Source organism: Cricetulus griseus, chromosome 7 (genome assembly GCF_003668045.3).
Source record: "Cricetulus griseus strain 17A/GY chromosome 7, alternate assembly CriGri-PICRH-1.0, whole genome shotgun sequence".
Lineage (NCBI taxonomy): Eukaryota > Metazoa > Chordata > Mammalia > Rodentia > Cricetidae > Cricetulus > Cricetulus griseus.
In genome coordinates, this window is record NC_048600.1 from 254,216 (window position 1) to 542,573 (window position 288,358).

At 43.6% G+C, this 288,358-nt stretch overlaps 2 protein-coding genes and 1 non-coding gene across 6 annotated transcripts; all 3 read left to right on the forward strand.

Moving 5' to 3' along the window:
* Nucleotides 1-22,127: 22,127 nt before the first annotated feature.
* On the forward strand, nt 22,128-85,811 carry Lrrc8b (leucine rich repeat containing 8 VRAC subunit B). Its single transcript, XM_027425880.2, has 5 exons — nt 22,128-22,278; nt 35,822-35,899; nt 66,118-66,214; nt 73,263-75,421; nt 81,565-85,811. The coding sequence occupies exons 4-5, from the start codon at nt 73,286-73,288 to the stop codon at nt 81,835-81,837; spliced, it is 2,409 nt and encodes an 802-aa protein (XP_027281681.1). The 5' UTR covers nt 22,128-22,278; nt 35,822-35,899; nt 66,118-66,214; nt 73,263-73,285; the 3' UTR covers nt 81,838-85,811.
* Nucleotides 75,300-198,823, forward strand: Lrrc8c (leucine rich repeat containing 8 VRAC subunit C). Of its 4 annotated transcripts, none has more exons than XM_027425877.2 (4): nt 75,300-75,421; nt 156,919-157,060; nt 185,336-185,404; nt 192,276-198,823. In XM_027425877.2, the coding sequence occupies exons 2-4, from the start codon at nt 156,923-156,925 to the stop codon at nt 194,547-194,549; spliced, it is 2,481 nt and encodes an 826-aa protein (XP_027281678.1). In that variant the 5' UTR covers nt 75,300-75,421; nt 156,919-156,922; the 3' UTR covers nt 194,550-198,823. The 4 variants fall into 4 exon arrangements, with proteins under 4 accessions (XP_027281678.1, XP_027281677.1, XP_027281679.1 ...); XM_027425876.2 differs by lacking the exon at nt 75,300-75,421 and adding an exon at nt 118,543-118,775; XM_027425878.2 differs by lacking the exons at nt 75,300-75,421; nt 185,336-185,404 and adding an exon at nt 118,545-118,775.
* A 72,290-nt stretch (nt 198,824-271,113) lies between these two features.
* Nucleotides 271,114-271,186, forward strand: Trnaa-agc. The gene has a single exon. It is a non-coding gene; the product is annotated as a tRNA-Ala (tRNA).
* The last annotated feature ends 17,172 nt before the right edge of the window (nt 271,187-288,358 follow it).

The following is a 288,358-nucleotide window of genomic DNA, read 5'->3' on the forward strand; positions in this document are numbered from 1 at the left end:
GGTGTAAGGTTCAGGAAGGGGTCGCCTGTACACAATTCATTCAAGGGTACTTCCCACTTCAGTGTGGCTAAATTTATGTTGATGTCTTTGATCCAATTAGACTTGGGTTTTATGCATGGCAATAGATATGGATCTATTTGCATTCAGTCATGTCAGCATCCAGTTATGCCAGCACCATTTGTTGAAGATGCTTTCTTTTTTCCATTGTATAATTTTAGTTTCTTTGTCAAAAATCAGGTGTTCATAGGTGTGTGGATTAATATCAGGGCCTTCAATTCGATTCCATTGGTCTACCTATCTGTTTTTATGCCAATACCAAGCTGTTCTCATTACATCTCTATAGTAGAGCTTGAGGTCAGGGATGGTGATGCACCCAGATTGTACAGGGTTGTTTTGACTAGCCTGGGTTTTTCATTTTCCAATATGAAGTTGAACATTGTTCTTTCAAAGTGTGTGAAGAATTACCTTGGGATTTTGATGGGCATTGCATTGAATCTGCAGATTGCTTTTGGTAAGATTGTCATTTTTATTATGTTGATCCTACCTATCCAAGAGCAAGAGATCTTTCCATTTTCTGGTATTTTCTTCAACTTCTACTTTACAGACTTAAAGTTCTTGTCATATAGGTCTTTCACTTTTTTGGTTAGTATTTTGCCAAGGTATTTTATATTATTTGTGGCTATTATAAATGTTGTTGTTGTTTCTCTGATTTTTTTTCTCAGCCCATTTATCATTTGTATATAGGAGGCATACTGATTTTTTTAATTAATCTTGTATCCTGCCACATTACTGAAGGTTTTATCAGCAAGAGTTCCCTGGTAGATTTTTTGGGGGCCACTTATGCATAGTATCATACCATCTGCAAATAGCAAAAGTTTGATTTCTTCCTTCACAATTTGTATCCCCTTGATCTCCTTTTCTTGTCTTACTTCTCTAGCTAGGACTTCAATTACTATATTGAACAGATATGGCGAGAGTGGACAGCCTTGCCTTGTTTGTGGTTTTAAAGGAATCGCTTTGAGTTTCTCTCCATTTAGTATGATGTTAGGATAAAAATATGTATCCCTGATCTCTCCAGAGCCTTTATCATGAAGGGGTGTTCAATTTTGTCAAAGGCTTTTCAGCATCTAATGAGATTATCATGGTTATTTTCTTTCAGTTTGTTTATATTGTGGATTACATTGACAGATTTTCTCATCTTAAACCAACCCTGCATCTCTGGGATTAAGCCTTCTTGGTCATGTTGGATGATATTTTTTTTATCTTGGATTTGGTTTGCCAATATTTTGCTGAGTATTTTTGCATCAATGTTCATGAAGGAGATTGATCTGAAATTCTCTCTTTTTTGTTGCATCTTTGTGTGGTTTGGATATCAGGGTAACTGTAGCCTCATAAAAAGAGTTTGGTAATGTTCTTTCTGTTTCTATTGTGTAAAACAATTTGAAGAGTATTGATATTAGCTCTTTGAAATTCTGGTAGAATTCTCTGCTAAAACCATCTGACCTTGGGCTTTTGTTTTTCTTTTCTTTTTTTGGTTGGGAGACTTTTAATGACTGCTTCTATTTCCTTGGGGGTATTAAGTCTACTTAAATTGTTTATCTGATCTTAATTTGTAGCTAGAGTTTCTTTCTACCTTGGTCCCACAGTTGATTAGCCCCAAATAAACACACAAAGACTTATGTTAATTTACAAACTGTTGGCTGATGGCTAGGGTGTCTTACTGGCTAGCTCTCTCATAATTATTGATCCATTTATATTAATCTAAGTATTTCCACGTGGTCTTATCTTACCGGAGAAGGGCCCGGACCTGTTACTCCTTCCTCAGCTACATGGCATCTCTTCAGGGACTCCCTCTGACTTCCTCTCCCCAGCCTTCTCCTGATCTGATGGCCCTGCCTTTGCTTCCAGCTTGGCTATTGACCAGTCAGAGTTTTATTCAATTGAATTTTGATATGTGATTTGTATGCGTAAAATTGTCCATTTCTCTTAGATTTTTGTGGAATACAGGTTTTCAAAGTATGACCTGATGATTCTCTGAATTTCCTCAGTGTCTGTTGTTATGTACCCCTTTTCATTTCTGATTTTGTTAATTTAGATATTCTCTCTGTCTTTTGGTTAGTTTGGATAAAGGTTTGTCTATCTTGTTGATTTTCTCAAAGAACCAACTCTTTGTTTCATTGATTCTCTGTACTATTCTTTTTGTTCCTATTTTATTTGATTTCAGTACTTAATTTGAATATTTCCTGCTGTCTACTCTTCCTGGTGAATTTGCTTCTTTTTGTTCTAGAACTTTCGGGTGTGCTGTTAAGTCGCTAGTGTGAGATTTCTCCAAATTCTTTATGTGAGCACTTAGTGCTGTGAACCTTTCCTCTTAACACTGCTCTCATAGTGTTCCATAAGTTTGAGTATGTTGTGCATTCATTTTCATTGAATTCTAGAAGTCTTTAATTTCTTTATTTCTTCTTTGACCTAATGGTGGTTCAGTTGATCATTGTTCAGTTCCCATGAGTTTGTAGGCTTTCTGTAATTTGTGTTACTTAATTCTAACTTTAAACCACAGTGATCTGATAATAGACAGAGGTTTATTCCATTTTTTTGTATCTGTTGAGATTTGCTTTGTGACTGAGTATGTGGTCAATCTTAAAGAAGTTTCCTTGAGGTGCTGAGAATGAGGTATATTTTTTTGTGTGTGTTTGGGTAGAATGATCTATAGAAGTCTGTTAAGTTCAATCGAGTCATAACATATGTTAGTTCCCTTGTTTGTCTGTGAATTTTCCATCTGGCAGACCTGTCCATTGGTGAGAGTGAGGTGTTGAAGTCTCCCACTATTAGTGTGTGGGGTTTGATGTGTGATTTAAGCTTAAGTAATGTTTCTCTTACAAATGTGGATGACCTTGTATTTGGGGCATTAATGTTCAGAATTGAGCCTTCATCTTGTTGGATATTTTCTGTGATGAACATAAAATGTCCTTCTTTTTTTGTTTGTTGTTTTTTTATAGCCTCCTACCAGAACAAGAGCCAACATTTTATTTTTTTAATTTTTTTATTAGTTCAAATTAGGAACATGGAGACACCTGCCCCCAAAGGGCCCAGTCATGGCCTCCCTAGCCAAGGTCAGACAGGGGCCAGATGAACCCTATAGTGCTTTGGTCAGCCGCTTAAGTGAAGCAGCTGAAAGGCTTCTTGGGAGCAGAGAGACAAACAGTCCGTTTGTTAAACATTTGGCCTTTGAAAATGCAAATCCTGCCTGTCAAGATGCCCTCCACCCACATAAACCAGGTGACCTTTCTGAATATGTCAGACTTTGGGCAGGTATTGGCTCTTCACACACCATGAGACTTGCCATTGGGGCTGCCCTTCTAGGCACAGGCTTAATCAACAATCAAAAACCTGCTGTAATTGCAAACAACCTGCTCATTTCTCTAGAGAATGCCTTGCTCCCAGAGCTCCCACCATTACAGGCGTGGGACTACCACCTCCCTCTACTGTATGCCCATGTTGCCAAAGAGGCAGACATTGGGCTAGAGATTGAAGATCTAAAACTAAGGCTCAAGGCCAGCCCTTATCCCCACAACAGCAGGGAAACTTCCAACGGGGCCAGCCTCAGGCCCCACTCCTATAGACAAACCCTGGGGCTGTTGGGTTTGTCCCCCAAGCAACTCCTCACCCCTTAACCAGACAAGAGGAATCATCTCCCACCTTTGTCGGGCCACCTCAGGGAGCGCAGGATTGGACCTGTATGCCACCTCCCATACAATATTAACACCTAATAAGAACCCACAGGCTTTGGGCAAGGGAGTTTATGGCCCCCTGCCCCCTAACATGTTTGGCCTCATCCTAAAGAGAGCTAGTTCTACTCTCTGAGGATTACAAATTGCTTCTGGAGTTGTTGATAATGAATTGCCTCTACACAGGGAGCCTCACAGGTTATCTTGCCTGGAGACTTCCTGGCACAGCTTATCTTACTCCCCCTTCACTTCCTTAATGACAACTACAGGACCACAATAAGGACCCTCCAGGGTCTTCGGATGCATACTGGGTCCAACAGATTTCACTTGAGCAACCTTCCTGCAAGCTTTTCCTTAATGGCAAGCCTTTTATAGGAATCCTAGACTCTGGAGCTGACTCCACGGTCATTTCCCATAAGGACTGGCCTAGCTCTTGGCCCCTCACTGCATCCTATACTCATTTAAGAGGTATTGACCAATCTGCTAACCCCCAAGTGAGCTCACAGACTTTACCCTGGTCTGATGGAGAAGATAACTCTGGCCCTGTAACCACTTTTGTCATTCCTGGGCTACCTGTTAATCTTTGGGGGCGTGATATTCTTTCTCAAATCAAAGTTAACATGTGCAGTCCTAATGAAACTGTCGTCAAACAAATGCTTAACCAAGGGTTTGTCCCTGGGAAAGGGCTTGGAAACAACTTACAACGTATTAAACACCCCATCCCCACTGCTCAAAAAACAGATAGGTCAGGAATAGGAGCAAATGCTAACTCCCATTCACATTTTCCCTAATGGCCATTGCCATTCCTGTGCCCCATGTTGATAAGATTGCTTGGGAAACAAGCAACCCCATATAGGTTGACCAATGGCAGAAGTTAGGGGCAGCAATGATGTTAGTGCAGAAGTAACTTGCTGTGGGACATATAGAACTTATAAATTTCCCCTGGAACTCTCCAATTTTTGTCATAAAGAAAATGTCGGGAAAATGGCAATTGTTACAAGATTTAAGAGCCATTAATAAAGTCATGCTTCCCATGGGGGCTCTTCAACCAGAACTCCCCTCCCCCCCCCGTGGCCATTCCCTCAGGTTACCTTAAAATTGTCATTGATTTTTTAAAGACTGCTTTTTTTTTTTTTTTTTTTTTTTTTTACCATTCCTCTACATCCTGAAAATAAGCCTCATTTTGCCTTTAGTGTTCCCCAGGTTAACTTCCAGGGCCCTATGTCTTGCTACCAATGGAAGGTTTTGCCTCAGCGCATGGCCAACAGCCCCACCTTGTGCCAAAAATTCGTTGCCCTCACTGTTGACCCTATTAGAGAAAAATGGCCTTCTGTTTACTTTCTTCATTATATGGATGACATTCTTTTGGCTGCTGCCCAGCAAGAGCAGCTTTCCCTATGATGAAGAGATTTAATTTCCAGCCTAAATTATAGGGGGCTCCAAGTAGCACCTGATAAAATTCAAACTACTGAGCCATATATGTATTTGGGGTATGAACTTCATCATCAACAGGAACTAATTACCGAGATTAAATTACGCACCTCCCAGCTACAAACTCTTAATGATTTTCAAAAGCTACTTGGAAATTTCTCCTGGCTCAGGCCTTACCTCCAATTGCCCCCCGGAGGTTGTATTGCCCCTTAATAAAATTCTGGATGGAAATCCTGACCCACAGTCACCTAGACAATTAACTGCTGAGGCACAGTTTGCCCTTGATATAATTAATGACTCCTTCAATAAACAATGTGTATGGCAAATTGATTATTCCCTGCCCTTAGCTTTATTGTCTATGCCACCAGCCCCACTGGCATGTTTTGGAAAGGCCCCCAATGATAGACAAGGTCACCCCCTACTTTGGGTTTTTTACCTGCCTCTCCAAAAAAAAAAAAGGTTCTTTCCTCCTATTCCTTTTTGGTAACTCAAATAATCATAAAGGGTAGAAAACTTTGTCGCCAATACTTTGGCAAAGACCCCGACTCCTTAGTGGTTCTGAAGAGTAAAAAAATTACTAGCTGTCTATAAGAACATGGGCTCGTCACCTTGGGGGCTCCTGTCCCCTGCAGGTGGCCACTCCTGGAACTCTCAAGAGAAAAAAAAAACAAAAAAAAAACAAACAAAAACAACAGCTCCTGGAATAACCACGGGATGTCCCAACGACCTCTGTGGAAAGTTCAAACGCCCCAGGTGTGTCCACATAGTTTAACTCCCTAGTCCTCCCCCTCCTTTGTGGTTTTTGCCTTTATGATTAAATGTGTAACTTTGGGCTTCCCCTATTTCCTCCCTAGTCCTTCCCCTCCTTTATGGTTTTTGCCTTTATAAGCTTGTCACAAGTTTGGGTCGGGGTTGAACTCCTCTGAGTCTCGACCCCAGCATGCTGGCTTGAGATCTCATTCAATTCCTTTTTCAATAAACTTCCTCGTGAGATTGCAGCAAGTCCGGTCTCGGTGCCTCACTGGGTGCGCGCTATTCCCAAGATTTGAGTGAGGGTCTCCCTTCGGGGGGTCTTACATTTGGGGGCTCGTCTGGGATTTGCGTGACCACCCAGGGGTCCTAGACCCACTTGGAGGTAAGAATTTTTGTTCTGTTGTGACTCTTTGTTTGTGGCCTGTTCAAAAATCTGGTGTGATCGCAGTCTCAGTCAGACAGTACCCCATGACTCAAGGGGCTAAAGAAGGCATTCGACCACATATCCAGAGACTGTTACAACAAGGTATACTGATTCTCTGCCGGTCCCCTTGGAATACCCCCCTCCTGCTGGTACATAAGCCTGGAACCAATGATTATCGACCTGTCCAGGACTTGAGAGAAGTCAATAAACGAGTACAGGACATTCACCCAACCGTGCCCAACCCTTACAACTTGCTGAGTTCCTTACCACCTGAACGATCCTGGTACACTGTTCTGGATTTGAAAGATGCCTTTTTCTGTATCAGGTTACATCCGAATAGCCAACCCCTGTTCGCTTTTGAGTGGTGAGATCCGAAGGAGGACATACGGGTCAACTGGCCTGGACTAGGTTGCCACAGGGGTTCAAAAATTCACCGACTCTTTTCGATGAAGCACTCCACCGTGACCTTGCGCCCTTCAGGGCACGGAACCCCCAGATTTCTCTCTTGCAGTACATAGATGATTTACTGCTCGCAGCCTCGACCCAGGAACTGTGCCTCGACGGGACCAGAAAGCTCCTAAAGGAATTGGGTGAGTTGGGGTACCGGGTCTCCGCCAAGAAAGCCCAGTTATGCTGCTCGGAGGTGACCTACCTAGGATACACCCTCAGAGAAGGGAAGCGGTGGCTCACTGAAGCACAGAAAAAGACTGTGATGCAGATCCCGACCCCGACCACTCCTCGACAAGTACATGGTTTTTGTAGACTCTGGATACCGGGGTTCGCCACGCTGGTGGCCCCTCTGTACCCACTCACTAAAGAAAAAGTCCCATTCACCTGGACGAAGGAGCACCAAAGGGCCTTCGATAAAATAAAGACTGCCCTGCTCACAGCTCCCGCTTTGGCCCTGCCAGATCTGACTAAGCCTTTCACTCTACATGTTGATGAGCGGGCTGGAGTGGCCCGTGGAGTTCTGACTCAGACCCTGGGGCCCTGGAAGCGGCCGGTGGCCTACCTATCTAAAAAGCTAGACCCCGTTGCCAGCGGGTGGCCCTCTTGCTTGAAAGCCATTGCTGCAGTAGCCCTACTTGTAAAAGACGCTGATAAGCTTACCCTGGGTCAGCATGCTTTAGAAAGTATTGTGCAGCAGCCCCCCGACCACTGAATGACAAACGCCTGGATGACACATTACCAGAGCTTGTTGTTAAATGATCGGATAACCTTTGCTCCTCCTGCTATTCTCAACCCAGCCACCCTGCTCCCTGAAGCAGAGGACTCTACCCCGGTGCACCAATGCACTGACATCCTGGCTGAAGAAACCGGGACCAGGAAAGACCTGACCGACCAACCTTGGCCGGGTGTGCCTAACTGGTATAAGGACGGCAGCAGTTTTGTGGTAGAAGGTAAAAGAAGGGCAGGAGCAGCGGTGGTGGACGGAAAGCAGGTAATTTGGGCTAGCAATCTCCCAGAAGGAACCTCCGCTCAAAAAGCTGAGCTCCTGGCATTGACTAAGCTCTGCGTCTGGCAGAAGGTAAGGCTATCAACATTTACACCGACAGCCGTTATGCCTTCGCCACGGCTCACATTCATGGGGCCATCTACAGACAGAGGGGCTTACTCACCTCAACAGGAAGAGACGTTAAAAACAAAGAAGAAATCCTGGCCCTCCTAGAAGCCATACATCTTCCACAAAAATTAGCCATCCTCCACTGCCTGGGACACCAGAAGGGGACTGACCCAGTCACAAAGGGGAACCAGATGGCTGATCTAACAGCAAAGCAAGCTGCCCAGGGAGCGGTAGTGCTGGCAGAGGAAACTGGAACCCCGCCAGAACCCCCACAAGCCATGGGTCCCAGCTTCATCTATCCCTATAAAGATTATTATTTAATCGAAGATATGACCCGTGCAGGAAAAGCTCAGATGTTCAGTTTCGGTGGATTGGCAAAAACCAAAGATGGACTAATCATTCTGCCCTCTAAAGAAGGACAAGACTATATGAGACGAATACACCAGCTGACTCATCTTGGAAACGAAAAACTTAAGCAATTAATCAAAAGTTCTAAATATTATGTTCTAGGATTAAATACAATAATAAAAGAGGTAATAGAGTCATGTCAAGCCTGCACCTTGACCAATGCTGCCCGATCATTCAAAGGACCCGGAAAAAGAATGAGGGGAGATCGGCCGGGAATTTATTGGGAGGTAGACTTCACTGAATTAAGCCAGGAAAATATGATAATAAGTACCTTCTAGTTTTTATAGACACTTTTTCAGGATGGGTGGAAGCCTTTCCCACCAAGTCTGAAACTGCTCAAATGGTAACCAAGAAGATACTGGAAGAAATCCTGCCCCGGTTTGGGATCCCCAAGGTAATTGGTTCAGACAACGGGCCAGCTTTTGTTGCCCAGGTAAGTCAGGAGTTGGCCACCCAACTGGGGACTAATTGGAAATTACATTGTGCTTACAGACCCCAGAGCTCAGGACAGGTAGAAAGAATGAATAGAACCCTAAAAGAGACCCTTACTAAATTGGCTATTGAGACCGGCAGCAAAGACTGGGTGACCCTCCTCCCCTTTGCGCTCCTTAAGGTCTGAAACACACCTGGACATTTCGGCCTTACCCCTTACAAAATCCTACATGGGGGACCACCCCGCTTGACTGAGTCAGGCGGGATATTGGATCCTTGCACTGACTCTCCCTCCTCCTCTGCTCTGTTTACCCACTTAAAGACCTTGGAAGTTGTCAAAACACAGATCTGGGATCAAATCAAAGAAGCCTACACTCCAGGGACCAGCGCGGTGCCCCACGGATTACAGGTGGAGACTCAGTCTTGGTCAGACGACATCGCACTGGCACGCTTGAGCCTTGGTGGAAAGGACCCTATCTAGTGCTGTTGACTACCCTCATGGCAGTAAAGGTAGACGGGATTGCTGCCTGGATCCACGCTTCCCACATAAAAAAGGCACCCAGTCAAAATGAAAACAACCGCGAAAATAAATGGACAGTGGCAGCCAGTGACAATCCTCTTAAGCTGCGCCTTCGCCGTAGCCCCAACCTTGGGGAATAACCCTCATGTTCCCCAAAAGTTGACATGGGAAGTGCTTAATGAAGAAGGTGACGTCGTATGGTCAAAAACCGCAGTGCACCCCCTTGGACTTGGTGGCCTGATCTTTCACCTGATATCTGTAAGTTAGCTGCCGGTTCCCTGGCCTGGGATCTTTCTAATTATGACAATTTAGATAAACCACCCCCGGAGGAACAATGTGTCCCTCATGGTATAGGGAGCACATTGGGATGTTCCAGACAATTTTTCCGAGCCAACCTCCAGGCAGCAGACTTTTACGTCTGCCCCGGGCAGGGACATAACAGAGAAATGAAGAGACAATGTATGTGTGTGTGTGGGGGGGCATCAGGTTATTTCTGTGGTAAATGGGGATGTGAGACCACAGGAGAAGCCTACTGGAATCCTTCCTCCTCCTGGGATCTGATTATAGTAAAAAGGGGTCGTAAGCCAGAAGAGCCAGAAAAAGGAGAGAGAGATACATTTAAATACCAGGCTTATAAGACTGGATGTGCTCCTGGGGCCTCAGGTGGCCCTCAGGGGTCATGCAAAGGCAGCTATTGCAACCCTCTGAATATTAGTTTCACAGCACGGGGAAAACAAGATCGCCAATGGGTAAAAGGCAACCACTGGGGGTGGAGAGTCTATACTGGGACGGGAGACCCTGGGTTCGTTTTTTGCTATCAGGATAAGATAGAGAGTCTGCCTGCACGACCCGTAGGCCCCAATCTGGCGCTTGATAACCCCCTACCCAGGACTGAGAGACTTCCTAGTCTCACCCCATCACCAAAGGCCTCTTCCAGCCCTAATCCAATCACATCCTCCCTCCCCCCTATGAGAACCAAGGATCGCCTGTTCAATCTGCTCGACAGTGCGTTCGTCATTTTAAACCGCACAAACCCCACTGCTACCCAATCTTGCTGGCTGTGCTTTGCTTCTAATCCCCCTTATTATGAAGGAATAGCTCAAATGCGGAGCTATAATGTTACTTCTGACCATTCACATTGCCCCTGGGGGAGCCAACGGAAGCTGACCCTTTCAGTGGTATCAGGCACTGGACTATGCATAGGCAAAGTGCCTACCAGACACCAGCCCCTCTGTAACATAACTATTGACACCCTGACAGATGGCCAAAATCAATATCTAGTACCCCCCCCAGATACTTAGTAGGCCTGTGGCACCAGCCTGACCCCCTGCTTGCATACTTCACTTTTTAACAGTACTAGGGACTTTTGTATTTTGGTCCAGCTGGTGCCTAGGGTCATCTATCATGATGATAGCTCATTTATAGATGAATTTGATCACCGTACTCGTTACAAGAGGGAACCTGTTAACCCTGACCTTAGCTGTCTTGTTAGGACTAGGAGTAGCAGCAGGGGTTGGAACTGGAGCAGTTGCCCTCATCCAACAACCGTCCTACTATAATGAGCCTAGAGAGGCTGTGGATGCAGACCTGGGAGCGTTGGAGCAGTCCATAACTAAACTAGAAGAGTCATTAACTTCACTGTCAGAGGTAGTGCTGCAAAACAGAAGGGGATTAGACCTGCTTTTTCTTAAAGAGGGAGGGCTCTGTGCTGCCTTAAAGGAAGAATGTTGCTTTTATGTAGATCATTCGGGTGTCATCAGGGACTCCATGGCAAAGCTTAGAGAAAAGCTAGAAAACAGAAAAAAAGAAAAAGAAGCATACCAAGGATGGTATGAAAATTGGTTTAATCGGTCACCTTGGTTCTCTGGTCTCCACCTTGGCCGGGCCTTTAATCATTTTGATGCTGATCCTAACCTTCCGGCCATGTATTCTCAATAGGCTGGTGACATTTATAAAAGAAAGAATAAGTGCTGTCCAGGTAATGGTCTTAAGACAGCAGTACCAGATACTATAAGAAATGAGGGATCGCTCTAAGATTAGAGCTATTAACAAGAAGACGTAGGGAATGAAGAGTAAAAAAATTACTAGCTGTCTATAAGAACATGGGCTTGTCACCTTGGGGGCTCCCATCCCCTGCAGGTGGCCGCTCCCGGAACTCTCATAAAAAAAAAAAAAAAAAAAAACAGCTCCTGGAATAACCACAGGATGTCCCAACGACCTCTGTGGAAAGTTCAAACGCCCCAGATGTGTCCACATAGTTTAACTGATGAGTAAATGTGTAACTTTGGGCTTCCCCTATTTCCTCCCTAGTCCTTCCCCTCCTTTATGGTTTTTGCCTTTATAAGCTTGTCACAAGTTTGGGTCAGGGTCGAACTCTTCTGAGTCTCGACCCTAGCATGCTGGCTTGAGATCTCATTCAATTCCTTTTTCAACAAACTTCCTCGTGTGATTGCAGCAAGTCCGGTCTCGGTGCCTCACTGGGTGAGCGCTACTCCCAAGATTTGAGTGAGGGTCTCCCTTCGGGGGTCTTACATTTCCCTATGGGCGAGAACAGTTAGATTGGCTACTCCAGAGGATGACTGGCCAATTGCTCTTTCCTCCTTTACCGGTAATATTGATAACCATTACTCCCCAAATCCTTTAATTCAGTTTGCTAATTTCCACCCCTTCATTTTTTTCAAAGGTTACTTCCCATGAGCCGCTGGCAAAAGCCATCTCAATCTTCACTGATGGCTCCACTAATGGGACTGCCGCCTATATTGTAAATAATCAACCCACTTTCTTCCCTGCCCCGTATGCCTCTGCACAGTTGGGAGAATTGTATGCTGTTATCAAGGTTTTTAAGTAATTCCACACCCAGCGATTTAATTTGTTTACTGATAGCCTTCTTCTTCACCAGCTCCCCAGCTGTTCCTCCCCCAACAATAATGGAAGCACCTGGTTCAGAGGAGACCATCCTCTCCCTAGTCAGTCAAACTTTTCTTACCCTAAATGCCTCCAATCCTGAGCTTACCCAAGATTGTTGGTTATGTGCCTTTGCTTCCCCACCCTGGGCAACTTTCTTACTTCCAATAACCCCAATGACTGTAGGTGGGAAAAATCTCACTCTGAGGGCTTAACACTTTCTCAAGTCACTGGGACTGGTCTCTGCCTCATTCCAGACAGTAAAAGAGACTCTCTAAAGGACACCCTCCCTCCTACTGCAATAACACCATAATTATTAATAACACTGAAGCTTCCCATAAACTCTATTTAATTCCTCCTAGCAAAGCCTGATGGATCTGTCCCCATGGCCTCACCCCCTGCATTTATAACCCTTTTTTTCCAACAGGGTGAGATGTGTACTCTTGTCCAGCTAGTGCCACAACTCTCTTACTACCCCTCAGAGGAATTTTTCCCTCTCCTTACCTCTGCCGCCCTCCACATTCACAGGGAACCCATCTCTGCACTAACTGTGGCTGTCTTGCTTGGGCTAGGGGCTGCTGGAGCGGGAACAGGCATATCATCCCTTGCTCTATCCTCCAAATGCTATGATAAATTCAGTACCACTACTGACCAGGATGTTCAGAAACTACAGGTAGGAATAACTGATCTTGCAGACTCCCTACAGTCCCTAAGTAAGGTAGTCCTTCAAAACCGCAGGGGATTAGATCTACTCCTTCAACAAGGTGGTTTCTGTGCTTCTATGTAGATAAGACAGGATTAGTAAAGGATGCAATGAAAGAGGTTAGAGAAGGATTGGAAAGAAGAAAACTAAAGAGGGTCAAAAACAAAAGCTGGTATGAAGACTGGCTCTCTACTTCCCCCGGGTGACAACTTTCCTGCCTTCAATTTAAGGCCCTTTTATAAGACTTTTGTTGTTAATTTCTTTTGGTCCCTGGGCATTTATCGCTTAACTGGCTTCATTAAACATCAGATACATTCTCTTTGCTAAGGCCATCCAGGTCCATTATCATTGTTTTGCTGTGGAGAACTCAGATGGCGGGTCACGATTCCCCTCATCACCCCCCCATCTCCACCATATCATGTTTCCTTAATCAGATGCATGATGCATAATTCGTGCTTTATATGCATTATTTCATAGCTGGTAGGCAAAATTCACATCACATAATTAATTTTTAATTATTCATATTTCATAATCCTGATTCATGTCACATATCGCATTGCATTTTTCTTATTTTATATTTCATATTTCATAATTCATATTACATACTTCATAATTCATGTCATTTTACATATATCATATTTCATATAACATTTCATAATCCATACTTCTATATACATATGTCATATTTCATAGTTTTTTACTCTTTATTTTATGATTTAGAATTAATATTTCATATTACATATTTCATGATGATTAATTTTTATTTCATATTAATAGCACATAATTAATTTTGAACATTTCAAATTTCATGACATATCTCATATTCTTATATCAGATATCAAAATTCATATTTGATGGCCCATAATTTCCATTTCATAATTCATGATTGATATTTCATATTTTATCATTTATCAGTTTTCATATTTCATATTTCACATTTTAGAATTCATATTTCATGATTCAAAAAATAAATTAAATAACTCATATTTGATGCCCCATAATTACTATTTCATGTTTCATAATTCATATTTCATGATCCACATTTCAAAATCATCTTTCAATTTCACAATTGATGATTCATACTTCATATTTTATAATTCATGTTTCATACTTCAGTTTGCATATTTCATGATTCATACACCACAATAAATATTTTGTGTTTTATGTATCAAGTTTCATATTTTCTAATTCATGATCAATGTGTCATATTTCATAACTCATATTATGATGCATAATTCATGCTCTGTATGCCTTAACTATATTTGTTCTGCATAATTCACATGTCATAATTAATTTTTTATTATGCATATTTCATATTTCCTGATTCACATCACACATCACGTTGCATTCTTCATATTTTATATTTCATATATCATAAATTACAATTCATATTTCATATTTCATGATTCTCATTTCAAAATTCATCTTACATATTTCGTAATTCAAGTTTCAGAGTTCAGAATTCACATTACATACTTAACTCAGAGTTCATAATTCATGATAGATAATTCATGGTTCATTGTTCATGATTCATTGTCAGATTTTTTATTCATATTTAGACATTCATATTACTTATATCATGATTTATATTTCATGATCTGTATTTCACATTTAATATTTCATAATTCATATTTCAATATTCATATTACATACTGCATGATTCCTAAATCACAATTTGCATTTGATATTTCATAATAGTTTATACTCCCTATTTCATGATTCTTAATTATAATTCATATGTCATATTTCATATATTTTATATATCACATTTCATAATTTGTACTTCAATATCCATATTTCATATTTTATATTTGTTTAGTTTTACCTATTTAACATTTCATATTTCATATTACATGATTCTTAATTTATGATCCATATTTCATAATTACTAGTTCATATTTCATAATTCATATTTCACATTTCAAATTTAATGACCCATATCTCATATTTCATATATCATATTACATAATACATAATTCATATCTCATACTTCATGACTCATAATTCATAATAATATTCCATTCCATATTCCATGTTTTTTCTTACATCTTTCATATTTTATGATTCATTTTAATATTTCATATTTAAGATTTCATGCTAAATAATGTGGTTGCTCTTGGTCACTAAGTCCTAGTATTGGGTGAAAGCCTGGAGATTTAACCACAAGACTCCTGGTCCTTTTCTGAGAGAATGTCCCTCACTTTTATTGTGAAGCAGCCTTGTATACAAACTTCCAAAATAACAGGTCAAAGGGTTCACATCATGATCCTAGTGGGGCAAGGTCAGGAAAACAGGAGGTACCTGTGGTTATGCTGGAAAACAACTCTTAGAGACCTCATGGGGGCTGGGTTCCAATATCTCTCCCTTCTTTATATATAAGAAAACAATTATCAAGTAAGAACTATAAGATTTTAATCATTCTATCTTAGTGTGTTACTATAACTATCTATCTTCAACTCCATCAAAGACCATAGAAGGATAATAAATAAACTCTAGAACTGACAGAGACACCTTGCTTCCTAGACAGTCACCCAAAGTTTCTTGGTAACCTTGGGGCATCCATCTTTACCCTACAGGCCACAATGTGTCTGGCAGACTTCTCAGCAAAGCAGGAAATTCTAAACTGTCTACCTGCATTGGCAGTTTGTCTGTCATCTTTTTTCTGTGTCCTATAGAATGTCTGGCAGACTCTTTCATGAAGCAGGGAATTCTAAACTGTCCTGCATTGGCAGTTTGTACTTCTCCATGAAGCAGGAACGCTTTAGGCATTTTCCTGTGGGTCCTGCATGTCCAGTTTATAAAGCAGCAGTTAAATAGATGAGGCAAGAGTAGCTTCTTACCCAAATGGCTGGTCTTGCCATGTCAAAGTCAAACTCTATAACAAGTTTCTTGGATGCCCATCTTCCTCTCAGATATAGTTGGTGTGCCAGGAGCAGTTGTCAAGAAAAATCCTAAACCATTTAAATGCCATATTTTCTGTAGGTCTTTGAAAGGTTTGGAAATATCTATATATCTAGAAAACCTAACTAATATCAAAGTATCAACAAATAAGGTTCCATTCCAATACAAAGTATCATTTCTATATCATATACCTCCTTTTTCCTTTTAAAAGTGATTGACTGTGACCACTACCATTTTTAATCAACCAAATTTAAATGAAAACAAATATTTGGATCACCTGGGCCACTGCTTCAGGGGGTCCTGCCCCATGAAACCATACCACTCTGGAAGCCTGAAATAAAAGAAATTTCCCTCCCAAGTAACCTGTACTTTAACAACTGTTGCTCCTTCCCCAGCAATTAACAATTTGAAGACAACACAATAGCATTCTTTTGTTAATACTCACACATTTACAATCACACTTCATACACACATGTGTGGCCACACCATACATACAGAACATACATACATCTTTTGAACAAAAGTCACAGAGGAGAGGAGGTGTCAGGGACGGCCATCCTTACCATAGCTTGGCATCTTTGGAGGGTCTTGAGGACTGCTGCATCTTTGTCCATTCCTGTATGGTCTTTTGTAGGGCCTGGGTCTTTTCTTCATCTATTTGGACATATTCTCCTTTCTCATCTGATGTGACAGATGATGTGGATGGACTCTTTTTTGGATCTGGGTTGTTAGTGGGTTCAGGGGATGAAGACATTGGGTTTGACCGTGGACCAAGACTTGGTGAAAGGTACTGGCTTTGCTTTTCGGCCAGGCTTGAGGTGGATATTGACCGGGGGTCAGTAGCAGACCAGCAGGCAGTTTCTTCACCTCATGTAGGCTGCCCCACAGAGGTGTCTTGTGGTGCTGTGGTGAGGGAGCTATGGCTGACTCCACTAGGAGGTTGCTGGGTGCCTTGAAGGTGTACACATCCTCACTATCTGCCGCAGACCCTACTCTGTGCAGGGGCTGACTGGAGCTGCTGAATTCAGCTGGAGAAGAGCAGAGATTATGACTGAAGAAAAGTTTCTCAGGGCGTCAGTGCTCTCTTTGGTTTGACTGAAGCCGCAGATCTGGCAGATGCTCTGGACTCACTTATTCATGTCAGCCTCTGTCTCAGCCATCAGGTAGAAGGTGTGCTCATTGGTAATGATATCAAACATAAACCTCTTTTGGAGCTCTTGTTTGTTGAAGGTCAGGGTTCTTCCAAGTATAGTGCCCCCATTTTTCTCAGGAGGCAATTTCTCCAGCCAGCCTGTGCACACCACATCGTTGCTGGCTGACTGGAGCCAGCAGCAGGCTCGAGTGGACAAAAGCACAGGCTGCTGGGTCAGCTGGCTGCTGGTGGGTAGCTCTGGATGAGGGATTCCTCAATAGCGGATTTCCTGCATTTCTTCAGTAATTTTCTTAGCATTATTGCTTAATCCAAAGTTAAAATTAAATCTTACCAGTACCTTGTCTCTTTAAACTTTATCTGTGTGATTGATTGTAATCTCTATTCCAATTCAACTCTCTTAGGAGTTGAGGCACCCCTTTTCCAGTGCCTTTACAATCCAACTCTCTTAGGAGTTGAGGCACTCCTTCCAGTAACTTTCCAATCCAACTCTCTCAGGAGTTGAGGCACCCCTTTCCCAGTGGTTTTACAATCCAACTCTCTTAGGAGTTGAGGAATCTATTTTCCAGTGCCTTTACAATCCAACTCTCTTAGGAGTTGAGGTACCTATTTTCTAGTACCCTTTGCCAATCCAACTCTCTCAGGAGTTGAGGTACCTATTTTCTAGTACCTTTTGCAATCCACCCTCATAACTCCTTACTTGCTTTCCAGCCTTCTGAGGGTGATCTCTCAGGGTCCCCTTTCTTTCCCGATCTCGGTAGGACCTCCACTTGTGGCTGCTCTTGGCCACTAATTCCGAGTATTGGGTGAAAGCCTGGAGATTTGGATGAACCACAAGATGACTGGTTCAGTTTCTGAGAGAATGTCCCTCACTTTTATTGTGAAGCAGCCTTGTATACAAACTTCCAAAATAACAGGTCAAAGGGTTCACATCATGATCCTAGTGGGGCAAGGTTAGGAAAACAGGAGGTACCTGTGGTTATGCTGGAAAACAACTCTTAGAGACCTCATGGGGGCTGGGTTCCAACAAAGTAATTCATATTTCCTGTCCCATGACATGTATGTCATAATTCATATTTTGTATTAAATAATTCATAATTCATTTTTCACATTTTCAATTTCATGACTCACATTTCATATTCATATATCAGATATCCATAATTCATATTTGATGGCCCATATATCCTATTTCATGTTCTATAATTCAGATTTCATGATTCACATTTCAAAATCCATCTTTCATATTTTATAATTCAAGTTTCGGAGTTCCTGATTCACATTCCGTACTTCATATCACATTTCACATCATATTTCATGTATCATATTTCATAATTCATACTTCCTCATCCATATTTCATTTTTCATAGCTTTTATGCATTTCCTATTTGCCAATTCATATTTCATATTACATGATTCTTAATTCATAATCCACATTTCTTAATTCCTAGTTCATATTTCATAGTTCATATTTCACATTTTAAATTTCATAATCATATTTCATATTTCATTTATCATATTGCATATTTCAGAAATCATATCTCATTCTTCATGACTCATAATTCCTAATCTATAATAATATTGCATCTTCCATATTCCATGTTTCATCTTTCATTTTTTGTATTTTATTATTCAGAATTAGTATTTCATATTTAATATTACATTCTGAATGATTCATATTTCATATCCCATGAGATATTTGTCATAATTCATATTTCATATTACATGGTACATTATTCATTTTCCACATTTGAAATTTAATGACTTATATTTCATATTCAAATATCAAATATCATAATTCATATGTGATGGCAAAAATTCCAATTTCATCTTTCATAATTCATATTTTGTGAACCACTTTTCAAAATTCATCTTTCATATCTCATAATTCATGGTTTATATTTCATAGTTTATTATTCATGATTTGTTTTTCAGTTTTCATATTTCATAATTCATTATTCACATTTCATAATTCATATTTCATGATTCATACATTGCAATATTTCATATTTCATGTATCATGTTTTATATATCATAATTCTTGATCATTGTCATATTTCATAATTCATATGCATGATGCATAATTCATGCTTTATATGCCTTAACTCATATTTTATGCAAAATTAACATTTCATAATTAATTTTTCATTCTGCATATTTTATAATTCCTGATTGTCATCACACATTCCATTGCATCCTTCCTATTTTATATTTCATATATCATAATTTATAATTAATATTTCATAATTCATGTTTCAGAATTCATAATTCACATTACATACTTATCTCAGAGTTCATAATTCATGATACATAATTCATGGTCATTGTTCATGATTCATTGTCAGATTTTTTTATTCCTACATTCACATTCATATTGCTTATATCATGATTTATATTTCATGATCCATATTTTACATTTCATATTTCACAATTCATATTACATATTTCATATATCATATTTCAAATGTGTACTTCAATATCCATATTTCATATTTTATAATTCTTTATTCATTTTACCTATTTAACATTCCATATTTCATATTTCATCTTACATGATCCATGATTTATAATGCATATTTCATAATATCCAGTTCATATATAATAATTCATATTTCAAATTTCAAGACTCATACTTCACATTTCATATATCATATTGCATTTTTCATTATTTATATCTCACACTTCATGACTCATAATTCATAATCTATAATAATATTCCATGTTCCAGATTCCATCTTTCATCTTTTGAATTTCATATTTCTTAATTAAAGATTCATAGTTTATACTCTGTATTTCATGACTGATAATTTCATAGTACTTTACTCATATTTCCTATTTAACATTTCATATTTCATATTTCAGCTTTCAAGATTCATATTTCATAATACGATGCACATAGGGCATAACTGGAGAAAGAAGAAAGACCGGAGCGGCCCTCGTGCTTCAGAAGTTTTCTAAGTGTGGTTGGACACTATCCATCTTGTTCCTCCACTGTCAGTAATATTGATGGCCATCACAGGGGGCAACTTAGCTGATGAAAATTAGGATGTAATGATTAAGCAATCATATTTAACAGCAACATCTGTGGGTTTGCCTGCATTAAAGCAGTTTAAATTTAAATTTAACTTGATCACTGTTGCTTCCTGCTACCAGACAAGGAAGTCAGCTGGGCTGGGATTCGAACTGACCATCAAGTTTATAATTTCTAGCTGTAGATATGAGGACACTAAGGGGTTAAGTAGCTTCCCCAAGTCACCAAGCAACCATGTTGCTGTGACAGAAAGACATTATATGTTCAAAGTCTTGGAAGAGGAAATATCACTTCTCAAACATTCAGACAAGGTTGTGAAATCAGAAACTTCCAACTTAAAATGTCCTGATCTTACAGCCCGATTCTCTTACAGCACTTAACTTTTATTCAAAATTATATTTAAAAAAACTTTGTCCAGGTGGTAACTATTTGAGCGTTATACTTAAGTCTAGAATGACAGCTGTGTGCACAAGAATCTCACAATACAATTTAATAACAATGTTGAGTGTTCAAATGAAAGAAATTAAAAAAAGATTTGTGTGTACCACATTGTGTATCACATGTGTGGGGGTGCCACTTGCTTGGGTGCCATACATATGGGTGCCACATATATGGGTGTCACAAATGTGTGGGGACCATGTAGGGGGGCGCATGTGTGTGGGTGCCTTCAGGGGCCAGAAGAGGGTGTCAAATCACTTGGAGCTGGAGTGGTAGGCAGTTATGAGACACAACAGAACCTTGACCTTCAGCAAGAGCAGTCTGTGCTCTTAACTGCTGAGCCATCAGCCCTCATGGGGTTTTCAAGTTTTACTTCCAGACTCAATACAACTGCCACCCTGAGCAGATTGGACAAGGACAGGCAGAGCAGTGACTTTCGGGGTATACCGGTCTCTATTGGACACAGTGCAGCCTTACATAACTCAGTCGTGTGTATGGGTGATCCAAATGCTGTCTTCAATTTATTCCTCTGGGACTGTTTTGTTACCCCTTTTTGTTAAGATAGAGTTGTGAATACCATAGCAACTTAGAGATACAAATCTTGCTGAACTGAATCATCGTGCTAGAGATAACCTGGACAAAGACTGAGCTTTTTGGTTTCTGTTGTTTTTCTTTTCTTTTTTCTTTCTGTTTTTAAGGAACAGGGAGGGTGGGTGTGGGCGAGTTAAGGATTCGAGGAGGATAAAAGGATTAAATCACCCAATTTTCTGGATTCAGATTAAATTTTTTGCTTAACTTGTAAATGACTTTTTTTTTTCGAGACAGGGTTTCTCTGTGTAGCTTTGGAGCCTATCCTGGCACTCGCTCTGGAGACCAGGCTGGCCTTGAACTCACAGAGATCTGCCTGCCTCTGCTGGGATTAAAGGCGTGCGGCACCAACGCCTGGCATAAATGACTTTGTTACTATTCAAATGCAAGGCCACTTCCCCGGAGAAGGGAGAGAGAGGGTGGGGCAGGTGGCCATCAACAATGAAATACTATTACTAGGTGTAGTCATTCTGCCATATTGTTCCTCAAACCGAAGACAAGCACACTGGTACCTCATGTGGAAGATAAAGACACTGGAAATAAAAGCATGGTTTTGGAAGCCCAGAAGCTAGCGTAAGTAGCATTTGTTTGGCACTAGTAGAAACCTCCCTCCCAGGAGTCCTGCAACCTTTCCAGTCACGCGAGGTAAAAAGCGTTAAAGGACTTCACTAAGGCAGGCCCTGCGCCGCGCACCCTACCCTTCCTGATGGCCCAAGTTATGCCAATAACAAGTTTCTCAGGGGTGCACACGTGAGCAGGCCGGGGTTCTCTGCTGGGGCGGCGCGCCTGGGGAACAGCCCTAAGCGCCCGTTCCCGAGTTCTTGGGATGCAGCCCAGCTCCCGGCAACGCGTGTGGCTGCCATGCACGCATGTGGCTGCCATGCACGCATGTGGCCGCATGGCGCTGGAGCGGGGAGGTGGCCGCTGCGCTTTGTCTGAAGCAGGAGGGTGAGTCTCTGGGCCCCGCGGTCCGTCCAAAGGCCGGCGGACGCTCGGCCCGGCGGCGGCGGAGCGATCCCGGCAGGGGCCGCTTGGAGGCGGCGCTGCGCGTCCCCAGCTCCCGCCCGCCAGCGCCGCCGCCCGCGCGCTCCGCTCCTCCTCCGCCCGGGAACTTAGTCAGCGGTTCGCGCCGCCGCTCGCCATTGGCCCGCTGCGCGCGCCGCGTCACAATGGAGCGGCTCCGGGCGGCGAGCCCGGCAGCGCCGGGCTTCCCTGAGCCGCAGTCCCCGGCGAAGTGCGAGCGCCGGCCGCTCGGCGCGCTCCGGCCGGCCGGGCAGCGCGGGCCCCGGGGGCTCAGGGTGCGAAGGTAGGTGGGGACGGCGGCGCTAGGCGGGGGAAGGGGACGCGGCGGCAGCAGCAGGTAGGGGCCGCAGGGCAGGTGCGGTTACCTGGCCGCGCCTCACCTGGGAGTCCCGCAGCGGGCAGGTGGCACAGTAGCCAGGCCGAGCGGCTCCCACGCCCCCGCGGCTCCCACGCCCCCAGGAGAGGGAGGGCCGCGTCCCTACACGCCACTACTCCTGGATGCTGGGGCCATTTGGGGCGAGAGGAGGGGGCGGCCGCGCCCAGGCGGTGCCTTCCCTGCCCCCGCGGCTGAACGCGCACCTGTGTGTGTCCTGGGCGAGGACCCTCCTTCTCCACTTCGGGTCTTGCCGCAGGTGAGTGCAGCTCACTCGAGGGGGTCCACATTGGGTCGCTGACGATTGCCCCTACCCTGGTGCCTTCTGGCGCCTCCTGTCGACATTTTATGCTCTTGGGTATTTACCGGCCTGCAACTGTGACTTTAGAGTTTGAGCTATCAGGGGTCAACTAATTTCCATTTGAAGACTCAGAGGTTACTCCTCGTGGGCTGCTGGTGCTGACAGGTTAGAAGGGAAGAGGCTCGTTAATCCGTGTCCTCGACTGACTTCCCAAAGTCCGTAGGTTGCCTGTAGTCATATGACGTTTGTGGAAGACTTTGGTGTGTGGTCATGAAAACCACCACTGGGACCCCTTGCCTCCCCGCCCCCCACATACACCCCCAGAAAACAAACCTAAATTTGAAAGTCAATTCCAATGTGTGGATTTCCTTGAATACATTCTATCTTGCCTGAAAACTTAACAGAAAAAAAAGTGCTTTACAAAAATTAGAGTGAAAGTTTATTTTATTTGCATTGGTGTTTTTCAGGCATGTATGTCTGTGTGAGGGTATCAGACTTGTAGTTGCAGACAGTTGTTAGCTGCCATGTGGGTGCTGGGAATTGAACCCAGGCCTTCTAGAAGAGCCATCAGTGCTCTGAGCCATCTCTCTAGCCCCAAGAGTGAAAGTTTTAAAAATTGCAAGTGTGAAATCAATTTGGGTAATATGTTCAGTGACTATCAAGAAATAAGAGCCTGGGAGTGTGGCTCTAGGGGACTTAGAAGGGGCAAGACTGAGGGTTTAGTGCCCCCAAAGTACATAGTAATGATAATAGCAACAGTAACGGTGTGTGGTTTGACTGGACAGCTATGTTGTAAGCCTAAATCTAGGGCTGGCATATCCTAGTTCTAGTACTGTCACATGCACAAATTCTGCCTCCTCAGGACCCCCAAACGTTGTCTTGGATGCCAAAGTCACTTTCTTTTGCCTTGAGCTTTCCTAGCAAGCAGGTCCACTCTTGAAGAGAATAAGAAATAAGAGTTAATCCCCCAGGCAATTGGGCCTGTGCGATTTAAAACCTTAAGCCCTAACAAGTCTGATGCTGCTGTGAGCTACAAATCAGGACTGGGGAGCAGGAGTTGACAATGAGCACACCTTGAGTCATGACCATTTTCTTATGCCCAGTTTCCAAAGCCAGGGGTGGACGTGATCTTCATGTTCAGCTGAGTGTTTGTAGGGAGACACTGTAGCCCCGCCTCCTAGGAGCTGGCTACAGGTATGCTTGACCATGCCTGTGAGGGCGTGGTCAGGGGAGGTTCAGGATGGCTTGGGGAGTCCTTAAGGGTATAGCGGCAGACACGTGGGAGCTCTCTCTGGCCTCTCTGCCTCTGGGCTTGTGTTTGGCTGGTGTTTATCTGAATAAAGACATCTTAACCCTACTGACTACAGCTCTTCTTCGTTCTCGCAATAAGTGTTCTTTGGAACGCCTGGGTTTTTTTGTTTTCTGAAGAGAAGGTTGTTCCAACATAAACCTCAATACACCGCGAGCAATTGCATTAGACATGTTGAGATTTGTCTTCAAGCCCACTGGCCACCCCCACCACTATTCCCCACTGCTGTTTCAACTTTTAAAATCATCAGTATGAAAACGTCAACATGAATTAAACTAAACAAAGTTCTAGGCAATAAATTTGGAAAGAACACCAGGTGACCTAAAGTGTTTTAGATAACCACATGGGTATTCTTTTCTTTTTGGTTTGTTTTCTGAATTTGAAAGGGGAAAGGTTTTTAAAACTTAGAATCCATTCTTAAGAAAATTTTAACTTGTAACAACTGTTTTTTGACATTTTTGTGTAGGAGTCTTTTGTGTTCATTTTTATTGTAACCACCCATGCAAAACCCAATTATTGTTTTTTGTTTAGTGCCTTTCAAGTTGAATTTCCATTTCATTTTCTCTCCCCCAGCATCCCTCTGTTGCCCTGGGATGTTATCAGAAGTGGGTGTGTTCTGATTCTGTTGTGTTCCTCAACAGTGGTGGATAGTTGCTTGTCTTGGCAGAGAACATGCTCTCCACTATGGTTTGCCAGCAAATAGCTTGGTTCTGTGACCACCTAAAGGAAGCCAGGAAACCCCAGTGCTGTGTAGAATATGCTAAAGCAGTCAAGAACTGCCTCCCAGTCCACGTTGAGACTGCTTTCTGCTTTCATATTTCCAGCCTTCTTGCTGGTGCCTACTCTTCAGCTATGTTTCAACTGTATTTTCTTTAAAAAAAAAAATATATATATATATATATATATATATATATTGTTACTGTGAGTGTGTGACGTGTATGTGCAGGCTTTTGCATGCTACAGCACATACAGAGGTCAGAGGACAACTTTGTGGAGTGTCTTCTACCTGTGTGTGAGTCCAGGAATTGAACTCCAGAGAACAGCAGCTGTATTTATTTGCCTGCTGCGTTGTCTCCCCGGCCCTCAACTGTATTGTCTAAGCTCCTTCACACCCTCATAGATTTAGTTTTCTCTGCAAAACAATACCTTTACCAGACATATAGCCTGTTTTTATTTTTCTGGATCCCTAAGACTGATCTGCAATAAAAATTGGACTACCTCCACTGACATCTCCATGCTCATTTAGAAACTGAGCAACAAGGTAACATTGAAGTCCCTCTTGTGAGATTTCCCTTTCTTTAGACTTCTACTCACTTGCAACACAGTTTAGGTTGGCTCCTTTGGTGCTGTTGTGAAAGAGCAAAGGGAATAAAAATGGATGCCAGCTTCAACCTCGACCTTTTCTTTTCACTTTTTGACCTTCATCCTGCCTTTGATGTGGGTCACTTGACTGACTCTTTGGATTGCCTATCTGAACTGCATCTTTGCTTCTTTGAATACAGACCACTTTACAGGTCTTTCCTGCCTATCTGAGCCACCTCTCCTTGGCGCCTCTCTGGAGTGCCCGCCATTAAACACGGGAGCTGCTCGTGCATGGCTGTTTTGTTTCCAGCTCCGCAGAGGTTGTTTTTCTCATTTCCAGTTCCACAGAGGTAACTGAGGTTTTGCTTTGTCCATCTCTAGTGGGGACTGAATTCTTTAAGGTCACATGTCCTTGTCCTTAATTCTGTGTGCAGGATTAAGAGCACGTCCAAACTTTATTTTCTTCCTTTAAATCTTTTTTTTTTTTTTCCGGCTTTTTGCAACATTCCCTCATCACACACAAAATCTGAAAATTTGCCTGAGAGCCTGAACCTTGCATGCTGGTGGGCTTGCACCTGACCTTTGCCATCATTTTGGATGAGTTGATGGCTCAGTTAAGATTAGTTCCTAGTCAGTGATCACAAAACAATGACCTAAACAAAGTGATGTTTGTTTCCCTTCCACATTAAAGTGAAAGAGTTAATAAACAGCTAGACATGATGGTAATTCTTGTAGTCCCAGTATTTGGGACACTAGCACAGGAAGATTGCTACAAATCCAAGGCAGCTTGGACTATATCGTGAATTCTGATCCAGCCTGGGCTACATAGTAAGACCTTGTCTCATCCATGAGTTAGAATCCACCCCACCCCACCCCCACACATAAGTGTTATGGATAGACAAGCAAGAGGTATATGATGGCACCATTGTCTTCTGGGAAGGTTGGTTTTATTTATTGGCTCTGCCATACCTAGTGTGAGGCTTCACCCTTATGGTTCGTTCTGACAACCTAGTTCCAAGTGGTGGAAAGAAGGTCTGGAAGAGGAGGGAAATGGCATCAGCTTGCTGTCCCATGAGAAAACTTTTTGGGAGCTTCCAAATACTGTATCTCATTGCCTAGAGCGCAGTGCCCATTGTCACCACCATGCTTAACACCAAATATCCGAAAGTAGCAATGCCTTAGATCTTTAGGTCTTATGACTTTAACCTTGGAAGAGTAAGTTTTGAACTCTCTGACCTTAAGCCAAGATGAGGTGAAGCCATTTTTATGGGCCCCAACAAGCTCCCAAGAGCCAGGCTTTCTTCTTCCATATTGTTTTTAGTCTCTTGTTGTTTCTGCTGCTGTGTGTGCCAGTACTCTCCCTTTCATCCCCCATGGCAGTAGGCTAGCTGGGGTAGGGTGTCTGCATCTGCAATGAGTTTCTAACTTAGGTCACCAGGTTATTCAGCTAAGGCTGTTGACCATTGTCACCATTCCCCTCTTGTTTCTCAATAAGAGATTTTTAGGGATCTTAGTTTGTTGTTGTTGTTTTTGTTTGTTTGTTTGTTTGTTTTAAGACATTATCTCTGTGTAGCCCTGATTGGCCTGGAACTTACTACATAGACCAGTCTGGCTTTGAATTTACAGAGACTGGCTTGCTTCTTCCTCCCAAGTGCTGGGATAAAAGTCATGTGCCACCATACCTGGCCTAACATGTTTCATGTGTACTTTCAATCATGAAAATTCTATAAAAATTTTAAGATATGCTGGGTGGGGTGGCATACACCTTTATTCCCAGCAGTCAGCACTAGTTGGATCTCTGCATTCCATGCCAGTCAGGGATAGACACACAATCTCAAAACAAACAACAAACATGTTAACATAGTGTATGTGTCAACATGTTTTCCATAAATGTTATATAGCTCCATATATTTCTTCTCTATGAACTAGTCCCAAGATGACACATCATTGGTTTCATATCCTATTTTAAATAGTTGAGCATTTGTCCCAGTTGGTGGTTGTCATATTATTGGAAAATACCTTGTCACAGGAGGGAGATGGGTATTTGAGTGGCAGAAGCAATGTTTGTTGTTATTTGTTGAGATGGGGGTCTCTGTGTATAGCCCCAGCTGTCCAGGAACTCTCTGTAGACAAGGCTGGCCTTGTACTCACAGAGGTCTGCCTGCCTCTGTCTTCTGAGTGCTGGGATTAAAGGCGTGCACCACTGTGCCAAGCTTAGCAATGTATTATTTCCTCAATGTTAGACTAAAAACACAACATACATTAAATGATGTCTCAAGAAATCAAATGGCAGGAATCCTGACTTTGCCACTCCCTGGGTATAAAGTCTCTCACTTTATATACTTCTCACTCCCTGTATGCACAGCCTCACTCCCTGTATACACAGCCTCTCTTCCTGTATTCACAGCCTCACTCACTGGATACACAGCCTCACTCACTGTATGTACAGCCTCCTTTCCTGTATATACAGCTCACTGGGTATGTACAGCCTCTCTTGGCTCCCTTGCCTGTAAACTGGGGATAGTAAGGACACATGGAGAATAAGGGGAAACATTTTATATAAAATGTTTAATACTGTGTCTGGCAAAGGAAGTGTTAACTTTCCCATTTTAATTTGGCCTAGCTTTTTTCATGAATCTTCCTACAATGAACTGTTACTCTACATTAAAAATTACATTTTTTTTTTCAAGACAGGTTTTCTCTGTATAACCCTGGCTGTCCTGGAACTCACTTTGTAGACCAGGCTGATTTTGAACTCAGAGATCTGCCTGCCTCTGCCTCCCAGAGTGTTGGGATCAAAAGCATTTGCCACAACCAGGAAAATAAAAATACTCTTATACTGATCATTGTAGGTATCTAAGTGACTGTCCTTAACTTCTCAGTCAAACTTAAGGAAATTGTCTCCAAAGTTAGTTTAAAATCCAAAGAGCAACAAAATTTAAAACCCAAAGAGCAAATGATAAATTCTGTTATCATTTGATCAAAAAACCAGCCAAGCCTTTCTATTCCCCAGCCTTGAGGTGGATAATCTTTTTGGATGATCCACCAATGAATCAGTGACAGTGACAACCATTTCCACTCTTAATAAAGCTTCATGGTATTTTAAGCAACCATTAATCACTTGCTGCATGCCAGGTGCTGTGCCAAGTCCTGAGGTAGCAATGGTAAGCAAAGCCCTGTCTGGTCTCAGTGTTCACGGAGCTGGTGGGTTATTGGAGTCAGTCAGGCAGCTGCTGAAGACAAGGGAGACTCTCCATGGTAATTGTTGTTAGGAGGGACACAGAGAAGGCTGTGACGCATGTACAGGTGTCCTGTGGTCAGAGGCTGAATGGTGTCTTTAGAGGCAAATGCTGACCCCACAAGCTACATTCACTAAAGGGGGCCGTGGTGTTGGCTTGAAATTAGCTCAGATGTGGGCAGCTTAGGTATGGACCTGTGGATTCCCAGCTCCGTCCAAAGGAGGCATGGCATTCTGTTTGGCACTGCCATTCAAACCAGGGTCTGTAGAGATGGAGAAGTAGTGGAGTGACAATGTGGTACTTGGCTCTCAGGTACCCACTCCTCGTCCCCACCCTCCCTCATGCACAGAGTGTGGAATGAGTGTGTACAACTGCGATTCCAGAAAGGGGACCACCAATTTTGGGAATACTTTAAATCTTTTACTGTTCATTTGTGTTGCACTAGCAAGCTCTAAATACAGGTGGGTTTGTGTGTGTGTGTGTGTGTGTGTGTGTGTGGTTTTTTGTTTGTTTGTTTTGATACATCAAGCAGATGTACCTGAAAATTCACCTTTAACCCATCCACTCCTAAAAAGCCTACTGACAGGTCCCTGCAAGATCCAGTGAAGCCCCTACCCTGACAGGAGACACAGAAAGGCGCCGTCCTTCAAACCAGTTGCAGAGATTGGAGAGACAGTATTTCCCCAAGTGTTTGTTCCTTTTTTGACTATGCTCGACAAGACAAGGATAATAAAGTAAGATCTTTCAGGGAGTAAGGAGCTGATCTGCAGCATCCTTAGCAAGTAGAATTTAAAGGATGTGGACCTTTTGGAGACTATTTGTAAAGAGTCGGCTCCTACAGCTGCAGTAAACAGACCAGAGAGCAGCACCAGGCATGAGCGGTATTCCAGAGGGCTGGCTGGGATGGCCAGTGGGTTGTCCCAATGTCCAGTCCCTCTGTGGCTTTCAAGTTTGTTTCGGGAGGAAGCAAGCTTGGCAGGGGATGACATTGGCAGGTACATTGGCAGGGAATGCCATTTGTCCTTGCCACATCTAAAAGAGCTAAAAAAAAAAAAAAGAAAAAAAAAAAAGACAGGTGAGGAAATGTTTCCTCTTTTAGTCTCTGCAACTGACTTGAAGGAAACCGTCTATCTGTGAATCTCTCACCAAGGTAGGAGCATGAGTGATCCTTGTGTGTGGGGGGGCTGTCAGCCACTATTCTGCAGGTTATTCATTTATTTCTGAGTGGATGCACCTAAAGTGAATTCTATTAATCTGAAGATTTCTAAAGTTTATCTCTCTAGGCAAAATTAGATGAGTTTGTTGCTGGCCCAGTTTAAGTGCCAAGATGGATGGCATCCTCAGGCAAGCTATGACTTGTCTCCCAGCTGTTTCTGTGAGTCATGATGCCATTTCTCAAAGTACCAGATTTAGGGGTGTGTGTGTGTGTGTGTGTTGCTCAGGTTCCCAAGGTACCCAACACAGGCAATTTATGCTGTGCCCCTCTTAATTTCCAGGTGCCAGAAGTTTGTCACTGTCCCCCAAATACACTTGTGACTGGGGCTTCTTGCTTTGCACCTCTCCTGGCACCTGGACCTCCTCTCAGTGGTACTCTGAGGTCTTTGTTCTGTGTCTCCTCAATGAAGAGTTTTCTCAATTGTGACCTCAGGGTACACTTTGCTGCTCTCCCAGTCCCCAGCGGGCTTTCATACCTTGGTTTACTGGTCGGTTTGTTTGTGTTCTTTGCCCCCCACCTCCCATACTGATGGCAGAATGAAAATTCTGTTAAAACAGACTTTGTTCTATTCTTGATTGGCTCTTTAGCATGGCAAATAGTGAGCTTCCCAGAACTTGCACATATGCTAGTGGACAAATAAGTTGATCCTATTGATCATTAAATTGGCCTGTGGCACCTGCTTTCACAGAATAAGCAGGCCTGGAGTTAGTGCGCTAATGATTTTCCTTTTCCCTGACAAAATGTATTTACTTTTAGACACCGCCCCCTCCACCTTTTTTCCCTCAAAATACCCACACATTTACTGGAATTGATTCTTGATTTCTCTTCTGTTTCTCCCTCTACACTTCTGCTTGTGTCATTGGCAGCTGGTATACTCATGCAGAGGCCATTCCCTTCACTTCCTCCCTCTGAACCCTTTCTCTTCAGCTTCTTCACTGTGAGTCTGTTCTAGGAAGACCAGTGATGATCTTTCGACTGATATTTAATTTGAAGCCCTGTCTGTCTTATCGTTTGTGGACACTGCAGGATCTTTCTAAAAGGCTAATCTCACCATATCAAGGTGGCTCCTTTTGCCAAGGTGAGCAGGTGCAGAGGCCCAGGTGTGCAGCATCATAAAGTCGTCTTCTGTCTGGCCTTTGCAACTGTCACCACCACCTGTTGCCACTCATCCCTGGTGTGTGTGAACATGGTATAGGCCCTCATGCCCCATCTTTAGCTGTTTGTAATTCAGGGAGGTGGTCAAGACACTGTACTCTGTGTTGATGTTTCTTCCCGTTATCTTAGTGCTCTCAATAAACCAAGGCTCATCTTTCAAGCCTGGTTCTTCTGAAGACCTTGGCTGCCATTTTTCTTCCATCACCCCTACCTCACCCCCTCCCCCATGTTGCTTCTGGTGGACCCATGCCCCATTCCAGAGACTGCACGGACATGCTTTCGACTGGTGTTTTGGAAGAAATCTCTTTTAAGACACACTATAAATGCTGTTCATAGATGTCCTAGTTAGGTTTCTGTTGCTGTGATAAAATACTGATAAACAACTTAGGGGAGAAAAGCATTTGTTTGGGTTACAGCTACAGCTCATCATGAGGGAAGATGGAGCAGCAGGAACCTGGAGGAAGAAGCTGATGCAGAGGCTCTAGAGGGGTGCTGCTTACTGGCTTGCTCTTCAGGACTCACTCAGCCTGCCTTCTTATAGAACCCAGGACCACCTGCCCAGGGATGGCCCCACCCACAGTGTACTGGATCCTTCCCCCATCAATCATTAGTCAAGAAAATGCCCACAGTCCAGTCTGATGGAGGTGTTTCTTCAACTGAGATCTCCTCTTCCCAGGTGACTTTAGTCTGTGTCAAGTTGCCAAAATGGCAACTGGGATGGGTTGTAGGGTCAATGACCTCATGATTACTGAACATGAAGATGACTCAAGGTTCCTGATTTGGTGACAGGGATACAGGACACAGCTTTTGTACTTCTCTGGCACAACCCTGGCCTTTTCTTTCTATGAGAAGTTGGTTTTAGGTGGTTTGCACAGACCTGAGGCTTGGGTATTTAGAGCAGAGCCTATGAGAGCTTGCCTTTGTCATGTGTGTAAAGATAGAAGCTAATATTTTTCATCATTACTTTATAAGTACAAATATGACTTTTTTTTTTCTTCGAGAAACCTGTGACTTTGGAGGCTGTCCAGGCACTTTCTCTGTAGACCAGGCTGGCTTTGAACTTACAGAGATCCACATGCCTCTGCCTCCCGAGTACGGAGTACTGGGATTAAAGGCGGGAGCCACCAACGCCCAGCTGAATATGACATTTTGATTTTTAAAGAAACAGGAATAACTTAAATATTCCCAATAGAAGCTAAATTAAATACCAGAATGGCTTGGTGTCCATCACTGTTTATTTAAAAATTCAGGAAATTTATGCAGTTGTTTGATCATGAAACTCATTTTCTCTGAAGTGGGATCCTGGTGTGACATGCATGTGTTTAGAAGTCTTACCTTGATCGGCATATTGTATTCTTTTGACACATATATGCAAACACAGTATAGCTAATGTATTTCTACAGTTCTTATCACAACTAAGCTTTAAATACTATAGAACCTTTAAAAAATGAGTTATTTTACTTCGGATACAGCTAGCAATCAAGTCTATTAAAACTTTGGTGATTGACCGGGTGGGATGGCTCAGTGGATGAATGTATCTACCACCAAGCCTGAAGGCCTGAATTTGATCCCTGAAACTGACATGGTGGAAGGAGAGACTCCTAAGTTCTCCTCTGACGTCCACATAGATGCCCTGGCTCATAGTCACAAATGCACACACTTTCACACATGCACACACTCATATACTCACACACACCCTCATACACTCACATACACTCATACACTCACACACACCCTCATATACTCACATACTCACTCATTCACTCACACACCCTCAAATACACACACACACACACACACACCACACAGAGATGAAATTTTTGTTGGAAAACTGTCCCTTCATGAGATAGATATGAGGATTTCAAAGCTTATTATATGTGGGTAAGTATTATTTATTGGCAAAATAAGACTATGTAATCAAAGGCTTAAGAAATCTTTCCACATAGCTGAGAGAAGGGACCAGAACCATACGGTGCACTCTTTTAAAATGGTGAGTGTTTGTCACGAGTTAGCTAGTGATAGATTGGGCGGGGGGAGGAGGGGATTCAAGGCTGAGCTAATACAGTAGTTCCCTCCTCCACATCTGCTCCAAGCCAAGAAATGACAACTCTCCCCCAAGCCAGAAGACTTGCTTCTTGGTCAGAGTCTTCATTTCCTCAACACCCATAACCCTAGGAGATTTCAAAATGACCCTTCGCTCAGTGACCTGAAAATTGTGCCCCCAAGGCAAGGCACTGTGAGCTGACTGCTGAGAACAGGGTTTGCTCTTCAACTGTAATGTGGGAAAACAGTGGATTTGAAAAGAGAAATAAAGAAAATAGTTTGGGGGCAGGGGACCCCACACCAGGCATCAGTGACAGAGATAATTTCAGGCAAAGGTTAACTATCTGGAGATGGAACCTACCAGAACATCTCTCCCTACAAAAATGGCTAAAATTTAGCTGGCAGTCAGCTGGTTCAACAGTTGATTGGTTTCTACAATAACTAGCCCTGGAACTCACTGTGTAGACCGGGCTGGCTTTGAAATTAGAGATGTGCCTGCCTCTGTCTCCTGAGTGCTGAGACTAAAGGTCTCTAAGGCTATATCTTAATCCTATTAAAAGGGGGAAAGTTCATCATTTTATCAAGAATGTTAAATATGTTCTCAGGAAGAGGTTATTAACTGCAACATGTGAAAGGGTATGGGCCCTGCAAAGACCCAGGACATTTTCCTTATGGAATAATGCGTGTGTAGAAGAGAGTCTTGGGGTTTTTTGTTGCTGTGAAGAGACACCATGACCATGGTAACTCTTATAGATAAAACATTTACTTGGAATGGTTCACTTACAGTTTCAGAGATTCAGTCCATTATTATGACAGGGAGCATGGTGGTGTGCAGGCAGACATGGTGCCGGAGGAGTAACTGAGAGTCCTACATCTTGCAGGCACAGGAAGTTGACTGAGACACTGGGCAGTATCCTCAGCATAGGAAAACTCAAAGTGACACACTTCCTCCAACAAGTTCATACTCACTCCACAAAGCCACACTCCTAATAGTGCCACTTCCTATGAGATTATGGGAGCCAATTACATTCAAGTTACCACAAGGACTGAGTTGTGAATGCAGCCTTTCTTGGGCCACCCTCTGGGAGAAGACATTTGGCAGCTGATCCCAACTCTCCTTCTCTCAACAACTTAGAGAAAATCTGTCCTGAATTTCAAGAACATCACTGATTATATTTCTGTCACTTATATATTAAAGCATTTACAGCTTGAGCGTGGGTGGTGCACGGATTTAATCCCAGTACTCAGGAGGCAGAGGCAGTAAGATTGTGAGTTCCAGGACAGCCAGAAGAACGCAGAGAAAGCCTGTCTCAAAAAAAAAAAATTTTTGGAAAAAAAAAAGCATTTATTGTACCTGGTGATCTTGTAATGGCTTGTTTTTGAGTGTTTTTGAGAAATACCTAAGGTCTTTGGCTCCCAGAATTTGCAAGTGAGAACCTAACCCCAAAGGTTAGGCCTCTGGGAGGAAATTGGCTCAGGAGGGTGGAGTCCTTATGAATGGTGTGAGATGAATATCCACACAAAGGAGCTGGTCTGCCCTTCTTCTGTGTAAGGTTACAATGAAACACCAGTCTTGGGGGACAGGCCCACAGCAGACCTTCAACCCGCCAGTGCTTTCTTGGAGAAATATAAATAAATCACAAGTATTTACATGTCCCAGAAAAGGATGAACAAGAGCTCAAGATGGTGGTCAAAAAGGAAAAACAAAACAAAATAAAAAACACATCAGGGAGATGGGAACCTTGAGAAAAGAGTGTTGATTTTTGTTTGTTTGGTTTGGCTTTTTGAGACAGTGTTTTTCTGTGAGGTCTTGGCTGCCCTGGACCTGACTTTGTAGACCAGACTGGCCTAGAACTAACAGAGATCTGCCTGCCTCTGCCTCCCAAGTGCTGGTATTAAAGGCGTGCACCACCACTGATGGGCTGAAAGTGTTTCGTTTGGACACTGGGCTTCTTGAGGCTTTAAAGGAACAGAGTGGTAGGGTTAGAAGGCCTGAATGTGTAGATGGTAGTAGAAGAGCTGGTAGTGGGGGAAAGCCGCCTCCCTCTTTGAGCAGACACAGTGACTTCCTCACAGTGACACAAAAGTCAACCCCACCCAGGAATTTCCTCTGGGCATATTTTATACAGGAGCTTGGAAGCTAAGTTTGTCTACAAAGAACTCGTCATTGCATTACCTTCTCGACCACACTTCCTTCAGTGCTACAAAGTAACCAAAAGTTAAAAGTTGTTATTATCCACACCCTTGGATCAGTATATGATTTCCAAAAGTAGGTAGCAGTTAAAGGTTTTAATTTGCATGTTCAAATTTTTAGTAAAACTTTATAATCCAAGATGTTTATCATTCTACCTCCTATAAACAGACAGTGGCTTTTACTGAATTTCTTTTTCTTTTTCTTTTCTTTTTTTTTTTTTTTTGAGACAGGGTCTCCACATAGCCCTGACTGTCTTAGAACTCACTATTTAGACCAGATTGGCCTTAGAGATCCAGCTGCCTCTGCCCCCAGAATACTAAGGCATGTGCTATCACACCTGGCCTTCATTTACTGACTTTTATAGTTTTTCTATTGTTGATTTAATAGATACAAAGCCTACTTTCCCCATTAGACTTACCCTTTAATGCATAGACCAATCTCATAGAAGAAACTCTGTAGCCTTTTCTCAGTGAGCCAGGACCTCCTCTCCCATCCTCATCTCCACCCCAAGAGTTTGGAATTTCTAGCCTGCTTTTTCATCTGTGTGTGTGCCTTGTTGCCATGGTGATGAGCATAGTCACAATGGAGATCATGGCATATATAATAAGAGTTGTCATGGGTGGCAGAACTGGAGCAACCCACTGGAAGAGATACTGGGCTCTGGGCTGATGCTTTCTGTCCTTTCATTACCCAGGAGTGAAGAGGTGGAGGAATGACCCACAGAAGTCTGTGACGAGTCTTCAGTACAGACATCCTTTAACTCTGCTACTCAGTGAGTATTTGGGGAAATTTTCAGTACTTACTGGTCACAAACTGTATTGTTTAACTTCACATTTTTCTCAACCTAGTCTTTGAATGGAGACCTGCCTGCTTGGGATGTCCCCTCTTCAAGCTACTTGGCTTTTTATCAGATTTTCTTCTGACTTCATAAAAAGCAGCCCTGATAACTAAGAGTTCACAGTATTTTGTCCCCCCCCCCAAGTTTTTAAATGCAGTCAATTAATGCGCATTTATTCCATGCTTGTTTTAAAATTACAATGAAATAGTCTCTAGATTTTGTGAAAATTTGTGACTTCTGTAATCAGCTGTCCAGCAGCTGTCCACGATTTGTTTTTAACCTATGTGCATATTCATTCTTTGTACATTGAATCTTTAAGGATTGCATTCCCAGGTGCTCATAAACTACCCAGATATTAAGCAAAATGACCTAGTTGCTCAATCCTAAATAATCCTGGTTTTAAATTTATTGTTTTACATTTTATTGCTCATATTTTTGTTTGTTTAGATGGCATGTACAATATGAAATAACTCAATGCTGTATTTTAGGTTCTAAAGTCATGGTTCATCCATTGCAGACCAAACCACATGTGCATTTTATTAGCTTGGTTACAAATGAAAATGAAAGCACAATGGTAAGATAAATGCTTATGTGTAACAAAAATTAATTACTAGAAACACTGCTAGAAGCAAGAGGGTTAAGAGTGTTAAACCTAGAGTGATGTAATAACTCAATTATGCTTGAACCACACTTACTCAAGATTAGTACAGTCCCTCTGTACTAGTACAGGGACTGTACTAGTCTTGAACTGCTGTATGGGTTTGCTGCTTGCTCTGTGATGTGAGAGAACTCAAACTCCGTCTAGTCCTGCTTCTTTGCCTCTAGGGCTCCTTCTCACCCAGTGACCTTGAATTCATTAGTTGTTTTGATGGTTCCAACAAGGACATGAAGGTGTGTTTGGAGTCTTTGGCACACTACATCTTAAACATACAACAGTGCATTGTATGTCCAAGCCCACTCTGTGGCTTGAGAAAGGCAGGCACTGGGGTGGGATCTGGAGTGTCCATGCTGACTCTGGCCCAGGCTCAGCTTGAGCTGTGCTTGGAACCTCCTCTTTAACCTGGTTCCCAGCACATGGCTTTCCAAAGGATGGTCCCAGGACAAAAAGGGAGCAGAACATGATGCAAGGTTTGTGTGGGCAAGCTACAGTGGCAGCAATGTGGCTGTGCTGGAGGTAAAGGAAAGTCATCCTGAGAGACCCAGATGGGATGGAATAGGAGAGACTAATAACAGAGAAATTTGGGGGGGGGGACCTTAGATGGATTAATCTCTTTTATCAGAAGAATCCTATTATGATTATTGTCAACTGTGCTTAGTGACATTTAACATTGTTAGTATAAGTTCCACATTTTGGCTAGGCGTTGGTGGCACACGTCTTTAATCCCAGCACTTGGGAGGCAGAGGCAGGCAGATCGCTGTGAGTTCAAGGCCAGCCTGGTCTCCAGAGTGAGTGCCAGGACAGGCTCCAAAGCTACACAGAGAAACCCTGTCTCGAAAAACAGAAAAAAAAACTCCCACATTTTGTCATCTTTCAGAGGTGGTCCAGTGCTATGCTGTTCTTCCAGAGACTGTCTTCTCACAGTTCAGTTGATGAGAAGAGGTCTAAAGAAAGTGGAGAATAGAGTAGACTCCCACAGGTGCAGTTTGCTGAGATAAGGAAGCTCTGCAGTCAGGATGGCTTGTTGTCTTCTGGGAGCTAGGATACGGAAGGTGAGATTGGCTGGTTCTGTGGCCCAGAAGAACAGAAGGTATATTTGTGAGCAGCCTCCTTTGCCATAGGCCACCATTCCCTGATACCTTGTGGGTGGAGGGAGATGCCATTGCTTTGATGTTGTCATCAGTGTGGAAGTAGAAACTAGGCCAGCAGGAATTATTCCTGGTTTGATTAACGATGAAGCTGGCATCCTGAGAGGCTGCCTGTCTTGGATAATGTTAAGGTTGATGATGGTAGGATGGATGAGTTCATTTTCAGCCTCCTTGTGGGCATCTACTGTGCTGTGTGTCCAAAGTAGCTCATTTGGGTACTGATTGGAAAAGGGTTGACAGTACCGGAACTCTTCCATTGGTACGTTGAAATTGGTATAGTAGGCATGCCTGTAATGCCAACACATGGGAAGTATAGGCAGGATTACAGGTTCAGGGTGTTATCTTCAGCTACACATGCACTTACAGGCTTGTCTGGGCTACACAAGGCCCCATTTCAAACAAAACAGGTTGGGAATGTTGGTCAGTTTTACAGAGCGCTGGATCTCTCTCAATCGGTAAGCAGTGGTGCAGCATGTGCCCACCACTTTTGGAAGATAGGAAGCACAGTTGTTCATTGTTGTCTTTGGCTATTTGGGGACTTGGAAGGCAGCCAGGGATAGGCACCTAAATGATAAGAGAAGTGACTACAGATAATTTCAGTAACCACTTTCCTAACATTGATAATCATCTAAGTTTGTGGAATGTAGTCTTTAGCGGTAACCTTTAAAAGAGGCTAATGTTACAGGGACATGTGAAACTTGGGTATAAAGTAGCTGTTGCTGCATACTCAAGAGATGGGACTGAACAAGGATACTGGCTTTGAACCTGCCTTACTTTCATGACCTCCAGGTTGATTCTTGTCCTTGAACCCATGCCCACCTTTAGGCCAGGAGAGTCCTCTGCTCTGGCAAGCTTGTGAACTCTGGGGCATAGTCCCCACAGTAGCTCATCTCTTGCCTCCTCTGTAGCTGCTATGAGTCTCAGGGTTACAGAACAGTCCCTCTGTCAGCTGTCCTCTACCTGGGACTTGGGGTGTCTTGTGCTGATTCATGTCTTTTCAGTAGTCACATGGGTGTTAGTTATACTATGTCATTTTTACTGGTTGTGTTATGTAAGAAAACTCCATGGGGGTGTTGTCAGCGTTCAGTTAATTGCTAGGAAACACAGGGATTCCCACATTTTATCATCTAATCATAAAATACTCCAATGCTTTGACTGCACCAAGTTTATCCACGATTTCTGCCTCCCCTCAATGGCTTCTTAGGGCTGGGTCCTCACATAGGACTTTGTTCATCTGTCTACCTGGGAGGAGCTAGAAGGGAAATCTCTAACTTGTCTTTTGATGGACATGTGTCAGTTCAGCAACTAGACTTTAACAGACTTTGTCCTTGCTGTTGTGAAAGTGGAACCAAATCACTGCTGTGAAATTAGGCTTGCATGGGAATAATACAGATACATTGGATTTATGGATTTATAAAAGACTTTTAGACTTATTGATTTAAGTGTATATGTTTTGCCTGCATGTAAATGTACTTTGAACATGCCTGGTGCCTGCAGATCTCAGAACCAGGTGTTGGATCCTCTGGAACTAGAGTCATACATGGTTGTGAACCACCATATGGATTCTGGGAAACAAACCTGGGTAATTTGCAAGAGTAGCAAGTACTCTTTAACTGCCAAGCCATCTCTCCAATGATAGAAAAAATTATTACTAGGCCCCAGGATCAGAGCAGAATAGCCCATGAATTTTATCATTGTCCCACAGATGAGGAAGTCAAACATGGTCATTTTTGTTAGTGTATACATTGAGGTATGGAGGTTATAAATAACCATGAGAAGTGTTTGAGGCTAATTGTCTTCATGGGTGTCAGTACGATAATTAGTGTGCATAGGTGTTAGGGTGCTCAAAGAAACTTATGACTGGAAGGTTAACATTTTTTTTCATCTTATTTGTTAGCATGTCTTAAACTTTGGCCTTTTTCCAGTGTACTTGAGAGGTAACAAAGTTTTTGACTTGGCCAGTCTCATTACTTAACAGTCTGTGTAAAGAAAGGTTGCTCTGTTATGACCTTGCTGTTGAGGTAGCAAGCAAGCTGTGATGTTTGAAATCTCTGTGTGCTTGTGGAGAATAAGTGTAAGGTTATGCAGGGACCGTGTGCTGTGGAGTTTGACTGGAAACGTGGAAGAAAGGAAGTTAAGTCCTTGGTACATCTTTAAAAAAATATTTTTAAACAAAATGTTTCTTTCCCTCATAAGATTTTTATTTGGTGTTGTATGGGTCCCTGTGCTGGGGTCTGAAATGTTCTCTGTGTTTCATAATCTCATTTGGATTTGCCAGGCTCAACAGCTGTTGTTTTCGTCAGCTACTACAAAGTCGTATTAAGGTCTCAGATTGATAAAAACCCTTCTCAGGATTGCCCTAGACTATTCAAAGATTAAAAAAAAAAATACAAACCTTGTCTCCAAGCCCTGTAATTGTCATTTTCTTGTAATAAAAATTATAATGTTAATAATATCTCAGAACACGTGTTACCTAGGCTAAGCCTCTTTGATGCTCTCCCGTAGAACAGTAGTGTGGTTTGTAGACTGATATTTTTTGGGTAAATCAAGCTCTCCTCGTTTCTCCTGGAGCACGAAGAGACCTCAGTCCCTTAGTGATGTCCGTGGTGTATGGTGTGATGTGACAGGTGTTTGTCGTGGGATCTTAATGATCCATTGGCTTTGGCAAGGTAGAGTGCAATGCTGAGAATGTAGAGCTTTGATAGTGTCTTGGGGGAGTGTAAACAGAATAACTATCATTTCATTAGATTATTCTGCAGCTTTATTGGAAGAGGAAATCACGTATTAAATCTTGCCTTTTAATTTTATTATTTAATGCAACAGGAATGTTTCAGAACTCCTTTGCAACCCCCTGCCATCCATCCTTCAGGTTACCCAGTTCTAGCATGGTACTGCCTTGACATTCCTCCTGGTTTGTTTTGTTGGCTATGATTATCATCCAGTCTCTGCACCATTCCTCTTTCCCTCTTTTTCCTTTTGAGTGTTTTAATTTATTCTCCTCCCATATTCAGGACCAAAGCAATAGATTTCTTTGTTGTGTGATGATGCAGCACATCATTCCTGCATTTACAGGGAATGGTATGCCTCTGTTTCAAAGCCACCCTGAGAGACACAATCACAGTGGACTATGACAGTTTCATGAAGGATAATGGCAGGTGCTGCCCTGTTTTTATGGGTAATCTCAGAGGACCCACCCAATGTACCCTGCACAACACAAACCCAGAAGAAAGAGACAGACACAGGCCCCTGAGCTCTGGAGCCCCCTTTCTTCCCCACCATACTGTTTGCCTACCCAAATGGTATGTGGTTTCCCAAGGCAGTTGGGAAACCAGGAATTCAGTCAACATGTTATGTAAAAATATGCCTAATGTCAGCAAACTATAAAAAAAACCTAACTGTCCACTAATATCTTTCCTATAATAATTAAATTTTGCAATGCATGTATAATAAAAGAGGTTTCCTGCCTTTTTAAGCCAGTGACATTATGAATGTTCAACTTAAGAACAGCCCAGTGATCAAGTAGATTGAGCATAAATCTTCCTAGTACAGTTTTTAAAAGAAAAAAAATAAATTTCTGTGTATTCACTCATATGTGGATTTTAGACATGGAGTAAAGGATTACCAACCTACAATCCACTACTGTGCCAGAAAAGCTAGTAAACAATGAGAAGTGGAAAGGGACAAGATCTCCTGAGAAAATTGGGAGCATGGGGAGGAGGGGAGGGAACTAGGAGAATGAGAAAAGAAGAAGAGGAGAGGTGAGGAAGACATGATGGGGCAGGGAGGTTGAGTTGAGGGAAGAACAGAAGAGAGCAAGATAAGAGATACTATAATAGAGGGAGACATTATAAGTTTAAAGAGAAATCAGGCACTAGGGAAATGTCTGGAGAGCTACAAAGATGAAACCAACTAACAATCTAAGCAACAGAGGAGAGACTACCTTAAATGCCCTCCCCTGATAATGAGATTGATGATTAATTCATATGCCATCGTATAGCCTTCATCCAACAGCTGGTGGAAGTAGAAGCAGACACCCACAGCTAAACCTTGAACTGAACTGGAATCCAGTTGCAGGAAGGAGGACTGATGAGCAAATGGGTCCACACCAGGCTGGTGAAACCCACAGAAACAGCTGACCTGAACAAGGGAGAGCTCTTGGTCCCCAGACTGATACCTGAATGTGGGTGTCAGTGATGAAACCTTGGAAATATATGGGACCTCTTGTAGTGGATCAGTACTTATCCCTAGCATAGGAATGGACTTTGGGAGCCCATCCCACATGGAGGGATACTCCCTGAGCCTAGACGCAAGGGGGTTGGCCTAGGCCCTATCCCAAAGAATATGACAGACTTTGAAGACACCCCCCCATGGAAGGACTCACCCTCCCTTGGGAGCAGAAAGGGTATGGGATAGGTAGGGTGTTAGTTGGGGGGCAGGGGAGAAGGGAAGGGGAAGGGACCTGAGGTTGACATGTAAAATAATTTTCTTTCTAATTAAAATAAAAAAAATAAATTCCACAATAAAAAGTTTGGTTGGTTGGACAGTGGAGTCATGTGACCTCATCCAAGCTGGAGGTCATTTCTGCTCTGCCACCTGCATTTGCCCCACTGCTTCTGATGCACCATGGCGGGTTCTGAGAGGCAAACATGATGACTGATTCTTGCAAACTCACATCACAGCCCATCTTCTTCAACTTCAGATGCATTAACGGCTTATATGCTCATGTGTCCAGAGTGGATGTGTTTTCCCTCTTCCAACTCCCTCCTCCTGCTCCTTAGATAAAAGCATGACTGTAATTCCCTGGTGACATGAAGGTGAACACTAATGAGAGCATCTCATATCACCCCCAGAATCGTGAAAGAGCAGGCTGTTAAAACAGGAAGCGCCACCCAGCCAGGTAGGACGCCTCCACCTTGGTGTAGCTTCCCAAAGCAGATTTCTCTTTCCTGCTTAAATCCTCTACTGCAGAGAGGTGGAAAGGACAGAGATGTCAGAGGAATGTAGACAAAAATTACTAGTTATTTTGGTGTGAGTCGGGGTATGTTAATGCTAACATGCACTGGCTTATAAAGTTAATTTCCTAAGATTTTAGGAATTTTGTAAGCCACTTGTTAAACAATCATTTAAAAACTAAGTTACAGGGCTAGAGAGATGGCTCAGTGGCTAAGAACGCCAACTGATCTTCCAGAGGACCTAGGTTCAATTCCCAGCACCCACATGGAAGTTCACAACCATCCCTAACTCCAGTTTCAGGGGCTCCACTGCCTTCTTCTGACCTTGGGCACATGGTGCACAGACATATATGCAGGCAGAATACCCATACACATAAAATAAAAAAAATTAGGAAAACTAAGTTATAAAAATATGTGAAGTAGTAAAAGTAGTGCACATTCATCCCTTCCCAGTTTTACTGTAATTTGCAATTACCTGTGTTCTCAAGAATCTTTGTGCCTGGGGCAGAGGAGATAACCTCATCAAGTTTTAGCATAGAAACCTGAAGCAGATCCCAGCACCATGTAAGAACTGTGCAGTATGCATGCCTGTGATCCTGGTGCCACGGAAATGCTGTGCACTGTGAATGCCTGTTATCCCAGCGCTAGGGGGATGGAAACAGGGCCTTACTGCCCAGCTCTCCACGTTCAGTGGGAGAGCTTGTCTGAGGTGGAAAGTGATAGGACACATCTGACATGGACCTCTTGCCTCCATGAGATGCATGTACACATGCATGTACATGCGCGCGCGCGCGCGCACACACACACACACACACACACACACACACACATACACACACACACACACACAGAGAGATCTTATGCCCAGTATCTTAGAGTTGAAGTATTATATAAGGTTGACACATTTGTCATGTACATCTCAACTGTGTTTTTTTTTTTAGTGGTTTGAAATTAGCCTTAGTGGGAATGTTTCACACCATGTAGTAGAGATCCTAAAGTCAGGGCTTTTGTTTGCTTCAGAAGGTTAGTTAAGTATCTTTGGCAAACCACTGGGGTGTTTATGATGCTTTGGTTATATTTGTCAGAGTCTACTTAAGGTATATTGCAATAAGATATAAACCATCTAGAATGTCATTCAGATGACCCGGAGAGGGTGGGTATTGTATTATTACGTCACTGATGGGCTCTGCTGTGGGCTCACTCTGCTTTTGTGTGTGTTTGGAGTTTCCCATAATAAAAAATTAAAATATTAAGTTGTACTACACTGAAAGCAAACAAGCTGCCCATACTCAGTGGTAAGGCACAGAGTTCTGGCCCTGCCCTTGTCTGGCCCTTAAATCTGGCTAGGGAAGCTCCATTAGTAAATGCTCTCCAATTTTAGAGCAAGTGGTTCATACAGATCATTTACTTTAAAGATCTGTTTCTCATCAAATTAAACCAAGAAGTCACTGTACAGCTTATGGTACCTGTAAAAGCATAGGAACCCAGAAGAGGTGTCCCAGGACACTAAAAGCCTCTGGTTGCAGAGGAGAGATGCACTCTCTGGATTGTAGTCCTGCTTGCTGGATTGCAGTCCTGCTCACAAAGCCATTTGTACAAAGGGGAAACACATCACATTATTGCTATGTGCCAGCTGTGTGCCCTTCAAATTTATTTTCAGTCTAGCTGATTCAATCATCATTCATGAGAGGAGAGTCATCAACTGCTTAGTCTTGGGCACCTCCCTTAAGGCCTGCTGCCTTATTTACATGCTAGATGTGCTTGCAATTACTGACCTGTGAATCCAGGGCTTAAAAAGTTGCAGCCTGCATTTTTGTGCCATCTACATTTCATAAAGCAAGCATCACAATATTTTTTTCTAGAATGTGTTGTGGTATCAAATGAAAAGTTGTAACATCAGTTACTTAAATGAAATACACCTCTTGGTAAGATTGGAGTTTTCATGTCATTCACAATATGAGTTTGCAGTGTAACAGTTTCTTCTTGGATTTGATTATGTAGTAATTCATGAGAACTTAATCTAGCAGACCCGAAAAAGATGACACAGAGTTGGCCATTATGATTATCCATCAACCAGGGCACTGGTTGGGCTTTGTGACAGAGACAAAGAAGAACAATGGCTTTGACAGGAAAAGCCAGTTAAAATATCTACTTTTAATGTTAAGTTATGCAGCTGGCTGCCCTGTGGAGAAAGACAGGCTTAGATCGTTGTCCAGGTTTAATCATCAAAACAAAGGTTTCAAACAATGAAAACAACAGATGTGAAACTCAGGTACCTGGGGTCAAAATACCAAAAGGAAATGGGAACTAGGGCACATGCTACCAACAGGAAGTGAGAGAGGGAAACCCAGAAACCAGAATAGGGCAGCAGGCGATGAACCTCTACAACTCCTCACTCAGACAGGTAGCCAGGGAAGTCACCTGGAGACCCTGGGAGCCTTGGTCAGCTCCCAGAGGAATTTCTTTAGGGTAGGTAGATAGATAGAAGTCATAGTTCAAAATTAAGTTGGATCGTGGAGATTGTGACATGTATACTAAAGAAAACACAGTGGAAGGGCACAGGGCTGTGATTTACCCCACCAAATATTTATTGACTGAACTTGGTGGTGGGCAACTCAGTGATTTTCACTGAGAGAATCCTCTCTGTGGGCATGCTCACACGTGGGGCACACCCTCTAGCAGATGGAGACAGACAGTCAACAGAATAAGCGCCAAGTATACACATAACAGATAAATTCTGTGCAACAAAAGAAAACAAGCACTTCAAAACCACATCATCCAAGGGTACAGTCCCTACCTCAGAGCTACCAAAGAACATTGATACGTAGAGAAACAGAAAACACCTCCTCTAAAATTCTTGTTACTCTTGATGTCAATGAACTAAATACGTTCACTATTTCTATGATCAGTAGTTTAGGACATGTTAGTCAGCTGGGTTTGAGAGAAGCCAGTTTTTTAAAGTTAAGTAAAATGAAAATTGCACCTCTGTGGGTTTTGATGGCGATTCATAATCAGGAAGGCACTGAGCACCTGCACCAGCAGGGATGCTGGGAGTTACTCAGAAATAAGTCTTGATTACGTCCAGTCCTCCTGTTTGCCTCCAGTCTGGTGGCCAAGTAGACATTTTTTTCTGGGAGTGCTTTATAGAGTGATCTGTCTCTGTCTCTGATTCTCTGTCTCTCTGTCTCTCTCTTTCTCTCTTTCTCTCTGTCTCTCTCTTTCTCTCTGTCTCTCTCTGTCTCTCTCTGCCTCTCTCTCTCTCTCTCTCTCTCTCTCTCTCGTGTGTGTGTGTGTGTGTGTGTGTGTGTGTGTGTGTGTGTGTGTGTATCCTATAACATAAATGTCAGGAGTTGTGGGGGTTGTTTTTTCATTTAGACAGGGTCTTACTGTGTAGCCCAGGCTAGCCTGGAGCCCATGATTTTCCTGTGTCTATTTCCCACCTGCTGGAGTTACATATGTGTACCACTATGTAAGCAATCAGCCACTAAGTTGTCATAAATAAAATTTAAGTTGCCTGTCTCTAAATGGGATTCTTTGAAGAGCAGTCTGGTAAATGGATTGCTTTATGGAGGAGGCTAAGCTTATCCAACATCCCAGAGCCTTTAGTAGAAATGAACAGTCTAGCAAACACATGCACACACAGACACACACCCCTGCCCTGGACTCTGTTTGGCTTTTTTATCTGCCGGTTAATCTTCTGTATCTTGAAAGTCCACAAGCCTTGCAAACTTTGCCTTTTGCAGTTCATGTAAGCATAAGCCCTCATTCTTCTCCATTACTGCCCCTGTGGCCCAAATAAGGCTCGTCATTTGTCCTTACATCCTGGCTCTCTTTCATGGCTAGTGTGACACCAAGACCTTACGATGAATTCCTGAAAAACTGCAGAGTCCGGGAACAGCTGCTGGAAAATGTGTAAATGTGTGGATCGTAGGTTCACCGTGATTCCCTCTTGCCATCCTTTCTTAGTTATCCCATGGACTACCTGTCTACTGCCTTTGCATGTGTATTTCCTTCTTGGGAGCAATATTATGCTAGTACTTTTCAGTTAAAAGCTAGGTGTGCCAGACCCTAAGGCAAAGAACCTCAGTTATGTTAATTACTCGATCTGGCATGAAACAGCAGGCTATGCAGACTCCCACTGTAGATAAAGCCATTTGAAGCCCATACTTTCAACATTTCTTAAAATATCCCTTAATTCTTTCAGATTCTATGAGTATCTTTTCCAAGTTGAGTCAAACATGAACAATATCCTGGAATCCGAAGCCCCAAATGTCTTTACTAACATACTTGTTCACAGATATACAGCATTTGGACACATTTCCTTGCTCAGGACCACGATGCCTCATTCTTCCCATCCATAGCATCTTCTCCTCCATCCCCTGGGTACCCCTAGAGACTGAGGTGCATCATCTGCCAGGACTCTGATAGTTTTAGGAGAAGCTACCAATGGTTGGGAAAACACTGTGCTTCGAATTTGGCATGGTGGCTTAAATCTTTTATCCCAGCTCTTGGGAGAAGGAGGCAGGAGGCTGTTATGATAAATCTTTCCACCAAAGCTGCCGAGCCCCACCACCACATGTGAGCTTTACGCCAGCCGCCCGCCTGAGTTAGGACCCAAATTAATGCACAGAGAGACTTGTATTAGGTTCAGATGCTGCTTGGCCAATGACTAGGATTCCTCATCAGTTAGCTCAGTCTTAATTATCATAAACCTATATATTTTATAAGACTTACAGAGGATGCCTTTCGCTGGCACCCTCTCTTGCCGGTGGTTCACATGGTGCTGCTGGAGGAAGAGCGGAGGAGAAAAGGGGACACTTCCTGTTTCCTTTGCTTAAATATGAGTCTCCTTGCTATGTCACTTCCTGCCTGGATCACCATTCTCTACTACATTTCCCAGAATCCTCTTTGACTCCTAGTCCTGTCTAACTTGCTGTTTCATTGGCCAAATAGAACTTTATTTAACAATCAATAAGATAAACATGCACAGTACATTCCCCATCAGGAGGGTCAGAAATTCAGGGTCAGATTGGCTAGCTGATGAGTGTCAGGCCAGGCTGGGCCACATGAGACCTTATAGCAGAACAGAACAAAACTGAGGACAAATCTGTATTCAGTACTTGGTGTTGGAGTGGGCTCACATCCTTCCCCAGCCACGTGTCTTTCTTACCATCTTCTTCCTTTATGGTTGGGGATCAAACTCAGGACCTTATGCATGCCAGTTAAGCACTCTAGCACCAACCTCCAGCTGAAATTGCATGTTCTCTCTGAGCTGATATTCTTTTTTTTTAAGATTTTATTTATTTATTATGTGTACAACATTCTGCTTCCATGTATATCTGCACACCAGAAGAGGGCACCAGATCTCATTACAGATGGTTGTGAGCCACCATGTGGTTGCTGGGAATTGAACTCAGGACCTCTGGAAGAGCAGCCAGTGCTCTTAACTGTGAGCCATCTCTCCAGCCCCCCTGAGCTGATATTCTTAAAGTCAAGGGCATGGTTTGCATGAAAAGAGTACCCTGTGTACCTTAGAGTATTCTGTGTTGAGAATTAGTCATCTATGCCTTCTCTTTCCATTTTCCTTTCTCATTTGTGTTTCCCATCTTCCCTGACTATTTTGGTTGTTGTAAGGGGAGACACAAGATGAATTTGCTTCCTTGTCCCCTTCAGCCTATAGTTCAGCAAATGCTCAACAAATTCTCCTGTCAAAAGAATTGAAACAAAACAATTCTAAAATGAAAGTATAATATTTGATAGGGGGAGAAACAGAGACAGGAGAAGGTGTCTAGAGGAAAGGTCATCAAGGGACTGGTCTGCTTCTCTTTAAAAAATGTGTGTGGGGGGTGCATGCGCATGTGTGTGTGTGATGTGGGATGTCCCTCTGTATGCTGCGAATATTGTTGCTTTTATTGGTTGATGAATAAAGCTGTTTTGACCAATGGCCATATAGAATATAGCTAGGCAGGAAATCCAAACAGTTATGGAGAGAAAGAAGGCAGAGCAGAGAAGACGCCATGTAGCTGCCATAGAAGATACTAGAACATTCCTGCTAAATCATGGCCACATGGTGATACACAGATTAATAAATATGGGTTAATTGTGAGAGCTAGTCGGTAATATGCCTGAGCCATTGGCCAAAAAATTGTAATTAATGTTAAGCCTCAGAATGATTACGTAATAAGCAGCTATGGAGACTGGTGGGCAGGAGAGAAACCTGTCCCATTGGACTAGTCGAGACAGAAAAACTTCCGACTCTGTGTGTGTGTGTGTGTGTGTGTGTGTGTGTGTGTGTGTGTGTGTGTGTGTGTTTATAGGTGTGTGTCATGGTACATATATGGAGGCAGAAGACAACTTTCAGGAGTTGGTTCTCTCCTTCTACCATGTAGGACCCAGGGCTTGAACTCAGGGCGTCAGCCTTGGCAACAGGCTCCTTTACGTACTGAGCCGTCTCACATGCCATTGGCCTGCTCTAGCACCAAGTCTTCCCATGTTTACAGATAGAACATTTCAACTGAAGTGTGACTCAGGCTCTCCAGTCTCTTTTAACACAATGGCAGTACAATGGGCTCTGCTTCTTAGGAGTGGCTGTGCCCTGGCAGGATAGGCCGTCAGGTGTTTACTGAATACACACTAACCATGTGATTTGCATATTTCACATGTGTGTGCTCACATGCAGGCATACTCAGACTTGTTTGTTAGTCACTGCTTATTTTATGCAGGTGTCCTTCTCTTTTAGATTTTATTCATACTTTTGACAGCGGTGGGCTTGCTTTGTGGGAGGGTATTCATGTTTCCTTTGCCTTTTTGTAGTGACTGACAGGGGCTAAGTTTGAGGATCTCACTTAGGTTGCTAAGGAATTGTTCATGAAATGTTGCCCTTCATATATTTAAACTTACTCAACCCTGTTTAAAGCCAGTGAGTGAGAATTCCTTTGGTTTTTTCTAGGCCCTCTTCCACACCCAGCCTCCTAGAATAAGTAGCATGATTGCAGAGTCTGAGAAGTGACTGTGCTCTTTAGAATTGTGTCAGAAGGAGAACCTACAGTAGCGAGTTTTGTTTAATGATACCTTGCACAAGGGGATCATCTCACTTTAATTCTTACCATGCCTGACATAGATGTAGTAGAATAAAAGATCCAATAATATCCCAGCAGAACAGCTCAGAGAAATAGCTGTTATCTGAGAAGCAAAAGCCACTCCCCCAAAGCCAGTCTGTACAGATTGCCATTGTTTTTAAGAGTTCATTTACTACCACAGAAAGCACATCTTCACCCTGCTGTCCTTTCATAGCTGCCAGTCCCACTACAGAAAAATAAATTTGCATAAAAATTAGATCAGTTATCAGACAACAAATTAAAGACTTACCTCTTGAAATCTCAGTGTTGCTCTGATTACATTGACGTTGCCAAGGGAATGGACTTTTAAATGAGATTTTAATAGCACTCCAACAAATTCCAAAGTGTCTTTCATTGCCCTCAGCTCTCTCAGTGTGATCATGTTTGGTTTCACTTCCTAGTTTGCCTAGCCCACTCAGCCTGTTCCTGGGAAATATTTGAATAACATAGTTAGGAGGGAAAATTTTGCTGCCAAGTGGAGGATGGAATTTAGTTCAATTTAGATTTAGTTCACACTGTCATTCTCTTATTTAAAGTAGTTTTCAAATTTTGCCTAAAAAGTAAAAGGTTTATTATAGCATTGCAGTACATGTATGCCATTAGAGTTTATTCTTCCCATGTGCCCTGTTCTTCTGTGACACCTCCTCTTGATGGTCCTTCCTCCCAATTTGGTGATTCTCATAGAAGGAAATTTCCTAATTCTTAAACTGGTAAGTCAGTTGCTTGAACTGTGTGTGTGTGTGTGTGTATGTGTGAGTGTGTGTGCACTCAGCGCTTCAATAGAGGTCAGTGTCTGATTTTTTTTTTTAGTTTCTTCCCACCTTTTTTGTTTGTTTGTTTTATTTGAATTAGAAACAAGATTGATTTACATGACAATCCCAGTTCCCTTCTCACTCCCTTCCTCCCCTACCATCCCCCCAACTAAAACCCTACTTATCACACACCCTTTCTTCTAATCTTCACCTGACTTAACCTTTCTGCTCCCTCATGACCTCTGCATTCTTCCTCTTCTTCCCTTCTCATTCTCATAGCTCACTTCCCCCTCTTCCCATGCTCTCAATTTGCTCAGGGGATGGTGACCCTTTCTCCCCTTCTCCAGGGGACAAAGTTTGTCTCTTTTAGGGTCCCCTTTGTTTACTACTTTCTCTGGCAGTGTGGATTGTAGGCTGGTAATCCCTTATTCTATGTCTAAATTCCACATATGAGTGAGTACATATCATGTTTGTCTTTTTGTGATTGGGTTACCTCACTCAGAATGGTTTATTTGAGTTCCATCCATTTTCCTGCAAATTTCAAGATTCCATTGTTTTTTTCTGCTGAGTGTAAATGTACCACAATTTCTCTATCCATTCTTCTGTTGAGGGGCATCTAGGCTGCTTCCAGTTTCTGGCTATTACAAATGATGCTGCTGTAAACATGGTTGAACAGATGTCCCTGCTGTATGAAAGTGCTTCTTTTGGGTATATGCCTAGGAGTGGAATTGCTGGATCTTGTGGTAGACTGATTCCCATTTTCTTGAGGAGTCGCCATACTGATTACCAAAGTGGCTGTACAAGTTGGCACTCCCACCCAGCAGTGGAGAAGTGTTCCCCTTTCTCACATCCTCTCCAGCATAAACTGTCGTTAGTGTTTTTGATTCTAGCCATTCTGACAGGAGTAAGATGGTATCTCAGAGTTGTTTTGATTTGCATTTCCCTGATGGCTAAGGATGTTGAACACTTTCTTATGTGTCTTTCAGCCATTTTAGATTCCTCTATTGAGAATTGTCTATTTAGTTCTGTACCCACTTTTTAATTGGATTGTTTGGTGTTTTGGAGACTAGCTTCTTGAGTTCTTTGTATATTTTGGAGATGAGTCCTCTGTCAGATGTGGGGTTGGTGAATATCTTTTCCCAGTCTGTGGGCTGCCGTTTTGTTTTGCTGACTGTCTCCTTTGCCTTACAGAAGCTTCTCAGTTTCAGGAGGTCCCATTTATTAATTGTTGATCTCAGTGTCTGTGCTACTGGTGTTATGTTCAGAAAGTGATCTCCTGTACCAATTAATTCAAGGGTATTTCCCACTTTGTCTTCTAATAGGGTTAGTGTGGCTGGGTTTATGTTGAGGTCTTTGATCCATTTTGACTTAAGTTTTGTGCAGGGCGAAAGGCTTGGGTCTATCTGTAGTCTTCTACGTGTTTGCATCCAGTTATGCCAGCACCATTTATTGAAGATGTTCTCTTTGTTCCAGCATATATATTTGGATTGTGTGTCAAAAATCAGGTGTTCATAGGTGTGTGGGTTAATATCAGGGTTTTCAACTCTACTCCATTAGTCTACCTGTCTATTTTTGTGCCAATACCAAGCTGTTTTCAGGACTATAGCTCTGTAATAGAGCTTGAAGTCAGGAATGGTGATGCCTCCAGAAGTTCCTGTATTTTACAGGGTTGTTTTGGCTATCCTGGATCTTTTGTGTCTCCATATAAAGTTGAGAATTGTTCTTTCAAGGTCAGTGAAGAATTGTGTTGGGATTTTGATGGGGATTGCATTTGAAACTGTAGATTGCTTTTTGGCAAGATTGCCATTTTTACTATGTTGATCCTGCCTATCCAAGAGCATGGGAGATTTTTCCATTTTCTGGTGTCTTCTTTAATTTCTTTCTTTAGACACTCAAAAATTCTTATGGTACAGGTCTTTCACTTTTTTGGTTAGTGTTAATCCAACGTATTTTATGTTGTTTGTGGCAATTGTAAAGGGTGATGTTTCTCTGATTTCTTTCTCCACCAATGTGTCATTGATATATAGTAGGGCTACAGATTTTTTTGAGTTAATCTTGTATCCTGCCACTTTGCTGAAGGTGTTTATTAGCTGTAGGAGTTCCCTGGTTGAGTTTTTCAGGTCACTTATGTAGACTATCATATTATCTGCAAATAGTGAGAGTTTGACTTCTTCCTTTCTGATTTGTATTCCCTTGATCTCCTTTTGTTGTCTTATTCCTCTAGCTAGAACTTCAAGGATGATATTGAAGAGGTATGGAGAGAGTTGACAGCCTTGTCCTGTTCCTGATTTCATAGGAATTGCATTGAGTTTTTCTCCATTTAATTTGATGTTGGCTGTCGGCTTGCTGTATATTGCTTTTGTTGTGTTGAGGTATGTTCCTGTTATCCCTGGTTTCTCCGGGACCTGTATCATGATGGGGTGTTGGATTTTGTCAAAAGCTTTTTTTGCATCTAGTGAGATGGTTTTTTTTCCTCAGTCTGTTTATATGGTGGATTACATTGATGGATTTTCATATTGAAAGACCTTCAGAGTGATGAGCCTCCACAAATTGGATGGTTTCCCCCAAAAAACTCAATGTCCAGTCCAGCTGATGTAAAAACAAGAGGCAAGTTTATTGCGGGACATTTGCGGAAATGGGCCTCCCAGTCCGGCAGACAAAGGAAGCCCCGTTCCTCAAAAGCAGGCCTCTTTTATAGGAAGAAACCACAAGCTTTTAGGGAAGGGGGGAGTTTGGGTATGTGACCAGAGTCACAGGTCCTTTGGAGGTCTCTTATCTTTGGGGCCAGATGGTCTCCTGACTCACCAATTGGGTCAACAGCCCACAGAATGTGCTGATCGTTCTTGCCTGAGCAAACGGTAATTGCAGCTATCTCTTCGGTTTCTCAGGGACTCTCTTTTGTCAATTGTTGCTACATTAACTAGTGGGATAGTCTGTTCTTATCTTCATGACCCCATGGGAGGGTGGCCCTTTGGAAATTCTTGGTATTTAGTTAGGCTATCTTGAGGCCTTGTAAGGGAGTTATTGCTGCCAGCTAGGAAATTCCAGGGACTCGAGTCATTGTGGCCTTGGTTAGATTTTTAAGTCAGGCCACCCTGCTATTAGTGTGGGAGGTTTTTCTAAGCCTCCTTATTTTATTTCTTTGTTAATTTTATGTCCTTCAGTATGTTGAACCATCCTTGCATCCCTGGGATGAAGCCTACTTGATCGGGATGGATGATTTCTCTGATGTGTTCTTGGATTCGATTCACCAGTATTTTATTGATAATTTTTGCTTCATTGTTCATGAGGGATATTGGTCTGTAGTTCTCTTTCTTAGTTGTGTCTTTGTGTGGCTTGAGTATCAAGGTTATTGAAGCCTCATAAAAAGAGTTTGGCAATGACCCTTCTGCTTCTATTGTGTGGAATACTTTGAGGAGAATTGGTATTAGTTGTACTTTGAATTTCTGGTAGAATTCTGCACTGAAACCATCTGGCCCTGGGCTTTTTTCAGTTGGGAGACTTCTGATGACTGCTTCAATTTCATTCGGGGTTATAGGTTTATTTAAGTTGCTTATCTGTTCTTGATTTAATTTTGGTAAGTGAAATCTGTCCAGAAAATTGTCCATTTCCTTTAGATTTTTGAATTTTGAAGATATAAGTTTTTGAAGTATGACCTGATGATTCTCTGGATTTCCTCTGTGTCTGTTGTTATGTCCCCCTTCCCACCTTATTTTTTGAGATAGGCTCTTTATTGAACTTGGAACTCACTGGTTGGCTACTCTGGCCAGAAAACCCCAAGGACCCTCCTGTATCTACCTTCCCAGCACTGGGATTTCGGGCCACTCACTGTTTCTGGTTTTGTTTGTTTGTTTGTTTGTTTGTTTGTTTGTTTGTTTTTAATGTGGATCCTGAGAAGCCAAACTCATGTCTTTATGCCTGCCTTTTCTTATGGGTTCGTTACTGACAAAGCTGGGCCCAACTACAGCTGTTTAAACAAAAACAACAACAACAAAAAAAAACTTGGCAATGAATTTAATTAGGTTATGTCATCACTTCTACAGAACTGTGTGATTAGGTACCAGTTGTGAAACAAACAAAATGCTGGTCCATCGTTAGAGTAATTGTAATTTGATTTTCAACAGATTTGATTGTAGAGTGAGTGACATAATGCCTAATTTTTCCAATGACTAACATCCCTGTATATTAAGATGGTAACTTACCGTACCATTGATATAGCTAGATCTGGAGCCCGTGTGTGTGTGTGTGTGTGTGTGTGTGTGTGTGTGTGTGTGTGTGTGTGTGTGTTTTAAATGTCTGTTTGTGCATGTTAAAACTTTGCATGAAATAATTGGCTATTTGTTCTAAAGTGATATTTATATAGTAAAATACTTAATCTACTGAAGTGTTCAGATATCTTCTAGTCTAAAATACTACTTACCAAGTTCATTTCTCTTTGAAAAGAAAGCCAGTTAAGACTTTCAGAAAAATCCTGCTTCCTCGAAATCTAATTGTTTTGTCTAGTTGCATCATAGGCCAGGCTAATCTGGAAATGTGATTTTTTTATAGCATTGTGATTTTTCTACTTGAAAATTTAATTGTGAAGTCCATTTATGTTTTACTTCTTGAGGTTATCAGATATATATTCTAAAATAAAGTTAGACTTCTTACCCTCAGTGTCAGGCTTTTACCAATGAATGTTTTCAAATTAATATCCCTGAAATGTCATATGTTCTTGGAGATAGTTTCCTGCTATTCTGTTGCTCAATGATATTTTTCTGCATGCAGGAGCCAGTCTAAATTCTTTTCGTCATGTGAAAATCTTTGTTAATTCCCAGAGTTATTTCTGCTTCCCCAAACAATAATTCCTCAGGTATCTGTTAGGCTTGGGGCTTGGATTTTATCCTGAAAATTTATTAACTTGACATTTGAGACTTTAATATTTGACCCTAATCTCTTTTCTACATCTGTCTGAAGAATTCCAGTGCACCCTGTCATATGTTAACCCCTGAGCTCACCTTGACTTTCTATTCAGATTTTGTTTGGGTCTTTCATGGTGTGTACCCCCAGCCCTTCATAGTGTCCCCCTAGTCCTTCCTACTTATGAGTCCCCTGCTTCTCTGTTCCTCACTCCTTCATCCCCAGCTGTGCAACCCTGTGCACCTTGCAGTGATCATTATTCCCTTACTTGGGGGACTTCAGACATCTGTGTGCCAGTTTCTTCACTCTCTTACATTTATGTCTTCTTTTATCAAAGCACAGATTCCTTCAGAGGGCCAGGTTTGAGCTTAGGCCGTCCCATCCTCTTCATCACCTGGGACATTCTCTCTTGGTAGTCATTTTTGGGGCATGGCACAAGTTGGTGGTGAATGTGACTCTCATTTCTATTTGCCTGTCTGTCAGCCAGCAGTGGCTCTCTGGTGGCATTTCCTGAGTGGCTAATGCTCCACAAAAAGAAAAAAAACAAACAAAACAAAAAACCTATTGTGCTGTGGAATATAAATAGGAAAGTATGTCTTACCTGGGGATGCAGGGAAGACAACATTGACTTTTTCAGTGCAGTCTTTTCACCTTCTGACTTTGGCTGCCAAGTAATTGCTTAGATTCATCTGCTGTACACAGAGGAGGAATCCTGCAGACCCTGGGAGTCTCCTGAATGTGCTGCTCGGCCATGAGAAAGCCCACCCTCATTTAAAGTATCATGTGTTAAACTTCCAAATGCAGAGTGTCAAATCTAAAATCCCTAGAGAGGACATTGGTTCTTCCTGGTGAAGTTTCAGGGTCCTTCGGAGCTCCAGAGAAGAAAGCAGACCTGTGCAGGCGGCTTCCTGTCACCAGCTTTGCAGCTGGATCTTATGACTCCCCAAGTCCTGTGTGGATTTACAAGAAACTTCCATGTGCTCCCACGGGCCTCAGAGTGTTCCTGATGGTGCTGAGCCACCTGCCAGTCCATGCCCTTCCCTGTTGATGGGAGGGAGTTTCAGTGAGTCTTTAGTCTTTGCAGGCAGGGCCTTGTGTGTTACATGGTAAATTGAAGGTGATGAAAAGATAATTTGTGGTTTCTGTTCAGGTCAGGAAGTCTAAATTTTTATCTGTGCATTAATATATAATGGCTGCTTCTGCATGGTAAGCCTGTGATACATTAATCAGCATAATGTATCCTGACCGGACCTCAGAGCTTATTGCTAGTGGGAAGAAAAATCCCTTAATGGAGTGACTACTTATAGGATAATAGGGACTCTGAAAGGACAGGCAGAGAGCTACTAGAGCCTGTGGTGATCAGAACAGGCCAGGGTGTCAAAGAGGAAGGAGTCCTGGGGAATACCTTTGTAAGTCATTAACTCAGAGCAAGGGGACTTAATTGACAGCCTTGTTTGATCCCTGAAGGTGAATTTGACCTTCGGAGAGAACTTGTTAGCACAACTTCAAAGGGCAGCCATTTTGAATAAGTATTGACCCTCTTGGAAGGCTTCCTGTGTAGACTATGCTATATATATTGTTTACTGTGTAAACAATATGCATTTGTTCTTGGACTCAATTTTACACACACACACTCATGCACAATACACACACACACACACACACATGCATGCACACATGCGCATACACACACACTCAGGCACACACACTCATGCACAATATACACACATATATGCACACATGAGCATACACACACACTCATTCATGCACACACATGCACTCATGCACAATACACACACATACATGCACACATATCCACATGCAGCCTGGTACTTTGTCTGATCCTGGGCTGTCTCCTCTTTAATAAAGTGATACTAGTAACTGAATTGTGCTGAGTTCTGGGAATCACACAGAATTCTTGAACTTGAGAAGGGGTCAGACAAAGCAGCCATGCACCTGGGTGGCAGTGTCAGAAGCATGTACGGAAGCAGAACCCTAAGTGGAAGGAGATGGAAGCAGCCATTGTATATTAATGCACAGATAAAGGGTGTTGGGTTTACCATAGATGTACACCAAACATTTTCACTGTGCCAGCAGAGGAATCAATGGCAAAGGGTTTGGCCACTAGATGTCCCATTCACCAAACTGGAAACCCAAGGCACTGATTCAAGAGGAAAGTGGACATTGAATCTGAAACACACGTAGCATAACAGCTTGTTCTTTCAAAAGTGACCTGTGTCTCTCTTGCGGCTCTTACTCAATGCTTTCCTTTCCACACTTTCTTCCTGGGAGAAGATGAGTTGATGACACCAGTGTGCCATCTCCCATCAGTGTTGTGAAAGGTTTCGTCTGGATTCAGGAGGTAGCAGGCTGGACTACCAGCTGGGCGTCATGGGCGTTCATTCTTGTGGTCTATTGTCCACTCACTTTCCCATCTATGGATATTACCTGCCCTCCATTGCCTGGTAGATTTAAAAAGAACTTTCTACTCAGACTCCTTCCTGTTTTACCACTGTAAACTTTTCTCTTCCTTTGTAGGAGTGCTTCAATATTACCAGGGTATCAGTGGCAACATTTGTTGTTTGGTTTCCTTGGAACCAAACCATATAAATAAAGCCATGGCCTGAGTTGTGTTGCTTCAGTCCATTGTTCCTGGCCATATTCTGCTTACAGTCACCAGCCAGAGCTGGCTTGCTACACGAGATGTCTTACCTTCAGTATCCACTCTGAGGCCAGTGAGACAGAAGGTGGAGGACCTGCGTGGGGCCCATGCAGATGGCAGTGGAGCCAGGCCTGGGGTGTGCTCCAGTACACTTGTTCCACGCTGCCATCATAGGAAGCTTGCCTCTAGTGAGAGAAGCAGGCATGTGAAGGAAGACCAGCAGAGCCAATACTTGGTGCCTAGGACTTGGGGGGTAAGAAATATGGAAATTTATAAAGAAAAATTGAGCAGTCTGCTTTTGCCTTTAGGGGCTCCAAAATGTGTACCAAGTGGGGGTGTGTGACCTTCCTGTGTTACCCATAAAAGGCTGTATAGCAGTGACCCAGTGGGGGGAGGAGGGAGGATGGTGTAAGCACTCCTGTGCTGTAGACTTCAAATATTGTGATTCTACCCCTCACACTTTTGTCTGAAGTGTACCTCAGTACATGTCCAGGCCATGATGAGGTGTGAGACAGCCATAACCTAACTGGTGAGGAGGTCTGAGTGGTCCAGAGGAAGCAGATCCCACCAGCTTGTAAAGTGTGAGCTGCAAAGTTAAAATGCGCCATCTGGTTGCCTTGTTGCAGTCCCCTGATGCTGACACTCAGTGTGCTACTTTAGGAGCCTGGTATGTGGCCATTTGGGACTGCAAAGCAGGGCTAGAGAGATGATAGCTCAGCAGTTAAGAGTCAGCTGTTAAGCTGGCCATTGGTGGCGCACGCCTCTAATGACAGCACTAAGGAGGCAGAGGCAGGTGGATCTTTGTGAGTTCAAGGCCAGTCTGGTCTAGAGAGTGAGTGCCAGGACAGGCTCCAAAGCTACACAGAGAAACCCAAACCCTATCTCAAAAAAGCAACAACAAAAAAGTTTTTATCTCTGACAAACTATTTTATTGAATTTTCATGTGAAATAGTTACTATATGTTTAATAATTATGTTATGAATGATATACACCATTCAATGGATAGGAGGTTTGGTGGAGACAGAGGCAGTCTGAAGTCTGAGGAGCAGTATAGTCTGGAGATGCAGTCTGAGGTCTGGTGGATTGCCCCTTTGGTCTGCATTTGGAAGTTTAACACCTCCTAAACTCCTCTGACAGTGCCACCAGTGTCCAAATGCTTGAGACCATAAAGGACATTTCTCATGCAAACAACCAGAGTAAAGATGAGAGAAACTCAGAAACTTGTTCATTCAAGTTCAAAGGCAAACCCAGGATTCATACTAGCTCCGAGAAAAAAAAAAAAAATCTAATGCCTGGCTACTTCGCTTTTCTGCTCTTCAGGCAAGCATTATTTGTTAGATCATAAACAGAATATCACCACAGGACTCTTTGAACTTGAATGAACAAGTTTCTGAGTTTCTCTCATCTTTACTCTGGTTGTTTGCATGAGAAATGTCCTTTATGGTCTCAAGCATTTGGACACTGGTGGCACTGTCAGAGGAGTTTAGGAGGTACAGCCTTTCTGGAGAAAATATCACCAGGGTTGCACTGTCTACTTCCTGCTTACCTTAGAGCGTGTGAGCACTCAGCGTCTTATTCTGCCACCTTCCCTAATGCAGAGTTTCCAGTTGACCAGCATTCATAGGGTAAAATGAACATTTCCTGTTGTGAACACATGGCAAAGATTATTACAATTTAGTTGATAGCTTGGTGCAAAAAAAAAAAAAATACAGAAAAAGAGTACCATACTTACAGATGTTTTGAGTAAAATCGCTTTGATATTTTTAAAATGGTTAAGCAAAAATTTAAATCTGTTATTTCAATTAAAATGTCATCTTCCCACTCTTGTGGGTTTTATATGCAGAAATGTGTATGTTAAGATTGGTTACTTTTTTGACCACTAAAGATTGAAGGAATATAATAATATGTGAGAGATTTCGACTCCATGCCTACACATTTTATTTTAGTATGTTATCCTTTTTGTTGTTCCATTGGTTAATTCATAGAGACAGTCTCTTGTATGCCAGGCTGATCTCAAACTCACTATGTAGCCAAGGAAGGCCTTCAACTTCAGCCTCTCCTAATTCTGCCTTCCAAGTCCTGGGATTTCAGATGTGTACCACCATGCCTCTTTGCCCTGTTGGAAATTGAGCCTAGCCAGAATTGAGCATTCTGGGTAGACACTATACCAAGTGAGCTCCCACATTTAATTTAGTCATTTGCCATGTTTCTGTAAAATAACTACACCTGTCTTGAGTGGACAGGTCAGAAGTGCAAGCCCTGTGCATGTTTGCTTCCAGAAGACATTGGTCCTCTTTCATAGTTATGAAAGTTTTTTTTTTTTTTGTTTTTGTTTTTTTGTTTTTTTTTTTTTGTTTTTTTATGTAGCTCTGTGGCTGAGCCTTTGCCATTGATATTGGGAAGTGACATGGCTCACTGACTTCAGCAGCAGGACTCCAGAGTGTGAATACAGCACATTGTCTTAAAAGTGTCACGAGTCTCTAACACAGGCAGGCCTCAAAGTCAAAGTTCAAGAGACTTGATGGTAAGGCCGTGAGATTGTCCTCCTTCCACTCTGGAAACACTTTTTTAGACAAAGATAAAAATCCATGTTGTGGGCATGTGTTTCCACTGCCTGAGTCTTTAAAATCTTACAACAGGTTTTGCCACTCCGCTGCTTCTGACCATTTGGTGGCCTCTCCATCACGTCTGAGTTGTTTCTTATCCAAACTTTTTGCCCTGGCTGCAGGCATGCTGTCATTCTCCTCCTTGTCCTAGGCTCCTGTCATTAGCCCAAGCGCACTCCTGTCTGACCCTCATGCCTCCCAAGCTTACGGAATGGAATGATCTTCCTTGGTGGGACTGAGTGACGAGCACTGACTCTCTTTTAAAATCTCTCTTCTTGAGGTTCCTAGTCTTCACAGTGCTTCTGGTTGCACCATGTCTGTGTACTTGGTTATTGTCCCTTCTCTTCCTACTCAATAAAACACATAAGAGCAGAGACCTCATCAACTGAGGATTTCACCCAGGGCCTTGTGCATGCTGGGCAAACATTCTTCCACTGAGAATCTTTCATAGCTGGCCGTCCATCTTGTATGCCTGTATTTCCCTAAGATTTAGATCTGTTGGGACATAACAAGCATTATCTATATTTGGAACATGAGCAGCTAAACTTGAAGCTCTTTTTTGACTGGTGCTGTTTTTCAGGGTTGTTCCATCCACTCCATTTCTGCATCTTGTTTGCATATGAGCCACTCATTGAATCTACTAGGATTATCCCATTGTTCTGCTCACTCATTTGGTCACTACGAGATCTGGAGAAGATGGCGTCCCACTTTCCACTCTCTGCATCCTCACCACAGCAGGATTGCAGTCTCAGGAGAACAGAGGGAAGACTGTTCTTCTTGCTCTGCCTTATCCTGGCATGCCTGCTCTCTCCATAGCTGAATGTATAAATGTTAACCCAGAGAAAGGGTTTATATTGAGTGGCTGCATCTTGCTTTTAAGTATTTTTCAAGTATATTAGTTTGTCCTTGCCAGATCTAAAAATCTCTTTTTTTACACTTTAAAAGAGATGATAACAAATGTTTTCTTGAGTATTTGCAGCTGCGTGTTTCTAGGGAAGACTATTACCAATGTTTTCAAGCTCAACCCTGGGCCGTAACCCAGGTTCTGTTACCTTTTGTTTGTGAGAAGCTACTTAACTGCTCTGACCATGTTTACTTATTCAGTAAAGAGTAGATTCTGGTTTCTGTAGTCCACGTGACTGCTCTGTGAAGGCTGTAGAAGGATGACGAGTCACTAACTGATGTCCTCCTTTCTCTGCATGGTAACCTAAAAGGAGAATCTGTGACAAGAGACTGTGGAGGGCCTGGGTGTGACCCCATTTTATTACGGGTTTTCTTACTCTGGGGGTTTTGGGGAGTTGGTCAGGAAATTTTTTTTTAATAATGAGAAATAAGAATTCAAACTTGCCTTCCTATGCCATCTCTGTGAGAATTATCCACCCACCAGTATATTATACAGCTCCAAGTTCTGTAATTTAAAACATGTTTTAGAGTCCATATGTCACACATGACTACCATCCTGGCATTCAGGAAACTGAGGCAGGAGAATCATGAGCCCCAGGTTAACCCTGGCTACATAACAAGCCTGTCTCCATAAAAACTCCAAAGCCAAAAGCCATTGTATTGTTTTAGATTCAGAGTAGATAATACAGTGGCTTACTAAAAGCATTGCCAATTTATGTTATTTCTAAAACAAACCATCATCTAAAGTTAGTATATGATGTACAGATAGCTTGCAGAAACAGTAAAGCAACCTTTCTTAACCTTTAATACCTTAGAGCTAAGCACAGTGGAGCATTTTAAACCCAGCTCTCAGGAGGAAGAGGCAGGTAGATCTCTGAGATAGAGGTCCTCCTAGTCTACAAAGCAAGGTCCAGGCCACCAAAGATACATAGTGAAACCCCGTTGTCAGAGAAGCAAACAAACAAAACAAATTCAGGTCCATTGGGATTTCAGGATTGTATTTATTCAGTAACTTTAGTTTATGTCCTTCATATCCAGCTTAATTTTATTTGTTCAGTCCTTTTCTCCTAGGGCTTCCAATGAATACAGTGATTTTTATCCAGAACATTATTTATGATTGCCTAATAAACTAATCAGGGGATTGCCGAATGACCATTACCTATCTCTGTTTGCTTTTTCTATTGACTGAAACTCTGACCTCTGTGCCTTCCCCACCTTTCCCTATCTGACCAACCCTCTACACCTCCATAGCACTTTACCAGAGTGAAATGATTGCTCTCAAAGAAGTCTTTTCTGATGCCTTGTTCTTCTCTGCATGGTCACGGCATCCCACAGTGGATTATGGCACCATTACTGTTTTTTGTGCTAGCATGATATCTAAGGTAGAGCCTCAAGTGACATAGGCCTTCTGAATTTGGGACCTGGGATTTTCTTCTTGGAAATCAACCCTATTGATGGCTAGCCTAAAGAACCTCTTGGACATAGGGGATGGCCTTAGTCAAATGTCCAGGTTGGGCTCTACATCACAGCAGTGGCCCAAGTGCAGCACTGTGACTGGGGCATGCTGGACTTTGCTGGCATCTCAACAGATACCATGTGGAACAGAACTGCTCATCGTTAACAGAATCATGGGAAATAATGAAATGTTTATTTTAGATACTGAGATTTGGTGTGGGGTTTTGACAACGGCAGAAAGTGGTATCTTGAAGTGAGACACTACCGTAATGAAATACATGGCACTGGCACAGTACATAGCTAGCAGGGAAGAACTTTAAGCTCAGTGAAAATAGTCCTCATGGTGGTCGAGGGCCAGTAAGGAAGGATATAGAATGGTATCCTTGTTTTGTATGGACAGAACGTTCAGCAAACCATCACCTACGCAGAACATTAGCAGAGCACAGAGGCTCCTTCTCTAGTCACAATGACCCAAGTGTTGGTGCTGGGGGGGGGGGATATAGATTAAGGAATGTTCAGGTTTTAAGCAGGATTTAGAGGAAATATTTCCTGCCTGAAATTGTCTAGGATCCTAAATAAAATGATTTTTTTTTTTTATCCCTCGATTCTGCACCTCACAAAAGGGCTTAAAAAAGAAATGACCTCAGGTTGCAAACATCATATTCTGACACTGTCAGAAATACCTGATTTCACAGTAAAAATAAAAGTAAGGGCTCATATGTAAGACCCTCAGTAGAAACTTGAAAGTAAATTAAGGCAGTGCCTCCTCCATTTATGACTAGGAGATTGCTGGAGCATAGCTGAGAATTTATTGCTACAGAAAAGTACAGCCTGCTCCCTTTCCCCTCCTCCTGGGCTAGCCTCAGACTTCCCCATAAGTCCTTTGTTTAAACAAGAGTTGGCACGAGCTGCTTTACTAGTATATGAGGACATTTTGGGCTAGCCAAAACTGTTATAGAAAAACCTATAAAATCTCAATAAGTAAACCTCCATGGGATTTGGGCCATCAAGATACAGAGTAAAGAACAGTTAGCTAAAGCCCTTCCACCCTTATGCTCCTGGGTTCTTACTCTGCTGCCTGCTCAGGCCATCTCACAGGCTCCGTTCCCCTGCATATGCCCTGAACAAACATCTGAATACTTTTCCTGCGTTTTTCATTTATGTATGTTCAGTTTGTCGTATAAATATGTGTTGCATCTTAACCTGTTAAGACCATAAGATCCTATAATGTCAGAAAACAGAAATCTAGATTCATCTGACTCATTTCTTTCTGAATTTCTGTCTGATCTTATGAGGTGGTAATTAATTTTAACTCCATTGACTGCGTTTATTAACTTTCTGTTACTGTGACAAAATACTTAGGATATCATCAACAAAATCTGGGGTCATGTTCCTAGAGGTTTCAGTCCCCGCTCGGTGCCCCCCCTGCTTTGGACCTGTGATGACCCAGCATGCCATGGTAGAATTCTGTGGAGGCAACCCTTGCTTTCAGTTGTGTGTCTGAGATCAGAAACCCTGCTCTTTGAAGTAGCATCAAGTTCTCAGCACATAATGACTGAATACCATCTGATCATTGCTTGTTTGTTTTCACTAGTTATTTTGGAAGTGATTTCAAAGTAAAAGAGGGACTGCTGGGAAATCTAGCTGCCTAACTTGAGTATTGTTGTTCCAGTCTTGAATACATTGGGATGAGGTTGTCTGATGAATTCATATGCTTTGAAGAGCTTTGATGACTTTTTAATGAGATTTAAAAGCTGAAGGAATGGGATTGGGACCATAAAATCCATTACTCTTCGCGTTATGTCTTTGAAGTGATTTAGTGCATTTGTGTGTTAGGATTGGAGATCTCATTTGGACTGAATCCTCTTCATTGTTTGCTAATATGTGGTCTGGAAAAGGTTTAGGGCACAAACAGTATTCACTGGCGTAATGGCTCCAACCCTAAGCACATCAATTAGAGAAATCAGCATTGGATACAGGAGGGCTTGAGACTTTTCATGTATCTGTAAACCCTGATGCAGGATTTAAGGGTGAAGTCAGTTCAACAGAAAGCATTTAGTGGGGAAACTTTAGCTGTGAATTCGTGTTATGTGGTATGTGACTGTGTAACTGGAAAAGTCACAGAAAACAACACTGGGACCCTTGTTTCTGGTACTATAATAAAACTTCAGTCCTGATGCAGATGCCAGGCAGAGAGCTGGCAAAGAGCTAAATAGCCTTTTCTTGAGCTTTTGAGAAAACTGAGACGTGGCATAATTAATTAGATTTGCTGAGGTCATGTGATCTGTGGACAAGGCTTATAGTCTGAGTTCCAGTTGTAATTGTTTTTCCCTGACAGTTTTGTTACACTGGGCAAGGGGAGTTTTTGGTTGGGACAGTCTTGTTTTGCACTTTTATAACACATGAAGACCCAGTGTTTACCTCACTTTTATTTCAAGTAGGTGCTGAGAATGGCTTTTACCAACTGCAAGGTAAAATAGAATTAACACAAAGGCTGACTATTTCAAATGATATCACTTCAGGGAAATACAGCTGTACTTCTAAGCCCTATGTAAAAATGATGTTTTTGCCTTGTGATAGATGAACTTAGTAGGCTAATTTTTTCTGAACACTGTGAGTTCTTATTTGAGCAGATACATGGTTATAAGTTGGAATAGAAATTTCATGTTTCAGTAAGCCACCTGACAAATGCAAATAATTGCATATGAGGCGGGACAAGAGAGAGTAACATATGTAAAATACTTGGGAAAGGCTAAGTTTTATAGAGAACTTTTAAATATAGCATGCTGAAATTTTGGCAGAAATTTCTCTATGATAAAAAGGAAGTCCAGGGATATGGATAGTCTGAGGCGTGTAGGTGGCATCCTGTCTATAGAGCTTTGCCAGGATGAACTGGCAAAGGTGGGAGTGAACTCACCTGTGAAATATGTCTTTGTGTGATATTTGATGGAAAGGGTCTTGGAAAACAATATCTCCAAGATATTTCTGCTTCCTCATAGAATGAAGACAAACTCAGAGATGGTCTGTCTAAGAAACTTCAAAAGGTGCAGACCTCCTGATTGAAGCGTGGTTAAGCTGATTCATTTCTTCATGATAGTAAGTAAATACATACAGTGCTGTTGTTTAGGTCAGTGTTGGCTTGTAGTCTTCGTTGAGCAATCTCTACTCCCTATCAAATACTTTGATTGTTGCTTGAGCTGCTATTTCTCCCCAATATCAGTTTGAGATATTAGATGACCATAACTTTCAAGAACTGTAGGGAATGAATAAGTTCATAAACTCAGGCTTCAAAAATCCTTAGAGATGATATGATTCACTCTTACTTTCCATTACAAGAAATTTGCAAGGTGCCTAGTGGACAGTCATTTTATCCATGGAGACCCAGCTAGGGTAGAGAGCTGAACTGTTTAAAGAGCATACACTTATGTGATGTTCCACCAACACACGAAATCAGATGACTGGCCTTACATGGTAGCATGTACCTATAATTCCACCAGGAATTCAAGGCTAGCCTTAACTATATATCAAATTTAAGCCAGCCTGGACTACATAAGAACCCCCTTCCTAAAATATGTCTTTCTTTATAAACCTTTTACTCATATAGTTCTGCCTCTGAAACAAATCCACGCATGCTGTTATCCATGAGGTACATTTTGCCACTTCTTAAATATCTATTCACTTCAGATGAGGTACCAACAGATCAAAAAAATTGATTCCATCCAGCCCTGCTTGATAAACCATGGAGTGTATTTGGGGTTACTGCCAGGAGGAGAGGCAGCAGATCACAAAAACTCCAATACTGAAAAAAATTCCTACAACCCCCTAATTCTCCATTTGCCCCTTCCAACTCCCCCATCATCTTTCCACTCCTTGTACCAGCGCCTGAAGCACTGTGTGCAGATCCAGGAAGGAGCACAGTGGGAGCAGGAGGTAGACTCTCAACTGGGGGTCTGGTGACACAGTCCTTATCTTCCCAGGAGGTAATGTTAACAGCTCCATTACCTCATCATAGGCCTAGCCATCACAGTACCATATTGTGTTTTTTATTGCCATGACTACACACCAGAGCAGTCTCTGATCCATGGTGGCCACTGGTCTTATCAGGTTCTAGTGTGACACAAATGTTCCCTTCTATCCCTGCTATTATCCCTGCATCGAGTTCCTCCATAGTGGATGGTTTCAGGTAGCCACTCCTGCCCGTTTTGTCTTTAATTGAGTGTTACGTTTCAGCATGAGCTCACTAAATAGGAACAAAATTGCTGCCCCATTTGTCTGGGATCACTGTTAATAGGGTCAAAGGTCAGGTCAGTATTACATCATTTGGCTGAGCACACTTGGTTAAAATTCATGAAGTTATTCTTTTTATGTTATTTCATCCAGCAATGTTCTCTATGAACTTTTTCTATTGTGTTCGTGGTATTTTTTTAACCAGAACATTCTATTAGTCTCATCTAATTCTTGAGATTGGGATCACAGCAGGGTTATTTTGCTTTGACACAAAATTATAGTTAACTACAGTGAGAGTAAGACATAATGAGAAGAATTAAGTATCAGATCTACTAACACTGAGTAAAGGAGGAAAATCCTGGTGAATGCTGTAGTCTAGCCATAGATCTGTGGAAGAAGTTGAATACTTTTCAGATTCTATTCCAAGACAGAATACAAATAAAAAGTGAGCCTCATCCCAGTAGGTGAAATAAGGCATCAAGGGTGTCTTAACAAGTGGGAGAGCAAGCAAGAATATGCACTCAGATGGGCAGGACATGTCAAGGATGCCAGCCTCCGGAACAGGCTCCTGGGACAGGCTCAGATTGAGCACTCCTGGGACTCAAGGTTGAGTACACGTTTCTCTAGGACTAGGAGAATCAAGATAACACTGGTGAAATGGTACCCAGAGAGTTACCCAACTCAGGAAAGGTGATAACTTAATACCCAAGAAGGCAAGGGTAGGTCTGCCCTGCCAGCTACCATGACTTTTTGTTGTCCTAGTTAGGGTTTCTATTGCTATGAAGAGACACCATGACCACAGCAACTCTTATAAAGGAAAACATGTATTGGGGGCTGACTTAAAGTTCAGGCAGCATGCAGGCAGACATTGTGCTGAAGTAGTAGCTGAGAGTCCTACATCTTGCAGGCAACAGAAAGTCGACTGAGACACTGGGAGGTATTGTGAGCGTTGGAAACTTCAAACCCCATCCCCACTCAACAAAAGCCACACCTCCTAATAGTGCCATTCCCTATGAGATTATGGAGGCAAATTGCATTTAGACTACCACAGTTGTTGCCCTGCAAACACTTTGTAAGATCCAACTGTTTCCCTGTGTGTGACTGCCATCGTATAAGCAGTTTGGATGTTGCTGGTTAGTTTTTGAGAATTTGACCCTTTAAGGTTCTGACCCTTACTTATCCTACCTTTCCCTCACTGTAGTCAACCATAATTTGTATCAAGGTGACATAACCTTGCCCAGCATCCTAATCCCAAAAGGATTACGTGAGCTAAACAGAAAATTCTCCTCTTAAGTCCCAACATTATGAACACAACAGAAGGGGGTTCTTAGAAAACATCACTGATGAGATAACTTATTTTAAAATATTATCTCTTTACACCTTATTTTTGAAGTAGGAATAACCAACAAAGGGGGGCACCATTATCATGTGTCCCCTTAGCTCTGCACTGTCACACGAAGTTCCCTTGTTCTCTTCAGTGCTTCTCTCCACCACTCCCTTTTTAAAACATTACTGTTGTTTCTCAATTTTTTTTTACATGTTAACTAGTTTATTATAAGGCCCGGCAGAGTAGGGAGACTAAGAGAGAAGAGGAACAGGGGTAATGGCTGACTGCCATGGCCAGTCACCATAGAGAGGCAGAGAGAGCGCGTGGGGGGAGAAGAGAAGAGCAGAGAAGGAATGAGCAGAGAGAGAGCAGTGTAAAGAGAGGAAGCAGAGAGAGAGTGAAGCAGGAAAGTTGGAGCTTTTAAAGGGAAGACTGCTCATGGGCACTGAGGTTCCACGCATGCCCAGAGTCCTCATGCGTGGCGGGTGATGCGGTGATGATGTAGCACGTTTTCTTGTGTGTGCCCTGACTGTTGTCAGGGGGCATGGTCTGTCTCTTAAAGAGGTAGAGCCAATCAGCATCAAAGCCTGAACCTTTCATTCCCACCTCTACTTATTATTGTAAAAGGTGGGGTGTTAGACATGGCAGGTTAAGGGATAAGGGCGTCAAATTCTCAAGACTGCTTCCTGCTGACCTGGGGGGCGTTGGCCATCTTTGGGAGACCCAAGAAGGTTGAGATGCTGCCACATCCTGGGGTAGCTGGTTGTTTCATTGCAGTCCAGGCTGTACAGAACTCCCTGGTGCCTCTTAGACCTGTTTGTTTGGATCCAATTCAGCTCCCTGGAACTTACAAGAATCCTTAGAGTTTGTGGAAACATAAGTATTAGACACATTAGCAGCATATTCTTGTTAGAAGCAACTTGACTGAAAGCATTACCATTTTAAAATTGACATTTTTTTTTAGGACAATGAAAAGCATCTTAATTTTGACCTAGGAGTTATGATCATACAGTGGTATTGTAGAACTGACTATGAACAGTAGCATGAGAAATAGAGAAATCAGGAACATATTTCATTCTTTTTAATGTCTCAACTCACTTTATCATCACTTAAGCCTTTTTATCCTCAGACCTTTATAACTTTAATTTATACGCATTATATTACCATCTTAGACCTTCCATTTTCAGACCTTTATACCTTCCATTCTCAGACCTTCATAACTTGCATTTATCCACCGTGTTAGACCTTTCCATCCTCAGACCTTCGTAACTACATTCCCAGACCTTCATAACTTGCATTTATCCACCATGTTAGACCTTTCCATCCTCAGACCTTCATAACTACATTCCCAGACCTTCATAACTTACACTTTCCTACCTTTACATAGATAAATCCGAAAATACCTGTTCCTGAAATCTGTTTTGCTTTAAGCTAGCAAGACTACCAGTCGTCAAAAACATCAGAGTTCTTGAGAAGGATAATATTTTATCTGAATCAAAGATTAAAGAATAACAGCCGCCCCTAAGGTCCTCCATCCATAGTAGAGGGCTGCAGGACACTTGCCTTCTTGCTGATAGCACATAGACATGGACTATGTGACTGTGACTATAGGAAGACTCGCCTACCGTTGGCCCAAGCAACTCGGGGAAAGTAGATCCACTGTCATCTTGTCCATGGTCTGGAGTGCCTTGTAGCAGTTGAGGTGAAAGGCAGAGTTGCTCAGTAACTAGCGTTGTCACTGACTTGAGATGAAGTTTCTTCAGTGCCCATCAGTCTTCTTGGAGGAAATGAGATGGAGCCAGCAGCTGGCCTATCTCTCTGTTATAAAAATCTTTTTAAGAAAACATTTTAAGTGCCGTATTCTCTAGATCTCTGAGCATTTGAGGGCTGTCTGTCTGTTTAGTATCTCAGCAGTCAAAAGTTTGCCTTTAGTTAGAGAAAAATCCACTTTTGTAATAAAAAGCTGTACCTTTATAAATGGCTTACAGGATGGACTGAGTGGTATAAATATTTTGTTAGTTTGAAATAGACCTTTGTGATTTTAAACTTTCATCATTTAAAGATGCATGAGTTAAATTTAAGTTATAGACTTAGCTTATATTTTAAGTATAGTTAAATTAGACCTTTATGACTTTAAATGTTTACCATCATTTAAAGATACATAGCAATTTAGAAATATGAGACTTAGCATAGTTTGAGTTACATATAGAGCTAGATAAATATAAAGCTAAATTAGAGGTACAGAGACAAGCAGGACTGGATAACAGTAAAAGGGGGAACCAGAATGTAATCTCTAATCCGTACATGGTAGCCAACAGACAGGAGATTTAAAGGGACAGAGTAGACTTAAACAGAGGGCCCTAGAAAGACACAGTATTTAGTAAACAAGCCATGAGCAACAGAGCCAGTGAAAGAAGAAATCATGGATAAAAAAATAAAAAGCAAAAAAGAATCTGACAGAAATCAAAAGTCCAGCAGATAGGTTTGCTGGTACAGGCTGTTGGAGTGGGCGTACCTACAGGTAGGTAACATGACCAAGATGGCGGCCCCCAGGTTAACCCACATGGCCAAGATGGCGGCGACCATAAGCCACTTTTTTGTCTGTTTACCTGCTTGTTGGATGAAACCAGAAAGGTTCCTCTATGCATTTCCCATGGGTGAGGCAAGTGGAAAACCGGCAAAAAGCTCCTCTCCGGATGCCCATTGGCTCATGGGAGTTGCCAGGGCCCTGGCCCCAAAGGGGACAAAGCTGTCCCCGAAACCAAAAAAGGACCCAGCCGTCCGAACTGAAAAAGCAAAAAGCAAAAAAAGCACTGCTCCTGGAGCGGGATCCCAAGCCTGACCTATGGGAGATGCACCTAACAAGTGAAAAAAGAAATTCTGGCGGAGGTACTTGCCTGTGCAAGTCACTGAACTGAGTGGGCAGGCCTAAGCTAGGTAACGTGGTCAGGATGGCAGCTCAGACCACATTGCCAAGATGGCGGCCCTGTAAACACATTCTCAACTGCTGGAAGAAGTTTTTCTCCGTGAGTGAGGCAGTGAGAAACAAACAAACAAAACTCTCAGAGCGTCTCAAGCAGACACTGCTAACCAAGAAGAAACATGGTCAGAGATAGAACAGAAGATGAGAGACATTCCCAGGTGAGAGAAATTTCCCTCTGGGAGGTAGAACTCTGCTCATTTACATACTCACAGGCAGTAACCAAAAGATCCCGTAAAATGTATTTCCAGTGGGCGAGGCCAAAAATGGCACAGATTGCTCTGTCTGAGAGCACCCAACAGAAAGCCCGAAAGAGGCTCAGCAGTCCGAAAGTGAAAAAATGTACCCAGTAGACCAAAAGGCAGTGAACTCCAAAATGGAGTGCTGGGTCTGCCCCATGGGAAAAGGGATATCTTACCGGATTGCAGCGAACAGGCAGATGAGTGAGTTCCAGGGAACCTTAGTTTGAAAAGTGGCGAGTTGAAGTGTACAGAGTTCCAGCATCTCAGGCTGCTGCAAACAGGAGGAAGTGCCAGGAAAAGCCAAGATGGAAGTGGGTTATGAGTTCAGATTTTAGGATCCCTGAAATTTCCTGTGCCCCTGGCAGGAGAGGTTAGAGAGAAAGCCTATCCCACCAGCAAGCATCGAGAGAGTTTACGGATGGAGCCTAAACCAACCAAGTGGGGCGCCAATGTTATGTTTTTATTTAAAAAGAGGAAAAAGAGAAAGCTGCAAGATGAGACATATTAACTAGTTTATTATATGGCCCGGCAGAGTAGGGAAACTAAGAGAGAAGAGGAACAGGGGTAATGGCTGACCACCATGGCCAGTTGCCATAGAGAGACAGAGAGAACGCATAGGTGGGAGAAGAGAAGAACAGAGAAGGAGTGAGCAGAGAGAGAGCTGCGTAAAGAGAGGAAGCAGAAAGTGTTTCTCCACTTTTAATGCTCAAAAGAATTCACACAGTCTTGTACTTAAGTTACATAGTAAAGGCCTGGAGGGAAGGGACATTCATGTTGCCATTTGCTTTGTAAGGAATGGGTGGAGTCCAAGGGATATGTTTAGGAAGCAGAGATTGCTGATAAAAAGCCTCCTTATGGTAGTTGAAATAACTCATAGCTGGTAAACAACACTCCAGACATGGGGTCTGCCTAGAAATAGCTTATTTGGGGTTTTAGAGGGTAAGACACACAGTGTAGGAACAGCTAACCCAGCCTTGGAGTTAAAATCAAGGCAGTAACTGAAGAACTGCCTCAAAGCTGCCCCAAATGCCTTTCATAGATATCACCAAATGGTCCCCAAGCTTTACAATTCACTGTGATTTAACCCTCACATGTCCACTGATCAGTCCTTCCATCTGAGTCTTACCTCGCTGCTAAAATGCTGCCAGGTAGATAAGTCAGTGTGTTCAAAATGGGCATGTACTGTGGCCCCATGTGGTGGTGCATATGTGTAACCCCAGCAATCGGAAGGTAGAAACAGGAAGCTTGGGAGCTTAAAGAGAAGCCCCTAGCTACATAGTGAGTATGAAGCCAGCCTGAGCTACACAAACACAAACAAACAGAAAGGTGTGTTGGTTTCAGCAGGGTTTCTTTTGTTCCCTCCTCCAGTTTCTGTTCTCTACAAGGGAGTCATGATTACACTCACAGAGTTAAAGTACTTAGCAGATGCCCAGTCAACCTACCACATACTGAAGCCATGGTGGGATGTCTTCTGGTATTACATCACCCTCGTCATGCTGTTAGTGGCTGTGCTGGCTGGAGCTCTGCAGCTTACCCAGAGCAGGGTTCTGTGCTGTCTTCCATGCAAGGTGGAGTTTGACAATCACTGTGCTGTGCCTTGGGATCTCCTGAAAGCCAGCAGGAACATGTCCTCTAACACGGCCATGCCGCTGCCACTGCCGCTCCGGATCCAGAATGACCTCCATCGACAGCAGTACTCCTATATCGATGCTGTCTGTTATGAGAGACAGCTCCACTGGTTTGCCAAGTTTTTCCCCTACCTGGTGCTTCTGCACACGCTTATCTTTGCAGCCTGCAGCAACTTCTGGCTTCACTACCCCAGCACCAGCTCCAGGCTGGAGCATTTTGTGGCCATACTTCAGAAGTGCTTCGATTCTCCGTGGACCACACGGGCCCTGTCAGAAACAGTGGCCGAGCAGTCAGTGAGGCCCCTGAAACCCTCTAAGTCCAAAACATTGCTATCAACCTCGTGTTCTGCCGACACTGATGCCAACAAGCAGGCATTGCCCTACCCACAGCCAGGCTTGGAGTCTCCTGGCATAGAAAGCCCCACTTCTAGTGTCCTGGACAAGAAGGAGGGTGAGCAGGCCAAAGCCATCTTTGAGAAAGTAAAAAGGTTCCGCCTGCATGTAGAACAAAGGGACATTATTTATCGGGTGTACCTGAGGCAGATAATAGTCAAAGTCATTTTTTTTGTCCTCATCATAACTTATGTCCCCTATTTTTTAAGCTACATAACTCTGGAAATTGACTGCTTGATTGATGTACAGGCATTCACAGGCTACAAGCGCTACCAGTGTGTCTACACCTTGGCAGAAATCTTTAAGGTCCTGGCATCCTTTTATGTCGTGTTGGTGATACTTTATGGCCTCACCTCTTCCTATAGCCTGTGGTGGATGCTGAGGAGTTCCTTGAAGCAGTACTCCTTTGAGGCTCTCAGAGAGAAAAGCAACTATAGCGACATCCCCGACGTCAAGAATGATTTTGCCTTCATCCTCCATCTGGCCGACCAGTACGACCCCCTGTATTCCAAGCGCTTCTCCATCTTCCTGTCAGAGGTGAGTGAGAACAAACTGAAGCAGATCAACCTCAACAATGAGTGGACTGTCGAGAAACTGAAAAGCAAGCTTGTGAGGAACTCCCAGGACAAGGTAGAGCTGCACCTGTTCATGCTCAGCGGTCTCCCGGATAATATCTTTGAGTTGACAGAGGTGGAAGTGCTGAGCCTGGAGCTCATCCCTGAGGTCAAGCTGCCTGCCTCCATCTCTCAGCTTGTCAACCTCAAGGAGCTTCATGTGTACCATTCATCTCTGGTAGTGGACCATCCTGCCCTGGCCTTTCTAGAGGGGAACTTAAAGACCCTCCGCCTAAAGTTTACTGAAATGGGAAAGATCCCGCGCTGGGTGTTCTACCTGAAGAACCTCAAGGAACTATACCTATCAGGCTGTGTTCTCCCTGAGCAGCTGGGCACCACGCAGATGGAGGGCTTTCAAGACTTGAAGAACCTGACAACCCTCTACTTGAAGAGCAACCTGTCCCGGATCCCCCAGGTGGTGACGGACCTGCTTCCCTCCTTACAGAAGCTGTCCTTGGATAATGAGGGAAGCAAACTGGTTGTGCTGAACAATTTGAAAAAAATGATCAACCTGAAAAGCCTGGAGCTTCTCAGCTGTGATCTGGAACGCATCCCACACTCCATCTTCAGTCTGAACAACCTGCATGAGCTGGATCTGAAGGAAAATAACCTAAAAACGGTGGAGGAGATCATCAGCTTCCAGCACCTTCCGAGCCTTTCCTGCTTGAAGCTTTGGCACAACAACATCGCTTACATCCCTGCCCAGATTGGAACGCTGTCCAACCTAGAGCAGCTCTTCCTGAGCCACAATAACATTGAGAGTCTGCCCTTGCAGCTCTTCCTATGCACCAAGCTACACTACCTGGATCTGAGTGATAACCATCTGACCTTCATTCCAGATGAGATCCAGTACCTGACCAATCTGCAGTACTTCGCCGTGACCAACAACAACGTGAGTAAATCTGTCCTTGGTTATGCTGAGCTTGGGGTGTATGACACAGGGAAAATTGGTGGATGGGGAGTCCACGCTAAGCATTCTCCTGGCTGAGCCTCATCCCCTGTGATCTTGATAATTAACCAAAGCCCTGATTATTATCAGATTCTCATCTCACAAATTATCATGGTAATTATATGAACACATAGGCATCAGCATGCTTCCTAACCCATAAATAGTTACTCAACAAATGTCCTCTTTATTCTCTTCCCCATTTTCTGCACACATATCACAGTTAAAGCATTTAAACTCATTATTAGTGCTGATAGAGCTGACTTTTGTTTGAGGAGGTGGTCTTGAGTACTTAGAAAGCTTGACAAATTTTTCATTTTACCAAGAATAACCTTTGTAAACTGATGGAATTATGAATTATTCATAAATTCTTTTTTGTTATGCAGTAAGAAAAGAATAATTGCAATCTGCATGTATATCTTAAAAAGACAATTCAGAATGAAAGGCCTGACTCCATAATGCAACCCTAGGGCTCCTTGGAGTCTTCTTCCAGCATCCATACTTAAAAATGAACCATAACTTGCAACAGTTGAGGAAAATGTAACTTCACTGAGATAAGAAATAAAAAGAATAGTTTCCTGGATTAAAATATGAAATAGGAGGACAAAGGGAAAATACCATGCTAGTCTGATGAGCCACCAAATGAGGGTAGTGTATATGTGAGAGGGGAGAGTTGAAATCCAGTCTTGGAGAGAATGGAGAGTGGGTACTGCTGCTTTCTTCCAGTGCATCCCAAAGTATGTATTTTCTTCACTTACATTTGGACAGCATGGATATTAAAAGGATGCCAGGAAGTTGGGAAGAGAAGAAAGCTCATGTTGCTTTTTTAGAATGCTAAGATTCACACATAAAAGCAGTGTGCAGAGCCTGTGGCAGCAGGTGAAAAATCCATCAGTATGAGCTTATAAAGTCACAGTAGGCTGTGGGTCACTGCATCTGCTTCCATCAGTTACTGGATGTAGGTTCCATGATGACCAATAGACTAGTTACTAATCTGATTATAGAGGAAGGCCAGTTTAGGCACCATCTCCCCTATTGCTAGCAGTCTTATTTGGAGTCATCTTTGTGGATTCCTGGGAATTTCCCCAGCACCTGGTTCCTCCCCAACCCCATAATGGCTCCCTCCATCAACATCTCTCATTGCTTCCCTTCCCCATCCCTCCCCCAACTTGGCCATCTTGAGCCCTCAGGTTTCCATCCCCTTCCCCTCCCTTCTTCCACCCTCCCATTTTACCCAGGGGATCTTACTATTTCACCTTCCTGGGGCCCCCCTTGTGTGTTCCTTTTAGGGTCCCCCTTTTTACCTAGCTTCTATGTCTTTGTGGTATGCTGGGCTAAGGTCCTGGAGCTTAGTTGAAGAGAGGGAGGAGGGATCATATGAACAAGTGGGGGTCAAGATTATGATTGGGGAAACCAGAGAGATAGCTCACCCAAACTAGTGGTAGCTTTCTCGAACCATCAGCTCCAAAACACAACAAAGAGACTTTTTATTAGTTATGAATGCCCGGCCTTAGTTTAATTTTGTCCCACTAGTTCTTATAACATATTCTAACCTGTTTCTCTTCATCTGTGTTTAGCCTCGGGACTTTTTACCTTTCTTTCCCTCTGTATGGCCTACTCCATGTCTGCTGGCTGGCTCCTGGTGTCTCCCTCTCTTTCTCTTTTTCTCTCTCCCAAGCCTAGATTCCTCCTCCTACTTATTCTCTCTGCCTGCCAGCCCCGCCTATCCCTGTTGGCTGTGAATCTTTTTATTAGACCAATCAAGTGCCTTAGGAAGGCAAAGTAAAACAAATGCCACACATCTTTACATAGTTAAATGAATGTAGCATAGGCAAATGTAACATATCTTTACATGGTTAAACAAATATTATACAATAATAATTATTATTATATTGTTATTTATAATCAGATGGCAGTTGGGTGGAGACTCTCCACACTTCATTTTTTTTTCAGATTCAGAAAGTTACAAGTTTTAAATAGCTGGTGGCTAGTTATACTTTTTAGGACATGCTTAGGCAAATTTAAGACCATTAGTACCTTTGATGCCAAGTTTCCTGACTTTTGATGTCAGACAAGTGCTATCGAGAGTAAAGGAAGATACTTTACAGCATAAGAAAGTGTTAGGCCAAATACCCGACATGGCCAAAGGAGAACGGTCTATCCTTGTGTACTTTGTCTCCAAAACCTGAGCAAGGGCTGTAGAAAGGAAACTTTATCTATCTCGGTCCCACTGGGCCAGTTTCTCTCTGCCCAGCGGGTCCTCACAGCAGCTATGAAATAACCACTCAGAGATTTAACATATATTTGTGATTGTTTGGCCAATGACTTAGGCGTCTTGTTGGCTAGCTCTCTATTAATTAGTATCCCATTTCTGCTAATCTGTGTATCACCTCGTTGCCTTGGTTTACGTAGGTGATGCCCTGGCACCCAGCTTCCCTGGCAGCTACATGGCATCTGTGTTTCTGTCTTCCTTCTCCCGGCCTCTGTGTTCGGAATTCCTGCTTAGCAAATTCTGTCCATTGGCCAAAATAGCCTTATTCATCAACCAATAAGAGAAACACCTAGTCACAGCATACAGTGGACATCCCCCATCAAGGGACCTATTGTTACGGATCTCAGGGTGAACATGACACCTGTAAATGGGTCAGGAATGCTTTCCCCAGAGTGCAGAGTCTAAGAAAAGTAAAGAGACTGAGGGAGCCAAAGAGAAGGAAAGTTTCAGGGAGGTGTTTCCCCTCTAGTCCCCCACCACACTACCATGTCATATATGTGTATGCAGGCAACCCTAATTAAAGGCAGTAGGCCACAAAAAAAAAAAAAAAAAAAAAAAAAAAAAAAAAAAAAGGTGCTACAATGGCTCAGCAGGTAAGAGCACTTGCCACTGTGCCTAGAAACCTGAGTTTGAGCCTCAGAACCTTCATGGGTGGAAAGAAAGAAGCAAACTTAGTACAAGTTGTCCTCTGACCACCACACTTGTGTGACTTACATGCATACAACCACATAAACAATCACTCAATCAACCAGTCAATGGCACAAAAGTAAGAGGAGACTTGAGAAGAGGTGGTTCAGTGGGAGGGGAAGGTAAAAGAGGATAATAGGAGGGACTTTCATCAAAGAACCATGTGTGATAGAAATCCTGAAAGAGTAAGTACTTTTTAAAAAATACTGTTTTAAGAAAGAGATCACCCACTGATGGAATAGTGTAGCCTGACAATGGGAAGTGGAGAAGGCAGAGAGAATATTCTTCAGTATTAGTGCTCAAATCTTTGAACAGATCTGTTGGTGACAGCCACAAGTGTGAGAATAGAACAGTCAGGATAAGATTTCTCATCTGGCCACACAGTCCCTAGGAAACTGGAAAAGGAGGTGACGTATGGCTGAAACTGTCCAGACTTCTTATCGGCCCCCCAGTGGGGTCGTTGTTACAGAAAGGTGGGGGTTCCGTGTTTCTTATGGAGAGGCAGACATCTCGGTACCATCTAATCTTGAAGTTCTCATGGTTCTAAAGGGGAAACTAAAATATTTATGAAAATCACAAGCATTCATAATGGATGTATAAATAGGCATTGTAATATAAACAAGATACTTTTTCTAAAAAGAAACCAAGCATCTCATAGTTCCATTGGAAAGTTAACTCTGCAGAACCAAACCTGGAGGACAGTCATGGAGTAAGTAAGGCGGACTGTGAAGAAGAGACCAGAGCCAAGATCAAGCACAGGAGGACACTCCTGATAACACTGTCGCATCCATGATGGGCCCGAGCACCATTCTGCATCTGGACACTACTACAGAGAGGCTCCCTGTCATTGTCCTTTCCCCGTGGCAGCCTCAATTCCAAGCTCAAATGTGAGCATCTGATTCTCTTCCTGAATGCCCCATTCTCAGGGGACCAAGGAACACAAGAATCTGGTGGTGGTATATTCTGCTTCCCACAAAGCCATGGATAGAGACTCCAAGTCAGGACAGTCCTCAGGGGACAAGTGTTCATGACAGAGCCCCCCAGCACAGGAGGGTGATAGGGTTCTCATAGAAAACAGCCAGTGTATCTCTTAGAATCCTGTTTTCACCCCCCCCCCATTCCTCTGTGCCTTTAACATATGAATACACACTTGCTTCTCCAAGAGGAGATGGAATTTGCCACATGTGTTTAAACAAGGTAGCTTTTTCTTAGGAACTTGTGGGAAGACTGTTCCATGAAACACACCTTAATAACTAATGCAAAAATATAGAAGTCATGTGTGACTCAGTCTAAAGGAACGTGTTCAAAGAATTACATATAATTTTATGGAAATATTTTTGAAAATAGGATCTCATTTACTCTAGATTTACACTACCAAGGCTAGCCCTTGAACCCTTCCTGCCTCTATAGAGTGCATTACATGCATTCACTACCACACCCAGTTTGTGCCCTGCTAGACATCAGACCCAGGGCTTCATACATGTTAGATAAGCACCCCAACACCCAAGGTATACACCTCCAAGACTCAGAATCATTTTTATAAAGCATGCTGTTCCAAGCCTTATGTGTTTGGTGTTATGAACTTGAGGGTAAAGTATTTTTTTTATGTATTTTAGTTTAGGATACAATTAGTTAATTGAAGGAGAAGCTCCCCTTCCCAATTTAGGAAATTTAGATTAAATAGGTAAGTTAGGACCCTGTACCTCAGCTGGGCATGGGCCTGGACAGAGAACCCCTTAGATGGCCCTCAGCTCACAGAAGTGGGTACTGCCAGCTCTGGTCACAGTAGCCCCTGGCATTGGCCCAGCCCCAGAGACTGTCTACTTCCTCATGTAGTCCCTCTCTATTGAGGATCTTCAGGAAGTCACAAACACCACAAATTCAGAACTGTGGAAGAAGATTGGGAATCTAGTGGCACATACAGGAGAGTGGTGAGGGTGTTTGCTTCAGGATGAGCACCTAGGGGAAAAGTAAGTGTAGTTACATAGTTGGTGACCATGTAGAATTAGAGGAGAAAGGGGAATGTGGAATTCCTGGGCACCGTGGGGGCTGGGATGCTCTCCTTACTAACTGGGACACATGCACAGTGTTACTCCTCTGGAGGTGATCTTTCCTCCTCAGGAGACATTGACTGATGATAATTTGGGGTGTGTTACTGGGAGCCAGGGGTAGAGGTGAGGTGAGAAAGGCCGCTAAACATTACAAGGTACAGTACAGCCCCGAAGCCAAAATTGTCCTACCCACAATGTCCTCAGCTTGGAGGTTGAGTTTTCACACTCTCGGCCTCAGACAGAGAGAGAGAGCTTAAGGCCATGTGTGGGGCTCAGCACTTTATTCCCAGTGCCTGGCAGCCATTCAGCATATGTTTACCCAATGCCAGGGAACCATGCCATCCCCAAGTGTCTCCCAAGTCCCTGATGAGCAGTCTATGTAGGACCCAACTTCTGAGCTACAAGGAGTGACTTTCAAAGCAGCAGCTCCCTGGGTGCCTTTCTACTCCACCTGCCCTTTTTCCACATTAAGTCCACATAGGCAATGGTTTACATCCATGCCTGAGAAGAAACATGATAAGCACAGAGATTTTCCTTTGGGTATGTCTTATTTTAGCATAAGGAGCAATCAGTATTGAGTGTTGGTCATGGCAATGGTGAACTTCAGCTTTGTTTTCTCCTGTAAATAGGGCTGAAAGGGGAGGGGACATGGCGGGAAAGGATGGTTGCAACCAATTGAGCATTTTTAATGCAATTTTGTGATTTTACATTCACATGTAAAGAATCCTTTTAGGGAGAGAACTGTGGTTTGTTTGCATTAGGCCATTTGAGAGGGCTGTTGCAGCCCCTTAGTGCCCTTCATCCAGACACAACAAAGCCACTTGCTGAACTAGGGAGCTAACAGTGTTATGTTGTCACAAACCAATACAGGTGGGCTTTCTAGGTGGTGTAAGGACTCAGGCCTTATGCACTCAGGTAGAACTCTGTTCAGCCTGCACCTCAAATTTACAACCAAGGTGATGTCTTTCTCTGTGGATCTGCAGGCATGTTTTTGAAGAAAGGTAACTATAATGGAAGTACATGAATGTGCTGTGGGAGCCAGTCAAAACTGGTTTCACCTGCTTCCTTTCTCCTTGTAGATCGAGATGCTGCCAGACGGGCTGTTCCAGTGCAAGAAGCTTCAGTGTCTGCTTTTGGGAAAAAACAGCCTAACATATCTGTCCCCTCTGGTGGGGGAGCTGTCAAACCTCACCCACCTGGAACTCACTGGGAATTACCTGGAGACACTGCCTCCAGAGCTGGAAGGGTGTCAGGCCCTGAAACGGAGCTGTCTGATTGTTGAGGACAGTTTGCTCAATACTCTTCCGCTGCCTGTGACAGAACGTTTGCAGACGTGCTTAGACAAATGTTGACCTAGAGATTAGACCCAGCAAAAGCGTTTGAAAGCAGGGTCCCGGGGCTTAAAGGAGAAAGAATTTTCCTAAGTTATGTAGATGAAAAATGGCTGATAGTTATGACACACAGTAACCAAAAATCTGAGTAACCCATTGTCTAAATCAAGTAGGAAAAAGATGTCAGTGCTGGGGTTTTGTGAATAGCTGATCTTTAAATTATTGACATATTGTAAAAGAAAGAAAAAGTATGCATTGAGGTGGATAGAGAGCTGTGCAATTATGGAAACTTTACCTTTCAAGTTTTATCTTCAGAACTGTGTATTTTTCCTCTCCTTTTAGCCCATTACTTATTTGCACAGTGTTTTCCTGTCACTTTCTAATTTGACAGTGATCACCAAACCCATGAGGACTTGTCAGCATAAATGCCTTCGGTCATGTTCACCATTGGCTTTGATTGATAGTCTCCCAGTTTTAAAGCAGGGTGTGTTGTGCTTGGCTCACTTCCCACTTTCTTTCTCATTTTGCTGGACTCTTCATCTGGTTTTCTCTGAGCAACATCGAACACCCCTGGGAGAATACTAACATTTGGCATTTGCTGAGATTAGGAGCCAGAGTTCCTAAAAATATGTATTCTCCAAGTTGTCTCCTTGTCTGTGATCAAAGCCTTTTAAAATACATTAAGAATTTTTATATGAAATATAAAATATTTTCTACTGTATGATCTCCGATTCTACATCTCTGAGAACACTTTGTAAGGTACAGTGAACATGTGTATCTCTCAGAATTTACTAATTCTCTTTTTGGGCTGATAATGATTCTCATGTTTGTATGAGTTCTGCTCCAAAAAGTTTTTGTATTCTGAAACTAATTACTCTGGATGACAAAAAACCTTGTGTTTTTTCCCTAAAGCCTTTGAGGGGTTTCTATGTGGGAGGACAGCCGCACCATCTACCTCTCCTTGCTGTCGTGCAGCTATATGAGTACACTCCTCAATTACTGACAGACTGTGATGAAGAGGAGAGGGCAAGATCTAGACTGGAAAATACTCTGTAGAAACTTAGCATTAAATAAAAATGTGGGTTGTCCCTCCATCTACATGATTTCTTGGTATGATTTTGATGGTAGCTGTCTGTCCCCATCTAACTGACACCCATATATGCCTTTTAACTCCTGGGATATATCTTGCTCCTTTTGACAGAAAGCTTTGTGTTTGGCTCTTTATTATCATGCATACCACTGAATAAATAAAATGGACTGGCTCACTCTGGGGAAATGAACATCAGTAGTGTGCTTTTCTCTGTTGGGTCTGGCATTATGAACCCACCTCTTTTTAGACATTAACTGTCTAGTAACCTATTAACTGCATCTATACAAAACTGGAAAACACTATGTCAAGAATCTTCTAAATAGAACTGTGGTGTGGAATGTGGTGAGTAGGTTTTCTTTGATTTGTTCTAGGAAGATGAAAGTGAGTCTTTGAAGTATAAGAAATGCTTCTTCTCCTAGCTACCACATATGCCTGGTGATCAGAGAAAAGAATTACACAGAGGAAACTGGAGTATTACAAAGAGTATATAGAAGGCCCAAAAGTTGCCTAAAGCACTATGGATGGCAAGGAACAAATTAAAAATAGACATCTTGACAAAACTTGCCCTTATTAGAACGTCCAAGTTCTCAGGGAACCAGGCATGACCAGGGCAGCTATCTCTGGGACCTCACAGACGGGTCCTGGTATAGCCACGGTCGTCTTATTTTTACTTTTGTAAAAATGTGAGTTGATGTTTTCAGTAGAATCATCACGTGGACCAATTCAAAAGTTGGCTGGGATCTCTTGAAGTTTTGAGTATCAATGATTTATGTGAAGGAGGTTTCAATATTATCAACCATGCTTCATAGGAAAAAAAAAATCCCACCCTTTTTTGTGGGAAAGAAATTCAAAACACAGTTCAGCTGTTCTAGCCTTCACCTAACAAAAGAGTACTTCCCCATGACTTGTTTTCCAGTGCAAGCATCCTTGGCTGATTCTCCTACCCCCTTGAAGCAATTCCCAGGAAGGATCAGCCATGAGGTGTAAGCCTCTTTCCCCACACTAGGCTGTTTTACTGCTGGAAACCATGTAGCTCTTGATACCACAGTTCTGAGATGTCTTTTGTATCTACTGCTTATGCAGCGATGTTGAGGTAGCTGTCCAAGCTAACTAACACTAAGGCACTGGGTAATACAATACCAACTGCCTATTGGAGACCTGTGTTAGCACTGGCTTCTCTGCCTGTGTTAGTCACCTAATACCTAAGAGAATCTTACAGGAAGAAAATGAAATCTTCCAAATTATCATAAGACTTCCCAAAAACCAAGCATAAAGGATAAAAAGCCAAATTTAGGCATATGCTACAATGTTATTTGCATAACATTTGCATCTAACTACAAATAAGGAGACACATATGTCTAATGTTTGTAGGTTTCATTTAGGTTAGTCTAAGAATAGCAACTTTTTAAAAATTAATTACTTTTAATCATAAGGTATTCAATTTCCTTAGTTTGAAAAAGCACCATGTTTCCCTCATTGACCTCAAGGTGGATCTCTGTGACAATATTGATGCTGCATTTTCATTTTTAATTGCCTGTTTATCACCGTGTTTCTCTGTTACTAATAAACAGGTTGAAAAAGGGTACCCGAAATCCTTAGGGTCTCAGTGATGTGGAAGCTCAAATTTGTCTGCTGCAGTATGCTAAAGCGGCTTAGGTAGACAATGTTATTCCTTAATCGTGAAATGGTTCTGCTCATGTTTCATAATTTGGATGTCATGTTTGATTTAAATATTGTATTAATATTGATGGGTTCATTAAAATAGCCAAATACTTACTTATCTGTAGACTAGACATTATTTCCTTATACTTTCAATACAGCATCTTTATGTTCAAGTAGTGCTGGTCCATTCACATTGGGTGTATTCACCCTCACCCACCTCACTAAATCTGACCAGCATGGGATAGTAGCAGTGTATTTGTGCTATAGCATTTGCAGTGACACCACACACGCTCAGTCCTTCATTCCTGCTTTAAGACTCCAACTTCCTGTTCCCTTCCTTTTCAGTGACTGCATATTACATTAGCATCTGTATTACTTCCTGGAAAATAAAGGAGTCTAATTAGAGAGAGAAAGAAAGACTTAATATGCATCCTGAAGGAAAAAATACATATATTTAGACAGTGTAAACAAGCAACTACTGCAGAAGGTCCTGGGTGTAATTGTTTCTGTCTGTACCTGTGTGGTGTGCTGAAGCAGTATAAAGTGCAGAACGGCTCCCCTCCAGTCTCTTGCCCTCAGCAGCATCTACATCCAGTGACAGGTGTCTACTAGGTACCTTTTGCAATGGACTTCTTGAGTATATTCTCTTTATCTTTAAAAAATTATGCACAATTTCATCAAGATGGAAGTATTAACGCAGATTATATGAGCCAAAATACTGAGTTGAGATGGCTTCCGGTCGAACTTAATTTCACACTTTCAAGTTTTAAATTTAACACAAAATACATCATAGCTGAGAAAAACAACCCCGAATGCCTTCTGCATGTTCATTATTTCTTACAGACATGGTGCAATTTTAAAAATACGAAAGTATAGAGTTAGAATGGGTGTGTCTGTGCTTCTATCTGTCATGTGTCAGTCTTAATAACATTGTATAGTAAGACTAAAATTCTACCTTTCATTCTAAGTAAAATAATGGGCCAACCTTGAATGGAGACAATTTCTTTTGGCGTCCAGTGAAGGCTAGCATTTGTTACTTTATCTTTATGGAATATTTGGAAAAGTGTATATGGGTTTTGCTTCTGGAAAATGAAGCAAATTGTTCAATGTTTTGGGCCCCTGGATTTAAATCCCTACATTCTGTAGACTTGGGTAAAATCTGCTGTTTATAAAGTATCATTTCTGTAAAAAGATTAGATTTTTTTATAATAAATGTTAAATGAGGTGAATCACGGGAAACTAACCAGCCTCCATTTTGCCTTGTTCTTTCTGTTGGAGTTCAGCATCCAGTGGCAACTGTCATCTCTCACACTTCTCATGCAGTGTACTGTTCTTTAACAACATGATGGACTTTCACAGTCCTTGGGTGTTCGGAGTGTGCAGTAACCTCCATGGAATAGCTAGCCTTGGACTGAGGAGTGGATTAACTCTGGCATATGCAGGAGATGGGGGTAAGAGCAGTCTGTGCCCATCTATGATTATTCAAACCATGCTGCTCAGGAAGCCTCAGGCTTAGATGCTCAGAATCCAGCTCCGCCCTCTCCCTTCTTGTTGGCACCTGTTCCTCCGTGTGCTGTTACCACCAGCACTGAACAGAGTACCAGGTAAATGAAATCTAAGTAATTGTATAACAGTCACAGCAGACTTAGTAAAGGGAGAGGAAACTGGGTTACTTGACAAAATATGCATGTGATAATTTGATGTTTGGAATCAAGTGCTTTTCTTAATGGGACTGAAAAAAGCCTGAACGGGTAAAGCACTTGCCATCTAAGCAGAGGACCTGAGTGTGTGTTGCTGGCATCAAGGAAAGCCACATCTCTAACCCGTGTTCTTTCAGATGGGAGGTGGTGGCAGAAGGTACCTGAGGTTCCCTGACCTTCACACTCAAGCCATTGTATGAGTACACACACACACACACAATAAAGTTCTTATTCTGTTACGTGAGTGCCCTGCCCTGACACACATTAGAAAGCTGGCAACAGAGCTCATCTCTGTTGCCATCTCACGAAGGAATGTGTGAACCCTGAATCAGAATACAAGCTAAAGTAGCTGGAGTTGTGTACTCCCTCGGGACGTGGGCTCCCCTACACACTTAGGATAACACACTTTACAACTGCAGTCACGGTTGCCACAGGCTTCCCCAGCCTTCTGGTAAGTGTGTAGGTGAATCAGGGCCAGCAGCCCCCAGGAGCCTGCAGTCCATGTGGCTGCTGCTTGTCAGGGTTTGCTTCCTTCGTTCAAGATGGCACCTCAACCATGTGATAAGATTAACTGGGGAAGGGAGGTTGTGTGGGCCACACTGGGGCTGGATTTGCAACTTTTCAGTTTTTGCGTCCTTCCCCAGACTCTGTTCCCACTGGGTGGCCTCTGCTCCTACAAGTAGCCAGAAGCCAAAAAAAGGATCATAAGAACAGCCATTTTGATGTCTTTAAAAAGTTAAACCCCCATCTGCTCTGAGTTGCCTCCTCCTTGACACTCGATGCATAAGCTTTTCTGTCTCTCGACACAGGTTCTACTGAAGGGACCAGCTCCCCATTTTGGCAGCCATAACAGCCGAACACATGCATGTCTGACCTTGCCTTGGTCACTAGGAGGTTAGGTGCCTGCCTTGTGGCAAGGAACCAATCAGAAGTTAGCTGGTGGTGCTATGCTTTACGGCTCTGGGTGCTTTACGGACAAGTGCACAGCAATGACATGCAGAGCATAGCAACCACCCTGGGAGGGCCTATGCGCCATAACAACCAGTTGACCAATCAACAGGGCAAACCCTCCAAGCCTGGAGCCACACCAATCCTGAGCCTGTGCGTACCCCTAGACACTCTTCTTACACTGCCCTATAAGATCTCTATGCAGACGCTTCGAGCTGTCTTTTCTAACCATCCGCCATGGCGGGTGGATGAAAGACCCAAGCTAACATGGGGTTAGCTCGTTAAACAACTATAATAAAGCCTCGTGCAGTTTGCATCAAGCTTTCGACTCCGCCTGGTGATTGGGGTGACTGCGGTCCTGGCCTGAGATCCTGGAGGCCTGAGCTTCTGGGGGTCTTACACTTCAAAGCCTGCACTGAGGTTGTCTAAGTGTTTAATACTTAAATTATGCATGCTTGTGCGCAGTGCCCTTGAGGGCTTAGCAGGCATTTTTTACTCTCTGCCTCCCCCTGCTGCTGAGAGGAGGGTATCAAGCATACTCAAGCTCATACCGTATATGTTGGCTCCAGGTTCCCTATTGGGGGAACATGTTGTTCATGTCAGCCTTACCTAACAGAGAAAACAGACTCCATGCTTTCTGCGAACCCCAAACCTCCCAAGACAGCCTCATTTCCTCACTTAACTTTCTCCTTCAAAACCCTCTTCTATCCAGTTTGTCCCACATTGTAAACCCTCCTGGTAATTTCTCTTCTTGAAGTTGCCAGCCTAAGTGGCATTGCAGACTCAACCTCTCCAAGCTTTCCTATGATCTTTCAACCTGCACCATTACCTCAGCCCAGTCTTCTCAGCCAAGGAATAAGGGCCTCAGCGCCACATGGGGCTAAGAAGCAGCCCAAGCTAGAGAGCAGCCATTTTGGAGGCTAATTTCTTTCCTGGTGCTGTCTTTTAACCAATTTCTGACTCAGATTTAGTTTCTCCTTGCCTTGGCCTCACTCAGTCTCAGTTACTCCATCTCAAAGGAAATGCACAAAGAAGGCTCCATGCGGGGTCTCCTGGCACCAAGACCACACAAGCTCTGAGCCCTGAGTGCCACTAAGAATTTGACACCCTTGCCAGGAGGCAGAGGCAGACAGATCTCTGTGAGTTCAAGACCAGCCTGGTCTACAAGAGCTAGTTCCAGGACAGTCTCCCAAAGCCTTTGAAACCCTGTCTTGAAAAACACAACAACAACAACAAAAAAAAAAAAAGAATTTGACACCCAATTAAAAAAAAAAGACAAACATGATTTGAATAGCCAACATAGATTTGGTAAAGATGGAGAATTTGGTTTTCTGTTAATAAGAATCTTGGGCTTTGATGTCCTCTCAAATATTTTTCTGCAAGAGAAACCAAAACCTGGTGGGGATTTGGAAGTATAGGGAGAAAGAACCCTCCTATCTCAGCCATTGTGTCAACCCCACTCAACTGTTAGGCCTCATGGGTAGGCAGCCAGTGGCCTAGCCTTTTCACCAAGCCTGTTCATGTCCCTCCCCAGATCACATTTGCTGTAGCAACACCCCTCCCCTTCCCCCTCACCACTGCTGCTGGTCAGCCTCATCCTGCCCGTGTGCCAAGCTTATACATCTAGAGCCAAGAATATTAAGGAGATACTGGTCCAAAGGGGAAACTTTGGTTTCTTCTCCACAAAATTAATATTTTCAAGATCTCCTCCTCCTTCAAGGTAGTTTCTTGCCACATTTTCAAAATGGAAAGAATAGGATTTGCTCAGTATGTTTGTTGAAGGGACCATTTTTCCTGGTCCCTCCCCCCCCACACAAACCTACAGAACTGCAGTGAAAAGGTGGAGCTAACAGGCCCCATCTTCCCAATTATTCTGACATTTAGTCCTCCTCCTTGCAGATTAGCAACCCTAGGCACCTGTCCAAATATACTGATGTCTAGTTCAGCTTGGCCTGGCACACGGTACCTGGTTCCTGGCCATGTCTACTTCCTTCTCAACAGGAATTAGCAAGCAACAAATTAAAAGGCAGTTTTGCTCTTGAAACGTCTCACAGGTGTTAGTTATGGAGTGAAGTAGAAAGGCTTTCTTCCCACAGTTACTTGGTTGCACCACTAGGGGACATCAAATGCTTATCCCACCCCACCCCACCCCCCCAAAAAAAATTGGCTTCACACCCTTGCCTTGCTGTGGCCGTAGTAGTGTGTAGAGTGCTCAGAGCCTTTGCAAGACAGCAATTGCCTCTCACTTTTCAGAGTCAATCAATCTAGCCTGTTCACAACTTTCCTTGGGCAGCTGCTCCGTGCAAGGGAAAAGCTCAGAGGTCTCTTCCAGTTCCATGTCCTGGTTTCTGTCTCCTGAGCCAGTGGTACCAAGACCTTCCTTATCATCTTCTAATTTGTCCTGAAGATAGAACTTGCCAGTGAGACAGCACCATGGAGAGATTCCTGAGAAAAGGCACAGCCTTGGAGGGAGATCACAGCCCTGCTGCTGATGGAGGGAGCAGTCAGTGTCCTGCCTCCTGCATTGCAGAGCTCCTCCTCTGCTCTGCTTGCTTGCTGGCTTTGGGAAGCGCAGAGCCTCCTGTCTGGAAGAGCACAGATTAGCAGTCACATTTGCTGCCTAGCCAAGTCCAACATATTCCCTAACAAGCTGCAGCCTTCCTGTTGGGAACCCAGCTTTGTGAGAACCCCTTCCAATGCACAGGGCGTTGCTGACTGTAGGCTCTTGTTCCTGTTTCACACACAAGCAACTCAGTTCTTAAAGATACCTCCAATGGCTGAGAAGGGGAAAGGGACAAGATCTCCTGAGCTTATTGAGCGCATGGGGTAGGGGAGAGGGAGCTAGAAGAAAGAGAAGGGGAGAAGAGGAGGGGAGAGGAGGACATGAGAGAGCAGGAAGATTTAGTCAGGTGAAGAATAGAAGAGAGCAAGAAAAGAGATTCCATAATAGAGGGAGCCTTTATAGGTTTAAAGAAAATTCTGGCACTAGTGAAATATCCAGAGATCTACAAGTTTGACCACTGCTAACAACCTAAGCAATAGTTGAGAGGCTACCTTAAATGCCCTTCTCCAATAATGAGATTGATGACTACCTTATATGCTATCCTAGAGCCTTCATCCAGTAGCTGATGGAAGCAGAAGCAGACACCCACAGCTAAACACTGAACTGAACTCTGGAATCCAGTTGCAGAGAGGGAGGAATGATGAACAAAGGGGTCAAGACCAGGCTGGTGAAAAGAAGCAGCTGACCTGAACAAGGGGGAGCTCATGGACCTATAGCTGGGAAACCAGCATAGGACTGTTCCAGATTCCCTGAATGAGGATGTCAGTTTGGAGGCCTGGGCAATCTATGGGGCCTCTGGTAGTGGATCAGTATTTATCTGTAATACATAAATGGAATTTATTGAGAGACCACTCCACATAGAGGGATACTCTGTCAGCCTAGACACATGGGAGAGTGTCTAGGCCCTGCTCCAAATGATATGACAAACTTTGTAGTTCCCTTGGAAGGCCTCACCCTCCTTGGGGAGTAGATAGGGGTTGGGATAGGGGATGGAGGGGGGCAGGGGAGAGGGGAGGGAGAGGGAACTGGGATTGACATGTAAAAGAAGCTTGTTTCTAATTTAAAATTGGTCTAATTACCATTATAAAAATAAAAAATATATTAAAAAAAGAAAAATAAAATCACACACACACACACACACACACACACACACACACACACACACACACACAAAGATATCTCCAATGGGAACATTACTGAAAATGTTCATTTTACAAGGGAAAAATAGGTCCCGGCAACTTGACTGCTATACTGGATTGTATGTTTGAGTATACAGAAAGCCAATAACAGAGCTGGGCTTTGAGTGAGAAACCAAAACTTGCACCAAATCTCTACCTGTTAACACACTAACACTGCTGAGGTGACTAGTCTAAGGAGTAGTGGAGTTTTGAATACTCCAATGCTCCTTCTAATAAGAGGGCACTAAATGAATATTCTGGGAAATGGTATGTAAGTGCCTGCCAGTAGACACACAGTTTTAAACACATTTTAGTATAAATATGTCATCCAAGGAACTATTTTTAAATTGCATATATTGAAGCATGCGTAGCTTTTATTTTGGTGGTTTAACCTGAAGCTTTGCACATACCTGCTCTCATTAGAAGGATGGCAAGTCCCACTGAGCAGTGTAGCCTAGGACCCCTGTCTACCAAAGAGTTGTCACCACTGTGGTCTTGCTGAGGGAGATCCCAGTTTGAGTTTTATTGGAGACAAAGTTACAGATTTAGTCCCTGCAAACTCTGATTTATTATAAGAAAATGCTGGCAGGCATCTCAGACTTGCAAGATGAATTCCTCACACAGTTCTGCTACACTACACCCTTCTGCAGTGGACTTAGCTCCTTGGAGCATGAGGAGGAGAAGGGACAAGTTACACAGTCCTTACTGAATTCATTCCTTGTTCCAGATAAGAAGCTGTGTTCCAAGTGAGCATACAGAGCTGCTGCTGTGATCCCAGCAAATGATGAGCACAGAGGAAAGCAGGGGCCAAGCTCTCACACCCACTGCCTTGCAGGCCTGGGTCTCAGTTGTCCTCCTGGTCATCAAATTGCTCACCCTCTGAAACACATAGCTCATGAAACCTCCACAAATCAGGGAGCTCAACTGCCTCCAAGGCTCACTCACACTGACTGACTGCTGCTCTTGGACCCCGCCCACCTCCACTGAGATATGTTAGTGAAAAGATGACTTGCTGTGGCTCAATCATATGAACTATCTTCCTCCTAAAGATAAAGAAACAGGCCCTTTTCCCTTCATCTCCTCTTTGGTAGTGAGGATTTTTAGGGATTTTGCAAAGCTGGAAATGACTTGAATGGCTGCTTGGCTGTTGGTGTCAGGTACTCAGGGTAGGTTCTGGTGAGCCAGGAACTGGGTGGGCCTGGAGAAAGGCAGCATGCTTCTTGGAGTGAGCCATGACTCGGTGAGTCTGATTGCTAGGATGGAGGAAGATAAAGGGGTGGATGTCTTTCCTGGCATCATCACTCATGTCCCATCGTTTCCAGGGTAGTGTGTCCCTACCGACATGCCCACAGTTCTTCTTCTGCCTGACCTCCGTGACCTAGCAAGAAGGTGGGCCCACTGTTGCCTAAGCTGCCTGCTGACTCTCATCTCTTGATTGTCACAAAATGCTGTGTGTGTGGGACGTGTTGATGAGGAATAGGACTGAGTAATTTTCCTAAGAGCTTGCATGTCACTCATGTCTTTTTTCAGCCTTTGAAATGATTCACTTTCATGACAGACACATGAACACAACTTTTCCCTGAAGAAGCTGAAGCATCATAATCAAGGGAATGTAGGACCTCCTTACAAGGCTGTTCTGTGGGACACCCTGTGGGATCCAGGCACACAATAGGGGGAAGCAATTTAAAATGGATAGGAGCAGGGCTGGTCCGAATGACACCCAAACGTCCTTTCTCAGGAAGTCCTGAGCTTGTGCCAGTAAGGGAGACCTTAGAGGTGCTCTGCCCCCTCAGGGTTTAACACAGAAGCTAGAAGATGTCTGGCATCCAGCCCAGGGCCCTCCCAGAAGTAGATCTCTGCAGATTGAAGTTCTTGAATTTTTTTTCTGTTTTGTTTTTGTTTTTTCTAGAACTCTAGGCATAAGTATCAAGTTGGCCCCCTGGCAAGACTGGGAGCACTGCATACAATTGGCTTCTGCCTGGGTGGAGTGCATACCCTCCCCTGATTGGTTCTTAGGGTGAGGTATGCACCATCAGGCTTTCTGCTACGCAGAGGGTCTCCTGCAAGGGGCACTGTGCATGTCCTCTTTGCTCTGGTGCCCAAGCAGTGACTGCTTGAGTCCTAGGCCTAAACTTCACTGCACCTAGAGAAAGCTAGGACCTCTGTCTTTAATGGGGCTGGGCTGTCCTGTGGTCCAGCAATGGTTAAAATCAGTCAGCTTACTGAGAATGACCTGGGAGATGGGCCTGTGGGCATGCCCATGGGGAATAAGCTTATTAGGTTAACAGGTGTGGGAAGATGCACCACTGTGGGTGACACTATTCCAGGGGCTGAGATCCCTGACTGTATAAAAAGACAAAATGCGCTGAACAGGAGTGTCAGTCGCTCTCTTCTTCATGCCTGTGGACCAGCTGCTTCAAGCTCCTGTTGCCACAATGACTGGCACCTCAGACTGAGCCACATAAGCTTTTGCTTCCTTGAGTATCAAGGTTCTGTTATCATAAAGACCTGGAAAGAAACCCAGATGGGCAGCCTGAACGTGTCTCTGTTGCTGAGTTAAGAGTCCTGTTTCCATTGGACAGTGGTGGCACACGCCTTTAACCCCAGCACTCAGGAGAGGGAGACAGGTGGATCTCTGTGAGTTTGAGACCAGCCTGGTCTACAAGAGCTAGTTCCAGGACAACCTCCAAAGTCACAGAGAAGCTTTGTCTCGAGACACCCCCCCCCCCAAAAAAAAAGAGTCCTGTTTCCAGCAATTATTCTTGTTACTTTGTGTTTCTACCTCAGTTTCTCTTTTGGAGATATAAATGCCCTTCTACAAGGACTGAGTCCCTGCTGCTACCCCAGCGCTGCTTTAGGTCATTGAGTGCAGAGAGGGATAATGAGGGTAGAGGGCCCCATCCTCATGGAAGCGCACAGCACAGAAATGCACCTGGATCATCAGTAAAAGAATCTGGTGTAAAACACAGATAGGGCTTGAATTTATATCCAAAAGTCCTGCACAAAACCCCCAACAAAATCTGCAAGCACCTCTTTAAATGAGGCCTTTACATATTCAGGAAGTGTTCATCTTCCATCTGTGTGATGTTTGGCCACAGCATGTCACTAACCCTCTCTGGGCCCCAGTTTCCTCTTCTATAAAATAAGGGTATAAGTTAGGAGGCCTGGCAGTCTATGGGACCTCTGACAGAGAAACTAGTGTTTATCCCTAGTGCACAAATGGACTTTGGGAGCCCATTCCCCATGGAGGGATACTCTCTCCACCCAGATACACAGTTGAGGGCCTAGGCCCGCCCCCAAATGAGGAGGCAGACTTTGATGATCCCCCATGGAAGGCCTCACTGTTCTTGGGGATTGGGTGGGGGGGGGCATGGAAGGATGGGAGGGAGAGGGAACTGGGATTGATATGTAAAATATTATTGTTTCTAAACTAAATAAAAAAGAAAGATTTATGAAAAATAAAGGGCTAGAAGGCATATCCCTGTGGCCAGGTGTTGGCACTGCAATGCTATGATTATCTGTAGCATACAAATGAATTTCCTAACATGGAATCAGCTGGACTGGGAAGACAGTTCAGAGGGTAAGGCACTTGCCCCCTGAGGTTGCAAGCCTGTTAGGTTTGATCCCTGAAACCCATGTAAAGGTGGAAGGAGAGAATCAACTCCACAGAGTTGTCCTCCAAGCTCCACATGCAAGCTGTGGCAAGCATGCACACATACATACATCCTATATGTACATAAACACATACAACAATGAATTTGTGCATTTTCCCTGAAGAACCTTTTCATGGGTTGCCATCCTGACTCCAAAAGCTGTGAGATAGTCGTAAGGCCTGATTGTTTACCCCTAGTGGGTGTTGCACATATGCCCATGCAGTCCATTGTAATTTTTCCGAGCTTACTGTGAGTTTCAACTGAGTAGTCTACTTGGGTGACGGCCACATTCCCACTCACTCCCCAGGATCCATGCAGTTCTGAACGTCACCAAATACCAGCCTTGCACAACATGACTGTATTATCACTTCCCACCCTGCCTCACCTGCCCAACTGTCCATCAGATACATGTGTGATGCTCTCTGGTTTCAGGCTAGAACTCATGGTAGAAAACACCTGAAAATGTCTAGGTCTAGGATGAAATCTGAAATGCAGAGTTCCCACCCAGGCTACTGAATAACATCACGTTGTCTTGGGTTTTAAAAAATCCAATCTGTGTGGTAACTCCTTTGACTTGGCTTTTATTTAGAATGATCTGCCAGATGCCATTTCTCTGCAGCATTCAGAACAAGATATGATCTCTTCTGAGCCAGCTGCATAGAGTGGACCATTCCAAGCATAAAGAAACATCTGTTCTCCATCTGCAGGGCCTGACAAACAGGACCTTGCATCTAGTGCTGTGCAGGACACTGATGCTTGTAAAGAGCAAGAAATCCTTTTTTAAAAATAAATAAATAAATAAAATCCTGATAAATGTCAAACAGAATCTTTTCATCTTGCATATCATTTTCTAAAGAGCACCCCAAAGGCCACTTCAGCTGAGTGGTTTAGTGAGAACATAAGCCAACACAAGTCAAACATTTAGTATACCGTGTACCATCTGTGTAATCATAAAGTTATTGAACCCTGATAATTCTTGTATATGTAAAACAGAGAAAATGCTGGCATCTTCCCTACAAGAGTACTCTCTAGGAGACCAGCACTGAGTTCTCATTGCTCCTCTCTTGATGTTTCTGCTGTTAATAGAGAGGCAGAAAGCCAGGTCCCTGGTGTAGCTTTAAGAACACAAACAAGATTGGTGATCAAAAGGCTAGGGTGTGCATCCCACTGCTGACACTCAGTGTAGGATGCTGGGAGAGTCCCATGCTCCTCAATTTGGCTGGGAAATAAGGAAATAAGTGTCTCTCAGATAACAATACCATGAGGCTCAAAGAAGATGGTTGCTGGGATTTCCTTGGCCAATGCTAAACTCTGCAGGTGTGTTAACGGCTGTCCTCTGCGTTATGAACCAGGTGTTTTCGTCCACTGGAAATTCCTATTTTGAAATTCTAACTTGACTGTGAAGGTACTAGAAGGCAGGGCTTTGGCAGGGGTTAATTAAGCTTGGAAGAGCCATGAGGAGGAGTCCATAGCTGGAAACCAGTGCCCTGATAAACAGTGACTGACAGCCCTCTCTTTCTGAAGCCAGCTGTCCCACAGATGGAGGAACTGAATCTGCTGCTACCTCTGGATTGCACTTCCCAGCCTCTGGAGTGGTCAGGAGCAAATGTCTGTTCTTTGAGCCACCTGGTCACAGCTCTTGTTATGAAACCATAACTGGCTGAGACTTGGAGTCACAAGCATCGCTGAAAAACACATCTGATTTTTTTTATTCAAGAATTTTCATTTATAGGAATTGTTGTGATGAGTTCAACTGATTGTGACTGATTTCCACCCAGTCACAGCAGATAACACGGTGGTGGATTGAGGACCAGATGAGCCTCCACCATCCCAGGAGAACTCTGTCGTCACCATGTACTGTCTCCCATATAGCCTCTGCAGACATTTAAAATGCATGCTGTCAAAAGCCAGTGTGTCTGCAGAGTATGGGCCTCCTGGAGCTGGATCTGAATCTCCAAAGCTGACTTTCCTGACTCATCTCCCTTCCAAAGCGTTCAACCAAGACTCCACTCTCTCTGCCGGCTTGGTCTCTTCTTGCCCTTTCCTTATGGTGGAAGTCACTAGCTTAAAATCTTGTCACCAGCCAGGGTTTAAGTCGAATCCTACCTCCTCAGTTGTCCAGCTGTGTCATCCTAAGCAAGCCACAGAAACATTTGACAGGTCAGCTTTCTCAGGGGAAGACCATGGAAGAACTCCCAATGAGTTAGTTACCTAACACCAAGTGGTCAGCCTCAAACACACATACACACAAGTAATATAAGGGCTGTGAGGATATGTATGTATGTATGTATGTATGTATGTATGTATGTATGTATGTATATATGTATATATGTATATATGTATGTATGTATGTATGTATGTATACATACATACATACACACACACACACACACACACACACACACACACACACACACACTGCAACTGTTAAAGAAACAAGACCAAGGGTTTAAGAGAGAAGTACAAGGAAGGAAATGGAAAGTAATACATTTTAACTTCAGAAAATAAAATTTTAAACTAAGCAAGAATGATAACTACCTTTTGAGGCAGCTCAGGAATTAAGAGAGCACACTTACAATTCTCCCTCACACCTGGGACCCAATGTTCTTCCCAGCCTCACTTTCCTGTCTTTTTTTTTTTTTTTTTTTGACACTCTTTCTATACACAGAGAAACAGAAGGAAGGTCCAGGGACAAATATACCCCCAAAGCACCATCCAGTGCCTACTTCCTCTGATTAGACCTCACTTCAGTAATCCACCCAGCTATGACTGAACTGATGAGTAAACACAGGATACTATATTTACATATTTAGTTAGTTAGCTAGTTAGTTATTTTACATCCGGACAGCAGTTTCCTCTCCCTCCACTCCTCCCCCCACCTCCCCTCTGTGCCCTTATCACCGCAACCAACTTCTTAAACCTACAGGACCTTAGAAACACACATAATGTGACCCCCATACCAGTCAGGGTACATTACTTATGTAGCTCCTGAGACTCAATACCAGAAAGCTAAGCTCAACAGGTCTCTGTGTGAGCCAGGGTCTGGGCAGCCCTGGAACACTGTAACAGTTTCTAAGTACCTCATATGCAGCTTCACAGGCTCTTCCACTGAAGCCCCAGAAGGTCCTCCAAACTAACATAAGCACTTGGTCTTCTCTATGCCATTAGTCAAGAGTACCCCCTTTCTATCTGTAATAATAATAATAATAATAATAATAATAATAATAATAATATAATAAATAAAGCAATTGGATATATATATAACATAATTCTTTTGAGACAAGGCCTCACTATGGAGCCCTGGTTGACTTGGAACTCTCTCTGTAGACCAGGTTGGCCTCAAACTCAGAGAGATCCACCTGCCTCTGTCTCCCAAGTGCTGGGACTAGCCAGGCCTAGCTTGCTTGCTTTTTATATTGTATGTCTTTCCTTGATCTTTAACTGTGCTTGGGAAGCCCTTTAAATAGCAACACATACACACACACACACACACACACACACACACACACACACACACACACACCGCCGCTGCAGGCAGGCACAGCTATGTGTTAAAGGAAGTGCCCCTCCTCTGCCCCCTTCTCTCCGCAGTATCAGCGGCCTTTGTTCTTGTCTTCTTGAGACAAAGGCAACAGTTTTGTAAATCAGGGTTGTAGATGATGAGTTTTGTTGTTTGATGGGTAGTGCTGTGACTCTGAAAATGACTCCCACAGAGGGAAGGACTCAGACAGAAACTTCTGTGGCCTTCTCCTGGTGGATCTTCCTTCCTTCCTCATCCTCTCCAACACAGGCTCCCAATGCAAGCCATAGAAATCATTCTTCCTCTTTTCAAAAAGTAACTGTGAAATATAAAACAATTACCCTAATTTCAGCAATGGACATTCTTCAAGTGTCTGGTCCACCTGGATTCATTATAGGGCATGTAACGTGGTTCCAGAAATGATCCTTCCACACACCTAGAAGTAATGAAAGCTATACAGAGAGTCTGTATGAGCAGGCAGACTTTGCTGGAAGACAGGCCTTCATCCACTGAGTCTGTCACTGTTAGACAACACCCCTCCCTTGTATGCAACATTGTTACTGATGTCATTCGGGTCAAAACTGGGAGCCTGGCAGTCCTTGGCAAACCCGGCTTAGCCACCCATCCTCAGGAAGAGAACTAGAGAGACAAATGATAGTGAAAAGAAGAGAGGTGTATTCATTGCAGCCACGCTGGGAAGAGGAACAAGGGTTCAGTGACAATACAGCTCCCTCTTTGAGGTCATAATGGACTTATTAAATGGAGGGAAAGAAGTATGTGTATCTAAACAGTCCTAATCTATGTGTGGTCCCACTTGTCAATGACTGAGGACTCTCAGTTCCAGTCCCTCTTGCACCATGGTCTGACAAGTTGGTAGAAGTATATCTGTCCAAGCTTCCCCTGCTGGCTGACGCCACAGTCCCAGGCTTCTCCGTGACTAGCATGAGATTTCAAGGGAAATTCCAGTTTCTTGAGTCTTGCAATAGTCTGATAGCCAGAGGGAGAGCACAGGTGTCTCTGTAGAATATCTTCATCCCAGGGCAATTCTATCTCTTCAGCTGTCTGTGTTTCACACTGACACAGTAAGTAGGCCACCACTCCAGGTCTCACTCATGGTGACCATAGGAGGATTTGCTTCCTCTACTTCTCACATGGAAACATTTAATTTCATCCACTTGGATTTATTTTTGTTTTTATTTTATGTGTGTGGGTTTTTCCTGCATGTGTGTCTGTGTACTATGCACATGCCAAATGCCCATAAATTAGAACATGGCTTGATGACTCCGTTGTCCTGGTCACTCCACTCTCTGGCTGATGCAGGAAGGGACAGTTGAGATCTGACAGGAGGTGGCAGGCTGATTTGTCACAAGGAGGCACCTACCAAGATCCAGATCAAAATCCTGCCACAGTGGTTGTAATCGAGATGGAAACAGCAAACTCAGAGGGTTGCTGACTGGTCCTGAGACCATGGCCTAAGGCGTCTACCCGAGCATTCTTTGGAAGAATGGCTTTCACATTTGTTTTCAGCTGTGATTTTTCTGAGATAATGAAAGTAGCATATGTCTATCTCTTTAGGTTCACATACAAATTTGGAAACTAAACATGCCAGATGATTGCAGCAGATTTCTGCTTGTTTTTATGGGGAAACAACTGCTACAAACCCTCGGGGAATGAAGGGAAAGCATGTTCCCTGATTAATGCCTTCACTCTGTCTGCAAGCAGGTCCCAGTCCACAGCTGCTCAACATTTCAACTCAAGTGAGATGTCACCCTCAGGGGAGATGTCAGAGGTCAGAGAGCTCCCCTAGCCAGGACTGTGGACTGTATTGCAGGCCCCTGGCCAGTCATGCTAGTTTGGGGTTCTTGCCTAACAACTAGAAGATACATACTGATGCAGAACACAGTCTCATCAGCCAGAGTTCTTCAACAGGCTTGAGCCCTGGCACCAGTCAGTTGCAGGTCAGAGAGAACACACTCCCCAGGATTCTTTCTGTGTCTTGTTGGCTATCTTCAACTAGATAGAACTAATTTAGGGGTGGGGAAATCATTTAATAAAATCCAGAAAAACTATGGCCTGGGTGACTGTACCCATGATGCTTCTAGGATACTGCTAAGGCTGCTAATACCTCTCCAAGGACTAGCACCAATTGGTCTAAAGAGATAGTGGTGGTGGTGGAGGTAGAGATGTCAGTGGAAATCTGTGCCCCACTGTGCTGCAGGATCACAACAGTTGTCCCTTGGGGGTAGGGGGGACATTAGATGTGACACCAACGACATAGGCATTGGGAAAAAGTTGAACCAACAAGTTCAGTTTATTCTAGGAAGAGGTAAGCCTTATATACCCCTCAACCCTGCTCCAGGAGAGGGGATGCCCTGAATTGGCATCTGCTGAGGTGATGTGGTCGCTGTCCATAGGTCCATGTCATCTCCAGTTTGTTGTTGTCAAGGCCCTCTGGCAGACCCAGGATGGCTGTCAAGAAATACCTGCTGGGCATGTTCTTACTATCAGTCTAGGCCAGCTGTCAGGAGATATCTACTATATATGTTCTAGGCCCATTGAGGCTTAGTTTTCCCACACCACTAGAAGACTGTTTCAGGGCTGGGTTTGGTTTAATGTATGATTACTTTTCTTGTTCTTGGGATCAAATGCCTGATAGAAGCAACTTAAGGGAAGAGATCAAGACTCAAGAGGGTACTGGCTGTCACCTTGGGAAAAGAGTTCATGATGATAGAGTTCACGGAGGGAGAATTTACCATGGAGAAGTTTATTATACTAGAACCTATGATGGCATAGTTCATCATGGGGCACAGTTTAGGAAGCAGAGGGGGTAATGCCAACATTAAAATGGTTCTGGTTCTCTCTCTCTATCTATCTCTATCTCATGTGTGTGTTGATGAAAAGCAAATGAAAAGCAGTCTATTGAGCAAGAAATGAACACCATACACACACACCTCCACACACACATACACGTACACACACCCCTCCATACAGATACACACATGCACACACACACACACACACACACACACACACACACACACACACACACACACACCTACCTTTTCTGGCCACCAGTGCTGGCAACATAATTTTATCTCACAATAGCTATCAAGGATGCAAGCAGAGCCCACAATTCTAAATCTCCATGGTGTGCCTGTTTACATGGAAGTTACCAGCTGCCTTGCTTGCCTGGCCTAGAAAGAATGCTCAGAATAACAGAGTGGAAAAGGACAGCCCTGTGGTCTTTTGCCTAAATAAACCTGACTGTGGCTCTGTGGAAATAAGAACATAGATAAGATTACAATACATATGAAATGCTGCTCTCTGACCCTAGTCAAAACATTTTAATTCTTGTCTGCAAATGACTCATGGGCAGGAGGCCATATGAATAGAGTGCGTGTAAGTTATGTTAGAGGAGACAGCAGGAGCATTTTGTGGTCCTAGGGAGGTCTTTGGTAGTCAGGTTTTGTTGTTGTTTTATCACAGTTGTGTTGTGCAGCATCATGATCCGTGGCAGTGTCCTTCTTCAGACTCCAGTAACTGCAGCTCAGGATTGCATCTGTTCTGTTTCCAGTTTGACTCAGATACTTAGCTGCCCAGAGTTGGTACCAACACCTACAGGGAATGAAGAGAAAATATCTCCATCAGATTGTCCTCTCCTCACATGCAAACCACGGGAAGTCTCTCAAAGTCTCCAGGCCACCCACACTTCTGCACAACTGGGGTCGGTGAGGTTACCATGACCCTTTTGTATTCAACAATGCCCTGGGGTGATTGACTGAACCCAAAGCTTTAGTAAAGGACACACTTGAAGAAGAGTCAAACAGACAAATAAGGCAAGAAGACAGTGAGCCCACAAGTCACCCCAGTGGTCTCAGGTAGCAAACCCCCCTGGTGTTCTCATCCTGGTGATGAGAACATACATACAAAACCAACAAAGAATCGGTGCCGGTGCCAACTCTGGGTAGTTTGTGTCAGAACAGGGTTGGGGTGAAAACAAGACATCAAGAATACCAGTTATCAGTAACTGGTAGTTATTAGCAAAAACCCCTCAATCAAGTCTCTGCGGGCAGATGATTTGATAATTCCTCCCCCCCCCCCCCCCCCCGTTCACCAGTTGTCTAGCTGGCAGCCTTTTGTTCTATTCAGAAAGGAGAGGCTGTCCTTGGCCACTTTTGTAGTCCTTACCTTCAGTATATGACACAGTGGGCAGCTGTGACAGTCAGAGGCAGGCAACAGCAGGAGGTTCCCTCTAGCATTAGTGGGCCAGTACTGGCCTGGGCTACCAGGACCCTCAACTTCATACTCAAAGTGCCACAGCCTATACAGGTGCAGGGAGTGAGGCTCCTCCAGCCCACTCAGTGGCTAGCATTAGGCTTCTGCTCACTAGGCTTCAGGTACCTGAAGGACTTGGCCTGAAGGGCTAGTGGTTCTCTGTGGTTTTCTAGTGACCAGGGCTTGCAGTTTTTCTATTCTGCCTCCTTACAGCCCTCTGGTTTTCTTGATCCTTAGCTTTCCACCCTCTTTTGCTTTCTCTCTATTTCTGCCATTCCTCTTGATTCTTCTATACCCCCTCTTTGGAACTTTCCATCTACCTCTACTTTCTATAAAAGCTGTCATGGCCACCAGCATTTGTCACTGCTGCCACTTCTGCTGTTATCGTTGCTATTTTCAGAGCCACTGCTGCTTCTACCTCCATGGCTATAGCTCCCAGGATTGCCACTGTCACCACCATGCTGCTCTTGTCACCAATCCTCATTTGCATAGCTTCCACTGCCACCACTGTCACTGCTACTTCCTTCTTGTGACCAGTCCACCCCACTCTACCAGCAATAGAGACAGACAGGGAACAGTCACTCAAAAAAAGTCTTTCCATTGCTGATGCCACAAGAGCACAGGAGGGGTTTGCTGTGGAATAATCCTTCTGTACACTGTGAATATGTATTACTCTCATTGGTTAATAAAGAGCTGATTGGCCGGTAGCGAGGAAGGAAGTATAGGCAGAGCAGTCAGACAGAGAATTCTAGGAGGAAGAAGGGCTAAGAGTAGCCAGCCAGCCAGAGAATGAGTCAGACACACAAAACGGGACAAAGGTAAAAGCTAAGAGCTTTGGGGCAGAGCTTAATAGAGATTAATAGAAACAACTTTAGTAACTCTTAAGTTGTAAGAGCTAGTTAGTAACAAGCCTAAGCTATTGGCCAAGCATTTGTAACTGGTATAAACCTCTGTGTTGGCTATCTGGGAAGTGACTGCAGAAACACAGAGAAACTCTGCCTACAGGTGTTTCCTGGCAGGCTGCTTATCTATCCAGAAAGGGTTTCTTTGCACCAATCACAGACCTACATGTTAGTGAAGAATTGTATTCACACCAATCGTGGATTTGTCTCCTTCCCACTAGTTACAACAGTTCCTCTGCTATAGAGGCAGTGAAATGTACCCGGCCTGGACTGGGTAAAATTGATGCCAGGATAAGTCTGGAACATATCTTCAGGGACTGTAGCTGTACAACAGCAGGTAACTTCCTCAAAGCATCTGTGGGATGTGAAACAGGTAGAGCAGGAATCAAGCTAACCACTTACCTGACAGTCCTTTACTCAAGGCATCATGGGCACTGAAGAGGAGTCTAGTAGGTATGCATTAGTGAGTCCAAGGCATTGTGGGTATTGAAGATGAGTCTAGTAGATATGCATTAGGGAGCCCAAGCACCCATCCCCAACATTTTAGCTAATTTATAGGGAAAAATGAACAAAAGAGAGATTGTTTAAAATAATGACTCATCACTAACGATTAAATAATGTTGATCAGTGCTTTAACTACACAATATGTCGCCTGTGCCCCAGGAAAGGTGGGTTGTCCTCATTCATCTCTTCTTTAGCACCACGGATCTGTGTTAGTCAGCCAGAGATCTTCACTGACTCTCAATAAAGAGAGTTTGTATTGGGATTTGTCTTAGATATAGGTCATGGATTAAATCATTGGCCACATTGAAAATCTCAGCCTCCTTCCTTGCACAGTTAGTGAGTTTGGACCTCAGGTCAGTTTGATCCAGAGTTCCAACACTTTAATCCCTGCTTGGTCTTCATTCTGATCATGTGCTGTCCTGAAGTATCTAAGAGTGAACTTATCAGCATAAGTAGCAGAAATGCTCAAATGTCTTAGCAAAAAAAAAAAAAAAAAAAAAAAAAAAAAACCACTGAACATAATCTTTAAAATACCATACTTCCCTGTGAAGATGTAAAAGCACCAGGAATTTCAACTTATTATTATTGTTGTTATTATTATTATTAGTAGTAGTAGTAGTAGTATCTGAGCAGTTACTACAGACCAGCCCATTGGATTACATATACCGAAACAGTATTTTGGAAGGTAGGTCATGCCATTGCACAGAGGGTAGGCTGAAGGAAGCTAAGCCAGGAGAAAACAGAGAAGGGTACATGGATAAGGGGCAGGCATAAAATGAGTGATGAGACCCAGACAAAGGGAGCAGGTATGGAAATGGAAGAGGGGCTTGAGAAAAAGAAGAAAATTTCTACTCATTTAGCATTTTGTTTTTCTGTTCAGTTAAATATGAAATGCCCCCCCCCATCCTCGGCTCATGTGTTTGAACACTTTGTCACCAACTGGTGGTGCCATATGGGAAGAGCTTTGATGGAAGAAGTATGTCCCTGGGAGCAGACATTGAACCTTTATACTCCCACTTTACTTCAGGTTCACCCTCTTCTTTATGCTTGTAAAGATAATGTGACAAGCCAGCTTCCTTACCCATGGCCCCCTGTCTATTGCCACGTCTTCCTTCCCATAAGGACTATAGCCCCCAGAATTATAGGTCAAAATGAGTCATCTCTCTCTTAAGTGGTTTTTGTCAGAGTACTTAATTGCATTAGTCAGGGTTAGAACTGATAGAATATGTCATCGAAGTTCCCCATCAGACGATGGACTTAAATCCCCACAGACCATGAACCAAAATATGTTTCCTTCATTAAATGGCTTTTGTTGGGTATTCTGCCACAATGGTGAGAAGAATAGCTAACACAGATTGGAAGGTGATTTTTCCAAAGCTCACAGAGTCTAGGAATTCACTTACCCTAAATACATTGCAAAATCACACCATGCAGATTAAAATGGAGGTAAGTCCAAATACTTACTAGGGACTGTCAATACTTCTGAACTACTCAGCATCCCACAAAGACACATTCATAACGGCTTCTCATACCCTCCAGGCATGTCCCCGATTACAGAGAGGATGTTCTGGTTCTCTTTAGAAAGACCTAAGAACTCACAGCTATATCAAAGCTTTTCAGCAAGACCAGACACCCTCACAGTTTGCTGTGAAGGTAGGAGTTGCTACCAGGGCACCTGCCTCTCATATATGAAATTTGAATGTGCTAATTATCTTCTGTGGCCAGGATACTGGGCTAACTTAACATTGCAGAGATCTTTTCATAGTTTTTTATAAATCACTTTGGGGTTTTCCTGGAGCAATCCATAAATGCTGCATATTGAACAATTCCCTTGTCATCCTGAGTGATGGCCATCCAAGATTTTTAGAGATCTTTCATTTTGAAACACTCAAAAGCCCCCTACCATTACTCACTGGCTTACTTAGGGTTTTTATTGCTGTGAAGAGACACCATGACCAGGGCAACTCTTACAAAGGAAAACATTTAATTGGGTCTGACTTACAGTTTCAGAGGTTTAGTCCCTTATCATCATGGTGGGGAGCATGGCCGCATGCAGGCAGACATGGTGCTGGAGAAGGAGCAGAGAGTGCTACATCTTAATATTCAGGCAGCAGAAGAGGACACTGTGTCCCATGCTGAGTGTAGCTTGAGCACAGGAGACTACAAAGCCAGCCCCCACAGTGATGCACTTCCTCCAACAAGGCCACACCTACTCCAGCAAAGCCACACCTCCTAATAGTGCCACTCCTGTGAGCTTATGAGAGCCTTTTACATTCAAACTTCCACAATCATTGAGGGAAGTCAGGGCAGGAACCCAGAGGCAGGAACCATGGAGTAACACTGTGGCTCACTCATTCTCTAGCTCACTGCTTGTTTATGTTCAGCTAACTTTCTTACAGAGCCCAGGACCGCCTGCCTAGGGATGGTGTTGCCTACAGTGGGCTGTGTTCTCTTGTATAAATTAATAATGAAGATAGCCCCCCAAAAGGCATGCCCACAGTCCAATCAGAACTAGACAATTCCTCAGCTGAGGCTTCTTCTCTCAGATGAATGTAGGCTGTCTTGTAACAATGTAACAAGTCTGACTGGAACACCCAGTCTAAAATACAAACCAAACCCTATGTTGAACACTAAAAGGTATCTTCTTAGGCAGCATGACTGATGATGGGTGCTACTTCCCTCTTAAAGTTCTGGAATCACAGTCTCTATTCATCACTATTCAGACAGTTCTTAAAACTCTTATGTAATAAAGAAGAAGGGGAGATACAGGAGAGTGGCTTTAGTGGCTGGTGGGCACTCCTGGTTCTTCCATTTGGTAGCAATGTGAGCTCAGGCAAGTGGCATTCCTACCTGTGCCTCAGCCTCCCTGTCTATGGAGTGGAATGGTTATAACCTTGATAAAAGACCGACCATAGACCATGTCCTCAACAGTGACTGGCCTCCTGTGGTGGCTGGCATCACTGCAGCCACTTTATAACAGTTCCTGGGGTGGCATTGTCCCTTCTAAATTCTCAGAAGAGAATTTAGTGTTTTCACTCAGCACACTTCCTTCAAAGCAGTTGATCAAAACTTTGTCATAGAAAGAGGAACTATGTCCAGTCTAATCAATGAAACCAATTGTTTTGTGTGAAATGGAATCAGATCAAGGTGTCAACTGGCTGTCCTGTATAGCATGGCACAACTGGAGAACAGTAAGAAGTTTTAGAGACACAGATGTTTCCAGTCTCCTGCACGAGACCATGGGCTGTGTCTCTGCTGTGGACAGAGTCCTCCCTCTAGTTACATGTGTGTTTCATTTTATCTGCATTCTTGTCTTTTCTCTCTGTTTCTTTTGGAAACAATCTCAAATCAGAAACACACATGCACCACACACATATACACCACCACCACCACATTCCTTAATGTTAATTGTACTTTCTTTTCATTAGTATTAATTTTTAAAATCGTTATCATTCTGGGCCGGGCGTTGGTGGCACATGCCTTTAATCCCAGCACTCTGGAGGCAGAGGCAGGCAGATCTCTGTGAGTTCCAGGCCAGCCTGGTCTCCAGAGCGAGTGCCAGGATAGGCTCCAAAGCTACACAGAGAAACCCTGTCTCGAAAAAAAAAATCGTTATCATTCTGGATATAAATTTATGGTATATATTTTGCTTTGTTGGGCTTGTCTCCTGTATGTTACTGGGGCTTGACTACAGGGCCTTGCATGTGTTAGGCATGTAACTAACCACTAAGCTATTTTTTATTTTTAAAAATTATTTGATTTGTATGTGAGTGCTTGCCTAAGCACATTTCTGTAGTCAGATGTTCTTTGGACCACCCGCTCCCAAATAATGACATGGAGACTTCTTATTATGAAAGCTTGATCTTAGCTTAGGCGTGTTCCCAGCTAGCTCGTTTTTTTTAAAACTAATTTTTGTTTTTGTTTTTGTTTTTTGAGACAGAGTTTCTCTGTGGCTTTGGAAGCTGTCCTAGAACTAGCTCTTGTAGACCAGGCTGGTCTCGAACTCACAGAGATCCACCTGTCTCTGCCTCCCGGGTGCTGGGATTTAAAAGCCCAACTAGCTCTTATAACTTAAGATAACCTGTTTATATTAATCTACATTCTGCCACATAGCTTGTTACTTGTCCTTCTCCCAGAGTTCCTATCTCTCTCTGAAAGTCCAGCCTATTCTCTCCTGCCTAGCTGTTGGATATTCACCTCTTTATTAAACCAATCAGAAGGTGCGTTTCACACAGTGTGATCAAATATCCCACAACACTTGTCTGTGCACCACTTGCACACCTGAGGCCTGCAGAGGGCAGAAGAGAGCCTCTGATACCTTTGTGAGCCACCACATTGGTACTGGAAACTGAACTCAGGTTCTGCAAGAGAAGTGCTCTTAACCTCTGACCCACCTCTTATCCTCCTACTTTCTTTGTGAGTCAGGTTTCAGTAAGTTTCTCAGTTAACATAGAGCTCCCTCTGAAACCCAGGCCAGTCTTGATTTTGGAATCTTTCTATGTCCATTTTCCAAGTAGCTGAGATCCCAGGGATAATATTACCAGGCCAGACTTGGTGGCTTTTCCTTCAAATCGTGTTATCAGATGCTTTATTTCCAATAGTCCTCTAATAAATCTTCCTCAGAAACAAGGATGGAGGGCTATAACTGCAGCAGCTGACCTAGAAATGCATCTATTAGCAGAGGGTATTCATAGACTTGTTAGACCCCCGGAAAACTCAAGTATCCGGGGTCCCAGGCCACGTTCGCGGTCACCCCAATCACCAGGCGGATTCGAGAGCTTGCTGCAAACTGCACCAGGCTTTATTGTAATTTAACGAGCTAACCCCATGTTAACTCAGGTCTTTCACCCATCCGCCATGGCGGATGGCTAGCAAAAGACGGCTCCTAGGGCCTCCCAAGAGATCTTATAGCACAGCGTAAGGGGAGTGTCTAGGGGTACGCACAGGCTCAGGATTGGTGTGCCTCCAGGCTTGGAGGGCTTGCCCTGTGTTGATTGGTCAACTGGTTGTTATGGTCCATAGGCCCTCCCAGGGTGGTTGCTATGCTCTCTACACCATTGCTGTGCGCTTGTCCGTAAAGCACACCCAGAGTCATAAAACATAGCGCCACCAGCTAACTTCTGATTGGTTCCTTGTCACAAGGCAGGCATCTGACTTTCTAGTGTCTAGGACAAGGTCATAGAAGCACGTGTTCGGCCGTTATGGCTGCCAAAAGGGAAGCTGGTCCCTTCAGACTGGAATGGCTAAGGAGGGGAAAGATGGGAATACCATGTTACCCTGCTACTGCCCGCCACTCTGGAGGAACAACACAGGAACTGTCAAGAACAGGAAGGGGTTGAGATTCAGTGGCCTCAAAAGGCAAGAACTCAGTCTGCCACGCTCTCTCGGATGCCACTGAAGGCAGGAGAATCTTGAGTGAAAGAGAAAAGAAATTTCTCTGTTTACAGCAACCACTGTATTCAGGAGGCTGGCCTGCTTCTCTTGGCTTCTGAGGCTCCAGGAAGATGGAAGGGGGGCCGAGGTACAAGTGAGTACATTATAAGAGCAGAACCTTTGTGGGCGGAGAGACAGCTCAGCTGTTAATAGCACTGGCTGCTTTTGCAAGGAATGCAGGTTCCATTTCCATCAATCAAATGATGGCTCAGAATTATCTATAACGCCATTTCCTGTGAGACCTGATACCTTCTGGCCTCCATGGACACTGCACACATGTGGTTCACAGACTTGCAGGCAAAACACCTGCACACATAAACTAAATAAATCTTAGGAAGGACGGAAGGGAGAGAGGGAGGAAGGGAAGACGGAGGGAGGGGGGGAGGGTGGAAGGAAGAAGAGGAACCTGTAATGTAGGGAGCATAAACCTTATAGAACAAGGAAAAAGCCTTTCAGCCTTTCACTTCATACTGTCTGCATTATACTGGCTAGTGAATGTGGGCCTTTAAATGAGAGAAAGAATTAGTTCTTTCAAGGCCATTGTCTTAGTTAGGGTTTCTACTGCTCTGAAAGGACAACATTGTTGGAACCCAGCCCCCCTGGGGTCTCTAAGAGTTGTTTTCCAGCATAACCACAGGTACCTCCTGTTTTCCTGACCTCACCCCACTGGGATCAATAACCTGTTGTGAATTCTTTGACCTGGGGTTTTTGTAAGTTTGTATATAAGGCTATTCCACAATAAAAGTAAGAGAGATTCTCTCAAAAAAGGACCAGGAGTCTTGTGGTTCATCCAAATCTCCAGGCTTTCGCCCAATACTCGGACTTAGTGGCCAAGAGCAGTCACACAACATAGCCATGGCATTTCTTAATGAGGAAAATATTTAATTGGAGCTGATCTATATGGTTTCAGAAGTTTAGTCCATTGTCATCATTGTGAGAAGCATGGTGGCACACAGGAAGACATGGTAGTGAGAGTTCTACATCTGGATCAGCAGGCAGCAGGAAGAGAGACCAACACTGGGCCTGGGTTGAGCCCAGTGACACACTTCCTCCAATAAGGCCACACCTCCTCCAACAAGGCCACACCTAATAGTACCACTCCCTATGAGCCTATGGGGACCATTTTCATTCAAACCATCCACAGCCAGAAACCATCACAATGCACTTGAACATTCAGCTTGCAAGAAAGGGCAGCCGCCTGAATCAGAAAATACATAGAAATGCTCTTAAGATACACCCAAGGCTGTTTCACAATAATTATCAATAAATAATTTTACCTTTACCCCTTGAGCTCTCAGGACATGTGTACCTCTCTTCCACAAGTTGCAGCTACATATTTCTAAAGGAACATCATAGAATTCAGGGGCTAGAAAACTATGCCAATGCAAGGGAGATGAGCCTGTGGTGAAGAAACAAGGCTGTATTTTCTATATGAGCATGGGTCTTTTCTTAGGAGACATTCAGTAAATGAGTTGACAGAGCCTGTAATTCAGCTCTTTGTTTAAACATTTTGAAGATCTTGATAATCTATATGTGTGTTGTTATGTTTTTATTTAAAAAGAGGAAAAGAGTAAGCCGCAAGATGAGACATGTTAACTAGTTTATTATATGGCCTGGCAGAGTAGTCTCCCTGGTAGGGAGACTAAGAGAGAAGAGGAGCAGGGGTAATGGCTGACCGCCATGGCCGGTAACCATAGAGAGGCAGAGAGAGCGCATAGGTGAGAGAGAGGCAAGAAGAAACAGAAAGAGAGTAGAGAAGCGGTATAAAGAGAGGAAGCAGGAGAGTTGGAGTTTTTAAAGGGAAGACTGCGCATGCGCACTGAGGTTCCACGCATGCCCAGAGTCTTCCTGTGTGGCGGTAACGTGGTGATGACGTGGCACGTTTTCTTGTGTATGCCCTGACCGTTATCAGGGGGTGGGGTCTGTCTCTTAAAGAGGTAGAGCCGATCAGCGTCAAAGCCTGAACCTTTCATGTGTGGATGTATCTGTGAATGTATGTGTGCAGGTGCATGGGTAAGGAGCATGCAGGACATCTCACTTGTTATATGGATGCTGAAAGCCACACTCCAGTCCTTGTAATTGCATGGCAAGCACACTTAACCCAAAAACAGAATCTCTTGAGCCCATGTTGTTTTGATGGCTCTGTGCACACCAGTCATATCTTCTTCACAAAAGACTCCACAGCTTTACCAAACATTCCCACAATTTGGAACTGTGTGTTCAAATACCTGAGCCCATTCCATATCCAACCCATAACAATTGCTAAGTGAGCTTACATAATCCAGAACACCTGGTTACTTTTAGGTGACATAAGAATGTATAATATCCCTTCTTATTAGTTGATTCTTCGAATTAGTTAGACAGCTAGGATTAACTAGACAGCCTGCAAACCACAGTGGGCTTTAACTTGCAGAAAAGTTATGTCTGTTTAGAAAATAGAGAACTTAGCTTGAGAAAGCCAGCCTATTGCAGGTTCTATCCAGGACAGGGTGGAGGGCAGACAGAGGTTTTTCCTAGAACAAATCAGTTCTTCAGCAAACATTGCTAGAGTGTCCTAAATTTAATTAAGTTCTCACACTGTCTGAAGATAGGCTCATCCCCCAAAGGCTAAGCCCCTGCCTACCTTCAAATGTTGTGGTGGTTTGAAAGAAAATGGCCCCCAAAGGGAGTGGCACTATTAGGAGGTGTGGTTTTGTTGGAGCAAGTATGGCCTTGTTAGAGGAAGTGTGTCACTGTGTGGGCGAGCTCTGAAGTCTCATACATTCACAAGGTTCTCTCAATGTGATACTCAAGACCACTTCCTGTTGACTGACAGATGTAGGATTCTCAGCTCCTTCTCCAGCTCCATGTCTGCCTGCACGATGCCCCGCTACCCATCATGATGAAAATGGACTGAACTGTGAGCAAGCCACACCAATAAATGCTTTGCTTTATAAGAGTTGCCATGGTCATGGTGTCTCTTCACAGCAATAGAAACTCCAAGACAGAGGTCAATACAAATAGTGAGCTCCTAGGTTAACCCAACATGGCTACAAATTGGAAGTGTCCCATGACTCTGTTCCCAGGTTTTGTCGTTTGCTAGAATTGAAATGGCTTCCTTTCTGGGTGACTAGTTTATTACAAAGGGTAGATTTAGGGACAGTTGATCATCCAGATGAAGAGACTGATTGCAAGGCAGGATCTGGTGGGTTCTGGGAACAGGAGCTTCACTCCTGTGAAGTCCTGTGAAGTTCTGCCCACCAGGCATGAAGCCATTCTCTGGATCATCTCTCTAATGTCCCAATTCGGATCCAGTGTCACCAGCTGCCACACATTCTCTTGTAGGGGAAAGCCACCCACCCCACCAGACCTTCCCATCCCTAAGTAGCTTTTGTCAGGTATTCAGTAACAGCAATAAGAAAAATAACTGATACTCAAATCATTTCCAGACCTTGTGGAGGCTTCATTATGGAGGCTTGACTAATGCACTCCCTGGCACTGCTGATGGGTGGAGCGGCAGTCCCAATAAACCATAGGTTTGCCTGGAAGCCAGTCTCCATTGGTGTGGCCTTCTGAAACCCACCTCTACAACAGAAGACCATTTTCAGGTGAAAGGGGTTTGTTATAAATCACAGAAGACTCCTCCCTTTACAATATTTAATAAACTGAGGATAAAACCCCAAATATAAAAGGACCTCCCATGGCTCTAATCACTTAGAATGAGAGGTCTGAAGGTTACAAGCCAGGAAACATGAAACTGAAACACGAGTGTCTTAGACCATGGTGTGGTGGCCGTATCATATGAGAACTGCTTATCTATCACTGACCCACCTGAACAATAATTCCAAGAGCAAGACTCTTCCCAGTCTACATGGCATTGCTTAAATGCTCGGAGCCACACTTCATGATGTCCCATTAAGAAGTTTGTCTCTTTTTTGCTTTGTGCTTGTGGTTGGAGACGTGAATTCTCAGCTTCCTGCTCCAACTGCACATCTGTGGCTTGCTGCCACACTTCCCCACCACGAGACATTCTTATCCCAACTGTACACCTGAATACAGTCTTCTGTTAAAAAGAAAAAAGCCAGGAGGTGGTGGTGCACACCTTTAATCCCAGCAGAGACAGGTGGATCTCTATGAGTTCAAGACCAGTTCAAGTACGAGTGAGTTTCAGGATAGCTAAGGCTACACACAGAAATTCTGTCTGGAAAAACAAAAATAAAAGCAACAACAACAAAGATGTTTTTCAGTTTCCTCATCAGTGTTTTGCTACAGAGTAAGCAGTAAGAACACCACTTGAGGGTGCTCTGGGATGGTCATTACTGGGAGAGTGCAAATGAATGCAATTTCAAAAACTGCTGAATGATCCTGGATGGCTTATTGGGTGTAGGTGTTTTCACACAGGCCTCATGACCCGAGTTCAGTCCCGGGCTCCCACAAGGATCAGGAAAGAGATGACTACATGAGGTAATTTGAATGTAGTTGGCCTCCATGATCCCAAGGGGAGTGGCACTATTAGGAGGTGTGGCTTTGTAGGAGGAAGTGTGTCACTGTGGGGGTGTGTCAGGGTAGGTGTGACATTCAGTTGACTCTCTGTTGCCTGCAAGATGTAGGACTCTCAGCTATGTCTCCAGTACCATGTCTGCCTGCATGCTGCCATGCTCCCCAACATGATGATAATGGACTAAACCTCTGAAACTGTAAGTGAACCACCTCAAATGTTTTCCTTTATGAGAGTTGTCATGATCATGATGTCTTTTCACAGCAATAGAAACACTAAGACACTATAGGAAACAACTACACAAAGTTGTCCTTTGATCTCCACATGTGTGCCATGGCCTGTGTGCACCTGCACTCTCTCTCTCTCTCTCTCACACACATGCATGCACACACTAAACCTTAAAAGAAAATAAGTAAAAGTTTTAAAAGAACCACTGAAAAGCTACACCACTAGTGGCTAACAGGTTCATTTAAAACACCTATTTCTTTCTCATAGGACTGAGGAGCTATGTATAATTCTGAAGTCAGGCTTGTCTAGGGTCATATCTAACTCTTTCCATCATGGCTATGTGACCTTTGGTTGGCTAGAAGAGTTTAATGGGATTTGGCTCTTCCTCTGTCGATAGGAGACACTACCATTACCTATTTCATGGGGGAATTATGGTGTTTTCTAAATAAGTCAATGCATATGAGGGGTCTAATGAGTCTGTAGCATTCGTCCCACACATACTAGCACAAAATTATTTCCAAAGAAAATTTCACAACACAGACTGAACCCAACTCTTCTGTCTTGTAAGAGGTTGATGTTAGAAGAATTTGGTCTAGAAGTGTTTTCTTAATTTTTAGCCCCTCCCGGTGTGGGGGGGGGGGCGGGGAGTGGTGGTTCTCTTTCCACTGTGGGCTCCAGGGAGCCACTGCAGGTTGCCAGGCTTGGCAGCACTTTTACCAGCTGAGTTGTCAACAGCCCTGGGTCTAAAAACTTAAAAGTCTCGTATGTTTAGGTTATTGGACCCATTATTAGGTCATTTGTCTGGTGCACATTCAGCTGCCCTCAGGGAACTGCCTGAATAGAGGCCATTGCCAGGGGAAGGTGCTCTTCCCTCTGTTTTAGTGGTTTTAATGGTGTAAAGCCAGGGATTTCAAAGCTGTAGCTCAAGTTTTCTCATGCAGCCAGGAATTCACTATGTGCTAATTGTTGCAACAGTGTTAACAGTTGAAACTTAAAATAGGATGTTTTCTGTTAGTTCGGTTCCTTCCCACAAGGTCAGTAAAAGTTATGGGTAAGCGGATGCATTGATGGCATAGATGAGGATTGGGAGTAAAAACCTGCTGGTGGTTTTGACTGAGAACTTAAACTATTACCAGGCAGGATCAACTGACAGAAAAAGCAAGACAAAATGAAAATAGCAGGTTCACCCTACAGAGTAATTTCAGTATTGAAAAACATCAAGTGTATAGCTAGACTTGTATATAATGCATAATTTTAGTATAACTCTTAAAGTGAGATTAAGATTTTTGAAATTTACTATTTAAATTAGCCTAAAAAGTATTGTGTTTCATGATGGCACTTTCATACATATTCATTACTAAGTATAGATTATTTACTAGATAGAGTATTCAGATTTCAGAGCCTATAATATGAGCCAATACTGAGAATCAGTATAAACCAAAATTTGAGATATTTGTATTTAATAGAAGGTCCTAGGCTAGGTATTGGTAACAGATGTGAAGATGCATAATTATAGGCCCTGAACCAGGGAAGCTCTTAGACTTGATGGTGAAGCAGGCATGTAAAACTAAATACAGTGAGAACACAAAGAAAAAATTTATTTTCCAGGAAGGTGCAGGCACCTGACAAAGTGATTCTTTAATTATGCCTTCAACGAATGAGATGACAGTTTAGGGAATTTTTTTCCTGAAGCTAACAATAAAACAAGGCAACCACATTACCATTTTCACACCACTTACAAGATACATGCCCAGTCTCACCACAACCCCGAAGAAAGAAGGTCTAGGAGAGAGATGAGGGAGCTGAAGTTCAAAGGAAGAAGCTAAGGACCACAGATCCGGTGACACAGAATCTGAGCCCAGAAGTGTATACTTCTTACCCTAGCCTTGCCCGGCCCAGAAATACTCACTTGTGCTCCCTGTCTATAGTTGACTGGTATCTGTAGAGTTTGGATGTGGAACTTGAATCTAGAAGCTCAAATGGAATGTCAAATTGCTCTTGGGTAGAGGGCTTGGCTAAAATGAGGCCATGAGTTCTGTCCCCAGTCAGAGTTGGAGGGAGGGATTGGAGAAGTGCATATAAAATAAAGTCAAGATAAAATTCCAGGTTAGCCAGCCAATAGCAACCTCTTCTCTTCCTGAACTCGAATCACGGTGTGAAGATGTGAAGATGCAGGCTTCCAACTTCACGTGTTTCCTTCTCCGTAACACCCCGACATCAACCAATGAGCGCTCCTACTTTTCTGAGGCCTCCAGGATGTTGTACTTTCAGAGACCTTCAGGACAAAGCGAGCGTTCACGAATGCTGATTAATTGCTGATTCATCCAATGTTTTTACAGAGCACTTGCAAAGTCTGTGGTTTGAGTTAAGCTGAAGTGAAAAGACTAGACTTGATTGATGTTTATAAGCTAGCAAATAAGAAAAGATGACCAAAACTATAGTGCCGTGGCTTTTAGAGTAGTAATTCTCCATATTTAATGTGCATTAGCAAACACCTGTTTACAGATGCAGAACTGTCCTGTTTACCCTGTGAACCCTTGTCACAGATGAGGTGACAAGTTAGAAAGCAACTCTAGAGAAGTCTTGACAAAGGGGTGCATATCTCATTTTCAAACTGCAACGTTTCACCTATTCTTTTTCTTTCTGAGGTAGCAAAAAGTAGTGACTTCAGTAAGTGCTCTCCTGTATCGAGTGCTTACAGAGTGAGGCAGGTGCTTGGTTCATTTTCCTGGTGCTTTACTCATACTGTGCGATTCTCCCAGCACCTGCCATACTATACCTAATTACTGATGGGCATGGGGAAAGGAGGAGTCCTTTCCTGGACTTAAAGAGGAAGAGCAGAGATGTAAGCCTGTTTCATCCTCACCAACAATCTAGGGTAGCAGTTCTCAGCCTGTGGGTTGCAAACCCATTCAGGAGATGAATGACCCTTTCACAGGGGTCATATATCAGATATCCTGTGTATCAGACATTTACATTATGATTCATGAGTTATGATCCCTGGTTTCTACCTAGGTTGTAGGCCTGTCCTAGGTTAATGAGGCTGATGCAAGAGTGAATCCCCTAAGGCCTGAAGGGGTTTAAGGTTGTCTTCTGGAGCCAACAACAGCACTGAATTAGAGGGTATAGTATTTTATTGCTAGAGCAGGAACAGTTAAGGGCCTGGGGGGGGGCATGACACATGATACAACACAACTTTTTCTTCTTTTTTATCATGGCTTGGGAAATGATTGCCTTCTGAAGACTTACTGTGCTAGAGCACACAAACTAGTTAATGGCTGTTGGCCGCCGGTTTCTTTCCTCTCCTCTGACTCTCTCCCAGACTGCCAGGACAGAGTAATCCTTTATCATCAAAGCACTGAGGACAGCCAGCTGGTACTGACTATGCACTCACTCCCAGTAGAGTTTGCTACAGTTATCTTGTCTGCATTCCCCCCCACCTCCCCACACCCCCACCCCGGTCAGGAAATTTTTCTATGTAAGGAGCTGCCAGCTTTCAGGATGCAGTTTGCGCTTTCGACCTATAGTTGGCAGAGAGATGGGAGGAAAAACCCAGGGTTCAGATTAGTGGGTGGGAGAGCACTCCTCCCTCACATTGTTCAAACAACAGGTGGTTTGGTGCACACTTTACACACACACTTTACACACACACACACACACACACACACACACACACACACGGGCTTTGGTGCACACTTTACACACACACTTCACACACACACACACACACACGGGCTTTGGTGCACACTTTACACACACACTTCACACACACACACACACACACACACACACACACACGGGCTTTGGTGCACACTTTACACACACACTTCACACACACACACACACACACACACACACACACACACACACACACACACACGGGCTCGGTGTAATCAAAAACGTAAGCAGAGTTTTCATGCTGAGTGGCACCTGCTGGTCAGAGCCCAGAAACCCATCTGTCAGGATCGGGCTGATGGGGAGTCCTGCCAGCGAAACACCAGGCTTGAGGTTGTCCAGGGGCTTGAGGCTTCGTGCCCTATGGACATTGGGTTTTTTTTCTTTCTCCTGTCCGCCCTCTCAACCCACTTTCTCAACCTTTGGTTCTCCGGGGAGGGTTTATCTCCATCCTAACCCTCCAGCAGTTCCCATGAGGGCTATTTTTAGCAGCGGCCGCTCACTCCAACTAAGCCCCGGGAGGAGCTTCGGTGTGGGAGCGGAGTCCGCCCGCACAGAAGTCATCCGCTTTCTGGCATTGTTAGGGATGCGCACGGGAGACATGGGACGCAGCTGGTCTCCTCTGCAATGCCCATCAGGTGGGCGGTTCCGAGCAGCGCAATCATCCAGCGGCGGAGAGGATTGCTTTCTCCGTGCGGAAGGCGGTGCTCAGCAGCCAGCAACAGCGCAGGCCCGCCCGCCGCGGGCGCCGGGTGGTCTCTGCAGAGGAGGAAGTTCCCGGGCACCGCTGCCTGCGTCACAGCGGGGCTGGCACCGCGGTGGCGACTCGGCAGGCGGCGGCGACCCCGGGGCCGGGCGCTGGGCGGCGCTGCCTGCCGCGGGCCGGGCGGCGCTGGAGGCGGCTCCGCTCGCTGCCGGGGAGTCACCGGGGAGGAGGAACAGGGCTGCGGAGCTGGGGCGTTAGCTGCGTCCCGGCTTGGAGCCCGCGAAGAGGACGAGGACCAAGGCGCCGCCGTGGCCGCGGCCGCAGCACTCTGGACGCGACAAGGCATGAGCAGCGACCCGGAGGTCGCTGACCACCGCTGAACCCAACCAGGACACAGCTCGCCGCTCCCCAGCACCCTCTCCTGTGGACACCCTTGCCCCCAGAGGTAAGGGCTGGGGACTCACGGAGGAATGGAGAGGTGACGGCCGACACCCGGCCACTCGACTCAGTCCTCCCGGCGCGCCCCAGTCCGGATGCGACCACCCCGCCTCGCTCGTGTCCCTGCCTCCTCTGGGCTCTGGGACAGGCACAATGTGGTCGCCTGCCCAGCGTGCGGTCCCGGAAGCCCCACCCAACCCACACGGGTCTTGGCGTCTGTTCCAGGGACCCCTAGCCCGGTGCCTAGCGCAGCACAGCCGCTCCAGGTTCTGGGGACTGGGGGAGGGGCGCACTAGGAGAAAACGCGGTCGCGGCAGGGATGGCCTGGGCGATTCTCCTTCTTCCTTCAAAACCCCGGAGATGCTGGGGCCTGGTTTGTCTTCTCTTCTCTTCACCCCCCTCGCCTCCCTAGAATGCCTGAAGTTACACTTTTTTAAGGAAGGAGGGGGAAACCCACTGTCTCCGTAGGGATTGAGTGAGCGGCAGCCCGCTCACCTGCAGGATCAGAGGGGCGGGAGGGGGCTGCTCCGCTTCCCATGGCCCGCAGGTCAGGTGTCCAGGCCAGCAGTTGCGGCCAGGACCTTTGCCTTCATCCCAGACAGAGCCTCCCTGATCCTTGTGTTCTGTGGTTCGGGGCATAGAGGTGTTCCCAGCAGAGAGATGGAGCTAGCCTCTCAGGAGCCTTAGGGTGTGCTCGGTGAATGCCAAAGCCTTTCTCTTGCCCAGCCTCCAATTCCTCCCTCCCCCACGCTTGGCTGTGTTCCCCGGATTTCAGTTATTTTCAAACCCTTATAGTTCACCTGGCTTTGCGGTGGCTCAGCCCACCCTAGTCCCCTTGCTCATGCGGATGTTTTACTAGAGGGTGAGGGCAAAACTTGACCGGGTTTCCAAGTCCTTACGCGTTGTAAACTCGCAGAAAATCAGCTAAACAATTCGGGTTCCTATCCTTCAAGTGAAAAAAAAAAATAATAAAGGAAGGAAGACTAATTGGTGGTTGTGAGCGTGCCCGAGTTTGGCTCAGACGCTTCAATTACCCGTTAAAGGTGCCGTTTTAGTCACTTCTGCAGACTGCAGTAGAAGTGTGGCCCTAACTAACGGTCACATTTTTGCCCGGTATGCAGTGACTTTCTGAAGCTTGGACAAGGCTTTAGAGTGGACCAGGCATTGAGATACCATCTAGGTGACAGAGGAATACAAGTGATTTTAAACCTCGGTTCACCCGACTCTGCAAAACCTTCAGCAGTGCAGCTTTCACCGAGCTCTCCCTTTATTTTCTAATGATTTGTGTAAAGCTACTAACCCTGGTTGTAATCTGAACCCCATCCACTCTTACTCAGATCTGCAATCCACGCTGCATGTGTGGACAAAGCTATCAGATTAGGTCTATAAAACTCTATAGTAGTTGTGTGATAGAAGGATTTCTTATGACTTAAAATCCACTGGGTGGTGGGGGCGGTTTTACAAACACAAACATTTCCCTTTTATATTCTAGACTGACAACAGGTAGAGGCTACCACCTCAATGTCTGTGAAAGGTGGTGAGCATGAATAACCAGTCTCATCGGTAAAATAGTGGTAGCCTTTGTTAATGGCATTAATCTATTGTTTCTCAGATTGACTGTGTACTTAATTTAATCAAGTGTTGTGAGTTTTTGTTTTGTTTTTTTTTTTTAATAGTCTCACGTAGCCCAGGGTGTGTGGGGGACCGAATATTGGGCCCCCTGGTTCTGGCTGTCAGCAGCCGAGGCGCCACTGTTGTATTGTTAATTAACACCAGGCTGTAACTTTACCTGGCCTGAGGGTAATATGCCTCTTATTTTGCATCTGTATTGGCCTAAAATCTGAATAGGCCCTCACCTGGGCGGAGGGCTAGAGATGTGTGAGTAATGGATGAGGACAGAAGGAGAGGAACAAGCGAGGGCCAGAGGGAGACAGGAGGACAAAGAGAGAAATGGTTGCCTCGTGGTACTAGCATGGTGGTTAAGGGACACCAGAAAAGATGGTTAATAAAGGAATGGCTCTAGTTCCACAACATGGAACTGAGAGCTCTCTGAAGATGACAAGATGCCTGTGTTTGGTCTTTATCGACGTTGGGTTACTAGAAGCTTCCAAGCCCACACACCCCCACTCAGGTAGAACCTCATGGCTGTCGTGGGTTAAAGCTGAGGCAAGCCGGGCCACAACAAGGGTGGCCTCCAACTATTTAGCAGAGGATGGCCTTGAACTCCTGATCTCAAAAGTGCTGGGATTACTGGAGTACACTACCATGCCCAGTTTATTCTGTGCTGGTGATTGAATCCGGGGCATTGTGGGTACTAGATGATAGTCTATCAATTGAGTCACATCCCCAAGAAGTGTAATTTTTTTAAGGGAGGCTTTTAGTGAATAAATAAAAAAGTTTTAAGAACTGTAAGAGAAATGAACAATTTCCTGTTTATGTAAAGATGTTTTGTTTGTTTGTTTTTTCAAGACAGAGTTTCTCTGTGCAGCCCTGGCTGTCCTGGAAATCACTGTGTAAAATAGGCTGGCCACAAACTCACAGAGATCTACCTGCCTCTGCCTCCAGAATGCTGGGATTAAAAGTGTGAGCCACCATGCCCAGTGTAAAGTTTATCTTTTCAAAGTAACACAGAGCCAGAAATATTAACTCAGAATGCCCAGTTTTTATCAAATTATTATGGCTGGTTGATTGATTGACTGAGACAGGATTTCTTTGTGTAGCCTGGGTGTCCTGGAACCTGCTCTGTAGACCAGGCTGGCCTCAAACTCAGAGATCTACCTGCCTCTGCCTCCTGAGTGCTGGGATTAAAGGCATCAGACCCATCAATGGTTTTAACTTTCTGTAGTATTTTAATCTATAGTCATTTTCACCAATATAATAAAGCCCAGGTTTACAGAGAAATGATGTGAAATTTATACTTAATGATTTACTGTGCTACATCTCCTTTATGTGAACTGGCTGTCCTGATATCTCTCCGTGCTGAGAGAGATGGTGCTATCCCATTTTATAGAATGGAGCTCAGAGTTTATGGCATGCCAAAGGCCATGTAGCTGGAATATGCTAAGTGAATACAGGCAGAATTTGTTTTCAGGAATAACCTCACTCTGCAGCCTAGGTTTGCTTCACAGTCCTGGTAATCCTCCTGCCTCTGCCTCTTGAGTGATAGGATTACAGATGTGAATCGCCACACCTGGTTCTCTTTAATTTTTAATGTTACACTTTCTCCCCATTATCTAAAGGCCTCCTCTTCCCCTCCGACCTAAATATGCTTTTAACTAACCATAACACCTGCACAAGAAAAACAGAAATTGAGAATGTAAAGTAGTAACCTCACCATTGTTTGCCATGCCTCTGCTATGCAACAGAATTTGAATTTTGAATAAAGACCATCTATTTCCAAAGCCCATGTTCTTTTGACTGGTTGTAACTAAATGAATAATTTGAAACACCCCTAGTGGACCATTCTGTCCTGCCCATCAGCTGCTCTGTCCACATGGCAATAGTGTCTCATGGACTGTAACATATTCCCAGGATTTTCTACTTCATCCCTGCAATGTTGACTGTGTCTCTAGTCTTGGTTCATCTGTGAGCACATATTACAACCCATGAGGATGACATTGCTATGGGGGTATCTTTGATGACTCACTTGTTTTAAAATATAAATGGTAGCCATACATGGTGAGACATACTTTAATCCCAGCACTCAGGAGGCAGAGGCATGAGGAATGCTACAAGTTTAAGGTGAGCTTGGTCTTGGCATTGTTGAGTTCCAGGCCAGTCTGGGCTACAGAGAGAAGCACTTTCTCAGAAATAAATCAGTAAATAAAATCTTAACATTTATCGAAGTAAAAACGTATGCATCATTTTACATTGGAACAGTGTACAGAGCATAGCCCCAGATAGGAGTGGTCGCTATCAACTTCTGGCTGCTCTGCAAAATTCAAAGGGCCACACTGAGACCCAGTTTCCTTGTTTAGGGGAGTTTTAGAGCCAGATGAGGCAGCGCCCGTGCAGACAACTCCTTTCTCTAGCAGAGAAGCAGCAAGGGCCTCATCTTGGTCTAGAACTCACTGAACTCTCTGCTTTCACTTTCTCTCTCTCTCTCTCTCTCTCTCTCTCTCTCTCTCTCTCTCTCTCTCTGTGTGTGTGTGTGTGTGTGTGTGTGTATGTATGTATGTATGTATGTATGTATGTATGTGTGTGTATGTGTGTGGGTGTGTGTGTTTTACCTGCAGGTGGCAATTAGTCAGACCCCTCAGACTTACTCCTCCAGCTAGACTTGGGTTCTACATCTGTTTTTAGCGTGTCTAACTTTTGAATCACATTCTTTCTGCAAGTCTCGAGTTAGGAACACACTCACCTTATTTAATGTTTCCTTTGCTCTGTGTGGCACATTTTAAAGAACTTTCTAGAGCTGTTTCAGTGGATTGGAATGTGTATCCTTTGGCAAACAAGTGTTCCTGTTTCTGCTGCTCTGGGTCTCAGCCTCGCTTATCTCTCAAGACACCTTGAGGATGCTAGTATCTCCCCACCACACACCTCGCCCTCAAACACTACTCCCCGCTGCAGAAGCACTCCGAGGCTAAATGCTGTCTCCTCTCCAGCCCCAACCTCCTTCTGCATCTTCTGTCAGTCCAGTTCTACTTCCAACAAGCACTCTGATGCTTTGTTTGTTTTTCATGTAGTTTTCCCAGGCACTATGCTACAAAAGGCAGTAAGTTGTTAGAAGTAGTAGATCTTTTTCTGTTCTGTCTGTTGTTTGCTTGCTTAGGATAGCATCATGATGTTATTTATGTCCTAAGAGAAAGACAAGTCATGTATTTGTAAGCGACCCTTCCACGGCATCTAGGAAAGACGTCACTTGCTCACATTCTTTATTTTGACATTTAATTTGTCTTAACCTTCACAATTCTTTATGTCCATGTATGTAGGGTGTGTGCTGTGTGTATGTGTGTTCTTGTGTGTGGGGTTATGTATATGAAGCTGCGCATCCACATGTGTGCAAGTCCTAGTGGAGGCCTGTGGATGATATTGGCAGTCTTTCCTGAGCACTGTCTTATTTATCGAAGTGGGGTCTTCTACTTAGCCAGGAGCTCACCACTGTAGCTAGTCTAGCTAGCCAGTTTGCTCTGAGATCTACTTTCTCTACTTCTGAGTCCTGATTCCTCCACCTGATATGCACATAAGTTCTGGGGATCTGAACTTGGGTCCTCATACTTGCAGGGCCAACTCACACCTACCCAGCCCCTTTCTTCATTCTAGTATTACATTTACTGTAAGGTCACATTTCTTAAAGTCTGACCTTTAGATGCCATGTAGGAAGACATGCTTTATTTATAAGAATGGCATGGGTTTTAAGTCTGTTGAGCAAAACAGAATCAGAAAGTTGGGGAGGGGACACTGTCTTTAGTTAGGAGTACCTTTACTGGAGAGCCAGGCATTCTTCAAACAGAAGAAGTGTGAGGTAGTGAGCAAGGAAGATTCCCAAGCTTTGTTATGGGGAATAGAACTGACCATGGCACAGCTGGAGGCTGCAGTTGGAAGTCCCCTTAGGGAGAGAGTTAGATGAAAAGCCCAGACCATCTTACCACTAACACACGGAATGCAAAAGGGGGGAGGGAGGCTTGGCTGTAATGCTGTGTGATGGAGGCCTGCTGCCTCCTGGTCATTCCTGGGCTATACAAATGAGAAAGATACAGTGGGATCAAGTAGACAAGAATGCAGAGAAACTAACCTGGCCTTGAACAACTAACAAGTAAGTGGAATGCATGCCCCCTTACCTCTACCCCATGGCCAGCACAGAACAGCTTACGTGTAAGTAGAAATGCGCATGCCCTTAGCACCACCCCATTGCTAGCACAGAAATACAGGAGGGTTTCTTTAGATAGTTGGGTGGGAATCTGTGGGAACTGACCCACGTGTTGAGGTGGAGAATGACTATCAGACATGGAAAAGGCCATATCATTTACTTAAGGAAGTTTAGGAATATTTTCTGATATAGGAGCATCGTGTGTGTGTGTGTGTGTGTGTGTGTGTGTGTGTGTGTGTGTGTACACGCGCACGCCTGCCTGCCTGCCTGCCTGCCTGCCTGCCTGCCTGTGTACACCCAAACATGAACACAGGGTTAAATTCAGGACCTTTTACAAACTGCATGCATCACACACTCCTACTGAGCCACATCTCTGTACCCTTACCTGTGCAAGCTCCTGGGTTGTTATTGTTGTTTTTAATATTCTGTAGCCTGTGATGTGTCTTACCAAAGAGCTGTTGATTAAAAATAATTGTAATGTGGGCTCAGAAAAATTTAGCAAAATTCAGAAATCAGCTGTCAGAAAGATATTTTGGAGGTGGGGTTTAAGATGGGGTTTCTTTTCTTTTTTTTTTTTTTTGTAAGACAGGGTCTCTCTGTGTAGCTCTGGCTGTCCTGGAACTCATTCTGTAATCAAAGATCTGTCTGCACTGTTGGAATTAAAGTGCTGGATTAAAGGCAAGCACCACCACTGCTGGCAAGACTGGGTTTCTTGTACAGCCCTGGCTGGCCTTGAACTCAACCACCATGCCCAGCTCAGAAAGATACTTTATAACTTAAGAAAGTCACTGAAAATGTTTCAGATGAAGGAAGTGTTTGAGTTAGACTGATCTAGGATTGGTATGTCTTCCTTAAAAAGTCTTTCCAAAGACCCAGGGAAAAAAAAAACTATTCCCATGCCAAATAAAGCAGCAAGGTGGGACATGGGGAGAGTTAGCATGGCTAAGCCAGTAACTGCCAGAGACCCCAGAACACAGGACAGATGATGAGAAAGCTTAATACTGAAGGTCCATTGTGTTTCTGTGGACTGTGGTGGATCACAGTCTTCAGAGTTGTTTGTTCTGTATCCCCACCCTTCTTCCTACCCGACCATTTTTTGCTAGGGCAAGATGACCCCTGTTGAACACATGGTTACAGGACTCTATGTTACATTTAGAAGTCACAGAGGAGCCATGTACAACTGAAGACATACAAAACAGCCAATATATCAACTTATTTTTTTTATTTTCGAGAAAGGGTTTCTCTATGTAGCTTTGTAGACCAGGCTGGCCTCGAACTGGGTGTGTGCCACCACCCCCCAGCTATATCAACATCTTTTTTATAAATATATAATGTCTTAATTTTAGAATCCTCTTCAACTGTCTTGTTATTTTGTATTTATATGAAGTATTCTAAGCTGGATGCATTCAGGTGCTCATTCGTGGGTCTGTGTGGAGGCCACAGGTCAACCATGGAGGTCATTCATCATGAGCCATCCACCTTGTTTTTGGGATAAGGTGTCTTTCTACGACCTGGTTCTCTGGTAAGGCTAGGTTGGCTCACCAGCAAGCCCAGGGACCTGCCTGTTCTGCCTCCCCAGTGCTAGGACGACAAACATGTGACACAATGCTGGTTTTTAAAAAGATCTTGGATGCTGGAGATGTGATACAGGTCATGCTCGTGACTGACAGCTACTTCTCCAGCCCCTGTTATCTTAAACTGAGATTCAGATTACTTAATATTTACATTGACAAAATTGTTAAGCCCAAAGCCTTTGACTCCTAATGGGCAGCCCCCTCAGTTTTCACAGCCATCACCCCTTATGTGTTCCTCAGGATGCTGTGACCCTGGTCGATCAATCCTTGGGATTGTGCAGTTATTTATCCAGAATGAGTTAGTTTGCCTGTATCAAAAAATTTACACTTCTACATAATTACAACACTTCCTTATTAAAAAGATTTTTAGCATACAGATACTTGGGGAGGGTGGGACTCTTGGGACTGTTTTTGGCTCCCTGGTTTTTTGCATGAGTTCCCTGGGGAACAAAAGCCTGGGCTTCTGGTGTATCCTCTGGAGCTGTGAGGAGGCTGCTTCCCCAGCGGTTGCCCACATCTGGAGACTGGCATGCTCTGGCACACACATCTCCACAAGCAATGCATCCCCCGGCTTTTATTTTAACTATATCGTCCTTTTCAACTTTAACCTCAAACCTCCAAAAATGTGTTTGGTGACGGGGAAATGTCCAGAATGGCAAGAGCTTTCCCTGTTCTTTCCAGCCACTCTGTCCTAGGTTCTGGAAGAGTCCCTGGGACACAGCTGCTCAAGAACTACTGATGTTATAGATGTTAATGGTGACACTTCTCACCTCCTAGATGGGAGCATATCACTTCCTTCGGATTTTTTGTTTTGTTTTGAGACAAAGTCTCACTGTGTAGCCCCGACTGACCTGGAGCTTGTTTATGGATCAAGCTGGTTTTGAACTCACAGAGTTCTTCCTGCCTCCAGAGTGCACCACCATACCCACTCACCTTCTTCTGTCTGATGTTCTGGTAATGAAATTTGGTAGTGCCATTAAAAAATCACCTTTCTTAATAGAGGCAAGTACATGTGTATAAATATTTCTAAATGTAATTGAAAATTAGGAAGAAAACGTTGAAATAGCTGTAGACTAGCAGCAAGAATATAAACATAAATCAAATCCTAGGTAAAAGTCACTAAATAAGATAAATTCAGAAGTTTGTGAGCCCCATGAGTAGTGTCTGTACGTGTTCATATGTTCCCTCGGGTGTGTGATTATTCATAATAATGTGCTGTATCACAGCATTTCATCCATGTATATAATACATTTTGGTAATATACACCCCCATCACCCTCTCTTGTCCCTCTGCCATCCACCCCTTGTCTTCTTCCTCTTCCCAACTGGTCTCCTTCTGCTTTCCTTTTTTTTTTTTTCCTGTGTATTTGTCAAAAATCATTAAGAATTACTTAGTAGTCACTTTTAAATATCTTAGAGTTTATAAAAAGTAGAAACATCTTGAAATACCTCTGTGTTTTGGGTAAATGGGGAAGGTATAACTTGTACCTAACTTCTGGAACAACAGCTAGACCAACGTTTAGTCAGTCATTTCTGTTTTGAAGCCGTAAAGAATGACTTCATTGAGGAATCATTATAAAGACAAACTACTCTGCCTCCCTGGATATTATCAAGGCACAATACAATGTGCGTATGAGTGATGTTGGAAATACTGTCCAGATGACACTTGACTTCTGGCGAATGCATAGCTATGCAGAGTATTCCTCCAGCCATTGGAGGAAGTGGCAGCTGTAGCAGCGGGTGGGATTTGGCCATCAGTTAAGACTTTCGGTGTTTTTATGAAGGCTCTGGATGGCATGATGGAAAACCTGTATCTGATGTGTATGTGAGTCTAGTGCCTTGGTGTTAAAAAGCAAGGATTTATTTTTACTTTATTTTTTTATTAGTCCAAATTAGGAACAAGCTTGCTTCAGATGTCAATCCCTTCTCCCTCTCCCTCCCCTCCCCCCAACATCCCACCTGCCCATAGCCATCCCCCCTCCACTCCCCAGGCAGGGTAAGGCCCTCAAAAGGGGGCTCCCCAAAGTCTACCACATCATCCTGGGACAGGCCTAGGTCCTTCCCCATGTGTCCAGGTCAAGAGAGCATCCCTTCCCAAAGGATGGGCTCTCAAAATCCCTTCTTTTTTTTTTTTAAGACCTTACATATTTAATACAGTGCGTTACCCCTGTACAAATGGAAAAAAAATTAAGTTCAACATTTCTAGACCAATATGGTTGTTAATTTTGGACAATGCCAACTGAACGCGGCAAACTGGGATACTTTTTTCCAAAGTTGACAGCACAGCTAAAGTTTCCAAAAATTCAAGTTATATATGTGTGTGTGTGTGTGTATATACATATACATGTATGTATATATGTATATATATATATACACACATAAATACATATATATATATGTATATATATATACCAATAATGGCAGTATGTTATGCATTGTTAGACCCCCGGAAAACTCAAGTATCCAGGGTCCCAGGCCACTACTTCGGTCACCCCAATCACCAGGCGATTTGAGAGCTTGCTGCAAACTGCATGAGGCTTTATTGTAATTTAACGAGCTAACCCCATGTTAGCTCGGGTCTTTCACCCACCTGCCATGGCGATGGCTAGAAAAGACAGCTCCTAGGGCCTCCCAAGAGACCTTATAGGGCAGCGTAAGGGGAGTGTCTAGGGGTACGCACAGGCTCACGATTGGTGTGCCTCCAGGCTTGGAGGGCTTGGCCTGTGCTGATTGGCCAACTGGTTGTTATGGCCCATAGGCCCTCCCAGGGTGGTTGCTATGCTTTGTGTGTCATTGCTGTGAGCTTGTCCGTAAAGCACACCCAGGGTCGTAAAGCATAGTGCCACCCGCTAACTTCTGATTGGTTCCTTGTCACGAGGCAGGCATCTGACTTTCTAGTGTCTAGGACAAGGTCATAGAAGCACCTGTTCAGCCATTATGGCTGCCTAAAGGGAAGCTGGTCCCTTCAGCATCAATAGCAGCAACAGCTTTTCCAGGTTCTGCAGTCATTTGAACAAAATTGTAGAGACATCCAGCACTCTCCATTAAAAAAAAAAAAAAAAGTAAAAAACAGAATCCCAGAAAAACAGTACAGTTCTGTTACTCTTGTGGTACCTGGCATAAAGCAAGAATTTAAAACGAGTGTGGTAGAATGAAATAGATAACAACTGAGATGAAAGGAAACTGTCAAAAGCAAGCAATAGGTAATTAATTGATTGGAGGAAAGTGCAAGGTGGTATCGTGAAGAAAAATAAGCCATGTACGTACAACGTAGTGCTTGTTTGGCTGTTGTCAGTGCAGGTATACCAAAAGAGCAAATACTTGTGGATGGAATGCAAGGCAGAGAAAGGTTATGCACCATTAGCATAAAAGCAGGCTAAGTAGATGGTGGTGACCCTCTAGCAAACTGCTAGAAAGACCTGCTGGATAAATAATTTATGAAAAGTGGTTTTTTGGGGGGTTGGGGTGATCCATCTAAAAGTGAATTCTTAGTGTCACTTGGTAGGAAAAGCAGATGGTGGACTTGGTTTTAAAATGTGGGTTCAAGGTTATTACTAAACTTATTTTGAGACACGGTCTCACTGTGTAGCCCTGACTTGCCTGACTTGTAGACCAGGGTGGCCTGGAACTTGTGGAGATCCACTTGTATCTGTCCCAGGAATGCTGACACTAAAGGCACACTCCATCATGGCCTACATTACTGACTAGACCCTTGACTGATGCTGATGATCAGTTAGGTGGCCAGGAAACAGATTTCCAAGAACATGTCTGCTCCTCAGTAAGGTTCATTTAAATTTTCTTATGCGTTTTATCGGGAGTCTTAATTTCTTCACGGAGAGAGACCATGGTAAAACCTTGCAAAGAGATGCTGTCTCAGATCAAGTTTGAAACTTTCTTGGTCATTTTTGTTTCATTTTGAATTCACTTTTTAAGTTGGGATACAAAATCATTGGTTGCATCCGGGTGGGTGGGTGGGTGGGCATGCGTGTGTGCATGCATGTGTGTGTGCGTGCGTGCGTGCGTGCGTGCGTGCGTGCGTGCGTGCGTGTGTGTGTGTGTGTGTGTGTGTGTGTGTGTGTGTGTGTGTGTGGTGCGCGTGCAGCTCGTGAGAGGGAGAATGTGTGCATTTACTCAAAAACAGGATAATGAAACGTGTTACTCCTGACAGTGTTTACTGATTGTCTTGACCAAGGAAATTTCATCTATTGCATTCTATTTTTGTGTTAAGATGTTTGAATTTGTGTTTTGAATTTGTTATTTGCTCATAAGTAACTCTTTGGATAACACACTGGTATTTTATTGTTTTCACAGCATAATCTAAACGAACACTGTTTCAATATTACCTGGTGTGTGCACCTGGCCTCTGGGTTTTTTTTGCGTCCTGTCCTATTTAGCATATTTTCTTTTAAAAGGTACAGCAAGACATACTTATGACCCAGTTAGTGCTACTTTCAATCTAGAAATGATTTTGCCTGTAGTACTTATCTCTGTGGCACCCCTAATTTTAAGGGGCCCCTAAGACTCTTATTCTGATAAGACCAACCTGAGCTACAAATGAAGTTCCAGAAACCCAGGGCTATCCTGTCTCAAAAAAAATTTAAGTTGTTTTGAAAGACTCAAATATGTACACACACACACACACACACACACACACACACACACACACACACACACACATAAAATGCTTTTCGAGACAGGGTTTCTCTCTGTTGCTTTGGAGGCTGTCCTGGAAACTCACTCTGTAGACAAGGCTGGCTTCGAAACTCACAGAGATCCTCCTGTCTCTGCCTCCCAGTGCTGGAATTAAAGGTAAATGCCACCACCACCTGGGTTTTTTGTTTGTTTTATTTTGGTGGTGGGGGGAACTCAAATATATTTTTAAAAAAGAATATAACTTACCAGAATAAGAGTCTTTGGGGCCCCTTAAAAATAGGGGTACATGAATCCATGTGCACCCACACAAACACAGGCGCATACACAGACAGTTGGCACTCTGAAGATCATACACTAGTGTTCAGGAAGGTTATTGTAGGCCTTGTCCCACTTATAAAAGTATAGCCCTAGAGCCTTCATACTGGGGCTATGAGATGTTTTCAGCACAGCATGTCACAAAGTAGCTTTGCTCAAGTTACTGCCTGTTGGGAAGGACAGATGTGTAAAAAGCGTTTGCACAATGACGCATTACCAGGAGCACAAAGCGTCTCAGTGCACACAGTAGTATGTGCTGCTTTATGAAGAGCATAAACTTAACATCTTATCCAGGGGGACATAGAATCTGCAGTAGTTGGCTTTCCTACAAAGAAACTTTTATTTTATTGCTTTCAGTTGCCCTTCTTAAAGTTTGTGCAAATGGTCCTTTACAAAAACTAGTTGTATTTTTCTGAGTTTACTTTCAAAAAATTTCAGTAATTTGAGGGATTTCCGCTATGCTCTCCTCAGCATTCAATAGGTGATGCTCACAGTTTTCCCGACATCATTCCTGACAGGATGTTTTCTTTCATGGTGTTAGAATGCTAGAACATGGGTGCATTCCAGACTTCTAGAGAGTGTTGATGCTGGCAGTAGTCTGAGGAGGGTGACCCTGAAACCCCTAAAACTGGGCTTCTGGCTCATCTGGCATTCTCTGGCAATGTGGCAGTGAAATAAGAGTTGGGTTTTGATGTGAGCTTTAGGCATAACCAGTTATCGTAGATGCTTGCACAGAACTCTCCTGGGTTTAGTTTAGTTCTGTTGTTGTTTTACTTTTTTAAAAGGTACACACTGAAATAACCTGATACATTTAGGGTTAGAAGTAAATAACTTTTTTAACAACAACATCAACAAAAAGAGGGGGTTGCTATAGCAAATATCTTTCAGAAAATAAGTTAGGCAAGGAAGGCATGAGAGAGCAATCAAAAGCAAGAGGGGGTGGAGGGAACTGCACCGGATGAGGTCGATCTAGGCTTTTCTCTTGGAACCTCTGGGTGCTTCCTGCCCAGAGGTTCCTAAATTTAGGGAGCTCCTAAATCCTAAACCAAAGGCTGCAGTCCTTCTGACTTGGAAAAGCAAAGGGTCAATCCGGGGACTTCCAGTGGCTGCATAGTAAAGGGAAAGCCTGAAAATCTGCATATAAACTCCTTCCTAATCTGGGAAGTATTTGCCTGATCTGGGAAGTATTAAGAGACATGGCCTGAGTCCACACTTGAGCCACTGCCACTGCACCACAGAGTTCAAAGTTTGAGTATGACCACACTGCTGATCTGCTGGGACTAAAACCAGTACTTTCCCAGAGCTGAAAAGAGCAGTAATGATCATCAGGATATCCAGTGTAGAAATTGGTAATTAAACATGAAAACACACAGGGGACTATAACCCGTACAAGAGGACAGAGTAATCATCAGAAATGAACTTCAAGATTAGCCAAATGATGGAATCAGGCAATAACAAGTCACAGCTGCTGCTGTTAGCTGTATGGAAGGGAACATGTCCTGGTGGTTCCACGGATAGGAACTCAGCAAAGAAATACGGATAGCAAAATGCCACTAGGTAGCGTTAGAACTCATTGGGAAGAACACACACACACACAATTTTGTAGTATAAGGAGTAGAGTAAAAGGTCTGAAGAAGTTGACACACAGTGACACGAGGGACGATATACATACTACAGCTGTCTCTCTCCCTGTGAGCACCCTGGGGTGACTTGTAAGTGGTACTCTTAACCCAGAAAACCACACAAAGTCATGTCAATTGAGAGGTCAAGTCTTTGTCTTTAATAGCATTTGTGAAACTACCTGGGCCGTCAAGCCATGAACATCCCCAGAGCCCAGTATCTGAAAAGTGTTGGTTGGAAGGAGCAGCATATACCATTCTGGCATTATGATGATTCAGTGGGGAGGACTGGGCACCGGGTCTGTGGGTTAAAGTAGTGCCGACCTTTTGCAGTGTACATTTCAGAGTGTAGACAGTGGAGAGAGCCTAATGCTTCCAGTGCAGCTGTCTGGCCACTGGATACAGCCAGATGAGCAAAGCTCCCAAGATGCACCGTGGCACACAGTGAGCTCACCATCAGATCATGGTACATAGTGAGCTCACCATCAGATTAGACATGCCTGAGCTCCCATGACTCACCGAGGTGGTTCTCACAGAAAAGGAGCACAGAAGAGTAGATTCCTCAGAAGAAGGGATTTCACAGAAGCAAGTGAATAAACAAAAACTTGTAGCATGGGAATAAATCTGGCACACACACACAAAAAAAGTAACAAAAAAAAAAAGCAGTTACAGGAAGGAGAAAAAACAGGAAAATTAAAAAGAAAAGAGAATATGTTTTCAGATAAAGGCTATCAGCTGCCCATATTTGATAAAATAAAACATAAAATTACTGATCCAAAGAGCATATCTCACTGTAAGTAGGTTAAGCACAGTAACACCATCCCTGGATTGTCACCATAGTCTGATGACTGGAAAGCAAGGACAAAGAGGAAACTAAAAGTGTGCAGAGAAAGCAAAACATACCCCCTCCAGGATGACAACAGGAGTGTAGAGCATTCTAGATATCAAATTCAGGACATCATACTTGCTCTGAGTCATCTTGCCAGCCCCAATTTCTCTTTTTCTGGAGGAAATCTTAATTTATCCTGACTGTATAATAATGTATATTGTAATATTGTAAGTCATTATTTGATTTTTGGGCTTTGGTAGTGGTGAGTTGTTTTAGTCTTATGTATTCAAGGCTGGCTGTACAGCTAAGGATGACCTTGAATTTATGGTCTTCCTACCTCCACCTTCCCAGTGCTGGTATTATAGACTTGAACAAACCACATTCAGCTTAGAAGTGCTGGGATGAAACCCGGAGCTTTATGCACTCTAAGCAAGCACTCCACCAGCTGAGATACACCCTGAAGAATGTTTTATGTCAAGACAAAAATATTTTAGGAGCAGTAAGGTTTGTCACTGGTGCCGAGGAGCAAGTATATATCTTTAGAGTCCCTCAGGAATGTAGTGTATACCTGTGGGTTTCTTTACATTCCCTCAGCTAGATTTTTTTAATTGAAATATACCTTGCTCCCAAAAAGCCCCCTTGGGCCACATCCAGACAGGACTATAATAGATGCTCATGTGAGGAGAGCATCAAGTCTGAGAACAGAGATTTTCCTTGATGGTCTTTGTTGCTCTGTTGTTTGGTTTAAACAGTGTTTCTGGTAAGGGACTTAAGTGTCGGGGATTCATTGCTCTGAGGTTTTATGTTTCCGCCAGGCCTCTTCCTGTTGACTTTCTCACTGAATCAGAATTGCTGGTGTGAGTGACATCAGGGTTAAGGATAGCATCCAAGGTCACTCCACGGCACTGATATTAATTAATCTTTTTGGGTGTGTTCACTTGGAAACCTGGAAGGAAGCCTGTCTTAAAATACATTTTGTATTTAGAATGTAATCTGAAAAGGACCAGTGGACTCTTCACCTCATGAAGGTTCTCAAATAGTCTTTCTGCTTGTCTCAGCATTTCAGTCTCTGGGGCATTTTGTTTAGAAGTGGCAAGGGTGACAAGATTGCCGTGGTTTAAAAATGTACATGCATGTTCATATTCTAAAAAAGATTTTTCCAAGTGTCATCTTTGTTTTAATATGGGGCTCATCCATGGGCAACTCTGATCCTCCTTTTTTCTCCCTAAAATGAAGCAGTTGATTTGAAAACTGAACCCGTGTGCAGCTACTTCTTGTATTATGTATAATGACAAATATTTAATATAAAGATGTGTTTGGGCCATCTGCTGACAGGAGAATGGACTTGCTTAACTCCATAGTCAGCCTTTAGGTTCTGTGTTGTTACTAAGAGGCTAGAGGGCTAAAAGATTTAGAAACCACTGAGAAAGGAAACAAAGTATCTCTGACATTGTCTGCTCAGATTTCTATTTGACCTCATTTCTTAAATCTGTGTGCTCTAAGCTTCCCTCTTAAATTTTTCCCAATACGTAGAATTCATGCTTTTAGGCGCGCTTGCACCTTTGAGCAATGATGGAGGCGCCTTCAGAGAAGTATTTAAAAAAATAATGAAAGCCAAAGCTGAGGGTGTGAGAGCTTGGACCTCCTGGCAATGTGACATCACCTAGAAGAGCTGTACCCTTAGAGACATCTGCTCTGTGTGTGCCTATGGGTTTTGGCGGGATGAAGGCTGTGAAGAGACTTTCTATACTCATGGAATGTTATACATAAAATATACCTAACGTGTTTCCTGCCTTTGGGAATGTTTTGAGAAGAGCGGAGGAGCCAGAAATAGTCATCATGTTTCCTTTTAAAATTGGACTTTTTGTGAACATATCTGCAGTAAAGCAGAACTCTTGGCTGAAACATGAGGGAACAGAGATCCTGGTAATTTTCTTGGGGCGAGAGATGGTTAACAAGTAGCCAAACCAAATTAATTTGAGCAAGAACATTGAAAGGGAAGTAAGGAATCAGTGTCCTCCTACTTTAATTTGGTGTTGTTTCCCAGTATTCAATTCATGGTACAGAAGGTTCTTGCTGTTTCGCCATGCCGAGTTCCTGGAAATTGCATCCAGATCCCCCTGAACTAGGATATTTGGAACAGCAGTGTTTGGAAACTGCGTTCTCCACCCAAAGGGTTTAGCTTCAAGCAGAAGCAGGTATAACTGAGAGTGTAATGTATTAATAGAAGTGATCCTGTGGCTCTGTAAACTATTTTTTTCTAGCTACGAATGAGTGACAGGTAGGCTCCATACTAGTGGCTCCATGGACAGAAGCTGGGTCCTTAGAGCCTCCACAAAGCTCTTCTCTTAGACTGTATTTCTGTGTCCAGAGCCTGGGGCAGAGTATTTAGCTCAGAAACATGATTACCATGAATGCAATCCCGGGACAGCTAGCTTCCTGAATGAAGTGATTCTGCTTGTGAAGTGTGATGAGCTTAGACACTGGAATATGACAGATTGGAGTTGGGGCTTTTGCTCTGTCACAGACTTTATAACATTGGGGATACTATTTAACTTGTGTGTAGGTTACATCTATAGGACAGGCCAGTGCCTACTTGATAGATTTATTGTAGACTAATAAACATAATGTCATTGATTACTGTGCTTAATGCAGTTGGCAGACACAACAGCACTACAAAAACAAGAAATTTGACTCAAAGGTTTTTTTTTTTTATTTGTAAAGCATTTTTTCTTAGTGTTATAACCTTTTTCTATTAATACTAACCTTTCTTACAGTAGCCACCATATGGAAATAACCTATCAACAGATGAAAATATATTGAAGAAAATGTCTCTTTCTCTCCTCCAGAAACAGTCCATGGCCTATAGATCCTCAGGGAAGGGTGGGGCCCCATGAGTCCCCTCTAATGTATCATTTTATTAGAATGTAATATACACCTGCAGTGGAATACTCAGCTTTCAAAAAGATGTAAATTCTTCAGTATATGATGGCCCCGGTAAACCCTGAAAATGTCACATTAAGAGAAATAGCTCAGTCAAATCCATACTAATTAGATTAGCGAGCACACCAGTGGTTCCGGGGAGCATGGCAGCAGGCAGTATAGGAGCCACAGTTGAGAGCTCACATTCAGATTCATAAACAGAAAGAAACAGAGGCATGCTGGGAATGGCTGAATCTTCTGAGGCCTCAAAGCCCACCCCCAGTGACACACCCCCCTTCCAACAAGCCGCACAGTCTAACCCTTCCCAAACGCTCTCCCCAACTGGGGATCAAGCGTATGGGGGCCATTCTCATTCAAACCACCACAAATAGGTACAACATTTTAGATAACGAGATACATAAATTCTCGGGACCTGTTGTAGAATTTTACACCTGTGGTCAGCAAAAATCACAGGGCATAGGTAAATACTTGCTGAGAAGGTAGATCTTATATAAAGTTTTCTTACCAAAATGACAATTTTTTTTGTCAATTGTGAACTCCATGGCCTACCTACCAAATCTAATTGTTGTCTCTACTGCCAAATATTAAGCACTAACTCCCTGCCTCTCACTGCAGTTAGAGCTTACCCTAATTATCTCTCTCACACTTCCTGACACTTACAAAGGAAAATAACTGTTCTGTTCGCCCTTTTGAGGATGAGGAAGCAGAACAATTGTGTAGTCTCCTCACCCTTTTACAAGTGGCAGATCCTGACCAGGTACTCATACGCGGGGGCCATCCTGCCACCTAGTGTGATTCTAGAGTCTTACCTGACTATCACTGGAGCTGAGAGCATTGTCCCAGCATAGGGTAAGTTCTCTGCCTGTCCAGTCCCAGATTCATTTGCCATAACCAAAAGGAAAATGAGTAATAGTAATACTGTGGAACTAAAGTAACTGATTGCCAGTGAGGTCTACCTACTGCCTTAGTAACTGAAGACAGTATTTCCCTCACGAAGATATAAATGAGATGGGAAAGTACAGCCTTGAACAGTAGCTGTGTTAGTTACTTTTCTGTTGTTGTGATCAAACACCAAGGCCAATGGAACTTAGGGGGGAAAAGTGTATTTGAGTTTGTGGTTCCAGAGGGATGAGTTACTGATGGTAACTCATTGTAGCAGCAAAAAAGAGCAAACTGCAAGCAGGGTGGGGCATAACACAAATAAATAAAAACCAGAGACAGATATTGGGGTTCAGGCTGAAGATCAGAAAAGCAAAGCAGCCAAGCCACCGGAGAGCACTTACCTGGGTGGTGGTGGTGTACACCTTTCATCCCAGCACTGGAGAGGCATATAAGACAGGAGCAGAGTCTCAGAGCAGGTAATTAGTCTCCAGCCACATTGAGGACAGGATCACCCCAGCCTTGGTAGAGGTGAGAACTCTCTAGTGACTGGCTGCTTTGCTTCTCTGATCTTCAACTTGAACCCCAATATCTATCTCTGGGTTTTTATTATTTGTGCTAACATGAGGTCTTATGCTGTCAGAGCCCAGCCCTAGTGACATACTTCCTCCAGCAAAGCCACACCCCCTGAACCTTCCCACAAAGTGCCACCAACAGGAGACAAAGTGTTCAAATGCTTGAGACCATGCAAGATATTTCTTATTTAAACCACCACAGGGGTTCTGGCCTTTATGTTTGTTTTCCTATTTTTTTTTCCTGAATAAAACCAGTGCTTTAGAATGAGTGGAGATTTGGAGAAACAGGAGTTGGTAGAAATATAATACAAAGCACTTAGCTTTTAAAAGTAAGGTTAAGATTTTAAAGGAGTCGTCCTTGATCCCAAGAAGCCCTTGAGAGGTACTGGATTAGCAGTATGATCTTCACTGTCAGGCTGTGTTTGATCACTTTATGTGGGTTTTTTGTTGTTGTTTGGTTGTTTGTTTGTTTTGCATGTTGCTATGGTAAAACTCATTCCGAGACTTGAGAGACCTTCCTGCTGAGGAAGGTTTTGTTAACGCTAGGGCCTGCATTTTCATTTCCACATTTTATCTTGGTGTTACCGGGGCAACCCAAATAATTTCATTTTCTCTTTGAAGTTGATGCCTGTAGGCTGGTATACTTCATGCTGACTCACTTGGTCTCTCACAGGGTTTTCTTCTTTTTCCCTAGTTTAATTCTTGCAGCTACTTTCCCTATGCCATTGTTTTCTGCTTCTGTAATCATCAGGTGGGTCACCGTTGTTATAGCGGTTAAATATTTGAGGGGATTACACATCTCATTGATGACTAGAAAAGAGCTATGGACCTTCTCACCAGAACAATGCCAGTTTAAGTAATGGTGGAGAAAAGCATTGAATATACAGGAGCACATTGAGGCATTTCTCTCCTAAATCTGTGTAGTTCTTAGGATTTGGAAAGCAAGTTTCAAGAGTTTGTGCAAGGACTCAGCTGACAGAATGCAGTGCAGTAGTATGAAGTCCTGGGGTCAGGCCCCAACCCCACATAAAACTGGATGCAGCCGCATATACCTGAAGTATCAGTACCCAAGAAGTAGGCACAGGAAGATCAGAAGCTGAAGGTCACTCGACTGTATGGCTAGGTAGAGGCTAGCTTCAGCTTCATGAGACACTGCCTCAAAAGCAAAGTCACCTAAGCAGAGTTTATGGTAAGAAATTTTTGAAAGTCTCTCTGAATGTATTCCAATCCTAAGTCCCCATTGCAAAAGCTAGACACACACTTGTTTCCAGTCCTTTATTCCCAGGCACTCATTCTTGTTTTTTGGTTTTGGTTTTGAGACAGTGTCATACAGCCCAAGCTGTGCTACCTCACCAAGGAGCTGAATCTGGACTTGAAGTAGCAATCCCCCCAACCTCCAACCACCACCATCACCACCTCTCCACTGTTAGGCTTACAAGTGCCGGTCACCACACCTGGCTAACATGGCTTTAGATCTTGTCCTCTGTGGCAGAAGTGAAAGCTAGTTGCCGCACATCTTCCAAGAGCTCGTGTGGCTCAGGTAAACCCTTCGAGTCTGAATTAGTGTGAAGAGTAGAGAACGGCTCACATTCCATCCCTAACTTCTTGTTTAGCTTTGACTCACCATGATGGGCAATTCGTAGTTTTAAAATGCTGAAAAGGGGAAATGAGAATGAAAAGGGAAAAAAAAGAGTAAAGCGGCAACATGGATAAACTTGCAAAACATCCTGATGAAGAGACATTAGCCAAGCACAGAAAGAAAATGGCTGCATGTCCTCACACACACAAATCTTAAAAGGCTGATCTCATGGAAGAAGGCAGGTAAATCACAGTCTCTGGACACAGGATGGGGATCTAGAGAAGTTATGTAACAGGACCAGGAAGTCCAGCAGGAAGAATTTGTTCTTACCTTCTATAGCATGTCAGGATAACTATTCACAGTAGCAAGAGGCTTGCCATGCCATAAAATGGTTTATGGTAGGCTGGCACAGTGGTAAGGCACTTGTCTGACATTCCCAACATCTTAGACTCAAACCCAAGCACCACAAAAAAAAAAAAAAAAAAAAAAAAACCAAAGGTCTGAGCACCTAAAGCCTATGAATATATGCCAGTTAAAATTGTTTCTACCTGGTGGTGGTGGTGCACACCTTTAATCCCAGCACTTGGAAGTTCGAGGCCCACCTGGTCTACAGAGTTAAGATCCAGGACAGCAAGGGCTACACAACACAGTGAAACCTAGTCTCAAAAACTAACAAACAAACAAGCAAACAAAAAATGTTTCTAAGCAGATCTAAGGAATCATCCTCTAACCAGAGGATAGACATGTCTGCATGCATTTGGGTGGTTGGTTCCTAGGTATATGTGGACAGACTGAATAGGAGAGCAAAACAAGTTGGCAGCATTTGGATAGAGGCAGGAGAGAGAAGCAGTCTGTGGCCCCCATCATCATCACTTGTGCTTGGGAAGGTGCTGACTGATCCCTAAGATGCCAAAGCAATGTTGGCTGACTGGGACGAGACTGTTATGAACTCAGCACCTACCATGGGCAACTGAGGTGTCGGGTGGAGGATGCCCCAACACAGGGAGGTGTCATTGGCACATCTGAAGGATGATTTAACTGGCAGCTGGGACACAAAACTGCTTGGCTTCTGCTGGGTGCTTGGCTTTCACAATTGAGTCTTGGTGGCTTTTTGTCAGTTTAGTCTAAAGATTGTCGTTGACTGTCCTACTTCTCTGGGGGCATCTCAACCAGCCCAATTCAAGTTTATCTTATTCAATGGAAACCGAAATAAAAATCCATACTGTCTCATGGAGAGCCATGTGAACCACCAAAGAAGGCATCTCAACTGCATGTATGAAGCATCCTGAATATGTCCAGCCCATCGTGTCTTTCACAATCATCATTAGGTGCAGGTGACATCTCTGCATCCTAGTGGGAGGCTCATACAGACAAACTGACTAATTCACTGCCTTCTCCACGTTAGCAGCTAGGGATGTCGCTGACAAAGCTAGCCTGGTACCTTTGTAAGGCTGCCAGGTCTACTGTCCGGCTCAGTGTTGGGGACAGAGAGGTTGTCACTGCCATTGAGAACCGTCTCATCCCAAGATCCTCCATTGATACTCTGAGCCCCTGCACCCCCAGGTGGGAGAAAAGAAGGCAATGAGGCCTTGGCTTTCTCCTCCCTGTCTCCAGTCCCACTTGTCACCCACAGGAATTCCGAGGGTGACCTTGCTTGTATCCAGTGCCTTGGATACAAATAAACCAACCTATCCTTCCACAAGTTCCCATTTCTCCATACACGGGGCATTATTGTTTAATTTGCAGTAACCTTTATGTCTGTGTAACCCTTCTCAGGCCCAGGGAAAGGGTGGGTCTTCTGAGCAGAGGGAATTAACTAACAAAAACAAAAATCCCTGGTTGTTCCATCAGTTGCCCTTTCTCTTGGCACTGAGCCTGCTTTCCACCACCCAGAAGATCATCGTTAAATCCTCCAGTTCCTCTTCAGAGCTCCAAAGGGCTCTTATCTTTGAAGTGTTTGACTTTTAAGAGTAATCTTTTTTTTCTTGTTTATGTCCTACTTTTTTTTCTATGAAGTTTTAAGTTTTAACTGAATTTCTCAGATTTTCCATGCTATTTATTTATTTATTTATTTATTGGTGAGACAGGGTCTCACTGTAGCTCTGGCTGGCCTCTAACTTACAAGGCTGGCTTTGAGCTCAGAGATCTGCCTGCCTCTGTCGCCTAAATGCTGTAATCAAAGGTTTGCACTACCCCTAGGATTAACATTTTAAAGACTTTCAATTTAACAACTCTTCGTTGTTTTGAAACAGGGTATCATGTAAGCCTAGGCTGACTTAGAACTAGCTGTTTAGCCTAGGATAACCTTGAACTCCCATGCTCTCCTATGCACTGGAAGCACTGGTAGTAAGACACACTTCATACGCTAATCCAACGTGACAAGTTTTAGACCAGCTTTGTCCCTTCTAAACACAATTTTCATCCAGCTGACAAATTTCAGATCAGAAACCGTCTGTAGATGCCACCAGGCAAGCTGATACATCACTAGGCTCATGAATCTTGTTTTCTAGATCTTTCAACAACTTTTAAAAATGGATCTGGCAAGGCTATAGACAGTTCTGAAATGGCTTTTCTAAGTTCCAACCCAGGATTTTTGCTAATAATAGCACCTGGTAAATACCCCTTTCTAAATGGTCTGCAGTTTTTCTGTGAGGGTGGCACTATGCCAGGCATGGCGAGGGAGGCCTGAAATCTCAGAGATTTGGTAGGAAGAGACAGGATGATTATAAAACTATGCTCTTCCTGAGCCACAGAGTGAGTTCAAAGCCAGCCTGGGCAAAATACAAAAAGTCTGAAACATTTAAAAATTAAAGAAGGGGCTAGGTGGGGATTTATCACAGTGGTAGACTATCAGATGTGTGAGACCTTAGGTTCAACCCCAGCACCATATGCACACCCACAAAAGAAAGGAAAAGGGCACATGTCTTAGGTACTGTTTTAAGGCTGTGATGAAACACTACGACCAAGGCAATTTCTTGAAAAAAGCACTTAATTGGGGACTTGCTTATAGTTTCAAAATGTTTGTCCATATCATTCATGTCTAGAGGCAGTCGGGGGTACTGAAGGAGTAGCTGAGAGCTTACATCCTAATCTGTAGACAGGAGGAAGTGGGGGTGGGGTGGGGGAGATAGGCAAACAGTCAGACAGACAGACAAACTGGGCCTGGCTTGGGCTTTTGACACTACAGAGTCCACCCTGGATGACACTCCTCCAGGAAGGACATACCTCCAAATCCTTCCTAAGCAGTAAGCAGTTCACCAACTGCAGACTAAGCATTCAAATACATGAGCCTATAGGGGCCATTCTTATCCAAACCACCGCTAATGGGGGATGGAGAGATAGCTAAGTAGTGAGAAGCACTTGTTCTTGCGGAGGACCCAAGATCAGTTCCCAGCAGCCACAGGAGAATTCACAACCATCCACAACTCTAATTCCAGAGAATCCAACACCCTCTCCTGACCCCTCCAGAACCAAGCCTTCAGATAGTATGCGCATCCATACAGGCAAAACACTCATACTATGGGAATGAATAAAATAAAATCTAAAAAACTTACTAAAAAATAAATATAATGGAATTGTGTTGGCTCTTACCCAGAATTATCTGATTTTTAAAAAAATTTTTTCCTTCTATTGTTAATCTGCTAAAAATACTTTTGTTAATTCTTTGCATGGTTCATACTCCTCCTCTCCTTAATTCCTCCCAGATCCACCCACCTCCTTCCCCTTCTCCAAGTTCATTATCTGTTTTGGTTTTGGCATAATTATCCAGTGACTCCAATTTGTGCTGTCCATATTTTCGGTGTGAGGACACCCAGTGGAGTGTAGTCAACCTACCAGGAACCACACCCTTAAAGAATACTGACTGCCCTTCCCTAGAAACCATCAAATACCCATAGCTCCTCAGTGAGGGGTGGCAGTTTCTGACCCCCTCTGGTTCTGGGCTATCAATGTAGATTGGTTTGATCCTGTTGTGTGGGTCTCAGGCATGAAACCTCTGAGTTCATGATGCAGTGCCCTGCCAGATGGCATTTACTCTGACCCTTCCCCCACCCCCTTTTCTGTGATGGGTCCTGATCCTTGGGGAAAGTCTGCGATGTAGGTGTCTCCTTTGTGACTGAGCAGTCTACTGTTCTCTGCACTCTCATAAGTTATGAGTTTCTGCATTAACCTCTGCCCACTGGGAAGGGAAACTTCTCCAATGAGGTCTGAGAGCGGCACGGATCCCAGTTTGGGACTGATCGTTTTTATCTTTTTTAATTGAAAAACACATTCATCTTCAGAAATAGTTATATTTTAATAATATGGCATTTTTCCATATTGATATTTGAGACAATCCAGAATCCATCCTTCTGCTGCATACAAGAAACACACCTCGAATTCAAAGGCAGACATTACCTCAGAGTAAAGGGTTGGGATAAGATATTCCGATCAAATGGACCCAAGAAATGAGCTGGGGTAGCTATCCTAGTATCTAACAAGTTAGTTTGAAGTTAGACAGGTACAAAAAAATTGGAATAATCCCCTGTGTCTTATCAGACCACTATGCTTTAAAGTTAGAATTCAAAAACAACACAAATTGCAGAAAACCTACCAACTCATAGAAATTGAACAACACCCAATTGCACCATTCCTGGGTCAAGGAAGAAATAAAGAAAGAAATTAAAGACTTCCTAGAATTAAATGAAAATGAAGACACAACATACACAAACTTATGGGACACATTGAAAGCAGTACTAAGAGGAAAGTTCATAGCTCTAGGTGCTCACATGAAGAAACTAGAAAATACTCACACCAGAGAGTGGACATCACAGCTGAAAGCTCTAGAACAAATGGCAGCAAAATCACCCCGAAGGAGTGGATGTCAGGAAATAATCAAACTGAGGGCAGAAATCAATAAAGTCAAAAAAAAGAAAACAATTCAAAGAATCAATGTAACAGAGTTGGTTCTTCGAGAAAATCAAACAAGATAGACAAACCTTTATCCAAACTAACCAAAAGGCATAGAGAGAATGTGCAAATTAACAAAATCAGAAATGAAAAGGGGGACATAACAACAGACACTGAGGAAATCCAGAAAATATTCAGGTCATACTTTGAAAACCTGTACTCCACAAAATTTGAAAATGTAAAAGAAATGGACAATTTTCTGGACAGATATCACTTACCAAAATTGAATCAAGAACAGATAAGCAACTTAAACAGACCTATATAACCTCTAAGGAAATAGAAGCAGTCATCAAAAGTCTCCCAACCAAAAAAAGCCCAGGGCCAGATGGCTTCAGTGCAAAATTCTACCAGAAATTCAAAGAAGAGCTAATACCAATACTCCTCAAATTTTGCCACACAAGAGAAGCAGAAGGTTCATTGCCAAACTCTTTTTACAAGGCTACAATTACCTTTGTGTACCCATGCTACACAAAGATATAACTAAGAAAGAAAACTATAGACCAATATCTCTCATGAACATAGATGCAAAAATAATCAACAAAATACTGGCAAACCTCCAAGAACATATCAGAAAAATCATCCACCATGGTCAAGTAGGCTTCATCCCTGGGATGCAAGGTTGGTTCAACATTCGAAAATCTATCAACAAAAATCTGTCAATGTAATCCACCATATAAGCCAACTGGAAAAGAAAAACCACATGATCATCTCACTAGATGCTGAAAAAGCCTTTGACAAAATCCAACATCCCTTCATGATAAAGGTCCTGGAGAGATCAGGAATAACAGGAACATACCTGAACATAATAAAAACAATATACAGTAAGCCAACAGCCAACATCAAACTAAATTGAGAGAAACTCAAAGCTATCCCTCTAAAATCAGGAACAAGAAAACACTGTCCACTCTCTGAATAACTCTTCAATATTATCCTTGAAGTTCTAGCTAGAGCAATAAGACAACAAAAGGAGATCAAGGGGATACAAATCGGAAAGGAAGAAGTGAAGCTTTCACTATTTGCAGATGATATGATAGTCTACATAAGTGAACCGAAAAACTCAACCAGGGAACTTCTACAGCTGATAAACACCTTTAGCAAAGTGGCAGGATACAAAATTAACTCAAAAAAATCAGTAGCCCTACTATATATGGATGATAAATGTGCTGAGAAAGAAATCAGAGAAACATCACCCTTTACAATTGCCACAAGCAACATGAAATACCTTGGGGTAACGCTAACCAAAAAAGTGAAAAACCTGTATCATAAGAATTTTGAGTCTTTAAAGAAAGAAATTAAAGAAGATACCAGAAAATGGAAGGATCTCCCATGTTCTTGGATAGGTAGGATCAACATAGTAAAAATGGCAATCTTGCCTAAAGCAATTTACAGATTCAGTGCAATCCCCATCAAAATCTCAGCACAATTCTTCACAGAACTTGAAAAAAACAATTCTCAACTTTATATGGAAAAACAAAAGGCCCAGAATAGCCAAAACAACCCTGTACAATAACAGAACTTCCAGAGGCATCACTATCCTGGATTTCAAGCTCTATTATAGAGCTATAGTCCTGAAAACAGCTTGGTATTGGCACAAATAGACAGGTGGACCAATGGAATCTAGTTGAAAACCCTGATATTAACCTGCACACCTATGCACGCCTGATTTTTGACAAAGAAGTCAAAGCTATACAATGGAAAAGAAAGCTTCTTCAACAAATGGTGCTGGCATAACTGGATGCTGGCATGTAGAAGACTGCAGATAGATCCATGTCTATCACCATGCACAAAACTTAAGTCCAAATGGATCAAAGACCTCAACATAAACCCAGCCACCCAGGTTGTGGGAGAGCTGGCCCCGATGCCATGGGCCTTGGAGCGCTGGGTCTGCCCCTCTCCTGAGTGGTGGTCCTAGTGGTCCAAACCCACCAGCTCAGCCACCACCCAGACCCACATCCTGGGCCTTGGGTTGGACCCACCCTAACATCCAACCTATCTGTGACCTGCTGGAGTGCAAGAAGGGACTGGTCCTGCGGAGCGGTAACTGCAGGATCTCCATGCCTTGGGCAATGGCAGCATATCCAAGAGGAGTTTCAGTGAGAGTTCAGTGATGATGGTGTGCCAGAGGCCTGAACCAGACCACTGCCTCATTGCAATGAACAGTTTGTGGATGGGGCTGATTGGACAAAAGGGGTACACTGGGTAACACACTAGCTCCTGATGCCACTAGGATGAGTGAAGAGGTGTTGGAAAGACAGAGGAGTGAGGTGGGCTTTTTGTTTGTTTGGTTTTGTTTTTAATCAATTTGGAGGGGCATACTGCAGGGGTGAGGAGCAGATACGGAGGGACTAGGAGGTGAGGGGAATTAGGGTGCATGATGTGAAATTCCCAAAGAATCAATAAAGTATTACATTTTTTTTTAAGGCCAGTGGAGGGACTAGGGTGTATCTTTGTTGGAAGAATGTGGTAGAAATATTACGATACACAGGATTGGGAAGGTTAATTTTATTGGGGAGAAATCACTTACATAAGAAACTGATAATCCAAGGTCAGTGCTCTGAGCATCCAATCTCAGCTGCCCTCCAGGAGCCGACCAGAACCCAGAGCAAACTCCAGATCTAGGCCTCTTCTCGGCACCTCCTCACCTGTGACCATGCCCAAACAGTCATGGTCAGTGCTACAAGTATGGGCGGGGTGTATATCTCACTACAGTACAATGCTTGCCTGCCCTGCTTGCAGCCCTGATCTGACCTGTATAAACAGGGTACACTAAACACACCTGTAACCCAGCACTAAGAATGTAAGGTAGGAATGTCAGAAGCTCAAGGCCATCCTTGGCCACTTAGTGGAAATGCAGAAATCCAGACTCAGTTTCGAGCTGTTTCTGTTTTGTGTCATCATAACGTTCAGACAAGTCGAGGTGGCCCTTCCCCTTGGGGCCAAACTGAGACTAGGAACATATTCCCATCAGCACACTGTCTCCAGCAATGGTGTCAAGCATCGCATGGGTTTCACCAGTCCTCGGCTGTGACACAAGTTCTAATAGGTCTTAATAATAAAAGCCCAGAGTCAGATATAGGGGGAAATGCTGAGAGATCAAAGAGACAAAGGAACAAAACCACAGACACCTTAGCTACTCAACTGCCAGCAGAGACTGAGCTCCTGTCTCATCCCACCTTATCATTTCCTCTCTCCGCTAAGTCATATCACTTCCTGTCTGCCTGTACAGTCTCCAGACATCTATAGTTAACTAGTGGCTAGCTCTGCCCTCTGATCTGCAGGCAACCTTTATTTGTTAGAGTATAAACAAGATATCACTACACTTGGCTTTGATAAAATACATAGTTCCCAACTCCTTTCCTCTTCTCAGGCATTTTCTCTAATACTAAATTTGTTTTGATTAATCACTTTTTACAATATGCATCTATGTATTAATGCTTTTGGTTTTCTTTATTGCAATATCAAGTTTTTAAGAGAGTAATGTAGTAGAACAATTTGGTATTTACTACAAATTGCTTCATTGGGTGTGTGTATTTGTGTGATTTAAACTTAACAGATAAGCATTAATTTCTAAGACCCCGTTGTTTCCTAGAAGATTCTGAGATAAACTATGTATTTTGTCTCCGTTGAAATGAAACAAACCTCTACAGCATCGGCACAGAAACACAAGTCAACTCTGATTAGAAAGAAGAGCATTGCATTGTTGGATTCATAGGAATCCAGCTAGCAGGTCCCCTCTCCTGAGAGACTGTGTGGGGAGGAGCTAGTACCTGGTCTGTTGTGTTCTCTATTTCCTGGGCTCCTAGCACAGTGCCAGGCATAATTCATTTTCATAATTCACTTTAGCAAGCCAATTAGTAACGAAAGTGAATCATGCTTCTGCTGGGTAGTTGCCCCAAACAGCTCCTGATCAAACACATGACATGTTTTTAGTAGCTTCCAAGGGCAATGACTACCATAGAGTTCCCAGAAACATCACACAAAGCCAGGCCTTGGTGCATGGTTTGCTGTACACATTTACAGAGGGATTGTTCTTAAATAGTCACAGGAGATGGCTGGAAATGAAAGTGATCTTTTCCCTGGTTAAGGCAGAACCAAAAGTGCTACCTGTACTGACTTTCACTTCCTGCCATCTCTGCCCTTGGAAATCAGGGGAATTTCAAACTGAAGACTTTTCATATAAGATAACTGAACCATCCACTCACGGAAACATAGGAATGTATGGAGAGACCCAACTAACTGGTACTATAGAGGTACCTCTTGGGTCACAAGGTCAACTTTACCTTTAAGCTTCCTCTGAGTTAACCACTTTGATTTCAGGACAGCTTGAGGGTGGCATGTATGTCTTTAAAGAATCACTTGCTTTAATAGCACTTAAGGACTTTTATTGCTTACAGTCAGACAAAGGACATGGCAGCAGGAGAAATTCTATTTCCAACTATTTGTTCAGAACTCTTTATGTTCTGTGAATGTTCCTCAGCCTCCTGTGACCTCATCAAAGAACTCCAGCGCAAGAACTTCTGCTGGAAGGTTCTGTTTCTCTGCTAGCTAGCTATCGTCCTTGATCAAGCATCTTGTCTCCCTTGGCTCAGGTTTCTCACCGCTAAAATGATGGTATGAACGGGATGACCAATCTCCTGACCCCTTTCAGTTCTAATTTGTAATGCACTTACGACTTCTCTCTTTTAACATGGAGTATTTCTGTAGCATCGTGTCATCACAACCTCCTCTAGTGGATTTTTCTAGAAAGATGTTGTCATGTGTGCCACATAGTAAGACTCTGTCCAGAGTTGTGCTCTCCGGAGGAAGAAGAATATACTCTTTGTGTCCCTGGGAAATGCACCTCTTTCATCCCTCTTCACGCTGCTGAAGAACAGCAGCTTGTTTTATGACAGATGCTTTGAGTGGATCCCTATGACTTTCTTTTAACCTGTGGACCCTTTGGTACAAAGGGGAAGAGTCTGTGGGTGTAAAACCATGTGTGCCTTCTCCATCCTGGCCTATGCCGTGCTCATGCCCTGGCCCTACAAAGAGGGGGCCATCTGCCTGTGATGTCACCCAGGCACATGTTGATTGTGAGTGACTGTTATAAATTTGAAAACAGTTTACCCCTCTTCCTCACTAGAATTACAAATATTCACTACTTTATGTGTATGTGAATATCTGTAATGATATATATATATATATATATATATATATATATATATATAATTATATATATGTGTGTGTGTGTGATGTTGGTGCAGTGTGCACACACATGTGTATGAATGAGCACTCTGCAAAGTATATTATGCAGAGTGCAGGGGAGAACATTGGGTACCTTGTCCTGTGAATCTCTACCTCAGTGGGACAGAATCCCTCTCTGAACCCAGTACGAGGCAAACTCAGGTCCTTGTTTTTACAGAACAAGAAGCACCCTGTCCCACTGAGTCATCTCCCCAGATTTGTTAATTTCATCAAATTTTGTCCCTTGTTTTCTCCATGTTTGTAACATATCTTGTGAACAAAATAGGACTGAGAAGGAATAAGAACCGTCTTTGTGAAACTTAGATTGTAATGGAAGGGCAGAAGCAGCTCAATAAGAAACTTAAGTTTTCTTTTTGACAGCTTAAATATGGATATAAGACACAGGGAGAGTGTAGGGTGACTCAGATTGGGGTCCTTGGTAACTGGAAGGATACAGTTGTCATTTACATGTGAAGCAGGGCTTTGCTGTGAGGGTGGGAAGTAAGGGGTTGACATTGGTAGATTTTGGCTTATCTAATGGGTAACTGAGTGAGATGTTAAATAGGATATTTGCATCAAAATGGAGGTACAACCATGCAGTGGATTTGATGTGGATAACAGTGATGCAGTTGCCCAAGGAGTGAGGAAGTGAGGGAAGAAAATCACCAAAGACTTAGCACTCAAAATAAAAGGCCCAGGACCAGGGAAGGAGATGCAAAAAAGAGGGACAAACAGCCAGGGAAGTCAGAAGCAAAGGGAAGCTGAAAGGAGAATGAATGGTTCCACGGTGTCAGGTGCTGCTGGGATATCAAATAGGAAGATTTAACCCCTACTCACTGCAGAACAAACAGCAACAAAACCACTGACAGGACTGGCAGTGACATACTTCCTCCAAAAAGGCCACACATTCTAATAGTGCCACTCCATACCTCACAAGCATGCTTTGGCTCCTTAGTTCACCTTCATCTCCCATAGTAAAGCATTAAGCCTACGAGACACCTCAGTCACTGGCTCAGGGAGTCTCACCTGCTGTAAGTTCTAAGGAAAGCCATCAATAAAGATCAGTGTGCCTGTGCCTTGGTAGCCCCTGGAACTCCACTAGCCCACATCTGTAAGGAACCACATAAGGTCAATATTTTGTGATGCTAACTTGTCTTTTGCCTTTGTCACTGACAGTGCAAAATCAGTGGTGTGTAAGGTACCAAATCAAGATGAAGGCCCAAGACTGGAGGGGGAGGAGTGTAGTCTTCCTCAGTGCACAGTTTTGTTTTGTTTTTAAACTCAGTTTTATATAATGTCCCTTTGACTCAGTAGAAGTTATTGTTTTAGTTTCTGTCCATCTTTTAACTAGATGTTGTATTGATGACCATGTGGTTGCATGGGAAAGATGCAGAACACCACAGAGTATAGAGGTGCCTCAAGGAAAAGCCCCATGAGTTTAGAGGTGGGACTTGGTCACTCGTTTCACAGTTTTCTACCCCACTCTTCCACAATAGTACTTGAGCCTTAGAGAGGGATGACACAGATGTCCGGCTGTTCTCTAACTCCCAACCCCCTTTACCCTGTGACTCCCATCTCCACAGTGTGGCTCAAAGAAAGTCCTTCTATTACAAAATACAAAAGGGGGGGGGGAAATGAAAAATGGAAAGACACTTGAATGGAAGCTAACACTGGAATAACTCATGGGCATAAACATGAATGTTTGCGAAACACTTTAGCAGTAAATCATATTCTTTGAACAAAGCAGCTGAGGACTATGGTTCCTCAGCCAGTGTTTTGTCAAAGCTCACAGTACCAGATGTGAAATTTCCCCCTGTAGCATGGGGGTTAAGTCCAAAGTTGATTTCACCCATAACACTTGAAGCCACTGTTGCACTATCTGACACATCTTGCCTGTCACTTGTGTAGCTCCTGGCCCTTGCATCCTTTGACTAGCTGAAGTGACTTCCTGACATTCCTTTGGGTATATTCGTGTGTCTCTCAGACAGCTTTCAATACCTCTAAACACTCAGATGATTAGGGCTTTGGGCCATTATTTCCCAGATACCTAAACAGCACATCTGGCACTATGAAAGCTGATCTCAAGGGAGGTTTCAGTCTCAACTTGATTTCTCAAGTCTTGCAACCAAAGCAAGAGATGTCTTCAGAAATAGGGTCTAGATGTGACATGCAACCAACAGTAGTGGTGGTATCTTATCATTTGTGGGTCTCTGGGGCATCATTGGTCAACCACTCATAGGAAAATAACCCAGGGGCACTGGGATCCTCAGCAGCCCTATCGCTTCTGGGAGAATCCCTTTCCGCAGAGAATACATTTGCTCACTCTGCAATCTTGATGGTGACAGACTATCACTGTATTCTTCCAATCTCCTTGGTGTCATCTGTGTTCACCCAAACATAAAGTTCCCAGGAATTTCACAGTTACATCTAGCCCTTGTTCTCTTTGTAAGTTGACTTCTCATCTTTGCTCCTGTGGGTATGCACATGTCCCTCAAGGAACTTGCTTAGGCCTGTTTATTGTGTGATATGGGCCTTTTGCCCGCAAGTATGTATGTGCACATCGTGTGTGCCCTTGGAGGCAGCAGAGGGCATCAGATCCCTTAAAGCTGGAGTTACAGACAGTTGAGAGCTACCATGTGGGTGCTGGAAACCTATCCTCTGGAAGAGCAGCCATGTTCTTACCTGCCGAGCCTATCTCTCCAGCCCCGTACTGAAACCAAAGATTGGCAGAACAATATTCCATAGAAGACAGTGTGGTTGTAAAGACAACCTTGATGAAAAACTTAGAATCCGTTGCCATTCGTGCCAGTCAACCATTGGCTAGTCTCAGAAGTCTGTAACTAAGGAGATACTAACATGAAACATTAGCAAGTTTGAATACAGCATGAAAACATTCTATATGTTCCTATCAATAGCTGACTTCCTCATCCTGGGCATCCATGGAGCCTCTGCATTTCTCTAGCACTTATGAATTCAGTGGAGCTGGCTCTGGGTGATCAATTTGGCCTAAAGTGAGGGAGGAATGGTGTCTGCCTCCCTGGCTACATCAGCCTGTAGTCAAGGCAGCTGTCCACCTGGCAATCATGCCTGGTGATCTGCAGGCAGGAAGGCAGAATGCATCCTTAAGAGGCATTGCACTGCAACTGTAGCCAAATGATGCCTCTCTGCATTGGCCACAAAGGGCCTGCAGCTGGGTGAACTTTATTCCAGGAGAAAAAGTTACAAAGGATACTCAATAGAGACAGCAGCCACCTCTAGTCAAGCTTAAATCTTTCTACCTGCTTGGTTCTAGCCCCTATGTGTTAGCTGATACCCATTGCCTTTGATACACTTGAGGGCCAAGAGAAGCCCTTACAGTGAGGTTCATTCCTACCCCCCTGTTGTTCATGCTGTAACTAACTAGCCAAGGTCTCAAAAATAAATATCCATAGTTACATGAAAGCCTAGTCACATAGTTCTTGCATCTCTGAACTCATAGTTTTGTGAGGCTGTGTTCAGTCTCATGCATTTTAACCCAAACAGCATGTCACAACATACTGGCTTTAAAACCAGACCTGAGAATCCAGCTGGAAAAAGTAAAATAATGCCATCCCTTTGTGTTTTAGAACATTTGGGTTTTCATAATAATATATGTTAACATGCAATGATTTTTCTTTCTTTCTTTCTTTTTCTTTTTCTTTCTTTTTTTTTTTTTTTTGGTTTTTTGAGACAGGATTTCTCTGTGTAGCTTTGGAGCCTATCCTGGCACTCACTCTGGAGACCAGGCTGGCCTTGAACTCACAGAGATCCGCCTGCCTCTGCCTCCCGAGTGCTGGGATTAAAGGTGTGCGCCACCAAAGCCCAGCTATTTTTTTTTCATTTTTGAATGCATAATTTTGTTGACTGACTTTCATGAGGAACATTCATTAACATGTAACCAATACTTTTTATGCCATACATTTACTCTTTTTCATAAATGAATACATGTCTTTTAAAAATCCATGTTTTTCATCTCTAATGTTAAATATTCAAGCGCATAGCAAACATTTTGGGATTTGTGTTACATATTGAGCATGAAGGGGAGAACAAGGTCACAAGCCCACTGCTCCCCAGTGGCATTTTTCCTTCCTGAAATTGTCTCTTGACTAAGTGAATTATCCCAGTTCTTTCAAAGGTTAAAGGGACTTGTGAAAGACACAACAACCAAACCCTGGAAAGAACAGTGGGGTACAGCAGTCACCACTGTCACCGAGTTGTCAGCACTAACCCCAGGTGAATGAGCATCTGAATCCATCCCTTTATTTCTCCAACAACTGCTCAGAGCTTATTGGTTTCCAGGAATGCCACCTCTGGGGAAGAACTTGGAAATCCAGCTGATGTAGAGCCTATCTATGTCAAACAAGTGACCTCAATACATTGAGGACAGTGAGAGAGTTCACTGAGGAAAAGGTCAAGTGGCTTGAGCTAACTCTGTGGTCTAGGACTGATTGAAACCATCGGGTGTGTTTGAGTGGTTTGCCTGAAATGGACTTTAAGGACACTGCTGGTTAGTTTTTGTCAGCTTGATTCCAGCTAGAGTCATCTAAGAAGAAGGAGCATCATTTGAGGAATTGCCTTCATCAAGCTTGCCATATGGGCGAGTTTGTGGGGCATTTTCTTGAGTAATGGTTAATGGGGGGTGTTGCCCACTTGGGTTAGTGTCACCTTTGGGCTGGTGGTCCTCAGTTGTATAAAGAAGCAAGCCATGGAGAACAAGCCCGTAAGCAGGGTTCATCCATGGGCCCTACTTCAGTTCTTGCCTCTATTCTCCTACTCTGCTTGAGTTTCTGCCTTGGCATTTCATCAAAGGTAGGCTGTGATCAGGACATGTGAGCCAAATAAACATGGCCTCCCCAAGTTGCCCTTGGTCATAGTGTTTAACAGAGCAATATAAAGAAAACTAGGACAGGCACACATGCCTGCTGGTGGCTGATGGAGTTAGCGTGGAATTGTGTTTCAGTAAGATGGAAAAACCACATCAGTGCTACTCAGATGTCAAGGAGACAGGCTGAAGTTTCCCAACATAATTAAAGAATAAACCCCAAAGAGTAAAACCCAAATTACTGTTTAAGAAATAGTTGTAGCTGGGCATGGTAGTATACACCTTTAGTCCCAGCACTCAGGAGGCAGAGGCAGGTGGATCTCTGTTGCTGTATTTTCTTGTCCTGCTGCTTCAGCTCCCAAATAAATATACGGATGCTGTATTAATTATAAAACTATTGGTCAATGGCTTGGGCTTCTTATTGGCTAGCACTGTTTTAATTATTAACCCACTTTTATTTTAGTTATTTCCATGTGGTCTTATCTTACTAGAGAACACCTGGTGTGTCCTTTCTACCCAGTCCTTACATGGTGACTCCTTTTGGTGTGCTCCCTCTGCCTATCTTTCCGAGAATTCTCCTTGTCTCCTTGCCCTGCCTATTTTCCTGCCTCTATTCACCAAAGAGTAGTGTTTTATTCATCAACCAATAAGAGAAACATATATACAGAAGGATATCCCCCCATCAGATATCTTGTGAGTTTGAGGCCAGCCTGGTCTACATAGTGAGTTCCAGGACAGCCAAGGCTATGTAGAGAGACCCTGTCTCAAAAAAAAAAAAAAAAAAAAAAAAACCTAAAACTAAATAAAGAGTTGTAAAGCAGCAAGACAGAAAGAACAGTTATGATAACTTTGCAAAGCCATGGCCACCAACAAATTCACAGGAGTCCTGGGTCACAGTGGAGGTTGTAAGAGTGGGCACGTGAGGAGCAGACTAAGAGGGCGTGGTCATTTCCCTTCCTCAGATCCTCAGGTGCACTGTGTGCTTTTAGTCGCTGTTGTTTACATAGCAGTAGCTTTTAAAATATTTGGGGGGAGGGCTGGAGAGGTGGCTCAGCACTTGAGAGCACGTGCTGTTCTTACAGAGGACTCTAGCTTCCTCCTGCAGCCACTAACTCTCATAGCTCTTGGGCAGTCATGGGCCTCAAATCCCCGCCCCAGTTCATGTAGGGCCCAGTCTTCTTCAGGTCATGTGCAGGTATCCAGATGGATATGTGTTCATAGCTGCTAATGTCGTGTCCTATCAAGAAAACAGTACTTTATAGCACTCACCATCTTCTTCTTGCCCCCTCTTCCATAGGCTTTGTGGGGAGCGGTGCAATATAATGTTCCATTTAATGCTGAACAGTTATTTTTGTAGAGACACTATTTTTGTGTTCCTTTTGTATCACTGTAACAAACACCTGGGATAAAGTGACTGTAAAAGACCAAAGGTTTCTTTTGGTCCATGGTCTTAAACACTTTAGTCCATTGTCTGTTTGCCTATTGCTTTTGGGTCTTTGACATGGAGTTACATCATGGCAGGCCAGGCCTACTGGTCATGCGACATCTGGGAAGCTGAGAGAGAAGCAAGCACAGGGTCCCTTCAAGGGACGCTCTCACAATGACCTAATTTCCTTCTACTGTGCCTGACCTCTTAAAGGTCTTCCCCCTTCTAAAAGCACCACAGGGTGGTGGCCATACCTGTGTTAACCCTTGGCTCTAGGAAGGGCTCATCCAAAGTGTAGCAAGTTTCCAGGGCAAACTGACTTCTCAGAAGAGAAAATCAGGATATGTTTGAGAGTCACAGTGGAATGTGATGTGTAAGAAACAGAAAAGTAATTGAAACAAAAGCATTTAGACAAAAAATGAGGAGAAAAAGACACACATCCCCGTTCTACTAAAGACAGCCGTGTAGCCACATGGTTTTCCTTCCCTCTGGAGTAAATGTAGCACCCATGAATAGATTCCCAATAAAGCAGTAACAAATGGATACAGAAATGACAGGGACTCTAAAGCACAGCCCAAGAAGACAAGAAATAACAAAGACATTTCAGAGCATGGACCCCATCTCTGTGGCATCTTCATGCTCTACTTGAGGGTGTGAGGAAGTGAGAATACAGGGAATCCCTGGGTATGTTTAAGCCCGAGGAACACAGAGGGAGCTTGGTTACCAGACGCTAACTCAGCTGTATGGGGCTCTCTTCATTTCTTCCATTGGTGGTCCATCACCAGCTCAGGAATACCATGTGTCTATCCCTTTGGCTTCAGAAGACCCTGCTCTTGCGGGTTCACAAAAGTATTTTTGATGTTGCTAACCAACAACAACAAAATGCCATTATGTGATGTCCAAAGAAAAGTTAACTCACCAGCATCCTCTCCTTTCTCAGAAACATGATTCCAGTGACAGAGTTCCGGCAGTTCACCGAGCAGCAGCCCGCCTTCCGGGTGCTGAAGCCGTGGTGGGATGTGTTCACAGATTACCTCTCAGTGGCCATGCTGATGATTGGGGTGTTTGGATGTACTTTACAGGTAAGTGCCTGACTCTTGGAAGACTGAAAGCCAAGCGGTGCTACTTAAGGGGCTGGGGATGCAGCTTGCTGGTGGAAGATGTCTGGAATAAACACACAAAGCCCTGGGTTCAATCCCCAGCATTGTACAGGGTGGAAAGAGGGGACAAAGAGAGGATGGGGAGGGAGAAGAGAGAGCTGGCTGAATGGGGTGGAGGTCACAGGTAACTATTAGGCAGTCGTCTCAATGGCGTTGGTAATCAGGCAGGGAACCTGCTAACCCTTCCTGATAAGATGGCACTGTGCTAGGATGCAAGGAAGCCACTTGCTCCAGTGACACTTGTTTCATTAACATCCCAAAGGGCTCCTCATCTTTCATTGCCTTCACATTGAAGTATTCACAATGCCACTTCCATTGTCAAATACAGCTTTTGGTTTTTCCTTGCCTCTTACACTTGAGCCTGAGTTTCTCTGGGAGAATTAGTATTTCCCAGAGAGACCAAGTGTCTGGTTCTGTGTTAAAATGTAACCCAGTCACAAATTCATTCTGTACAGAGGCTGTGTATTCATGTATCAAATCCAGACATATCATCATACCTGTTACTATGCCAGGCACCATACTCAAAGGACCTAAGTGCTGCATGTAGTTAATTTCTGGGTGGGAGGGAGCTAAGATTCTAGGCAAGCAGAAGAGACTGTAGCACGGGTAGCAAGGAAGTGCAGAGGAAAGAACTCAACTTAGCCTAGAAATGAGAAAAAGGTAATAGTTGTGTTAAAAATTGGAGAATGAATTGGCTGGCTAGAGGGTGGGAGCTGGAAGAGTGGGGAGAAGGTGCCAGGAGAGGGGAGGAAGCTAAAGAAAGAAAGAAGACAGCATTGGTAGGAAACTCTCAGAAGGACTGCTGCAGATTACCCAATTGGGATGACATCAGTGTGGTGCCTGGGACTGGAATCATCCAAGGAGAACGAGGGGAGGGAAAGGATGTCAGGAGCAGCGCTGAAGAGTTCTTGGAGGAGCAATGGGGAGCAATAGGTCCAGATGGAGAGCAGGAGAGTCCCATACTCAGGGAAGGTGTGAGTAACAATAGCAGGCAGCTCCCAACCGACGAAGGAGAGAAAAGTAACATCTGGACCCTTAGGAACTTCAGTTCACTGGCTGGTTAAGTGGATGAAAGTCAGAGGCTGTAGGTAAGTGGAACCTTCAGGAAGAACATCTGGAATATGTAGGAAGAAAGAAAAATCTCCAGAAACAATACAGTGTAGAAATAATGGCCCTGCTCCCCAATAGTGACCCAAGCAAGCAAGGGTTTCCCTGGCATACTAAAGGTAAAGCTGGCACCTGAGAGGCAGCAGCTGCCATGCCATGTAGAGCTTTGTCAATTCTGGAAGGTGACTTTGCTCAAATGAGACAGGACCTGAGTGGACTGTTATGAGCAGAGGGTTTTCATGAGGTGGTATTATCTGTCTGTCTGTCATTCTATCTTTGGACTTACCTGCCTAACTATTTATTTGTTTTGATTCTTTTGAGACAGGGTCTCACTATGTTCCCTTGGCTGTCCTAGATCTCACTCTGTAGAACAGGCTGACCTTGAACTCACTCACAGAGATCTACCTGCCTCTGCCTCCCAAGTGCTGGGATTAAAGGCGTTTGCACCACCATGCCTGGCATGAAGTGGTATTTTAACAACACCACTCCAGCTGTGGAAAAGCAGTGTAAGCACAGGCAAAGTGACATACTTATAATGTCAACACCCAAGAGGCAGAAGGATCATGATCCCAAGGCCAAGAAGCAAGTTCCTGTCCAGCCAGAGCTACACGGTGAGAGTGTCTTGTAAACCCAGGCACTGGAAGTGCAGCTCATACTTTTCTAGATATAACCCCAGCAGAGAGCAATCAAGACCGAAGCACTTTCGAATGGGAACCAGAGATATAGTACAGGTGCAAAGGAAGGGAATGTGTATGGGTTGATTGATTACTTGGAAAGCCAGTACAATAATGCAGATATTAATCCAGTGCCTCAGACCAGTAGAAACTAGCTGTGATATATTGAGGGAAACATACCAAGGGTTTCTGGATGATTGAATGTTAAGTGTGAGAGAGAAAAACAATGGAGATGTCTCAGGGTTTTAGACCTGAGCAACTGAAAAGGTTTGGTTTTGAGCATGCTATATTTGAGATACATGTTAACCTCCCAGGCTGTGATGAGTGCATAGGTGGGTACATGAAGAGTAGCTGTGAACTGATGGAGGCAGATGCAGAGACCCACAGCCAAACATTAGGTGGAGATCGGGAATCCTGTAGAGGTGGAGAAAGGAGTGCAGGAGCCAGAGGGGTCAAGGACACCTTGGGAAGGCTCACACAATCAACTAACCTGGGCTCATATACATATACATATATACATATATACATATACATATACATATACATATATATTACAGTTGTATAGCTTGGTCCTCTTATGGGACTACCTTGCTGACTTTGGGGATCCTGTTCCTCATGGTGGGTCAACTTGCCTAGCCTTAATAGATGGGGAGGTGCTTAGTCTTACTGCAACTTGATATGCCGTGTTTTATTGATAACTCATGGGAGACCTGCCCTTTCCTGGATAGAGAAGGAAGAGGAGGGGATGAGATAGGGGGGTAAGGAGAACTGAGAAGGAGATTGGGTGGTGGAGGCTACAGTCAAGATATAAAGTAGATGAATAAATAAATAGAAATAACCCCCCAAAATGGGGGGGTAGCAGTGAATACTCATCACCAGGAGGAAGGCCGTGATGGGTCTGGGTAGAAGGGTCCCCCTTGACTGGGAGCATCTACTGCCAGAGGGAGTGACAATGTATTTTATTTGGAAGGGACACTAAAAGGTGAGCCTTTGTACCTTAGTTTCTCCATGTTGTTAAAGGAAACACATCTGCAGAGACTTGGTGGTTGTGGATAACTGGAAATGGTACCAAGGGAAGCAGTGCCATGCTGGCCTCAAGGAAGGGGACAGAGATTAACAATGGCCATTTTGGGAATGTGCCTAGGTCTTCAGGAAGACTACACTTCTGACTGTGCAGAGCTTCACCACGGGTCAGGAACTTCCTAACAAGCCCATGTTCCAAGGCTGGGTAGCGTACAGAAAAGAGAACTCAGAAAGTTGGGAGAAGTCTCCCTTAGCTTGAAACCAAATAAGGAGAGAATATGGTCACCAAGATATCTGTAATGCATCTGGGGATCATCTCACTTGGCAGAATGCTTGCCTGGCAGGCGCAAAGCCCTGGGTTCCATCCCCAGCACTGCATAGACTGCAAGGAGGTTCCAATCCCATCACTTGGGAGGTGGAGACAGAAAGATCAGAAATTCAAGGTCACCCTCAGCTTTGTAACAAGTACAAGGCCAGCCTGGGCTATGTGAGAGCATCTCAATAAAATAAAAGTAGTGCCTCCAGTGGGCATCACTCAGGAGAGGTGTCTGAAGTGTCAGGGTGTGGGGGAGGGGGCTGCTTGCCAAGCATACTTTAGGCCTCCATTATAGTCCTCTGCATCCTGTCTCTGTTGTGTGGAAGCTGTTCGGGTATTCCAGGGCCAGGGCCAGCCACCCCTTCTTTTATGACTCACATAAGATAGGTTAACTAGCCTGGACCCTTTGCACATGCTGTTTCATCTTTATAGCCCTTAAGAAGGAATCCTATGCCAAATGGGCCAGATACAGAAAGTGTAGTCCGAGATGCCACAGTTCCAAGAAGTGAGAACATTGCATCCAGTTCCAAGTCTGCAGGGCTCTGAACTCATACCAATGAGCCATTCAGTTCACAGGCATCTGCAAGACAGCAGTGGTCAGGCACCATGTACAGTACTAGACATTGAAAGAAAAGTACAGTCCCAAACCCCAGTGTCAGTGGCCTGATTCAGATCTTGAAAATATACAGAGTGACATTTTGCAGTGTGTGCACTCACTGACTAGTGAGAATATTCAGCATGGTGCCAGTGTCGCAGTCACTGGAAGTTAGGACTTGAAGAGAAGACAACTGGGTGAGTTCTCAAATAACATGAGAATGGGAAGAAAAGTCGGTGTAAGCAGAAGGTAGTTGGGTCATTTCCCAAACCCTCCTGGGATCCTCAGTGATAGAAGCCTGGATGCCATCTTGAGGGAGGGCAGACTCAAGAACAATCAGCACCCTGCTTGTGGAACACAATAGAAGAACCCTTAGCGCCAGGGTTCTAACAGCACTGCCAGTGAGTGGCGTGTTAACAACCTGTGCTAGAATCCATGTGGACTTTATTTAGTTCCCAGAATGAACTTGGAGCAGTGAAACCCTGTTTCTCACATCAGGATTTGGAAGGTTAAAAGTTGGGATAGCTTGCCCTAAAGCTGAGAGGTAGATACAGGAAGCAGCAAACCAGCTCTTAGGCCCCCTCTCTCTAGCTAGTTCTTAACCTTCCTAATGCTATGACTCTTTATTTAGTTCCTCATGATGTGGTGGCCCCCAGCCTTAAAAATATGTTATTGCTGCTTTATAACTGTAATTGTGCCACTGTTGTGAATCATAAGTATCTGATGTGCAGGATATTCAAACCCCAAAGAGGTCAAGACCCACAGGTTGAGAGCCACTGCTGCAGCCTGTGCACCTACCCTGTAGAATGCATCGCCCTGCACACACTGCTGTGGAACACTGAGGGAGGAGTATACAGATGTCCAGACTTTAGTGTGTAAAACTACATATAAAAACAAGTACAAAATGATAGTGGGGGGATTTAAGAACAATGGGGGGATATGAAGTTACAGAGTGTCAACCCTACAGATTCAGATTTTTTTAAAGGCTGTTCACCAGTGCCTGCTACAAGATAATAGCTTTTGCATTAAAGAAACAAGGGAAAAGCTGCAATAAATTATTAAAGAAAATTTTAAAAGAACCCAGGAGCCACGCTGTAGTGAACAAACTGTTCCTTGGGAAAGGAGTATGTGCTCTGCTGCAGGAGTCCTCTGAAACTGGCCCAGTAACTGACAAATCTTGAAACACAAAGGGCCCTCTGTGAAGCTCGAATTCCTTTCCCATCTCCACGGCGATTTAAAAATGGCTAAAATGTAATTTATGCCTCGTTATCTCCCCCCCTCCCGTGTAAAAGGAAAGCAGTGCAGTCCTTCTCTCTGACCTTAGTTACAAAGCAAGTTAATCCCTAGGTTTGAACACACAGCAAGGAAAATCTACAGTAGTGTGGTCATAAATTGAAAATGAATGGTAACCCAACAGCCCCACTATCTTGAAAATCACCTCCTCTGTGGCTAAAAATGTTTGTTTATCTGTTTCTTCCTAAAATACCCTGTTCATATAATACAGCACAGTGCAGCTTTGAAAGCCCTGGATGACATCATAAAAGGGCTGTTGGTTAGGCTCTTTCTTGCCCTGAAATGCAAAAGTTAGAGTCAACTCTTGTCTTATTTGTCTGACAGATACTTATTTCTAAGCAAGTAGCTATTTCAAAACTACAGTGGCAGAAAAACATTTGTAAATAGCATTCCTTATGTGACACCAGTCCACAGAAGAAACAGGAATCAATGCTTCATAAGCCAAGAGAGCCTAGGAGTATGCATATCCTATTCCTGTACAGTTATTCACCCTCAAGGACCCACAGTGTAAACACCCAACTTTGTGCTATAAACAGAACTATTAAAAAAAAAAAAAACTCAACACACTCAATAAAACAGACCAAACCCTGAGAGGGCGGTCCACTGCTTCCTGGAAAAACCAAATTGTTTTAGAGTTCAATGACTGTGGGTTATCTTATAAGCCAAATGCACAACAGCCTACAACCAGCCTGACACAAATATAGAGTGAGCAGTTAGGGACCAGAAACAGGAATTGGGGAATGCAAGTCCCGGGAAGCCCCTGGGACCTGCCCTGCGATTGTTACACAGGAAAGGTGTTTCCTGCTTTTTGAGTTGGGTGGGGGCTGCAAGAGAATTATTTCTATGACTTGAGACCATTTACCAAAAAAGAAAAAAGTTTTGGTGGTTTAGTCCAAGCCCAGGGCAAACTGGCCAACGGGTTCATGCTGTCAGCTTTCTCAGCGGAGCTTTTGGGGACACTTTGGTTCCTGGTGTGCATGGCCAGTTATCTTATTCTCTGTCAAGCTATGGCAAATGGCTTTGGCTGGAAATGCTCAAAGGCAGCTTGTGGAGAGTCCCAGCAGAAATCGTCATGAACTTCTGAGTGATTTCAGAGGGCTTCCTTAGGGTGGTATACTCTGAATTTTGCTTTTACAATAGGCGGAGCCCAGTTTTTAAACTGCCTTCGTTTAAGGTGACGTTCAGTATCCAGGGAAGTAACAGAGGCACCAATGAGCAGGTTTAAAATAAGACCTCAGTTGGGTGTGGAAGCTCAGACTGGGATCACACTTTGGGAGCTGAGGCAGGAAGAGTACCATAAACTTGATGCCATCCTAGGCTATGGGAAAAAAAATCAAAGACTTCATCTAAGATATGTTTATAAATTCCTTAGTACCCACAACTGTGTCATCATTCTCCTTGGGACTTTGGGGGTGTTAAATAAAAACCATGTCCTTGTTAGAACCCCTTCGTTATTGTAGTTTATTCAATCAGATACTCTTGGTCTTGCTCGGGACTTTGTTTGCTTCTCTTCTGTCACTGTAACAACTTAAAGTCCACTGAGTTCCTGGCACCAAGAATAATGTATATGAGTTACCTTTCACCCCACTCTCCTGAGTTTGGCAAAGGTTGGGAATCTGTTGTCTTAGACCCTCTGACACCGTGCATTCCTGATCACTGAATGGGGACATCTCCCTTCACCTAGACATTGTGGATTGATATTATTTTGTTTCTTTTGGGAGAGTGGTTGGGGTTTGAGACAGGGTTTTTCTCTATGTAACCGTTCTAGCTGTCCTGGAACTCACTATGTAGATTAGGCTGGCCTCGAACTCACGGAGATCACCAGCCTTGGCCTCCTACATGCTGGGATTTAAGGCACTGCCCAGTGCCTACTGTTTCTTAATGCTGCTTTTCCCTCAGATCAAAAAGCGCTGACAGAACACCATGCTTTTTTCTATGTGAGACCAAAGAGATTTATCATGTGTTTAGTGTCTGTTAGTTTATGTGTGTATAAATCCTTCCAAACCTCTATTTAAAGATCTGCACCCACTGCATGTGGTGCTCGTGTCTGTCAGCCCAACACTTAGGAGGTAGAGTCAGGAGGACTGGTACAAGCTGGAAGCTAGCCTGGGCTACATAGTGAGTTTCAGGCCAGTCAAGGGCAAATAGCAAAATACAATGAAGAAGATTGGGGGAAGGGAGTTTTTTAACGTGGTGAAGGGAGGATCATGTATTTCTCCTCAAGGTGGTGACCTATCCATCAGTCTTCTGACTTTAGATACACTTTTTCTCTTCTACCATGACCCTGTCCCTTTGTGTTCTCTCTTTCCATCCCCATTCCACACACCCCCAGAACACTGGCGATTCTTACATCCCCTCACGAATCAGAGGCCCTTTTTAATTTTCAGCTGGGAAGTTTCTAGCTTGTGTCTGGAGCCTTTCATTTAGAAACATGCTACTACTGCTTCCCCTTAAGCTGATTTTCATTTGCCAAGTCACATATTTTTATTACATGCATTTTACAGTTCCCATCCTTTTGGAATATCTAGCATCCATCTGTGATTTGTACATGGCATTGCATGGTATCGGATGGGCCAAGAATAATACACAGGTTCCTGTTCTTTGTCAAACCTTGGAGAGAGGGGTAAAGGCTATCCATACATTATCCTTGGGGTCAGGAACTCACTGCATATAATATATAAATGAGCCAGGCATGGCTGTGCATGCCAATAATCCCAGCACTTGCAAAGCTGAGACAAGGGAATGTGGATTTCAAAAGCAGCCTTTACTACAGAGACACAACCTGGGTTACATGAGACCCTGTCTCAGGAAAAGGATAAATGAATGTACTGATTAATTAACTGTTCATTAATTAAATTCTACCAGCTAGAAAGATACAAACCAACTAAAAAGCTTAAAAGGAAAAAAATGCCATTGAAAAGCAGAGGAGAAGCCAAGTGTCTGGGAAACAAGCCAACTACCAGTAGACAAACCCTTCACAGGAAGCATTTAGGTGTCCCGTGAATAACAGAGCTGTAATTTGAATAAACATGTTACATATTTCAGATCACACAGAAGGGAGACTATAAAAACTTCTAGTCCCCAGAATTATTTGTAGATCCAAAGCAATATTGATAAAATTCTAGTTGGATTTTTTTGAGAGACTTTATGAACTAACTTCCCCCAAAATTTAAATGAAGAGTTCTTATTTATCACGATAATGGGAAAAGAATTATTTGAAGAATGAAAAGACAGAATTGGGGGGGGGAGATGGGCATCACATAAAGTGTTGATGTGAACACATCTGTTCAAGAGTATGCACAGTTGGCCCCCCTTCTCTGCGTGTTCATACAGGCCAGCCGTGTAGAAATGCACACCTCTGCACACATGTGCAGAGGCACACACTCAATTCTTCCCCCCTCCATAGAGAACTCTTCTGCTTTCCTTACAGACTGTATCACTCATTCTTTCCAAACTTCACCCCTCTTTCCTATGTGGACCTGGAAGTGACCTTGTAAGCGTTTTGATTGCCCTTCACAAATAGGTAAATCGTTTGCACTGAGTTTCACAGGAGGGAAAATTATCAGCTCTGAGGATACATCATCCCTTTCTGTAGAATCCATTTTGTAAGAATTTATAATTAGGGGCTGGAGAGATGGCTCAAAGGACCTGGGTTCAATTCCCAGCACCCTCATCGCCGCAGCTCACGACTATCTGTATGTCCAGTTCTAGGGGAATCTGATACCCTCGTACAGACAAAACACCAGTACACATAAAATTTTTTGCAGAATTTATATGCAATGCAGTTCATCACTGTCCCCTCAGAATGGAAATCAGTGGCAAACACATGAAACTCTTAAAAGAGTGGGTTTTAGGAAATGAGAGTTACAAATGACACAGTAGCCACCTACTGAGGGTGACCATGGGATGGCACTGGGAACGGGCCCAGGAATATTATTGAATTGTATTCATGCCCTTGTGAGTTCTAGCCTCTGACAGATCCCACTTGACTCTCCTGCAATTCCAATAGCCTATGAATCCATTACTGGATTGGTATATTGATTAGGTCAGAGCCCTAATGATCCAGTCCCTCCCAAAGACCCTGCCTCTGAACACTGCTTCATTGGGGATCAAGTCCTCAATACATGAGTTTTTGGGGTGATATTTAAGATCCAAACTATAACAGACTTCCATAAGTAAAATATCAACAGCTTAGGCCTCTTCTGTGCTCCTCTAGCACGGGGATTTTCAGAAAGAATGCTCTAGCCAAGACCCCGAGTTTCCTGTGACTGGAGATCCCATTCAGGAGGGTGGGGGAGGGACACGGGAGAAGGAACTGCAAGAAGAATCCATGCATCATGAGAACTCCACTCATGGCACAATGTTCGTCTAACATTGGTGGGATTCAGTAGTGATAAAAATGTTCAAAGCCAGGCTGGGGAGGTGGCTCAGGGGGTAGAGCACTTGCTGTGCATGTATGAGGATCTGAGTTTGAATCCCAGAACCCACAAGTGTCTGAAAATCCAATGTTTCAACAGAGATAGGAAGTGGAGACATGGGAGGCCCCGGCCTCCCAGCCTGACATAAGCAGTGTGTGTGTTGGGGGTGGGGATCCTGTCTCAATGTGAGGATTGCAACTGGAGGTCGCTCTCTGATCTCCATATGAGAACCATGGCAACCACATGCAAACACACACACACACACACACACACAGACACACACACACACACACACACACACCAAGATTTTTTTTTAATATTCAGCTCCTTGCACAAAAACCAGCAAATACATCTGAAATACAACTTCAAACATTAATTCCTTTGAAACAATGAAGCCGTACAAGGAGAGTGCAGGAGATTCACTGGAGTGGTCACGCAGAGCAGAACAAAAGGACAGAAAGGAGGCTGTGGGCATACACCAGGAACATTCCACACAAAGGACCAAAGGGACAGTGTGACAGGGACTGCAAGCATGAGGCTGAGTGGTTTCTTCCTCTGGGGCAAGCACCCACCACATGGGGCACCCACCATCTAGTATTCCCAGATGTGCAGGCTCCCACAAATGCCAAGTGTCTTGGACTTCAGCTTCCAGCTTTACATCTGACTTCACAGAGTGAAGAAGAGGTGAAACCCTCACTACCTTGGAAGCTGGGACCACAGCGTTACCAAGAACAGTTATCAGCTCCACATTAACATGTACAGTACAGGACAGACAATGCCAAGAGCATATTGCATTGCTTCTAGAGGAGCCGTGTTCCTTACAGGCTAGACTCATGCCTGATTCATTTTGTATCCACCTGGTGCCTTAGGCTTCTGAAACAGTGGATTATATATCACCTGTGTGGGATAACATAACTGAATGTAGGAGAGTCACAGAAAATTGGCAACAGTAAAAGGTTTCTTTATAAGGAATTTTATTGTGTGTTTTATTGGGAGTTTCTTATATGTGGATAAAGACTCCCCTGTCCTCACCTGTCCTCCCGCTATTTCCCTCCTAACTTAGTGTTTCTTCTTTTAAAACCCACTGCTGCACAGTGCATGAGTGTAGGTCCATCTGCTTGAGCATGGGTAGCCAATCTGGGGCCACAACCCTGGAGAGACTGACTTTCCCTTCCCCAGTAGACACTAGTTAGCTATTCCTCAGATAGAAGTGGGACTTGGTAGTAAGCCTTTTCCCAGCCTATGCAAAGATTGTTGTGGGGTTGATCTTGTATGGGTCTTGTGCAATACAGTTATAGACTCAGTGAGTCTTGTGTATGTAACAGCCATGTCTAGAAAGCACTTTTTTGCTGCATTCATCTACTACTTCTGGCTCTTACATATCCCTGACCCGTCTTCTACTGTGATCCCTGAGCTTTGCAGAGATAGGTGTGATAGAGGCATCACTGTAGTTAGGGCTGAGCACTCCCCAGTCCCTTATTTTCTGCACATTGGCCAATTGTGAATCTCTGTATTAATCACCCCATACTGCAAGAAGATGATTCTGTGACAATGGTATAAGTAAAAGCACATCATGGGCATTTTAATACTGTGTTCTTTTATCAGAGTGATGGTAGGTTCCCTCCTGGGGTCTCTGATCATCTCAGTCATGGGTTCTTAGCCCATGAAATGTATCAGTTCTGTCATATGACATGAGCCAATCAGAGAGTGGTTGGTTGAGCCCATAACATTCGTACCACTATTGCCCCAGTGAGGCGTATCTTACCAAACCAGTCATTATTATAGCTTGCAGGCAAGGAGCTAGGTGTCACTGTTGATGACTTTTCTCCCCCAATAGTATACATGGCATCTCCCTGCTCTGCCAAAGCTAGCCAGTAAAGACAAAGCATCCAGGTTGATGCCATCCTTATTCTCCATGTCCTGTGACTCATGTGTGTGTCATCTTCAGTGGAATTTGTTTCACAACTAGACATTTATTTTAGTTTAGTCATCTGCAGTTATTTAATTAAAAATCTTAGTTGTCAGGGTAAAACCAGACTTTATCTGGCTTGCCTATTCCTTTTTTTAAACATTTATTTTGTTTTATTTGAAATTTTATATATAAGTACTTTTAATTTTTAGGTTATTTTTTGAGAATATAATTGCATTTCTCCCTTCCCTTTCCTCCCTCCAAACCTTCTCATATACCCCTCCCATTCTCCTTTAAATTCATGGCCTTTTTTTTCATTGTTATTATATATATATATATATATATATATATATATATATATACACACACACACACACACACACACACACACACACACACACACACAAATCTGTGTATATATTCGTGTGTGTGTATGTGTGTGTGTTTCCTAAATATAGCCTGCTCAGTCCCTGTAAGTACTATGCTTAATGCAATTTCTACCCACCCTCCAGCTCCAACTGTGTTCCTTCTCAGTTCTCAAACTCATGACCTGTGCTGCTTTATTGTTGCACGAACACACATAGCTACAACCCTCGGAGTCTACTTAGCATTACTCATAGGTATGTGTTCTCTAATTTGTGGGTCTAGCTCTGAATCTTAGGATGTGAGTAGTTAACCTGCAGTAACCATAGCAACTGGGAAAGTGAAATGGGACCATGGCAGGGAGCTCTAGAGAGGGGGATTCCAGGACACTGGCTTGCCTACTGTTGCCATTTCCCTGATGTCACATGACATATCTCCAGGGAGCCCTTAACCTGCAGTTCTCAGATTCTGTGGCTTTGTTCCCTTGGGTTGGATTTTATGAGCTGTCTTAAAACTTACCTCTGTTTTCACGGGAAAATGTTCTTTTTATTCTAAACCAATGTTTAAAGAATGTTTTATTTATGTTTCTGTATGAGCACACTGACGTCCTCAGGAAGAGCAGCAGGCACTCTTAGCTCCTGAGCTACCACTCCTGTCCTTACTCTTAACACTTTTTAAAGGAACTCTAGGACTTGCTTTTGTATACTCCCTTGTGACTTTACTTTCATCAGTCAAGGGTTCATATTTTTTCATGTAAAGGTCAGCCGCTCTTCAATAATGGTGGTGTCTTGTGATACTGGTTTATCTTATTCACGAAGGCTGTGGCCTCACACTGTCACATTTCTTTTTACAGAGTGACCTCATTCTAATAATTCTGGAAGAGAATGTAAAAGATATTTAATGGAAGTCCAATAGCTTGACACATGGATACTTTTCTTTGAGACTGTCTGGGGGTAGAAGAGCCCTGTTCTGTGAAAATTGCACTCTGAAAGTACAGATAAATTAGTGGACATTTATGGAATGTTCACTTAGTTCCCAGGACTGTGTTAGGAATTACAGGCAACACATACTAATATATGACTCCATCTCTGCCCCAAAAGGTCATATGTAGTCATTACAGAGGCAAAATAGCACATTATTCATTCCTTGTATCAGTCTCCTCTGTAGCTACAGGCACCGTGCTAAGTTATTGACTACATCAAACTTGGTTTGAATCCTAAAGATCTAAGCTGTTTCAAAATAGAAACTCATGTGTGTACTCATAAAACCGTATAATTTCTACAGTGGATTATCTATAAATAAATTTCAGTGACCACAACAGAGTAGAGACTAATTCTACCTTGGAAAAATCAAAGCCCTTAATGTTTTATACATGATTAGAATGATATAGGAATAAATCATATTTCTGAAATAAAAGTGTGACAGGGTATTACATAGGATGGAATTTGTAAGACTAGGTCAAATTGTTCATAAATGTTCACATGGAGGATTCTAGCAAATGGATCCGTGTTTTTGTACAATCCTTCCTGGACATCTTGCTTTCTATCCCCAAGGACACAAACTCCTGAACCTATCAATGTAACCAATGTATCCATTGTAACCAGTGCATCTCTCTGTGACATTGATAACTGGGAGGCTGTGGGTGTGCACAGGAGACAGTGGGTGTGTTCAGGAGACTGTGGGTGTGTACAGGAGGTTGTGGGGTGTGCAGGAGGCTGTGGGTATCTCTGTCTGGTTTTTCTTTGATTCTCTACATATAGAACTATCTCTGTGCACATGTTGTCTCCTGACTGTCTTGTAAGTCTTGGGCATCCTCACTAAGACAACTCAGACAGAGAACAGAGTACTTATTACCCGATGCCAGGGTCGGGGGTGGGGGGCGGGATGCTTGGCCTTGTTCTTCTTACAACTACTAGACAAACTTTTTGCTCAGTTCTTGGGTTGCATGTGTGTGTTGCAAAATATCACATTCAGGATCTCATGCATGCTGGTAAATAGGGGCTCTGACACTGAACCACAGCCCAGCTAGTACTTAATGTTTATTAAATGACTAGTTGAACTTTCACAATTTGCTTGAAACTTTTTCCCCTCTTTTGTCTTTCTGGGTCTAAACTTCCTCCATGTATGCTGTTCCCTAATCATTCTGTAAGTTTTAAACGCCATCACTAGGAGAGACTCTAGATAACTTATTATCCAGCACTGTCCAGAAGAAACTGAGCTAGCTGCAAAACACACACCAGAGGCACCTGGAGCAAGTGTGGTGTGACAGAATCCAATCTGAAAAAAGCTACACACTATTGCATCCAACTGTGGAACATTCTGGAAAAAGCAAAGCTGTAAAGAGGGTTAAAATATCAGTGTTTGGGGGGGCACATAAAATAGGAAAGGACAGGAATGTATAGGCTAAACAGAAGGCCTGTAAGGCCATGAGCCTGCTCTGTAGGGTGCTGTAGTGATGAATATGTGTCGTAGAGTTGTCTAGAACCATAGAGGACACAAGACCAAAAGAGACCACTGATGTAGCTGGGCACTCTGGGTAATAATGACATATCAAGATAGGCTCAGCTTGTACATTATTGTAATGCACCACCCTGAGGTGTGCTGCTAAGAGGAGCTGTGCACACGTATGAGTGGGAGGCTGACAGGATGTTGCTGTACTTTCCTCTCTGCTTTGCTGTCAATCTAAAACTTTTCTAAAACAAAATAATATAATAAAGTCATTTAAATAACAGGGGGAGATAGATGTTCACACAGACAGGAAGTTATGGCACTGATCAGTTTTGCCCTCCCATTTCCCTTGGAGACAGAGATCTTGTTTTTCCTGGTAATGGTGATGTGGCATGTGTGGTTCTCACAGATGTCTATTTTTGCACTCTGGGGTGGTTGCCCCCAGATACATAGGGTTGGGCTCGGAGGACAGTGGGCTTATGAATAAAACATTTGCTAACCCCCAAAGTGTCTGTTCCTTTAGCACTGTCTGCACTGGTTTTTTAATCCCTTTTCATTCCCTCAAAGGTATTTATGATACTTAAAACTTTTTCAGTAACCTTGAAACAAAGTCAGCATTTTCTGAATTAATCCTTCCACCACAAGATCAAAACCGGTGCCTGTTGGCAGTAGTTCTTTGTCTTCTGGGATCTGGTTTCTGGGAGACAGAACTTAGGTTTGCTCATTAACTGATACCTCAGTGGCATGAGAGTTACTTCCAGTGAGTGAGAGTGACAGTCCATCTTCCTAGTATTTTTCACTCTCTAACCCAGTACAGCCTTTGCTCCTGTCCCTGGAACCTACAAGGTTCTGACCTTCTATTCTCCAATGCTCTATCCAAGTCTAGAAGCTTCAAGACCCAGTATAGTCATACCTCATCCTGGACCCCCCCCCCCATGCCTCTTCCACACCCAAGCTCTTACTGCATTTCCTATGCCACACTCGTGGAGGGCAATATTGCTTCATTTGTGCTCTTATTGCCTTTTTGTAGCCAGTACATCTCTAGTAAGATTGTAGAGCAAACATTGTTGTTTGCCTCTTTCCTGTGGTGTTAGTCATGCAGCAGACGCTTGGTCAGCTTTAGCTGATAAAGAGCACTTCCTTAGTATCTGTAAGCAAGCCATGGAGAATACAACCTGGGGATGCATTTCTTGCTGTCTCACTCAGTACTTCAGGGATAACTTGATTTACTCTGTCTGATTTGGGTGCATCTCTGATTATCAGTGCTAGGGTTGTCACATTTAGTCCCAGCTATGTGCATCTCTGAGGAGTGAATGGAGGATGACAAAGACAATTAATACATACAATGTATATTTAATATAAAGGTTAGTCAAGACAGATTAACAATGTGATGCATCTGTGTTGCTTGGCTAGTGTCAAAACAAAATAAGTTACACTGTGAAGTCACCCCTTCCTGTAAAAGGCTGAATATCTTTGGCATAGTTCACCTGCCTTTTAATTGGTCTATTCTACCAGCTTAGACCAAATCTGCCACAGCTGCACTGAGCTTGTAGCTCAGTTGGGAGATTCCTCACCTAGCATGCACAAGACCCCAGGTTCAATCCCTAGCATTGTTCAAACCTACTGTGGTCATTTGGGAATGCCTTAGGACTTGGAAGGTAGAGACAGGAGGTTCTTGAGTTCAAGGTCACTCTCAAGCTACTTAGTAAATCGAAGGCCATGTTTCTATGTCACATGAGACCCTGCCCAGTGTCAGCAGTCAACACAGGGACTCATAACTTGTCAGGGTATTAAGAATAAGTGACTGTTGAATGCTCAGTCATAAATGGGGCATCTGTATCAATACCCCTGGACAACAAGTCATGGATTATCAAGGAAGAAGGGGCAGAAAGAATGGAAGAGCCACAGGATAGGGCAGGGACTGTAAAATGCTGTCTTCTGCCATGACGTGGCCATTGTGTTCACAAACTCTCAGCAGCTGTCATTACCTTCTTTTCTTACCTCTACATAGATGTATCTCCTCTGTCCCTCTTGATGTCTTCCTTTAACTAACTTTATATTTTTCCTTACAGTTTATATACCCCAGCAAAATCTTTGAAGCAATATAAAATTACAATGTGGTTACCTGCTACTCTGACATGGCCACCAGCAGCATCACTAATTGACCCAGTGAATTATTAAAAATAGAAAAAGAGACATAAAGGGAGAGGGGGAAGTACTGGGAAGGTCTAGGTGAGTGGAAAAGGAGATTTGGGTTAGATATGTTTAAGATACATTGTATGTGTACATAAAACTACCAAAGAATAAAAGAATGTTCCTTACCAAGAAAAGAAAAAAAAAAACACAAATCCACCTTAGGGCCCAGCACTTGGAAGGCAGAAGCAGGCAGATCTCTGTGCCAGCCTGGTCTACAGAGTGAGATCCAGGACAGCCAGGGCTACACAGAGAAACCCTGTCTCAGAAAACCAAACCAACAACAACAACAAAATCTGCCTTAACCAAACTAAGTGCCAATATCCATATGCAATGTGAAGCCCTGTCATTTCAGACTGTAAACCACAGACTAAAGAATGCATTGGAACTGGAGGTGAATGTTGTCTCGTGACTAACTTTGTTAGTAACGTACTCGTGTGATTATGGAAAACCTTGTAAAATGCTAGACTTCCCATTTAGGTTAAAAGTCATGATGGGTTAGATAGCAAAGCACACAGGTGGGATGCAAACCCAGCAAACCATGTCTGTGGAGCAGGAAAGGAACACTGAGTGGGCTAAATCAACTGCCAGGCTTTCCTCCAAAACAAAGCAGCAACAGACAGGACCTTGGCTCCTGCCAGTAAAGACAACTAGAAATGTTCCAGGCAAGATAGGAGACTGGAGCCTGGCCACTCTTTAAAGTCAAAGCTCCTATTCCCAGAAGGACCCGGGAAGAATGACAGTGGACCAGATGCTAAAGCTCACACTTCAGAGGAGATAGCCCTAGGGTACCTCCTGGCCAGACCTCCAGGCAGCCTGGAAGGTGATAACGCCCCCACAGAAACAGAGCTCTGTGTTAATGCCTAGGGATGGCCCCCAAGGCCAGATGGATGCAGAAGTCAAAAGAGTACACTGGGACTCTGGAAAATCACCTCCAGCTCCAAACACACCTTCCCCAGGATGGGTGAAAAAGACTTGAAAAAGACTGAGATGAAGCTGGGCTCACACATGATCCCAGCACTCAGGTGACCAATGCAGGAGGATTGCCATGAGTTTGAGGTCAGATTGCACTGAATACTGAGTCCCTGTCTCAACAGGAAATGAAAAAAAAATTTAAGGAAAGCTAACATTAAAATTAACAATTAGAACAGATTTAGCCAGGGTCAAATTGTGTTCTGAAGCAATGAACTGTGAACTTAAAATGCTTCTATTCAGAATGTCCAGAGACAGTGTTATATAACAGTAGCAACAACAGAACCTGGCAGGTGGCCGTAATGTGAGTGGATGGGTAGACAATGTCTAGAAATCTGGAAAAAAAAATTTGTGGGAACTGGAAGGTGGGAGGCTATAGAAAGCCCCACATCCAGCCCACAGCACCAAAACCAGCCATTGCAAGGGTGAGCTTTAAAATGACAGTTGAGGGATGGAGACATGTCCCTATAGTTAGTGGAGCACTGTCTGCTCTTCCCGAGGACCCCAGGTTCAGGTCCAGCACTCACATGGCAGCTCTCAACTGTCTGTAACTCCAGTTCCAGTCAATCCAGTGCCCTCTTCTGCCTTCCCTGGGCACTGGACACAAACATAGTGCACAGATGAGCATCAGGCAAAACACCCATGCACATAAAACAAAAGTTTATTTTAAAAAAATTAACTGGCTGGGCGTTGGTGGCACACGCCTTTAATCCCAGCACTCGGGAGGCAGAGGCAGAAGGATCTCTGTGAGTTCGAGACCAGCCTGGTCTACAAGAGCTAGTTCCAGGACAGTCTCCAAAGCCACAGAGAAACCCTGTCTCAAAAAACAAAAAATAAAATAAAATTAATTAATTAATTAACTGATGGAACATGCTCTTTGGTTATACTGCCTTTAGATCACTAGCCCCCAAATAACAACATAGAGACTTATTAATTAGGAAAGCTTGCCCTTTAGCTTAGACTTGTTTCCAACTTGCTCTTATAACTTAAGTAGTCCATATTTTGGTTTGGTTTGGTTTGGTTTTGCCCAAATTTTTTTTAATCTACTTTCTGCCAAGTGGCTCGGGTACCTCTCCTCAGTACCCACATCCAACTTGCTCCAAGTCAGCTGTTTTCTTCCCAAACTCCTCTCTGCGTGGAAGTCCCACCCATTCTCTTCCTGCCTAGCTATTGGCCAGTCAGCTCTTTATTTCACCAATCCCAGTAATGCATCTTCACACAGTGTACAAATAACCCACAACAGTTGCCCACGAAAGTGCTACATTAGAAGCGAGTTCTGAGTTCTCCAAGATCTGAGCAAGCAAGAGAGGACTGCAGAAGTACAGCCTTGCTGGGGAGGAGGGACAACAGGCCAGGAGCATGTGCCCACAGGAAGAAAACGATGGAGCGAAGTAGCACTGGGAGATACTTCCTAAAACTGAAGCCAGTTGCACCATTTGTAAGAAGTGTGCAATAGCGATGATCCATGTGTATGCAAAATGAAAGTGAGCTAGAAAATAGAGGGTTCTGTGAAGTCTCAGCAGCTACCACAGAGAAAGGTAAATTGCTCACTAAACAACTGAACTAAATTGGCAGTGGACATCTCACCATTGAGTAAACAGGAGGAAATGGAGTCGTGTTTTCAAATGCAGACAGAAGATTACATTCAACACAGTTGTAAAGCTTACCAACATACCAAACTGTTCCTCAAAAAGGAAAGCACTGGGCTCAAGCTACCCCAATTAAACAAAGTGAACACACATAACAGACTTAATAAATTAGGGTCAGTATTTGTGAGGAAGAAGAAAATTCTCAGCCAGAGAAGGGGGGGGGAATGAACAGGAGGTGAAACTGTATAAAAACCACTGAGAAAGAATAAAGATAATTTTTTGATTAAAAAAAAAAAAAAGGTTGGAGCCGGGCGTTGGTGGCACATACCTTTAATCCTAGCACTCAGGAGGCAGAGGCAGGGGGATCTCTCTGAGTTCGAGGCCAGCCTGGTCTCCAGAGCGAGTGCCAGGATAGGCTTCAAAGCTACACAGAGAAACCCTATCTCGAAGAACCAAAACAAAATAAGTTGGGAGAGTCATCTGACACAAGCGACCTGCATGCCGGAACAAGATCAGTGGCAGGATCCCACACACAGAGGCCCGGTGACAGCTCTGCCTCCAACTGCTGGCCCTGCGGGACCTGGCATGCCTGAACACTGCCGATACTCGGGTAACAGTGACACCTCCATCAACAAGAAGAGGACTGACATCAGAGTATTGGATCTGTTTGCATCTACCAGAAGAGAACCTTGGTCCCACACCCACCAGGAGAACAAGAAACTCTTGCTACACCCACCAGAAGAAAGGATGACAAGGGAACAAGGTAAAAGCACATCCAACAACAGAAAACCCAATATGATACCACCGGAGACTAGGAACCATACACCAGTAAGACCTGAACATAACGATGCAGATGAACCAGAAGAGAATGACCTTAAAAGCATCTTCGTGAAAATGATAGAAGACCTCAAAGAGGACATGAGAAAATCCCTTAAAGAAATGGAAGAAAAAACTAACCAAAAAATACAAGGTATCAACAAATCTCTCAAGGAAACAGTTCAAGACCTAAAAACTGATACAGAGACAATAAAGAAAGCACAATCTGAGGGAATGCTGGAAATAGAAAAACTGGGTAAACGATCAGGAACTACAGATGTAAGCATAACCAACAGAATACAAGAGATGGAAGAGAGAATCTCAGGAGTTGAAGACACACTAGAGGAAATAGATTCATCAACCAAAGAAAATCTTAAATCCAACAAATCTCTATCATAAAATATCCAGGAAATATGGGATACTGTGAAAAGACCAAACATAAGAATACTTGGTATAGAAGAAGGTAAAGAAATCCAAAATCAAAGGTGCAGAAAACATATTCAACAAAATCATAGAAGAAAACTTTCCCAACCTAAAGACATACCAATGAAAATACAAGAAGCCTACAGAACACCAAATAGACTGAGCCAAAAAAAAGGTCACCTCGCCACATAATAATTAAAACACCAAACATATACAACAAAGAGAAAATATTAAGAGCAGCAAAGGAAAAAAGTCAAGTAACCTATAAAGGCAAACATATCACAATCACACCTGACTTTTCCTTGGAAACTCTGAAAGCCAGAAGGTCCTGGATAGATATTCTACCTACACTAAGAGAACATGGATGCCAGCCCAGACTACTATACCCAATAAAGCTTGCAATATTATAGATGGAGGAAAACAAGATATTCCATGACAAAACCAGATTCAAACAATACATATCCACCAATCCAGCCCTACAGAAAGTACTGGAAGGAAAATTGCAACCCAAGGAAGTTAACTACAACCAGAAAAACATAGGCAATAGATAATCGCAACTTACCAACAGCCAAAAGGAAAAAGGGACAGAATCCCACACATAATCTCGCCACCATCACCAAATCAAAAACAAGAATGAACAAGAATCAATGGTCATTAATATCCATCAACATTAATGGTCTTAACTCCCCTATAAAAAGACACAGATTAGCAGAATGGATAAAAAGACAGAATCCTTCCTTCTGCTGCATACAAGAAACTCACCTCAACCTCAAAGACAGATGGTACCTAAGAATTAAAGGATGGGGAAAGATCTTCCAATCAAATGGACCCAAGAAACAAGTGGGAGTAGCAATCCTAATATCCAATATATTGGACTTTAAAATCAATCAAAAGAGATGAAGAAGGTAATTTCCTACTCATCACAGGAGAAATCCATCAGGATGAAGTCTCAATTCTGAACATTTACGCCCCAAATACAAAGGCATCCACGTTTGTAAAAGAAACATTACTAAAACTGAAGTCACACATAAAACCGCACACGCTTATAGTGGGAGATTTCAACACCCCACTCTCACCACTGGACAGGAACACCAGACGGAAACTTAACAAAGAAACAAAAGAACTAATAGAAGTTATGGCACAATTGGACTTAACAGATATCTATAGAACATTTCACCCAAATAAAAAACAATTTACCTTCTTCTCAGCGCCACATGGAACCTTCTTTAAAATCAACCACATACTTGGCAACATAGCAAACCTCAACAAGTACAAAATATTGAAATAACCCCCTGTGTCTTATCAGACCACCATGCTTTAAAATTAGAATTCAACAACAACATGAACAGTATTTTATTTAACAATCAATAAGATAAACATACACAGTATTTGCTCATGGAGATAAAGAGGTTAAGAATTGTAATAAAGGAATTGAAGACCTCAGAGCAAGTTCCCACCCAGCTGAGTTTCCAACTTATGAAAATGAATAAAAGAAAATCTTACATCTGAGTGTGGTGGTGCCTGCCTTTAATCTAATAATAGCACTCAGTAGGCAGAGTCTGGTGGATCTCTGAGTTTGAGGTCAACCTGGTCTACAGAGCAAGTTCCAGAACAGCCGAGCTGAGGCAATGAATAAAACCATGGAAACAGAAAATTGGTGAAGATGTAATTGAATGAAGGGGCCTGATGCAGCCCTAGTAAGGGACAGAGGTTAGCTGCTTCTGCCACATGATTCTGGCTTTGAGTCAAAGAGCAACTAAGGAAAGCTACTGAGGCCAGGCATGTGTCAGGGTTGTCCCTGAAAGAAGGTCTAGAGAAGCCACTATATAAAGCTCCGAAGCAGAAGCCTGGATTGATTGACTTAGATATCAATGTATTTAACACCAAACCAAATTTATAATTCCTACTTTCTTTGTTTTAAGATGCATGAGTTTATTATCAAACTCTTTATCTCCATCTGTTCTTGCAAACTGTTCAGATTCAAGCCTACTGATTGATGTCACATGAGGATACTTGTCACCTTTTATTGTAATTGTTTACACAGGAAATACTATCCAGCTTTCAAGAAGGAATTTTGAACTTCATCTCTTCCTTTAATTCATTATACTGATCCCAAGCTCAGCTTCACTATAAATTGTAGGGAGCTTGATCAAAATTCAGTGAAATAGAGATTATTTACAGAGAACAGTCAGCAAACCAGGTGTCATTGGAAAACACAATTTCTTCACTGATACTCTGCCTACATATTCTTCCCCCTACTTTATTAAAATGGCTCAACAGCTTAGAATAACTGCAGATTTTCCACTATCAATATCAAATACATAAATTCAATACTTAACAGAAGATTATATTAGCATATATTATATTGTTAGAACTGGGTATGTAGTTCTTCATTCTCCCACCCCCGCTATTCATAAGGCCACCAGGCTACTTGAATTCAAAGAATTCTCAGCACACAAATGGCTTGCCAGTTCACTGAATAATCCTAATGAACACGAGTAGGTATAAGCTGAAATGCATCCCTCTATCTAACCCATTTGGCTTATCCCCATCACATAAGGATATAGAACCTTGTCTTTATTTGACTTCAAACTTTATTTGATTAAACAGAAGTTCTCTCTCTCTCTCTCTCTCTCTCTCTCTCTGTGTGTGTGTGTGTGTGTGTGTGTGTGTGTGTGTGTGTGTGTTGGTCTCATCATAAAGACGGGAAGCAAACAGGACACCCTTCAGCTTTAACAGGAGAAATAACAATAACATCTGACCAAATGCAAGGCAGCTGGCAAGCTCATGCATGGTTGTGAAAAAGAGATGAAAACGAGGAAAATACGATTTTTAAAATTGTAACTGCATGGGAAGTGAAATATATTAGCTGTGATTATATCCTCCTGACAGGGATATCTGATGAGAGGGGTATAATCTTTTTGTCCCCCCACTATTAAGAAACTGTTCTCTTGGTGTTTTAGATCTCTTTTCTCCTATTAAATAGAACACTACTGCAGTATACAGCAATACTAAAACCTAATAATAGAGTGTTTTCTATTTGTAAATATACTATCCATTCTGACAGACTTACAGAAACAAACCAGCATTGATGTTTGGTTTGGCATTTACTTATACAATTTTTTCCAAGCCAGTGCCTGGTAACATTCAGTATCACTTATTAAAATAGATGACAAGAATGTTAAAGGACTTGCATCTTCTGTGTTTATAAAAGAGGAAAATGCTAATAAAGAAAAATTCTAATATGTATAACATCATATGCAATGGTTTGCTCATTTAAATGCATGGAATGCAGGCTGAATCTGGCAGCTGAATTATCCATTGGTTTCATGATCACTTATTTTCCCCCATGCAAATAACAATATTATTCACTTTTAAATTCTTAATAAGAAGGATGAAAGCTCAGCATCCTCTCGTTTGGTTTCTGTAATTCTCTCTCAATATGTTCTCTGTGTTATGTGACATATTCTCCCCAGGGGACGGGAATAGATTTCAAACCACCCTACTATTACTATTTCACCTATGACTACTGAAAACTTGTATAGAAGGATATATAGTAGTTTGTGTTAGGGTAGTTAGAAAATAAAAAGTATTACCCCTCTTCTGGTTGCCTACTTTTAGAATAATTTTAAAACAATCCTTAATTTTACAGTTAGACTGTGTTTTCCTCCATATGGGTTTTATGATTTTTACAATAAGTGAATATAGTATTTTTAGCATAATGGGATCTGTATTCTTAGTACTAACAAGACCTCACTTTGCTCATTTGCTGCATATCTTGATAATTTTCCTGGCCTTTCATGTTAAAAAATAATAGTCTCCTGATGCTGTTTCTAGAATGCAGCAGCAAGCTGGATGTCTTGGTTCTTGGAATTGTAATTTAACTCCTAAAGAGTTTGTCTTTATTTGTTTTTATATGATTGTTGTGCCTATGAGAAAAGTCTATTTCTATTTTTGTGATTTCTCAAATGTATAATGTTTATTTGAGATATTCTATGTAATACTTTTCTAAGAATGTGAAAACCCAATAGGAAAGAAACAGAACATTAAAAATAATGGGTGGCCATGAGTTTAAGCAAGTGAATATTTACAAATTGAGGTAATCCCCCAGAAGGTAAAGCACCCGAGTTGTTTATGGAAGTCCCTATTATCTTTGAGATAGTAGGAGAAAATTTTGGAGAGAGTAACTGCAGTGGTTTGAAAGAAAATGGCCACCCAAAGGGAACAGCACTATTAGGAGGTATGGCTTTGTTGAAATGGGTGGGGTCTTGTTGGAGGAAGTGTGTCATTGTGGGGGTGGATTTTGAGGTTTCATATATGCTCAAGCCACACCTAGAGTCTCATATCACTTCCTGTTGCCTGCAAGCCAAAATGTAGGACACTTGGCTACTTCTTCAGTGCTATGTCTGCCTGAATGCCACCACGTCACACCATGATGATAATGGATTAAACCTCTGAAAATATAAGCCACCCCAATTAAATTTTTTTTCCTCTTTAAGAGTTGCCATGGTCATGATGTCTCCCTACAGTATTAGAAACCCTATCTAAACAATAATTAAACTTGGCCAAAGTATAACTCTGGAAGACTAACACTTAATGCTAACTTGGCTTTGGGGAGATGACTGCAACATCACCTATTTATGGCCTCACAAGGAGTTTATAATGCAAAAATCGCATTTCTTCCCTTTGCAATTACCTCCTTAAGGTAATTTCCATTTACCAAACAGGAAGGAGGACGTTAAGTCTTGATGCAAAAATTCCTTGCAGGTTCTACAGTAGAAAAAATGTAGAAGGTTAACCCGAAGTGAGACTGACCACCCTTTTGAGATAATAGTAACCAGCCTAAAGTTCACAGTGACCATATCATATAGGCCTCTTATCATGTTACAGGTGGAGATGCTGATTCAGATATAATGCCTTTGGATAAGAAGATCAGCAGAGCCAAGATTTACAATCAGATAGTCTACTCACAAACTGTGCTCCAAATAGCAGAATATCTTTTACTTCTGTTGTGTTAAAATCAAATGTCAGGCAAGCAACTGAAGGAGAAGTGTATTTTGGCTCATGTTTTGATGTGATACAGTCCATCATGACAAAGACAAAATAACAGCTGCTGCCTCGGTGGTAATGAAAGCAGTTGGCAGCTGCTTGCTCATATCTCAGATGACCAACGAGGATAAAGAATACAGGAAGTGAAACAAGGCAATAACTCTCACAGCTAGACTTCACCTTCCAAAGTTTCAATAACCTTCCTTATGACATTATCTATTGAGGACCAGCAAGTTCAATATATAAGCCTGGGAGAGACATTTCATGCTTAGAACATGACACCAGGATTCAAGAAAGCTTTCCAGCTACCTAGAGGCTTTATGGTATGTTTCTTTGCCTTGTTTCTCCCTTTATTACCTACATTTGCAACCATACCAGATGTGATGATATACAAATTTAAATTATTACTTTTTAAAGATATAATGAATTTTATAGATGCCCAATGCTCTATTGAGATTTTCCTAATTTTAATAAAAAATTTCCATGTCTTTTATCTTAATAAACACAAAATCCTATCACTGATGCCCTTTAATCCATTCAAAATGTACTCTACCAGTTTTATTTTTGTTATTTTGAACTTTAATTGAAGGCAAGGGGCTAGGGATAATATGTTTCTCAATCAACTATTCAGAATTCACTAACTTATCTAAATAGAATATTGACATTTGCTCCTATTTTCATGTACTATGAAGAATAGTTTTTCCATTTTCCCATTATAAATCTTTAAAAATATCCTGAATTTTTGTTTTCATTTTCTCCATTTATAATAGAACAGTTTATTTCAGCTTCATATTATCTATTTGGGTCAAACACTATAAAATAAAAGGAGATCCATATTTTTTAATGTGTTGCAGATACATTTTATAATTTCTAATTTTTAAAGACAAACAAGTGGACAAAACATTGTGTTTAGTCTAGGTATCCTTAATTTTTTGTCTATTCACTAGTTAATTTGTGGAAAAGATATTAGGTCTTGTCAACCTAAACTGCAAATCATATTAGTGGAATTAACTGACTTGCATTTAAAATCTTCAGAACATACTTTGGAAAGGATCTATACATTACATCCATCATAGATTTGAACACAGCTATTTATAAGGACTAGAGAAGTCTAACGTAAAATTGAAAGACTATGGTTCATTTATCTAAAAACGTCTAAAATTTGAGCATTTCCTTTTCAGTATTATTGTTTTTTCTGAAAATGTTTGATTCAGCATGTTATTTACTTTAGATTTATTTGTTAGGTTTTTGTTTTTTGTTATTTTTTTGTTGTTTTTCGAGACAGGGTTTCTCTGTGTAGCTTTGGAGCCTATCCTGGCACTTGCTTTGAAGACCAGGATGGCCTCAAACTTACAGAGATCTGCCTGCCTCTGCCTCCTGAGTGCTGGGATTAAAGGTGTGTGCTACCAACACCAGGCTATGAGTTTTTATTAGTTTGCACACATGCATGTATTTCACATATGCACAGTGTCCACAGAGAGAGGACATCTGATCCCCTGTAATTGGAATTACAGTCTGAACTGTCATGTGGATGGATGCCTGCAATTAAACGCAAGTCTTCTGCAAGTCCAACAAGTGCTCTTAACCATTGAACCAACTCTCCAGCTTTATAAGAGCTAATGTCTTTAAGTTAAATCTCCCTTATGATGGGGATTTTAGAATTATGTTAGTTACTATACTATTGCTGCGAAAAGATACCATGATCAATATATATATATATTTATGTATGTATATATTTGAAGGTCTGTTTACATGTTTGTTGGATGAGTCCCGGTCATCATCTTGGATTCCTGGGTGTTTCCATTTCACTAGGTTTCTACCTTGTCTTCCCAATGCCTCCCAAATCCAGTCATCTCTCCTAGTATTTGTTCAATCTACCACCTACCTGAGCCCTCCTGTTCACACCCCCACCTTTCCCCAGTCCATCCTTGAAATCTATTCTATTTCCCCTTCCCAGAGAGATCCACTTACCCCCCAACACACAAACCCTTGAGCCCTCCTTGTTATTTAGTCTCTCCAGGTCTGTAAATTGTAGCATAATTATCTTTCATTTTATAGTTAATGTCCATATATAAGTGGGTACATGCCATGTTTGCCTTTCTGGGTCTGGGTTACCTCACTCAGAATGATTTTCTCTAGTTATGTCCATTTGCCTATAAATTTCATGCTATTTTTAAACAGCTGAGTAATATGTCATTGTGTAAATATGATATATATATGTGTGTGTGTGTGTATATATATATATATACACATTCTTCAATTGAGGTATAGCTAGGTTGTTTCTAGTTTTGGTCTATTGTGAAGAAAACTGCTATGAACATAGTTGAGCATGATAATTGTAGTATGATGGAGTGTCCTTTGGGTATATGCCAAGGAGTGGTATAGCTGGGTCTTGATTTAGATTGATTCCCAATTTTGTGAGAAACTGGTTTAAGCTGAATCTTGAAGCTAAACTCAAATTCTCTTCCCTGAATTACAGTCATAAGTATACTCAGATTCTATAGTTTGATTGGTCAGTTTCTTCCTATGTCTGTTTTCTGTTGCTGATAAAAAATTTCCAAATGCACAAAATATTAAAGTAGCATACATGAATAATTTTTATCTCTCTGGCATCAGACTACTGGGTGAACATGGCTAGATAGCCTGATCAGGGTCTATAAGGCTGTCAGCATGTGTGCAAAATCCATGTCGGTTACAGGCAACCTTGGAGGAAAAAACTCGCTTTGCAGCACACACTGTTTTTTGACAGAATTCATTTGTTTGAAGGTAAAGAGTGTATTTCCCTAGCATCTTGCTGGATGTGTGTGAGGAGCCTCCTTTGCCTCCCATGGGTCAATTGTACATCTTTGTCATGTGATACTTCCAACTGGCTCTTCTAAGCATGTTGGCTTAATTATCTAAGATAATTGAGGGACAATAGGAGACTGCCTAAGAGCACAGGTGCTGATCACACCTGTACAAATCACCTAAATCTTTGAGACTTTATTGATCCGATCACAATTTTTTCAGGCTTTTCCAACCCATTACTCTCTTTGCCTGGGAAATTTTTGCATCACCCTGGATATAGAGGAACATAAAGTGAGTACACAAATAAGACATTTATTAATGTTGCATCTAAAGGATTTATTTTGAAATAATCATTTGGTAAACATACAATTTATCTTTTATTAAAAATGAAAGCAGATGCATAACTAATGAAATAGATTTAATTGTTTATTTTTACATAAATAATTAAATTTCAATGATACTGTAGGATATGAGCATTTTCGATGCTTTTCAGGATTGATCAATATTTTGATATTATAACTGCCAATGCTGAGAATCCCACATCACATAAACATATAATACAAAATGGAAGTAATGTGTTTATGATCATTTCAAAAGTCTTATTCCAAATTTTACATTGCAGTTATTCAACTTAGGTCAGAACTGAAATAACAATTTTAAAACTGACATTGTAACCCAACATCATAAAGATATATACAAATTTGATGGTTCAATACTAAGAGGTGTTTAGTGACATACTAAACATTTGTGTTTTATAATTAAAGTATTATGTTTCCATAAGGCAGGAGACTTTGTATACTCGGTGAAAGCACCAAAACTCAGAACATACTTGACCCTGAGCTGAAGTGTTTCAGGCAGCCTGTGTTAGTACTGTGTAACACAATGGTGACATGAGAAAACAGGAATGGCTTTAGGTTCCCAGGGAAATTTCTTTCTCTTCACATGATCTTTAACTCATAAGTTTGAGTGCTGAATACTCATAATTACACAGAACATCCGTGGGGTTCTGACCTTATGAATTTTAAGAATTATAAGAATTCATAAGACATTTGGAATGGTTTGGACAGTACAGCTGTCTCAATCACTAGGTATCCCATTACCTTCTATCATTTTCCTTTGTGTCTTCATGTACAGACATGCCAGGAAATAATCAAATTGAGAGCTGAAATCAATAAAATGGAAACTAGGAGAACAACACAAAGAATCAATATAACAAAAAGTTGGTTCTTTGAGAAAATCAACAAGATAGACAAGCCTTTATCCAAACTTACCAACAACAAAGAGTGATTATGCAAATTAATAAAATCAGACACAGAGGAAATCCAGAGAATCATCAGGTAATACTTTGAAAATCTATATTCCTCAAAATTTGAAAATCTAAAGGAAATGGACAATTTTCTGGACAGATTTCACTTACCAAAATTAAATCAAGAACAATAAGCAACTTAAATAGACCCATAACCTCTAATGAAATTGAAGCAGTCATTAGAAGTCTCCCAACCAAAAAAAGCCCAGGCCCAGATGGCTTCAGTGCAGAATTGTAGCGCCTGCACTACAACACTTCCACAGTATAGGGTGAGGGGCTTGAGGATTTCAATAAAGACAAGACAGCAGGTCTTTCTTGCAGGGAGAGAATGCACTTTTATTCCAACAAGAGTGGGGGCTTATATACCAGTCAGCAGGGATAGTGGAAAACTACCCAGATAACAAGTTCAGGTTCCCAGGCCCATCAGGCAATCCTGAATGGGTGAGCAACAGGATAACAGGAACTTGCACTCAGGCCTTCAAGGAAGGAAGAAAACAGGATGTACCTGCTAGGTAAGCTCCTAGTCACAAACTGGTCAGCAGACCCCTATGGGCCCAGAAATTCAAAGTACAGCTAATACCAATTCTCCTCAAAGTATTCCACACAATAGAAGCAGAAGGGTCACTACCAAACTCTTTTTATGAGGCTTCAATAACCTTGATACCCAAGCCACACAAAGACACAACTAAGAAAGAGAACTACAGACCAATATCCCTCATGAACATTGATGCAAAAATTCTCAATAAAATATTGGCAAATCGAATCCAAGAACACATCAGAGAAATCATCCATCCCGATCAAGTAGGCTTCATCCCAGGGATGCAAGGATGGTTCAGCATACGAAAATCCATCAATGTAATCCACCATATAAACAGACTGAGGAAAAAAAAACCACATGATCATCTCACTAGACGCCGGAAAAAGCTTTTGACAAAATCCAACACCCCTTCATGATAAAGGTCCTGGAGAAATCAGGGATAACAGGAACATACCTCAACATAATAAAAGCAATATACAGCAAGCCGACAGCCAACATCAAATTAAATGGAGAGAAACTGAATGCAATTCCTCTAAAATCAGAACAAGACAAGGCTGTTCACTCTCTCCATACCTCTTCAATATTGTCCTTGAAGTTCTACCGAGAGCAATAAGACAACAAAAGGAGATCAAGGGAATACAAATCAGAAAGGAAGTCAAACTCTCACTATTTGCAGATGATATGATAGTCTACATAAGTGACCCGAAAAACTCAACCGGGGAACTCCTACAACTGATAAACACCTTCAGCAAAGTGGCAGGATACAAGATTAACTCAAAAAAATCTGTAGCCCTACTATATATCAACGACACATTGGTGGAGAAAGAAATCAGAGAAATATCACCCTTTACAATTGCCCCAAACAACATAAAATACCTTGGAGTAACACCAACCAAAAAAGTGAGAGACCTGTACCTTAAGAATTTTGAGTCTCTAAAGAAAGAAATTAAAGAAGATACCAGAAAATGGAAAGATCTCCCATGCTCTTGGATAAGCAGGATCAACATAGTAAAAATGGCAATCTTGCCAAAAGCAATCTACAGTTTCAATGCAATCCCCATCAAAATCCCAACAAAATTCTTCACTCACCTTGAAAGAACAATTCTCAACTTTATATGGAGAAACAAAAGACCCAGGATAGCCAAAACAACCCTGTACAATAGAGGAACTTCTGGAGGCATCACCATCCCTAACTTTAAGCTCTATTACAGAGCTATAGTCCTGAAAATAGCTTGGTATTGGCACAAAAATAGACAGATAGACCAATGGAATAGAGTTGAAAACCCTGCAATTAACCCACACACCTAGGAACACCTGAATTTTGACAAACAATCCAAATATATATGCTGGAACAAAGAGAACATCTTCAATAAATGGTGCTGGCATAACTGGATACTGACATGTAGAAGACTACAGATAGACCCAAGCCTTTCGCCCTGCACAAAACTTAAGTCAAAATGGATCAAAGACCTCAACATAAACCCAGCCACACTGAACCTACTAGAAGATAAAGTGGGAAATACCCTTGAATTAATTGGTATAGGAGACTTTCCTGAACATAACACCAGTAGCACAGACACTGAGATCAACAATTAATAAATGGGACCTCCTGAAACTGAGAAGCTTCTGTAAGGCAAAGGACACAGTCAGCAAGACAAAACAACAGCCCACAGACTGGGAAAAGATATTCACCAACCCCACATCTGACAGAGGGCTGATCTCCAAAATATACAAAAACTCAAGGAGCTATTCTCTAAAACACCAAACAATCCAGTTAAAAATGGGGTACAGAACTAAATAGACAGTTCTCAATAGAGGAATCCAAAATGGCTGAAAGACACATAAGAAAGTGTTCAACATCCTTAGCCATCAGGGAAATGCAAATCAAAACAACTCTGAGATACCATCTTACTCCTGTCAGAATGGCTAAAATCAAAAACACTAAGGACAGTTTATGCTGCAGAGGATGTGGAGAAAGGGGAACACTTCTCCACTGCTGGTGGGAGTGCCAACTTGTACAACCACTTTGGAAATTAGTATGGTGACTCCTCAAGAAAATGGGAATCAGTCTACCACAAGATCCAGCAATGCCACTCCTAGGCATATACCCAAAAGAAGCACTTTCATACAGCAGGGACATCTGTTCAACCATGTTCATAGCAGCATTATTTGTAATGTAGCCAGAAACTGGAAGCAGCCTAGATGCCCGTCAACCGAAGAATGGATAGAGAAAATGTGGTACATTTACACAATGGAGTACTACTCAGCAGAAAAAAGAAAGAAAGAAAAAAAACAATGGCATCTTGAAATTTGCAGGAAAATGGATGGAACTCGAAGAAACCATTCTGAGCGAGGTAACCCAATCACAAAAAGACAAACATGATATGTACTCACTCATATGTGGATTTTAGTATAGAGTAAGGGATTACCATCCTACAATCCACACTGCCAGAGATACTGGTAAACAAGGAAGACCTTAAAAGAGACAAACTTTGTCCCCTGGTGAAGGTGAAAGGGTCACCATCCCCTGAGCAAATTGTTTACATGGGAAGAGAGGGAGGAAGCTATGAGAGTGAGAAGGACAGAAAAGGAAGGATGCAGAGGTCATGAGGAAGCAGAAATTCTGAGTCAGGTGTAGATTAGAAGAAAGGACATATGACAGGTAGGATTTTAATTGGGGGGGCTGGTAGAGGAGGAAGGGAGGGAGAAGGGAACTGGGATCATCATGTAATTTAATCTTGTTTGTAATTCAAATATATAAAAAATTAAAAAAAAGAAAGCATGTTGTAAAAAGAAAAAGAAAGTTAACAACTAATCTAAGATAAAAAAATGTAAACAGCCTAGTCTCCAGAGCTAGTGCCAGGATAGGCTCCAAAGATACACAGAGAAAACCTGTCTTGATAAACAAAAAAAATGTAAACAAAGGAAAAAGAAGAGAGAAAAGAAATCACTTTGTTGTTTTGGCCATGTCTATCAGACATCATGTTTTCCCCAAAGAAAATACATGCTGCTCTTTCTTCCAACAGAGATGATCCCTTTTCAGCCTCTTCTTTTTCTATTTTGTACTTCAGACATCATGTGGATACTTCCTGCCCTCTGTCTCATTCCAGTGCCAATGGTCCACTATACTGAATAAAATTTATTTGACTTCAAAAAAAAAAAAAAGGTTGGTGAGTAGATGGCTCTGTGACTAAGAGTCGTGGGACTCTTCTCGAGGATCCAAATTTGTTTCCCAGCCTCATGTTGGCTGCCCATCATCCACCCATTCCAGCTCCAGGAGATGTGATGCTCTTTCCTGGCCTCTGTTGCACCCAAACACATGTGGCCTGCACGTGTGTATGCAATCCCATATACACAAATACACATACACATGCACATATATATGTGAAATCTTTTAAAACACAGCTGTAAAGAGTTTTTTTTTTTTTAAGGATAAAAGCAATAAAGGCATTTTCAAACCTCCAAGTTATGTAAAATAAGAACAGGTTGTAGGCTACATGATGTTGTTTAAGTTACTTAATTTAATGCCTTGGTCTCTTGAACTATAAACTGAGAATCATAAGTGCACTGCCTTCTGAGATTAAGGTGATAATCAGGCACAGTGATACACATCTAGAATTGTATTGTTTGCGAGATGGAAATAAGAAGAGTTCAGCTACATGGGAGGCATGATACCCATGTGCAACATGATGCCCTGTCTAATAAAATTTAGGGATGGAGAGATGGCTTAGTGGTTAAGAGCATTGGCTACTCTTCCAGAGGACCTGGGTTCAATTCCCAGCACCCATATGGCAGCTCACAACTGTCTGTAACTCCAGCTTGGGGAGCCAATACCCTTTCGAAGACACAAATGTGGACAAAACATGAATGCACGTAAAATAAAAATTAAATCTTTAAAAAATAATAAAGTAAAATTTAAAAGTGATGATTAAAATTAATCCTGTGATGCTAGAATAAGGACAGTTGCATGTTGAACATAACATACTTGTGTTGCTGTTGTCACTATCATCATTATCATCATCTTCATCCCCAGACCAAGTGTTCTTCATGCTCATACTAATAACTACCACACCTAGAGGGACTGGTGGCAGCGACATCTGGGTACCACATGCTTTACTATGCTTTGTAAGCCTCAACTGGTTGTCAGCTTTGTGGGTCTGTCTGGTGGGCTCCAGTGCCCTTGTCACACTCTTCAGTCACATACTGTGCTACACAGGTCCACTTTGCAATGAGTTCAGTTTCTTCCTTTGTAACCAATGCAAAGACCTTTGTTGTCACAAGGTCCTTGCTCTTGCAGGATCACCACACTGGGTTTCTAGCCTTTAAAGATACAGACTTCTTGTTTACCTTTGTTTATTTGTGTGCGCATGTGTGGAGGTCAGTTCTCTCCTTCCACCTTGTGGGTTCCTTGGTTCAAAGTCCAGACACCAGGCTTAGCAGACAGAGCCTTTAGCCACCATCTCACCAGCCCCAAACCAACTTTCCCTGCATTATTAATTCCTTGTTGTCACTACTCCGTGTTCTTTGGTTGCTACTCATCCTCCTACCTGTTGCTCATTGTTCAAAATGTTCCAGGTTGCTGAGCCTCTTTGTGGGCTGACTTCTGTACTGTGGTTTTGGGAGTACTCCTCCCTCCCAGACAATTTACAACTCTTTTCTGCATTGTGCTCCTAGGAGCTGCTTGGTTTTCTTACACCATAGGGGTCTCAACAAAGCCCTGGCAGAGCAGAAGATTGTCCTCCAAGGCAGCAAACTAGCTCATGAATGTGTTGCTATGGGCATTCTGTGTGTTCTCTCGTCTCTGAAGAACTTGGGAAAGCTTCTGAGAACGTCAAAGCCAGTGGTGTTAATTGTGCATGTAGCGCCTGATGTGGGAGTAAAGGAAACGGTAAACAAGGACCCTGGACCTGTGTCCACATCTCTTCCTTCCAGTGCTCACACGTCTCCTACACAAATAAAGACGGCATTGAATTCCATCCAGTTCAGGTCAAGATTCTCCCTGGCAGCATCGAGAGAAGAAACACAAAGACTAAAAATACTGAATATTCCATAAATATATTGCCATGACATGTTCCAGGCCCTGACAATACCGCTGCTTTGTGTCAATCTTTGATGTGGTGAACTAAATCAGATATTTCATCTTTCCATAATAACATGAGCTAAGAATAAAATCTTGGTGCTGGAAGTGAATGAATGTTATGTTCTCCAGGCAGAGGAAATGGACACTTATTAGATGTTATTGCTACTTTCTCTGCACTAATGACATTACAAAAGCTCTTTGGGTAATATAATTTGAAGCTATTGTTTCTGTATTTCAGGTCATGCAAGACAAGATCATCTGCCTTCCGAAGAGAGTGCAGCCTACTCAGAACCACTCCTCTGTTTCCAATGTCTCTCAGGCGGTCATCAGTACCACCCCGCTGCCTCCACCTAAGCCCTCTCCAACCAACCCCACCACCGTGGAGATGAAAGGGCTGAAGACGGATCTGGACCTTCAGCAGTACAGCTTCATCAACCAGATATGCTATGAGCGAGCCCTCCACTGGTATGCCAAGTACTTCCCGTACCTCGTGCTCATCCACACCCTGGTCTTCATGGTCTGCAGCAACTTTTGGTTCAAATTCCCAGGTTCCAGTTCCAAGATAGAGCATTTCATCTCCATCCTGGGGAAGTGCTTTGACTCCCCATGGACCACGCGCGCACTCTCTGAAGTGTCTGGGGAGGACTCAGAAGAGAAAGACAACAGGAAGAGCAACATGAACAGGACCAATGCCATCCAGTCTGGTCCTGAAGGCAGCCTGATCAACTCCCAGTCTCTCAAGTCGATTCCTGAGAAGTTTGTGGTTGACAAATCTACCGCAGGGGCTCTGGACAAAAAGGAAGGTGAGCAGGCAAAGGCCTTGTTTGAGAAGGTGAAGAAGTTCCGGCTACACGTGGAAGAAGGTGATATTCTGTACGCCATGTACGTCCGCCAGACCGTGCTCAAGGTTATCAAGTTCCTAATCATCATTGCATACAACAGCGCTCTGGTTTCCGAGGTCCAGTTTACAGTGGACTGTGACATAGACATCCAGGACATGACGGGCTATAAAAACTTCTCTTGCAATCACACCATGGCCCATCTGTTCTCTAAACTCTCCTTCTGTTACCTGTGCTTCGTAAGCATCTATGGCTTGACGTGCCTTTACACCTTATACTGGCTGTTCTACCGTTCTCTGAGGGAATATTCTTTCGAGTATGTCCGGCAGGAAACTGGAATTGATGACATCCCAGATGTGAAAAACGACTTTGCTTTTATGCTCCATATGATAGATCAATATGACCCTCTGTACTCCAAGAGGTTTGCGGTGTTCCTGTCTGAAGTCAGTGAGAACAAATTAAAGCAGCTCAATTTAAATAACGAGTGGACCCCTGACAAACTGAGGCAGAAGCTGCAGATGAACGCCCATAACCGCCTGGAGCTGCCTCTGATCATGCTGTCAGGCCTTCCGGACACCGTGTTTGAAATCACGGAGTTACAGTCTCTGAAACTAGAGATCATTAAGAATGTCATGATTCCCGCCACCATTGCCCAGCTGGACAACCTTCAGGAACTCTCTCTGCACCAGTGTTCTGTCAAAATCCACAGTGCAGCACTCTCTTTCCTGAAGGAAAACCTCAAGGTCTTGAGCGTCAAGTTTGATGACATTCGGGAGCTGCCCCCCTGGATGTACAACCTCCGCAATCTGGAAGAGCTCTATCTGGTCGGCTCTCTGAGTCATGACATCTCCAAAAATGTCACCCTGGAGTCCCTGCGGGATCTCAAAAGCCTTAAAATCCTCTCCATCAAAAGCAACATCTCCAAAATCCCTCAGGCTGTGGTGGACGTGTCCAGCCACCTCCAGAAGATGTGCATCCATAACGACGGCACCAAGCTGGTGATGCTGAACAACCTGAAGAAGATGACCAATCTGACAGAGCTGGAACTGGTACGATGCGATCTGGAGCGCATTCCCCATGCTGTGTTCAGCCTGCTCAGCCTCCAGGAACTGGACCTGAAGGAAAACAACCTGAAATCGATAGAAGAGATCATGAGCTTCCAGCACTTGAGAAAACTAACCGTGCTCAAACTGTGGTATAACAGCATCACCTACATCCCAGAGCACATCAAGAAACTGACTAGCCTGGAACGACTGTTTTTCAGCCACAATAAGGTAGAGGTGTTGCCTTCCCACCTCTTCCTATGCAACAAAATCCGATACCTGGACTTGTCCTATAATGACATTCGCTTCATCCCACCCGAAATAGGAGTTCTGCAAAGTTTACACTACTTTTCCATCACTTGTAACAAGGTTGAAAGCCTTCCAGATGAACTCTACTTTTGCAAGAAACTTAAAACTTTGAAGATTGGTAAAAACAGCCTCTCTGTGCTTTCACCAAAAATTGGAAATTTACTATTTCTTTCCTACTTAGACATCAAAGGTAATCACTTTGAAGTCCTCCCCCCTGAGCTGGGAGATTGTCGGGCTCTGAAGCGAGCTGGATTGGTCGTGGAAGATGCTCTGTTTGAGACTCTGCCCTCAGATGTCCGGGAGCAAATGAAAGCAGAGTAGCTTATTTTTACATCAAAACATGATTGAAACACGCTTCTACCAAATACAATATAAAGAATTAGGTAGTCTTAATGCCTTTCCAATATTATGTTTGGTTTTTTTGGGGGGGTTGTTTGTTTTTGTTTTCACACAAGACAAAATGTACACAAAGATTGAGTTAAGGAGTATGTATTTTTTAATAAAAATTTAATTGTATTTTTCAATATTAATATTTTAAAATTTTATTTGTCCTGGAAGCTATTACATCTGTTGTTATTTCCTACCAACAGGAATGGGTAGTTCCATCTGGCTTTGGGCTTTGTTTTGTTTACTTCAGTTCAGTTCATTCTATAAGGAAAGCAACTGTAAATTCTGTGCGTTTTGGCATATTTGAAATGGGTGGAGATAACTTTGCCAACACCACTTTTACCTTGTTTCTATTTGTCCGAGCCCTTGTTTGTGTTTTCATCATGTGTACCAAGGAGTCTGTGCCAGTAATTTTACTATCAGCTGTCTTCTTCATTGGCCAATTTTCTCACTCTGTAGAAACTCTGCAGTGTAAGTTCACACAAGTGCATTGTCACAGAGTATTGTCTTGAAAATCCTCCCTCTGCCAACACTGTTAATTGTATAATTCCCTGAACAACAGTTTCAGGCAGCCTTGGATGGGTTTTTTAAGTGGGTGAAGAAAGCAACGCCTAGCAGTTGTCATCCTTGTGTTTGCTGATCATTTGCTGTTTACCTAATTTGTATTTTTACCAACAGTCTAAAATTTGTTATTAAAAGTCAAGTACAACTGCTCCCCATCCACCTCAGTGTTGTCACTTGGTGAACAACCTTAGGGAAATTAGATTCATTTTAATATTCTAACAGATAATTAAATTTTAAATCATAGAATTAGAAGCCTGTTTTGAGTAATTTAATCATTTTTGATGTCTTGATGTGTGGGCACATCAGATGGTAAACAAACTTGCTACTAAGGCACTCTGTTAAAAAGCTGATCTATTCCACGCAGGCCTTCTCCCTCCTTGGGCCCTGTGTAATGATGACTAATACACTTTCTGCCTGCTGAACAGAATAGCCCAGTATACACATATGTATAGTCATCAACTTTCCGCAAGCCTGCCCTCGATGCGGATGCTAGTGATGCAAGCATGGGAACACCTCAGCTGTCTGCTTAAAATTAAGTCAGTCCTGACAGTTCCCAGATGGGTGACTGACCTGCAAGTGTTGTCACTTAGCGATAATCCCTGCCTGGTTGCTGCCAGAGCCTTTCCTTAACCTTTGTCTTCCTAAAATCCAGCCTTGTGTGGAGACTCGAACTACACAGTTCACTGACTGTAAGGAAAAGCCTTAATTCAACAGAGAGTAGGAAGGTGATCTGGGGTTTGACATCCTGTTTGAACAATGTTTCCTTGGTCCCCATGACCTCACCCAGCCCTGTTTTTTGTGACATGCAGACATGTAGCAGGCAACTCTGGGAGGCACTGGGCAGACACATAGACCTCATTTGACTTTAGATAGAAAGCTGTAAGGGTGTAGCTCAGTGATGAAACACTTACCTCACAGTAAAGCCCCAGAGCCTGAGTTTAGTCACATGACACTAGGAAACAGAGGTGGAGGGAGGAGCGAAATACTCTTCATTTTGAGTGGATGAAGAATGAGTCACAGATCCATGTGATAGGCCAGCCATGTTGAGCAAATGCTTCTTTCCATTTAAGGTTTCAGTCATGATTTCTTTAAACCTGGAATTGAAATAATAATATTCTGAAATGCTGTTATGGCTATACTTCTTATGAAGAAATACTCAATTTTAGCATGTGGAGATCCTGAGTATGAGTGCTGTGTCGTGTTCAGAGACAGCTCTGTCTTAAAGAAGGGACGTTAGGGGCAGACTGCTATTGATCAGGAGTAACCTGCCTGGCAAAGTAAACCAAGTCAGTGGTTTGATTGTCTTGATTGTTAAAATTTATGGTTGTTTCCAGAATTACCCTTCAAAGGGGAATCTCTTCAGGTTAAATGCCATATTTATGCTGAAATCTTTACATGGCATTAACTGAAAATCCCATATGGGTTCACAACTAAAATAAGTCACCAATAACTCAATTTTATCAAGCTTCCAAAATAATTTGATTTATTTTCATAATGGTTCTGCAGGCTGACTCCCATTCCAAGTTGTAAATAGCATTCAGTAAACCTCAAGTCTGTGACCTTATGTTTTAACCAAGAGGAAAATATTCATAAATGTTTCTATCAGATTTTATAAAACTTCCTAAGCCTCAAACTTAACTTTGAAGAATTTAAATTTTCTGATCCTTGTCCTTTTTTAAATACAGTCAGCTTTTGTTCACATTCTTTGAGTAAGATGCATTTGATCACTATCTAGCCTTCCAACGGGACACTCAGGTACCTGAACTGCTGAATTTTCTAACGTTCTTTGATCCAACTCGGCACACAGAGGCTGTCGGCCTTGTTACTCTGTGTTTACCAAGTGCTCTTGCTGAGGAGGACCAGCCAACTCTTTGTCCAATCTCTTGACTCACAACAAACTCCTGTGTAAATCACAAATGTGCCATCTGTATTGTGAACTCCAGGCGTCAAAGCTCCAGCTCCAGGTGGCAAGTTGTATAATGAGGTCTACTCACAGAGTCCAGAAAGAAGCACCTGTCTGGTGGGTTGTCTGATTGGAGGTCCTAACGGAGCCATCTAAGGGACTGGCAGGATGGCTTTGTGGGTGAAAGGCACTTGCCACCTAGACTGGAGCACCTGAGTTTGAGTCCCAGGGTCCATACAGTGAAAGGAGAGAACCAGCTCCCTTAAGTTGTCCTCTAGCCTCCACATAGGTGCCCGCCATGGGCACCTACACAAAACGCACACACAGACTAATGTAATTTTTTAAATCATAAAAAACACACCTAAGAAAAAAATACCCCAGAACAATATTGTGTTTTCTTATCACAGGATCTGGATATCAAATCCAAATTTCAAATCCAAAGTTTGAATATCAAAACTCTAGATGAGATAAAACCTGATACCTACATGTTTAGGTTCCTCACATTGTCCACCCAGCTTGCCCTGGATGTTGTAATGAGCTCCAGCAATCTCCATGGTGTCTTGAGCAGCAAGCAGGCCTGCTTATTTTGGCAGCTGGTGAAATTTTCCTGCCCCACAGATTTTGTTCATTTTGATCCTAGGTCCTGTTTCCAAAGGGTCTGAGACAACTGGGGCTCTTTTGGGTTTCTTGACCCAAAAGAAGCCTGGTTTCTTCCAGCATTCTTGTTTACAGTTTCTGTTTATCTCTAATCAATTTTGTACCAGATGCCCAATCAACAGCATTGTCATTTTCAACAGGAGCATTTATGGCTCAACCAAACAAAAATCCGTTAGCAGCACTCTTGCAAATAACATAAATGTTGACGTGGTCTCAGCTTTTCAGAGAGTAAACTAAGACTGCATTAGTATTGTCCTGTGACTCCTGACTGTGATGGTGCTGAAAAGAATTAACACTGGGGCAGAATCCCAAGAACAGAGTCCTACTCATGGTGACCCTGAGGAGACTTCCTAGAAAAGTCTGTGTGATGTTTGCATCTTATCTCTTTAGGGACAAAGTAAGAAAACTCACACAGTCTTACCTAGAGCTGCCATGAGTTTTCAGACTGTTAATTCCCGATCTTCAAGCTTCTGATAATTTGGTATCAGCCTTCCAAACAAGTACCCTCCCCCATTACCCTTCCCCAGGGTCACCCACTAATAAAGGTGACATCTTTATGTTTATCTGAAGGAGAGAAAGGAGAGTCTCCCTCTGCCCCCGGGAATTATTTTTTAATCAGAGAGATAAAGAACATGTACCGAGTAACTTCTTGACCAAATAGCAGTCATTCTGTATTTAGGGTTTGACTTGGTTTCTGAGCCAGGGTCTTGCTCTATAGCCCAGGCTGAGCTTGAACTTGAGAACCTCTTGCCTCACCTTCCTGGGCACTGGATTACAGGTGTTCACCCCTGACCTGCATGGTTTCTAATGTATTTGTTTTCATCTTCATTCTCCCACCATGCTTCTCTTTGGGGTTGACACTCTATGCCTTATGTGCTTGCTCAGTGTTTGTCTTGCATTTGTTTACAATGTTCACAGCGCATTCAGACTGTCGAGTGCTGGTGAACTCTTGGACTGGCAAGAAAAAGGACTGAGAGTTGATTTGTCATAATACATGTTCATGAAAGGAAATGTCTTAATGTTATTTGGCTATGTAGTGTATAGGCACAAAACTAACTTAAATAAAGTCATTTTTTGTAACATGGGGCTGCGTCCTTTTCTTACTTGTTTGTAGAAGTCATGGTTATCTTTTGTTCTTAAACCATTACCAGGGTTCTCTGGACTGCAGGAAATAGGTTCATTGACTTTTACCATTGGAGCTAGTTTTATAATTGTGAATGATTGTTTCCTTCCTTAATTCACTGCACTGCATCTTTCCTAAAGCGTCCCCAGAGTTTCATTTGTGTAATCAGTGCTTTAATGTATAATCTGGAGTACAGTCTTTGTACATTTGCCAAAACAGACTGTACAATGGCTACCCAGCTCAGCCTTCAGGAAATACCTTCACAGTGAGAGCTGCCCTGCATAGCCAAAGAGGCATTCTCCCTTACGGAGACCCCACTACAGGACAGTTCTACATACTTTTGCATAGGCATAGGAAAACCAGGCCTACTGTTGATAACTCATAACTCTGTTGTTATCACACATGCTTTCTGGGTAGAATTGTTGCTGGTAGTCATGTCTGGGAAGGATGATTGTGATGAGGAATGATGGGGTGGTGGTGGGAGGGGCTGAGTGTGATGTTTCAGGAACAGAAGCAACTCTGAGAGCACTAGAGAACTTCAGAGGCTGACACCCCAGATTCCATATGTTGAACCTCAGAGCAGTGCTCACACCAGGAAAAGTCCCTTTCAGCTACTGCCCACCATTTTTCCATCTTCCAGAACTTTCTTTCCTGAGGGATACTGAGATAAACTAAGCAAACAATGAGGTTAGTTACTATTGCTGGCCAGCATTTCGTTTGAAGGGGAACACAAGTGTGCAAGGGGTAAAGTCACCAAAGTTGATTTGAGATTGGTAGGGATGTGTCTTAGTCACACCCATGTTGCTGTGATAACACACCATAACCCAGGCAACTTACAGAAGGAATGGTTACTTGGTTTCCAGCTCCAGAGGGTAAGAATGCACCATGGCAGGGAAGGAAGCATGGCAGCAGGCTGCGGGCATGCCTATGGAAATTCACAGCTCCAACTGCAAGCCGGAAACAGAGAGATGGTGGAGTAAGGCCACACTTCCTAATCCTCCTCAAACAGCCACCAACTGGGAATCAAACATTCCAATGGGAAACATCTCATGCAAAGTGCCACAGTGCACTCCAATCTTAACACAACGTAAGTCTGAGTGCCATCCTAAATAAGGAAAACACTTTCTGTTGGTCACATTATTTTTTGCATGTGAATCTATAAATGCAGATTATAGTTTGGATTTCACATATGAAAATGTTTGAAAGTCCAGATAATGCCAGCACTCAAGACACTGAGGCTGGTTGCTTCAAGTTAAAGGCCATCTGAGGAAATTCCACTCCAGGCTAGATTGCAGCATGAGATAGAAATAAATGAATGTAAATTTAAAATAAACCTATTTGAACCCAGCAATGTACAAACAAGCATTTGCCTTACCAGGCATACCATAAATGATTAGTTTCTGAGCTTTAACAGTTTATATAAAATATACAAGTAAGCAACAATACCTACAGATAATTGTGACTGACTCAGGAGTTCTTCTACTAGTCAAGTCTGAAAGCAAGTAAACTTCTTTGTTTATCTTTGTCGTTGTTGTTATAATTCTTTATAGAATTAATTTTATTCAAGTCAACTTACACCCAGACATACAAATCACTATGTTTGAAGCCAGGTATCATGGTCCACATGTATGATGTGACTTGGCAAGTTGAGACAGGAAATGATGATGTCAAGGCCAGATTTGGCTTCATAGCAAGACCCTGTCTCAAATAAATAAGTAAATTGAAAAGCAAATGTTAGGTGTACCAGGCTTTTTCTGGGGCCACCAACCAGCTCCCAAATGATGATACAGAGGCTTATTAGTTTTGAATGCTCAGCTTCGTCTTAGCTCTTGTCTTAATCTGTTTCTCTTTAGCTACATTTTGCCTCCAGGCTTTTTTCCTTTCTTTCTGTATATCTTAGTTCCCTGCTTCTCATGTCTGGCTGGCTGGCAGCTGCCTGGTTTCTGGCCCTGGGTGTGTCCTTCTCATTTTCCCTTTTTCCCCTTGTTCTTTTCTAGATTTTTCCTCCTACTTATTCTCTCTGCCTGCCACCATTCCCTCTCCTGTCAAGCTATTAGCCATTCAGCTTTTTATTAGACCAATCAGGTACCTTAGGCAGACAAGGTAAAACAGCAGCACATCTTTACATAATTAAACAAATGCAGCACAAATAAATGTAACACGGGCTGGAGAGATGGCTCAGAGGTTAAGAGCACTGACTGCTCTTCCAGAGGTCCTGAGATCAATTCCCAGCAACCACATGGTGGCTCACAGCCATTTGTAATGAGATCTGGTGCCCTCTTTTGGTGTGCAGATATACATGGAAGCAGAATGTTGTATACATAATAAATAAAAACAAAAGTCTTAAAAAAAAGATCTTGTTTGGATGTAAAATTATTCTTACAAAAAATAAATGTAACACACCTTCACACAGTTAAAGTAACACTGCAACATAAACAAATGTAACACATCTTTGCCTAGTTAAATATCCCACAGCAATTTGGATCTTATGCAAATCTTGGGTACGTAGATCTTAAGAAAGAGACATATGTCCACTTTGCATTCTGTATTTAATCCACAGTTACATTTTTTTTAAAAAAATCAACTTCCAAGAAGTGATTTGATATGACCAGAAACTCACAGCAATTCCTTCCTTATGAGTTTTGAAGGTTCTTGTAATTCTAAGTTCACAGTGTGGGGTAACTTTGTTAAGACCATATTTTCAGTGACACTTGGGTGGCTTCAGACATCTTTTGTAGGCTGAGTTAATCCAAGGGTTAACTTTGAGATTCACTGATGCATTGAGACATAAGTGTCGAAAACTTCAGGAAAGAATTGACACATTGTATTTGCCTGGCTAAATGGTGTTTCTTTGATGATCTTGGTGTCAGTTTGGCTAGGCTTAGGGTCATCGTAAAAATAGTCCCTGAGCATGACTGTGAGGGGTTTTCAAGGTGAGGTGAATTGGGGTGGAAAGACTCACCCTAAAGATTAACAGCGCCATTCTATGGGCTTATGGGCTGCCAAGATAAAAGGGAGAAAAAGAGCTGAGGGCCAGCATCCATTTCTCTCTGCTCCCTGACTGCAGACACAAAGTGGCTGGCACCACGGCTGTTGTGAAGTCCTCGCCATGACCCAACTGTACCCCTGGAACAATGAGCTCAAATAAACCCTGCCTTCCTTGAGTCCTTTTTACTGCGTGTTTTATCACAGCAATGAAAGAAATAACTTGTACAATTTCTTTGTGATTTAGACTTCTTTTTGAGAAATCCTTTATAGGGTAGTCAATCCCAATGAATAATCTAAAAATCCATGGATGGTCATCTTTAAGTTGTCATGTCACAGGGCTTTTCTGTGAATGCGTGTAGCAGGAAATCAGTTTGCTCCGAATCAGAAGGCTGCTTTTTTCTGCTCTCTCTGAGTCCTCTGCCCTGTAGTGTGACTCAACTTGGTGTGACTCAGTGTGAAACGTTCCTGGTAGTCACACTCTGAGCCTCAATGACATCATCAGCCCAGTGATGGCTATCACCTGTTTTATGCTGGAAGAAATGGGCAGGGTGTTGGCAGCCACTGGGTCTGCAAGTTCATACTGTAAAAAAGGTCAATCGGAACATCTCCATCTAAACATTTACCTACATTAATATTTACGTCTAAGTACCAGATACACACAGGCACCTCCAGAGGGGTGAAATGCCTAATTAAATAAGCTTTGACATGGGGTGGGAGAAATGATTCTGCCACTTGCTTAATGGGTGACCTCCTGCTATTTAATGTGCTGTCCAAAATTTAGAATGTGGAGTTTAGTTCAAATTTTGCCAGTGGGGGATGGCAGAGGGGGAGCAAGTTTCGAGTTGAGTAAACCAGCTAGATAATATTATCTAAGCTGGAGAGATGGCTTAGGTGTTAAGAGCACTGGCTACTCTTCCAGAGGTCACTTGGTTTGAGTTTGGGCTTTCTTTGGGGAGTCTCACTGTGTGGCTTCAGCTGGAGTTGAAATCAGTGGTCCTGACCTGGCTTTCTAATTGCTGGGACTGTGCATGTGCCTTGCCACTCCCAGCTCCTCAGATCTGTGTTTCTACAACATGGCTGTGTTTCTGAGGGTTTTGACGGATGTGGTGGTTTGCAAGAAGGTCCTTGGTGACCCTTGGCTCATAGATGTATCTCTCCTTTCCATATAGCGCTCTTCTGTGTGTGCCAACATCTGTGTCCAAATTCTCCCTTCTGCAAGGACATAGTGTACATAGCTTCCTAGTTGATGTGTTGAAAACATACCCTGACAATAAAGTATATTAGTGGGCCAAGCATGGTGTCACATGCCTTAAATCCTAGCACTCAGTAAGCACAATCAGGCAGACAAGAATGCCAGACCAGCCAGAGTTACATAATGAGACCTGGATTGAAAAAAAAAATTAAATTTTCAAAAGAGGCTAGTGTCAGCTCACAACTCCGGGTTGGTGGTAGGAACCTGAAGCAGCACATCACATTTATAATTAAGAGCAGGGAGAAGTGGCCACATAGGCACTCAGTAGCCTGTTTGCTCGCTCCTCTCTTGTGCAGTTAGTATTCAGGCCTCTGTACTGTCTGTCCTTGGGGTTCTGACAGGACACGCCCTCAGCTGTGGCTGATCCTGTTCACTGTTCCCTTTCAAAATGGCCCTACCCACCTTCTCTCTCTCTCTCTCTCTCTCTCTCTCTCTCTCTCTCTCTCTGTCTGTCTCTTTCTCTTCTGCCGATCCTGTTCCCAGAGGCTCATCTCTCCCCTCTCCCCTCCCTCTTTCCCATTCACTTTCCCCAATAAAGTGAATTCACTTTCCCTCCATCCAAGCTCTGTCACATGGCCTCTTTTTCTCGTTCACCACTTTTTAAAATTACAACATATATAGTTTGTGACCTCCTGCCTAGGGAATTGTGTCTCCCACAGTGGACTGAGTTTCCCCACATTAATTAAGGTAATTAAGATAGTCCTCTACAGATGTACCCACAAGACAACTTGATTTAAGCAATCCCTCACTTAGACTTACTTCCCAAGTGAGTCTGTCTGGAGTCAAGTTGATGGTTAAACAAACCATTGCACATGGCAAGATTAGATTCCTGCAAACACTGTTTTCACAGAGGATCTTAGACTTTATCTTAACCAAAACAATTACTTTGTTGGTATGGAGAGCCAGGACTGCAGCACCAGGAGATGCGCAGACAGAACTGAGATGCTGGGTAAAGCACTCTTTTGTATAGATAAATCTACCCTACCCTAGAAACAGAAGTTAGCTCCTTGAAGATTGCTTATCCAAAAAATTTCAAACAGTGTTATGGCTTAGCAGTTAAAAGCATGTACCACACTCTTGGACAAGATCTGAGTTTGGTTCCAGCATCCACATCTGGCAACTCACAACTAACTGTAACTCCAGTTCAAAGGGATCTGACACCCTCTTCTGGCCTCCTTAGGCAACTGCATTCAGGTGCACATACTCCTATACAGTTACATGTAGTTTTAAAAAAAATAACAATAGGGGCTAGAGAGATGGCTCAGCAGTTCAGAACACTGACTGTTCTTCTAGAGGACCCAGGTTTAATTCCCAGCACCCATATGGCAGCTCACAACTGTCTGGTATTCTAGTTCCAGGAGATCTAACACCCTCACACAGTCATAGGTGCAGGCAAAACATCAACATACATAAAATATAAATAAATAAATAAATCTTCTTTTAAATATAGTGTTCCAAAAACTCTGGTTCTCCATCTTGGGAAGATTTGGAAACATATACGTTTCCTGGTTTTATATCTGTCCTAATTAACAGATATAAATGTGTATCTATTTCCATATAGTGAGCCAGTCCAAAACTTCACAGTGTAAAGTATTTTATGATCCTCGTACTCTGTCAGTAAGAAATTTAGATGAGGGCTGAAGAGATGACTCAGCCGTTAAAGGCTAGGCTCACAACCAAAAATATAAGAAATTTGGAAGAGACACAGTGAAGATAGCTTCTTGATTGGCAGGACTTGATGGCTGGGGGCTAGAATCAGTGCAGCATCTTTGTCCTGTATATGGCGTTTTGTTCTGTTTACAGGCTGAAGCCTATAAGCCTGAAGCCTTGGACCAACCAGCCAAGAACAAGGTTCTCTGCACAGCCTGGGAGTCTTCCCAGCTTCAGGGTGTGAGACATCTTATGATAGTTTAGGGCTCCAAAGTGGATGGCTAAACACACAGGAGGGAAGCAGACTACCTTTTATGGGGTGATCTTGAAAGTCACACACATCACTCCTGCTGTGCTGTGTCAGTTGAGCCATCTTAGAGCTTGTCCAGCTTTGGACAGATGCACAGAAAACGTATAGCCTACCTTTCTGTTGGAGAAGTGTCAAGAAAAGAGGGAAAAAAAGAGAAGGAGGGAGGGAGGGAGAGCGAGAGAAAGGAGAGACAGGCAGAACTGGGAATACATATGATTGTAAATACAGTGTCCTAGTTTCGTCTCCTGTTGCCATAATAAAATACCCTGATAAAAAGGAATTTAAGGGAGGAAATGAATTTATTTCAGCTTACAATTCCAAGTTACAGACTATCAGTGGGGCAGAGCTTGGGACAGCTAATTACATAGTCAAAAGCAGACAGCGGATAAAATGCATGCATGCCTACTTGTGTGTAGTCCCCTCTTTACACGTATATAATGCAGGATCCATCCTCCTCCCAGTGCTCCCACCCACAGTGAGATGGTCTTCCAACCCATTTCTGAAATTAAGGCAATATCTCACAGACATGTCCACAGGCCAACCTGATCTGGACAGTCCCTTGTTGAGACTTTATTCTCAGGTAATTTGAGATTGTGTCAAATTAACAATTAGTATTAACCATCACAAATATGTACAAACATACACAGAAGGTATCGTGGCCATCTGTGAAACGTGCAGTCTATCACTGTTACACAATCCTACCCTAGCCTTTCCTGTCATAAATGGAGACAACACTTCTACAATGTTCCACATGTGAGCCCCTGCCTTAATGTTACTGTCATTTATAGATGAGAGGTATGGAGTCCATAGAGAGTGAATTTCATTCATTACACCGATTATTGTAGAAAATGAGAAAATTGAGAAAGCCATCTTTTCAAGGTAGGACAGCTTGGTAGAGTGCACATTATAAAATAACTTTAAGAAAACTGTTGTTCTTTTTTTATTAAATCTCATTTTAAAGGTTTTATTAAATCTCATTTTAAAGGTGTGTGTGTGTGTGTGTGTGTGTGTGTGTGTGTGTATGAGTGTAGTGTCCTGAGAGGCCAGCAGAGGGCATTGGATCATCGTCCGCTGGAGCTGTGGTTATAAATTTGTAGGCCACCTTATGTGAGTGCTGGAAACTGAACTCAGGTCTTCTACAAGAGCAGCTGTGTGTGTGCTCATAATTACTAAGCCATCTCTCCAACCCCTCACATTTTTTTTCAGGGTTTCAGCTAACACTTTCACAAATTTCATTATCGGATGTGTCTCCCAGTATAAGCCCAAACTATCCAGTGGTTTTCCCAAAAGGTATACATTACATTGTACACAAATGCACATACCCCTGGTGATTTACACGAATTACCAAGAGAAAATGCCTTATTGGTTTTGGTGACTTAAAAAAAAAAAAAAGAGGAGGAACTGGGTGGCCATGACAAAACCCTTTAGCTTCTTTGTATTCTAATCCCATAGAGCCCTAGTCAGCTGCCCCCTCCACCCAGCTTCAGTGAAAGTGACAAACCTCTGCAGTAACCAAGATAGGCAGGCAGACATGTCTTAAAGGCATAGATCCCATCAGCCAGTCACATCCATTCAGCTCAATAGGAACATTTGAGGCTTGTAAAAGTTTTCTAGGAAACAATTACTCATGAGCAAAAGGACCAGAAAAGTTCCAGAGATGATCTCCAGCAAGCAGTTTAAAGGTGACTAGCAGTGGGCAGCCTGCCAAATTACGCCTGATAGAAACTATGATTGTGTAATGCCGAAATAAGGTCTGCCTAACACCTACAGCCTACTGAATCTTCAAGGCAACTCATGAGGACTCTCCCCTAACTCATGTTCACTCTTGTAAAAGCCCACCAACATATTCAGCTCAAAAAAGAACTTGTCAATAACATGTCATGTAAGGCTGCATGCACAATGTCAGCTGGTCTACGAGTCCCCTTAGGACTCAGAGAAAACTAAAATTCTTCCTACCTTCATACCATCCCCCCAAGCCCCTCTCCTTCCCTCCCTTGGGGTACACTAATTCCCAATGTGCTCAAATTTTCAGGCCACTGACTCTGCCCCTGTTTCCACAGAGATCTTTCCTTCATCAGCTCATCATTCCACAGCCCCCCCCCCCGCTATCTAGTGTTTTGATCTCTTTCCAGTCCTACAAAGGCAAATCTGCCCATCCCTTCATCTCTCCTGGTACCCACAGCAGGCTTCTGGACATTTCAAAGACGGTGAGCATATGGATAGAAGTCAGGGTGTATATAAGAGCAGTGCAAGCCCCTTTAGAACCACCTGCTGTAATGGAAGCCCTGCCCATCCCATGTTTGTGTCTCTCTCCCTTCTGTTCCCAACTTACCTTCCACTCTTCACTTCTGAAGGCAGGGTTCATGCTTTCCTTTCCTGGTTTCCCACTATTTAGTTCTCCGTTCGCTCTTGTCACATTGTTGTTGTTGTTTGTATGTCTTCTTAGGCACAGTCTTACCGTTAGCCAGACTGGTCTTGAGTTTGTGGGTGTTGTGGAGTATATAACAAAACAACTGGTCTGACATGGGTTTAAGCCAATAGAAAGTCTTTATTAGTTGGCCAGCTACTGCACCAGGTGCTCAGGATCCAGTGTAGCACAGAGCCTTTCTCAGGGTGAGCTTCTAAGCACAAAAGCCAAGCCCTGGGTTGACATATTTAAGTTAACAAGAACAGTTAGCCTGAAGCAGAACTGCAGAAGCCAAAAGGCAATGTTAGTACATTTAGAGACTTTCCCAGAACTACGGACTTTGATGGATTAGAATTTTGTCTTCATTTTTAGCAGATGGTGCTGTCTGCATGCTGTGTTTTACAGCCTGAGTGGTACTGTCACCGTGGAGTCAGTTGAGCTAAGGTCTGGAGCCCTGCTACAGTGGGCTCCTGAGAGCTTGCTTCCTGGGGAGCGGAGCTTCAAATGCTTTTCCTTGGGTCCAGCTTCACAGTCCTCAACAAACTACTACTTTCCAAGGGAATCTGGTGTCTACTGTGCGATTGGCCCATCCTGACCCTGCCTGACTCACGCCTCTTCCTGCCTTTCCTATCTTCTGGGTTTTTCCTCACTTGCATTCCTCTGAATGTCAAGTACTTACTACTCAGTCGTCAGGGCCCCTTAGGTGTTCTTACCCCAGCCCTCAGTGCCCTGATTTGCATGGCTGTTAACTCATGGGCCTTTTCTGCCTCTGGCTTTTCTCCTTCCCACCCCACCTGAGTTCTAGACATTTCTACTTACCTTGTCATCTCAAACTGAAGGAACTGAAAGGAAATATAAACTGCATGTTTATATTTCATGTGTGTGTTCAAGAGTGTGTATATGTGTGTGTTCAAGAGTGTGTATATGTGTGCTCACATGTGCTCGTGTGTGTGTTTGTGTGTGTATGTATGTGTGTGTATGTGTATGTGTATGTGTATGTGTGTGTGCACGTGCCTGCACTCACACAACTCTGTGTGTGTTCAAGAGTGTGTGTGTGCACACATGTGCCTGTGTGTGTGTTTGTGTGTGTATATGTGTGTGTGCATGTGTGTGTATGTACCTGTGTATGTGTATGTGTGTATGTATGTATGTGTGTGTATGTATGTGTATATGTGTGTACATGTTTGTGCGAGTACATGTGCTCACAACTCTGTGTGTGTGTGTGTGTGTGTGTGTGTGTGTGTGTGTGTGTGTGTGTGGTCAATGCTACAGCCTCCAAGCCATCTGCCCCAAACACAGCTCAGGCTCCCTCCCTGCCTGCTTCCTCTCCTTTTCCCAACTTCCAGACTAGGCTCACAAATGTGTCTGCTCTTCTTTCTCTACTCCAAACACCTTGCTTTGTCTGCTGCACTCGGTCTACAGGCACTGCTGGCTTTCCAGATCATACACAAACTAAGCCTGGCTTGTGTTTCCTGTGAGCCTGTGATCACTATGCAGTCCCCTGACTGTGACCTGGAGCTGATGCATTTAACTCTCCATCCATTGTTTATAGGAAGGATATCCATATCCTGGCCTGTGCTGGCTAGTCTTATGTCAACTTGACACAAGCTAGAGTCTTCTGAGAGGAGGGAGCCTAATTAAGAAAATGCCTCCATAAAAGCTATGGGCAGCCTATGGGGCATTTTCTTAATTAGTGATTGATGGGGATGGGGCTATGTGGGTGGAGCTATGATGGGGCAGGTGGTCCTGGGTTCCAAGAGAAAACCATGGGGAGCAAGTCAGTAAGTAGCACCCATTCGTGGCCTCTGCATCAGCTCCTGCTCCAGGTTCCTGTCCTATTTGAGTTCCTTCAGTTGTAGAAGGGTGATAACCTGAACAAACCCTTTCCTCCTGGACTTGCTTTTGGCCATGGTGTTTCCTCACAGCAATAGTAACCTTAACTATGACATAGCCCTTCCCCAGAAACACAGGAATACTTTGTATCCTAGAGCTGGGAACACTCCAATTCTGTCCTGACTAAGCTGTAAATTTCTCCTCATCATTTATTACCAGTCCTGTTTCCAATCAAAATAAAGAATCTGTGCCCAGGGCTACCTTCCTGCATCTTCTCAGTGATATAGCCATAAGTTTTGATAGCAGGCATGTAAAATGAAGTGGCAACATAACAGCATATGTAAATCAGCCAGGGGGAAGCCAACTGTGTCAGGACCAAGTTGGAGCATGGGGCTAAGTTGAGCTGGGAAAAGGACCCCTCTTTCCCTAAAGCTCAAGGGTGTTGGGTTGCTGGAGATACAGATGGAAAGGGCTAACTAAGAACACATACCTAGCCTGTCCTTCTAACCCAGGGATCCATGTCATGCAATATGTTCTCCTCCTACTCTGGCCAGTTTGCATCCCATCTCTGCTGCTTCCTCCATATGTGCACTACAGAAAAGCCCCTGGTTCCCTATACATCTATAAATGTATATTTATACATTTATACATCTATTTACATCTATTTACAGCCTATACATCTGTAAATGAGAGCTGCATCTTAACTGCTGCTTTGTCGGTGAACTTACATATTTACATAGCTCAATACATCCTCGCTCATTCTTAAGAAGCCTGAGGGCTGAGAAAATAAGCTCAATCAGTGAAGTGCTTGCTGAGCAAACCTGAGGTCCTGAGTTCAAACCCCAGCACCAACATAAAAAGCACACTTCCAATCCCAGCACTGGGAAAGTGGAGATAGGCAGATCCTTAGGCCTCAATGGCCAGCTAGTCTAGTCTAGTGAGCAAAGCTCAGATCTCAATGAAAGACCCTGCCTCAAAAAACAAGGTGAGGTTCCTGATGGGGGTAGAAGGAAACTGCTGTTTGACCCCTGGCCTCTCCATGAACACACACACACACACACACACACACACACACACACACACACTAGTTTTATGATGATATATAGCCCAGAGTGTAAAAAATGGAAAACAGCCTACAATAGCAAACATTTCCCCCCAAATCAACACTTATTTAATGCCCACAATGCACTGGACACTGTCTAAAAGACAGTAAATTTGAATTCTTGCCTTCAAAGAGCTGGAACACCAAAGAATAGCCATGGGTGAGCAGTCACCATTCAGCATTGCAGACAATAGAGTGTGAGCAGATCCTTTGGAAATGCATTTGCTTTGTGGTTGACTGGCTGTCTCTGAACTCCTTTCTGGTACCAGATATCCTAGGTGCTGAAAGATGACAAACAAGTGTAACACAAAAAATAAAAACCCAGAGATAGATATTGGGGTTCAAACTGATGGTCAGATAAACAAAGCAGCTGGCTTACCTCTACCTCAGGCTGAAGGCATGATCTGGCTAGCTCCATAAGTCCTCAGAGTGCAATCCTGTCTCCACGAAGCCTCAAACTGAAATCCCAGTCTGCTGCCTCCTTTTATACCTCTCAAATCCTGGGATTAAAGGCACGTGATCCCAAGTGCTGAAATAACCTTTGTGTGAGCTGTTTAGGACTGGATCAATTTCATGTAGCTCGGTGTGGCCTTGAGCCAACAGAGATAAATCTGCTTGTCTCTTGAATCCTGGTGTTAAAGGTATATGCCACCACCACCTGGCTCTATGGCTAGCTAGTATGGCACTATGGTTTGTGGATAGCTTTGCTTTCTGTACCCTCAGGCAAGAATTAATAAATCATAAATAATATATCATCACAAACGAGGGTTTAGGGGAGATACCCAGTCAGTTTACTACTTAGCACACACTGGAGTTGGATCCCCAGCATGATGTGAAAAGCTGGGTGTGTCAGGACACACGTGTAATCCTAGCACTAGGGAGGCAGAGACAAGAGGGCCCCCGGAGATCATGAAATTCTCAGGACCTGTAGTGAGACAGTGTAACCACGCCTCCTAAGGGGGGTTTTGAGACAGGGTTTCTCTGTGGCCTTGGAAGTTTTCCTGCAACTCGCTCTGTAGACCAGGCTGGTCTTGAAGTCACAGAGATCTGTCTGCCTCTGTCTCCCGAGTGCTGGGATTACAGGCGTGCACCACCACTGCCCGCCCCTTTTTCCTACCACAGCCGTTAGGGTGTGGTCAAGGTAATGTCAGGGTGGACATGGAAAAAGGTTTAAAGGGATAGCCAAGGCACATGATAGCTCTCTTTTCTCTGCTGCTTTGGCTTGCTCCAGTTTCCTGTCGGTTGGCATTTACCTATTAAAGATATCCTGACATTACGGGCTATGTATTAGTTATTCACCGTAATAAGGACCCAGTAGGAGAGACCCTGGCTCAAGAAGAACTAGGTGGGCAGCTCCCAAGGAACACCACCCAACACCACCCTCTAGCCTCCGTCAAGTGCACACAGACACATCCACATCTAGATACACACAAAGAGAGGAGGAGGGGGCTGGAGAGATGGCTCAGTGGTTAAGACCACTTGTTGCTTTTACAGAGGTTGTGGTTCATAACCATCTTTATCTCTAGTTTCAGAAGAACTAAGCCCCCTCTGACCTCCTCAGGCACCAGACACACATGTGGTACATGGACTTATATGTAGGCACATATGCAGACATTTACATAAAATACATAAATCTGAAAAAATAAAAGAAAGATTAAAATACAATCATGTGACCTTTGTTCTCAAATAGTCCATAAGCTAACTCCAAAAGACAGTTGCATAGTCAAATAGCTACAATGTGTCATAAGAACTAGCTCCAAAGCCAGTTCATACTTGAATCCCAAGGAAGGTGGGACCCCCAAGACACCCACCCAGAGAAAAGATTCCAGCAGGGAACCTTGGTTGAATCTTCTTGCAGGGGACCCAGCCGACAGACATGGGAAGGTATAAGGGGAAAAGATTTCTGGATGGGGACAGAGGCCTGAAATATGGGGTCACTGGAGGGCATGGGGCAGAGTAAAGAAACTTCATGAATCACTTCATGAATGGAGAGCAGAAAAGGGATTGTCAGGGTCATCTGGAAATGGTGTGCTAGAATGCTTTGTCTTAGCTTTCCAACATCAGGAAGTGGGGAGAGTACAATCCTGAGTCATAGGCAAGGCCAGGAAAGGGTCCAGCTGCAGAGTTGGTACTGTGGTTGCCTAGCAAGCATGGAGTGCTGGATTCCATTCCCATCCCTGCATAAAAGCAGACATCCTGGAACATGCCTGTGATCCCCAGTGCTTCTGACATAGAGGCAGAAGGATGAGGAATTCAAGGCCAGCTATTGACTACACAGCAAGTTAGAGGCCAGCCCAGGCCACATTGAGGCCCTTCTCAAAAAAAAAAAAAAAGCTGGGGGGGTTAGTTGGCTGGAGAGGTGGCCTTTGGTTGTTCTTATTAGGACTTTAAAACAAAGAAGGGTTTCAAACTCTGCAAAACTACCCTGGCTTTGGGTTGTTTTACACTAATAAAGTTTTTGTCAACTTGTCCTTAACATTATCACTAGACTCAGGGAATGTACAGAGCAGATTGGTCTTTCCTGTGTCCCTCCCTGTCCCCTTCTATACCCTGCTTTCCTCCCTTGCTTGGCTGCTGTTTTAGCAGTCCAGATGAGGGTAAGAGTTTTGTTCTGTTAGTCTGGAGGGATGGCCCAAGGGGTAAAGTCCTTACTGCAAGGGTGAAGGGACCTGGGCTGAGATCCCCAGCCCTCAAGTAAAAAGCCAGGTGTGACAGTGAGAACTGTAATACAGCTGCTGGTGGTGCAGAGCATGGATGAGCCCAGGGGCTGGCTGAGCTGCCATACTGAAGTGTCTTTGGTCTCAGCACAAGAGAGTTTACCCGTGTGGTGTCTGCACACCCTGTCCAGCCTGCCTACTTTCACCAGGAGGGTGACTGGAGGACTAAGGAACACATGTGTGGTAAGGGAAGGTCACACTCCACTGAGCTGTGTCCCCAACTAACCCCCTGCTCTTTTTCTGTCCCCAGAGGAAAGGTGGAGTCTTCCTGCCCACAAACTTAATTTCTTTTCCTATTTTTCCCATTGCTGCTTTCCTGTCCTGGCCCTGGAGAATGAACTCAGCTTCCGCAGGTCAAGGCTGCAGAATCCCTTGGTTCTTCAAACAGAGGTCGTTAATGGGCCTACTGGGGGAAACACGTCTTCTCACTTCTGCATGTGCTTTGTAGCCTCTATCTCAGTCTCTGCAAGACCTCAGTAAGCCTGAGACCAGAAGGACCACTGCATTCCCCTGATGCTGTCCATCGTTCTCAGACACAGAAGAAGCAGGAGGCATCATAGGGAATGCTCAGCCTCTGCAGTGCCATCAGGCACCTGGAAGAGGGAAGTCTGTGCCACCTGTGGTACACAAGAACTGCCGGAGAGCAAACAATCTGAAGCAAATAAACTCTCCCTCCTATAGTTCATTTGTAGGCACTGTGGTTTGGTATGTGCCTCCAGGGATGCCCCACGACATCAAGAAGTGGCTGTGCTTTCTCATGAGATTGAAACCAAGTTAGTATCAACTATTCATTACCATACTACTATTACCATACCCAAATATCCTTTCTTCTCATGTGAGGACCCTGCCATTGCAGTGAGCTTTGCCCCTGGCTATCCTCAGGGAATCCTCTAATACTGGCCTTCTGAACCCAGGATGCTACTCTGGGCCTATTCCTTGGCTAATTTGTTCCTGGTTTGGCCTAGACTGGTGTACCCCAGAAAAAGGTCATCCTTCATGTCTCCCTTGGAAAAGAATTGGCTCTGACCTGGGTATTATCCCTGAAAAGCAGTCAAGAAAGCATTGAAGCACTGTTAGCAGGGGTGGGGAGGACAAGGAGGTGGAGAGTAGGGAGTAGAACACACAAGCAGCCTCCACAAAACATTTTTAATGTTACATTTCTTCTTCAATTCCTAAGTCCACATAAAAAACAACAATATCAGTTTTCAAAAAGTAAATTTAAAAATTATAGTGGGCTCTTCTTACTTTAATATCAAAAATACACATATATATTTATTAAAAATCTTGTGGAAAGACATATATATAAATGTAATGTCAAGTTTTCATTTAATAGTAAGATTATGAGTTCTCCTTTAGTCTGTGTATCTGTGCATGCGTGCATGCATGCGTGCGTGCGTGCGTGCGTGCGTGCGTGCGTGCGTGCGTGCGTGTGTGTGTGTGTGTGTGTGTGTGTGTGTGTTTGGCTATTTAAAAGTTTTTTTTTTTTTTTTACAGCCAGTTGTATAATGCTAGCCCTTATAAGACAAAGGCAAAGAGAGTATAAATTTGAGGACTGCTTGCTCTACACATTGAGACCCCAACACAAAACAACAAAATATCCTGTAAATAATACAACTAATTGTGATTTTTGTTTTAACTAACAGGAAAGAAATGACTTGGCTTTGCACTCAAAAGCCTGGGTTCTGCCATTTTGAGGATAGACCCTTGGCTTTGCAAAGCTGTGGCTCAGGTTCTAACAGACCCCAAAGTGTGTATGATCCAATCAGGTGTTGGTGGGGGGTGGGGACGAAGAAATAGCCCCAAAAGGCTTCTTCGGGGTTGATAATGTCTGAGCTCGATGTTGAAGGTCAAGTGGGAATTAGCCAAAGAAATGGAAAAGTATATTCTAAGGAGAGTTCAAAAAGTATGAAACGCTACACTGGCCTGACTCCTACAGAGGAGACTACCAGGAAAGGCAAGACCATCCAGAGCTGCAGACATTGAAGTCTTCGCCCACACACACCACCAGATGACAAGAGGAGATAGAGAGACCTCACCTGCACCCACTGGAAGAAGAGATGGGAAGAAGACAGAATAAGAACTTACTCAACAACAAAGACCAATATGATACCACCAGAATCTAGGGACACCACACCAGCAAGATCTCAAAAGCCCAACACAGAGGATGAAGAAGAGATGGACCTCAAAAATTATCTTAGGGAGATGATAGAAACCTTTCAAGAGGAAACAATAAAATCCCTTAAAGAAATAGAAGAAAAAAACAAGCAAAAAATTACATGAAATGGAGGAAAAGACAAACCAAAAAATTGAAGAAATAAACAAATCTCTTAAAGAATCTAAAGAAAGCCAAGAAAAAACAACCAAACAAGTGAAGGAAGCACTCGAAGCATGAAAGCAGAAATAGAAACAATAAAAAAACTCAGAATGAGGGGATGCTGGAAATAGAAAGGCTGGATTAAACAATCAGGAACTAAAGATGTGAGTATAACCAATAGTATAGAAGAGATGGAAGAGAGAATCTCAGTTGTTGAGGACTCGATAAAGGATATACAGTCATCGAGCAAAGAAAATCTCAAGTCTAAATCCCTAACGCAAAATATCCAGGAAATATGGGACACCATGAAAAGGCCAAACCGAAGAATAATAGGTATAGAAGAAGGTGACGAAATACAGCTCAAAGGTACAGAAAACATATTCAACAAAATCATAGAAGAAAACTTCCCCAACCTGCAGAAGGATATGCCTATGAAAGTACAAGAAACTTACAGAACACCAAACAGACTGGACCACAAAAAGAAGTCCCCTCGACACATAATAATCAACACGCCAAACCTACAGAATAAAGAGAAAATATTAAGAACAGCAAAGGAAAAAGGCCAAGTAACATATAAAGGCAGACCTATCAGAATCACACCCGCCTTCTCAATGGAAAATTTGAAAGCCAGAAGGTCCTGGATAGATATCCTACAAACACTAAAGGAGCATGGATGCCAACCCAGACTACTGCACCCAGCAAAACTTTCAGTCACTATAGATGGAGAAAACAAGCTATTTCATGACAAAACCAGATTTAAACAATACATATCCACAAATCCAGCATTACAGAAAGATCTGAAAGGAAAACTCCAACCCAATGAAAATAACTACACTCACAAAAACATAGGCAATAGATAATCCAATTTTAACAAACACGAAAAGAAACAAGAGGGTGAAATACACACACAATGACACAACCAACAATAAATCCAAAAAAAAAAAAAACAGGAACCAGCAATCAATGGACATTAATATCTCGCAATGTCAATGGTCTTAACCTGCCTATAAAAAGATACAGACTAACAGAATGGATACGAAGACAGAATCCATCCTTCTGCTGTATACAAGAAACACACCTCAACTTCAAAGACAGGTGTTACCTCAGAGTCAAGGGTTGGGAAAAGATTTTCCAATCAAATGTGCCCAAGAAATAAACTGGTGTACCAATCCTAATAGCTAAAAATTAAACTAAATGAAACTAAAATCAATCAAAAGAGATACAGAAGGGCATTTCATACTCATCACAGGAAAAGTCCATCAAGATGAAGTCTCAATCCTGAACATCTATGCCCCAAATATGAAGGCACCCACATTTGTAAAAGAAACATCACTAAAGCTCAAACCACACATAAAACCCCACACACTTTCACCACTAGACAGGACCACCAGACAGAAACTTAACAAAGAAACAAAGGATCTAAGAGAAGATATGACCCAACTGGGTTTAATAGATATCTATAGAACATTCCATCCAAACACAAAAGAATATACCTTCTTCTCAGCCCCACATGGAACATTCTCTAAAATTGACCAAATAGTTGTCAACAAAGCAAACCTCCACAGATCCAAAAAAAATTGAAATAAACCCCTGTATCTTATCAGATCACCATGCTTTAAAGTTAGAATTCAACAGCAATACAAATTGCAGAAAACCTACAAACTCGTGGAAATTGAATAACACCCAATTGTACCATTCCTGGGTTGAGGAAGAAATAAAAAAGAAATTAAAGACTTCCTAGAATTTAATGAGAATGTAGACACATAGACACAACATACTCAAACTTATGGGACACTCTGAAAGCAGTGCTAGGAGGAAAGTTAATAGCACTAAGTGCCCACATGAAGAAACTGCAGAATAGTCACACTAGAGAATTGACAGAACAACTGAAAGCTTTAGAGCAAAAAGAAGCAAACTCCTCTACACCACAGAGGAGTAGACACCAGGAAATAATCAAACTGAGGGCTGAAATCAATAAAGTAGAAATTAGGAAAACATTACAAAGAATCAATGAAACAAAGAGTTGGTTCTTTGAGAAGATCAACAAGATCGACAAACTTCTATCCAAACTAACCAAAAGGCAGAGAGAGAGCATGCTGATTAACAAAATCAGAAATGAAAGGGGGATATAACAACAGACACCAGACAGAGGAAATTCAGAGAATCTTCAGTTCAAACTTTGAAAACCTATATTCCACAAAATTCGAAAATCTAAAGGAAATGAACAATTTTCTGGATAGATATCACTTACCAAAATTAAACCAAGAACAGATAAGCAGTTTAAATTGACCTATAATCCCTAATGAAATAGAAGCAGTCATCAAACGCCTCCCAACAAAAAAAAAAAAAGCCCAGGGCCAGATGGCTTCAGTGCAGAATTCTACCAGAAATTCAAACAAGAACTAATACTAGTACTCCTCAAATTGTTCCACACAATAGAAGCAGAAGGGACATTGCCAAACTCTTTTAACCAGGCCACAATCACTTTGATACACAAGCCACACAAAGATACAACTAAAAAAGAGAACTACAGACCACTATCCCTCATGAACATTGATGCAAAAATACTCAACAAAGGCCCTGTCAAGGGTCCTACCCAGCCTGGAGAGTGGAGGGTGGATGGGGTTGGGGGCAGGTAGGAGATTGGGGGGGAGAGTAGGGGGGAAAGGAGAGGGAGAAGGATTGACATGTGAAGCAAGTTTGTTCCTAATTTGAACTAATAAAAAATTACAAAAAAGTTACTCAACAAAATATTGGCAAATCAAATCCAAGAACACATCAGAAAAATAATCCACTATGATCAAGTAGGCTTCATCACAGGGATGCAAGGATGTTTCAACATATGAAAATCCATTAATGTAATCTACCATATAAACAAACTAAAAAAGAAACAACACATGATCTTCTCATTAGATGCTGAAAAACCTTTGACAAAATCCAACATCCCTTCATGCTAAAGATCTTGTAGAGAACAGGAATAGCAGGAACATATCTAAACATGCTAAAAGCAATATACACCAAACCAACAGCCAACATCAAACTAAATGGAGAGAAACTCAAAGCGATTCCTCTAAAATCAGGAACAAGACAAGGCTGTCCGCTCTCTCCATATCTTTTCAATATTGTACTTGAAGTTCTAGCTAGAGCAATAAGACAACAAAAGGAGATCAAATTGGAAAGCAAGAAGTCAAACTTTCATTATTTGCAGATGATATGATAGTCTACATAAGTGACCCGAAAAATTCTACCAGGGAACTCCTACAGCTAATAAACACCCTCAGCAAGGTAGCAGGTTGCAAAATTCACTCAAAAAAATCAATAGCCCTAATATATACAGATGATAAATTCAACGAGAAAGAAATCAGAGAAACATCACCCTTCACAATATCCACAAGCAACATAAAATATCTTGGGGTAACACTAACCAAAAAAAGTGAATGACACCTGTTCATTGTCGGTGCTCAGAGTCATCTGACGCAAGCGACCTGAATACCGGACCAAGTTCGGCAGCGGCAGGTTCCCAACACTGAACACCCAAGGGAGCCTGGCATCCATCCACCTGCCCAGGTAGGCCAGGAGCTGTTTCCGGCCCCTGTTCCTCATCGATGCTCAGAGTCATCTGACACAAGCGACCCACATGCCGGAACAAGTTCGGCAGCAGGATCTGACACACCTAGGCTCAGGGACAGCTCTGCTTACAACTGCCAGCCCGGCAGGACCCCGCATGCCCGAACACTGCCAACACCCGGGTAGCAGTGACACCTCCATCCATGAGAAGAGGACTGACATCAGAGTATTGGATCTGTTTGCATCTACCAGAAGAGAAACTTGGTCACACACCCACCAGGAGAACAAGAAACTCTTGCTACACCCACCAGAAGAAAAGATGAGAAGAGGACAAGATAAAAGCACATCCAACAACAGAAAACCCAATATGACACCACCGGAGACTAGGAACCATACACCAGTGAGACCTGAACATCACGATGCAGATGAACCAGAAGAGAATGACCTTAAAAGCATCTTTGTGAAAATGCTAGAAGACCTCAAAGAGGACATGAGAAAAATCCCTTAAAGAAATGGAAGACAAAACTAACCAAAAAATACAAGATATTAACAAACCTCTCAAGGAAACAATTCAAGAAAAACTGAAATAGAGACAATAAAGAAAGCACAATCTGAGGAAATGCTGGAAATAGAAAAGCTGAGTAAATGATCAGAAACTACAGATTTAAGCATAACCAACAGAATACAAGAGATGGAAGAGAGAATCTCAGGAGTTGAAGACACACTAGCAGAAATAGATTCATCAGTCAAAGAAAATCTTAAGTCCAACAAATCCCTATCACAAAATATCCAGGAAATATGGGACACTGTGATGAGACCAAACCTAAGAATAATAAGCATAGAAGAAGGTGAAGAAATACAACTCAAAGGCACAGAAAACATATTCAACAAAATCATAGAAGAAAACTTTCCGAACCTAAAGAAAGACATACCAATGAAAATACAAGAAGCCTATAGAACACCAAATAGACTGAACAAAATAAAAAAGGTCACCTTGACACATAATAATCAAAACACCAAACATACACAACAAAGAGAAAATATTAAGAACAGCAAAGGAAAAAGGTCAAGTAACCTATAAAGGCTGACTTTTCCTTGGAAACTCTGAAAGCCAGAAGGTCCTGGATAGATATTCTACCTACACTAAGAGAACATGGATGCCAGCCCAGACTACTATACCCAATAAAGCTTGCAATCATTATAGATGGAGAAAACAAGATATTCCATGACAAAACAGATTCAAACAATACATTTTCATCAATCCAGCCCTACAGAAAGTACAGGAAGGAAAACTGCAACCCAGGGAAGTTAACTACAACCAGAAAAACATAGGCAATAGATAATCGCAACTTACCAACAGCCAAAAGGAAAAAGGGACAGAATCCCACACATAATCTCGCCACCATCACCAAATCAAAAACAAACAAAATGAACAATAATCAATTCTCATTAATATCCATCAACATTAATGGTCTTAACTCCCCTATAAAAAGACACAGATTAGCAAAATGGATAAGAAGACAGAATCCTTCCTTCACCTCAACCTCAAAGACAGATGGTACCTAAGAATTAAATGTTGGGGAAAGATCTTCCAATCAAATGGACGCAAGAAACAAGCGGGGGTAGCAATCCTAATATCCAATATATTGGACTTTAAACTAAAATCAATCAAAAGAGATGAAGAAGGTCATTTCCTACTCATCACAGGAGAAATCCATCAGGATGAAGTCTCAATTCTGAACATTTACGCCCCAAATACAAAGGCATCCACGTTTGTAAAAGAAACCTTACTAAAACTGAAATCACACATAAAACCGCACACACTTATAGTGGGAGATTTCAACACCCCACTCTCACCACTGGACAGGAACACCAGACAGAAACTTAACAAAGAAACAAAAGAACTAATAGAAGTTATGGCACAATTGAACTTAACATATCTATAGAACATTTCACCCAAATACAGAACAATTTACCTTCTTCTCAGCGCCACATGGAACCTTCTCTAAAATTGACCACATACATGGCAACATAAAATACCTCAACAAGTACAAAAAAATTGAAATAACCCCTTGTGTCTTATCAGACCACCATGCTTTAAAATTAGAATTCAACAACCTACAAACTTGTGGAAATTAAGTAACACCCAATTGCACAATTCATGGGTCCAGGAAGAAATAAAAAAAGAAATTAAAGATTTCCTAGAATTCAATGAGAATGCAGGCACAACATATCCAAACCTATGGGATACTTTGAAAGCAGTGTTAAGAGGAAAGTTCATATCGCTAAATGCCCACATGAAAAAACAGGAGAATAATCACACTAGAGAATTAACAGCACAACTGAAAGCTTTAGAAAACAAAGAAGCCAATACACCCGGGAGGAGCAGATGCCAGGAAATAATCAAATTGAGAGCTGAAATCAATAAAATTGAAACCAGGAGAACAACACAAAGAATCAATATAACAAAAAGTTGGTTCTTAGAGAAAATCAACAAGATAGACAAACCTTTATTCAAACTTACCAAACAATAAAGAGTGAACCTTCAAATTAATAAAATCAGGAATGAAAAGGGGGACATAACAACAGACACAGAGGAAATCCAGAGAATCATCAGGTCATACTTTGAAAACCTACATTCCTCAAAATTTGAAAAATCTAAAGGAAATGGACAATTTTCTGGACAGATTTCACTTACCAAAATTAAATCAAGAACAGATAAGCAACTTAAATAGACCCATAACCTCTAATGAAATTGAAGCAGTCATTAGAAGTCTCCCAACCAAAAAAAGCCCAGGGCCAGATGGCTTCAGTGCAGAATTCTACCAGAAATTCAAAGTACAGCTAATACCAATTCTCCTCAAAGTATTCCACACAATAGAAGCAGAAGGGTCATTACCAAACTCTTTTTATGAGGCTTCAATAACCTTGGTACCCAAGCCATACAAAGATACAACTAAGAAAGAGAACTACAGACCAATATCCCTCATGAACATTGATGCAAAAATTCTCAATAAAATATTGGCAAATCGAATCCAAGAACACATCAGAGAAATCATCCATCCCGATCAAGTAGGCTTCATCCCAGGGATGCAAGGATGGTTCAGCATACGAAAATCCATCAATGTAATCCACCATATAAACAGACTGAGGAAAAAAACCACATGATCATCTCACTAGATGCCGGAAAAAGCTTTTGACAAAATCCAACACCCCTTCATGATAAAGGTCCTGGAGAAATCAGGGATAACAGGAACATACCTCAACATAATAAAAGCAATATACAGCAAGCCGACAGCCAACATCAAATTAAATGGAGAGAAACTGAATGCAATTCCTCTAAAATCAGAACAAGACAAGGCTGTTCACTCTCTCCATACCTCTTCAATATTGTCCTTGAAGTTCTACCGAGAGCAATAAGACAACAAAAGGAGATCAAGGGAATACAAATCAGAAAGGAAGTCAAACTCTCACTATTTGCAGATGATATGATAGTCTACATAAGTGACCCGAAAAACTCAACCGGGGAACTGCTACAACTGATAAACACCTTCAGCAAAGTGGCAGGATACAAGATTAACTCAAAAAAATCTGTAGCCCTACTATATATCAATGACACATTGGTGGACAAAGAAATCAGAGAAACATCACCCTTTACAGTTGCCCCAAACAACATAAAATACCTTGGAGTAACACTAACCAAAAAAGTGAGAGACCTGTACCATAAGAATTTTGAGTCTCTAAAGAAAGAAATTAAAGAAGACACCAGAAAATGGAAAGATCTCCCATGCTCTTGGATAAGCAGGATCAACATAGTAAAAATGGCAATCTTGCCAAAAGCAATCTATAGTTTCAATGCAATCCCCATCGAAATCCCAACAAAATTCTTCACTCACCTTGAAAGAACAATTCTCAACTTTATATGGAGAAGCAAAAGACCCAGGATAGCCAAAACAACCCTGTACAATAGAGGAACTTCTGGAGGCATCACCACCCCTAACTTTAAGCTCTATTACAGAGCTATAGTCCTGAAAATAGCTTGGTATTGGCACAAAAATAGACAGATAGACCAATGGAATAGAGTTGAAAACCCTGCAATTAACCCACACACCTAGGAACACCTGAATTTTGACAAACAATCCAAATATATATGCTGGAACAAAGAGAACATCTTCAATAAATGGTGCTGGCATAACTGGATGCTGACATGTAGAAGACTACAGATAGACCCAAGCCTTTCGCCCTGCACAAAACTTAAGTCAAAATGGATCAAAGACCTCAACATAAACCCAGCCACACTGAACCTACTAGAAGATAAAGTGGGAAATACCCTTGAATTAATTGGTATAGGAGTCCACTTTCTGAACATAACACCAGTAGCACAGACACTGAGATCAACAATTAATAAATGGGACCTCCTGAAACTGAGTAGCTGATGTAAGGCAAAGGACACAGTCAGCAAGACAAAACAACAGCCCACAAAAAAAACAGGATAGCCAAAACACTTCTGTACAATAAAGGATCTTCTAGAGGCATCACCAGACTGCAAGCTCTATTATAGAGCCATAGTTCTGAAAACAGATTTGTATTTGCACAAAAATAGACAGCTAGACCAATGGAATAGAATTGAAAATTCTGATATTAACCCACACATGTATGAACACCTGATTTTTGACAAAGAAGCTAAATGTATACAATGGAAAAAAGAAAACATCTTCAACAAATGGTGCTGGTAGAACTGGATTCGGACATGCAGACAATTGCACCTAGATCCATATCTATCACCATGTACAACATTTAAGTCCAAATGGATTAAAGATCTCAACATAAATCCAGCCACACTGAATCTTCTAGAAGAGAACGTGGGAGATATCCTTGAACATAGTACAGAAGACTGCTTCCTGAACATTACACCAATAGCACAGACACTGAGATTTACAATTAATAAATGGGACCTCCTGAAACTGAGAACTTCTGTAAGGCAAAAGACACAGTCAGTAAGACAAAACGACAGCCCACAGAATGGGAAAAGATATTCACCACAGCTGACAGAGGGCTGATTTCCAAAATATACAATGAACTCAAAAAGCTAGCCACCAAAACACCAAACAATGAAATTAAAAAGTGGGGTGCAAAACTAAATAGAGAATTCTCAACAGAGGATTCTAAAATGGCTGAAAGACACTTAAGAAAGTGTTCAAAATCCTTGGCCATCAGAGAAATGCAACTCAAAACAACTCTGAGATACCATCTTACACCTGTCAGAATGGCCAAAATCAAAAACACCAATGACAATCAATGCTGGAGAGGATGTGGAGTAAAAGGAACTCTCCTCCATTGCTGGTGGGAGTGCAAACTTGTAAGACCACTCTGGAAATCAGTATGGCGGTTGCTCAGGAAAATGGGAATCAGTCTACCACAAGATCCAGCAATTCCTCTCTTGGGCATATACCCAAATAATGCACGTTCATACAACAAGGACATATGTTCAACCATGTTCATAGCAGCATTGTTTGTAATATCCAGAACCTGGAAGCAACCTAGATGCCCTCAACTGAATAATGGCTAGAGAAAATGTGGTACATTTACACAATGGAGTACTACTGGGGGGAGGGGGTGCGACAATGGAATCTTGAAATTCACAAGCAAATGTATGGAACTAGAAGAAACCATCCTGAGTGAGGTAATCCAGTCACAAAAAGACAAACATGGTATGTACTCATTCATATATGAATTTTAGACATAGAACAAAGGATAACTAGTCTACAATCCTTTTCAGCAAAGAAACTAGGAAACAAGAAGGACTCTAAGAGAAAAATGCATGGACCCCGGAGAATGGGAAGGGCCAGGATCGCCTGACCTAACTGGGAGCATGAGAGTAGAGTAGAAGGAGCTGGCAGAATGAGAGGAGGAGAAGAGGAGGGGAGAGGAGGAAATGGAGGAGCAGAAATGTTGAGTCGGGGGAAGAATAGAGGAGAGCAGGATGAGATATACCATAACAGAGGAAGCCATTATAAGGCCGAGGAGAGATCTGGCACTAGGGAGATTTCCAGAGATCTACAAGGATGACATGAACTGACAGTCTAGATAATGGTGGAGAGGATACACTAAATGCCCTTCCCCTATAATGAGACTGAATACTACTTTATATGCCATCCTAGAACCCTCATCCAGAGCAGAGGCAGACACCTACAGATACACACTGAACTGAACTCTGGAACCCAGTTGCAGAGAGGGAGGAAAGATCAAAGGGGTCAGGACCAGGCTGGTGAAACCCACAGAATCAGCTGACTGAACAAACACATGGACCCCAGCCTGCTGTCTGGGAGGCCAGCACAGGACTGATCCAGACCCCTGAACATGGATGTCAATGAGGAGGCCTCCACACTCTATGGGGCCCCTGGTAGTGGCTCAGTATTTTTCCCTGGTGTAAGGGACTTTGAGAGCCCATCCCACGTGAAGGGATGCTCTCTCAGCCTGGACACATGGGGGAGGGCCTAGGCCCGGTCCAGGATGATGTGGTGGACTTTGGGGAGCCCCGTTGAGGGCCCTACCCTCCCTGGGGAATGGAGGGGGGATGGGGTGGAGGGCAGGTGGGGGGTTGGGATGGAGGGGAGGGAGAGTTAGAAGGGATTGACATGTGAAGCAAGCTTGTTCCTAATTTCTGCACTGAGTCATTTTACTGGTTAGTTCTGTTTCCATTCCAAAGGTGAAAAGGAGTCACTGCAAAACTGCAGAACAGAGTAATTACACCAGCAGATGAAATACAAGCTTGTATGAAACAAGAGGTAAAATTAGCTAGACCTGCATGTGAACCAGCAACATGGGGGCGCTCATCCCATCCCCCCAGGAGGGAGGTGCACATGTTCCCCCTCCCCCGGAGAGAAGTTAAGATGGCATCTGTCCATCCATTAAACACTTACCCTTCAAAGTGAAATTTTACTAATACGACAGGGCGGGGGGCGGGGGGAGGTGGGAACGAAGAGCCTCACTTTTATTAAAATTTCTGACTGTTAGAGAGGTACTACCACACTGTTTGACACTTAATTGGCCATTCGTATGCAGGCCCTCAGGAATGGTTCTCTGATGCTGTCTATTCTGTCTCCTGCTGGGGTGATTATCTTGTGCTTCTTGTTCTGTGGGTGGCCTAACTGTTTGGTAGTTTGCACTGTCAGATCAGTTCCAAAGATAAATTTTATGGTAATGTTTGCTTTATGGGCTATTTGTCACCTTCTCTTAGCTATTCATAGAAAGCAAATACAGGTTACAAACTAGCCAATCTATCTTGCACATAAATCTTCGAGCAATCTTCTCATCTGCTGGTGTAATTACTCTGTTCTGCAGTTTTGCAGTGACTCCTTTTCACCTTTGGAATGGAAACAGAACTAACCAGTAAAATGACTCAGTGCAGAAAGCCAAATGGCAACCAGAGCTACACTGTCTGACACAGCAGCTCCCGGCTCTACGCTGTAGTTCACTTTGAGATTTATTTATTTTTATGTATGTATGTGTTTTGCTTATATGTATACATGTGCACCACCTGCATGCCTAGTGCCCACAGAGGCTGGATGAGGGTGTTGGATCCCATGGGACTGGATTTCCAGGTGGCTGTGAGCTACCATGCCATGTGGGTGCTGGAAACCAAACCCAGGTTCTCTGTAAGAGAAGCCAGTGCTCTTAGCCACTGAGCCATCTCTCCAGCCCCTGCTGCTAATATAGTCAAATAATAACAACAATGAAATCAGGGCTGAAGATGTGGCTCCGTTGGTGAAGGCTTGTCTAAAGCATCCTGGATTCCCTCCCTGGCATCACATTAGCTGAGTGTGCAGGCATACAGCCAAGACTCCAGCACCACAGAGGAGGAGGTTGGAGGACCACAAATTCAGGTTCATGCTCAGCCACATAGCTAGTCCAAGGCCAGCTTGAGCCAACATGTCAAAATAGAAAGTGAGAAAGAAAGGGAAACAAGTTAAACACTCCCTCTTTTCCAATGGCCACATACAGTCAGTGGCTGCCATTCTGGACAGCACAGATATGGGACCTGTCAGTCACAGTGGGTGCTTCTGGACATAACCGCAGGGAAGACATGGCAGCAGGATGGGGAGGCAGCCGGTCACTTGGCAGCCACAGTTGGGAAGGGGAGAGATGAACAAAGTGCTCAGCTCATTTTCTTCTTTCTATTCTGTCCAGGACACCCTACCCCTCGTGGAACTTGGCCACCTAATTTAAGGTGGGCTTCAGCAAAGCTACTTTAGAAAATTCCGATGCTTGTCTGGTGATCTAAATCATGTCACATTGGCAGTGTTCGTGATCACAGGGCTTTTCAGCTAGCAGTGTGATTTTGCATGACATTTTCCTTTATGTTTATATTTGTACAATGAAAATCTGTTATATTAAAAAATGAAAAGCAGGAGCTGGAAAGATGTCTCAGTGGTTAAGAGCACTGGCTGCTTTTCCAGAGGTCCTGAGTTCAATTCCCAGCAACCACATGGTGGCTCACAACCATCTCTGGTGCGATCTTCTGGCACAAAGTTGTACATGCAGATAGAGCACACATACATAAAATAAATAAATATATCTTTATTTAAAAAAAGCATTTATTCTGGTTAAAGGTGTTGATTATGCGGTAGCGTTAAACCATTAACTGAGAAGTAACTGAAAGCGAGAGGTTGTCACACTACTGCTTTACCAAGCATAGGGGCAGCAGACTGTTGAGTCTGGACTGTAAAGTTCTCAGGGAGGCAGAGTGGCTTCGGCGTCCTTTCCAGAAACTCTACCCCTGCTGTTAGTAATGGCAGAGGAGTTTTAATTAATTGAGATAAAATGTGGACAGTCAACGATGCTTATGCATGAGGATGATCTTGAAGCTGGATATGTGGAAAGTTCATAAAATTAGAGAGACTGCCTCTGCTAGTTCTCATAAACACGTATGGCCACCACCATCTATGTGGTCCATCCTGGGCAGAAATGCTATCTACAGTACAGGACAGTACCAAACAGATGCATTTCTCTGCCATTTCACTCACTATATGAAAGTGTTTGCCCTCCAAACCTAAGGGGCCCTTCTGTCCACCTGACTCCCTTAGTGGTCTTCCCTAACTTCAGAAGCCCTAACTGCTCATTTTTCTCTATAGCCCAGATGGACCAAGAGGGCCCTATCCCAGCAACAGTCCCGACACAATTTCTCCCCATCCCTTTGTAACTTAGCTTCTTTCTCAGGTAATTTGCCCTCACCATTGCTTAAAGAAGGTATGCCCAACTTGTACTGTAAGTATACTCTGAGAAATCTGTGAGGAAACTAAAGTTCTCTCTAGTGTGTGTGTGTGTGTGTGTGTGTGTGTGTGTGTGTGTGTGTGTAGTATATGTGTGTCTGTGTCTCTATGTGTGTCTGTATCTGTGTTTGTCTGTGTTTCTCTCTGCATGTATGTGTGTGTCTATATGTGTCTCTCTCTGTGTGTCTACCTGTGTCTGTGTATCTATATCTGTATGTCTCTGTGTGTATATCTGTGTCTCTCTGTGTATGCATATGTGTGTTGTATGTGTCTGTGTATGTGTATCTGTGTGTGTGTATCTCTCTCTGTCTCTCTCTTTGTCTCTCTCTGTCTCTGTCTCTGTCTCTCTCTCTCTCTCTCTCTCTCTCTCTCTCTCTCTCTCTCTCTCTCTCTCTGTGTGTGTGTGTGTATAACATAGTATATGAGACCAGATGGCTCAGCAGGTAAAGGTGATGTCTTGAGTTGGAACCCCAAGCTCCATGTGCTGGAAGGAGAAAACCTGCTCCCAGTGTCCTCTGGCCTCCGTATGAATACCATGGAGCAAACATCAACCTCAACCATAAGAATGAAGATTTTAAAACGTAACAGACAAAACCCAGTAAAGCAGAGTAGTCAGGTGGGACTTCCCCCACTGAAGAATGAGGGCAAACTGCTTCCCTTATAAGTTAAGTTTAGGAGAACCCCCTGAACCTCCTTGTGCCTAGTGGTGAAGGGGCTTCCCAGCACTCGTAACCACCACAGCAACGTTCACCCAGCTGAAGAAGGCTATACTTGCCTTCTTCTTTATAGTTCTTGTATTTTCTGTTTCTATAATGAGAATGTGTGATGTTTTAACAAGAAAAGCATGCTCAAGATTAAAGTTGTTAATTGTATAGGTTGTGTTAACTCATGACAGAGAACGAGTCATGTGAAGGACCAAGTGATGCAATGGCTGGGGGCTACTGCAGGTCACATGACAGGCTTCCAAAAACTCCACTCTGCCTTCCTCTTCCTCTTTTCTTAACTTGTCAGTGTCCATAAATAGGCACCTTAGAAATTCAAATGTCCAGTAGGTGGGGAAAACCTAGCCTGAATATGGGCAGTGTCATCTCATGGGCTGCTGTCCCAGACTGAATGACAAGGAGAAAGCATAGGGGCTGGAGAGATGGCTCAGAGTGTATGAGCACCTGTTGCTCTTGCAGAGGACCAGGGTTCAGTTCCCAGCACCCATGTGGTTTCACAACCCTCTGTGACTCCAGTTCCAAGAGCACTGACACCCTCTCCTGACTTCTGCAGGCCCCAGGCATGCTTGTGATGCACAGACATATGCACAGGCAAGCTGTTCACACACGTTCTAAATCTTAAAAAAAAAAGGAGAAAGTTACATGAGACCCATAGCCATCTCTCTCTGCTTCCTGGATGCAGGTGCAGTGTGGTTAGCCTCCATCCCATTCTGGACAGCCATGCCAGAGTGAATGAACACACACATCCCCATGGTCACTTCCAACTTGTACTCTTTCCTTGACACGCACTAATCTCCTCTGACACTAAATTTTCCCTAAGGCAGAGCTTTCTCAGAAGCAGTGGGGAGTGTCATCTGCCTGGAGTCTGGGAGAAGCCGAGGAGGGAGGAAAGGATCCTGGGGAAGACTTCATTAGTTCATCTTGAAGCACAAACAAGGCCGGTTGTAGAGACTGCTAGGGTTTAGTGCTGGCTAACTGGCCTTTGCATCTCAGCATCCACAGAGCAAGCCAGACCTGTCTCAAACACCTGTAAACCCAGCTCCATGGGTGGCAGAGTCAGGAGGGTGGTTGTAGCTTACTGGCTTCCAGCCTAGTGAGAAAAAAACACAAGACCCAGGTTCAGGGAGAGACCCTGCCTCAAAGGAATAGGTGGAGAGAAATTGAAAAGGACTCCCTACTTTCTCTTTCAGCTTCCATGTGGTACACATGTGTGCAGAACACACACACACACACACACACACACACACACACACACACATACACACACTCATAAACACAAACAAATAGTTTCTTAAGACTCCCAACTCAAAACAAGAAAAGGAAGTATTATTTACATGATGAATCCAGCCTGGTTTATGTCCATCCTTATAACAATATAGCTGTAAAAACAGATTTTTATTTTCTTTAATAGAGGAGAGAGCTCATAAAGGTGAAAAACTTTTAGGGCTCACAAAAGCAAGAGAATGGCCTTGGGCAGCTGAGCCAAACAGCAAAACCAGGGGAGCACTGCACTGCTGGGGAGTGCCTGTTTGCTTACTCACTGTGCAGAGAACAGCAAAGCCTGAGGGGACAGAGCAATCCTCCCTAGGTGGCTGGGTCTTCTCCATCTCCCCAGCCACCAGGAGAGGGCACACCGAACTTGGTGAATCCTCCCACCTCATTTCTCCAACAAAAATACGGGAAACAGAGCACACTCTCATTCTTGGCCCAAATAGCACAAAGGCTGGTGTGAACTCATTCCCTGCCTATGGGTGAGGAAAACTCCTCACCATCTCACCTCCTCATCGCCAAGGAGCAAACCAGGCAGGTGGGAACAGGCCCCTGGTCCCACTGTGTCTTCCCCAGGATCCTTTCCTCCCTCCTCGGCTTCTCCCAGACTCCAGGCAGATGACACTCCCCACTGCTTCTGAGAAAGCTCCGCCTTAGGGACCTAAGGGCCCTTGGGTGTGGGTGTCTGTCTGGGGCTGCTTCCTGCCAGTCACAGGGCCAGGCCCGCTGTCTGAAAGCTTTGACTCAGCGTGGTGACAGACTCGACATTAAACGGGGAGCTTTTAGACAAGTCTGCAGGGTGGAGCTGTATCAACCCACAGTGAGAAAGGGAAGAGCTAAAGGTGATGAAGTCCAGGCCTGAGAAATTCCTAGAAAAAAAAATCATAACCCGGGGGCTGGCATATTGCTCACCTGGAAGAACCTTGCCTAGCATGGAGGGAATCCTTGCTCAGTTCTCAACTCTCAGGAAATAGAGTCAGAAAGGGTACAAGTTCAAGGCCATCTTGGCCTGCACAGGAATTCTGAGGCCATTTTTGGGTGGAGAGCCAGTCTCAGGAAAATTAAAAAGAATTCACAGCCTGGGATGGGAGACTGTTACACACGAGGCAGCTCTGTCCTGGCTTCCATCTGTCTGCCCATGTTTCCTGTTGTCCATCTGACATCCTTCATAGAGGGATAAAGGCAGATGTGTGCCTGCTGGAATACTAGGGGGCTTGAGGTGGGGATGATGGTTCAGGATCCAGTGTGCGGAGCTAATGAAGCCCAGATCTGTGAGAAGGGAAGAGAGGGTGGGGGAAAAGACGCTGACCTCTTTGAACAAGGCTGTTTGGGGTTGTCGGTGGTGGGAAGGTTGTTATGAGTGTGGGAGACCAGGTGTGTCACAAATCTCTACTTTCTGGTCAGTGTTCTCCTTAAAAGTTAGCTAGCTGGGGTGGGGGGTGTGAGGGGTGGTTTCCAGCACTCAGGAGGCAGAGGCAGGCGGATCTCTGTAAGTTTGAGGACAGCCTTGTCTACAGAGTGAGTTCTAGGACAGCCAGGGTAGTTATACAGAGAAACCCTGTCTCAGAAAAACAGAACAACAAACAAACAAACAAACAAAATAATAACAACATAAAATAAAAGTTGGCTGCAGGAGCTGGAGAGATGACTCAGTCATTAAGAGTACTGCTTGTTCTTCCAAAGGTCCTGAGTTCAATTCCCAGCAACCACATATTGGCTCACAACCATCTGTAATGAGATCTGGTGCCCTTCTCTGGCCTTCAGACAACATGCAGACAGAACACTGTACACATAATAACTTAATAAATCTTTTTAAAAAAAAAAAAAGTTGGCTGAAGCGAGTACGGGCACTTGCCACTAGGCCAGACAACCTCAGTTCTGTCCCCAGGACCTGCATGTAGAAGGAGAAATCTTACTCCTGCAGGAAGTTTTCTTCTGACCTCTTCATACCATGGCAAATGTACACATACACACACACACACACACACACACACACACACACACACACACACATATACACACACACAATCTATATAATAACCTGTTTTTAAAGTTGGCTGAGATAAAAACCACAAAATACATCTCTTCTGGGCTGGAGAGAGAGCTCAGTAGTTAAGAGCACTGGCTGCTCTTCCTAGGGTCCTGGATTAAATTCCCAGCCATCACCTGGTGGCTCACAACCATTGGTGACCCCGGCTCTGCACCTGTGAAATAAAGTAACACTGTCAGTGATTTTGTTCTCACTAAGTAGCTTAGGCTAACCTCAAATGTCCCATCTACCTGCCTCAGCCTCCCTGGTGCGGGGATGGCAGACATCAGCCACCACTCCAGGCAAACTGTTTTATGGACATGTTGCATGGGTCTGTTCCTGGTGAGACTGTTCCCCGATTGCCCCACCAGAGCTCTTGCCAGCACCCTCCCTTGTTTTGAACTGTAACATCAGTCATCATCTCCATGTCATATCTCCTTTTGGCAAGTACATTCCACCAGAGCCAGGATTTATGTGTTTCATCACGTACCCTCAGCACCAGGAATGGTTTCTGGTGTGTAACATATCCTTGGTGGATATTTGTTGGATAATTCTGGCAAAGTCTAGTACAGGCCACACATCTAACACAGGCTCCATCTTTTTGTTGTTTGTTTCTTTGTATGGTTTTTTGTGGTTTGTTTTGTTTTGTTTTGTTTTGTTTTGAGACAGGGTTCCTGGAACTCTGTAGAACAGGCTGGGCTTGAACTCAGAGATCTGTCTGCCTCTGGCTCCCATGTTCTAGTACTAACGCTGTTCACCACCACCACCCAGATAAACTCACTCTTATTTATAACTCTTTATAAAGTCTAAGATTACAGCATTCCAGGAAGGACAGAACTGCAGGAGAGAACGCCAGGGCAGAGGGCATGGGGGACCACATGTCTGGACAGGTTTCTGAATCGCACATTTTATAGAAGGTTAAACTCACTGGTAGGGAAATTCAAATGGCTCCACGCCAGGGCCCAGACAACTCAGGGTGCTGCTTGTAATGAGGTGGCTCTTTGTGCCCTTTCTGGAGAGGCTTCAAAGAAATGGACATTTGCCCGATAGTCAATGGGCTCAGCTTCTGGTTTGACTCCCAGTGTGGGGTCTGGTAGCAGCTGTTGCACTAGGGCTCTGAGCATGAGCACTACACACTCTGAGTTTTTCACTTGACGCCATCCCTGACCAGTAACCACCAACGCTGTGCCAGTTACAAGTAGCAAACAGAAGCTTGGAGTGGTAGCAGGGCAGAGGCTGCAACAGGACAGAGGACTGCAGGAAGACAGAGGCTACAGCAGGACAGAGGGCTGCAGCAGGACAGAGGACTGCAAGAGGACAGAGGACTGCAGCAGGACAGAGGGCTGCAGCAGGACAGAGGACTGCAGCAGGACAGAGGACTGCAGCAGGACAGAGGACTGCAGCAGGACAGAGGACTGCAGCAGGACAGAAGACTGCAGCAGGACAGAGGGCTGCAGCAGGACAGAGGACTGCAAGAGGACAGAGGGCTGAGCAGGACAGAGGGCTGAGCAGGACAGAGGGCTGAGCAGGACAGAGGACTGCAGGACAGAGGACTGCAGGACAAAGGACTGCAGGACAGAGGACTGCAGGACAGAGGACTGCAGCAGGACAGAGGACTGCAGGACAGAGGACTGCAGGACAGAGGACTGCAGGAGGACAGAGGACTGCAGCAGGACAGAGGGCTGCAGCAGGACAGAGGACTGCAAGAGGACAGAGGACTGCAGCAGGACAGAGGACTGCAGGACAGAGGACTGCAGGAGGACAGAGGGCTGCAGCAGGACAGAGGGCTGCAGCAGGACAGAGGACTGCAAGAGGACAGAGGACTGCAGCAGGACAGAGGACTGCAGCAGGACAGAGGGCTGCAGCAGGACAGAGGACTGCAAGAGGACAGAGGGCTGCAGCAGGACAGAGGGCTGCAGCAGGACAGAGGACTGCAAGAGGACAGAGGGCTGCAGCAGGACAGAGGACTGCAAGAGGACAGAGGACTGCAGCAGGACAGAGGGCTGCAGCAGGACAGAGGACTGCAGGACAGAGGACTGCAGCAGGACAGAGGACTGCAGGACAGAGGACTGCAGCAGGACAGAGGACTGCAGGACAGAGGACTGCAGGAGGACAGAGGACTGCAAGAGGACAGAGGGCTGCAGCAGGACAGAGGACTGCAGGACAGAGGGCTGCAGCAGGACAGAGGACTGCAAGAGGACAGAGGGTTGCAGGAGGACAGAGGGCTGAAACAGGACAGAGGGCTGAAACAGGACAGAGGGCTGCAGGACAGAATGCTACAGGATGGGAGACTGCAGCAGGACAAAGGTTTGGAGTGGCAGCAGGGCAGAGGGCTGCAGGAGGACAGGAGGCTGCAGCAGGACAGAAGTCTGAGAGAGCAAGGGGCCTGAAGGCCTCTCAAAGGGGGCGCTTGGTGAAGATGGGTTGAGGAAGAGAAACTGAGAAGACATTGAGCTCTGAGCATTTGACAAGTGTGTCCTACTACGGGAACTCACAGCCTGTGCACAGCCAGAAACAGCAGTCTGGTGTCTTGCTGGAAGCTGACTGATTCTTTCATGCTATGCTTCAGTCTCACTTAAACACATACACACACACACACACACACACACACACACACACACACACACGCACACACGCACACACGCACACACGCACACACGCACACACATGCACACACACACACATGCACACACATGCATGCACACACACATGCACACACACAGACACACTCACACATACACACATGCACGCACACACATGTACACACAGACACACACATACACACACACATTCCCTTGATGTCAAATTCAGTGCTCTTCTTTTTTATTTAGACAGAGTCTCAAAACTAAACACAAAGTGGGGAGGACATTGTAGCAACTTCCTTCCACCCCTCACACTCACATGGAGAAAAGCCTGTCAACCCCTCTGTGACATCGCACTGTCCTCCAACTGAATTGTCAAAAGCTGGGCAAACAGTGTGAGCTAGAACAGAATAACACAGATGTGTCTTTGTCACATTGAACTTGTTGGGAATGTGTGATGGCCTGTTCCAGCTTCTCCACTGTCCACCTCTGTGGAAAACGGGGAACATTTGGTTCATTCTTTACTGTTTGGCAGTGTTATACAGGGAAGCTAACAGGAGAAAGAGGAAAGGGACTCAGTGGGCTTTTCTTGTGTTCATAGGTGCTGATCCAGGCACACTGGCTGACACGGCATGGGAAAGAGGTGGCCATAATCACTGGAGAGTCTTCAAAAGGAGAAGGCAAACATTGGCAAAATGAAACAGCACATCTGGTCTGTTCCATTATTAAACACAATTGATGCCAAGAAATGATTGCTCTAAAATAACCCACAGCTGCCCAGTGCTGCTGCTACTCCTGTAGGATCCTGGATCTGCAGAGTACCTCAGCCTGCTCCTGCCAGAGAAGGCTTTTTAAAGAAAATAAATCCAAGGTCACTTACTCGGACATTATAAAAACATTATGTCAGCTGCCAACTTCATGTTTCTAATGTTCTCTTACCCAATAACCTGAGCCTGGCACTCTGGGCAGAGTCCAGCTTGGGGAATTCCGTCCTCGCTGCCAGCATCTTGCCAGGAGTTTGAAGTGGACAATGTTGTATTATTCCTCATTTCTGCCACTATGCTCTTGTTCATAAACTAATGCACTTCATTGCCAAAGTATAAGAGCATTAAAGGGTGGAATTTCAAAAGAGAGATTATGATGAAGTGAGTGAGGAGATTTTAGCCCATGAACTTAGCAATGTTCTCTGAAAGTCAAGTCTAGCTTCATTCATAAATACCAAGAATTTTTCTAGAATATGCAGTGTGTATGTGCCTGTGTGTGCACATGTGTGTGGAGCCCAGAGGTTGACATCAAGTATCTTCCTCATCCTCACCCAACCTTACTAACAGAGGCAAATCCTCTCGCTTGAACCTAGAGCTTACTCATCAATTCAGCTAGCTCACCCCAAGGATCCATTCCCACCTTCTGAATACTGGGATTAAAGGCAGACTGCCATGCCCACCCAGCAATTTTGCATTTACATGGGTTCTGGGGATCCAAGCCCAGAACTCCAATACTTACCCACTAACCCTGTCAAGGTGATTACTACATGCTGTATGCTGCTTCCACGTTTCTTCACTATAGAAGGGAAAAGCTGCCAGGCATAGTTGTGCACGCCTTTAATCCCAGTATTTGGGAGGCAGAGGCAGGCAGATTTCTATGAGTTTGAGGCCAACCTGGTCAATATACTGAGTTTCAAGACAGCCTGAGCTACATAGTGAGACCTTATCTCAAGCACACACACACACACACACACACACACACAGAGGAAAGGCAGAAGTTAACCATCTTCACTGTGTCATGAAATTCAGACATAAATACAGTGGAAACGATGAATGATAGATAACATTTTTAAAAGATTTATTTCACTCTAATTTACATATATGTGTGAGTATGTACACATGAATCCAAGTGCCTTCCCAGGCCAAAAGAGGGCATCAAATCCCATGGGACCTGGGGTTTCAACAGTTGTTGGATGTCCTACAAAAGCAGCAAGTGTTCTTTTTGTCTGTTTTGGTTTGTTTCATTTTGTTTGTTTGTTTCTTTTTTCTGTGTAACAGCCTTGGCTGTCCTGGAACTCACTTTGTAGATCAGGCTGGCCTAGAACTCACAGAGATCCTCCTGACTCTGCCTCCCAAGTGTTGGAATTAAAGGTGTACGCCACCACTGCCAGGCATAGCAAATGTTCTTAACCACTAAGCCACTTCTCCTGCCTGTTTCATTTTGTTTTGTAAATGAAACAAACAATTGTGATAAGAAAGATCCATTGTGAGGCTATCTCAGAGTGAGGCTTTTGCTTCATCCAAGTCCCACTGGGGTCTGTTTTCAGGAGTCATGAAGGTCCAAGGAGTCAAAAAGCCATGGTTTAACCAACATGAGCATCAACCTGACATTGGCCAGTAGTGCATGTTGCTCCCCCAAGTCTATGCACTCTACAACTTTCTGGTCACGTGGGACACTCAAGAGGACAGGGTAATTTAAGGAGCTCCCGTGGGAGCTGCCTGTGTGGCAAAACAGCAGAGTGGGAGTTACACATATGACTTACTAACTGGTGGCATTGTGGGAGGGGCATCATCCTGACAAGGAACCACTGGGACCTTTGTTTCCTGTTCCTTTGTGAACAACAGCAAACATAAATGGCGGTTATAGAGTGTGAGAGTGGCAGGGCATGTCAGGCAAAGAAAGCTCAACTGCTCACTTCATGTAGAGTTCTTCTGTGCAGCCCTGACACGGCGTCCTCCAGGGCCCTGCATTCTCCACCTTAACACATGGGGAGGCCAGGTGGTATCAGGATAGTGGCAATTTTACTGTGAGTTGTTCTCTTGGATGGGGAAGGTGTTGACTGTTGCTCTTACTGCCCTAAGTTGTGCTGTAAAGGGCCAAAATGTAAATGAGAGTCACATCTTCAAGAGGGGCCAAAGTTCCCAGCGTACAAGCATGAAGACCTAGGTGTCCAAGTAAAAGCCTGGTGTGGCCACACGTACGTACGTAATGAACTCTCATGTAAAAGCCAGGTGTGGGTGCCACACATGTGTAATGAACTATGTTCCCTTTCCCAAAGAATTGAACCTCAATTTTTGCACAGAGGCCTCTCTAAATCTGTATTGTCCTTACCCTTTGCTGGGTGGACTCTCAATTCATTGGTGACTACTTTTTACAAGATATCTTTTGAGACCAATAATTCCTTGAGAGTAAAGGTCTAGGGTCTTTTGTGTTTACCACTGAAAATCCCAAACAATGCAAAGACATTTGTGGGATAAGGTGCTTTAGCCATTTGCTCAGGAACCTGTGCTGAAATAAGTAGGCTACAGTTTCCAGTCTTTTTTTATTCACCCCCTAACTCCTCCTTGATCTACCCCTTACCCCAAGGCCCTCATCCCAACTCCAACTTCCTGCTTCTTGCAGGGTTCCTCAGAGGAAACCTCCAAAGATTGTGCATCGCATCTGCGGCTTTTTTGTTTTGTTTTCTGAGTTAACATTGTGATAGTATAGCAGATCACTTCCCAGTCCATGCCTGGCTATCTGCCTGGTGTGGTAAATAAAGTTTTATTGGAATAGAGCCATGACTATTCACTCTCAAAGTGCCAAGGGCTGCTTCTCACTGCAATGCTGAGACTCTCCGGTCCAAGAAGCCTAAGACAGGACTTCTAGAAGGGGGGGAAAATCAGAACTCTGGTTTGAAGGTTTGAATTCTTTTAAGACGGTTTATGGTTTCTACTGCTTCATCCAAGTTTGGCTCCATTTCTGCTTGCTCATCCTTGATTGATCTGCTGTTTGAATCTGAAAATTGTCCTAGTCATTCATGGAGAACAAACAGGACAGGTGCTGCTGCAGCCCTCTGCTAAGAGGCACCCAGTGCTTGTCTGCCTCATTCTTGCTCTGTCTTTTCCTGTTTCTGTTTTAAGACAGGGTCTTATGTTGCCTAGTCTGATCTCAAACTCAATTCATGGCTGACCTTGAACTTCTGATTCTCCTGCCACCACCTCTAGAGTACAAAGATGGGGACCAACATGCACATGGAACCCAGGGCTCTGTGCATTTTGTACAAGAACTCTAGCTGAGCCGTCTGCTTTCCAACGAAGTCCGGAATTCTTAGATAGCTTGGAGTTGGGGGCAGGGCACATTCATGCTTGGCTTCTTTTCGAAGGCTGTCTCCCCTCTTGGCTCTGTAACTCCTCCCACTCCAGTTGTTCGTGTGAGAACTGCGAGGCACGTGCTTCCCTTTCTTCAGGCTCACTCCCACGTGTGCCTCTCGCTCTGAGATCTTTAGATGATAACTTCAAGCTTTTCTAGTTCACTTCCTCAAATGTATAAGGTACTACCTGTGCTTTGCTGGTCTGATGTCAGCTTGATAAGCTAGAGTTAACTGAGAGGAGGGAACAAATCACTTGAGAAGATCCAGCTATAAGCAGGCCTGTAGGGCATTTTCTTAATTAGTGATTGATGGGAGAGGGCCCAGCCCATCCATGGTGAGTGGAGCCATGCCTGGGCTGGTGGTGCTGGGTTCTATAAGAAAGCAAACTGAGAAAGCCCTGGGGAGCAAGCCAGTGAGCAGCACCGCTCAGGGCCTCTACATCAGTTCCCACCTCCAGGTTCCTGCCCTGTTTGGATTCCTGTCCTGACTTCCTTCTATGATGAACAGCACTGTGGAAGTGTGAGCCAAATAAACCCTTTCCTCCCCAGCTTGCCTGTTGTTGTGGTGTTTTGTTGAAGCAATAGAAACCCTCACTAAGACACTATCTTATGACTGTTGAGGGCACAGAGGAAACCTAGACACCCTTTCTCAGCAGTGCTGTGCCCTGAGGATGCCAAACCATCCATTTCTCCCCACCCCCAACCAGTTCTGCTTGGTTAGCATCAAGGGGTGAATTGTGCATCCCTCCAAAATGTGTTAACGCTTCAGCCCCTCACGCTTCAGAATATGACTGTATTGGAAACAGAGTCTTTGCTGCAGTAGCCAAGGTAGAGGTCATAAAAGTGAGTCTATGAGGACAGGGCAGCAGGAGCACAAAAAGGGAGCACCAACCAGGCTCGGGGTAGGGGTTGAAAAGGCAGGAAAGAAAAACAGGGAAGCCCTCTGGGGGATTCTTAATCATCCAAGACAAGCCTCCATCCCCACCCTGTCCCCCACCCCTCTCCACAAATGAACATATCTCAGCAGAGGCTCATCTGGGATACACCAAGGACACTTTCCTCATACAATCTCTCACTCCCTCCCAATTCCAACCATCTGATATCAAAACTAACATCTATTCAGTATCTGCCACATGCCAACATTAACAACCCCTAACTCATATTAATCATCACACCGATTCTGATGTCTTTCTCCCAGTTCCTGTGTCAGGAGACAGCTCAGAACCACATATGGCTTTTCAATGAGCCTCAACCGGCCTCCACCTGAACTTCACCTTCAGCAGCTGTCTCTCCAAGTAAGTTAACAGGAAAAGAAAAACAGTTGATTTGATCCCAATGTTATTGACCCAGGAGCCTTCAAACTGAGACCCTATGAGTCAAAGCAAATTATCTACTTTCATAAATAGGTGAAGTTTGGACAGATTCATCGAGCTGTGACTGGAAAACAAAGGAATAATAATGACACACTGTACCATATGGACTGAAGGACCTAGCAGATTCTTCAAGGCCTCTGTGCAGTGTCCCTTACCCGTAAGTTTGTAGCAAAATCCCTTTGGAAATAAAGAACTCCTGGAATCGAGGTTGCTGTAGGCGGCCACAGAGCGTCTCTAGGGTCAGCTCCAAGAGAGAGAGGCAGAAAGGGGGCACTTTTGGTTGTTGTTTCTAAGCCTGGTGATTAGTTTTATGGAAAGGGAGCTCAGGTTTCTATAGCTGAAAATGATCTTGAACTTATGATCATCCTTGCCTCCATCTCCAGAAAGGTGTGAAGAATATGGGTGAACACCACCATCATGTTACCTTCGTATTAAAAGACTGTTCATCAGCCCACCTTAGCAGCTGATATTTAAAATGAGCGTTAAAGACAAAAGGCAATAATTCACTTGCTAAATGAAAGAGGAGCTGTGATTCTGAGGCACAGACTGTCACTGAAAGCAAATACCCGCTGATTAAACAGGGGTAAACACAAGGCCAGAGGCCTCATCCAGCCATGGGTTCCTAAGGAAGAAAGCAACTAGAGAGGACACAGGAGACCCCGCAGGCAGCCAGGTCTGTGAAGGGCAGGGGCAGCCCTGCACTGCCAAATACAGAAGCAGGAAGGGATTTGCAGGAAGTGCTCTGTAGCTTAAGCTGATAGACAGGAAGCTCCCACCCCCACAGCAGCCAACCTTCCCTGGAGCCTGAAGGAGTTCAACAGCCAAGCCCAGGTGGCAGTAGCTAGAAGGGGCATTTGTTTTTGCAACACAGGAAGCATTGGCAATTGCTGTTCAGAGGGAAAGATTACGATAAATCTTTCCGCCAAAAGCCGCCTAAGCCCCATCGCCATGTGTGAGCCTTACGCCAGCCGCCCGCCTAAGTTAGGGCCCAAATGAATACACAGAAACTTGTATTAGGTACAATGTTGCTTGGCCAATGACTAGGATTCTCATCTGTTTGCTCAGTCTTAACTATCATAAACCTATATATTTTATAAGACTTATCTTATCAGACGCCTTGTTGGCATCCCTCCTGGCCGGTGGATCACATTGTGCCGATGGAGCAGGAGCAGAGGGGAAAAGAGGGCCCTTCCTGTTTCTCCTTCACTTAAATATGAGTCTCCTTGCTATGCCACTTCCTGCCTGGACCATCACTTCTCTACTACATCTCCCAGAATCCTCTTTGACTCCTAGTTCTGTCTAACTTGCTGTCTCATTGGCCAAACAGTATTTTATTTAACAATCAATAAGATAAACATACACAGTACATTCCCCATCATTTGGTTGTATTCAATCTGGAAGTTTTAGCCTACACTTCATATGAAAAAAAGCCAAGGACTTGAAAACCACTCTCATGCCTACAGCCACAGGAGCAGAGTCCACGCAGATCTCCACAGGAGATGCCATCCCCAAGTGGCAGCTAAGATAAGTCTGCAGAGTAAAGCCCTGACAAACACAAGCCTGTGATGGTCCAGAGCTTGTGGGCTCTCCCAGTCTAAGAGTTTGTGCCTTGCAGGCTGTCAGCTACTAGGTTAGCTGCTCTTCAGTCCTCCAGACTTGTCAGCTCTGGCTTCCAGCCCTTGGGGCCCATGTGGTCCTCTCACCAAGTGTGAACTGTTGGTGGGGTAGAAAAGACCACAAGCTACACTTTGCATTTACATAGGGGCATTCCAGTACAAGTGGCAAAGGGTAGTGAACAGAGGAGAGGAGGGGTGAATAATAGTTGGGGGGGCCGAGGGGAAGTCTTCTTTGGGCTGGAATGAAGTCATTTCCTGAACTGTTTTCCTAATGGGGAGGCACCGGAAGTTGCTACTTAACACTCACTTCATAGACACCATTCTATCTTCATCAAGACAGCACTCCATGCCAAGTCATTTATAATGAACAGGTCCATGGTCCATGGCTCTGATGGCCCAGAAATCCAAAATGAGGGGCGGACACCTTGAGAGGTGTCTAGCTGCATGGTAGCAAAGCAGTAAAACACCATGGGACAGAAGGCCAAAAGGTGGGGAAGTAAATCTCTGTTGAAGGAACATACTGCTAGGCACCGGGAGCTAGGCACCGTGTACGCAATCCCAACTCTAGGCTAGGAAGAAAGATCAAGAGTTCAGGTCCAGCCCAGGCTATATAGTAAACTTATCTAAAAAGTCATTACAATAAATAAATAAAACATCTCTAAATGCAAGGAAGCCTTTATCTACTAGCCTCCATTAAGTCCTTCCAACATTCTTGGGATTTGTGTCCAAGATTAAGTGTCCAGAACACACATTTTGAAGAACAAATTTTAAACCACATCATATACTTCACTAGCTGATACGACTGTTGAATGGACACAATTCTTCTGCCGCACACCAGGTCTTTCTTCATAAATCTTGTGACTGCCCCAGGTTAAGAATTCTTAGATAGTGTGAAGAATTGACCAGAGTGCAGCCTTGCACACCTTTGATCCCAGTGTTTGGGAGGTGGAGGCAGGAGGACTGGGAAATCAAGATCCTCCGCAACAATACACTGAGTTCAAGGGCTAGTTGATCCCATGGGAGACCTTGCCGCAAAAGGAAAAAAAAAAGGTTTGAGGTCAATTTTGGACGAGGAACTGAAATGAAGGTTAATGATTATATCTGGGTTACTAACTGAAAATAAAACAGATTGAGAAATAAAGGGTGTGGCAGGAGGAAGTGTGTCAGGACAGAACAGGATGCAGGAAGAGGATGCTCTGGGTTGTGGGGAAGATAGCTTGCAATTTAGAGAGTGAGGAGTAGGTTGGAAGGCTTTTGACAAAACTGTCATTCATTACACCTTCCTCCTCCACTGTTCCTCACAGTGCTGGAGAGAAGTGAGCTTTGACATCCTCATGTCCAATAGATCCTATCCAGCATGGCAGAGGTGAAGACAAATTATACTGAACTGACCTCCAGCTCTCTCACGGGCAGTCCCGTGAGACAAAAGGACAGTCCAGGACTGGAGAGATGGCTCAGTCATTAAAGGCTAGGCTCACAACCAAAAATTTAAAAAGAACAGTCCATCGCTCTGAAGACATTAATGTTGTTTCCCTTACGACAACTTGAGTCCCAGGAAGCTGCGGACAGCCCTGAAGAAGCCCCTGTGGCATTGAGTCTGTCAGATTCCAGCATTCACAGTAGAATAAATCTCACTAGCCAGTCTACATTGTCTAAGCTGGTCCTTGTGGAACTTTTTTCCTGCAACCAGAAAAGTGTTTGTGTTGGCTGGATGTGACTATGTATCCCAAGGTCAGGCTCCAGAGCTGAGAGAAAACACATAGTCCTGTCTTATAACTGACTTGGGCTAAAGCAATGCCTGTCAAAATCTCAACAGATTTCTGTGCCGGATCACACGAATTTATAGGAAAAGGAAACAGTCAGTTGGGGAGGGGGGAGACTACTGTAGAAAGACCCATTCTTCCCAACATTGACATTTGTATGTAGCCACAGCATCAAGACTGCATGGAGGAGGGGTGGCAAGGAGATGGATGGATCACAGAACCCAGATATAAGTTGGGGGTGTATGCACATATAACCCCAGCACTTGGGGTGTGGAGATGGAGCCAACCTTAGCTACAGGGTGAATGGCCTCCTGGATAAACCGGGAAAGCTCAGATAACCCGAATATGGACTAAAGAGTAAATGTAAGCCAATGGGGAAAAGACTGCTTTTCACCAAACAGCCCTGGAGCCGCTCACCCTGAACCTCACACCTTACACCCAACAGAGTCAAAATGGATCCTGGACTGAAACAGCATGGGACTGTAAAACTACTAGAGAAGAACACATCACAGGAAAAAATTCAATGGACTAGGAGTAGAGTTATCCATAAAAGGAAAAATTTATACACTGGGGCCTCATCAAAATTAGAAATATTTGCTTTGTGAAAAATCCAGTAAAATACAGAGTGGAAGAAAACATTTACAAATCTTGTCTGACAAAGGCCTGTGTCTAGAATATACAAAGAACTCTTAAAACAACATTTTAGGGGAATGAGTTCTACTTGGTCTTAATAATAAAAAACCCAGACTATATGGGGAGTCCCTAAGAGAGAGAGAGTGGGGGGGGTAATCCAGCACTGGATCATAAGTATCCTGAGGCAGCAAAGGAATTGAAAATATGAGCAGTCATTTCTAAGGAACAGCCTGCCTCCATCTCGTTTGCTAGGATGTGCCCTCAGTGGATTGCCTCCTACTCACACATGGTTACCTAAGTCCTCAAGAACCTGTACTTACAGAGACATTTTAATTAAGAAAGAAAATGAAAACCTATTTTTAAAGCTTTTCATATTTGTGTTTAAATAAGAATGTCTGTGCTCAGTGGGATATGCTCTTATGAACCCATAGCAAGCCACATCTCTTGGGTGGGGTATAGATTTTGGCATCTAGGGAGTATGCATTTTGCAACTTAACCAGTGTCTTGGAAGCACACATGAGTTGAGCCTTCGTAGAAGCAGAGGGTAGTGACAATGGGGAAGAGCCTGCCTCAGGTCATTAATGTTAGTTTCTACCAGTGGTTTTCACAGCCACAACAGATGGCTGTGCACACAGGTCTCCTTCTGGTCTCATGCTCACTGCATCACCTGCTTCCAGATTAAGCTAGATCTCCAGCAGGCAACAAGCTTAAACACAGAGAACGGGCCGGACAGGGTTCATGGGAGCAGTAAATGAGTAAGAGTGCTATGTTCTAACTTCTGAGAGATGTAGACAGCATCCAGAGAGACAGAGAAGGAAAAATGGCCTCGGGCAGATGAGGTAGCAACTGTCAGTTCTCCACTGTGAAAGGTTAGTCAAGGAAGCAGAGACAGGTGGTAGTGAGATGGCTCAACTGTTAAGAATACTTGTTGAGTTCCAGGACAGCCAGGGCTATACACAAAAATCCTGTCTTGAACCCCCACTTCCCACCACCACCACCAAAAAAAAAAAGAAAGAAAGAAAGAAAGAAAGAAAGAAAGAAAGAAAGAAAGAAGGAAAGAAAGAAATTGCTGCTTTCCTCGAGGCCAGCCTGGTCTACAGAGATAGGCTCCAAAGTTACACAGAGAAACGCTGTCTCGAAAAACCAAAAGGAAACAAAAAAGAAATAAAGAAAAGAAAAGAAAAAAGCATTTCCTAAAAAAAAATATTGCTGCTTTCAGGGAATCTGAGTTAAGTTCCCAGCACCAACATCAGGCAGCTCACAACAGCTGGCCTCCACAACCTCTCACACACACATAAATAAAAGGAGACAAATCTTCTTAAGGAGAGAGAGATGCCAGAGAACAGGAGACAAAGACCATCATTAGGGGGATGACAAGCTCACACCTGGACTTTTATGGTGGATTTCCTTGGCCAAAGAGATGGCTGGGAGTCTTCCCTGCCCACCACACAGCCTGGGCCATGGAACTTTTGTGTCTTCATCATGTTCTGTTGGTCAAAGGTGATGAAGCCTGATTACTGGGAAAACAGACTTCCGCATCTCACTTCCTTTCACCTGTTCAATGACTTGCTGCTTCCTTGGGCTAAACCCAAGCAACAGACAGCAACATTCCCCTGTCTCCGGTGGAATGGGAACACACAGACTACTGGAGAGCTCACTCACTTGCTCCACACTCAGGAGACACCACACACACACACACACACACACACACACACACACACACACACACACTTGCACCACTCGTGAACACACACTATTGAAGGGACCAGCTCCCCATTTCGGCAGCCATAACAGCCGAACACATGGTTGTCTGACCTTGCCTTAGTCACTAAGAGGTTAGCTGCCTGCCTCATGGCAAGGAACCAATCAGAAGTTAGCTGGTGGCGCTATGCTTTATGGTTCTGGGTATGTTTTATGGACAAGTGCACAGCAATGACGCACAGAGCATAGCAACCACCCTGGGAGGGCCTATGGGCCATAACAACCAGTTGGCCAATCAACACAGGGCAAGCCCTCCAAGCCTGGAGGCATACCAATCCTGAGCCTGTGCGTACCCCTAGACACTCCCCTTATGCTGCCCTACAAGATCTCTATGCAGCCGGTTCTAGCTGTCTTTTCTAGCCATCCACCATGGCGGGTGGGTGAAAGACCTGAGCTAACATGGGGTTAGCTCGTTAAACAACTTTAATAAAACCTCATGCATCAAGCTTTCGACTCTGCATGGTGATTGGGGTAGCAGAGATCCTGGGCTGAGATTCTGGAGGCCTGAGCTTCCAGGGGTCTTATACTATATGCCCACCACACTCTCTGCACAGACAAGCCCCAGTGATCACTTGCTGTGCAAGGTGCTGTGGTCTGTTGTCCTGTGCCATCTAGCCCAGCTGCTCCATGATTGCAAACCTGGGAAGCAAAGGAAAACAGGATCAGCTGCTAGACAGGTCGAACAGACCACCTTGCAGGGAAAGGATGCTAACAACTTCTAGAATTCTCTCTCTCTCTCTCTCTCTCTTTCTCTCTCTCTCTCTCTCTCTCTCTTTCTCTCTCTCTCTCTCTCTCTCTCTCTCTCTCTCTCTCTCTCTCTCTCTCTCCAATCCACCCTCCCTCTCTCCCTTCTCCCTCTCCTCCCTCTCTCCCTCCCCTCCCTCTCTCCTCTCCTCTTTCTTCTTCCCTCCTTCCTCTCTTCCCCATTGCCTGTTAATGACCCCTGCTGTATTTGGTGGGCAGCTGTCTTCCCCTTTATCCTGTTGCCCCTGAATCCTGCCACACACTCTGTCACTCGTCCCTGCATCTGAAGCCTGGTTCTCAGATGTTGCCGATCCAGTGAGAGACCCCCAAGTTTCAGAGGATTCAGAGCCCTTGCTTGGTGTTAAGCAAGCAGCCCCTGGGTCAACCTGGCTTGGATTTAAAATGCAGCACCATCCTGGGTGGGAAACCTTGCTTCAGTGTGGACTCCAAATGAGTCAGGGAAGCCCTCTTGTGGCTGTGAGAGATACGGCCACAGCAAGGAAACAACCAACTTTCTAGGCCGGACAGCTGTCTCTCCATCAGTCCCAACCTTCTAGGCGCCAAATCACTCCCCCTTCTCAACAGTCTCTTGTCTTGCCATGCCCTGCTCACCACACAACCCGCTGTGTTCAGTTGCACTGTAATCTATTTCCTAGAGTCCCTCCTCCAACGTCCTGCACCTCAGGCTGAATTTGTTTTCCATCCAGGCATGGCTGATCTATGGCTTCTAAGAGTATCCTGAGCTCCGGGGTTGTGTAGAGACAGATCTTCAAATGTGGGGGTGTGTGGAGGCGGGTGGCCTTCTTGAAAGCCATGTCACTGATCCAGGGCAGGCAGACCAGTGTCGCTCACACAGGCTGTGTGAGCCAGTTGAACCTCTGACACTGAAGGGCAGCCGAGTGTCCTAAACCAAAACCTGCCAGGCCAGCCCACTTCTGAGCCCTCTGCAAACAGGTCTTGAATTTCATATCCAGTGCCAGAGTCAGGCTATACAGGTTAGAATCCAAGCCCACAACCTATCAGACACACAACTAGAAGAAGTTCTGAATTCTTCGCATCTTTACAAAGGTTGTCATGGAGACTGAGGAAAGCAAGGTATCTGATTTAGCAGGGTGTGCCAGTGCATGCTCTGTGACTGGCAGCTGTGGCTTCCAGGCCTCTGGCTGGTTTGTTCACCGGTCTGGATGGGACCTCATGCCTTCTATCTGAGCCTTTTGACGTTTAACACTTAGTTGGCCTGATGTGACCTCTTTCCACTCTCTGACATCCTTTTCTTCCCCTCCTTTTCTTAGGGACTGCCTTAAGATGGCTGGGGCCATCTATGTTGGGCTAATTTTCATAGCTTTGTAACTTACAACATGCCATAGAAACACATATATGGTGTTTTCTTGTGCATGCAATCTTGTTGAAACATTAAACCTACATATTTAAGTGTCACTGGGATCGCTCCTTTCATTATTTGGCCCTTTTCTTCTCTGCATAGCTAGACTGTACTTCAGTCTAGCTTCAGTGTTTCATAACTTTATCCTATAAAACTTACCAAATACAGGTGCTGGGGAGATAGCTCACTGGCTAAGAGCACTGGCTGCTCTTCCAGGGGTCCTGAGTACAATCCCAGCACCCACAGTGGCTCACAGCTGTCTATAATGAATCCTAGGGGATCCAATGCCCTTTTCTGGTATGTAGCTGTACATGCAGACAAAACACCCATATACATAAATAAATTATTTAAAAATGTATCAAATACATTTTTACTACATTACTTAATAAAACTGACTTAATATAACTTATAAATGACTGAGACTTTCCTGGTATTAGCACAGTGAGTCCTCATTCCCTGAAACAGGTCTCCAGGAATCATCTTAGGATCTTTGATTGTCCAATTTCTACAACATCCCTTTCTATAACATCCTTCCAACATTCATTTCTATAAGATAAAAAACCTGGGCTTATTGCATAGGAACTGTCTCATCAGCCACAAAAACCTACCAGTAAGACATTGTTATTCATATTTAAATTACATCACCACAGTCTGAAAGTCTCCAAATGGAATGGTGTCTGGGTCAAAGGTCAAGGGATGCATTTTTTTTTTTTAGTGTGATTATGCTGTTACAATGTCTTTAAAACTAAGGTTATAAATTAAATGGAAAAGCACTTTCAATATTTTGAAGTTAATCAACTTTTCCCTCTGCAATGCACTAAACACCTTCTAAAATCACACGCACATGTGCACAAACATATATGCGTGCACACATATGCACACACACAAACACACACATGCATGCACACACACACATATGCACTGGCAGACGGATGTCTTACACATTGCTGACTCAAGTTATAACTCGGTAGACTGCTTTGGAAATCTTTAACAGTTCATCTACTGATGCCAAACATTTTCTATCCCATATCCATGAGCAGATCCAACAGATGGGAGTGCCTATGCCCAGCAGACACACACAAGAGTATGAGGTTTTGTTTGCTTTTGTTTTTGAGGCAGAGTCTTGCTGTGCAGCTCAGGATGTCCTTAAATTCACACTTCTCCTGCCTCAGCCTAGAACTGTAGGCACATGCTACTATGCCTAATGCTAAGAGAGGTTTTGTTCAGATCCCAAAGTGGAAACAAACTAAATACCAATTGATTGTAAAACATAATAAACTGCAGTACTTTATAGAAACAACAATAAAGAATGAACTCCTCCTATTGCTCATGAATGGATCAAAGGTCTCATATTCAGCTAGGGAAGTCAGACAGTACATATGATTTAATTTATGAAATTTTGAAATTCATGAAAAGCAAGACTTCAGTGTTAGAAGTCAGAACAGATCTCACCATTCCCTATCAGGGAAATAACCATATCTGTCTGAACATGGTGATGCTGGCAGCCAGGTTGCCAGACTCTAAGAGAACCACAGATAACATATATCTGGCATCTGCTGCCAGTTCTCACCACAGACTACTGGCTGAACAAACGATACTTTGTATTATATATACTTTCAGTTTAAGTTTGTGTAAGAGTTGCTAAGAAAAAGCATAGTTTTTATTGATAGTCACCCTAAAGTTCTAATTGCTTTTGCTGTTGGAAGCCTCCCAACGGCTCTTCTTCTTTCTCCTTTACTGACTGTGTGTGTGTGTGTGTGTGTGTGTGTGTGTGTGTGTGTGTGTGTGTGTGTGTACATAGGAGGGCTGGATATATAGCTGAAAGATCAACATAACAATTTAAATCAGTAATGGCGCTCTCCCACTCTCCTGCCCCTTTCCTATATGTTCCCCGGTTCCCTCCTTGTGGCTAAGGGAGTTTGAGTCCCTGGTTTGGGTCAATGAGTCTTGACCAGGAACTCTGATGGGAAACAGTTGAGAAAAGAACTCTTAGCTTCCAGGTGGGATCCCAAATGGAGGTTTCTGGCAGGTGACATGAGTCAAGAGAGCAAGGGCACCTCATCCTCTTCCTCTCATGTGACTTGTGTTCTGCAAATCCTCACCCATGCCCTCTGTTATATCCATTACAGTAAGCAGTAATGAGAGCGTTTTAATTCTGTTGTGAGAGGACATAGAAGATTACAATGATGGAAGGAAAGGGTCTTGTCCACAGTCCTGCAGTCACTGGTTTCCAGAACTTGAAGAAACAAATATCTCCTTAATCAAAAAATTGGTTGTTTGGTTTTGTTTGTTTGTTTTCTCTTAAGCAAAAAGACAATCACACACATACTCTCCAGATGCCCCATTCTCTACTTCCAACAAGCAATGCCTGGAGTTGTGGTGATCATGTTTTGACCATGAGAATCAGAGATAGAGCCCAAGGAAGAGGAAATGTAGACTGGGTAGTAAGTCTCTAAGTACATATTAAAGTATCAAAGAAATAAATTCTGTTCTGCATCACTGTCATTCACAATAGCTGGTGGAATAGCTCATGAGTCACTGGAAGAAAGAAGTCTGGAAGCTCTGAACACAAAGTCAGGGTAAGATGACAGTAGCATGATGCTCTGATTTGATTGGCGCATACACTTGTGTTGAAATGTCACTTGTCCACTTGTTCTTCAACTCAGTCATGTTGAGAGCCTGGTGTTTCTTACTTGAAGTCTGTAAAGCTGGTCATTTGTATTGCGGGCAACTTGAGGGACAAGAATTAAAGACATGCTTGCTGGCTTTAGGATGCTCCTAATGGAGTAGTAGCTGCCGGGAAGGGCATTGGCCCGGATCCTTCAAGGGGGAACATTGACATAGTTCCAGAGGACACCTGAAGAAGACCCACCAACACCCATGACTATTGGCCTTCCATACCAGTCTAACTCAGTACTAAGCCTAGTGGTACTAGAGAGCTAAGAAATAAAAGTTCTCACAGTGGATATAGAGGCAGGAGGATCAGAAGTTCAAAGTCATCCTTAGCTACATAGATAGATAGAGGCCCGCTTAGGCCTCAAAATAAATATTAATAGAATAAAAAGTAATTGTCACATTAGGAATATGATTCCACTGGTAGAACTCTCACCTAGTATTCATTAAGCCTTGGGTTCAGCCCCCAGAACAGTATAAAGTGGGCATGGGGGAGCAAATCTTCAGTCCCAGAACTGGGAGGGTGGAGGCAGGACAATCAGAAATTCAAGGTAATCTTCAGCTATGTAGTGAACTCAAGGCTAGTGTGGAATGCATGCCATTTGCCTCAAGTGAAAAGAAAATCTCTGCTCCCATTCCCTTACCCTGGGGGGTGTGGGAGAGACATGCAGGGCTCTCCTTCCTCCCTGGCTGAAGGCAGTCAGCATACAATGGTGGCCCGAGAAAAGAAAATTCAACAACAGATAAAATTCAAGGTTTTAATTATTTCCAGAGTGAACTGTTTCCTGTGAACAGTGGACCTTGTTGGTGAGTTAAGAACTGATCATGAGTTAGCATAAAGTGACACGTCACCATCCAGGGCAGGGTAAGGGGCCCACAGAAAACAGACTCCTAGAGCAGTATACAGGTCACATTTGTCTACGCTTGTGTTGTAGAAATTGACAGGTGCATGGAAAGAAAGCTCCAAAAGGCTAAACCTGCAATTGTTGCATCTTCTTGGTGATGGACTCTTATCCCTCGGGAAGTGTAAGCACCAAGTAGATCCCTCCTTCTGTACTTCACCTTGGTCATGGTGTTTTATCACAGCAATACACACAGTATGGTTCCGTATTATCTTCTGATCTTTTCTTTTACAGCTTGTGGACCCAGACACATGTCTCTGTATCTCAGTATGAGTCATTTTTTTTTTAATAAATATTTACCATGTCTGGAAAGGTCAGCTTTCCTAAACGTTGCCTTAGGAAACCCAATGAATCCTAAACACCACATCTACAGTCGTCATTGCCTTACTCAAGAACATGTTATTCCTCCCCACTGTTTCCAGTAGAGAAGAAATGTAGTGCTTGGAGCCTTGCTCTTCTCTCTCAGTGTCCTTAGCTCCCGGAAAGAGTCTCTGGGACCCCCACAGCAAGCAGAGTGATGATCTGTGGGGGGCAAGAAGGCAGTTCAGTTCAACACAACCCAGTAGCTGGTGCTAGTTCAAACTTCGGAAGTCTGACCCTGAGTAGTTTATTTTAGGCGTATTTATGCACAGCATAATTTGGTGGAAACTTTCCTGGTTATAATTACCCTAATCCTGTGTGCACAATAAAGCATAAAACATGAAAACTCTGTAAATTAGATGTGACACTTCCCCTAAGATAGGATCTATAGATTGACAAGCTCACAGTAAGGGTCTGGGGCAGGACCTGGCATGGTCTCAACACACAGATAGTGTAAAAAGATTGACTACATCTGCTGCAGCCTTCTGGGTGGAAGGAATAACCCCGGGTGTTTAACATTCCTGGCTTCTGCAGTGCTTATCTGTGAGCACAGGGACCTCTGTGACCCAGAAGGTCCCTAGATGCCACTGTGATACATCACAAGACTCAATTTGCTCTCAGCAGATCCCTGCCCTTTGTTCTCCTAAATCACTTAGACAAAAAGAAAATGGAATTATATTTCATTTGGATTCCACTTACATTTTCTTTTTCTTTTTTGATTAAGCCTGGAATATGATCCCTCTGTTGGCAGCAGCTGAACATAATCAGTTTAGCCCAGATATTCCTGAATGTGGCTTCCTGGGAAGGAAAGCTCAGGCCTCTGGGGAGTGACCCTGTGCAATGGCAGTTGAGTTATCACCAGGGGTTCTTTGGTCCCTCACTGTCAGGGGCTTGGAGTCAGGGAAGCTTGGCTGAGAGAGAGGACTGGTGTGGCTGTCACCAAAGTCTGACCTGCACCCAACTTACACAGGCTGTTCCAAGACAATATGCCTCTCCATCTCTGGCCAGTGGTCCACACTACAGGAAGGAAAGGCTGAAGGGTGGTTCAGCTCTTGAAGTACTTGGTATGTAAGCATGAGGACCTGAGTTTGTGCCCCAGAATCCACACCGAGAAGCCAGGCGTGGCAAGACACACACTTGTAATACCAACACTGGGAAGGCTGAGAAAAGAGAGTCCCTAGCCGGCCTAGTCTACTTGGTGAGTTTAAGGCCTGTGAGAGACCCTGTCTCAAAAAAGAAGGTGGGTGATTCCCAGAAGAACTACACCCAAGGATGTCCTCTGGCCTTCACATATATGTTCAGTGATATGCACACACACATGAAAAAAAATGTAATTTTGAATTGGTTAATGTCTAGACTGGGAAGGTAACTTTGTGTAAAGTGCTCACTGTGCAAGTGTGAGGATGTGAGTTCAAATCTCCAGGACCCTAAATTCTAAATAAGAGAATCCAAGTGCAGCTGAATGCTCTTTACACCTGAAAATCTCTAACTAAGCAGTCTTACCCAGAATAGGTGAAAATCAGAAACAAGCCAAGTGCCCATCAATAACAGGATGAATAGACAACTTGTAAAACACTGGACCAAGCAGCAATTTTTAAAAAGAATGAAGTCTCATAGGCACCAACATGGACAGATCTCACTGACAGACTGACAAGGAAGGAGACACAAAATAGCATACTATACTTTTCTATTTATTATGTAGTTAAAGAACAGGCAAATGTATGGTGACAGATATAAGATCTGTGTTTTCCTGGTGTGTGAAACTTACCAGGAAAAGAAACAAAAAAGACAAGGAAGCTTTGGTTGAGGAGTGCTAAAGTAAAATCCACATCCTGATATAGGCCATGACTCTGTGTGTGTGTGTGTGTGTGTGTGTGTGTGTGTGTGTGTGTGTGTGAATTCATCAAATATCCTGATGTAGGTTATGGCTCTGTGTGTGTGTGTCTGTGTGTGTGTGTGTGTGTGTGTGTGTGTGTGTGTGTGTGTAAATTTATCAAATTTATACATAATTTTTATACATGGTTTGTATACTTTACTATTTAAAATTTTTTGAATATCTGGGTATTGGTGTATAGCTCAGTAGCAGAACCCTTTCCTACCATGCACAAGCCCTGGGTAATTCCCCTGCCTCAATTAGTTCTCCATTTCTTAATCTCTGGCTAATAGGTGTACAGGGTTCATGTTAGCATATGTGGTGAGGTCTTCCCAGGGCATGGCCTCAACTAAATCTAAAATGCTGTGCCTTCTCTAGGAAGCATCCAGACATTTGACTGTAGGAAGCCGGTTCCTGCATTATAATGCTGCCTGAAGACACCAAGGTGTGAATTACTTCACAGGCGCTGGGTAATCTCCATTCCTTTGATCTCTGCCTATCCCGTGGCTCATTTTAGCCTGAGGAGCTGAAGCCATTCATAGGGTAATACGTCCCAGGCGGCTGGTCAGCTTTTTATAAGGGATGGTTTTCTTAATGCAGTGTCTCTGCTCAGTCTCTGCTCAGTCTCTGTTCAGTCTCCACTCTGGTAAAATGCATTAAAGCTTGTCTGCAGAAGGATCCGAGTGTCCTGCGTGTATTTCTTGCTGGCGAGGAATACAGAGCGGGCGCGGGACATTTGACGGAGGATAATCAGTCAACAACAGATAGAGGTGATGGAGGATAATCAATCAACAACAGATAGACACTCCTTAAAGACTTTTGGACGTTTTCTTGTGACATGAATTTCTCTGAGGACTTGATGGAAGGGCTGCCTGTCACTGTCAGAGTCCTAAAGCAGAAACAGGTTGCTTGAGGGAGAAAAATCATCAAAAACCAAGGAGAATGTTTAAAGATGTGAACTGTTGCTAAGATACCATCTGTAGGAGAAAAACAATTGAAAAGAATGATGGATTATTAAAGCAGAATATTTTGAAACTTGGGTATAAATTCAACCATTGTCATGTTGACGCAGATCAGACATGACACCAGGGAGGCAAGGGGTGGGGATGCAGCTCAAAGGTACAGCGGTTGCCTGTCATGCACAGGTTTAATCCCCCACACTGAAAAATAAGAAGATAAATGCAGGAGGCATGGAGTGGCAGTACTTAGTCTCATATTGCTTTTTAACTTGTTCTTTCAACAGCATGTTAAGAGTTGTGTCCCCACTGCCAAACAGGATCTTCTGGTCATGGTGTGGCTGATATAGCCACAAGACTGGGCCCATCAACATTCTGTCATGGATGCTGGCCAGTTCATAAAGCATCCATTCTTTCCTGAAGAAGCACACAGTTAATGGTTGCTGGGGAAAAGAAGTCACATTCCTCAGTGGTGTAGCCAGCAGCATGCTTCCCTTGCTAGGATGAACATCTCCCACCCATGCTCATGCTGACAACTCGGATTAAATGTGGTGGTCACACTAAAAAACATCTGTGAGAGCAGGCAGGGCACTGGGAGGGAGGAAGGGGAAGCTGTATGGGGAGTAAAGGAAGAAGAGAAAGCGGTGGATGGGGATATGGTCAAAGCACATTATGTATGTATGAAATTATAACAGAATAGATACACCAAAATGAAAAGTTATGCCGTCTCTCATATATGATTTTGAAGTGAGAAATTAGATTTTTTAAAATTGCATATATGAAGACCGAAATGGCTAGAAATATTCATCATTAGTTCATGAAGCAGGGAAGTGATTAGCCCTTGGCTGTGACAGTGAGGTGAAGAAAGTGGCTGAGGTAAACAGGTGACGTTGGACAGCACCATCACACTTCAGAATGAGCTCATATTCAAATGGGATGTTTGAAACAGCCAAGCAAAACAACAGCCAAGCAATCAAAACCTGAGTGAAAACCAGTGTGTTTAGGAATGAGGCTGAATAACGGGGTCTTGAGACTAGACAGACAATAAAATATTACATCAAAGTGACATAAGAAAAGAACCAAAGTCTCAACGTTAGAAACCAGGCTGCTTCAGCAATATGTGCTGTTTCAAAAGGTTTTTCAATATTGAAGTGTGGCAACAGTGTGACAAAAATAGATGTGTCAGTCAAGAGCTAAAAGATGATTTGCATTATTGTCTATATTATGTTCTGCTTGGAGTGTTTAGAAGTATTGTTCCCCCATTACAACAAAATAAATAGAAAGGAAAGCACCACACATATTTCAGTGGGTAATTTCAAAGATTATTATAATGAGATCTGACTGTCTTATACTTAATAATAATGGCCAGAACAGGGGTGTTCAGGGCATTCAAATGTTGCTCAGTAGGAGGGTAAATGCTTGCACCCAAGAAACAAAGTTAATAGAGCTTAATCTGGAGAGATGGCTTGGTGATTAAGAGCACCAGCTGCTCTTCCAGAGGTCCTGGATTTAATTCCCTGCACCCTCATGGCAGCTCACAGCTGTAACTTCCGTTCCAGGGGATCTGATGCCCTCTTCTGGCCTCCTCAGGCATTAGGCACTCACATAGCATGCGCACACACACACACACACACACACACACACACAGGCAAAATATTCATATGTGTAAAATAAAAATTTTAATTGCAATAATTAAATAATAAAAACACCAGAATTTAACTACCATTAAGATAATCCAATGCGTTGTCTAATTGTGGATTGAGCAAGAAACAAGGGTTATTGAGTGCCTATTACAAAAGATAGGACCAAATGTCTCCCATCTGTGACAGTTCAGGCATCATATAATTTTTGGTGTGAGGGACTCAGTAATTTCAAGCATTTCCCACCTGAGATCTGCTTTTCAAAATGCTTGAATAACCAACAGCAGAATCAGCTCCCTTGTTCTTTGTGCTTAAATTCAAATCTCTCTTCTTAGGCTGGGGGGTGTGGTGGCCTGGCACAAGCCTGTCATCCTGGCACTTGGAGGCAGAGGCAGGAGCATAAGGAGTTCAGGATCATCCTCAGCTACATGCCACATTTGAGGCTAGCCTGGGCAACACAAGAGCCTGTCCCCAAAATGGAGCAGGGACCTCGCCAGACTCTGGCTACAAATTGCCCCTACCTCAGATGTCAGTCACAAGTCCTGAGCCACCCACCCTGAGTAGAGGTTCCCTACACACCCTACTCAGATACAATAATTTGCTAGAACAGGAGCCACTTTGGTTTTTATTACTAGCCCATTAAACAGCATCCAGCCCAGGGAAAGCCAACGAGAGAAAAGGAGTGGGGAACAGGGACTGAACATTATCTGTCATCCCGTCTGAGCACATGGTACCATGTATACACCAGACAGAGCACACTCTGAGCTCTGCCCTTCAGGAGTTCTTAGGAGGTTTTGTCAAGTAGGGATTATGGGTTAGGAACACCATGGCCAGCCCCTCCCCTCTTCCTGAAGGCTGGAAGCTTCAAGCTTCCGGTCAAGGCACTTCGAGCAACCAGCTTCATAGTGAAGCTAGCGGGGGCCACCAAGTGCTGCTTCATCAGAATAAAAGAATCTCACTCGGGCTGGAGAGATGGCTCAGAGGTTAAGAGCACCAGCTGCTCTTCCAGAGGTCCTGAGTTCAATTCCCAGCAACCACATGGTGGCTCACAACCATCCGTTATGAGATCTGGTGCCCTCTTCTGGTGTGCAGATATACATGGAAGCAGAATGTTGTATACATAATAAATAAATAAAATCTAAAAAAAAAAAAAAAAAAAAAAAAAAGACTCTCACTCAAGACTTTACAAGGAACTCTGTGCCAGGAACTAATGACAAAGATCAGTATTACTCAGGTCTTTCTTACCAAGCTACCACAACTGATGCACTGGGTCCCTTCTTCACCTCCAGTGATGCAGGACAGTCCTTCTGTATTAAAGTTAGTTAATGAGCAGCTGTGTTTCCTCCTGCACATTCATGGGGCTGAGGAACCAACACAGGCAAGGTGGCCTGCTTGTGCATCAACCAGTTGCTGGAATTGGGTTTCGAGAGTAGCCATGCACTGAATGAGGCCATTCTCTCCAGCCAAGGCAGCTGGCATGAGAGACTCAGCCATGTGCTTCAATCAGTTTCCCAAGAGGTGGCTGATGAGACCTCTGCCCTGGAGAGGACATCCAGAGTAACAAAGCACTTGACATTTGGACATACTTTGAAATTAGGCCTGGCAGTATTTACTGAGGGCTGGACAATAGAAAGCTAGCCACACTGTGAATAAGATACCTATGCTTAAGGCTCACAACTTAGTACTGAGGCAAGTACTTTGGTCCCTTCCTTGAATTCAGAAGCTCAGGAACTAACTTCGTTTTATGGAATCCTGAGCTTTCACTCCAATGTATGCTGAAACACCTGGAAGTGTTTGTGGACTGACTGTGTGAAGATGTGGTTGCTTTCGAAGCACACATGTATATTTCAACATGGTTGTGTGTGTCTTTGCTCAATGCTCTTCAGTGTCTCTCATCTCTATATCAATGAAACCCCAAACTCTTTTTTAAAAATATTTTTGCCATCCATTTTTTATTTATGTATGTATTCTATGAACATAGGTGCTCTACTTGCATGCATGCCTGCATGACAGAAGAGGGCATCAGATCCCACTATAGATGGTTGTAAGCCACCATGTGGGTTCTGGGAATCAAACTCAGGACTTCTGGAAGAGCAGCCAGTGCTCCAAACCACTATCTCTCCAGCCTCCAAAACCAAAAACTCTACTGCAAAACTCATCATTCAGGGATCTGGGAATGTAGCTTAGTTGGTAGAATGCTTGACCAACACACGTGGAAACCTGGGCACAGGGTACAGTGGTGCCTGATCCTAATCCCAGCACTTAGAAGGTGGAGGCAGAATGGCCAGAAGTTCAAGGTCATCCTCAGTCATGTAGGAGTATGAGAACAGGCTTGGCTACATAACATCCTGGCTTAAAACAAAACAAAACAAAACAAAACAGGCAAAGTCTCCTTTCACCTGTCCCAAACTGTTTAACCCAACGGCCCCTTCTCCTCCTTTGGGATTATATGGATATGTTACCCACATTCTGCCCAGGGTGAATGGCTTCCTAACTTCACTAGTGCCAGTGCCATGTTCTGGTTCTGACCTATTCCTAGAGATGGACAGACCCCAGACCCACAATGGTCCTTCCACCTAGTATCAGAACATTTGTCATCTTGTAAGCTTAGATGAGACTTTCTCTTCCACAGGGCTAGAAGACTCTGAGCTCACTTCAGCTATATTCAGTTCCAACAAGTTGTAACAGAAACTCAACTATGTTACTTTGTCCATAGGTGCAAACACACACACACACACACACACACACACACACACACACACACACACACACACACACACAAACGAGTGGGAATGAAAGAGAGAGAGAGTAACTAAAAGTAGCTCAAGACCAAGTTGGGCAACATAGCAAATTTCTGTATTTAAAGGGGGGCAGGGTTTTGAGGGTAGCTTAGCTTAGTGATGTAGCATTTGCTTATCATGTGCCAGTCCCCGGGGTCAGCCCCTAGAACCAAAGGAAAAGTATCAGGACCTCTGGAGCAAAGGTCAGTTTGGTCACATGACTTTGGCAGAAGGGTATAGAGTGCAGGATGAGGAGGCTGTGGTGAAGCTGTTACTCTCCCAGTGAAGAGCTACACCGAAGAGCTACATGCTGGAGTTGGGAGACGAGACTTGAGGAGTCTCCAGGGTGAGGAACCAGTGCCCTCTAAGTTCCAGCACTGGGTCCCTTTAAAATGCAAACAGTGGGGATTGGAGAGATGGCTCAGCTGGTCCAGAGCACTGCCTGCTCTTTCAGAGGAACCAGCTTCCAGAGAACCAGTTCCTACTGCCCTCTTCTGGCCATTACCAGCATTGCACACATGTGTCAAAAACAACCACACATAAAATAAAAATAAATCTTTAAAACAAAAATAAAATGCAGTGGGCCTCTCTAGTTACCTTCTTTCCTGGCCTTGCAGCCATCCATTACTGCCTCTCCTTCCTGTGTTACAGGATGTACTTCAAGATTTCAGAGACCTGCCATACAGCAAACATGTAATATCTCTAGAAGCTAATTCATATATGTTCTCTTCCCCTCCCTCCCTCTTCCCCTCTTCTCTTCCTCAAGAAACCTAGAGGCTCAACATGTTAGCCAACATCATATAACTAAGAAACTCTGACCCTCAACCTTCTGGCTTCCAGTTTGAGTTAGTTACTTTTTATTGTTACATGTCGTGCTAAGGTTTGTTACATTTTAAAACAAGGTAGAACAGTCAGAATTTTCTCAGGAAACTCTTCCTTTTGATTAATTTACAAAATATTGTTTAGGAGAAAAAGAGAAATATTTGTTGCCAACAGAGAAATAGATGTCCTGAACAATCAGACCCCTTCAATCCTGCCTTTTGTTTGTCTCTAAACCTGTGACAATTTTGAGCGGGCCATCAGTTATTCCTTTGCTTAAACATTCTTTTTTTTTTTTTTTGGTTTTTTGAGACAGGGCTTCTCTGTGTAGCTTTGGAGCCTATCCTGGCACTCACTCTGGAGACCAGGCTGGCCTTGAAGTCACAGAGATCCGCCTGCCTCTGCCTCCCCTGTGCTGGGATTAAAGGCGTGAAGCACCAACGCCCTGCTTGCTTAAACATTCTTTTGCTTAAACTAAAGATGTGCTCTGTGGAACATGAACCATGGAGGGTACATTAAACAAAGTTTATTACAGGTGGGGAAGGGGGAGAAATGGAAGAGCAGAGCAGAGAGAGTAAGAGAGAACATAAGAGAAGAGAGGAGAGATCAACCTCTGGAAAGAGAGAGAGCTTAAGTGGGCAGGGGTCTGTCTTTTAAAGGGGTCCTTGGCCACCATTAAGTCTGAGTATCCGGCGAAAGCCTGGAGATTTGGATGAATGACAAGACGCCTGGCCCACTTTCTGAGAGAATGTCTCCCACCTTTATTGTGGAGCAGCCTTATATACAAACCTACAAGAAACCCAGGTCAAAGAGTTCACAACAGGATATTGATCCTAGTGGGATGAGGTCAGGAAAACAGGAGGTACCTGTGGTTGTGCTGGAAAACAACTCTTAAAGACCCTGTGTGGGCTGGGTCCCAACAGTCTTTTGCACCTGTGTGCAGAGTTCTCATGGAACCCTGGGCTGACCAGGGTACTTCCTGAGTGGATTCTGCCAGGTAACAGGGGCAGAACAGTATAGTGCCTGAACCTTTCATTCCCACTTTTATTTATTATTAAAAAGTGGGGTGTTAGATGTGGCAGATTAAGGAATAAGGGTGTCGAATTCTCAAGGCTGCTTCCTGCTGATCTGAGGGGCATTGAGCATCTTTGGGGTGCCTGAGAAAGCTGAGGATCCACTCTACTGGGATGTCTTCTGGAAAATTTAAAACCCCTACTTTTAATGCTATTCATTAAGGCATCCAGACTCATCTCAGTACTGAGAAATGACCTAGATATTCCTTAGACAACCAGTCACATTGGCCCCCAAATGGTACTCTAGACCCCGAAATTTTGCAGGATTTATCTAACTATTGTCAGCAAACCAGAAGACGAGTTACCCTATAACCAAGTTTCCTTCTACCTTTGTGGGAACCTCTATTCACCTGAAAATGTCCTGTTTCGATAGAAATCTTATGATCCTGTTCAAATGTCCCTCACTCTCCTGTTGTATCTCTGCTGCTCTTCTACTGTGTTTCTTCTCCACAACGATGCCAGCCACTCGTGTTGGCCTGGCCTAGGGCAGCGTTTGCCCGAGACACTCAGAGAGTTTCAGATCCATGAGGGGTCTTTCAGGTTTTGTATCCTAGCACTATCCATAGACTGATGCATTCATTTCCCAGACCTACGGTCGTCTTTTTGGATGTTGTGCATCTTTCTGCCTCACTCGTGGAGAAAAAGTCACTTCTGCCTGCAGTCAGAAACGTGCTTACAGTGACTGCCATCTTGGCTATGTGGAATAACCTGGGGGCTGCCATCTTGGCCATGTGGCCTAGCCTGGGACCACCATCTTGACCATGTGACCTAGCTGTAGGCTCGCGAACTCCATCCACTTGTGCAGACAAACCCAGCTGTCAGATCGTTTTTGCTTTTTACTTATTTTTTTGTCTCTGATTTCTTTCTTTCTTTCTTTGAGACAGGGTTTCTCTGTGTAGCTTTGGAGCCTATCCTGGCACTCGCTCTGGAGACCAGGCTGGCCTCGAACTCACAGAGCACAAGACTCCTGGTCCTTTTCTGAGAGAATGTCTCCCACCTTTATTGTGGAGCAGCCTTATATACAAACTTACACAAACCCCAGGTCAAAGGGTTCACAACAGGATATTGATCCCAGTGGGGTGAGGTCAGGAAAACAGGAGGTTCCTGTGGTTATGCTGGAAAACAACTCTTAGAGACCCCATGGGGCCTGGGTTCCAACATCTGGGGGTAGGAGGGTGAGATTTTAAAAAGCTCAAGCCAGGCCTAGTATCTCCCTGCTGCCTACTGATCCAGATGTAGAACTCTCAGCTCCTTCTCCAGCACCATGTCTGCCTGTGTGCCACCATGTTCGCCATGATGGTAATGGACTAAACCTATAAACTGTAAGCCAGTCCCAATTACATGTTTTTTCTTTATAAGCATTGCTGTGGTCATGCTGTCTCTTCACAGCAATAGAAACCCTCAGACATCCAGTTTCCTGCTTCTTAGCAAGTATGGCCAGAGAGCAGAAGATATAGGTCAGTAGGACAGCTCCTGTCTTGAGAGCACAAGGGCCTGGATTCAATCACCAGCAATACATGGGGGGGGGGGAGAAGAAGGAGGGGGAAAGAGAGGCAGAGAGGGGGAGAAGAATTATTAGTGTTATGTTTTTGAAGAAAAAGAGGAAAAGAGGCAGATTAGACATGTTAACCAATTTATTATATGCCTGGCAGAGTATGGAGACTAAGAGAGAAGAGGAACAGGGGTAATGGCTGACCGCCATGGCCAGTCACCATAGAGAGGCAGAGAGAGCATGTAGGTGAGAGAGAGGGAAGAAGAAACAGAGAGAGAGAGTAAAGAGAGCGTAAATGGGTAGGGGTCTGTCTTTTAAAGGGTCCTTTTCACCTGCGTGCATACTCAGTTCCCATGGAACCCTGGACTGACCAGGGTTTGCCCCGGCCCTCGGGGTTCTGGTAATTCGTGGGTGCGAGGGAGACTAAGCCTGAAAATAAATGGGCCAGAAAGAAAGAACGAGACCAAGCAGTGTCCTTGTCAAGGTCTAATTTTATTGATTATAAGCAAGGAGTTTTTAAAGAGAAAGGAGGAAGTAAAGAAAGAGGAAGTAAGGGAGGGGGAGGAATGGGTGTTAAATGCCCTCAGGCCTGAGCAGGTGTCCTGGAACTTTCCTGTGGTTATCTCGAACACTAACCTAAGGGGTGGGGTGCTTGACTAAATTGGTTTAGCATGGAGGTCGCCAAGCCTCTTGTAAAGGAGACTTTTATATCTGACCAGGGCTGGCTCCTGACAAGGGTTCTGCCTGAGTGGATTCTGCCAGGTAACAGGGGCAGGCCAGCATAATGCCTGAACCTTTCAATTAGGGTTGGGAAAATGGCTAAGTTAATCAATTAAGCACACTGGTTGTTCTTCCAGAGCACCCATGGTTGGTATCCAGTATCCACATGGTGGCTCACAACCATTTGGATACTCCTGTCCCAGGGTATCCAAAGCCCTCTTCTGGTCTCTGTGGGTACCAAACATGTAGGTGGTGCACATCCATGCAGGAAAAGCATCCAAACACACAAAATGATAATTTAAAAATCCAAATGAGGAATTGCAGTTCATGAATGTCCTCTCTTGATCAGTCCACATTAACAGCCCTCTTCTTGAGTCCATCTTGGGTGGTAGAGGGGAGAACCATGAACTTCCTCCACCCACAAGTCAATGTACTTAAGACTCTTTTGATTGTGTGTATGTGGTGTGTGTGTATATGTGTGTATAGTGTGTGCACAAGGGGGTGTAGGGGTGCACCTAGGTATGAAGACCAGAGATTGTTTCAGGCTTTCTCAATCTCTCTGTGATTTATCCACTGAGGCAGGATCTCTCCTTAAGCCCAGAACTTGCACTTTAGCTAGCTAGTTAACTAGCTAGCCAGCTTGCCCTGAGAGTCCTGTCTGCTTCCCAAGGTCTAGGATCATAGGCAGGTCACCATGCCTGGCCAGCATTTATGTGGGTCCTAGACATCTGAACTTCCACCCTCTTTATCACTGAACCATCTCCCCAGCCCTACCAGCGTGGGGAGCTGGTTTTCTCCTTCCACCATGTTAGCCTTAGGGATCAAACTCAGGTTGTCAAGCTTGGTGACAAGTGCCTTTACCCACTGACCCATCTTGCCAGCCCCTATTGCATACTCCTGACATCAGTATTTCAAGACTTAATAATATAATTCACTACATGATAATAAATGGTTGAGTTTTTCAAAGACCCTCCTCTGGTAATGTTCTGTGCTGTTTCTGTTTTCCCATTTTGCCTTTATACACAGACACAACCCACACTTCTAAATGCAAAGCCTTCAGAGGATGACTTGTAGGTTCCACAGACCTTAGTTCTACAGCAGGGGAAGATGACTTCCAGGAAGGAGTTTTTGAAGCTCTGAATGCTGAGCAAGTGGAGTTGTTATATGCATGTGAGATGGAAATGACTCCAACTGTTTGGGGATTGAAGCAGAGAGCCAAAGCTGCTTTAGTTATGTGGAGATGGCTGGTTATAGTAAAACTCCAACTGGAAAACTGCCTTGGAGTTAAAGGATTTGTAGGATTTGAGGGTTGGCAGAAACCAAATGCTCATCTTCAGTAGTCCTCTGTTCTCATTCTCAGATCAGCAGCTGTATACAGAACTCAACTATGAAAACATTTTGTTTTGATTTGTTTTGTGTGTAAATGTGTGTGGTGTGTGCATGTGTATTTGTGTATTTGCATGTGTGTGGGCCCATGCATGTTTGTGCAGGTGTATAAGCTTGTGGAGGCCTAGGCTTGACTCAGGCATCTCCCTGCATTGCTCTTGGCTGTATATATTAAAGTAGGAGCCTTAGTTCATTCCAGAGCCACTCTTCTGGCTAGCTTGCTCCAGAGACACCCTTTTTCCTATCCCATGCCAGCCTAAATTTTCTGTGGATTCTTATGACCCTGAGGCTCTGAACCCTAGTCCTCAGGTATAGTCGTGTTGTTGGTGTATCTATAATGGTGGCCACACCTCTTTGGGCGTGACTTCAGGTGGACGGAAGTGGAAAGAGGGAAGCTTGAGGCTTGAGGCGTGGCTTCCTTTTGTGCAGTCCTTTCTCTAGGTCAGCTGACCCGGTAGGAAGAGCAGAGAAGTGCTCCCGGGGTTCTTTATGTTTTTCTGTATAAGTGTTCCCCAATAAATACCCATTTATCGTTTATTTTGGGTCTAGTGAAATCATTACACCCACGCCTTCAATCAGGCCTGCATGGCGAGTGCTTCACCCACTGAGCCATCTCCACAGACCATTTTGTTGTTGTTGTTGAGTTTGTTGTTGTTTTGAGTCAGGGCGACATGTAATCTAGGTGTCACACTTATTGTGAAGCTGAGCATGACCTTGAACTTCTGCTCCTCCCACTTTCACCCTTGCAACCCTCCCCCCCCCTCGTGTGGGATAACAGGTATACACCTCCATACTGGGTTTATCCAGCTGGGTATTGAACCCAGAGCTTCCTGCATGCCAGCCAAGTGCTCACCTCTCCGAAATTCTTTTTTTTATATTAAAATCAGTCTCTTAGAGTTGCTTCTGCAATTAAAAGCACTTGCAGAGGACCGAGGTTTGATTCCCAGCTTTTAACTGCTTGTATTTTCTAGTTCCAGATCTAATGCCCTCCCTCTTCTGGGCTCTGTGGGCACCAGTCATGCCCATGGTGTGCAGATGTACATTCATGGAAAACATCCATACACACAAAATGAAGAAATTAAACCTTTTTTTAGGGAATATATTTTTAAAAGGTCACGCTCCCTTTAATGACAGTGAGCATTGTTGTGCCCGAATCATAAAGATCCCCAAAGAGACCATGTATGCAAATGCCCAAGGTTTATTGATTGTTCTATCCTACCGAGGGAGGGACCCGGTCTAGCAAGCTGACACAGCAGCCTCCAGAGGGGGTGAATTTCCCTGTCTACTACTAGGTTTTAAAGACAAAAGTTACAGGATTACATCAGTAGGTACAGGTTGGTTTCTGATTGGTTGACATTTGGGAACAATCAGGAAAATTTCTCAAAGTCATATTTTGGCATGAAATACCTGTGTACAAGGTATTCTCATTGGTCAGTGCTGAGAGGGAACATTCTGTGCTTTCTATGGCTTTGTCTTGATACTTGGAGGTGGCCTGTTGTTCATAGATACCAATAGTTTAAAGAATTGTATCCGGCAGACTATAGGGGAGGTTTTGGTCTCCCCTGGAGTTTCTTTTGTGGCCAAACAGTTCCCAGGAACCAAGTACCTAGGAGGCTAGTGGGGGGGGGTGGAAGGGAAGGAGGTCCTGGAGGTTTTTTTTTTTTTTTTTTTGTATTCAGTTTTGGCCCTAGAGGCCAGAGGATCTGGAGTTTCCTTGTGTCAGAGGCCTACATCATGTCTTTTCTGTAGCCTGTCATGGGGCTGAGTGAGGGTCAGGTCCCTTTATCCTAGAAGTGAAGCCTTTTAGTTTAGTTTACGCTTTTCAAGCACTAGTCTAGACTTTAAGAAAGGGACATGTCGGGCTGGAGAGATGGCTCAGTAGTTAAGAGCACTGCCTGCTCTTCCAAAGGTCCCCAGCAGCCACATAGTGGCTCACAACCATCTGTAATGAGATCCGGTGCCCTCTTCTGGCCTGCAGGCATACATGTAGGGAAATACTGTCAATAAATCTTAAAAAAGAAAAAAAAAAAAAACCAGAATGAAAGAAAGACACATGTTGATGGTCATCGAAGTAGAGGTGGGGGGTCAACTTGCAGGGGTTGGTTTTCTCCTCGAACCATGTGGATCCTAGGGATTGAACTCAAGCCATCAGGGTTGTCAGCAAGACCCTTTACTCACTGAGCTTTGATTAAGGCACCTTCTGATTGGCTCGATAAAAAGATAAATGGCCAGTAGCTAGGCAGGAAAGAATAGATGGGACTTCCAGGCAGGGAGGATTCTGGGAAGAAGAAAGGCAGGGACACTGACTGCTGAGACATGGAACAAGTCGGATGTGCAGAGTGGAAGAGGGAAAAGCCATGTGGTAGAACTCAGATTAATAGAAATGGGTTAATTTAAGTGATAAGAGTTAGTTGGGAAAAGGCTGAGCAAAGGCCAAGCTTCCATAATTAATAATAAGTCTCTGTGTCATTATTTGCTAACAAGAAGGTACTACTACAAATGTTTTGTCTATGTTTCCAATTAGTGTATGACCTCAGGCAGTCACAAAAGAAGATTAACCTTTGACTGCACAGCCACTAGAATTTGCCACCTCACTCAGCATTGTGTTGCATTGTGTCAGGGTTGGTTTGTGTGACCAATAGAAGATAATTGTGATTGTGACTCCTAAAGCTGGCCCATAAAAGTGTTGCAGGTTGCTTCATGCTCTCTCCTGAGAGAGCCAAGCCCATGCCATTAGAACACTTGGGCAGCCACCTGCATGGGCAAGAAATCGAGGTTTCGGGTCAGAAATTGTCTCAGGGTTTCTATTGCTGTGAAGAGACACCATGAGCATGGCAGCTCTTATGAAGGAAAACATGTAATTAGGGCTGGCTTACAGTTTCAGAAGTGTAGTCCATTATTATCATGGAGGCAAGCATGGCAGTGTGCAGGCAGACATGGTGTTGGAGAAGGAGCTGAGAGTTCTTACATCTTGACTCATGTTGCACCCCCAGCTCCCCACTAACCTCTTTTGTTTCTCTCCTTCTCTGGTCTCCGTCCTCCATCAAAGAGTCTTCCCTTTTATGTCATGGATGTACAAACACATAATTTTTCTTCATGTGAGAAAAAAATTGATTTTTATTTATCTTTCTGGATGTAGCTTATTTTATTTAACACAACGATCTCTGGTTCTATTTCTTTTCCTGAAAACGTTATATTTATTCTCCATTGAATAAGTGCTGTTAAAGGGACTGGCATAGCTCTGCTGGTAGGGCATAAGCAAAACTCTGGGTTTAGTCTCCAGCACCACATAAGCTGGCATGGTGATGGTTTCTGCAACTCCAACACGGCAGAGGTGGAGACAGAAAGACAAGAAGTTCAAGGCCATCCTCAGCTACATAGAGGATGACAGGATTGGGGATCACAGATTTGGACCCTAACTCATTAAACATATGCATTGATTTTGAAAACATAGGTTATGCTTGTTCTGTTGACAGTGGTTCATTATGCTTGTTCTTTTGACAGGGGGTGTTAGCTGCTGGATGCTTGCCTAGCATGCAGAGCCTCCAGTTCAGTTCCAAGCACCACATACACACCATCATCCACTATGCGGTGGGTTCAAGGCCAGCCTGGGATACGAGCTACCCTGTCTCAAAAAAAAAAAAAAAAAATCACAATCTCTGAAGATTTCCCGTAAATCACACAGGAATTTGAACTCCATGGAGCCTTTGATGATGGAATGAGAAATGACACCAAGAGAAGCCTACTTCAAGGGACTTGTGTGGGACAACACAGAAAGATGCTAGGTAGAGCATAAGCAAAGCTTGGTCACTTTTTGTTTCCATGTCCCATGAGCTTTACCTCTGTGCAGTCATGAGATGCCACTGTCTGACCACTAAGATTCTAAGTGAATGCATGTCATGCTAAATATATTGCTGCCAGGAATCTTAATTTTTAAAACAAGAGAAACATGGGAGGAATGAGCCAGCTCATCTCATCGCTTCAGACACTGCACCTGTTTCTTTGCAGGAGCATCACAGTAGCCAGGGAGACGAGGTTAGGGAGAGGGGTGGGGTGTCCGGATCCTCTGCTCAGTGGTGTTCAGAAACCTGAGCCCTTCCTTTCAGTCAGCACTGCTGGGAAAACTGGTTTTTCAAAATCTAGGAGAGAACACGGGCTTTAGGTGCCCCAGAGATGTAGAAGGCTCCTCTCCAGTCTGCTCTTTAAATATTTTAGACCAGAGGGCTAACTCCCATGAGGCATTGTTCTCTGTTGTTTATGTAAACCTTTACCAGCCACAGAAGACACAGCTGGGAAGTTCCCCCAGAACAAGCCTTCTTAAGTCACCAATGGCTTCTCGATTTGACAGTGGATTGGACTGTCTTAACTAGACTACAAGTTAGGATTTGTTTTTAAGATTTTGTGTGTGTGTGTGTGTGTGTGTGTGTGTGTGTGTGTGTGTGTGTGTGTGATTGCTGCATGCACATATGTGTGTGCGTGTGCGAAAGTATACATTCTCATGTCTGAGGAGTATTACACGTGCGTAATACTGGGAAAATACCAGTAATACACACACACAAACACACACCACACACACACCACTTACTTCCTCCAGACAAGAGTCCTTCCCTGAACCTGTGCTAGACTAGCAGCTATGGAGCCCAGTGACCCTCTTTGTTTCTACCCTTGGTAGATTGGGTTACAGGCACAGGTGCCACCACGTCCAGCTTTTCACGTGGATCCTGGGTGTGGCTGCTCTTGGCCACCACTAAGTCTGAGTGTTGGGCGAAAGCCTGGAGATTTGGATGACAGACAAGATGCCTGGTCCACTTTCTGAGAGCATGTCTCTCACCTTTATTGTGGAGCAGCCTCATATACAAACTTACAAAAACCCCAGGTCAAAGGGTTCACAACAGGATATCGATCTTAGTGGGGTGAGGTCAAGAAAACAGGAGGTACCTGTGGTTGTGCTGGAAAACAACTCTTAGAGACCCCATGGGGCCTAGGTTCCAACACCTGGGGATTTGAACTCAAGTCTTAATGCTTGTAGAGCAAGCACCCATATCTATTGAGATGCCTCCATATATTTCTTATTTGATGTCCACACTAATGTTGCTCTAGGCCTCTACATTCTGCTTAAAGACAGAACTAAGACACGTGTGTTAAAGGCTGTGTTTCCTACACTTTATTCAGAACAATTACGCCGAGCTATTGTTTTACAACCTTACATTCCCGTAGCACCTTGTAGCATTTGAGAATATTTTAACATATTGTTTTTTAATCTCATAATGTGACAGTTACTTTTTTCATTGCTACTGCAAAATACCTGATGAAACTAAGGTAGGAAGAAAGGGTCCCTTTTGACTCGGTGGTGAAGAGTACAGTCTGTGACAGGACAGGACAGCAGGAGTGTGAGTCAGCAGTCACATGGCATCCAGACTCAGAAAGCAAGGGAAACATGAATTCTGGTGCTCCCCTTATACCCTGGTTTTCATTTGTCCCGGGACCCTGGATTCCCATGGTCAGGAAGGGCCTCCCTCCTCAGTGAAAGCTCCCTGGAAACAGATCAGACTCATCCAGAGGTCTGTTTCCATGGTGATTCTAAATCCAGTCAAGCTGACAGTGAAAACTAACCATCACAAACAATAGCTATGACCAAGGAGTTCTGTCCCCATCTTACAGATGAGGAAACAAGCATCCAGACAGGTTAAATATTTCACAAAGATTTCTGCACTAATAAACACACAAACAGCAACAAGTATGCAGATCTTTCTGGGTGTGGTAGTGCACACCTTTAACCTGGAACCGAGGAGCCAGAGCCAGGAGAATCTCTGAGTTCCAGGGCTGCTGGAGCTAAGCTGTGAGATCAAGGCCAGCCTGGTCTACATTGTGAGTTCCAAGCCAATAGAGATACACACTGAGTCTCTGTCTCCAAACAAGAAAAACAAAACAAACAACAACAACAACAAAAGCAGAGAATGTAATCAGTTGCTAAGAGTGCTAGCTTAGCATACATGAAGCCTGGAGTCCAATCCCCAGTGCATCTTAACATTGGATGTGGTGGCATATGTCTATAATCCCAGTACTTGGGAGGTAGAGGCTGGAGGATCAGAAGTTCAATCCAGCCTCTGCTACATGAGACCCTGCGTCAAATAAATACATACATAATTTTTAAAAAGATGTCAGTTTAGGGGATGGGGGATGTAGCTCAGTTGGTTGAGCACTTGCCTAGCATGCATGAAGCACTGGGTTCGATTCCCAGTATCCCCAAAACCAGACATGGTGGTGTTAGCCTCTCATTTCAACACTTTGGTAGAGGCAAGAGGATCAGAAGTTCAAGGTCATCTTTCATACGTAGTGAGTTCAAGGTTAGTTTGGATTGCATAATACCCTATCTCAAAAATGTTATTTTTGTATTTTTCATCGTGCATAGTTTACATAAATAAGTTTTAAATAGCACTCTAAGGCCAGTTTCCTTGTAAATCAGAACCCTGGTGTTCCTTTAGATTTAGAGTAAATCATTGCAGCATTTGGCACTAGAGGGCGCTCCATGAGAAGCTGGCTACACAGAGGCTGGGGAAAGCCTGCTAGAGCTGCAAGAGACCCAGCAACAGGAAGACGAAACAGGAAATAAACAATAAAAATCTACAGATAACATCACTGGGCCAGATGTCACAAGCTGCTTGATGGGCTATGAAAGAGTGCTCACCACCCGTGACAACAGCACTGACCTTTCAAACTATACCATTCAACCATTCAGCTTCACATGGCTGTCAAGCAGGAGAAGGTATAATTACCTCCACCTTATAGATTAAGAACCTGCAATTTAACAAGAGCAAGTGGTGTTTCTGAAGTCATAAGTACAGAGGTATTTTGCTATCAGCCTCTTTCAAGTGGTGTGTGCAAAACATGGGACAGTTGACCCTGTATCTTTCCATGCCTTCACTTGCAGAACTCAGAATCCCTATGTTGAAACTTTATTGTTCCACACTCTTGACTTTTCACTCCAGGATGAACAGTATCGGTGCAGTCATAAACATTACCTTTCTGGATCCCTCACTTACTCCATTCCACCCTTACTTACTGACAGTGTCTCCTCCCTTCTTTCTCCATTTCTGAAACCAGTGGGCTTTCACAGCTAAAGTCTTCATTGCCCTCCTGTGTCTTTAGACTACTCTGTGACAATCTTGACTGCTGGGGCTTCCTTGGCTGCAAATAAGGGTCAGAATCACCCAAACTTGTTCTCTATGCATAGTGTGATCCCAAGTCTGTCCTGTCACATTTCTTGAGCATCCTGAGTGATTGTGATGCAGGTGAGCTCCAAGTGGACAGGTCTCTCTGATTACATCCTTTGAATCTATTCACAATTCGGTATCCTGATCTGCATTTGTTGTTACCTTAAATGTTTTCTCAGGATAATTCATTTCTACATATTTGTTTCTCAAGAATGGGAGCTCTGGGACTGGGGATGTAGGTTGAAAGTTGACTTGCCTAGAGTGCACAGGCCCGGGATTTAAAAATCCTAGCCCAGCACCACATAATGCTAGGTGTGGTACTGGAGAGAGCTAAGTTGTTAAAGGCGCTTGCTGCCAAGCCTGATGATCCAAGTTCAAGCTCCAGACCCAAATGGTGGAAGGAAAGAACCAACCCCCACATGTTGTCCTTGTTTCCCACATGCACACCATCACACATACATGCAAATAAATCAATGTTGAAAAAAAATAGGTAAGTTTGTGCGTATCTCTAATCCTAGCACTTTGTGGTTAGAAACAGGAAACTCAGAAAACCAAAGCTCTTTCTGACTATGTAGTGGGTCTAGTGCCAGCTCAGGATACAGGAGACCCTGTTTAAAAACCAAACAAACTATCTTAATTCATATAAAGATGGAAAGTGTGCTACGTTTGTGTCTGCCTTTGTGGTCAGGATGGGGCACCCAGAGGAACTGTGACATCATAGCTATTTCACCAACTTCATTTTCCCTGCAGATCTAAGTTCGCTGAACTGAATACTTACTTCTGGTTGTCTGATATGAAAGCTGCTATTCTAGACACTGGAGTATCAGGATGTGTTGGGGGATGAGGACACAGTTCACTGACAGAGCAGTTGCCTAGTATTTGTCCAGAGCTGGATCCCTAACATTAAAGAAAAATAAAAAGTAAGCTACAGTTCCTCAAACTGAATGTCTAGTAGTTAAAGTGAAACCATCTTGAGATCTATATGCCAGTGTGTTTAACTCTTAGTAGGAAACAAGAAATGATACTGTTCCACTCTTAGGAGAGTTCAAATGAGTCTGGATCTTATAATGGATATGTTATGTAAGACTGTAGCTTGGTCAACAGAATGCTTTCTCAGCATGCATGGAGCCTGAGTTTGATTATGTGACCTTCCTGGCCTTAAGAAGCCAGGAAGCATAATGGGACAAAGCCTGGTTTTAGATTGCACAAGACTTATACTGGGGTACAATAGTCTCTTGCTAACGATGATGCTACTGCCCATCTGGGCTGTGTTTAAAGGTGGGCCAATAACAACACCACCAACCTGGTGCATGCAATCAACTGGGCATTGCTCTGTGCTGGGTGCTGCGCTGAGCACTTCCACACTATCTAATACAAATGCCAGAGTCATTCTCCTTTTACTGCTGAAGAAACCACCAGTTATGCACTACATGTTTGTGCCCCTAACCCCAAATCATAGACTGAAGCTCTGATCCCCAGCATAGTTGTGTTTGGAGAAGGAATCTCTAAGGTTAAATGAGACACTCTTCAGTTGAAATAGTGTCCTACGAAGAGACACCTGAGAACTAGTCTTGCCCAAAAAAAAAGCAGACTTCAGCAACCCAAAGGTAAAGATGTCACAAGACACTAACTAAGCCTTCAGCACTTTCTTCTTGGACTTTGCCTCCAACACTTCCAGAAAACCTATGTGTGTTGTCAAAGCCACCTTGTTTATGGCATTTTGTTCTAGATAATTATGTCATAATTATCTAGACATATAAGGGTTCCCATATGCTTCAGATAATTATGTCATAACTTGGGGAGGATATTCTGCCTGACACAGATAACAAGTGGTACGCCAAGGACTTGAACTTAGGACTGCCAGTGAGTACATAAGATAATGCCGATAAGTCTGAATGGTGGTACCTACCTGCAATCCCTATACTCTGGAAGCAGAGGCAGGAGGATTGCCTGGAGTTGGAAGCCAGCCTGAAACTGCATAGCAAAATCCTTTCTTAAAACCAAAACACAGGGCTGGAGATATGGCTCAGGGGGTAAGAGCACTGATTGTTCTTTCAGAGGTTCTGAGTTCAATTCCCAGCAACCACATGGTGGCTCACAACCATCTGTGATGTGATCTGGTGTCCTCTTCTGGCATGCACTGCATACATGATAAATAAATAAATAAACCAAAACACAAACACTCAAGCAAACACACATAGCCACATTTGCACACTAATTTATTCTGCAATATTATTCATTACACTAAGTACTAGAACCAATGTAGGTGCCAACAACAGAGGGATGGATAAAGAAAATGTGCTCTATACACACAATGGATTTTTCTTTTTCTTTTTCTTTTTTTAAAGAAAAGCATAGAGAAGAAAAGAGGCATGGCTCAGCAGTTAAAGGCACATGCTGTTCTTCCAGAAGACTGAGTTTCCCCAGCAGGCAGACTGAGTTTGAGAACAGCCTCCTCTTGAGTGTTGGGATTAAACTACCCTGGCTCACATTAAAAATAAAAAAAAATCTTTAAACAATCTGTAAAGTCACAATTGTCTAGAGGGATAAAGGACAAGAGAGAGAGAGAGAGGGAGGGAGGGAGGGAGGGTCAGGGTAACAGGATATGGGTGAGAATGTGCACAATGTACAGTAAAGACTTGGATGAAAACTTCAAAATTAACATAATTTAATAAAACACCCCAAATATATCTAGTATGGATAAAATCCTGGTAAGGTGTGTGATAAACTGTAAGTGTTGGTCAAGCTGATGAGTTGTAACAGACCGGAAGGGGGCATTGAATATTGATTGAGAAGAGACGAGAGAGAAGACAAGAGTCTGGAGGGCTCTCAGTGCCACCACCAGAGTCCTCTAGGCTTCAAAGACTCCCAGGCTCCAGCTGGGTTCCCAGACTGGCACATGTGTCCCCACATTTGTGAAGTGGCTGCCCCTATCTACTCTGTTTCTGCCTTATTCATGGCCTGCTGGGATAACATGGCTTGACCTCTGGTAAGGAAGGCTGAGGCTAGACCTGGAGTCACAGAAGTTACCACTGGACACTTCCAAAATATGGACCACAACTCTATCATAACTACAGCACTAGGAGGACAACCCCAGACCTGGGTGCCTGGTGTGGTTGGCATCATTACTGAGGGTGACAGTTGTCAAAGGAGAGCTGGATCCTAACACTGGACATGACAAACTCAGGCCAAGTGCACTGTACCTACAAAGGCTGGGGATATGGCTCAGTTGGTGGGGTGCTTGCCAGCCCACATAAACATCATCACTGTAGAAAACAGTATAGGGATGCACACCCGTGACCTCAGCACTCATGGGGGTGCACAACTATTACCTCAGCGCTCATGGGGGTGCACACCTGTGACCTCAGCACTCAGGAGGGAGAGGTAAGATGATCAGAAGTCTCAGGTAATCCTTGCTACAAACTGAGTTTAAGGCCAGCTTGGGCAACATGAGAACCCATCTTAAAGAAAGAAAGAAAAAAGAAAGAGGGGGGAAGGAAAGGAAGGAGGGGGAGGGAGGGAGAGAAAGAGAGGAAAAAAGAGGGCAGAGAAAGAGAGGGAGGGCTTAGAAAGAAAAGAAAACAGCATCTCAGTGTGACCCTGGGAGCTGCACTCTGTCCTTGGAGGGCTCTTGGTCCTGCCCCAGCAGGTCTGTGAGTGGAGATTCTGAAGCTACCCCCACACTTCATCCTTACTTCTTTCTAAAAGCTCTGCGCTTCTAGCACTTGTTCTTAGGCTATTTTTAACTTGTCCTTTCTTTTTAAAAATTATACCAGAGGGGCTTAATCAGCCCCATTTGGCTTTGTGTAGAAAAAGAGAATTTGCAGACATTACCCAGTAACAGCTACTGAACACCATAGCTTGCTGGCACGCCTCTGCAACCAGCCTTTTCCTCTTCAGTGCCATAGTTTATTTTTGGATAGCAGTCTCCACATATCACACAGGGGTTCACTGTGAACCTAGAAGAAACTGAAGATATAGATGAAGAAGTTAGAAAAGCCAGTCCTGGCTTTGGATGGCAAGGGAGATGTAGGAGAGAAGAGCCAGGTGCTGGGAATTCCTGGCTGCCCTTGGCAGCTTTGAGCACTTCACACCTGCACACTCTCCATTCTTCATATTGGTATTGATCAGCAAGCAGCAGAAATGACAGGAAGCCTATGGAAGGGGCAGCTACCATCTCAGATTTTTGTTCATTTATCATGTCAAACTCACACCCCTAAACTGCACCTGGCAACACCAACAAAAACAAGCAAGAGAAAAAGTTCAAGTGTCTAACCGCAGGTAAGATACTGTGGCGATAAATCCGACACAGCCCCATTCACCCAAACTCTGGAGTCCACCCAGGTCAAAGCTAATGACCTGGGTCCAAGTCAGAAACAGCACTGCTGACCCCAGGAGTGGCACAGCAGTTGGGCATGTGCACTGTTCTCTGGACCACAGCTAAGTATCACCTAGGTCCTTCTGGGTAGGTCACTAAAGTCCAGTTGTTCATGCTCAGCCTAACACTCATTCCAAAGTCCTCTGACCACTCTTGCCATCAGGGTATTTCTGCCCTTCACTGGAGCTCTGCCATGCCTTCATCTGGTGGCATGACTGCAATTTGTGATATTCAGACCATGTCTATCTACTCTCAGTGTGTATGAAGTCTGGGGAAAGACAGAGGCTTGAATAAAGATCCCATGCCCCCCCCTGCCCCCAACAGTGTTGGCATTAAACACACAACCAGCCAGTAGAATTTGTCTTCAAACCCGTGCTATTCTGAACATGCCTCAATCATGCAGAGGGAGGAAGGGCTGCTTGATGATCTTGCTTAAAAGAAATGATTTTCAGAATGCTGAGAAGTAAAGGGTATGGCTGCTCTTGGCCACTAAGTCTGAGTATTGGGCGAAAGCCTGGAGATTTGGATGAACCACAAGACTCCTGGTCCTTTTCTGAGAGAATGTCTCCCACCTTTATTGTGGAACAGCCTTATATACAAACTTACAAAAACCCCAGGTCAAAGGGTTCACAACAGGATATTGATCCCAGTGGGGTGAGGTCAGGAAAACAGGAGGTACCTGTGGTTATGCTGGAAAACAACTCTTAGAGACCCCATGGGGGCTGGGTTCCAACAAAAGGGGACATTTGTGAATGACAGCACTCATTTTTAAATTAGTGGCTGGAATACAGAGCTTTTCTGATGGAGTGTATGAAGTATGTATTGCTGATGGATATGACTCATTAATTAAGCAAAAGTAGATGGGGTCAAAAGAGTAATTTTTTTGAGTTGCCACTCATGTCTAATGCTCATAATGTAAAAGGCAAAAAAAAAAAATCTGTTTTGACTTTTAATGAGATTAAATAGTTAAAACAACAACAAAAACACCCAGGGCTGGAGGTAGAGTGCTAGGTGCTAGCCTAGCATACAACAAGCCCTGGGTTTGATGCCCAGAAATGCATGAACTAGATGCAGTGGTACACACCCCAACACTTGGGAGGCAGAGGCAGGAAGATTAGAATGACAAGTCATCCTTGGCTATGTGGAAAGTTTGAAGCCAGCCTGAGCTCTTTAAGTCCCTGTCTTGGGGTGGGGGTTGGGGTGGGAGGGGGAAGAGGAGCTAACGTGAGTGCTCTGAAGATCTGAAGGAACCAGCTTCCCTTTCGGCAGCCATAACAGCCGAACATGTGCTTCTATGACCTTGACCTAGTCACTAGAAAGTCAGATGCCTGTCTCGTGACAAGGAACCAATCAGAAGTTAGCTGGTGGCGCTATGCTTTAGGACCCTGGGTGTGCTTTACGGACTAGCGCACAGCAATGACGTAGAAAGCATAGCAACCACCCTGGGAGGGCCTATGAGCCATAACAACCAGTTGACCAATCAACACAGGGCAAGCCCTCCAAGCCTGGAGGCACACCAATCGTGAGCCTGTGCGTACCCCTAGACACTCCCCTTACGCTGCCCTATAAAGATCTATGTGCAGCAGCTTCAAGCCGTCTTTCTGGCCATCCACCATGGCGGGTGGGTGAAAGACCCGAGCTAACATGGGGTTAGCTCGTTAAATTACAATAAAGCCTCATGCAGTTTGCATCAAGCTTTCGCCTCCATTCTGTGTTTGGGGTGGCCGCCGTCCTGGGCTAAGATTTTGGAAGCCTCAGCTTTCTGAGGGTCTTACAGATCAACATAGGGGCTGACATAGGGGAGCACTGAGCTGTTTCCCTATACTCTCAGCAACAACCAACACAAGATCCCTGTGATGGGAAACCCTTCCTGCAACAGCAAACAAGCAATTGACTCTGCAGTGGGTCCCAGTTAATCATCATCTCATCCAATCACTCCAAACAGTGTCTACCTGAAGTGGCAAAGGACCCTACAAGTTGAGGGCTGAGTCCCAAGTCTGCCCAGTAACTTTGGATGCCAGGAGCAAGTCCTAGGCTATGGCACTGTGCTTCTGAACAGCTACAAGCTGGGGGGTCCTGCAATCCCCTTACTAAGTTTAATTTGCTAGGACTTCATGGCTCTCGGGGAAATGTGTTTAGCTGTTTATTGTAGAGGGGAACCACATAGACTAAATACAAAGAGATTTATGGGGCAGAGAGGGGAGTGCAGGATCAGAATTTCTAGACCTCTCTAGGCATGCTGCCCTGATCTGGGGGCTCTCGGAATGTTTCCTTGGGGGTGTTTTGAGACTTCATTCATGCACATTTGTGAGAAGTCACGGATCAGAGTGGGCAATTCACCTTCACCTTCACTCCACAGAGGTCAGGGGAAGTGAAGGTTAGAGTTCTAACCCTCTAATTCTAACTTGGTCTTCCAAGTGACTAGCCTCCATTTAGAAAGCTACTTAAGAATGTCTAGTCATCTGTTCACACCAGCACTGAAGGAATTAAGACAACAGCCACAACTTTCAAGATTTCAAGTTTTGGGAGTTGTATGACAGCACAGAAAGTCAAAGATGAAATACCTATTTTATAGTATCACACAGTGGCTATTATGGGCTATTACAGACTCGAAGAAAAAGGAACTTACTAGCCCCTTCTTCATTCATGTCCTAACTCCCCATATTAGGGTCCTCCAGAGCTCCAGAGAGTTAGACACAATAGGCTACAGATAGATATTATACTAGGTGATGATAGATAGGTAATAGATGGGCAAATAGATTTAGGTAGATGATATAAACATACAGACATGAACACGAAGGGTTTATTATGTGAATTGGTTCATGTGATTATGGAGGCTGAAGAACCCCAGGCAATATCTGCAAGCTGGAGAAGACCCAGGTGAATCCAGGGTTATTAGTCGGAGCCCAAAGGTCAGAAAGCCAGGTGCTGTGTGATAACCAGGTGCTGTGTGACAATATCCATGGAGACATGAACAAATGTCTACTCACCCCAGACATGGGGCTGACAACAGACCACAGTAAGGACACCACCTGAAGGAACCGGCTTCCCTTTTGGCAGCCATAAGAGCCGAACATGTGCTTGCCATAAACCTGCCTTGGTCACTTAGAGGTCAGATGCCTGTAAGCACACCAATCGTGAGCCTGTGCGTACCCCTAGACACTCCCCTTACGCTGCCCTATAAAGATCTATGTGCAGCAGCTTCAAGCCGTCTTTCTGGCCATCCACCATGGCGGGTGGGTGAAAGACCCGAGCTAACATGGGGTTAGCTCGTTAAATTACAATAAAGCCTCATACAGTTTGCATCAAGCTTTCGCCTCCATTCTGTGTTTTGGGTGGCTGCCGTCCTGGGCTAAGATTCTGGAAGCCTCAGCTTTCTGAGGGTCTTACAACCAAAGTCCACTAATGTGGGACGTCCTTCTGTATGCTGTGAACATGTTGCTTTTATTGGTTGATGAATAAAGCTGTTTCTGAGTAAAGCCAGGTAGGAAATCTTAACACACACACACACACACACACACACACACACACACACACACACACACAGAGAGAGAGAGAGAGAGAGACGAGAGAGAGAGAGAGAGAGAGAGAGAGAGAGAGAGAGAATAAGTGGAGCCGAGAGATGCCATGTAGCCACTGGGGAAACGATACCAGTAAGCTACAACCACATAGTGATTCAGAGATTAATAGAAATGGGTTAATAATTAAGAAAGAGCTAGCCAGTAAGAAGCCTAAGCTGTTGGCCAAACAATTGTAACTCGTATTAAGCCTCAGAGTGGTTATTTCATTAAGCAGCTGTGGGGACCCGGTGGGCAGAAAGAACTGGTTCAGTGAGACTGGGCTAGGAGAGAAACAGGACAAGGGGGATTAGGGGTAGAATGCATAAAAGCTTCCTCTACACTCCATATTGGCAAACCAATGAGTTCTACTGGGTTCCTTATAGGAACATGGGTGAGAGGTTACTTATCAGAGCAGAAATGACTCAAAGACAGTTTTGTCACCAAAGCCCACTCCCACATGGGTGACAGCTCACAAAGCTGGGAACATGGAGCACACTGCACAATCTGCAGGCAGCTCAACAGATTGGAGAGTGTCATTTCCAGGTGCCTCAGTTGGTCTACACCACTTCCAGGCATCTCAGCCTGTCTGAGAGTGCCTCTCAACCATCTTCATTGCCTGCTCTGGGAAGGAGTGGCCTGGTGAATATGCTCAGTTTCAGGGACTTCCGGAAGCTATTTAGAATGTTTACTTCTGCTTTAAGGGGCTTTCCAGCTGGATGGACTATTTCAATCTAGGAGCAAACTGTTACACAACAAGCGGGTGAAACACAAGGTCAACATGAAGATCAGAGGAAGCACAGCTTGACAGTGGGATAAACATTCTGAGACATGTTTTGTCAGTTGTGTCATTTTATAAAGTGATGTTTGAACAAACTGAAATGCCTGCAAGGTAACCAGGGTATGCAGTCTTAGGGAACTACCACCATTTATTCAGTTTGTTGTTGACAACAACCTGTTACTCTACAACATCAGGCTGTATTTAAAAGGTAGTGGAGTGTGTGTGGGATGTGTGTGTGTGTGTGTGGGGGGTTGTTGTTGTGACCAAGTACTTGAGAGTTGTTTGAGGAAGGGCAGATGTTTTGGCTCAGGGTTACAGACTTGCCTGCCAGGATTACAAGCTGTAGGCTTGTGATGAAGCAGAGCATCATGGGATAGCAGGGATAGTAGAACACAACTGCTTACCTCATGGGTGCTGGAAGGAAGACAGAGGGCCAGTAAGGAAGCCAGATATTTCCACAAGTGCATGTCCCCCAGTGACCTACTTCCTCCAACAATGCCCCATCTGTTAAAGTTTCCCCAAGCCTCCCAGAGAAGAATGCCACTAGCTACAAATCCAGTCTTCAGTGCAAAAGTCTGCAAAGAACACTTCATATTCAAGCCATGTCAAGAACTAACGATCTCCTGAGGATTTAGATAGAGAGGTGAGAAAGTCAGAATAATTTCAGAGTATTCTGTCCACGAAGCACCAAGGTCAGCCTTACCAACTCCGAGTGGTGGTGGGGGAGGTCTGAGGAGGAGTGGGCTCCAGAGGGAAAACCAAAAGTGAAGTTCTGGTCACTTGAATTTGTTTGTGCTGGCTCTCAGATGTCTAGATGGGAAAACTAACAAAGCAGAACACAGATGGAGAGTCCTTGGCCTGGTGAGGAATTCCAAACCATGTGAACAGGCATTGAAAGGAATGAACATTGCAGCATGAATAATACAAAATCCAGAGACAGATATTGCAGTTCAAGCTGAAGACCAGAAAATCAAAACAGCCAGCCAGTAGCACTTACCTCTACCAAGGTTGAAATGGAGATCCTATCTCCCTTGTGACTGGAAACTAAATCTCACAGGAGACCCCTTGCTTCTTCCTTATAGATCTCTCTAGTATTGGGATTAAAGGTGTGAATTCTGTTACTGTTTTAGACTGATTCAATCTGCTGTGGCCTTGAACTCACCGAGATCCATCTGCCTATGTCTCCTGAGTGCTGGAATTAAAGGTATGTGCCACAGCTGCCCAGTCTCTATGGCTAACTAGTGTAGTTGGTTTTGCATTCTGATCCCCCAGGCAATCGTTATTAAATCATGAACAATATGTCACTGCAGAACATGTTGCCTTGGACAGTGGGAGAAGGCAGCATCCTAAAGTAGATGACAGTATTCTGTGGTTCTGAACCAAGGTATTCAGTAGTTATGTTTTTGAAGAAAATGAGAAAAAGAAAGAGGAGGTGCAAGAGACATGTTAACCAGTTTATTATATGGCCTGGCAGAGTAGGGAGAATAAAGAGAGAAGAGGAACAGGGGTTATGGCTGACCGCCATGGCCGGTCGCCATAGAGAGGCAGAGAGAGCATGTAGGTGAGAGAGAGCATAGAGAGTGAAGAGTGAGCAGCAGGGAAGTTGGGACTTTTAAAGGGAAGACTGAGCATGTGCACTGAGGTTCCACCCATGCCTAGAGTCCTCATGCATGGCTGGTGGCGTGGTGATGACGTTGCACGTTTTCCTGTGCGTGCCCTGACTGTTGTCAGGGGGCATGGGGGGGGGTCTGTCTCTTAAAGAGGTAGAGCTGATCAGTATTAAAGCCTGAACCTTTTAAGTACCAAGGATTGTTGACTATATTTAATGAGGTTGACATCATCAGCTACCTTAATAGGATGTCTTAGTAAAAACCCCAATGAGGGGCTGGAAGTGTAGTTCAATTGGTAGAGTGTTTTCCTAATACCCCAGAAGCCCTGGCTTTCACCCCCCACACCACATAACCACGAATGGTGGTATATCCCTGTGATCTCAGCACCTGGAAGGTACAGGTAGGACAGATATTCAAGATCTGAGTTCAAGGCTGGCCTGGGATATAGGAGAGCCTGTTTCAAAACAAACAAACACCAAGAATCAATGGAGTTTTAGAAAAAAAAATGGGAGGAATTGGTAACATTGAATACAGAGAATTCTTGAAAGGTGTTTAGATGCAAATGTGAAAAGAGAGACATCCATCTCACCATGACTATGACCAATTTTGCCTCTCTGTATTTGCCCCTTTCCACCACAGTATTGCCATCATGGTTTTTCAGCCAGGGCAGGAGCAGGAAGGAAGACAGAGCACCTATGTAGAGATTTGCAGGTGGCTGAATTATTTTTTACTTCTGTCTGTTTCCTTGTTTGTTGCTTTTCCCTTAGTTTACTGAAATGATTCATTTATTTCTGGGCTACCAATTAAGAGATGCCTGCTCTCGCAGACAGGCCCACTGAAATCTGCCAATCTCAGAATCTGTTTCAAAAAAGGCACAGATGCACTTCTCCTCTCAAGTTAAGACATGTGCCTTAGTTTTTCTGGTTTCAATTTCAACACACTCTTTCTAACTATAGCAGTCTGGCAATGTGTTACATCATGGGAAGTTACCCAATCCGGTCCACCCAGGTCCATTTCCTTTCTGACCTGCTCACAGCTACTCTGGCCTCCATCACTGAAACTTCCTCAGCTGTAAAGAAGGCAATTTTGCTTCCTGCTAAGGGTTTATTTAAGTTTAAGAAGTGAGATGGCTTAAACACACCTAAAGAAGAGTTGGCTCAAAGTAGAGAACGGCCAAAGATAAAGCCAGGAGTGGTGGCATCCACCTGTGATCCCAGCACTGGGGAGGGTGCGCATGCAGAAGCCGAAGGCCACACGTGGCCATACAGGAAGTTCAAGGTCAGCATGGGCTACATGAGACCCTGTCTCAAAAACTGCAAATGAGAAGGTACTGCTTTAGCATTTGCTGTAGCCAGGCTCTCACTGTGTGGTTGCAGCATCCATATGTCTAAATATTAGAGGTGCTGTGAGAGAGCCACAATAGATTGATTATACCTTTTGTCATACTTTTGACACGTGGAAATGTTTATACTAGACAATGCTAAGAACCTCTCTTAGACCTTCCCACACATTTTCTCACTCTCACAAATCTTTCAGCATCCCTACCATTTTCTTTTCTTTTTTTCTGAGACAGGGTTTCTCTGTGTAGCTTTGGAGCCTATCCTGGCACTCACTCTGTAGACCAGGCTGGTCTTGAACTCACAGAGATCGGCCTGCCTCTGCCTCCCTGTTGGGATTAAAGGTGTGCAACACCACCATCCAACTCAATTTTCATCTTTTCCCTCTGCCTTCCCAGTTATTTTCCTTGGGGGTAAGGGGTAGGGTTCAAATAGGGTTTTCCACTTTATTAGTATATCCTGGATTACCAGAGTTATTTCCTATTTTTTATTTAACTTCAATTTACTATGTGTATGATTCCTCATTTCTTTTTGAGGCAATGTTTCAGATATCCTAGGTTTGCTCAAATTTGTTATGTAGCCAAGGACTACCTTCAATTTCTGATTCTCCATCTCCCACCTCCTCATTGCTAGGATTACAGCTCTGTAAATCTGTAAATACTGTGTATTTGGAGCTTGAGATCAAACCCCAAACTTGCTGCATACTAGGTAAACACTCTACCAATTATGCTATGTCTCCAGATGCCATGTGTAAATATCCTTGAAACATATAATTTTTGTATTCATGTACTGAAATTCCTAGATGTGGAATTGTGTACTCAAAAATAATACATACACTTTTCACATTATCTTTAATCCCAGCACTGGGGAAGCAGAGGCAGGCTGAATCTCTGCAAGTTTAAGGTCAGCCTGGTTTATACAGTGAGTTCCAGGACAGCTAGGGCTGCATAGTGAGACCTTGTCTCAAACGAAACAAAGGCTCAGCGGTCACTTTTGCAGATGGCCAGAGTTGGATTCCCAGCACCGACAGCTGACAACTGGCTGTACCTCTAGTGCCACTCAGATCTAACACCTCTAGTCTCCACTGGCACCTGCTCTCACTTGTAGGAAATCACACACAGACTACACAATGCACATTATTAAAAACAAAATTTGAGGCCGGAATCAGAAGTTCCAGGTCACAGCGAGTTCAGGTCAGCCTGAGCTACGAATTTGTCTAATTTAATCTCACATTCAGTGAGTGACAACATGTTTTTTCTGTGGTCCGTGCTATAGACTGCTGTCTGAACTTCACTTCTTTACTTTCTCAATTTATATCAATCCTTTTGGGGGGCTGGGTCGAGGGTGTTTTGTTGTTTTTGAGGCAGGGCCTTATGCAATCCATGCTGGCCTCAAACTTGGTATGTAGCCGAGGGTAATCTTGAACTCCGTATCCTACTGACTCCACTCAAGTGCTGAGATTACAGGCCTGAGCCTGGATGCCCACCTAGCTTTTAATTTATACCAATAATAAAACCATGTTTTTAAAAAATCAAGAATCAGCTTAAAACCAAGGAAGATGGAAAAGTAGGTGGAGTACTGAGTTGTCCGCAAACGTAGGAACTTTCTAAGCTGGTAACAGTGGGGTATTTTCCATCAAGCTGTCAATAGGATGAACCTCCAAGATCAGCAAACCCAGGACTGTAATTAGATCACCTGCCACACACTGGCTACCCACGCACTTCCTCCCAGGCTGGGTGTGGGGAATTGGAGAGGCTGCAATCCGGAGGGTCCCAGGAGGAAAGAGAAAGAAGAAGCTCCACCTTGAACAGCCCTGGGCTGCTCACCCGCTCACCCCCTCCCTGTCTGGGCTGTTTACTTCCAGCGGCTCAACATCTAAGGAACCACGTCCTCCTTAAGCCCAGAAACCATCTTTAAGGCCCCTCTCTGTAGGACCCCGCCCTTCATGGGTGCCTTGTGTGGCGCTAGCTCATTAAGACCAGGAGATGTTAAATGAACCTTGAAGGGACGTTTATGGGCAGAACTTCCCACAATTCCAGAAGCACGTGGCTTCGGATGGAAGGAGATACTAATGTATGGGGAGGAATTATTTGCTTTCTTTGACTGAGCCAAAATAATGAGTCCGCCTGACTCGGTGTCTTGACCACAGCTTTCCCACTGAGAAAAACAGACTTAGAAAACTTCGACCACACAACAGCAAGAAACACGGGAAAGCGATCGGGAAAGCGACCGAGTTGGTAAACTTTTTAGAACACCTTCCCTGGTGCCTGTTTCTTATACAGGAGGTTTTTGGTGAAAAAGGAATAGAGGGAGGGCCAGATTGAGTTGAAAACAAAATCGGGGAGAAAAGGCTTTAACAGCAGAGATAACTTGGTGAAGCCGAGCAACTGTTCGCGCAGACATTCAACTGCAAGTGCCCTAAATCCCGGGTAATTGCTTCTTTCCTTCGAGTTGGAAGGCACTTGATGACTTTAACGCCCCCCACCCCAATCTCCACGATCAGTTTATGGTCTGAATAGCCTCCTGAAATTGCAAAACTGACGAAGCTTCCCCACCCAGCCCGTTCCTCCAGAGACTCAGACAGCCTGGCACCATGCCCTGCCCAGGTGCGAGTCGGGGAAGATAAGCAATGCGCCCCGGGCGACGTTCGGCTGCCATTCTCCGCCCGGTGCACCTGCCGAGCGTCTAGCAGCCCCTCCGGGATCCTGGCCACCTCCCCACCACCCAGCACCACGGAGCAGCGGGCCGGACCCCTAGGCGGGCGCGGCGGGGCGCGCGGGCACAGCGCAGGCAATCACATGGAGGCCCGGACCCGCCCCATTGGCTGCGACCCGGCCAGTCGCGGCGCTCTCAGGCTGCGGTTGGTCCCAGAGCTGCGGTGCCTGCACGGCCTGGAGTCCATGTTACGCTTTGTCTAATTCCCCTCGTTACAGAGTCATGTGCTGCTGCTCTCGTCGCCGCTGCTGCCGCCGCCGCCCGGGTGCCCCGGCTCCTCCGCCGCGCTTCGAGGTGGCAGCCGCGGGCGGGGCCGCGGGCTCAGGGTCCAGGGCGCCGCGCGCCTCCGGGGCGCGTCCCGGTGCAGCCGCCGCCCGCCGCAGGTGATGCCGCCGCCTCCCGCCTCCGCCTAAGCTCCGGCGCGCGCGGCCCAGGCTGCCCGCGAAGGTGGTGCGCGTCTGGCCACCCGGGCCGGGAGGGCGCAGGTGGAGCGGGCCGGGAGGGCGCAGGTGGAGCGGCCCCGGGACGCGCAGGCGTCCTGCCTCTCCGCGCCGGTTGCCGCGGTGGAGCGCAGGCTGCCCCCGGGTCGGGCAGTGCGACCAGCACCCCCCCCACCCCCCAGCGCCGGGACATTGTTTCACTTCGGGCCGGGTGCCGGCTGCCACGCTCCCGCCTGGGCCTCTGTGCGCACGATCGTAGGGGCGGAGATTGCCCATCGTGGCGGCCCCGAGTCCTCACGGAGGTGGGTGTCTGATGTCTGGCCTGGTTGGCCGGGTGCCGGGGAGAGGAGCCCTTGAACTTCTCCAGAAATGCCTCCCCATCCGCCTCCGTCCCGCTACGGGTGGGCCGCGCGGGGAGCACTGCGCCCCGCCCTCCGCGCCCGGGGGAGGGCACTGGGGCCGCAGGTGCACCCAGCGCGCCGCGGGCCATCTCCGGGTTGGGTACCGGTATAATCCGCTTCTAGCTTGTTTGGAAGCGTGGGCTCTTGGGAACCAGACTTCTGCTTGATTCTGGCTTAGGGGCTTGGAAAAGAGGAAAACTGGGGTGCCTACCCAGAGGACTGTCGCCTCCAGTTACCGGAGGGTCGATGGGGGCCTGCCTCTTCCTGTCCCCCTTCATGTGGGGTATCCCTAACAGATAAGGAAATGAGATTTTTTTTTCTTTCTTTCTTTTTTTTTCTTTTTCTTTTTAAAGCCATCCGCAGTGAAGGAGAACTGCTTCGGGTCGAGGGGAGGAGAGGTAGGTCTCCTCTGGAGAGTGTTGGGGTGTAGGGTCTCAGTGGCTCCCACGCAGTTGGGTTTGTGGCTGAAGTGTCGAAGTCGGACTGCTGGAAAGAGAAAAACAAGGGGAGAGATGGGGGCAGGAAGGAGGAAGGCAAAGAGACCAAGGATTGGGCGGCCTAGCTCAACTGGAGCCCTAACTTGAGACTCTTGGGGCTCTTGTTTGATTTGTGTTTCCTCTCAAGGTTTTCTCTCTCCTTGATTTTGGAAGTTTTATTACTTTTATTTTTGTATTAGGCAAGACAACTGTGAATGCAAGGTTCTGTAAGAGATACAGAAAATCTGCAACTTTCCTTGGCAGTTTAAGTAATAAAATCCCACCCAGGCAGCGTTTACTGGATAAGCAGGGAATTCCCAGATGCAGTACGGGTGGGAGCTGTTTACTTAAACAACCAAGGGTCCATCCGTATGCCAAGGAAAACATGGTTCAGAGCTTCCTGTCCAAAGCCGCCAGCTGCCGGGATCTCGGGGCGTCTTACAGACCTGGGGGAGTCATCCTGCCTTGTGTTAGGTCTTCAGACAGCATCTGCTGCCACAGCTCATGAACCC

Bases quoted from the DNA above. Each gene is read 5' to 3' on its own strand.
- Lrrc8b (XM_027425880.2), top strand. From the start codon at position 73,286: ATGATTACACTCACAGAGTTAAAGTACTTAGCAGATGCCCAGTCAACC. The intron at 75,422-81,564 runs GTGAGTAAATCT...TTCTCCTTGTAG, and splicing joins TCGCCGTGACCAACAACAAC to ATCGAGATGCTGCCAGACGG.
- Lrrc8c (XM_027425877.2), top strand. From the start codon at position 156,923: ATGATTCCAGTGACAGAGTTCCGGCAGTTCACCGAGCAGCAGCCCGCC. The intron at 157,061-185,335 runs GTAAGTGCCTGA...CAATTTTTTCAG, and splicing joins TGTTTGGATGTACTTTACAG to GCTTTTCCAACCCATTACTC. The intron at 185,405-192,275 runs GTGAGTACACAA...TCTGTATTTCAG, and splicing joins TGGATATAGAGGAACATAAA to GTCATGCAAGACAAGATCAT.